Consider the following 260,527-nt stretch of genomic DNA (forward strand, 5'->3'; position numbering starts at 1 on the left):
CCTCTTCCTCCGTGGGGTCTGGGGGCTGGGTGGGGTGCCATGGGCCCGGCCCCCCAACATACTGGGGGGCCGTGTACCATGTGAGCTCTGCAGGAGACCTGGTCAAGCTGACCCCTCCCGGAGGTCCCAGGGTTGCACCTCCAGCCTGGACCCTCAGCAGAGCTCAGCCGAGGGGCCCTCCTGGGGTGGGGCCATGTGATGGGGCCTTGGGGTCACGGGTGTTCACGGTAGGACATAGCCGAGTGCAGGCTGGGCTGAGGGGGTGCATCCCAGGTCTGGGACTCGTTGATGTCCCAGTGGGACGTGTAATCAGGGATGATGAAAAGGCCTGTGGGGGTCATACAGATTACCCAAACTGAAAGCACATGCTCTGGCAGGATTTGGCTCGAAGATGAGGAAGAAGGTTGGGCTGGGTGGCCAGGCTGGGGAGGAGAGCTCACTTACCACTATCGTCACGGGGAGGACCGTGAGAAGGTTCTGTGGGTAAGTGGGCATATGTAATTTGAAGTGGGAGTTGTTAGCCAAAGCCCCCAAACTTGATTCCCCAGCCCAGGCATCCACGGGAGCAGCAAACCATGCATTTACCACCTTCCTCAGACTGAGCTAGCTAACTGCATGTCAGAGAAAAATGGACCAACTGAGGCCCACAGAAGGCCAAGGACCCCACCCCCTAGCCACCCAGCAGGGCACTGAAGGGGCTTGAGCCCAGGTATGCTGGCCTATGGGGCCAACCTGAGGGCAGTGGTGAGTGGACACGGCCTGGCTTGTGGTGAGCAGGGGCCCCAGAACTCCAAAGGGTCACCAAGGTCAGGCCTGGGAGACCTGGTTCTGTGTAGGTTGCAGTGAAGCGGGAACCCGGGGGGCTCTTGGGGTGCGGACGTGTCCAAGGCCAACTTCCTGCCCAGAGCCACCTCCCGGCTAGTTTTCCGGGGTCTGGAGAGTATGTAAAGGTCCAGGCTCCCACCTGTGCTCCTGATGCTCCAAGCAGGTACTTCCCTAAACAGGCAGACCAACGCACTCTCGTTAGCAAGCCCATCAGTGGGACTTGTGCCCAGCTGCCCACAGGTGGGACCAGCAGAACTCGCCCCGGGATGGATGGCGTTGTGCTGTGGCTTGGGGTGCAGGCTTCAACCCCAGACTCCTGTTGGAGCTCTGCACATAGGGCTTGCTCAGCCCTAGGGGTGCCAAAGTGCTGCTGTGGCAAGTTCAGGTCAGTGAGGGTCCAGGAGAGCCTGGGCCCTAGCCTGGGCGCACTTGGTGACACCTGTTTTCCACCTACCCCGTCTGCCCATCTGGAGCCTGCGGGGCCCATCTCTGCCTTAGGAGAAGCTGAAAGTGGGGAGGGGGCCTAGCTCCATCAAGTGTTTCATTTATGCTCTTGAACATGTGGGGGCCTATCCACGGTCTGGTCCCACTAGCGGCCGATTCTGAGATCCCTGCCCTGGCCCTCCCAGGGTCCCCAGCCCAACGGGGAGACACAGTTATCCACTGGAACACGGTGGGGCCAGAGAACACTTGGAAATCCACAGTATATGGAGACAGCAGTGCCCATTGCCAGCCAGGAAGGGCCACCCAGGGCTAATCCTGTCTCAGGTCAGCTCATGTTGGTAGAGGACTGCTTGAACCTTCCAAGTCTTGGTCAGTCCTGCATGATGGAGGAGCACAAAGCAAGGAAGAGGGCTACTGGTGCGTGGGTGCATGGCTCTTGTGGTTCAACTGTCCCTCGAGCACCACCCAGCCCCTTGCCTCGGCCCTGCTCCAACCAAGCCATGCTGAAGGAAGGGTGCCCATGTTTGCTCCCAGCCTGGCTGCCCCAGCACCTGCCCCTCCACCTGCTGGCAGTTCAGAGACCTGCAGATGGAGGCCCTGGGAAGGGCCCTTACTTTTTACCTTATGTGGGCATTTGCTGTCCTGTTTAAGCCAGGCATGGGGGGCAAGGGGCATTTCGCAAAGCAGGCAATGATGGGTCATTCCTTAAAATTGGCCAGAGCGCAGGTTGCATAGCTCTTAGCACAAAGGTGTCCTGCACTTGACCCACCTTGGCTCAAGCATGCATGTCCCACCCCAGAGGGTCCCTGACCCCAAATCCCATTAGAATCTCTACTCCATGATTGGGCCCTTTGGGTCCCAAAGTGGAGAACAACAGGCACACAGGGACGTTCGAACCAACACACAGGGCTTTGTGTCTGGCCCTTCCCAACCCTTGGTCAGCTCCCTCCTCTTGGACACGGAGCAACTCCAGTCCTGAAGACGCCTCCTGAGGCCTTCTTGTCGTGACTTGGCTTTCTCCCCCCACGAGACGCCTTGGCCCCTTTCTGGGGAGAGCAAGAATGCTCACCCCCATGTAGGCCGTGGCTCTGAAAAACTGCAGTGAGCAGACCGGGATCTCAGCTCAGTTTCAGCTGCTTCTCTTGTTGGGAGGTTACAGGGCTGTGGACACCAGTCCAACAGCCACCCCAGCCAGTGTCCATTGGAGCTGTGGTTACTGAGCCCCCCCCCCCCACCAGGAGATGGCCCTTGACTCCCCTCATGTGACTCCACAGCCACAAGAGGTCAGAGGCCACACATCACATTCATGCAGGTGAGGAAGCGCGGGGCAGGCCAAGTCACTCAACAGCTCTCTGTCCCCACAAGCTTGCTGCTTAGAGCCCTCAGGAAGCAGCTCCATCCCTGCTGCAGCATCTGGAGAGTGAGACAGGTTTTCCTGGGGCTTGGTCTCCTGGGAGCGCTGAGCCCTGTGCCCGTAGGTCCTACTGAGGTTAGCTGACTTTGTGGGCACTGGAACAGACATGACCCAGTCTGGAGGCAGAATTGGGCCACAGCCACTCTCCCTGAATCCCTCTTAGCTGACATGCCTTGCTTCTGCGTTTCCCGCATGACCAGTGCCTCCCCAGGCTCCCCAAGTGCCCCCGAATGCCTCCCCTCTTCCCGCTCTACAGCCTCCCTGTGCTTCACTTGCATCTGATAAACTGCCTTCCTGCATGTCCTGCTGCAGAGTCCCGCCTCCAGTTTCGTGACTGCTGGTTATGAGTGACCTCAAGCTGCCCAAAGAGAACCTAACGGGAGACACTGGACCTAGGAGGCTCTTCTGTGAATTTGGCGACTGGGGGTCCTGTTCAGAGGCCCCGGCGGAGCAACACCGCCTTCCCAGGTTTAGGGGTCTTCCTGCCAGGCGCCGGGATGAGCGCTCCGTGGATGGTATCTCATTTCGTCCTCTTTTACCGAGGAGGACACCGAGGCCCACAGAAGTAATGTGACCGCGTCCCGTTGTGAGTGCCAAGGCCTCGTCTCCACCCAGGTCGGTCCCACCAAAACTGGAGCTGTGGACCACGAAGCCTTGAAGAGGGGCAGAGAGGGTCTGGGGCAGCCGGAGGGCGGGAGGCAAGGGGGGCTCAGGAGACCCAGGCAGGGCGCTACGGAGGTCTGCGGGCCCCGTGGACACGGAGGGGCCAGGGCAGAGTCGGGGTCTCGTCCAGACAGCCGGGAGAACCGGCCAGAGCCCCGCACCTCGGCCTGCGAGGGTGGGGGACAGGAAGCGCAGAGACGGGGGCGGTCTGGCGGACCCGCCCCTTCCTCCCGCGCAGGATATTCTGGGAGTAGTAGTCGCAGTTCTGTCCTCGAAGCATCCCTTCCGCCACTCGGAGCCAGACCCGACACGCGGCACCGCCCGGGCCCCGGGGTTCGGCCATCCCCAGCGGTGCCGGTGGGCAGGGCGGCCCGGGAAGTCGGCGGGCCCCTGGAGGGAGCCGATCGCTGCGGCAGTTGCCCGACACCCGAGAACTACAACTCCCGGTCCGCACCGCGCGCCGGGCACCGCCCCGAGCTTCCGGCCTGGCGGCGTCGCGCGGCCCTGTGGGAGCGGTAGTCCGCGCGCGCGATTCACAGCGCCGTGTGCGCCTCAGGCGCGCCGTAGCCGCGGGGCCCCGGCCGGGCGCTACGCTACGGAGGCGGCGTAGCGCGGGCGCCGGACGCGGGCCGGGTCGGGGCCGGGCCGGGCCGGGCGCGCTGCTGCTCCGCCACTCAGCGCGGGAGGCCGGCGGCAGAAGTTGTGGACCGGCCGGCGCAGGCGAGCAGGCCCGGGGCCGCGCCGCCCGGGCGGCGGGAACTGAGGAGGCGCCGCCAGGTTGCGGAGGTGAGTCCGGCCGGCAGGGCCGGGCTGGGCCGGGGGCGCGGCCTGGACCCCCACCGGAGCCCGGGCCCGGCGGGCAGCGCGTCTCGCCGTCGGGGGCTGTCCCCCACCCCTACCACACCGGCGCCCCCCGAAGCTTTGGCCGCAGCCCGGGCTGGGCTGGGGGCGCCGCTGAGAGGGGAGCGGGCGCGGACCCGGGTCATCTGGGTCACTGGGAGACCAGCCCCGGGGTGCAACGGACACCGGAGGCTGCCCCATCCCCTGCCTGCCCTTGAGTGCCCTTACGGTGCAGGCACGTTCTGATCCCGCCTGCGTTCCGGGACGTGCCCCCCGCTGCCCCCCGCTGCCCCCCGCTGCCCCCCGCATCCCTCCCCACAGAGGGACCGCGGGCACTTCCCGGGGGCGGCCCCCACCGGCCGCCCCACACTTCCTCTTCCCTGTTCCTCTGGTTTGGCTCTGCGGCGGCGGTGGAGTTACAGGGGGGCCCGAGAATGGTGACCAGGCTGCTGGGCAGCCCCTGGCTCTTCCTGCTGGCCTCCCCTTTTCGTCCTGACCAGGGAACCGTTGTGGGCTCAAGTGTCCCTGACTGGATGGCTCTCGGGGAGGCCCCCTTATAGCGCGGGAGTTTGTGAGCAGACTGCAGGCAGCAGGACCCCTGCGAGACCAGGCCTGGGAGTTTGGGGTCCTGCGGAGGAGCGAGCTGGGTGCCCAGTGGGGCCTGCACTGGGGCCAGGCATGCAGGGCGGCGTGAGTCACAGGTCATGTCCAGAATCCCCTCCGTCCCCGGAGATGGGGCTAGGGGAGGAGTAGGGGTAATTCCATCCCTCCACTCCCGAGTGACTCCGATGTGAAAAGAGAGAGAGAGAACTCAAAGAAGGAGGGCTCCAGACAGGCAGGGGAGCTGCGGACTCAGCTTGCAGGAAGCCGGCTCCGCCTGGCCTTGGGTTGGGCGCTTCTTACTTCCTCTCAGGTCATTTAGCTCCCAGAAGGGGCACTTCTCTCCCCTTCCCTTCTGCATCTCAGATCTCTGGAGCTGCTCCCGAGCCATCTGGCTGGTGACCTCATGACCTCCTGAGAGCCAGGTGCAAGCCCTGCTGGGCCCAGGGCTCAGTGACCACACGGCTAGGCCATGGGCTCTGAGAGCAGGCAGTGGCCGGGTCCTGAGTGCTCTGCCCTGCACCACAGAGGTGATGGCTGGCTTGAGAGTGGTAACGTTGGCCGAAGCTCCTTGCACTCACGGCCTGTGTCCAGCTCTCCAGGCCCCTGTCATGGCTAGCCCCGGGGGAAACCCTGCTTTCAGACAAGCAGACCGAAGCCAAGGGGCACAGGGGGATGCACATGCAGGTCTCTGACCTGACGCACGAGGCTGCCTTTTTACCGCCTTCTCATCACACCACCTCCTGAATGGGTCTTATATATGCGTGGCAATTGGAAGGGAGCATTCTCCTGCCTAAAAATCCCTGGAAGACTGCAACTATCTTTCACGGGCCCGTGGTGGGTGAAGAGCCCGAGGCGGTAGCCACCCACAGTCTTGCAGTCTGGGCGCAGAGCAGCCCCGGGCCCCCCTCGGCGTGCCACCTGCACTTGCCAACTCAGGCACAGACGGTGCTGGAAACGCAGGGGGCATGGTTAAATGGGAACGGTCTGGGCTCTTTGAAGAACATGGCTACAGGAACCAGGAAGCACTGGTGACCGGTCACACGCATTCACAAGCATCCTGCCGCTCTGTGCCGGACTCTGAGGCTGCAGTGTGAGGCTCAGGTCGGCGTGGGGACACGCGCTGGGTGGCTTTGGGGGTTTCTTCCTCAGACCAAAAGCCTGGGCCCAGACCCCCAGCAAGGACACTCTCAGGCCCTGGGCGTGTGGAACGAGCTCTGGGGTCGGCCCTGCTCCTGCTCTCCCCCCGCATCTGGACTGCTCCTGGCACCGCCTCGCTGCTCTGTCCCTCTGGTCGCACCCTGCACCCCATTGCTCAGCACCAGTACCCCAGAAGTATCCCAGAGTAGGACTGTGAGCGTGTCTGTTCCCTAATCTGTGCCGAGCTCCTTGGCGTGGACCCAGGACCCCCCACCTTCCTCCCTTCCTGCTCTGCTGAGAACGACCAAGAGACCTGTGCCAAGCTCTGACCCTGACCCTTGGCCCCCGTCCCTGGCTCCCGTGCTGCTCAGCATTGGCCCAGCCACCCTGAGGAGGTAGTCAGTGAACGTCCTCTGTCAGCTCCTTGTTGGCAGGCAGCCCCATCATCCCGGGGCAGTCCAGAATGGCACCCTGCAGCCTTGCGGGGGATGAGGAGTGGACTTGCTGGCTTCCATCCTCTTTGAATGAGCTGGAGGGAGGCTGTGGGGTGAGGCTGGGCTGCCTCCACCTCTTAAGCTTGGAGACCTGCCCAGCCATACCCTGTCATTCTGTGGATCCTGGCAGCAGCCCAGGGAAGGGTCTGAGAAGGGGTTCTGTAGACAGCTGTGTTAGTGCCACCATGACAGGGACGGCCAGGTACAGGGGAATGGGGGCTATGGGAGGACGGAGGGGGGTCCTGGCCCAACACAGACACCCCAGGAGGGGCCAGTGGGGAAGTCAGCAACTCAGTCCCCCTGCAAGGACTTGTCTGGGCACCAGGCGTGGATTCGCAGGAGACCGAGTGGAACGCGTGCGTGTAGCGGCCTCAGCGTCTCTGTGCTGGTGCGCCCCATCAGTCTCAGCAGCTGCTCCACGCCGGCTTGCTCTTGCTTCTCCCCACGGTTGGGGGGTGCTTTGTCCCCACCCCTCTGGTGGCCAGGCTGGGGCATGTGCCTGGACAGTGCTGCAAGAGAATCAGGAGGAAAGCAGGTTAATCGCTACTGCCTGGTGGTGTCACGGGTGCCTGTGTGCACTTGGCTGCCCCTTCCTGCCCCTCCCATGCTGTCACCACCCAGACCTGAAGCAGTGCGAGTTCCTTCTTGCCCTCTGTCCCCTTAACATCTACGCTTCTCGTAAAAGTTGCCCTTTGGAATTAAATTCACCTTGAACCCCAGGACCTTCTGCCCTAACCTGATATTCCCTTCCTCTATTTAATAGGAGAGGGGACATGTTCTAGAGCGCTGCCACTCTGGAAAGGTGGCTGCAGAGAGGCCCAAGCTCATGGGGCCCGGACCGCACGGCTCCACGGCTCCCCGACTGCCCGTCTTCCTTGGGGTGAGCTGAAGGCTCAGATGCCCCCATGACCCCCTGAAACCTGGGCTGCCAGTGAGGCCAGAGGTCACCAGGCTGCCACCTGGCAAACAGAAACACAGAAGTACCTAAAGTGAGAATGCACATCTGGTGCCGTTTCTTTCTCTGTAGACAATATTATCTGATGTTAAACAGTATCGAACTCGTGAACTAGGAAACTGAAATCCTGAGAATGTCCCTGTTGCCCTGAAAACGCTGTTTTGGAAAATGTAATTTCCTTTTTTGTGATGCACACTTGAGGTGGCGTATGACCCCACAGACACAAAAGGACGTGCAGTGACCCTGTTCCCTCTGTGTGGGCAGCGCCAGCCCCCACACATGAGTGTTCGTCTGGTTTGAGAGGCCCATCTACTCCCCTCCCACCGTGGTGCCCCAATGTGCCCAGGAAGCTGGGGGCAGGGGGTAAGCTGCACAGCGAGGAGCCCCGACTGCTGTTCCGGCCCTGGCAGCTGGAACCTGTGGGGAATGCAGTACCTGACAGACGTGGAAGAGTCCAGAAATGCCAAGAGTGACCACCACCCTGTAGTGTGCTTAGGCAGCAGGTCCTGGTCAGGAGGGCAAGGGATTGGGACAGCACAGTTCCTTTCAGGTTTGCTCAGGAAGTGCTGGTTACCCTCTCAGAGCCCACGGCTTTAAGCCCTAGACTTTTAGCCCTGACCTCTCTGAGGTCAGCAGAGTGGTGACGTTGCTTCTTGGGGTCAGCAGGTAGGGGTGGCTGGCCTCACTGTTTGCCTGAGGGCAACAGTGAGCCAGGGGAGGAGGCCACAGCAGGGTGGAGCCTGGGCCCTTGTTCTGGCCTGAAGGACTGGAGGGGAGTGCGTGTGCCCCTCCTCACCAGGGTCCTCGTGCTACAGAGAGCAAAGCTGCTCGACTTGGGGTGGTGGTTGCCCCATTGGTGGGTAGAGTGGCTGGTGATTCTGGGATCTGAGTCCAGGTGAATCTCAATAGCTGCCTGGCTGCTTGCCTGGAGCCCTGCCCACTTGGGTACCTTTCCCTGGCAACCCCCACCGTGGGCAGAGCCAGGCTGAGGGAGGCCCTGTCCCCTGGGGCCCCAGGATCTTGAACAGCCCCATCTGCCACTCTGGCCGGCCCATGGAGGTCAGGGGTTTTGAACTAGGCAGTGCGGAGCTGGCTGAGCAACACGGTTCCTCTGGAGCCTCCAGCCTCCTCTGGGTAAGGGACAGATACAGCTTCTAAAGGGACACAGTCCCTCGGCCACCAACCACGGGAGCACGCCCAAGGAGACCGAGGGTCGTTCCGTGTCTGGAGGTGGGAGGCAGAACCTGGACCAGTGCCTGGTTGGCACACATTCCAGTGGACTCTGGCTCATGCTGATAAGCCTGGGGGTGGGTCTGCAGGCCCAGGGCCAGAGTCCAGAACCTTCCAGGAAAGGGAGTGCCCTCCAGGTGGATGGTGTTACTGGCAAGCCTGCTGTCGCTGAGTCTTTTCTTCTGCATGGGGAGGGTCTGGCGTCTGCTGCGCCAGGAGAGCCCTTTCCCAAGGACTGGGTACGTCTGGGCTGCAGGTTGTTTGCGGAGTGGCAGGGCGTGAGTTCAGTGTGGGCAACCCCTCTACCTGCGACAGTTCCCTGGCCTCTCCTTAGAACCCCTGCCCTGACAACGTCTGGTTCCCTCGGGCCACCTTGAGTCTGAGGTGTGAGACCGTGGTCCTGTCTTTGCAGGGCAAGCTGCAAAGCAGATGTGTCTCGTCGGGCCACGTCTGCCACGCCTTTGGTGTTTCTTCCCCAAAGGAACCTCCACGTGCCTGATGGCCCATCCCTGATCCTGCACCCTGAGGGAGGATGCTGTCCTGCCAGTCCTGGGGGGCAGGGAGGTTGAGGTCTGGACCTCCCCAGGGGGGTCGGGCCTGACTTCACTCAGGCTGGAGCCTCCTGTCCTCAGGCTACGGGAGAAGTGCCAAGCAACGGGCCTCGTGTCTGGTGGGTGCGATTCTGGGCTTCGGCAGGGTGGCCCGTCAGGCACAGGGTGCTCTCCCAGCAGACCACTGTCCTCCGTCCCGCCCCTGTGCCTTGTCCTGGGGCTGACTGTAGGCAGCCTGTCAGGATACCTGCAGTTCGTGAAGGCACTGTTATTGTCAGATGGGGAGATGCACGCTGATGAGATTTAAGATGTGTGCCCTGGACCCCGGGCGGGGGTGTTGTGGAGTTGGGACACAAAGTTCACCACCACCCAGGGTGAATTAGCACGGCATGGGGAGTGTGCACAGTACGGATGTGGTTGTGGGTGCCGTGTGTTTGTGGGGGAGCTGGGCAGAGCGTGTGCACACGGAAAGAGGCATCATCAAGCAGCGTACATCTGTGCGGAGCCCAGACTGTTGTTACACGGGACTCAGGGGCCCCAGGAGTGTGGGACCGACTCTTTGTGCCCCCCAGGCATGGGACAGAGTGGGCCATAAATATCCTTGATCAGGACCTGGGGTGTGGCCTACATGGTGTTCCCCTTCCTGGCCTTTACTTGCCCAGGTAAATTCTCACTTGGCAGAAACAACTTGGCTGCATCTCTGCACCTCAGCACCCTGCCCCTGCTCCCCACCCCCTCAGGGGGCCCGCAGGGGCAGGGAAGGGCAGGTGGGCTAGGGGGAGGGGTGGTGGGGTACCTGCCGTGACCAACCCAGGTGCTCCCCACATGGGTTCTTAAAGAGGGGCCATCCTGGCCCTTCGTGTGCTCCTCACTCTGCGTGGATCGTCCCCTGCTGCCCTCTTGGAGTGCCATGCCAGGCACCTGCCTCAGCCCAGGCTGGGGGACAGGCCAGTCAGCCTCTGATGGTTAACCCCTTCGAGGGATGGGACTGCAGCCCCACCTCCGTGGTTCCCTGAGGCCAGATCTGCGCCACTGCCCCGTTTAAATCTAGGGCAGCAGCTCCCGAAGGAGGGCAAGGAGGAGCCGTGTGGCTGGTCGGGCTGCAGACAGGCGCTTTGCCCTGCGGCGCCATGTTGCAGAGCCCCCGCCCCTTTGAGTGATGCAGGAGGCTGGTGTCAGCACCGTGTGCACTCTGGCTTCTGCCCAGAGACACGTTCTACATCATACTCTTAAGGCACAGCAGCCAGAAAGTGCGCCCTGAGTGGGCAGGGTTCAAGCGTTGTTGGGGGCCTGGCACACAGTGGAGGCCCGATGGGTGTTTGCTAAATGAGCAGAGACACACAGAGCAATGGGTGGTGTGCCCCTGGCACCTGCAGGGCTGGCCCACGTCCCATGCTCCCACCTGGAGGAAGCAGGCAGGCAGCACGGGGGGCTTTGTCCACCCAGCAGGCCCTGCCGGAGAAGAGGGCCGTATGACACTTGTCCCACCGGGGATCGGGTTTGCTCTGCCCTGTGGGAGGCCCTTATGTAGCTTTGTCTCAAGTTGCAAGGCCTGGGGAACAGGGTGTGTGAGTGTCCCCGTGCCCGGTTATTCTGACGTGGAGCCAGGATGAGAGCCAGGAACTGGCCAGCCTGCCCAGCACAGTTTCCCACACATCACCCTGTGCAGGTGGGACTCTCGGGGTAGCACGGGGCTGGTGGCCCCTGGGGAGCCCTGCTCAGCCAGCGTACTCCTTCATGCGGTCTCATTCCCAGGTCCTCTCACCACCCCCAGATGTTGGGGTGCTGTCATCCCCAAAGATCCCCAGACAGGCCCTCCTGAGCTGGCTGCTCTCTGGGGAGCATTTGTCCTTTCAGCCCGCAGGGACAAGGATCTGTGCTGCCTCTGCCCTCCAGGAGGGGCTGAGCTACCACCATGCAGCCTACCCCTGGACAGGCCTCCCACCTGCCCCAGATGGGGCATGCAGGGTCAGAGTTCCCTGAAGATACGTCAGGAGGCTGGGCCACAGGGTACAGCTGCTGCTGGGCTCAGGGGCCACGTGCTCTGCCGCAGGTGGGCATGGGGGGCCAGCATGCTCCCTGAGCACTCCCTGCCCCACTGCTGAAGACCAGGTTAGGGCATTCGTGAGGACCAGGTGGGTCCTTGATGTGCTTCAGGTAGCACGCCCGACCTGGGCAGGACACCTGGGAAGCCTGGGTCCACACCCTCACTAAGCCTCAGGGGACATAGTGCTGGCACTGGCTGCCCCCCACCTCGCCCTCTGCCCTCCCGGGGGACACAGGCAGAGCTCTCTGTCAGGACCATGCCAGCCCTGGAGCCAAGCACGAGCAGTTCCATCCCATGGCACCTCCAGTGGGCCTGGCTCCACCTCAGGCCTCCTCTGCCCAGGATTTGGCTATGAAAGGAGCATCAGAAATGCTCTGGCTCTTCCTAGGAGGGGCTCCTGCGCGGACTGGAGCCCAGGCGTCCCAGGGACTGTCGGGGTCTGACCTAGAACCGTGGGAGAGGCAGGTGTCTGCACTGACCCTGGCTGGTGAGGCACTGACAGCTGGTGAGCGTGCCCAGTGTGGAAGCCACCCGCATGCACAGCTGCTGCCTCGAGCGTGGCTCACCCACGAGGAGAGGGGCGTGACTACGGTGGAATCCAGAGATCTCGACTGAGAACAAAGTGTCGTGCAGCTCACACGTGGTTGTACCTAAGTTTCATGCTGACGCGGAGATACGTTGGATGTTATGAGTTACAGAAGATGATTCTTCCAGGTTCCTTTTATCTGTCCGTCTTTCCTTCTTCACGTAGCTGCTAGACGACGGTCGGGTCTGTGGGCCAGCACCGACAGATGTTCCTCACAGGTGCTGAGGGGATGGTGTCAGCTTTGCAGGCCACAGGGCCTCCACCTCCTCCACTCGGCTCTGGTGGTGCCCATGGGGAGGCCTGAAGGGCAGGAGACATGCGAGGCCACCAGGCCAGTCAGGGCAGGGCTGCTCCATCTCACACACGTCCCCAGGCCTGAGTAAAGCCCATCTGAGCGGATTCTCTTGCTATACAGACGACTCGGCTGATCTGGCCGGCGCTCATACGGGTCTGGGGGCCCAGACTTCTCCCGACCCCGGCCTCCTCTTCCTGTGTCACTTGGCCCCCGCCAGCCTCCAGAGCCGAGCGGGCTGCCAGTCCTCCTTGGCCCTGAGCCTGGCTGGGACTTGCCTCACCTGGATCGAGCCAAGAGGCCTGCTCAACCCGTGGGGGGTCAGACGGTTTCCCCTGAGTGCAGGCCGTTCCTGCCAGAGGCCTAGCCCCCCTCCCCAGTCGTTCCTGAGTCACCCATCTCTTTTTGGGCCATGGAGTCTGTCTGGCCTGGGGAGGCTGTCCCTCTGGAAGGCTCTAGAAGGGATGTGGTAGCGACTGTGCCTGCCTCAGAGCACCATGGGGTCTCTGCCGGGCCGTGTGGGCACTCGGTGCCCTCCTCCCAACGGCCATCCTGCGAGGCCATCCCAGCTCTGCTGCGCACACTTGCTTGTTTCTCCCATTTCCTTTGGCCACATGCCCCTCAGTCCTTTTTTCTGCAATAAAGCATGATTGTGTGGTTTCTTTCTCACTAAGGGTATGGCTGACTCCCTTTGAAGACCAGCAAGTGGACATGTGGCCAACCCCTCTGGGTGGTTGAGCGGTTGGAGTTGGATCTCAGGAGCAGAGCAGGGGCACTGGTGGTGGGGCGGGCCTCGGGCTAGGAGCTGCAGCTCTGCACCTCAGCCCTGCTGGGACCCTCGGCTATGGGGCCTGGGTCCCCGAGGCCACTGGTGCACTGGGGAGCCCACCCCCAGTCTTTTGGGGGCTTCTTTCCTGTGAGTCATGCTGTTTCTCCTGTTTCTCTTTATTCTCTCTCTGTGTTTATTTCTGTTGTGTGATTGACCAGCCCGGCCGCCCTGTCTCCGGCGTGGGCGCTGTCCTCCCTCCATGCTCCACCTCACCCACTGTGGGCCGCGTGTGACCAGGCCCAGGTCTCAGCGCGGCCGCCATCGCGGGGGCCATGGGGAGCTCCGCCTCCTCGCTGGCCACCGAGACCGAGTCGGACCACGGCTTCCCCGGGGGACCGCCTTACCCCGGGCCCCCTGCAGCAGCCGGCTGGTGTAGGAGCGGCCCTGGGGGGCCTGTCTGGGGTGGTGCCCTGGTCACCCGGCAGCACCAGCCCCTGCGTCCCCGGGCCCGAAGGTAAGAAGGTGGGGGGGGTGGCCCGAGGGGCGGGAGTGCTGTTCTGTCGGGTGGCCCCTTCCATGCTTGCAGAGATGGGGCCCTGTTTCCAAGAATCCTTGGCAAGTTGCTCTCCCCAAAGGGCCCAAGACTTGAGAGGCTCTGGGGTTCTTCTGGTCCTGGTGGAGAAAATCTGGGGTGGCAGCCCTCCCCACAAAGCCGGGTGGTGTGGGCTGTGGCCTGCCTGCAGGGTGCATGGCTTGCTCAGTCAGCTGCTCCTGCCGAAGCTGCTCTGGAGATTTGTGCTTGGGGTGGGGGTGCAGGGGAGGGCACCAGCCCCTGACCCCTCTGTGTGCATGGTGCCGCTGCGCTGGCAAACCTTCACGAGTCGCCTTCCTCCAACTGCGGCCATGGCCGGGCTCCACCAGGCTTCCCAGCCTAGCTGCCCATTAGATAAGCTGGAGAGCCTCCCCTCGGGAGTTCTGGGATGACTGGTGTGGGGCAGCCCCCGTCCATGCCCACTGCTCAGGTCTGGGGGTGCTGGGCCCTGACGTCCCAGCCCTGCCTTTAGCCCATCCCATGGCCTCGCTGGACAGGGGCACCCACTGCTCCGCAGACACTCAGTTCCTCCAGCCTCGGGTGGAGGCAGTGGTAACGGGCTCTCCCTGTCTCAAAGGCACCTGCCATGCTGCGCTTGGCCGTCACTTCCTGTGGACACAGCTCACTTGTGGAGGACAGTTTCCTGGTGTCTGGATGGCAGGCAGGGTCCTGATGGGTGTCCCTTCTGGGATGGCTTTGGACCCGAGGCCTGAGCCCTCAGCAGCTAAGGCGCCTGGGAAGTGCTGGAGGAAGTTAGCAGGGCCCATGGGGACAGCAGGAGCACAGGGGGCCTGATGGCCAGTGAGTGGCCAGAGCCAGCGATGTGGGTTGTTGGGAGTTCCCTCTGCGTTCTCAGTATGGTACAGGTGATGCACTAGTGGACGTCTGTGCCTTTCTGAAACAGCTTTACTGAGATGGGACTTGCGTGCTTTCATTCACCCCTCATAAGTGTGCGGCTGCATGGCTTTGGTCTTGGTCGTTTATGGAGTTGCTCACCCACGTGTCCCCCAGGGCTCCCAGGGCCCCCGCCTGTTCGCCACCCTTCCCCAGGCAGCCACCCTGCCTCCTGCCCATAGATTTGCCTTTTCTGGAAATGTTATACAAGTGGAATCCAATAATATCTGGTGTGCCTGGCTTCTTGCACCAAGCGTAATACCCTCATGGTCCATCCATGCGGTGGTGGGCACCAGAGCTTCGTTCCTTTTATAGCCCAATAGTAAATACCCTGTTGTAGGGATGCACCCCATCCTGTTGTGTCCATCCCTCAGGTAACAGACATTTGGTTGTTTCCTCTTGGTTTTTATGAACTGGTCTGCTGTGAGAGCATTCATGTGCAAGATTTTGTGCGGGCGCGTTTTCCCTTCGGTGGGGACCCTGGGTGCACCTGCTGACAGTTACTGGATCCTGCCTGAGTTTCTGAGAAACTGCCAGGTTGCTTTCCACAGCGGGTGCACCATGGTATCGTATTGCCCATGGTATGGGGGGGCTCCCATTCCTCCCTGTCCTGGCCAACACTTGGGACCATCTGCCTGTTTGATTCCAGACGTCCTGGCGGGTATGGGGCGCTGTCCCCACATGGCTTGGTCTGCATCTTCCCAGGCCTTCATCTGTCCACACGCTTTTTACAAATGCCCATTTATTTCCTTAGGATAAATTACTAGGAGTAGAATTACTGGGCCCTGGCTGGGGACTGGCCCCCAGGGAGCAGCAGGCCAGGTGTAGACCCCGTGGGGTTTGCCAACCAGCTCCCTCCGCACTGCGCCCAAGGATTCTGAGGGGCATGCGTGCGTCTCACTTGGGATCCTGGCGCACTCTGTCCAGCCAAGTCAAACTTTCTCATTCTCCTGGCCTCCTGCCAGGTTCTTCCCCCAAGCTGGGGTGCCAGCGGCTCCTTCCCATCGTCCCCGGCAGCCGGCCAGACCCAGGGGCACTCAGTGTCTGCCTCTGGGAGCAGCAGGTGAAGCAGGAGGAGGTGCTGCAAACGACCTTGAGGAGTTCACAGACATCCAGGCTCCGGGGGGGGTGCTGCACGAGGCAGATGGCAGGGTGAGGGGCAGAAAGGCTGGTGGCCACACACAGCCAGCCCGACAGGGCCCCTCCCCACGCGTGGACGCACGCAGACACGTGTGGGGTGCTGTGCCACCGTCTGGAGGGGCAGCTGGGCATGGGCACACTGATGGGCACGGGGGACCAGAAGGCACTGCGAAGAAACCGGCAGGCGCAGCAGCCCCCGCCGCTCACGGAAGAGCCTCCACGTCCAGCACGCTGGGCTGGAACCACCCCCTTGCACTGATGAGGCTGGGGGAGCCAGGTGTGGGCGTGGTTCCCCGTAACCCACCACCAGGCCCTGGAGCTACTCACCCTGAGCCATAAGCAGTGCACGTGGACATCATCGCCTGCAACCCGTGGGGACACAGAAACGGGGAGCATGACTCAAGGCTGGCTGAGGGTGGCCCCAGAGGAAGGCGCCCAGATGTACCTCAGAGCCACAGGGGTCAGAGGTCAGGCCGCCACGGCCATCAGGGCATCCAGACCTTTTGGCATTGCCTGCCCAGTTCTGGTGGCTCCCCCGAGGTCCTTAGGTGTGGATGCCACTTACTGCTCTTAACTGTCTGGGCAAGAGCGGCATCCCCCCAGGACTGCGCTGCACCCTGCAGTGGTGACCAGTAGCTTACGTGTTCCTGCAGATGTGTGTTCTGGGTACTGGGGAGACTTGACCGTGTGCCCCAAGAGCAACTCCATAGCCTCCCTTTTGAATTGGAACAGAGTGCTGGCAGTCCCCAGATTATGGAGGGCACAGCAGGAATTTGGTGTTGGGGTTTTCTGGACAGTTGCCTCAATTTCCAGTTGACTTGGCCTTTCTTTCCATGGGCAGCTGGTTCCTCCCAAGCTGCGACCCAGTCTGTGTGCTGGAGTCTGTGATGTCGTGGGGTTTGGAAGTGCTTTTCCTCGGAGTCTGCCTTGGCTCTGGGTTCCCTACGGTGTTGCTTCCGCCCAGGCTGCTTGGATGCTCTGGCCTCTCTCAGTCTCTCCTGAGCCCTCAGCTCCTGCCCAGGCCCTGCGTCATGTTGGGGTGACCCCAGGGTTGTGGAGTCAGAGAAGGTGAGACAAGCGAGGTGAAGGTCAGGGGCCCGTTTCAGGCTCCTCTAGTCACCCAGTCACTGACCCTGGAGCCACTTCTCCTCAGGCTGCCCAATGACAGCGAGGTGTGGCCTGCAGGGGTCGGAGAGGGAACACGGCACCACCCCGCCGCCCGTCCTGGGAGCCCTTGTGCCACGGCCGCATCCCCAGAATCCTTATTCTAGCCATGGGTGCCTCTGCTTGCCCTCTGTGTCCCCAGGGCAAAATTTGAGTTGTAGGCACTTTTGCCATTTAAAGGTTTCTGAACACCAGACAGAATCTCCCTGATGTGCTTTATCCACCATGAGGGCTGTGACACGTGCCCTGTCCCACCAGTGTCCCCGGGTGCTGGCCAGGACTGGGGGGCACTGTGCTCATGTTCAGCTGCGCCCAGGCCGTGGACTGGCCAGCTGGCGGGTTCGGAGGGTAAACAAGAGTTGGGCCCCCTCCCTCCCCAGGCTATCCTTGCTCAGTGCATCTGGGATCCCCAGAGCCCTGGAGCCAAGGGCAAGGATGTCCTAGGAGGGCTCTCCTGCACGGGGCACAGGGGCCTGGGCCTCTTCTCTGGACACCCCTCCCATGGGCAGATGGTCTGCAAAGTGTCAGACTAGTTCTGCTGGTCCCTGTGACCACGCCAGGGGAGATGTGCGGGCTGAGCGAGCGTCCCCTGAGCCTGGAACTGGGATGGAAGCAGCTTGTGTGCACGCATGTCTGTGGGACCTTCTCTGAGTGGGGGGTGGTGTGGGGAGGGCCCGGTGGTCCCCAGGAAGATTTCTTAGGCTCTCCGTAGCGCAGAAGCAGAGGCCAAAGCTGACCTGCCCCCCTCCCCGGTGCCGAGTGCCCGTGTTGAGCCCGGCCTGGCCCAACCACACCTGCTCACCCTGTGGCCCGTCTAGGCAAGGCTGTGGGAGCTCATGAGCCTCAGCCACAAAAGCTGGGAAGGTGGCTTCACGGAGTTGGCCCCGGCCCCTGGGAACCCTGTTGCTCGGGGAGGTTTTTTGATTTTTTTTTTTTTTTTGAAGAGGCAAGTTTTCTTTCTTCCTGAACGAAAAGGGTTTGGTATCAACACGGCGTCAGAAGCATAGACTTCATGCCTTGTAAGGAACAGTTGATTTCTGTGCTGGGCGGAGCAGCTACAATCAGTGGAGGAGACTGTGTGTCCTGGTGTGCAGACACTGCCTGGCGCCCAGATTAGCCTTTGAGAAGCGGATCAAGGGGCCAGCCCCACCCCCAGCCATTGACCCGTCTCCGGCAGGAGGAGTCAGGAGCACCCACCTGCACTAGACACGTACACACACACACACACCCCACAGGCCTCGCTGGCCACCTGGGGGGACCATGTCTCTGTGGCCTCACCCAGCATGTGGGGCCCATGGCCATCCCTGCAGGCCCATCCGCTGAGGCACAGATCTGACCTGGGACAGGCGCTCCAGGTGGGGTGGGGCACACTCTCCAGTGTTGCTGCCCTGCAGCACCCATCCTAGGAGGAGCTCAGGGTCCCCCAGGTCTGCGTGTTGCCAGCACTTCAGGACAGGCTGCTCGGGACCAGCTGCTAGCAGAGGGGGCCCCACCCTTTCTGCCACCTCCTTTGGCCTTGGACACCCTCCTGCCCCACCTCCCCAGTGGTCTCACTGGGCTGGGCAGCTCCCCACTACAGCCCCAGGGGGTTGCCGGGTGCAAAGCACACCTCGGGCTCGTGCTGTGGGAGAACAGGTTTGCATGTTGCTTTGGGACCAGGCGGGGTGTACCTGCAGTGGTCTGGGTGGGCAGTGGGCAGGTGAGTGGAGAGGGCCTGCCCCTCACGGTACAGCCTGTCCCTCCCTTGATCCACCTGTGCCCTGGGCTCAGCAGGAATGTGCCCGGTGGGTGGGCCTCAAGCACCGTTGAATTGTTTTTGTGGTCAGATGCCAACCTGGGGTCCCCAGAAAGACCAGATAGGCAACTGCATTAGGGGACCCAACTGGCAGCCCTGAGTTGGGGTGATCCCCACCCACTCATGCCCTGGCCCTCCCCTCAAGCTCTCACTTTTTTTTTCTTTTTGAGATGAAATTCATATGACATAAAGTAACAATTTCAGAGGGCCTGACACACATTCACACTGTGTGTCCATCACCTCTACCCCGTCCCCAGACGTCTACATCACCCTGTGTTCCTTACGAAGCTCTTCCCAGGCCCTGGGGACCACCAGGCTTCCCACTGCCTCTGGATCTCCTGTCGTAAAGATTTCGTGTAAATGGACTCCTGTTTTGGATCTCGCTTCTCTCACTTAGCATGTTGTAGCCTGTATCAGAATGCCATTATTTCTTGTGGCTGAATAACATTCCACATTTCCTTTGTTTATTCGCTGATGGACGTCTGAGTTGTTTCCACTGCTTGACTGTTGTGTGTAGATCTGCTTTGAGCGCATGTGTGTTTGCCAGGGTACCAATTCTCAGTTCTTTGGGGTATGTACCCGGGAGTGGAATTGCGGGGTCAGATGGTAACTCTCTTTAACTTGCTGAGGGCCTGTCAGACCATTGCAACTGAGGCAGTGCAGGGGAGGGCTCTCGTTTCTCCACGCCCTCGTGGTACCTGCTGTCCTCTGTGGTTTGGATTCTGGCCAGCTTTAGTGGGTATGAAGTGGTATCTCTTGAGTTTGGTTTGCATTTTCCTGATGGCTGGTGATGCTGAGCATCTTTCCACGTGCTTCCATGGCCACTTGCGTGTCCTCTGGAGAAATGACTGCTGCAGCCCTTTGCTCATTTTTTTACAAGGGTTTTTGTTGTTGTTCAGTTGTAAGAGTTCTTTATATTTTCTGGATACAAGACCCTTATCGGACATGATTTGTAAATATTTTCTCTTATGAGTTATCATTTTTTCATCTGTGCCCTTTGGAGCATGGAAGTTACTCATTTTGATGAAGTCCAGTTTTTTTCCTTTATTTGCCTGTGCTTTTGGTGTCACATCTAATAATCCATTGTCAAATTCAAGGTCACGAAAATTTTTTTTAAGATTTTCTTTTGAAAGAGAGAGCACGTACAAGCAGGAGGTGGGCAGAGGCACAGGGAGGAGAGAATCTCAAGCAGGCTCCCCGCTGAGCAGGGAGCCCGATGCGGGGCTCGATCCCAGGACCCTGGGACCATGACCTGAGCTGAAGGCAGAAGCTTCACCGCCTGAGCCACCCAGGCAACCCCAGAATTTTTCTTTTAAAGGTTTCATTTTCAAGTAATTTCCACACCCAAAGTGAGACTCGAACTCACAACCCCAAGATCAAGACTTGCATGCTCCCCCGACTGACCCAGCCAGGTGCCCCTTGAGGTCACAGAATTTACTTAGGTTTTTTTCCTAAGAGTTTTATAGTTTTCACTTCTACATTTAGGTTACTGATCCATTCTGAGTTAATTTTTGAATACGGTGTGAGGTAAGGGCCCAACTTCATTCCTTAGTGCTTTAGGTCCTGCGTTCCCAGCACCATCTGTTGAAGAGACTGCCCTTTCCCCACAGAGTGGGCTTGGCCCCATTGCCTAAAATGATTTGACCAAAGGTGGCTGGCTGGCTCAGTCAGTAGAGTGTGAGAATCTTAATCTTGGGGTTGTGAGTTCGAGCCCCATGTTGGGCGTGGAACCTACTTAAAAGAAAAAAATAAAAAAAGAAAATGACTTGACCATATGTGAGGGTGTGTTTCCGGGCTCTTCAGTTCTGTCCTCCTGGCCACACAGACCATAGGCAGACTTGTAGTCTGTCCTTGTGCCGAGACCACCTGTCTTGATTTTCCCTCTTTTGAGACTGTTTTGACTACTTGGGGGTGGGGGGGTGGGTCCTTGCAGTTTGATATGAATTTCAGAATCAGGTTTTTCCATTCCTGGGGCAGGGGGGAATTGGGATTTTGATGGGGATTGCATTGCACCTGTGAATTTGTAGGTCTCTTGGGTGTCATGGTCATCTCAGCTGTATTACAGCTTCACTCTGTGAGCACAGCGTGTCTGTCTGTTCATTGAGGTCTTCTGTGATTTCTTTGAGTCATGTGTTGTGTTCAGAGTACAAGTGTTCTCCTCTTTTTTAAAATGTATCCGTAGGTATTACATTGTTTTAGATGAAGTGATACTGTTCCCCTAACTTCACTTCTCTGGGCTGTTCGGCTGGCTGTCCGTTGCTAGAAATGTAGCTGATGGTTATATGTCAGTCTCATGCCCTAAGATGTCCCTGGATTCATTTATTAGCTCTAGTAGTTTTTTTTGGTGGCTTCTTGGGACTTCTATGTGTAGGATCATGCTGTCTGCAAACAGAGGTAGCTTTACTTCTTCCTTTCCCAATTGGATGCCTTTTATCCCTTTTTCCTGCCTAATTGCTCTGGCTGGGACTATGGTACAGTGCTGACTGGCAGTGCTGAGCTCCTGGTCTTGGGAGGGAAGCACGCAGTGTGTCACTGCTGGGTGTAATGTTTGCTGTGGGTTTTTGAGGATGCCCTTTATCCTGTCGAGGAAGTTCACTTGTACTCTTTCCTGGAACTGATCAAAGACTGCCTCCCCAGCAGGGCCCCATGGCCACTGGGATGGTGTGGCTCTGCCCCGTGTCTCTGTCCCCACAGGTCCACCCCTCCAGAAGGGGTCTGAGGACACACCGGTGAGGTCCCTTGGGGACCCCTAACTCCTCAGAGTTCTTGAGCTCCTCACAGACTGCCCTCTTGGGCCTGACGTCTGTCACAGTCCAGAAAGGCAAAGATCCTGTGGCCCCTTGTCCCAGGTGGAGACTTGGGCCCTTGTCTTCAGGCCTGCACTGATCGGGACCTTCCCTTGCAGCCACACACACTCGCCTGGGTCCATGGCCACGGTTGGGGAGTGGTCCTGTGCGCGCTGCACCTTCCTGAACCCAGCCGGCCAGCGCCAGTGCTCCATCTGCGAGGCCCCCCGGCACAAGCCTGACCTCGACCACATCCTCAGGCTCAGCGTGGAGGAGCAGAAATGGCCCTGCGCCCGCTGCACATTCCGGAACTTCCTGGGCAAGGAGACTTGTGAGGTGTGTGGCTTTGCTCCAGAGCCCGTGCCTGGCGCCTCCCTGCTGCCTGTCATCAACGGGGTCCTGGCGGAGCCCAGGGCCAGCTGCAAGGAGGAAGCTGGTACCGTGCGGACAGCGGGGCTGGCGTCCGCAGAGCCGACTCGGGGGCGGCCCCAAGAGGACGCGGACGAGGAGAACGCGGAGCCTGAGCAGGGGGAGGAGGGGCGGGCAGCAGAGCCCGGGAGCGGCTGGGCCTGCCAGCGCTGCACGCTGCACAACACACCTGTGGCCAACTCCTGCTCGGCCTGCGGGGGCCCCCGGAAACTCTCGCTGCCCAGAATCCCCCCTGAGGCCCTGGTGGTCCCCGAAGTTGTGGCCCCCGCTGGCTTCCACGTTATACCTGCCCCAGCCCAGCCCGGGGAGAGCACTGAAGCTGACCCTCCCTCTGCCGCCGACCAGGAGCCCCCCCGGGCGCCGTCCTTCAGCCCCTTCTCACCCACCCTGCAGAACAACCCAGTGCCTCGTAGCCGCCGCGAGGTCCCCCCCCAGCTGCAGCCACTGGTGCCTGAGGCTACCCAGCCTTCGCCCTCTGCCGGCTCCAAGGGGCTCCCCCAGGGCCCAGGACGGACTGCAGCCGGGGCCTCCCGCCTGGCGGAGCTGCTGTCTGGCAAGCGGCTGAGCATTCTGGAGGAGGAGGCCGCCGAGGGCAGCCCGGCACCGCAGCGGTGCTGCTCCTGCCCCGGGCCCGGCCCCTCGAGCCCTGCCCGCTGTGAGGCCTGCGGTGCTGCACCGAGCAGCGATGTCATCGACCTGGCTGGGGACACGGTGCGCTTCAAGCCAGCCAGCCCCTCCAGCCCTGACTTCACCACCTGGTCGTGCGCCAAGTGCACGCTTAAGAACCCCACAGCGGCCCCCAGATGCACGGCATGTGGCTGCTCCAAGCTGCATGGCTTCCAAGAGCATGGTGAGCCCCCCGCCCGCTGCCCAGACTGCAGCGCCGATAAGTCTGGCCCCTGCTTGGCCCACAAGGCCAGCTGCCCCTTCCCCGGGGTGCCGCCCGAGCGCCCGAGCCAGTGGGCCTGCCCTGCCTGCACTCTGCTCAACGCACCCCGGGCCAAGCACTGTGCTGCCTGTCACACGCCCCAGCTCCTGGTGGCCCAGCGCCGGGGCGTTGCGCCCCTGAGGCGCAGGGAGAGCATGCACGTGGAGAAGCGGCGGCAGACAGACGAGGGTGAGGCCAAGGCCCTCTGGGAAAACATCGTGGCCTTCTGCCGGGAGGTGAGCGCCCTCAGGACGGTGTCCACGCTCCGGGGCTGGCTCTCCCCCTTCCCGTGGACCTCTTCTCTTTGTGCTTCCCCTGTCCCCCGGTCAAGGCGTTCGCACTTTCTGTCCTTCCCTGGTGTCCCTTCTCTGGCCAGGGAGAGGGAGGAACCACTTCCCCAGGCTCTGAGCACTGGTCTGGTCCCTATCCCCTGCATCTTGCCCCTTCTTCCTCTTTACCCATGGGGGTCCAACGACCCCATGGTCTGTGCTCCTGACCCTTCTTGGGGGTGATTTCCCATCGATGGTGAAGCCACAGGGAAGTGGGGATGCACGTGGAGGCTTCAGGCCAGCAGGTGGCCCCGGTGCTTCCTCCGGCCATGGAGACCCTGCTGAAACGGGATTGGGACAGTCCCTCACGCTCTTCTGCCCTTGGAGGTGTGGGAGGCCTGAGTCCAGGGCAGCATTACCGCTGGAGTCAGTTGGAGGGGCTATCTGGGGGCTTGTGTCCTGGCTTCCACATCCCAGCCAAGTCCCCACTTGTCTTATGGGGGCATTCAGCACGGTACGGGGAGCCACCAGGTTCCCTGCACGGCATGCCTACCAACCCGGTGGCCCCCAGGCTGGGGGCTGCAGTGTCTCCCAGGGGCGTGCGGTGTCCTGGTTGGCCGCGGTCCCCCATGCCTACATGGGGTGGCGTGGCTCACACGAGCCGTGGCCAAGCCTTCCACACCAGTCCAGGAGGCTGCCCACCCCCACCCTCTTTCTTGTGGAGCCTTTTCCGGGTGTTCTTCTGGGTAGTGGGTCTGGCCTCAGCCGGGTGGAGCCTGAGTGTGAGGCCATGGCCCCCTGCAGAACAGCGTGAACTTCGTGGACGACAGCTTCCCCCCGGGGCCTGAATCGGTGGGCTTCCCTGCGGGTGACAGCGTCCAGCAGCGCGTGCGGCAGTGGCTGAGGCCCCACGAGATCAACTGCTCCGTGTCCAGGGACCCCGGCGCCCCGTGGTCCGTGTTCCGCACTCTCCGGCCCTCGGACATCCTGCAGGGGCTGCTGGGGAACTGCTGGTGAGTTGGGCGCCTGTGGAGGGGCCGTGCAGTGGGCCGTGCGGCGGCGCTCACGGTGTGGCCCCGGCTCCGTGCAGGTTCCTGAGCGCGCTGGCCGTGCTGGCTGAGCGGCCCGACCTGGTGGAGCGGGTGATGGTGACACGCAGCCTGTGTGCCGAGGGCGCCTACCAGGTGCGGCTCTGCAAGGACGGCACATGGACGACGGTGCTGGTGGACGACACGCTGCCCTGTGACGAGGCCGGCTTCCTCCTCTTCTCCCAGGTGGGGGGGGGCGGGCACGGGGCGGGCACCTGGGTGCCGGCCAGCCTCAGGCCTCGCGACTCCGGCCCTCCCCGTAGGCCCAGCGGAAGCAGCTGTGGGTGGCCCTCATCGAGAAGGCGCTGGCCAAGCTGCACGGCTCGTACTTCGCCCTCCAGGCAGGGCGCGCCATCGAAGGCCTGGCCACGCTCACCGGTGCCCCCTGTGAGAGCCTGGCGCTGCAGGTCAGCTCCACTAACCCCCGCGAGGAGCCCGTTGACACTGACCTCATCTGGGCCAAAATGCTGAGTTCTAAGGAGGCTGGGTAAGAGGGGCGGGCGCTGTGGCGGTCAGCGGCGTTGGGAGGAGCGGCGAGATGAGGGGACAGCCAGGCCGGGGGCCTGGCACGGTGGGATGAGCAGGGCGCGTGCCCTCTGACCCACACCCTGCATCCCCACTGTTGCCAGCATCCCTCACTGCCGGGCCGGTGGTCCCGCCTGCTCGGGTGGTGGGGGGGGCAGGCAGGAGGCGGCTGCCCGTTGGCCTGTCCCTGCACCCCATGCCTACCACCCCGGGTGGAGCCTGTGATGAGCGTCATCCGCAGCTGGGCCTGTGATGACCGTCAGCGCCCGCTCGGAGCCGCACGGAGAGAGCCCCACAGAGGCACCTGCTGGGAGTGGGGTTTGCCTTCCAGGACCTGGCACACACGGGCCAGTGTGTCTGTGGGAAGGGCCCAGATCCTTAAGCCTGGGAGAGATGGCTCCTTAGTGGCAAGACCTTGTGCTTTCGGCTGGTATTGGGCAGTGTCGCCACCCTCAGAGAGCCACAGCCCTGAGCTGGCAGGGCCAGCCAGCCTCAGGAGGGTTCTAACGGACTGGGCGTGCCTGACCCCCACCCGGCCCAAGGCCTCTGAGCTTCGGGACCTCAGTGGAGGGGGCTGGGCCAGCACTTCCTGAGTCCCATGTGTCTCACGTGGGTCCCCACAGACAGGGAGGGGCCCCCTACCTTCCACTCCCCCCCATTCCCCACCTCCCATCCCCCCAGCCCGCTGGGGGGCAGGGCCAGCAGAGGCTCCTGGTTACTGAGGGGCCCCCAGTCAGGGAGCCTTCCCAGTCATTGAGGCTGCTGTGCCCACACAGGTTCCTCATGGGTGCCTCCTGTGGGGGGGGCAACATGAAGGTGGACGATGCTGCTTACGAGAGCCTGGGCCTGCGTCCCCGCCACGCCTACTCTATCCTGGATGTCCGAGACGTCCAGGGCTCCAGGTAGGGGGCGGGTGGGTGTGTGGTGGGGGCAGTGGCAGGCATGGCCGTGGCCCTCAGCCCTGTGGTCCGCAGGCTCCTGCGTCTCCGGAACCCGTGGGGCCGCTTCTCCTGGAATGGCAGTTGGTCAGATGAGTGGCCGCACTGGCCAGGGCACCTGCGCAGCGAGCTCATGCCCCATGGCAGCAGCGAGGGTGTCTTCTGGATGGAGTACAGCGACTTCATCAGGTACCTGGACCCTGCAGGCGGCGGGTGTGGAGGGTCTGCCCCATGGCCATCCCCGTGCTCATCCCCGTGCTCTGGCCACCTTCGCCCTGGCTGCCCCCCTTGTCCCAGCGTGCGGAGTCCTGCCCTGGGGAGCCCACCTGTATCTCTCTAAATCCAGCTCAGCACAGGGTGGGTGGGGGTGCGGGGCTTGGACCACCAGGGCTCAGCCCTCTCGGATCAGGTCTGGGACCCGGTGCCCCCTGGTGGTGTCCACGGGCAACAGCCGGGACCAGGGCTTCCCGGACACTGGTCCCAGGAGATGCCGAGCGTGGCCTGGGACAGGGACTGGAGAGGGCACAGGAAGTGCCTCCACCTGAGCTGGGATGAAAGCTGCCCCGTGCGGCTGCCCTTTCGCTCACTAGGTACTTCGACTCGGTGGACATCTGCAAGGTGCACTCGGACTGGCAGGAGGCGCGTGTGCAGGGCTGCTTTCCCAGCTCTGCCAGCGGGCCTGTGGGGGTCACTGCTCTCACGGTGCTGGAGCGCGCGTCCCTGGAGTTCGCCCTCTTCCAGGAGGGCAGCAGGTGGGCGGGGGTGGGGGCGGGGCGTTGAGCTGGGGGGGCGTTGCCTCTGGGGGCGGGGCGGCGAGCTGCAGGGGCGGGGCCGCGCTGAGGGTGGGGGGCAGGATGGTGAGCTGCGGGCGGGGCCGCGGGGTGGGGAGGAGCCGATGGTGGCGGGCGGTGAGCTTGGTAGGGGTGGGGCGGTGGTGAGCTGCGCTGCGGGGCGCGGCAGCGTGGGAGCACAGAAGGTGGCAGGCGGTGAACTCCAGGGGGCCGGGCCGTGCGGGCCCTGCACCTCCGCTGACCGCTGCGGTGCGTCCGGCCACAGGCGCGCAGACTCGGTGGACAGCCACCTCCTGGACCTGTGTGTCCTGGTGTTCCGCGCGTCCTTCGGCAGCGGTGGCCGCCTGAGCCTGGGCCGCCTGCTAGCCCACAGCAAGCGCGCTGTCAAGAAGTTCGTCAACTGCGACGTGATGCTAGAGCCCGGCGAGTACGCCGTGGTGTGCTGTGCCTTCAACCACTGGAGCCCCGCCGCGCCGGGCCCGCCGGCCAACACGCAGGGTAACCGCGCAGCCGCACCTGCACTCCCCACCCCGCCCGCACGGAGGTCTGCGCGTGCCCCCCACTCACACGCCCGCCCCCTGTCCCCCCACCCCGCCTCGCAGCCTCCAGCCCCTCGGCGGGGGTCCCACGCTGCACCCCGCAGCCGCCCGGCCACGTGCTGGCGGTATACAGCTCAAGGCTGGTCATGGTGGAGCCCGTGGAGGCCCAGCCGACCACACTGGCCGACGCCATCATTCTGCTCACCGAGAGCCGGGGCGAGCGGCACGAGGTGGGCCGGCCGGCAGGGTCCCGGGGGAGGGGGACGCGGAAGGAACCCCCGCCCCAGCCCACTCCTGCACTCTGTGTGGCCAGGGACGCGAGGGCATGACCTGCTACTACCTGACTCATGGCTGGGCGGGGCTCATCGTGGTGGTGGAGAACCGGCACCCCAAGTCCTACCTGCACGTGCAGTGTGACTGTTCTGACAGCTTCAACGTGGTGTCCACGCGTGGCAGCCTGCGCACCCAGGACAGCGTGCCCCCGCTGCACAGGTGGGCCCCGCCCCCGCCCTGCCCGCTCCCCCCCACCACCTCGCTTCCACTGGCCCTCACCGGCCCCCTCCCCCAGGCAGGTCCTGGTGATCCTGTCCCAGCTGGAGGGCAACGCGGGCTTCTCCATCACCCACCGCCTGGCGCACCGCAAGGCTGCCCAGGCCTTCCTCAGTGACTGGACAGCCTCCAGGGGCACCCACAGCCCCCCTCTCACGCCCGAAGTCGCTGGCCTGCATGGCCCCCGGCCTCTGTGACCCCTCCACCTTCCCAGCCCCCACGCGCACTTTATGAGGGAGACCCCAGCAGAGGACGCTTGAATCAGAATCTCAGGACCCTGCCCAGGGAGCCACCAGCTGCAGTAGCTCCCCCTAGGCCTTCCTCCCTGCCCCTCCCTCCTGCCCAGGGCCTCCCCGCTGCCAAGCAGAATACCTCGAACCCGCCTCTAGCGCCAGGGGCCTGTACACCAGCCCCTCTGACCGGCCACCTCAAGGTTGGGTTCAGATGACCAGGGCCAGGGTGAGGCTTCTCTCTCCCTGGGGGCTGAGGCAGCCAAGAGCCCTGCTCCTAGAACCACATCTGGGCAGGTCAAGGCCAGGACCCCAGAGTGAGAGCAGAGATCTTTCCCTTGTAGGGGTCAGGCTGGGGCTCCAGGGTGAAGAGCAACATGTCCTCTGTGATGATCAGAGGCTAGAACCCCACAGTGAGCAGGGTCCATCCCCGTCTGTGGGGTTAGAGGCTGGGATCCCAGGATGAGAGCAGGGACCACCTCCTTGGGGGACACGAGAGCGGGAGCTTTCTGTTCCCGGCTTGCCCCCAGAGCACATTTCCCTGCCCCCGGCCCCCACAAGGCAAGCAGGGGTCCCTAGAGCCCCAGCAGTATGTCCCAGGAGGCAGGTGCCTGGCGACCGTGGGCTCAGGTCCGGGGATGGGGGAGGTCCCAGCGGCCCCTCTGGCGACACTATGCAATTCCTGGAGCGCGTCCCAGGATCAAAGAAGCCATGCCCAGGGGCTGGAGGCCAGGGACTGTGGGTCAGGGTCCAGCCAGGCCCAGGCCCACCCTGCGGTTTGGTGAGGCGGTTTGTCCTCAGCACTACCTGACCTCTGCCAGGACAAGCAGGGTCCGGCAGCAATTCTGGGCCTCCCTGTCTAGGCAGAGGTAGGGCCCAGCAGCCCGTCTCAGCTCTTCCCCCACCTCAGAAGCCCAGGGACCTGAGCGGTCACCTGGCTACCCGGCCATCCTCTCTTGAGGCTGCTGTCAGACCAGAGTCCTGCGCCTGCCCTCAGATATCTGAGGCCAGCTTCCTGGGGGCCCGCCTGGCCTCAGTGCCCTGCAGCCCCCAGGCCATGGGCAGCCCTATGGGGCTTGGGGGGCCTTTTACACCTGGAGAAACATCGGGAAGCACGCCACTCCCCTTTGGGCCTCCTTTATATTCCCTCCTTTTACTCTGAGCTGTGAATATTTTTAACCCTGTATATATAGCCAGCTCTTCTGACACAGAGACTATTTTATCACTTGTCAGTCCCCATCCCTGTAGGATGGTTCTCCATGGGTGTTTCCAGACTCAGGCTCCAATGGACCAAATAAAAATTTTGTTTTGTAAGGGTGCCTCCTGGGTCTGTCTGCCGCCCCTCTCAGGGTCCCTGGGCTCCCACGCCCCCTCCACAGGCCGGGGCTGTGCTGAGGGGCATCCGAGCCTGACCCCGGGGCAGTTGGGGGAGAGGGCAGCACCTCAGAGGATGTGGCTCGCCAGCACCCCAGGTCAGGCTCACAAGGAGCCTTCAGGGGCGCCCTGCTTGCCGCTTGCGTGCGCCCTTGAAGGACTGGGTGTCCGGGCGGGGCAGAGGCTCGGGTCAGACCGCGCAGCGGTCAGCAGACTGGTCCCCACGCAAGCAGAAGAACAGCAGGTGCGCGGTTGCTCCTTGTGCGACATCTGCTCTCGGGGCGGGGGGTTGCTGTCTGAATCTGTCAGGGTCATTAGGCGGGAGCAGATGGAGCGAGGGGGCTGCACAGGGAGAAAAGTTTCCATCCGGGCTGGTTGGTGGCTGTCCGCTCCTCCTTGGCCCCAGCCGGCCAGCCCGCGTCCCCACCATCCCCGTGCTCGGGCGGCTGTAAGACGCCTGTCACAGTCCAGCCCATCGAATGTGAAAGCAATTAAAGGTACCAGCAGTGTGCGCTCCGGGCGGGCCTCGGGCAGCAGGATAGCTGCCACAGCACATCTCACGGGTGCCCTGCGCCGGCCACACTGCACCTCATCCCGTGGTGGGGGGGGCGCTGGGGCACGTCCACCTGGAGTTGGCGCAGGGCTGGCCCTGGCACCCCAGGGCGTCCTGGCAGCCTGGACCCACGATCCTCCCGGGGAAGGCTCAGGAAGCAAGATGTGGGAACAGCGGCTTCCCGCAGTCCTTGTGGTGTCAGGCCAGGCAGGGGTCTCCACTGGGGGCAGGGGACCGCGTGCCCACCCCCTCCCCTGGGACCCTCGCATGCAGGGGAGGGGGCTTAGCAGGGACACAGCTGGGAGGCTGGGAAGAGGGGCCAGGTGTCCCCAGCCCCAAAGGGCACACAGTGTGCGAGGAGGAGTTGGGGGACCCTAGACCACACCCTTAGTTATGACTTGGGAGCTCACGGAGGGTGCTGGCAAGGGGCCGAGGGGGGAGCTTGGCCTGGGTCAGGGGGCCCCTGGGGAGGCGGCTGGTGGTGTGGAGAGAGGATGGGGGACCGGCCAGCCTGGCCGGGGCAGGGACTTACCTGCCAAGCCCTTGGCCCTGACTGGCGGCTCATGGCTCCCAGGGCTGCCAAAATGGGGAGCAGGCACAAGGCCAGGGGCTGTCCCCCTCCTCACTGGTGGGCCCCCGCTTCCCACCTCAGCCTGCTAGGTCTCCTGCCTTCTGGCCACTGGGGCTCCTGGTCCTGGGCCCTCCTGCCCCTCTCTGCCTGCTGGCTTGGCTGGCTTGGCCCCGTGCCGCCCACGGCCCTCTCTCCCGGCCTGTCGTCCAGGCCGCCTCCCTGCCCACTCGGCCACCGCGGCCTTTTCCAGGCGGGCGGCGGTGTGTTCTCACTTGTGAGGCGTCCCTGTCAGAAGCACTTAGTGTACAAATTAGCCGCGGCCTCCTGCCTCCCTCCGCACGGCTGTGGGCGCTGGGCTGACAGGGCCGAGGCTCCGGGCGCTCTCCCGCCCGCCCCGGGCGCCCACACAGCCCGCGTGCACCCCTGGCCGCTGGCCCACGACTGAGCAGGAAGGTTGTTCCTCGCCAGCCAACCGGGGCTCCTCTCAGGGCCCCCAACCTTGATCCGGCCCCAGGGGGTGGGGGGGTGGGGGGGTTGGTGACTGCAACAGGGCAGAGCGTCCGGCAAGAGGCTGGGGGTCCTGAGCTCCAGGCCCGGCGCTTGGCTCTGCCCCAGAGCTGCAGTCCGGTGTTGCGAGCTGTGGGGAGACCTGGAGCCGGCTCCGCAGCCCCCACCTGCCCCGCCTGTTGGCTGGCCTGCCACTCAGGCAGGGAAAATCATGTGTGACAGGCCCAGGAAGGCCAGGCCCCGGGGGCCGCGGAGCAACGCACACGGCTTCTCTCCCAACATATGGCTGCTGTCGGCCCCAGGCGCTGCCCGGCCAACGCGGGCTTGCAAGCGGGTGGGGGTTCAGGCGGCCTGAGCCTCTCATCCCACCCGTCTGGCCACACTGCTCTCTGTGAGTCGAAAGGCCCCTGCCCCGGCTCGCATGCCTCCCATGACAGGGAGCTCACTCCTGCGGCACACAGCCCTTCCCTGTCCCTCCAGGGAGTGGCCTGAGGCACACAGAGAGTCACCCCACACCCCACACCCCACCCCAGGGTGGCCAAGGACCTAACATGTCCGGGGACAGAGCCGCGGGAGGGGCCACGGGGGCCTCCAGAACGGGTAGCCTGCAGCTGGTGGGGGAGGGCGCAGCAAAGCTCATGTGGGCAGAGAGTCATCATCCGCGGGCCCAGGAGAGCTGTGGCCGGAGGGCTTCTCCTGGGGTCCCCCGGTGCCAGGAGCTTCCCAGCTGGGCCTCCTCCCTCGGGGTGGGCCTGGTCCACCCCACGTCCCTGGGCCTGTTTGGATGGCCCCCTCACAGATTCCCTGAGAATTCCCCAGGCTCTGCATGTGCCCTACCCTCACTAACCTGCAGCGGGGACCCACAAACCTGTTCACATCCCTGCCCATCCCTGGTTCCACGGCTTCCTGCACAAGCCTGCCAGGAATCTCCCGTGACCCCACAGTGCTTGCGGGGTCAGCAGCCTCAGGCTGGCATCCAGGACCCTCAGGTGGGACCCTGCCTCCTTTGGCCCAAGCCCTGGGCCCAGCCCTCCGAGCCAGGAGTCCCTGAGGCCACCTCGAAGAGACAAGAAGGAAGAAGTACCCAGGATGATCCATGTTCTGGGTCCAGGGGTCTCCTGCACGGTGCTCACCTCTCCCAGAGGCTCCTAGACCCTGCCTGGGGCCTCAGCCCCTCCCGGTGTCTGCCCGGCCACTGTACCTGTCTTGGCGAGGGCTGTGTGTGGACTCTGAGGAGGTGAGACAGGCCTGCTGGGGGCCCTGCTCACTGCTCCCCGCCTTCCCCGGTTGCGCATCTATCCTGACCACGCCCCCCTGCACGCATATACCAGCATTAATGGAGTTGACAGGCGGACTGCCGTGGGCAAGCCAGGCAGAGGTTAATGGCCAAAATGAGGCTCTGGCTGGGGTCAGAGGGAGGGGCCAGGGATCCCCACTGCACCCTGCACCAGGACCAGCTGAGGAGGAGGCTCCCCAGAACCCCGCTGGTGCCAGAAGCTCCCAGAGACCGAGTCTCCTACCCGCCCCCGCCCGTGAGGAGAACAAGGCAGGAGTCCCAGAGCTCAGAGCCACACGGCTGACCAAGCCCCAAAGCCAAGGGGGGGGGGTCCCTGTCCTGCTTCAGGGGACAGGGGCCAATTCTCCAGGCCCAAGCTCCCCCCAACATGTATGGGGTGGGTCCCAGCAGGAGGGTTATGACCCATCCCCACCCCCACTCCTGAGTTGGAAGATGTGCCAGTGATGAGGGAGCAGATGGGCCTTGGGCAGAGGGCACAGGGCTGCAGGGGGCCAACATCGATGTCCCAGCCTTGCCTGGCTGCAGGTGCCGGGGACAGTCACCTGTGCCCCTGGGGGGCGGGCCTGGCTCACACTCCCATGCAAAGTCCATTGGGTTGCGGCCACCCAGCTGGGCTCTCGGGCCCACCCCTGCACAGACCCCTCCTGGAAGCCCAGAAGCACGCGCAGGTCACACCCCTAGGTGCTGAGTCCCTCTGGAGGTGCCGCCACTTCTCCTCTTCCTCAAACTTCTGGAAAAGCCCATGCATGGGGTGGCCTCCATGGCTGGTGCTGAGGCGCGTCCTCCCGGGGACTCTTCTTGCTTGTCCTGCCACCTGGAGTCCCGGCTTCCTCCCTCCTTCCGGGGGCTCACGTGGGCTTCACCGGCTGTCCTCTCGGCACTCCGAAAGGCAGGGTTCCCAGCAACGAGGGCTTTCTGGTCCATCACCTTCCTTCCCCTGAACAATGGCAACAGCCTCCGGCGAGTCCGTACCCTGTGCCGGCAGCTGTGGCCCCTCCCAGGCCCTCAGAGGGCTCAGCCGGAGGGGTGTGGGGAAGCAAGGAGACATCTCTGGGACCAAGAGGCCGAGGCCTGGGATCCAGGAGTCCCTGGACCCCACACCGTCTCCGGGTAGCCTGTGCCCTTGCCCCCTCTGGACCGGGCCCGTGATGAGGGGACCCAGGCCTGGCTCAGCACATCCAGGGGCCTGTGTGCAGAAGGAGCAGGCCTCCTGGCCTCTACTCTCCACAGGGCTGCTGGCGTGACGGCCGTTCAAGCTGTCTCCCGGCCTGGGGCCGCCTGCACGGTCAGCTGGTCAGCTGGGCCAGCCAGGCGGGCAGAGAGAAGGCTGGCGTGCTGTGCCACCCAGCCCCCAGCCCTAGCCTTTGCACTTGAGGAGAAGAAGCGAGTCCCCTCGGGTGGTGTCAAGGAAGGTGGCACTGTGCCAAGAAGGAGACACTCGCCCTCCAACTGGCATCTTCGCCCTGGGCACCCCCAGAACCCCAGGGTCCTGTTCCTTATGAATGCCTCTCACAGTTGAGCAGAGCCCCAGGAGACCCATGCCAACAACTGAGCCATGGGCCGGTCACCCTCCTGCACAGATGGGGAAACTGAGGCCAGGTTCACGGGGCCCAGGAGGTGCTGGACTCCGGATCCAGGGCTCTCCGCTCGCTGCCCGCCTTGAGGTGCAACACTCAGGGGCCCCTAGAGGATACTCCTTCCTTCCCCAAGGTACCCCTGCCCCCCAGATTTAGTGGAGAATACCCCGGAAGCCTGGAGCTGAGCCTGCGGCGGGGGGGGGGAGGGCGGGGTAAAAGAGATCCTCCACAGAGCTGGCCTGGAGCAGCACCCACCCCTCCCGCTGCAGACCCCATCCTGTGCCTGAAATGGTACCATCACACATCTCTGGGTTCAGATGCCTTCCCCCCAAACAAAGGCAAGACTCCCTGAGAGAGACAGAATCTGGCCCTGCCCCAGCATGTCTGTGTTCACGTCTGGAATAGAACTTGCCGGTCAGATGAATTTCTACTAGGACCTAGCTGAGAAGTGGGACCCCCTGACCATGAGGTTTTGGCAGCTCCGGGAGCAACATGGAATTTGGCATACTTTGGGAGGTGGGCTGGAAACAGGTCTGGCCCTGAGGACATTAGTGGCAGGGGTTTTATGGAGGGTCCTGGACACTCGGGTCTTTCCCTGCCCCTCCCCCCACCCCTACCCCCCCAGGTCCTCCCAGGGGAGATGCAGAGCCCTCCTGCAAACAGCAGAGATGCAGGGCCTGGGCACCTGTCAGGGCAGGGAGGTAGTGTTTCCAGAAAGGGGTAAGTGAGCCCATGGTGACCATCCTTTCCTGAGCCTGGACCCATCGGTGGGCAGGGCAGGGCAGGGCAGGGCTTCAGTGAGTGTAGGTCCCTTCAGCCTTCTGTTTGGAGAAGAGGAAATGGCCCTGGAGTCAAGGCTTGGCCGAGGAGAGCTGGCAAGGGGAGGAGATTTGCTGTCTGTGCCCTGGGCTCTGCCGGCGGGCTCCAGGCTCCAGCCCTCCTGGGGCTCTGTCTCTTGGCTGGTCTGGGTTCTTGCCCCATCGCAGGCTGGGCTGCAGCCGTCCCCAGGCTGGCTGTGTGCCCCACAGCTCCCCCTGTCCCAGGGCTCAGCCCCCAGGCCTTGGCTCAGGAGGGCGGCTGTCAGCGGCCAGAGCCCTGCCCTGACGGATGAGTGCTGACGGCGCCTCTCCCTGCGCCCTCAGCCGCTGACACCCCGTCACACCGCTGCGGGGACCCCGGGAGACCTGGCCGCCGCTGCGCACCCCCGCAGCAGCCTGCAGGCGACGGGGGTGGGGACGGTGCCAGGCGCCCCTCATTCGGCCGCACACCTGCGCCTCCACTCCCCGCGTCCACACCGCTACCCGCCCGTCCCTGCCGCTCGGGCGCTACCACCGGTCTCACCGGCCACCGTTCCACCCAGGAGGTGCCGGCGCTGCGGAGAGGGCTGAGCAAGCGGGTCCTGGCGCGCCAGGTGAGTGCGCGCGAGGGGGCGGCTGAGGGCGGGGAGCACCTGGGGTGCCCCCGGGGAGACCGCTCCCCGCGGTGGCGAGTCCCCTCCCCCCGTGAGCCCGGGTCGGAGGTCGCAGCGCCCCCGAGCCCCAGCGCGCCGTGGCGCACGCGCGGCGGTCCCGCCGCCAACTTCGGTGGGTGCGAGTCGGCGTCGGGGGGACGCGTGCGGTCGGCGGTGGAGGCTTCGGGACCAGCTGCCGAGTGAGTGACCGCAGACCGCGCGGGGGGCCGCTCCCAGCGCCGGGCCTCAGTTTCCCTTGCGGGAGTCCCTGTCGCTGCCCCGAGGGCCCGAGCCGGTCCCCCGGGGTCCGGGATCGCGGCTGGCACCCGGCGGCGCTGGGAAGGGAAGTTTCCGCCGCGTCCTCGGGGCCTCGAGCAGACTTCGCGGGGCGCCTCGGGCTCGGATCCCGCCGGCGCGCAGGTGGGGCGGGCGGGCGTCAGCGGCGGCGCGTCCAGTGAAGTTTGGGGGCCGCGCGGGGCCGGGGTGGACTCGAGGGGCACAGGGGCGACGAGACTCCAGGAGTGTCCAGGCGCAGGCGGGGCAGCCCCAGCCCCCATGTCCCCCACTTCTGCTCACAGGCCCCCCCCCCCCCCCCCCCCCCGCCCCGGGCGCAGCAGCCCTCTCCCTGTAGGAGGGCGAGCTCCCTCCGGGGGTGCGGTGCGCCGGGGAGGGGGCGGGAGTTGGGGTCTCGACCTCAGCCAAGGAGGAGCCTGGTCACCCCCTCTCTACCAAGCCCTGTGGGGTGCTGGCCAAGTCTTAGGTGGTCAGGGGGGATGGGAGGGCTCTAATCCCCCCGCTGGCGGCTCCAGGCACTGGGTGCCTTCTCTCCCACCCTGGAGTGGGGCCTTCTCCTGTCTGGACACCAGTTCTCTCCTGGACAGGGAAAGGTTGGCAGGCTCAGGTGTGTGGGTCAGTATACAGGGGGTGCAGGCTGCCCTAGGAGCGCACACCCAGTCACGCGTGGGGACATGTGTGCAAATGAATGTGCTTTGGGGTGTCTGTGGGTGCATGCTGGTGTCCAGGAGCGTCCTCTGCTTGTGCACAAGCATGCTGGGTGGGTGCCAGGCGTCCTCTGGGTCCCCGTGGGGTCAGTAGCTGCCAAGATGGCGCCTGAACAGTCCCCCCCCACACACACGCAGGTGACTGATAGGAAGAGGGAGCACGGGAGGAGCTTGCCTCCTCCTGACTCCAGGGGCCTGACTGGGAGGTGGGATGGGCGGTGGCACCAGGTGGCACAGCTGTGTGGCTCCCAGGGCCGGGTGATCGATGGCCCCAGTGCAGCCGCCTCTGTCTCCCAAGCACACAGGCCCATTTGTCATCTGCATCTTGGGGAGGGCTCAGGAGACAGGGATGGGGCCCACCTCTGCCCCCACCACCAAGTCCAAGAGGGTCTGCAGCCCCTCGGGGAGCCCCAGGCTCTTTCCTGAGCCCAACACCCTCCTCCCAAACCCCACCCTCTTCTCTGAGCCCCATCCCCTCCAAGACATGGACACCCGCAAACCAGTCAGTCCTCATCTGCTTTCTCCACCCCGCCACCCGGTGCCCTGGTGGTTGCCATGCTGATTCCCCTTTGAAGGGCCCCTTCAGATGGGCAGCTCTCTCCACCCCTCTGGGGGTGCCCACCCAGGGTTTGGGGGCGGCAGAGCCTGAAGGCCAGCAGGAAGGACAGCCTGTGCCCCATGGCTGCACTGCACCCCAGCCCTGCCCTGTTTGACCCGCCGACCAGCCCTGAGTCCTGGGGAACAGGGCGAGTGTCTGCGTGTCTGTATCCCTAAGAGTGTCGGTTACCATGTATGTCCTCAGGTGTGTGTGCACATTCCCTTGAATGTGTCCAGGTGCCTACTCGCCACCGCGGCTGGGCTGTGAGTCCTTTCGTGTGCACCACCACTGTGTCCACTCTGAGTGATGTGTGTGTGTGTGTGTGTGTGTGTGTGTGTGTGTGTGTGTGTGTGCCTGGGCCCCATGCATTCTGGTGGCTGACTCTACTGAGTCGGCCCAGCCATGCAGAGGCTGTCCCTCTAGGCGCTGGGTAAGGGCTCATCTGGAGCCTTGTAACGCTTGTGTGCACACACCCGAAGCCGGTGTGCACACACTCAACGTGTGCCCCACGCAGGCTCACTGGGGCGGTGGATGGCCCAGGTGGTGGCCCAGATGGAGAGTGGAGCGGCTTCCGAGCGAGTGTGTGGGGTGTGGGGGGAGGAGGGTCTTGGCTGAGCTTGGCCGCTGCAGGCTCGGCCGCTGACCTGCCTGAAGCCACCCAGATGGATGAGGCTGAGCAGGTGGCTGTGCCGTGGGGCCATGCTGGGACGTCCACGCCCCCCCGCCTGGCCTGGCCCCACACGAGGCTGACCCCCTCAGAGACCTCCCATGCCCACCCGGCACCCGGCTGGAGCAGAGACACACGTGCGTGCACACACACACGCGCACACGGTGTTCGTGAGACTCAGAGCTGGTCTCTCAGTGCGGCAGCTTTCATCCTGGCTCCTCAGCACAGAGGAGGGCTCTGGTGGGTGGGAGGGGAGCGGGACGAGGAAGGGCTGGTGTCCCCAGGAGCCATACCTGGCTTGGAGTCGCTCAGCAAATGGCCATCGGGCAGACAGAGACTCAGGCGGGCATGAGTGGGATCAGCCCAGAAATGGGCTGGCTGGGGGCTGGCGGGCCTGGGGTGGGGGGGTGAACATGATAAAATATAGGATGCCTAGTTAACATTACATTTCAGAGAAACAACAAGCTTTTTTTAGCATACATTCCAAACATTAGCTAGAACATACCTCTGCTACGGAAGTATTCGCTGTTTACCCAAGTCAGACTGAACGGATGGTGTCTTTTATTTTGATCTGCCGTCTGGGGCGACCCTAGCCGAGTGCATGGAGCTGAAGGAGGAGGTGGGGGGAGGCCAAGGGGCCGCACACACAAGGGCGGTGGGGGGCAGGCTGCAGGATGGAGGTGGGTGCCTGTGCCCCCAGCTCTTGTCCTCACAGCCTTGGGAGCTGTGGGCAGAAGGCAGTGGGGAGCCGGGCAGGGGGTGGGCACTGACCAAGGCCCCCTGTGCGCAGGTGGCCATGGGGCCCGGGCCGGCCCACTAGCAGGCCGCCATGTCCCGCGAGGGGGGCTCCTGCCGCCTGGGCGCCGGGGCGCGGGCGCGGGCTCGGAAGCCCAAGAAGCCGCACTACATCCCGCGGCCGTGGGGCAAGCCTTACAACTACAAGTGCTTCCAGTGCCCGTTCACCTGCCTAGAGAAGTCACACCTGTACAACCACATGAAGTACAGCCTCTGCAAGGACTCCCTCTCCCTGCTGCTCGACTCCCCGGACTGGGCCTGCCGCCGCGCCCCCGCCGCACCCCGGCCCCGCGCGCCCAGCCCGGACCACCCCCCGGGCCCCCCAGACCCCGGCAGCCAGCCCCGAGGACCACAGCTCCCCGTTGCTCCTGCCACGCCCGACCCCGCCTCCCATGTCCTGTCGCTGCGCCGCCACATTGGAGGTCCGAAGCTGGGGGCTGACGGGTCCCCCGGGGTGCCATCCCCCGTGGCCCGGGAGGCTGCCCAGAAGGATGTGGGCCTTGGGGGGCTCCTGGCCGAGGCGTGGAAGCCAGGGCTGGGCGGGAGCCGGAGGGGCATAGCCGTGGTGGATGCAGCTGCAGCGGGCCCTGAGAGCGGGGGGGTCCCCTGCTACCCCCCGCCCACCCCCAGCGAGCTCCCTGAGGCCCAGAGCCTCCATCTGTCCCTGCTAGGTGTCGACTGCCCTCTGAGCCCCAGTCTCTTCTCCTACCTGGGGCCCTCCCTGGCCGCCACAGCCCACATGCCCTTTCTGGCCTCGGCCAGCCCCCTGTTGCCCCCGGCCTCTGCTTTCCCGTCCCCACAGACCCCTGAACGCCCTGCCCTGGTCCCCCGCTTGTACTATCCCCTGCTCCTGGAGCATACACTGGGGCTGCCGGCAGGCAAGGCTGTCCCTGCCAAGCCCCTAGCCCCCCCGAAGGGGCCCCCTGGGACTCTGGCCCCAGGGCCGCTGAAGGTGCCAGTACCTGGGCTGGGCAGGCCCTGGCCCCGTGGAGCTCCCAGGGACTCAGGGCAAGAGGGGGAGTTGGAGCGGTCTGCCCAGAGTGACCCCAAGAGGAAGCTGCCCCTGGGAAGCAGGTTGGAGCCCCTGAAGGCCCCCTCCAGCACGGTGAAGTTCAGTGCCCAGAGCAGGTAGGTGTCAGGGGCCCCTGGCCACGGGGGTGGGGAGGGGTGGGAGGCGAGCTGGCCAGGGTGGCTGGGCCCCATTCTTCAGGCCACAGAGGAGAAACCAAGGCCAGAGAGCCAGACTCTCTATCCTTCGGGGATCCCAAGGCCCTCAGCCAGGCTGCAAAGGGGTCGCCAGGGGGTGTGGGGCAGGGACTGGGGGCTCTGGGGGGGGGTGGGCAGTGCAGCCTCTTGACCGGCTTCTACCCCCTAGCCTTCGGACTGGCCCCTCCGTGATGCTCTGGCCTGAGGACAAGGAGCCGGGCAACCCCAAGACCCCGGGCCCTGCAGCCCCCCTGCCCCAGCAGCCCCTGGGCCTGATGCCAGGTGGCCCCGGGCACGTGGGTGAGGACCTGACTCGGGCCCTTGGTGACTACGCCAGGGTAGAGCAGCGCCTGGGGCAGTTGGTGCCTGCCGGGGGCCTGGCCCCTCGGCCTCTGCGGGAGCAGCTTGGCAAGATCCGCCAGGAGCTGCTCACCATCCACCAGACGCTAGAGCGGGCTGTTCGGCCACTGGATGCACCCCTCGACCTCTCTGTGAAGCGGGCGCCCACCAAGGGGCCCAAGGGGCCAGTGGGGACCTGGGGGCAGCTGGAGCTGGGCCCCACGCTAGCCCGGGGGACCCCGGAGCCACCTAGCCTACTGGGCCCCACAACAGCTGAGCCTTTCTCTAGCCACACCACCAAATGCGAGGCTGACTCCAGTGTCCCACCCCCGGGCCTGCCCCTTCAGGCCCCAGAGGACCCTCTCATTCCTGGCAGCAGCTGGGGTGCCCGTGGCGGGCCTGGGGGCTCCTGGCCCCCTGAGGCTGTTCCTAGCCTCCAGAGCCCCCCGGGCGCCAAGGTCTGACCACAGCATCTGCTGCCTCCTCTGTTCTTAACAGACAGGGCCCTTCAACCCCGTGTCCACTGCCCAGCCCCCCACCTGCCCCAGCCCCGGGGTGTGGCCTAGAGCCTGCCCAGCATGCCCATGGACTGACCTCACCTGCCACGGCTGTGGCCTATCTCTGGGGCCACAAGGGACAGCAGAGAGTCATAGTTCCTTACTGATCACAGTTGTGAACGTTTAAATAGAAACCATCTTCACATACCCTGTCTGGGCCTCCTTCTTGCCCCAGCGTCACCACTGGGACACTCTCCACCAAGGAAATGTCCCTGGCCTCTGCATCTGAGTGGCCAGTGTCCCAGGCCACCCTGCTAGGCATCCACCTTCAGACCCGGACCTGCCTCCTGTGGACTGCCCCCCGCCCAGGGGAGGGAATAGAACGGGGGGCTTTCCATCAAGGGGGGTAGAACCAGGAGAGGTGGGGAGGCAGGTGTGGGTGGGAGCTAGTCCCCGTGTTCCAGCACACTGCTGGTGGACAGGGACCCCTGGGCCTGCCTCCAGCCCCCGTGTCTGGCCAGGGCAGCCCTGATGTCAGATTCTCGCTGGAGGCTGCTCCCGCTATGGTTAAGCGGTGCCCCCACATTCTGTGGCCCAGGGCTGTTTGTCCGGCGTAGCCTCCACTGGCTCCCAGCCAGCCCCTGCAGCCACGATAGGCATCGGGTGGCCTTCACAGCTCACTGCCTCCCTCCCTGCACGGCCACACTCGGCCCTTCCCATAGGCGGGGGGCAGGGGGCAGGCAGGGAGGGGTGCCCGCGGGACCCTTGGACCCAGCTAATGGCTTCTCTCCCCGGGAGCTGGCCATACCTCTGTACCCACCCAGGAATGGCCCCAGGGAGGGCAGTTCCGGCCTGTGCCTGGCTCCCCGAGCTGGACCAGCCGGGCTGGGGCCAGTCGGAGCAGGACCTACAGCTGCCCCATTAACTGTGCTCGGCAGCAGATAGCATCGGCCATCCGCCCCACCATGGGGCATTAAGAGGCCAAGTCCAGAGCTGGGGTGTGGGCCAACCAGGTGGGAAGCACTATGGGTCACAGACAGGCGCTGACCCCTCCCTTCCAGGGGCTTCCTGGAGAGTCCCCAGGTCCTGCGTCCGAGGGAGACCCGCTCCTCCTTGGCCCTCTCTTGGCACCCCCATGTGTCTACTGCACCCAGATTTCTTATCACCACCAGGCAGACGTGAGCTTAGGGGGCATCAACCCAGTTTCACAGGTGTAGAAACAGGACCCAACCCTGCCAGTTCTGAGGGGTAGGATAAACCCCTTGGAGATTCCCCACCCCAGACTCTGGTGAGTGATGCAGCCTACACGTAAGGGGTGCAACCCCTTCCCCAAGGGCCTGACCCTGCGGTCCTACTGGAGGAGTGTGGGTGAGGTGGACTCACACGGATGTTAGTTCAGTGCCTCCTGAATTCATGAATTGCATTATGGCAGGTTTTGGAGGGGTGTGGGCGCCTCCCTGGAGAGGGGTGGGCTGAGCTGACCATGAGTGGCATCCGGATATGCAGGGGCAGTGGGAAGAATGTCCCAGAGGCCAGTGCAAAGGACCCGAGGCAGGAATGTGGCAGCACTGGGGTGCCCCTAGGGGGTTTAGCAGCTGAGTGATGACGCCACACAGCTTCCCTGGGCTACTGCTCAAACGTGTTCTTGGCCCGCATCCCACCTGCCCCTCCCACTTGCCCGTGCCCGCTGCGTCAAGGTGGCCCCTCCCTCAGGCTGGTTTCTAACAACAGAGGCTGTTGCTGCCGGAGCAAGGCCCCGGGAGGCTAGCCCCAGGTAGGAGACGCCCCCCACAACCTCTCTGCTCAGAGAGCCCCTCTCCCTAACCCTTCAGAGGTTGGAAGTTTCCAGGGGCTTTGTGGGGGCAATGGGCAGAGCCTTGGGCTGCCCCCCAGGAAGGGTCACTTTCCTTGCCTGAAGGAAGGAAGGGTTCCCTGGGCAGATGAGTTTGAGAAATACCGCCCATCTGTCACCATCCCCCTCTACCCCCTGCCCCCCCCCACACACACACACCTCGGGACCTCCCAATGCCTGGGAGCTCATGCAGGCCTCAGAGAAAAACCCGTAGCCACCTTCACAGGTCCCATGTTCCCCAGACTTGTGTTCCAGGGGCCACATGAGGAAAAATGGGACCTAGACACATGGCTGGTTGCTGGGCTTGCAGACCAGGCCAGCACTCAGGACCTGGTGACACTAGGCTTAAAGCCAGCCGCTCCCTGCCCCCACACGGTGCCTCAGTTTCCTCCTGTATAAAACAGGAGAACGCCAGCACCCCCGGGAGGGAGCAGGGGGAGAAGGGTCACCACTGCTTGGCCCCTAGTGGGCATTATTTCTCTTGCAGCGCGGCACTGGGCCCAGCTGCAGGACCTCGGCTCAGAGGAGCTGAGACTGTGATCCCTAGCCACCCACCTGTCTGTCCTCTGGCCTCCTGGGCCTTCCCGACCCACTGGCAGGCCGCCCCCCAGGGCCTGCTCTGCGAGCTGGACCCACCCGGAGACCCCGCTCACTCCTGCCGGCCCCGGCTGCTTGGGCGGATCCCAGTGCCCGTGGGGGCTGCAGGAGGACCCCGGGGTCTGCACTGCTCCCGGGATGGCCTGCTTTTCCTGACGGCTGGGGCTGCACCCTGCGTCCATGTGCTGGACCTCGAGGGACGATCCATCTGCCATCTGCCCTGCCACCGGCCAGGGGCTGGAGCCTTCGTGCCAGAGGATGTGGCTGTGACAGCTGCTGGGCTCGTGGTGGTCAGCGACCTTGTCCGTGGGGCTGTGTACGCGCTTCGGCACACTGCCCGAGACCCCCAAGGCCGCTGGGTCACGGTGGGCACCTTCCTGGCCCCCCGGGGGCTGGCTGTGGATGCCACCGGCCACCTCCTGGTGACGGATTATGTGCCTGGGGCCGTGCACAGCTTCGCGCTGAGCCCTGCCCTGGAGCCACAGGCCCGAGCCTCCATGCTGGGTCTGGAGGGCCCCTGCTGGGTGGGCCCGGGCCCCGACGGCGGCCTCACCGTGAGTGAGGAGTTTGGGGATGTGCGGCTGTTCGGCAGTGCCCGCCAGCCCCTGGGCTCCCTGGGGGGCCTGACGGGGCACACCTTTGGCAACCCGGCGGGCATATGCACTGACGTGGAAGGCAGCGTGATTGTGGCGGATGAGCAGCAGGGCCACGTGACCCTGTTTCCTCGGGTCGGCGCGCCCATCTGCCTGGTGTCCGAGGGGCTGAGGAGGCCCTTGGGAGTGGCCTGTGCGCCTCAGGGCCAGCTCGTGGTGGCAGATGCGGGTGACGGCGACATCAAGTTGTACCAGTACCGCTCGCAGTGGGCCTGACCCGAGGGCTCAGATGGGAGCAGCCCCTCACGGGGTGTGGGTGAGCCCCCAGGGCCCCAGCCCACTACGGGAGGAACACTGGAGGTTGGTGGGGCCTCCAGGACTGCTGGCCACGCCTCCCCGACCTTGTGTGTTTGCAGGGCTCCCGCTGGGCCAGGTCCTGGGTTGCCTCCTACCTTCCTCTTGGAGATGATTCAGACTTCGTTCGCTGCCATAAACCAGCCACCTCCCAGCCTCCAAAGTTGGGCCCTCTGCACACCCCAGTTTAGGCTGCCCGAGCACTCATGGCCCCCATTTCCACTCAGGCCCTGGCCCTGCTGGGTCAGGGCCCAGGAGGCCTGAGCTTTGGGCCCAGCCCCTGAAGCCTGCAGACCTTGTGCTGGGCAGCTACCAGTGTTCACCCAGGCAGGCTCTTGGGCCAGGTGCCCCAGCCCCAGGCTCCTAATCAGACAGAAGCAGGCAAGGAGGGTGCGGCTGGGCTGGGCAGGGCAGGGGTGCAGCCCTTCACTGTCCCCATCTTCAGACGCACCCCAGGTGCCGAACCTCCTGCTGCTTCTCTGGGCCTGAGGTAAGGCAACGCAAAACAGGGGCCGCCCCAGAGGCACCCTGGGGTGGCACATGGCTGGGAGGGGAGCCTCCATACTCCTGGTCCACTTCTCCCGTGTGAGATCGTCCCTCAGGCTGAACCTGCATTTTCTCCTCGGCAAACCAGGAGCAAAGGGCTCCAAGCTCATGGGTGATGCATGCTGGGAAGGTTCCAGGCGGTGGACCAGCCAGGAGAGCCTTCCTATGAGGAAGGACTCCTGTTACCGAAGAACCATGGGCAAATGAGGCCCAAAAGAGGTGGAGGTGTGAGGGTAGGACTCTGCATTTGGGGCCTAGCCAGGCCCCTAGTTCCAGAGAGGGGTCTCAGTGGGAAGGGGACAGCGCCTGATCACCAGGACATTGCCTCTGACAAGGTCCCCTTCATATGTACCAGCCCGTGTGGGGGGGGGGCGGGATTTCAGTGGTCAGTGTAAGGAAGCATGACCACTACGTGCTCAATAAATTCTACTTGTTGCTACTGGTGTCAGGGATATTGCTCCCCGGAGCAGGAGGGGCTAGGGACCCCTCTGATGACCAAACCAGAGGGCTGCCGCCTCTGGGCTGGCCCACTGGGGCCCAGCTTTCCTAGTCCACTGGGCCCTAAGGGGCCCTCTGGGCGCCCCTTGGCAGAGACCGTTGTTGGAGGGGGCCGGTCTGGAGCTGGGAAGGCAGCTCCTTCCGGAACGCCACACAGGGCTTGGGGGTTCTTTCACCAGTGGAAGGTGAGGTTGGGGACCCTCAAAAGCCAGGTCCACCGGGTCCCTCAGATGAGGAAATGGGGGGTGGGGGAGGTTTGGCAGCTGTGAGAAGATGGGGGACTGGAAGGCAGGGGTGTTGGGGACACTGCAGGTGTGCTGGAGGGGGTACAAGGACGCTGGGGGGGGCAAGGACCCTGGGGGTGAGGAACAAGGACACTGTTGGGGAATAAGGACGCTGGGGGGGGGGCAAGGACACTGCTGGTGGGGAGGACACTGGGGTGGGGGAGAAGGACACTGGGGGGCAAGGACACTGAGGGTGGGGGACAAGGACGCTGCTGGGGGACAAGGCCGCTGCGCACGCCGGCCGCAGACTCCGGAGACTGGAACGTTGCCGGCCGCAGACTCCGGGGACTGGAACGTTGCCGGCCGCAGACTCCGGGGACTGGAACGTTGCCGGCCGCAGACTCCGGGGACTGGAACGTTGCCGGCCGCAGACTCCGGGGACTGGAACGTTGCGCGCGCGGAACGCTCGGGCGGGGTCCGCGGGCAAGCTCGGGCGCCTTTGGGGGCCGGACCGTCGCGCGGCAACGCTGGGAGCCGGCGGAAATGGGGCTCGTGTCCCGCGGCGCGGCCGCGGCGGGGGTGGGGGCGGCGAGCGCTGTAGTCCGCCCGGGCCCGCCCCACGCGGTCCCCCACCCCATCCCGACCCCGCCGCCCGAGGGCGCGGCCCTGGGGAGCAGCCGGTGAGCATTCGTGCGGGGGAGGGGGCCGGGCCGGCGTCTGTGCGCTGTGACCTTGGGGCGTCGCCCCTCCCGCCCCGGCCCCCGGGCTGTGGGCCCCCCGACTCCCGCGGCGGGGCGGGACCGGGCGCCGGGCGCGGGCCAGGCGGCGGAAGGGGCCCCGAGGCTCCTCCCAGGGGCGGCGCGGCACAGCCCCCCCCCCCGCCCCGCCTCTGGAGCCTCTGTTTCCTCTTCTGTGAAATGGGGGCGCAGCCGGTCGCGGGGCGGGCCTGAGACAGCAGGGCCCCGGAGGCGGGCTTGGGTGGGTGGTCTGCGGCCGTGCCGCCGCGTCCCAGTGACACCCCCAGCCGGCCCCCGCGGTGGACCCTGGGGAAGGGCGTTCAGGGCCAGCAGTGTCCGCAGAACATAGGGCACAAAACAACGGTAGGGACGCCTGGCCGGCTCCGCAGGGGGAGCGTGCACGCTTGATCTCGGGGTGGTGGGTTCTAGCCTCCGGTTGGGGGTTGTAGATTCACCGCCATTCTTCTGAGATGACGGGGAGAAAGCACTGTTTACCCAACGCCAGACAAAAACAAACAACATGGGGTAATAGGAGTTTCTGGGAGCTCTGGAGTAGCTTCCAGAGGCGGGATTCAGCCGCGGAGCTGTCCCTGGCCAGCCATGACTGGGCTCTTCCCCACAGTCAGTTCATGCAGAGGAGAGAAGCACAGCTTCCCTCATAAGGCAGACTGATGACCTCAGGGGCTGAGAGCAGGGCTGTCCCTGCCGCAGAGACCTGGCTGCCTGACCCACCTGGGAAGGGAGCTCGGTGTTCCCCCTGACAGACGAGGACTTCCCAGGCGTGGGCCCTTGCTTTGGATCCTGGTCTTTAAAGATGTGCTCGTTGCCCAAGTTCCTGCCCCCTCCCCCGTCTGCACCTCCGCTATTGATTGCCTGCTCTTCTTTTTCTGGGCGTCTGATCTGAGCAGATTTCTTTGTGTTCCTCGCTCCCAGAGGCTGAGGTGGGGGTGGGGATGGGAGTTGGCCCCGTGGTTTGTTCTCTCTCGCTACCCCACGGATAAGAACAGCAACTTCTGCCCTCTGCTCTTCTTAGACATAAGGAGCTTAGACATAAGGAGACATAAGGAGCTGCTTCTTTTTCTTCTTTTTTAGGCAAACTTTGTAGATGAAGCATAACCCACACAAAGAAAATGCACAAACCGTATGAGTACAACTCAATGAATTTTCCCGAAGTGAAAACCCCATTGCTCTGACAGATGCAGCTTTCCCCAGAGCATCTGTTCACTGTTAGGCCAATTGTTTTTCTTTTCCGACAGTAGCCATGGGTCGTTTTCCTTAGTTCCTGTGCAAGGAGTCCCCAAGCGGGGTGTGATAGCGCTGTTTGGCTGAGCCTGTGCGTCTCAAGCGAGAGGCTTAGTGTGATGCCCGGCCCCCCGCCGTGGTCAGTAAGCCCGAAGCCCCAGGTCCCTCACAGGCAGAACTGCTCTGTCCGTCTCAAATTGCCCCTATCGGGAGGGTCAGGAAGAGAAGTGGGCCCCTGGTGATGGCCACGGGGGTTTGGCCTGGGGCTGCTGCTGGGCTCCAGGCTTTCCCCTGCCGGCACCAGTCACTTGGTGAGGAGAGACATTCCGGAGTGCAGCTGCTCAGCTCAGAGGACCCTTTTCAGCTGGAACCCACTTGCACAATTGCCGGGAGAGGCCTCTACCTCCCAGCCCCAATCTGGCCTCCCTGCAGTGAGGGCAAGCTGCTGCACCAGTGACCCCTTAAGCCCTGGGCGTTTGTGTCTGTGTAAGGCCCCTCCCAGAGCCCCCCAGCTGATAGCAAATGGATGACACGTCCCACCATGCCAACGTGTATGTCCCCAAGGGCCTGGCAAGCGGTGGGGCCTGGAGGCCTGGGCTCCGTCCAAGGCCTGCGTCCCTCCCTTGGGTGTGGGCTCCAGCTTGGGGGTCTTAGCTCAGGGTGGCTGCTGGGTCCTTTGTGCCAACAAGGTGGGGACAGTCAGTGTCTGAGAAAGAGCATGCTCCAAGGTGAAGCCCTCAGGGCTCTGCTGGATGAGGGCCTGCTGCCCACCATCTGGGAGGGGCTCAGTGCTTGCTGAGAAACCTGCATCCCCAGTGAACTTACCTCTGGGCAAGGCAAGGCTCAGGGTCCCACAGAATTCGGGGGTCATAGCTACTTGGGGCCGGTCTTGCTGGTTAGAGGCCAGGAAGGCGCACGGCCCTCAGCCTGAGAGAAGACAGTGGGGAGCTTGGCATCCTCCAGGCCCCCCACGTTTAGACAGCTGCCTCGCTCAACTGTGACAAGAGAGTCAGTCCCCTGCTGGGAACTCAGCCCCGAAATGGTGGATGGGCACAGCCATCGGCTGGTGGGTCAGAGTAGCTGCCAAAGCCCCATGAGAGCCCCGAGGCTCCTCTGGGGGCTCACCAGACGGGGGGTGGGCTTGGGGCACAGACACGTCCCCCGGTATGTTCTGGGGCCCCTGCACCAGTGCCCACAGCCACCAACCGTGTGCCTGCATCTGGTTTCTCTCAGCCCAGCAATAATCCATTTACATTTTCATCTTTATTCTCACTAGCTTAGTAAGTAAATCAAGGTTCATTAGATTTTAATGTGCATTACTTTAAATGTTAATGAGATTGTACATTTTTCCATGTGCTACACATAACAAACTGTCATCAGTTTCCTTGAAAACAAAAACAAAGCCCTCACGTTCAGCCCCGCACACCATCGTGAGTGCTCCTGGGGATCACGCACGTCCCCTGCCCTGTTCAGCCTGCTTGTCTCTGAAATGGGGGCAAGTGTTGGCCGGCCTGGGATGGGGGTAGGGGCCGTGCCCATGTGACATGGGCCTCTGGGGTCCACCCCATGGGCCCTGTGGCCGTGTGTGTGTGCGTGTGTGTGTGTGTGTCCTCAGGGCCGTCTGTGGTGCTGCCGGCTGCCCTGGGGCCGCCCCGGACTGAGCCCGTCCCCTCTCTTCCAGCGTGCCCGGCATGGTGCTCAAGGCCTTCTTCCCCACGTGCTGCGCCTCGGCCGACAGCGGCTTGCTGGTGGGACGATGGGTGCCAGAGCAGAGCAGCGCCGTGGTCCTGGCTGTGGTGCACTTTCCCTTCATCCCCCTCCAGGTGAAGGAGCTCCTGGCCCAGGTGCATCAGGCCGGCCGCGTGGGGCTGGCCGTGCTGGGCACCTGGTGCCACCGCCGGCAGGAGGCTGAGGAGAGCCTGGGCCACTTTCTGGAGGGCCTGGGCACCATCTTCTCCCATGAGCCTTGGCTACAGCTGTGCCGGGAGCAGGGCAGCAAGTTGTGGAGCTGCAAGGCCACGCGCCGGCAGGTGCCTCCCTGCCCTGGCACCCCCTACGAGGACCAGGTCATGCTCGTCTTCTACGACCAGCGCAAGGTGCTGCTCTCTCAGCTGCACCCGCCCGCAGCCCTGCCTGACTGCCTGGCCGGCGATGCAGCGCCCAGTGCTGGGGGTCTGGCTGCCGTCTTTGACACGGTGGCGCGCAGTGAGGCGCTGTTCCGGAGCGACCGCTTCGACGACGGCCCTGTGCGCTTGAGCCACTGGCAGTCAGACGGCGTGGAGGCGAGCATCCTCGCTGAGCTGGCAAAGCGTGCCTCGGGCCCTGTCTGCGTGCTGCTGGCCTGCCTGTTGTCACTCGTCTCGGCCGCCAGCGCCTGCCGGTATGTGCCCCTGGGGCCGGAGGGCGGGGGGGGCGGAGAGGAAGTCCGGCCGCTGAGACCTAGCCCCCACCGTGGGCAGAGGCCTGGAGGCCCAGACGGGCCCTGCTGAGGCTTCCCACTCTCATCTCCTGTCACCTCCCCTCTTATCTCTGGGGACGTCTGGGTGGTGGTTGCTCTCTGGGCAGAGCACGCTCCCTTGGCAGCCTCAACACTGGCATGGGACCCACCGGGTAGCCGTTCAGGGTGGACTTCAGGTGGCTCAGTCTCCTGCGAGGCGAGCAAGACCGTGAACACACGCAGGTTGTTGCCGACAGGCGACTGGTATTTGCGCGGCCTGGTGCCTGGGAGTTGTCCTTCTGAAGGAAGGCACGCAGGTCCCACCTGCTTCCCTGGCCCTGGTGGGGGCAGTGTCCGCTCACTGATGGACGTGGGTTGCGGTGGTGGTCCCCAGCCTTGGCTCGTCTACACAGTCCCCTGGAATACTCCTGGCTGCAGGCCTGGCCGAGGGGTGTAGCTCTTGGGGGCCCTGGGTGTTCTGGCTCTTGGGGTCCCTCCCTCTGTGAGAAGCCGGCTTCCCGATGGCGCCCCCTACTTAGGTCCCGGGGTTGTGGCTGTTGGGTTTGGGGACTGGCCTCACCTGCTGACCGAGGGCTGCTGAGCACTCCGGCCTGACTTGGCAGAGCGCCTTGGCAGCTCCATGTGGACAGTGCCTTGGGTTGAGGGCTGCAGGGGATCTTGACACAAAGGGTGGGTTTTGGATCTTCACAATCCCCTGGAATGAATTACAGGAAAGTGTGTGTCAGCCAAGGTACAGTTTGGGGGAGAGATGGTCCTTGGCTTTTATCTCCTTTCGAAGGACTCAAGAAAGGTTAACGACGCTCATGTGCCGCAGATCCCGATCAGCCCATCAGGCTAGAGCTGTGGGCAGAGCACGGTGTCAGTTATGTGAGGCATAGCTGTTACTGTGCAGAAGTGAAGCCCCTGGCCCCCTAGGACAGCCCCAGGGATGCTGTTGGGGCCCTGGCTGCCCTGGGCTGGTCTGAGCCTCAGGGACCCTGCCATGCAGGCGGGGCGGGGGGTGCTCAGTGCAGACAGTGCCTTCCACTTGACTGGAGTTCAGGATGGCTGTGCTGAACGTGACTCATTCCTGGAGCTGGCTCAGAACCGCTTGAAGACTTCCTCCTTCCTCCTGAGGGTCTGAGTGCATGGCTAGTGGCGGCCCTGTGCTTGGCACAAGCCCTGCAGGCTCCTGCTGGCAGCAGCAAGGCTCTGGATGTCTGGATGGACATGGAGCCGAGAGACAATAGGGCCCTTTCTTTACCTTTGCTTGCAAACATTTCCTCTCAGTGTTGGAATCCGTGCAGAAGCACCTCAGTGCTTCCTTTGCCTTGTGAGACACGAGTCTCATGGGGCAGCCCGGCTGGCCTGCAGACCCTTGATGAGGGTCACCATCCAGCAGGGCAAGGCGCTGGTTGGCAGGACAGCACGTTCTCTCTACTCCTGGGGCGAAGCCTTGGCACTTGGCTTTGGGTGTGACTCGAGTCACTGCTTTGTGAGGAGGTCGGGTTCCCAGTTAACAGCCACGAGCGCACCGTGACCCCCCACTGGTCTGCCTGCCCGTGCGCCCCCACAGTGTCCCTGTCCTGCTGAGCTCGGGTTTGTGGCCGTTGTGTTCAGGGCCTCCAGGGTCTTGATGTGGGCCCGGTGAGGGGTGTTGGTGCCAGCTGAGGGGCCCCCACTCCCCGGCAGGCAGGAGAACTGCTGCACTGCCTGAACGGCCACCTCTCGGCTCCTTCACAGGCTGTTCAAGTTGTGGCCCCTGTCCTTCGTCTGGAGCAAGCTCTCTGTGTGCGAGCAGCTCAGGCACCGGCTGGAGCAGCTCACGCTCGTCTTCAGCACCCAGAAGGCCGAGAACCCCACCCAGCTGATGAGGTGCAGCCCCGCCTGGGTCTCCTTCATAGCGGCCAGTCGCATGTCCCCCCCACTTCTTTGCACCAGGCCCACCCACGCTGACCCCCTCCGGCCAGGCCCTGCTCACCACCCACTCCCATTGGCCCCCTCCTTCCAGGAAGGCCAACGTGCTTGTCTCTGTGCTTCTCGATGTGGCCCTTGGCCTTGCACTGCTGTCATGGCTTCGCGGGAAGGACCGCATTGGGCCATTGGCGGAGGCCCTCGTCCCTGTGGCTGATGTGAGTTACCAGAGCACCTGTGTCCCAGGGGTGGGAGTAGAGCCCTGCCTGGGGGCAGCAGAAGCCCCTCAGCTGGCCAGAGCCGTGTGACCCTTTCCCTCTGTTGGGCTAGAGGAGCCGCCCTGGTCCCTGACCCCAGACCGGTCCCCAGGGCTGCACACACTCAGCTCACCGGATGCCCACCTTCCCCCACTAGGTCACATCTCAGCTCCTGGCCTCTACCTTCCTTTCCACCCTGTGGTTGAGGCTTTTCGGGGGAGCACACCCCCCCCAGGCCCAGGGTCCCTGGCTCCTGGCTCTTGAGGCAGCTGGCTCTGGGCTTGGCCCTCTGCACAGCAAGCACCACAGAAACCTTCCGTGTGTCCAGGGCTGTCTGTGTCCAGCTGCAGTCAGGCCTCTCCCACTGCTGATTCGGCAGTTCCCATGCTGAGTACCAGCAGTTTCCACTTCTCCCAGTTTCTACCCTGTTGCTCTTCTCTGCCTCCCTTCCTCAGAGCCATAGGCCCAGTCGCTCCTGTTGGGAGCTTGTCTTCCTGCTTGGAGCAGTCCCTTTGGGTGCGTGGGCCTTCCCCAGGCCTCTGCCAGTGGCCTCCTGGCCCCGGTGTGGTCGAGGGGCTGAGGCCTGGCTGGGTGGTCCTTGTGCATGCAGCCTCTGGCACTCCCATCAGTGTCCAGCTGCAGCCGTACCCTCAGCCTGCTCATGAACAGGGGCCCTCACAGGCCGAGAGCCTCCATGGCTTCTTGGGGAGACCTGGTCCAAGAGGAAGGAGGAGGGAGGGCCTGGAAGCCAGGACAGGGGCTTCGCTGCTGTACCTTTCTCACCCATGCTCTGCCTTTTGGCCAGCTTCATCTTCGATCTCCCTTTTGCAGAACTGCGCAGAAATATAAATATTTAATTTAAAAATGAAAGCCTCTTCCTGCCGCTCAGCTCTTATCCTTTAAATATTAGATAAGCTCTATTTATAAAGAATGCTCTGTTCCTTTTCTCGCTGCCCCGGACTCAGCTGAGGCCTTCACAGGCCCACATGGTGGGTTGCGGGGCGGGGGGGGGATGGCAGGCTGTGGGGCAGGGCTGTCATGGCCATGGCCGCAGCATTGCTGATGAGGCTAAGGGTCCTCGGGGCCTGTGCCCTGGGACCGGCCCAGTGCCCGGACATTGGCCTTCCTCCCTGGGCGGCCAGGATGCTGCTCAGCTTCCCAGCTTGCCGGTGAGCATCCCCGTGCTATCTCTGGCCCTCACTGGACGTTGTTTGTGGCTCAGACCTCATCTGTCCTTCCCTCTAGGGAACCCACCAGCCTTCCCACTTGCTACCTGGGCCCCTGATGGGCGCAACACCCTGAGGGTCACCTGGGATCACCACCCCAGCTCAGGCCCAGGCGTCTGTGGTGTCGTGCTGCCAGGTGGTGGGGTGGGGTCCTCAGCAGAGGGGCACTGGGTAGACCCATCAGCTCCCCCAAGGTTCATGATGAGCCGGGGTCTGTACCACCTCTGGGCATGTGGGGCTGAGCTCTCCTGTGGGTCCAGTGGCGTGAGGATTGAGATGGAGGAAAGCTGATGCCCATCAGGGCCCCCGTGGCCTGAGGGCCAGGGGTGCACTGTCAGCCTCTCAGGCCCAGGTCCCCGAGCATCTGTGAAGAGGGCTTCCTTGGCCAGACAAGTGTGGGAAACGTCATGTGCCCATCACATTAGGAGACACCCAGAGAGAAGGACCCAGACTACCTTCTTCCTGCCCAGATGGGTTGGCTGTGCTGGGGCCCAGTTTATGGACTTCATCTTCCTCCTGTGTCTCTACAGCATGTGGCTGAGGAGCTCCAGCATCTGCTGCAGTGGCTGATGGGTGCGCCCGCTGGGCTGAAGATGAACCGGGCGCTGGACCAGGTGCTGGGCCGCTTCTTCCTCTACCACCTGCACCTGTGGATCAGTGAGTGCTGGCTCCGCCTGGCCCCAGCGAGCCCCCCTAATGCTCCCCCGCCCAGTGCAGGGGGTGGGGCCAGGCCAGACCCCATCCCCTTCGTCCCTGCTTTTCTGTCCTCTCGCCGTCCCGGGTATGTGTGTGTAGACCTGCTCTGCTGGGCTGGCTGCTCGGCCCAGGGACGGCCAGCAGTGAAGTCCATCACTCACGGTTTCCAGAAGCCTCAGGCGCCCCTCCTCAGTGAGGAATTGGGGGGGGGAGGGCAGGACCTCCCTGGGTGCCCCCCTCAGAGCCAACCCCCATCCCCCCAGGCTACATCCACCTCATGTCCCCCTTCATCGAGCGCATCCTGTGGCACGTGGGCCTCTCAGCCTGCCTGGGCCTGACGGTCGCCCTGTCCATCCTGTCTGACATCATTGCTCTGCTCACCTTCCACATCTACTGCTTCTACGTCTACGGGGCCAGGTGGGTGTGGGCGCCACACTCGTGCAGGCCAGCCCTCGGCACCCCCCAAGCCCTGACGCTGCCCACGCCCCGCAGGCTATACTGTCTGAAGATCTGCGGCCTGTCCTCACTTTGGCGTCTGTTCCGGGGGAAGAAGTGGAATGTTCTGCGCCAGCGAGTGGACTCCTGCTCCTATGACCTGGACCAGGTACCAGGCAGGGTGCAGGGGGAGGCCGGGCAGGGTGCAGGGGGAGCCTCCCCGCTCCCGTCCACCTGGTCCCTCTCTACATGAGCCTGGCCAGTGTCGCTGCGCAGCCTGTGGTGGGGCAGCTCCCCTGCGGGCGGGTCAGCGTGGAGCCTGGGGTACTGAGGGCTCTGCAGGGGGCAAGGTGCACGTGGAGCCCTTCCAAGCAGGACTTGCCCCAGGTGGGAGGCGGACCCTGCTGTGAGGAGGGTGCTGGGCACCAGGGAGCTCCTGGACGGTGGGGCCTGGACATGATGTACGCACAGGCCCCGGCTCACACCTGGGCTGACCAGGTGGACCCTGTGTGCTGCCCTGCACGGCATGCTTGTCCTCCCACCTTTGATGTATGTGCTCACGCCCTGTTGGCTGGTTCTGTCTCCCCGCGTGTCACCGAGTCTGGATGGCATGCGGACACATCCCGCCCCGTACTGGAGAAAACTGTCATGAGCGGGTTTTCCTGAGCTATCTCGGAAGCCCAGGTGTCCTGTTGGCAGGCATCCCATTTCTGCTCCATTGTAGGGTGGGTTTGGTGGGGATGGGCTGCGGAGTTGTGGCTCGTGCCACTGGGGCTGTCCCTGGCATAGGGCTCTTGCTGATGCTGACGGTGGTGTTCTTTCTCCCTGTAGCTGTTCATTGGGACTTTGCTCTTCACCATCCTGGTCTTCCTCCTGCCCACCACGGCCCTGTACTACCTGGTGTTCACCCTGGTGAGCCGAGAGGCTCCTGGCTGACCTGGCCACTGGGCCTTGCCCACAGTGCTTGGAGTGATCCCTGCCTGCCCTGCCTGCCAGCCAGGCAGCTGTGGGCAGGCCATCCACCACTACCCCAGAGAGGCCATGGCTATTCCAGACTCTCGGGGCACTGTGTGCTGGGCCCTGGAGTGGTCAGGGGTCCTACCCCAGCTCTGGGACACACAGCTGGGTGCACGGAGGGCCCCGGGGAGGGGCACCCAGCTGGCCCCAGCCGAGGGGCCAGTAGCATGTTCCCCTGGGGTCAGCTGCCCCTGCCCACTGCTTCCCTGCCTCCTCATAGCTGGGCCTCAGGATCAGGGTGGGAGCTGTGCCCTCCTCAGGATGCGATCCGTGTCCTCCCCAGGGGTCTGGAGCCCCTGCTCACCCTTCGTCGCGGCCAGGACCCCTGGGCTGCTGCAGTCATGGCCCTGGTGCGGCTCTGAGTGCCGTCTGTCGCTGCAGCTCCGGCTTCTGGTGGTGGCTGTGCAGGGCCTGATGCATCTGCTCGTGGACCTCATCAACTCCCTGCCGCTCTACTCGCTCGGCCTCCGGCTCTGCCGGCCCTACAGGCTTGCGGGTAGGTCTGTGTGTGGGGTGCACCCACGGGCCCTGCAGAAGCAGAGGTGTGCAGGGTGCGGGTGGTGGGGGCGGCTGAGACCCCTGATGTCCACTGGGCCTGCAGTGAGCTGGGGGGTTCAGAGGCAACAGAGGCAGCCCTTCCTCTTTGTCACCTTCTTCTGTGATGAGCGTGAACATTTGCCCTGACGTCTGTCTGCAGTAGCGTAGGTGGTACTTGAATGTGGCTCAGAGAAGCGTCTCTCTGAGCTCGTGTGGGACTGTGTGCCTGCTCGTGCCCCTCAACCTTGGAGGGGACAGGCCAGGCTGGAGGGCACTGGGCTGGCCGGATCTGTGTGACCACAGACCATGGTGCGCGGGACAGCACCCCCTCCTAGCTGCCCCTGGCTGTCCCCCTCTGCAGGTGGCTGCCCCTCTTTCCATGCTGACACCAACCGCTAGGTAGGCAGATGCCCCTGAGGGAAGGCCACCTCTCTGCAGGCCAGGGGAGGCTGACCTAACTGGTCACAGCATTGTGAGCTGGCCCATCCCCGTTGAGGGGTTTTGAACACATCAGGGAGCATGGGGCATTCTTGGTACAGCCCCCATCCAGCGGCTGTTCCGCCGACCCCTGTGCTGAGCAGCCTGCCCGGGAGGCCCTGCATGCTGTTTGCAGCCCAGCCCCAACACCAAAGCTCCCAGCAGCTGCTTCCAGCCCGCAGAGGGCCAGAGGACTTGAACCTGCATGCTCCGTGCACTTTGGACCTAGTCTGCCTTCCCCGCGCCCTTAAATTCTCTTTCCAGGTCACCTCCCCTGCAGACCCCCAGGTGGCCCATGCCAGTGACCCCGGCCTGTGTCCATACTTCAGAGTGCCAGGACCAGGCAGGCGAGGAGCCTGAGACCCAGCATCTTCCCTCCCCCAGCCTGCAGCTTGTGGTCAGAGCAGAGTTGTTTTAACTTCACATAAAAGTCCACAGATGCTGCTGCCTCCTCTCGTTTTCACCGAGTTTGCCCTGGGGCCTCTTCATCAATTGATAATTAGCTCCTGCTTCTCTTTTCAAGAACTTTCTGCCTTGGAAATTCCCAGGCTGGGGAGCCCAAACTACAGGCCAGGGGCACAGTGGGTTCCCAAGTCGCCGCTCATACAGAATTTGGAAGACGTTTAGATGGCAGCCACGCCCCACCAAGGACCCTGTCTACTCTGTGGGAGAAGCCACGTCCCATTTGGAAAGCAGTGCAGCCTGAGGCCCCGAGGCCCAGCTGACCCTGCCCCGCCTCCCAGACATGCAGCTTCTGTCTTTCAGTGAAGTTCTGCAGAGGCTTTGATACTGGCCAGGCAGCCGGCAGAGGGGAGGCAGACAGGGAGGTTGGGGGAGGCGTGCGGAGAGGTGAGCCTGGTGTGCGGCCCGGACCACCCACAGCCTTCTGAGTGCCGCTCAGACAGGAAGGGGCCTTTGCCACCACAGCCCCTGTGCCCAGGTCTGCCTCTACGGGTGTACAGGGCAGGAGGCCCGGGAGGTTATCTGCCGAGGGCCGTGTGCCTCACAGGCACCTTGCTGTCCTTGCAGCTGGTGTGAAGTTCCGAGTCCTGGAGCACGAGGCTGGCAGGCCCCTCCGCCTCCTGATGCAGGTGAGGCCTCTGTGTCCCTGGGCAGACCCCCCCCCGCCCCCCGCCATGATGTTGCCTATATTCTGGGGCGGCTGCCCTGGGGGAGGGCAGCACGGGTGCAACAGAGCGGACAGGTGGGGCCTCAAGGAGAGGCTCCCTCACCCCCAAGACCTCTGGGCACCGTGACCCCCTCTGCCTGGAACCTCCCTCAGCAGGTGCCTGGATGGGATCCCCTGGGCTGTGCCTGATGCCTTCCACCAGCCCGGGCTTCTGCCCTGAGCCCCATGGGCTCTTGTTCCAGGAGGAAGAGCACAGACTTGGCGAAGGCCTCAGGACGCACTCTTTCTCTGAAACTGTCCCTCTGGCCTGTGCGAGAGTGGGCGGGTTGCTGGGTGACTCGCTGGGGGCTGGTGGGGTTGGCCCGAGGGCCATGTCTCAGGGAGAGGTCAGATGCTGAGGCCGCTGGGGCCCTGCATGGTTTTCTCAAGGGTGTGGGATGTTCCCGGGCCCTGCCTGGGAGGCTCCCGGGAGGTGAGTCCTGCAGGCGAGGAGTCAGCGCCCCTCCAGGCTGGCCCACCTCGCGTCCCTGCAGCCTGCCCAGAGGAGAGCACGCCTGACCTCGGTCCGAGTGCTCCCTCTCAAGCTGCTCACCCTGCCCCTGGGGAGCACAGGGAGCGCCTGTCTGGACAGAGTGGGTGCTGCCCCGCAGCAGACATCCCAGGGACCCCCAGTGAGGGGCCGCTCGGACTGGCAAGCTTGAGCCTCAGGGAGGTGGGGGCCGCGTCCTGGCTGAGCGCTGCCCTTGTGCTTCCAGATAAACCCCCTGCCCTACGGTCGCGTGGTGCACACCTACCGCCTGCCCAGCTGTGGCTGCCACCCCACGCACCCCTGGGGCTCCCTGTGCCGCAAGCTGTTCTTCGGAGAGCTCATCTACCCCTGGAGGCAGAGAGGGGACAAGCAGGCCTGAGGGGCCCTGGTCGCCGGCCTGCCCAGTACCATCCCGCGGCCACAGTCTGCCCTCCTCCCTGCCAGGGTGTGGACCGTCAGGACAGCAAGCGTCCCTGATCTCTGCCTTCCCTGCCCCCAGTCGTCCGAGGCCTGTGCATGTCCTGCTGGCCCTGAGGTGGTGGGGTGCCAAGCAGCAGGACACAGGGGCAGCCAGCCAGGCCAACAGGCCTCTGCTCTATCACCAGCTGTGTTTGCCTCGGGACCTGCCTCCTGACCGCTAGTGATGGCCACCCAGTGCCCACCAGCCCCCCTCCTATCGCACCCAGAGCCCCCGACTCTGCCCACCATGCCCGTTCCCGGGGAGGTGAGCTGGCAGGTCTCCCTGGTGCTCCCAGCGGCCCCACCCTGTCATGGCGTGGAGGGACCTCTCTAGGACACACTCAACGTTCTTGAGGCTGACCCCCAAGCATCTCCTGGCTTGAGGGGTTGCACTTCTGTGTCCCTCGCCCAAGCCAGCAGCCCCGGTGAACCAGGGCCGTACAGGAAGCCGGGCAGCAGCACCCTCAGCCTGGGTCACACAGGGTTTGTGTGGCGCCCCCTGGAGAGATTGCTCTGCACGAGGAGCTGCCCACGGGCCTTTGGGTCTCCCTGTGTGAAGCCAGGCCACATGGGGTGCCGGGAACTGCCTTGCTGAAGACCGAGTACCCATTCACCTTGCTGCCCTGTCCCTGCCCCCGTGCCCACGAAGGAAGAGGCCCCTTGGCCAGATCTTCCATCTCCCTCACTGGCTACCCACAGAAGGAGGCAGCTGCTGGGCAGACATGTTTGTAGCCCCCAGTGTGGGGAGGGGGGGTCCTAACGTTCACGCTGCGTCTGCCTACTGGCCGGCATGGAATCTGACTGTGGGTGTGAGCCCCAGCAGCCCCAGGGGGAGGAAGCCTGCATATGCAGGTGGCATTGTGTGTGTTTTGCCATCTTGGAGTGGGCCACATTTGTGCCGTAGCCTGCACTCCTTGCCTGCAGGCCACAGTGGGGAGCCCGTGGGTGAGGTCCCACCAGCCCAGCATCTCATGGAACAGGTCCTAGCTCTGCCTTTTTCTGCTGTGACAATAAAACCTCCCCCGTTAGGAGTGCGCCCCTCTGCCTTCTCATCACTACATGGGCGGTAGGCCTGAGGAGGCCCCCATCTTCATCCGAACCTTGGTGGGGGTGCAGTGAGGTTCCCCTTCTCCTGGGGTCATGGGGCAGCTGGCCCCCATTGTTTGTTCTGAGGTGTTTGACACCTGTTTCTTGTTTGATGCCAAGCTGGGGGGCACTCCATCCCCTGAAGCAGAACTCCCTGCAGGTCTGACGCCTTGAAGGTGTCCTGGTGTGGGCGGATGGACCCAGGGCCACTTGCTGTCTGGTTTTGGCCTTGCCCTGGTATGGGGGACAGGGCCGAGGGCAGGGGCGCAGGCCTCCCTGGGGCAGGAGGGAGCTGCACTGGCTCTGGTGAGTATGTCGCCTGAAACCTGTGGGCTCTCGGACTCTCGGGTGGGCTCCTGTGTGCCTGGCATCCTGGCTTTGTAGGGAAGGGCTGCAATCCGGAGAGGTCAGCCTCCACTAAAGGGGAGCCCTGCAGGGCCCCTGTGGCTTCCTTGGTGCCTCTCTGGTCTGAGGCAGGGGGAGGGGATGTGAGCAGTGCAGGGACCCCGCAGAGGCCCAGAAGCCCCTGAGGAGAGTGTGCCCACACCTGCCCCCAGGCCCCTGGAGCCTGCTGAGAGTGGCCTCCACCGCCTGTCTTTCTGGGGCTGCCTCCCCAGTCAGCAGATGCCACCTCTCTGCTTGGGGCTCTGGCCAGCCCACTGGGCGGTGGTGGCCACATCACAGGCCTTGTGTGGCAACTGTCACCCTCTGTGATGGGTTGCCTCTCCCTCTCCTAAGGGCAGCGCCGGTCCCTCCAGCCACTTGCCGCCACCGAGAGATGCTGATCCCACCTCCCAGGAACAGCCTTAATTGGTGGGCCCTCTTGTCCCCAGCCCAGGTCTCTGACCGCCTCTGCCACGCTGACCTGGGCAGAGCCCTGAGGCCGGACCTCAGGTCACCCCAAGAAGTGGACGTTGTTTCCTTTTCGGTTTCAGCCACTTCCCTCTCAGGTTCTCAGGGTTGCTGGAAGAGAGCAGCCTCCCGCCCATCACAGGAGACGAGCTCAGAGAGGGATGGTGACTAATCGAAGGCCACACAGCAGGCAGGTCTGAGCTCCACAGTGCGCTCCCTGCCATCCCCCCCACCCCGTGAGTGAAAGCTTCCTACTTTGACATGTTTCAGATGCACGGAAGCCACGCACCGTACTGTTCAGTGCCCTGACCCACATTCCCCTTTGTTCACATTTTGCCACATTTGCTTCTTTATATTTCTGCTCTATTTTTTCCTGAACCGTCTGATCATCAGTTGCCCCTGATTCTACCCCTAACATTTTCTGTTCTGAAGGACAGACTGAGCAGTCACGGCACGGTGAGGGGAATTGGGGTAGCGTGGGTGGGGCCTCTTGCTGGGTGCCCCAGTGAGCTCTGCAGCAGCCTCTCGGCAGGTGGCCTGTCCTGGCCACAGCCTGGTGCCAGCCTCCCACGATGTGGGCGTGGAAGATATAGCCAGTTACTTGGTAGGATGACCCTCTGTGGGGCTTATCTGTTGATTCTCACCAAGAGATTCAGCACGTGTGCTCTTGGCACAAAGAGCATGTAAATGCCACCACTGTGTCCTTCCTAGGGCGTGACATTGAGAGGCACACAGTGTCTATTTGTCCATCCTGGTGACGTCCACTTGATCACCAGGTTCTCTGCAAAGCCACTAACGCTTTAATAAGTAATTTATACAGAGGTATTTGCGACCATGTGAATGTCTGCCATTCCCCATGCTCTGGCCCACTAGCTGCAGCATCCACCCTTGGTTCTTGCTGGACGCACACACAAAGGTTTCTGGGTTCCTCCACCTGTGGGGTTTCATGGGAACGGGCCTCTCCCTGGCACCAGTTTTGAGCTTGGGGCCAAGTAACTGAAACTTTCATGGGTGCTCCCAGAGAGCTTGGGCACAGAGCTTTTGGGGCCAAGGTCTGTTTTTCCCAAGGGGTAAACCCCGGACCCTTCTTGGAAAGCAGGGCTTGGGGTCCAGCATAGAGGGCAGTGGGTATCGTGGAGGGGAGGACAGAGACCACTTCAGACTACTTCCTTTGTTCCCCTGCTCCCTGCCTGGACAGGAGCCGGGTCTGGAGGCCTGGCCCCCATCCTTGCCCAGAGCCAACAGGTGTGGCAGCTGCAGGGGAGACTGGGGGCAGGGGGTTCTTTACTAGACACTTCCTATGTCTCGTGGGCCAGGGGTACCCAGAATTACCCTTGACCACCTAATACATGGACACCTCAGCAGGACTGGCCCAGGACTTGCAAACAGAGGGCTGTTCTGGGCTGCTTCATCGTTAGCCCAAGGTCCCTCAGTGGCAGGGATGCAGTCCTGTCCCTTCCTCAGGCCCCAGGACCGGGCCTGGCACTTACTGGGTCTCAGAATGGCTTTGTAGAAGGGCATGCATCTTTGTGGGAGGCCAGTTCCTCTGTCCACAAGGCCAGAGTGGCACCCCTCAGGCCACCCCCACCCCCCTGGACTGGCCCTGCTGCCCCAGACCCTGTGGCTTCCTTGGTGCCTCTCTGGTTTGAGGCAGGGAGGGGAGAGGCCCGAGGGGATGCGAGCAGTGCAGGGACCCAGCGGAGGACCAGAAGGCCACGCCTGCCCCCAGGATCACACCCCTGCACAGGCCCCCAACCTACAAAGTAGGGATGGTCACACCCGCTGCACAGGCTGTGTTGGGAAAGGCTCAGTCAGAAAACATAGGTGCTGAGCCCAATTCCTCTCTTTGTCCTGGATGATGGGAGAGCCGGCAGTGGGGCCTAAAAGCCGTTGGAGTCCCTTTAGGGGAAGTCCTGAGAGGGGTGAAGAATGCTTTTAATTTCTCTGGAAAGGGGATGATAATAGCTTCTCACCCGTCACCCCTTCACCCCAGGGAACCTCTAGGCAGCCTCAGAAACCAAGAAGGAAATTATTAACCTCACAGTGCTTCCAGTCCCTGGACAAGGGTCTTGGTCCTCCAGAGCAGGGAGTAGGCAGTGCTGGGGCAGAGACTGCAGTGAGCTCTGCAGGAGATGTCCAGCCCCATCACCCCCGAGGACCTTCCCTGACATGCCGGATTGAGGCGCGGGGGTGGGGGGGGCAGGTGGAAGCCAAGTGCGAGCTGCCAGCCCCCTTGTCCTGTGCCCGTCAGTACTCTGTCTCTGGCCCCTCTGGGGATCGGGCCCCCTGCCTCCCAACAAGACCCTGCCCCCTGGCTGTTTCTGTAACATCTGTGTTGTGGGTGGAGGTGCCTTTCTGTAAACACTGGACGTTGTGTGTGCTGTAACCCAGCATCCGGGGAATGGTCATCGTCCAGGGGGAGGACACGGCCTAAGCAAATGTACAAGCAGGGCCGTCGGGGCTCCTCTGTGGATTATGAATGAGCCAAGAGGCCCTGCCCATCCCCGGCCAGCCTCTGTCCTCCTGTGTCTCGGCTCCATGCTGCCCTGGAAGACCAGGAGGACAAGAGGAGAGCCGCTCCCTGAAGGCAGGTGAGGAAGGCCCAGGTGCCGTTCACCCAGCAGAGGGACCAGCTCATCAGGAAGCTCCCCAGGCACCAGGCCAAAATGAACCAGCAGTGTGCATGTGGGTGGACACACTTCCTAGAAAAGGCTGTCTGCAGCTTGGGGGTGGGGTCACTCCGTGTGGGGTCTGCTGTCTGAAAGCCACCTGCTGCTGGAGCCGTGGCCCAGGGTCTGTGACCCCTTGGGAAGAAAGTTCTTGCAACCAGTTCCTTACCTCCTGGGAAGACATGCTAGCCGGGCTGTCCTCAGTGCGGCACAGTGGGTCATGGTCATCATGGTGACATGCTCCCTCTGCACAGGTCTGCTTTGTAGGGAGCCCTACCTGGTCTGGTAAGGGCTATTTGACAACTAATTCTTTATTATTCTTAACAGCTTTATTTTTTTTAATATTTTATTTATTTATTTGTCAGAGAGAGCAAAAGCAGGGGGAGTGGGAGAGGGAGAAGCAGGCTCCCAGATGAGCAGGGAGCCTGACGCAGGGTTCAATGCCAGGACCCTGGGACCACAACCTGAGCCGAAGGCAGACACTTAACTGACTGAGCCACTCAGGTGCCCCAATTAACAGCTTTATTGAAGCATTTTTAATTCATCCATTTTGTGTGCACAATTCAGTGATTTTTGTTTTACAGTGAAAAAAGGTGCTTTTATTATAACACGGGGACAGGACCCGTGGGCAGAAAGAGTTGCCAATTCAATGATTTTTAGTAACTTTACCAAGTAGTACGACCATCACAAGCTTCACATCACCCCAAAAAGAAACCCTGTACCCAATAAGCAGTCACTCACCATTTCCCCCTTCCCTGGGGCCCTGGTGACCACTAATCTGCTTTATGGACTTGCCTGTTCTGGGCATTTCCTATAATTGGTATGTGGCACAGATCAGTACTTTATTCCTTTTTATGGATGAATACGTCCATTGTGTGGCTAGGCTACATTTTGTTCACCCATTGATCTGCTGATGGAAGTCTGGGTTGTTTCCACCTTTTGGCCACTGTGAATAGTGCTGCCATGAAGATTCCGGTACAAGAGTTTGTGTGGATGTAAATTTTCTTTTCCCTAGAAGCTGAATGACTGCATTGTATGGTATTTTTATACCTAACTTTTTGAGTCACCCCCTATTAGGTGTCATATGTAAGTATGTTCTCATAAACAAATGTTATCAATGAGGAGAAAGTCACTCTTGATCCCCAACCCCAGAGCAAACGACGCTGTCCGTCTGCTGAGCATACGTCCAGACCTCTTCCTATGCGCGCATCGTTTCTCTAATACCTAAAACCTTCAGTAAAACGAATTTTTAGAAGCGTAAATACTGAAATTATCCTGGATAAAGCATGCTGTCATCTGCGTTCTTCTCTTTTCGCGTCCGTATGGGGCTGCACGAAGCCGGCTGATCCAACAGCTCCGTACCAGCGGACCGGGCTGAATTATCAGCCTGGACCACCGCGCTCCGAGAGTCCGTTCCCGCGGGCTGGCCCGCAGCGATGCTGCCGATCTGATAGGTGGAAAGGATATTATTTCGATTTCCCATTTTGCAGAGTGGAATTGCGTCTTCACACGCCCTGCCCCTCCCGGGACCCCCACCCCGCCTGACCTCGGACCCGGGGGGCCGCGTGGCTCCGGCCACGAGCCCCTGGGGATAGAGCCCGTGCAGCCATCCGCCCTGGCGTCCAAGAGCAGGCCGCTCAGGGCACAGCCGAGGTTCGGGAGCATTGGGCCTGAGCGACCAGGCGCCGTAAGCTAGGGGTCCCCGGCCCAGGAAGCCGCCCGCTCGCGGGACCGCTCCGAGCGTCGCCCCGGCGGCCCCGCCCCTGCCGGAGCGGAAGTCCCGCCTCCCCGGGCCTCTCCGAGCGCTGATTGGCCAGCCCCGGCCCGCCACGCCCGGTCCCCGCCCCACCGCGGGGAGGGCGGCTCCCGGGAGCGCAATTCCAGGGGGCCTCGCCACCTTCGCGGGGCTGTCTGCGGGAGCAGCGGCTGCACCTTGCTAGGGGCTTTCGTCCTCCAGGACACAGCCGCGTCACCTCAGCCCGGGGACCGCCACCATCCTACTCCCGCCCGCGGGAGGGGGCGTATGCAAACAACCTGAAGCCTCAAGCTCCTGATTGGTGAGCGTGTAGGGAAAGGGGCGGGAAGCACGGGGCGAGTGGGGCGGGCTGAGAGGGGCCGTGATCGACGTGCGGGCGGACCACTGGCTCTGGGAGGATCGGAAGCGGTGGCCAATCGCATCGAGAAGGGGGCGGGCGAGGGCCGAAGTGTTGCTGGGGCAGAGGGCAGGGCTGCTGGTGACTGCGGGTGCTCTGGGGGGAGCAGCGGGGGCGGTAGAGGTGCTGACGGACGTGCAGGCAAACCAGCGGTTCCGGGAAACCCGGAGGCGAGTGGCCCATGGCGACGGCGACTAGGCGAGGTGGCCAGAATCTTCCCCCAAAGCTGAATGGGGCGCGGTGGGGGCGGGCAGTCGTGACGGATGTGCGTACGGACCAATGGCCACGGGAAAGAGGCGGCGGGTGACCAATGGCGACGGCGTGGAGGCGGGGCGACCGGAGGCTTAACGGTGGAGTGTGGGAAACGGTGGGGGGGCGGGCGGTCGTGACGGACGTGCGCTCCGGCCAATGGGCCTGGGCGGGCGGGGGGCAGCCAATGGCGGCGCTCGGGCCGGGGGCGGGGCGGCGGGGCTGCGGGGCTGCGCGGCGCTGTGCGGGAAGCGGTGGGGCGGCGGCGGTGGTGCTGAGGTGAGGCGGGTGGCGGCGGCGGCGGCGGCGGGTGGTGGCGCAGGTACGGGCGGACGGCACAGGCGGGCGGACGGCCGGCGCGGGCGGGGCCTGGCCCTCGCCGCCAGCCCGGGCCTCGCCGGCCGCCCCCGCTCACCCGCGCCCCGGGCCCGCAGGTCGGTCCGAGGCCTCCTCCCCGCCCTGCTCCCGCGGCCGGCGCCGTGGGCATGCGGGCTTGGCTCGCGCGCGCGTGAGAGGATGGGGACGCAGGGCAGCCCGGTCAAGAGCTACGACTACCTGCTCAAGTTCCTGCTGGTGGGCGACAGCGACGTGGGCAAGGGCGAGATCCTGGAGAGCCTGCAGGACGGCGCGGCCGAGTCCCCGTACGCCTACAGCAACGGTAAGGCCGCGGCACGGGCGGCCCTCCGTGCAGCGAGCAGGCCTGCGGCAGCTCGCGATCTGTTTTCTTTCTCAGCCCCGTGTCCTCCGGCGAAGGCCCGAGCCCCGGGGTGGCGGTGGGGGTGGGGGGCGGGGAGCAGCAGGATCCCGAGCTCGCAGGCTGCTTGGCCCTGGCCAGGTCAGATGGAGGCCTTCAGCGAGGCGAATGGCTTTGCAGTGGGCCCCTGGGTGCATCGGAGCAGAGCGGCGTGGTGGCTGTGGGCCCGCGCCATCTCAGCCCCGGAGCGACAGCCCCCCAGAGGGTGCGTGAAGGCAGGCATGTTGCGGAGCCCGGGATGGAGGTACCTGAGGGGCAGCGTCCAGCGGTGGGGGTCCCACGGCCACCGGGGTTCTATGCAGTCCAGGTGGAGAAGCTGGGACAGGTGTGCCAGGTATGGCTAGGGTTTTCCCGTGACCCTGTGGCATGTGTGTGCAGATGGGGTTCCTCAAAGGCAGGCTGACTCTCTGAGGCAGTTGTTACTCAGGACTCAGGGAACCAGAAGCTTGTGCTGGAAGGAGATGCCCACCCCTCGATTTCCGGTTGCGTTGTTCAAGTACACAGCTAATACACATCCCTAGCACTCGTCCCAGCTTCCATCAATTTACATCTTTCACGTAGAAAAAAAACAGCTAACGTGTGCAGGGGATCAGTGTGGTCAGAACCTCCTCTGTGGTGGGGGCCCTGTTTTAAGGGGAACCAGGAAATCTTCTGAGAGCATGTCAGCATCCAGTCTTTGCAAGGACCTTCTTCTTCTGATTTTACTTCTTCAGGTCTTTGTTCTCCACACCCTTTGTTACTTTGCTTCTTGGACTCTTGTCAGTCCTGTCTGACTGCTCTGAGCATTTGCTCTTGGCTAGGTTGTTGCCTATAGGCAGCTGACAGCATGTGGACTTGTGAAGGTTGTTGGATTACCCGCACTGGCTAGCCGCCCTTCTTGCTGGGCCAGCTTCAGCTACAGGATTTGCATGGCGCCACCTCCTAAAGCATGTGCTCTCAGCCCCGCCTTAGAGGAGATGGCTCGAAGGGCAAGAAGGGGGGCCCTGGCTTTGTTTTTAGGTGAGGGAGAGCCTCCACTGGGGCCTCAGCAGGCCCTTCATCGGTTACTGCTACCTCAGTGGACGCTTGACAGCGACTGTCAGAGGTGTCCTTTGTGACTTAGTCGTTGAGTTGCTTTTCCAGTGGTAGCGCTGCTTCCTGGAGCCCCACTCCCGGGAGGCTGGTGATGTGTGTTGAGAAGAGCGTGAGAAGGCTGGGGTTCGTCTGGGGCAGCAGTGTTTTCCTGGACTGTTCATACATGCTTCTGAGGATCCGTTCAGCCACACCGTCAGGGACTCCAGTAGGGTGCAGCGAGCTCTCAGGGAACACAGAGCCGCTGGTTGGAGAGATGGGACCCACCTCCTGTGCTCTCTGTTGGGTTGTAGTGGCTGCCACAGTTCCTAGGACACGTTGATTGAACTAGGGTCAGTACTGAGTAACACACGGTGATTTGCCTACGACGGTGCAGTTGTCAGAGACTCACAGTGAGCTGGTCCAGTGCGAGGGCGATCTGCCAGAAATGGTGAGGAAAGGAGCACTCACAGGTCCCTGCCATCACCCCAGCATCAAGTGGAAAAGGCAAAGTGTTAGCCTGTGTCTAGGATCCTTGAGGTTAAGAAGCGCGCAGCTCGAGGGGCGGGTGTGTGTGGTCAGGGCTCAGCTCGCTGACCCCGGTGGCCAGTGCTGTGTCCCTGGGGAAGTGGGCAGAGGGGAGAGCAATTGATTCTTCTCTGAAGCCTCCCTAAGGGAGATCCTTGAGGGTTTTGGAAGCTCTGGAGCAGCTGGTTCTCAGGGTTCCCCATCATGTGAATTTGTTCTTTGTAAGAGTTAATAACGTTCAGGAATTTTCAAATTTCTGATTCTCTTACAAAGGATATACATGTATTTCTTTTCCTTCTTCATTGTTAAAAGCGCTTAGCACGTTTCCAGGCTTGTTTTCTGCCTAAACTTGCATGGTTCCTCTCACCAGGAGCAGATGACCCATGGCAGGGAAATCCCCACTTGGTGAAGGACGTGTAATCAAACGCCTTTCCTTGGGCCAGCCTGATTACTTACCTGCATCGAAGTCTTGTCTAGCTCGTTCTTCAGACAGGGACATGAGTGCACATCATCTTCCCAGCTCTGCAGACACGTGAGTCATTGAAACGGCCTTTTCTGTGCTGGCACCTGAAGCCGTGACAGCCGTCTGTGACCGTGTGCCCACACCCATGGGAGCCTGCCGTAGGCTCTTGGTTTGTGGTTCATGGGTCTCTGTAGAGCTGGAAATCCTCCTTTTGGGAGGCTTGAGTTTCCTCTTTTCTGAACACACAGCAGCGGTTTTAGAGGAGGCCTCTGTTCTGTTGGGGAGACAACAGAACACTTTGCATAGAGGTTCCGCCCGGGCCATCCACAGGGAAGTTACACTCCATAGCGTAAGCGTCAAGGAGGCTTGGTTGTGAAAGCTGGCAGGAATGAGGCACAGGTGTTTTGTGAGCAGCTTATAGTCCTGAGTGCACCCCCAGGTCTGACTCCACACTGGGGCGCTGGGAGCCCAGAGAGTGTCCTGCTGCAGTGCACAGGCCTGGTCCCACTTTTCTGAGGCCAGTGAACATTGAGGGCAGTTACATGCTCTGCATTTGGCTCCCACAAACCTTCACATTGAAGGTTGGGGGCCGGCAGGAAGATACACTGTGGTTGATATGCCTGTGGTCCAGGAGACTCAAGAGTGGATGTGAGTCCATCTCTCCGTGTCTGCTCCTCTGGGGTCAGTGTTGGTGGGAGCTGCTGAGTGTACTTTGAGCCCAGGGCCTGGGGGGCAGGGAAGGTAGGAGGAGCACAGTGTTGGTGACGGGTGTGGACAAAGCCAGGCGAGCATGAGGTGTGCTGTGAGTATCTGGGTCCTGCTGGCTGTTGGTGTGTATGGGACCAAACAAAGCCAAACAAAGTGGGGGAGCAGCCCACTTCAGCAACCCGATGGCTAGGCTGGAGCTCATCATGTCCCCCAGCTCCATGGTTTTTCACTGGACGGTTCTTTTTTTTCTAAGATTTTGTTTATTTATTTGACACAGAGAGACACAGCGAGAGAGGGGAACACAAGCAGGGGGAGTGGGAGAGGGAGAAGCAGGCTCCCTGCTGAGCAGGGAGCCCAATTGGGGGCTGGATCCCAGGACCCTGGGATCATGACCTGAGCCGAAGGCAGACGCTTAACGACTGAGCCACCCAGGCGCCCCTTCACTGGACAGTTCTGAACATCTCTTCTCACCTGGCTGGAAGTTGGTTTCTATCCTCCGTGCAAACCCAAGGAGAGACTGCATCTCTAGATGCGCCACCATGCTGTTTCCTGAGTCAGGATGGGTCTCTGGTGTCTCATCCGCTGTTTTTTCCCCGGTGTTGGCGTGAGATGTATGCCCAGGAGGCATTAACTGCTGTGTGTCCTAAATGAATGAGCAGCCTGTGTGCAGTGTCTCTGTGTTGATAGAAACCTGGTGTTGGTTGCTGGGTCACCACACAACCCTTTGTCGTCCCTTTTCTTCCTCTGTGTGTGGTTGGTGTTTGTGTCTGGACTCTGCCCATTTTTCTGGGCGGTTTACTGGGATTTGCCTTTCTTCTGTCAGATGGCAAGTTCCAAAGAGGGATGTTGGCCTGGAGTATGATGTGTGCCCAGCATGGTCACAGTGCTGGGCTCCCCCAGTGCTCTTTCCATCATCTAGGCATCTCTGCCATCCTGTGACGGAGGCACCATCATCGTCCCATTTGGCAGATGAGAAACTGAGGCTTAGACAAGCTGGGGAGTGCAGCTGCCGTAGGCAGTACAGGGCCTGGCGCCTGTTGTCTCCCTAGGCACTGGCTGCCCGACCCCCTTCCCCTGGGCAGTGGGTCACTGAGTTCCTGGTTGACGCTTCTCTCCAGGCTTTGTTAGGCAGAGTCTGGCTGCTGGGCACCTGGTGCTGACTGGCAGGGATGACCCTCTTCTCATCACAGACCCTCCCCGATACTGGGGCTGCCTCCTCCCTCTGCTCTGGGGCCTGGGACAGTCACTGAGGCCCATTTGTTCTCCCTTCACTGAGCTGCTCCAGCCCTGCCTGCCTCCCTCCTGGCGGAGACCAGCAGAGCAGAGCCCCGACAGCTCCCAGGGTCAGCTGCTAATCAGGGCAGCAAACCACCAGTTTCCAGAGAAGTTTCCAGCAGGCCCCAGAGTGCCACACATACACCCATCTGTGCGGGGCTGGGATTCCTAGCTCCCCCTTTGCCAGAGGCACTCATCTGCTATGTGTGCCATGTAAAGTTCAAATAACTTAGCCCAGCCTGACGGGGTGGCAGGCGGGGAGGCGCAGACTTGTTTCTGCTTCAGATGAAGCTAATTAGGCTGGTTGGTCATTTGACCTGGCATGGCCTTGTCTAAGTTGTCCGAAAGTAGGTAGAGTATTTTAAATTTTTAGTTTTTCCCCCCAGTCTTGAGCAGTTTCCGTAAGCTCAGGCAGGTCAGAGAATATCTGCCTCAATGGCCGGCACATAGCGATGCAGAGCTGGCCTCTCTTGCAGGGCTGTGCTGTCACCGTGACACTGCTGTGTCATGTTCCCATCAGCAAGAGTGTGGCTTGGTTGATGAAGTCAACAGAAATGTGTTTCAGGAAGGAGACCTCAACAGGGAGCCAAGGAAGTAGGCGGGAAAGGTCTTTCGGGTACTTCCCCTCCTGTTGAACCTGAATTGTACCTGGTCTGGGGCCTGTGGCCAGTGAGGGGGAGGAGGAGCGGGAGGCAGAGGGTAGAGTTGTAGCCAGGCCTGGGGAGTGGGCAGCACCTGGTGTGGGTGTTGTGGGGTCTGGGGCCACGTGGGTCAGGGTGTTGCCATCTGCCATATGGAGGAAGTGGGGTAAGGTCTCCATGTCCAGCGCCCTGGTTTGGAGCAAGGTGGCCCATGGGGCTGGGTTTGCTGCCCTGGGCATGCAGGGGAAGGAGGTTGGGAGTGGGAGACTGGGAAGACTGGCTGTATGGGGTCACCCTTCAGGTGGGAGGACATGGGCTCCTTAAATCCTTTGGGAATGAGAGTAAATACAAGCGAGCATCAGGTGGAAGGAGGTTGCTAGTTATGGTTGTGCTCCTATAGGGCCTATAATGACCGGCAAAGTGTCACGTCCGCAGCTGCGGTTCTCTTCTGCCAAGACTGGAGTACTGAGTGCCTTGTGGACTATGGGTGTGCATCCTTCGGAGAGTGGGAGAGGGACAGGGGGACAGAGGTGGCCAAGTAAACCTGGCACCAGTGGGTGTGGCAGGGACCCAAGGACACGACCAGACAAGCTTTGGCCCTTTGTCTGGAACACGTAAGGGGGGCACGATTTGTGCAGGATGGGTGGGCGGTGCTCAGAAAGACAGGGCTTCAGGGTCGTGAGGAAGGAGGGAAGGACAAGAGGGGTCTAACCAAGAAGGAGTGCGGAGGGCCTGGTGTCAGGAGGCCAGCATCTCTGAGCAAAAACAGAGAATGGCAGGAGGCCTGAATTCTGGGAGCAGGCAGGGGCTTTACCGATTTACCGATAAGTGTCAACGTACAGACATGTCTGGGCACGTGAGTTCATGTGAACCCTGGACAGAGATCTTGGCCAGGTGATAAACACACGTCTGTGAGCCCAGGAAGCCACCGGGGTGGGTCAGAACAAAGTGCTCTGGATCGGGATCGGTAGCAGTGCTGTGACAGAGATGGGCCTGCACTCCCATCTAGTAGTTTCTGGGGTCGCTAACTGGGTCATTGCCAGTCTGCACCTTCCCAGGAGCTGAGGTAGGGTGAGTACCTGGTAATCAGGTCTGTGAGGATGGCTAGTGAGCTAAGAGATGTTATCCAGACTTGAAACGCTGTGCACGGCCTTGAGTGACTGCAGGAACATGGTGACCTTTCACAGGGTGGTCTGGTCCTTCCTGGGTCTGATGTTGGCAGGAAGATGTCAGGAGCTGGGTCTGGTTTCCTTACGGCTGAGGCTTGGACGGGGAGGAGGTGTGTCCCTGAGCACAGGTCCCTCATCTTCCTGCAGAAACTGCTGCACTGGTCTGACCCAGGTCTCCCGTGGGAGCCCGAGGTCCTGGACACCTTCACACTCAAAGCTCTCTTGGTCCCTGGGGCTGGCGGTGATTTTATTTGGGTCCAGCAATGACCAGATCCCTGGGTAAGTGAGGACAGCTTCGTGGTCGTATCATTTTTAGGAGGATTTTCCTCATTTGAAGTCCGTTGGCCAGGGCCACACACAGAGTCCTCAGAGAGGGGGTTCTGATGAAAAATAGACGGAAAGATGTTTAACTTTTGGGATGGAATGTTCACCTGTAAGTGCACAACAGGAAATCTGGCGACGCTTGGTGCTAGGAGTGCCAGGAGTGAGTCGTGCAGTAAGGGAGTCTGCAGCGTGTGCTCTCCAGAGCCTTAGAAATTGGGTAGGGGTCTTTCCTGGGGAATAATAGGGGACACAACTGAAGACAATCAAGGCTTTTTTTTTTTTTTAAGATTTTATTTATTTGACAGAGACAGCTAGAGAGGGAACACAAGCAGGGGGAGTGGGAGAGGGAGAAGCAGGCTTCCCGCCGAGCAGGGAGCCCGATGTGGGGCTCGATCCCAGGACCCTGGGATCATGATCTGAGCCGAAGGCAGATGCTTAACAACCAAGCCACCAGGCACCCCTTTCCTTTTCTTTTTTAGTAATAGAAATGAAAAGCCTGAAACGCCCAAGGGTCCAGAGGGGAAATATGGTGTATTCATAGAGTGAGATATAGCCTTAAAAATGGTGTTTTGGGGGAATAGTGAGTATCCAGTGACATGAGGAAAGCTGATACCTTGTTAAGCAGGCAGAGTCTGTCTAATTACATCATGTACAATGAAAGAATTGGGCCGTGAGGCACACGAAAACATTAATAGTGGGTATCTCTGAATTTGGGGGTTATGAGTAATTTTTGCATTTTTTTTTTATGTTAAGTGTTCTGTATTTTGCCAAATTTTGTACACAGAGTGTGCTTGCTCCTTATGAAACCTTTTGCTTTGGTCTGGTCTGGTGTGGTTTATTAAGGAAACCGGTCCACAAACTGCCCTAGAGCTCCTCTTGAAACCCAGCGTGCTAGTGTATGTGGAAAGGCATCTTGAAATGCATTAGGTAACTTCTGCTTCCTTTTATGTCCTTCATCAGGCAGCCCCCCTCCTCCTTTCCCCAGCAACAGACTTCCGTGTGCCTGCGGGGGCAGACCCTGGCCTGGAGAAGGACGGGAGTTCGAGGGTCCTTGTTCCCGCATGTCTGTGTGCTCAGCATGCTAGGGGTCAGATGTTCGCACCCAGCTCCAATCTGGATTCAGAGCCCCCATGGTCAAAAGACCTGTTAATCTAAACTCCATGCATGGTCAATATCCTGTGGGTTTACTTTTTTAAAATAAGCTTTATTGAGATAGAATTTACATATGATGAAATGGACCCATTTTGAGTGTAGAGTTCAGTGAGTCTCGACGAGCGCATACTTATATAACCACTGCCGTAATTGGGGTATGGATTGTTTCCACTTCTCCCTAAAAGTTCTGTCATGGGTCTTGGAAGTCCAGCCCCCAGCCCCCAGCCCCCACTCCTCACTGGTGTGCTTCCTGTCACTCTAAGGTTACTTTTGCCTCTCCAGAACTTCCTGTAAATTGAGTCATGCAAGATGGTCTTTCGTGCTGTTGGTTTGTGTCACTTGGCAGGATGTGCGTGAGACTCACTCACATGGGGCACACACCATAGCCATCTCTCCTGTTCCAGAGGAGCATTCCTTTGCACACATATACCCCAATTTGTTTATCCATTCACCTGTCAGTACGGTTCTGGTCACTGGTCATGTCCTGATTTGGGCTGTTGTGAAGAATGCTGGTATGAACATTCTTGTACAAATCTTTAAAGTCTTTAAAAAATTTTTATTTTTGTGGGGGGCCCCTGGCCGGCTCAGTCCAAGGAACGTGCGACTCTTGGATCTCAGTGTCATGGGTTCGACCCCCATGTTGGGTGTGGAGATGACTTAAATAAATAAAACTTGAAAAAAAATTTCGATTTGGGGCTCCTGGGTGGCTCAGTCATTAAGCGTCTGCCTTCGGCTCAGGTCATGATCCCAGGGTCCTGGGATTCAAGTCTCATGTTGGGCTCCCTGCTCAGCGGGGAGCCTGCTTCTCCCTCTCCCACTCTCCCTGCTTGTGTTTCCTTTCTTGCTGTATGTCTCTCTGTCAAATAAATAAATAAAATTTTTAAAAATAGATATATTTAGAAAAAGTTTTGCGGTAAATATGCATATTATGTTGACCATTTGCAAGTGAATGATTTACTGGCATGAAACACATTCCTAACTCACAAAGTCTTTGTGTGCATGTGCCTCTAGCAGTGGGGTTGCTCGGCCACGTGTGTTTTTGTCTGCTTAACTCATGAGAAATTGCCCAGCTGTGTTTTAAAGTCCTCTGTCATTCTGAATTCCCACCAGCAATGTGTGTGAGTTCCAGTTGCTTTACATCTTGGCCGGTGTTTGATGTTGTCAGCCTTTTTTCTTTTTCTTTTTTAAAGATTCAGAGAGAGAGAGAGAGGTGAATGAGCACAAGCAGGGGGAGGGGCAGAGAGAGAAAGAGAAGCAGGAACCCCGACATGGGACTCGATCCCAGGACCCCGGGATCATGACCTTGTTTTCTTTTTCTTTCTTTTTTTTTTAAAGACTTTATTTATTTATTTGACAGAGAGAGACACAGCGAGAGAGGGAACACAAGCAGGGGGAGCCGGAGAGGGAGAAGCAGGCTTCCCGCTGAGTGTGGAGCCGATGCGGGGCTCGATCCCAGGACGCTGGGACCATGACCTGAGCCGAAGGCAGACGCTTAATGACTGAGCCACCCAGGCGCCCCTACCTTTTCTTTTTAATCAACTCTCTTGAGGTATAATTTGTGTGCCCAGAGCCCGGATCCATTTAAAGTTTGCAGTTCTGTGAGTGCTGACAGGTGTGCACACCTGAGAGCCCATCACCACCCTCAGCCCCCGTGCTCCTTGCAGACCAGCCTATCTGCTCCCAGACCTGGCAGCCGCCGATGTTTCTGTTCCAGGCTGGTTTGTATTTCTCGAGTGTTCCTAGACGTGGAGTCACACGCGCCCCGTTTTTCGTGAGGTGCGGCTGCGCAGTTGTGTGGTGAGGCCCCTTCCTTGGTGCCATGTGGCTGTCGTCTGTGCCGACTGCAGTGTCTTTATCTGTTCTTCTGCACCGGGGCTTTTGGAAAGTTTCCGTGTTTGGGTTTTTTCTGAATGGTGTTCCTGTGAAAATTCTCATACTTGTTTTTGGTGCCTGTATGTGTGTGTTTCTGTTGGGGATACACTGTGGAATGGGGTTGCTGAGGTGTAGGGTGTGTCCAGCCTTAGTAGGCACCACCAGACGGTTTTCGGACTGTCCCAGGGGGTGGGGAGTGAGATTTCCGTTCACTTTCCTTTTATCCTGTTTCTTTAGGACAGCCTTCCGTCCTAGGGGTCACCTTCTGTTGCTTAACCACCCCCAGTGGGCGGGCTTTACTTTGTACCCAGTCTGTTAATAGTGCTGCAGTAGATAACCTCCCGTTCCTTTCCCACAGTGTACTCCTTCCCTGTTCCTGCTGTAACACATTATCTCATGGTTCTGTGCTCTGGCGGTTGGACCGTCCTTTCTGCAGGCTCTCAGGGAGGTCTGTTCCTTGCTCACGGCCTTGACAGGTCCCCCGGGTCTCTGCTGGCTGTGAACCGGGCTGCACCAGCTTCTAGAGACCACCCACATCCCTCGCCCGCCTTCCTTCTTCTCTGTCTTGAAAGCCAGGTCAGGCCCTTCCAGGCTTTGAGTCTCTCCTCCTTGCATCCCATCTCTGACTCAGCTAGGAAAGAGTCCCCATCTTTAAGGATTCCTGATGACCTCAGGCCCACCCAGATAACACAGGACCCTTTCCCTCTTAAGGCCCATCACCCCAGTCACACCTTCAAGGTCCCTTTGCCTTGCAGGGTGCATGTTCACAGGTTCCAGGGATTAGGGGGAGGACATCTCCAGGGGCGGGTTGGGGGTGTTATTCTGCCCACCACACCACCATGAAAAGTTCTTTGTATAGTTTTGATTTGGGTAGATTTTTGGTGACTGGTCAGGGGAGTGTGTGTTTGCATTTCTGGTAGATACTGCTGGTCTTAGTTCTTGCTTTGGACTGAATGTTTGTGTCTGCCAGAATTCACATCTTCATACCTGACTCCCCCAGGTGACAGTCAGGGGTGGGGCCCTTGGGAAGGGACTTAGTCACGAGGGTGGAGCCTCTGGAATGAGATCAGTGCCCTCGTCAAAGAGACCCAGAGAGCTCCCTGGCCCCTCCTGCTGTTTGTGACCCAGGAAGCCAGCCCTCACCAAACACGGACTCTGCTGGCACCTGGTCTCCAACTTCCAGCCTCCAGAGCGGAGAGAAGTCAGTCTCTGTTGTTTGTAAACCATGCAGTTGATGGTATTTTGGCACAGCAGCCCCGAGCCAACTAAGAAATTACCACAAACTGAGGGGCTTAAAGCAGCACCCACTTCCCAGTGGTTTTTATGTGTCAGAAACCCAGTCATAGCTTAGCTGGGTCCTCACAAGGTCTCTCTCGGGCTGCAATCAGGTGTGGGCTGCAACAGAAAGAATCCTTTTTTTTTTTTTTTTAAGATTTTATTTATTTATTTGACAGAGAGAGACACAGCGAGAGAGGGAACACAAGCAGGGGGAGTGGGAGAGGGAGAAGCAGGCTTCCCACAGAGCGGGGAGATCCCAGGACCCTGGGATCATGACCCGAGCCAAAAGCAGATGCTTAACGAATGAGCCACCCAAGCATCACAACTTTTTTTTTTTTTTTTTTTAAGATTTCTTTATTTGAGAGAGAGTGTGTGAGTGCATGTGTGTGCTGGGAGGGAGGGGCAGTGGGAGAGAAAATCTCAAGCTGACTCCCCGCTGAGCATGGAGTTGGATCCCGCGACCCTGAGATCACGACCTGAGCCATAATCGAGAGTCCGAAGCTCAACTGACTGAGCCCCCCCAGGCACCCCAGAGAATCCTTTTCAAGTTTGTGGGGCTGTTGGCGGTACCCGCCACCTCCCTTCTGAGGCACACACGGGGCTCTGCCTAGGGCGGCTTGCTTCGTAGAACCAGAAAGGTAGAGAATATGCCAGTGGGACAATCTCATGTAACATGATCACAGAGGGACATCTGTCACCTTGGCCTCATTCCAAGGGTCAGAAGCAGGTCTTCGTTCCACCACCCTCTGGGGGAGGGTTGTACCGCGTACCCAGGGGCGTGAGTGCCAGGAGGCAGGACCCCATGCTCACATAGGAGTGCCTGCGACATTGCCCAGTGCCGCCTCCATGTCTACCGGGGACGTGTGGAATCCCTGTTTATGTCCCCAAGCACGCTGTGTGGTGTGAGGTGCAGTTCCTGGGCATAGGCATGTGCTGCGGCCTTCCCCTTGGACGAGAAGCATGAAGGCCACTTAGTGTGTAGGAGGGCTGCCTGGACCTGGCCCGCCAGGACGACTGCTGTGTGCGTCCCAGGGTATTTTGTGCATCCACCTGTGTCATGGGGAGCTTTTTCTGCTTCCTAGAAGACCCCAGCATTCCTCTTCAGCTTCTTGACTGTCTTTGGGGACTTGGGAGAGCTTGTTTTCCCTCCCTAGGGAGTAACCATTAAGCAATAGCTGCCTGTCTTGGGTTTAGACGTCCTGTTGGAAGCACAGGGGAGCGTGCCTCAGTTGGACAGCGACTCGAGCTGTCCTTCCTGGGAGGCACGATCTGGGGGCTCCGCCCGCTGTGTCGCTGTTGGAGCCTGCTGTGACCTTAGTGGGTGGGCTGCCTCTCCGTGAGGGCTTGGAGCTGGTGGTCCGCACTACCCGGGGGCACTCCCAGCCATCCCTGGATGCCACTCCCCTATCAGGAGCCGCCGCAGTGGGGAGAGCCTGTGGGGAATGGCTTCCTCTCCCTCTTCCACTTCCAAAGGAAGACACCAGTTAGCACTTCTGTTTCTTTTTTTTTTTTTTAAGATTTTATTTATTTGACAGCAAGAGAGAGAGAGCGCGCACGCACACAAGCAGGGGGAGGGGCAGAGGGAGAAAGAGACTCTCTGCTGAGCGGGGAGCCCGACATGGGGCTTGATCCCAGGACCCAGAGATCATGACCCGAGCTGAAATCCAGAGTAGCTGCCCAGCTGGCTCAGTTGGTAGAGCATGTACCCCTCTTGATCTCAGGGTTGTGAGTTCAGGCCCCACGTTGGGCATAAAACTTACTTTAAAAAAAAAAGTCCTCCTGTGGCTTTTAATCATGTTGTAAAGTAGCTGGATAATTACATGTTGAGTGTTGCCGTTTCTTCCATAAAGACTGGGACCTCAGACAGGAAGGAGGTGGTGACAGATGTCCCATCCGGGCAGGTGATGTCTTTCCTTGCCCTCTCCCTTCAGGTGGGTCTTAACAGGTGTGTGGGAAATGCCCACCCCCAGAGGTCCGCCTGGTTGTGTGTAGTGGTCTTCATTCTGAACAGTGGAAAATTGAACCAACAGTCTTGGTTGACACAGCAAATCAAGTTGACCGGGCAGACGGCTGAAGCTGTCTGGTTCCTCTTCGTGTGTTCTCTGCCTGAGCACCATGTCATTCCTAGTGACAGTGGGTTTTCTTGGAGGTCGGTGGTCCTGAGTCCGTGCTGACAGGCATGTGAGCTCTGGTGAAGCTCTGAAGGAGGGAGCGGAAGAGAGTGTGACTCGTAGCCTGTCCGTCTGCCGACTCCTGACGGGACAGCACACCTCAGCTCTGGCCAGTAGGGTGGCTCTTGTCCACGTCACCTTGACAGGCTGGCCGTGTGGCCGCAGACGCCCCACAGGTGATGGGTGTACCCCTGCCAAGGGTGAGAGGCCAGGGGAGACGGACGCCTGCAGCTGTGCTCACACAGTGAGTGAAGTGGGTCTCTGCGAGCAGGGTGGGTGCCTTGGTGAGCTCCCCCGGAACCACCAGGAAGAGGGTGACTATCAAAAACAGGCATTCCAGAAAGTTGAAACTTTCTTGTATCATTCCTTCCTCCTCCGCCTCCTGTCCCTGACCCATCTCTTTGAAGAACACCAGTCAGCAACCCGTAATTACAGCGTTCTGCTCCTCCAGCATCCGCCGGTGTTTCCCCAGGGCTGGGAGCTGCCCCTGTCGCCCTGCCTGGGCTGTGGTGCAGGGACGTGGCGTCAGGGTGCTGTCAGCAGGTGCCGTCCTCAGCCGTGTCAGGCCCTCTGGGGCCAGTGCTTTGCAGCGTCCCCTGTACTGTCCTGAGAAGCAGTGAGTTTGATCTGCAGGTCATCCATGCCGTCCACATGCAGAACTAGAACGTGTACACGCAGTGTATCTGGAATGTGAGGGGGAAGAGGGGCAGTGCATCCTGAATCGCTTGTGCTCCGATCCAGGTGTACTAGATGCTGACAAGGTGACAGTAGAAATGTACCTGGTGCAGGTGTTACTAAGGAGGAGGTGGGTTTTTTTCCAAAATGGTGAAGAACTTTTGGTAAAATTCTGAACCAACAAGACCCCTGTGATTCACAAGGTGGTGGCATCCCTGCCAAATGTGTGCGGATGGGGCTCACACATTGTGCAAGATGGGTCGTCGCGCAGAGTGAGGTCTGCAGGTGCTTCCTGTACAAATACCTGCCAGACGTTGGAGCTGTTTGTGGGACTCAGGACTGTTCCCTCTGGTGCCCAGTGATCATGTACACGGCAGTTCACCTGCGGTCCCTGGCCTGTGCCTCCTGAGTCTGTGACAATAACACGTGTCCCCTCAGAGGGACTCTCTGTAGCTCTTGGTCCGGGTGCAGGCGTGGGACAGCCACGACGCGAGCCCCTGTCGTTCCCAAAACCGTGCCTGGTGTATAGTAGGAACATAAACAGCAGTTTGTGTCGAGTGAATTGCCACTCCCTTGAGAAACCCTGTAACACAGTAGAAAGGACATTCTTGGGAACTTGTGGCCCTGTCAGGTGAGAGAGGCTGAGTGTGTGGGACGCAGGTACCTACGCAGGACAAACCGCAGAGGCCTGAAGTCTGGCTGTGAGGCGCCGGCAGGACCCCATGCCCTGGGGCCCTCTGGGACTGAAGCCAGGGCGGGGGCCTAGCAGGGACACGGGAGGTCTGCTCCCTGGGAGAAGCGGGTGTGGCGGAGGGCCCCGACCGCCCCTGCTGCTGGTGCTCAGGTAGCGTCCCGTGCTGCCCAGAGGCAGCAGCTAGTTCTTTGCAGGAACAGCCCCCAGTCCAAAACAAGGGACCTCCGTACATCCCAAGGTGCCTGACAGCTCCATTGTGAGCCCCACTTGAGCAGAGTCACCTGGACTTTCTGCAGCTTCTTGGGGTCTCCGAGGGCTGGTGGACAGCCAAGCACCACACAGTGTGAGGAAGGACATCTGAGAACCTTAACAATCTGATAATTAGTGTTGCCTGAGATACAGAGATACTGCGTCCAAGAACTAGGAACAGAATGTTATTTGAAAAGAGCGTTTAGAGGGCCAGAAAGAGCATTGAGAAATGAGGTTAGAAAGAGCAGCAGAATTTTTTAAAGGGTCATAGGAGAACGCTAAAGTTGAGGACAGCTCCCGGAACATGGAACAGAGGCACAGAGATGAGAGAACTGGCTGTTAGCCAGGAGTGGGACACATCAGCTGAGCGGGTGGAGGGGTTGCTGGAGTCACTGAATGGGCCCTGGGCTGCGCTGACACGGGAAAGACCCCCCAGAACACTGGGCAAATAACATGCTTCAAGAGCTCTCACGTGGGAAGGGTCGGGAACCAGAACAGCACCTCTCTCCCTGGGCACTGGTCAGCTGCCGCTGGCCCCCGCTGACCTCCCAGTGCCCTGTGTCTGTCCAGAGAGTGTTCCCAGTTCTGGGGCCCGAGACTTGGCCACCCAGTATGACCCCCACCCTGCATGTGAGCTGCTCCCGTCACCTCAGGAGGCCTGGTCACCCCCATGTGCACCCAGGCAGTTATCTGAGCCCCCACCAGCTGATTCTGATGGTCATGCCCGGGCTCTCCAAGATTTCGTGTTTTGAACAGTTTTTCAAAGAGGGGCTCAGTGTTCGTGGACTGCTGGCGTGAGGCAGGGGGAGTGTGACTGCAGTCCTCCAGCATCAGATCTGGAGACCCAGGACTTGTCGGAGCTGCCTGAGTAGTGACGTTTAGTTGACACTATCCTTGGTGATGGCACGGAGAGTCTGCTTTCCTACAGGCAGGTCTCTCTCTGTGGACTTGTGGGTCTGTATCTTCTAAGACTTTATGAAGTACACTGTACGTTTTTGTCCAGATTTGGGAGGTGGGGATGAGGGGCAGGGTAGGCATGAAGGATATATTTGAAATTTTGGTGCCCATGTGAACCTGTCAGCCTGGGGCTCTCCGCCCTGTCAGGAGATCTTGGCTGGCGGCCAGGCCGTCCGCAGCTGGGCCCCGCTGTCCACTTCCCTCAGTCCCTTCACACGGGCTGCTCAGCCTTTTTGTGGGGGCTGTGGGGGCTCCTGGCAAGGTGGGAGGGGCGGGCATGGCTCCCTGCTGCCTCCGAGCTCTCCTCTGCAGCGTTCCCTGAGAGCCCTGTGCTCTGGGAATTCTTGGACCCAGCCGGGGGGGCTGTGCAGCAGGACAGGTTGGAAGCGGAGCAGACCCTTCCTTGGGATAGCTCCCGGCTCTGCATGCTCATTGGCCTGCAGTGTGCTTGGCAGGGCGTTTAGTGCCGCTGCTGGAGAGCGGAGCCTGCACCCCAAAGTCACGGTGCCGTAGGGATGGTGATGAGCGCGGTGGAACGTGGGCAGATAGAGCCTTGAGGCGCCCAGCTGCACTCCGCATTCGCCACACTGCACCTTGTCTCCTGGGCCTTTGCTGGGCACGCCCTCCTCCCTGCCACTCCCAGCTGGGCCTTAGGAGTCACCTCGGGGTGACTGGGCAGCACCCTTTCGCGGGGAGCCTCGGAGAGGTGCTGGGGAGTTCCCGTTCCTTAGCCCCCAGCCTGCTGGGCTGACCCGCCACCTGGAGGTGATGTTGCCCAGAGCATGGGTGTCCACATCCACAGCCTTTCTGGTTACCGCCGTTTCTGTCTCACAGGAGTGGTAGATCCAGGACCAAAAAGAGGCAAGTCCTGGGCCAGATCTGTGCTTCCTGTTTGACAGAATTACAGGAGCTCCCACCTAGGACCGAGGATACTTGAGTGGATGCCAGTCGGGGAACATGGAACAGAAGCACAGAGATGAGAGAACTGGCTGGGGGGAGGGCGGGTGGGGACAGGCCTGAGTTTGCTTCTTCCTGCGGAGTGTTTCTTTTGCTTGAGAATACGTGCAAGAGAGTCTTCTCTCTCTTTTCTTTTAATTGTGGTACAATACATGTAACAGGACGTTTGCCCCCTTCACCGTCTTTAGGTGCACAGCTCATTCCCGTTGTTGTGGGACCACGACCACTGTCCGTCCACAGAGCTTTTCCATCTTCCCAAACTGAAGCTCTGTCCCCATGAATCGCTGACTCCCCACCTGCCCCCGCCCCTGGTGACCTCCATCCACCTTCTGTCTCCAGGGATCTGGCGGCTCGAGGGGCCTCGAGAAGCGGAATCCCCCCCATTTGGCTTCCTGCCACAGGCTTATCTCCCCGAGCGCGATGCCCTCCAGGCCCACCCCTGTGGAAGCACATGTTGGCCTGTCTTCCCCGTTAGGGCTGAACACTGGTCCACTGCACGGACAGACCACACTTTTCCCTTCGTCTGCCGGTGGACACATGAGCTGCTTCCACCTTTTGGCGGCTGTGGACAGTGCGGCTGTGAGCGTGGGTGTGGAAATACATCCGTAGTTGATTCCTTGCTTTCAGTTCTTTTGGTTGTAAGCCGGAAGTGGAATTTCTGCATCAGATAGTAATTCTGTGTTTGAGTTTTTGAGGAGCCACCAGGCTGTTTTCCACGTGGCAGCTGCACCCTCCCCCACCTGCACCGCAGTGCTCGAGAGCTCCAGCTTCTTCACACCCTCACCAGCACCTGTGATTTTCTTTGTTTTTTTCTCCAATAACCATCTAAATGGTGTGAGTTGACATCTCATTGTGGTTTGATTTGCATTTCCCTGATGCTGAGTGGGGTTGAACACCTTTCCATGTGCGTATTGCTCATTTGTGTATCCTCTTTGGAGAAATGTCTGTTCAAGTCTTTTGCCCATTTTTAATTGGGTGGTTTTGGTATTGAGTTGTAGCATTTCTTTCTATATTGTAGATACCAGTCTCATCAGATATGTGATTTGCAAATATTTTCTCCTCTTTTGTCGGTGAGGAAAACAGGACGTTTTCATTCTGTTAATGTCCTTTGAGGCACGGGAGCCAGATTTTCATGCACAGCTGGGAGTTGGCCGGGCTGAAGGACAGTGAGGGTAGAGGCCCCAGTGCCAGGGTTGGGGGTGTGCCGTGTGCACATGATGCGTGTGTGAACAACACCTGCGTTAAAAATGCCCATTTTTGGGACACCTGGGTGGCTCATTCGGTGAACCGTCTGCCTTCAGCTCAGGTCATGTTCCCGGGGTCCTGGGATCGAGCCCCACATCAGGCTCCCTGCTCCGTGGGAAGTCTGCTTCTCCCCCTGCTTGTCCTAGCTTTCTCTCTCTCTCTCAAATAAATAAATAAAATCTTTTAAAAAAATGACCATTAGGACGCCTGGTGGCTCATTCAGTTACACGTCTGCCTTCAGCTCAGGTCACCATCCCAGGGTCCTGGGATCAAGTCCCGCATTGGGCTCCTAGCTCAGTGGGGAGTCTGCTTCTCCCTCTACCTCTTCCACTCCGCCTGCTTGTGCTTTTGCTCTTGCACTTTCTTTCTCTCTCTCTCAAATAAATAAATAAATAACATTAAAATAAATTAAATTAAAAATAAATAAAAAAAAAAAAACAGGGCGCCTGGGTGGTTTAGTTGGTGGAGCATATGACTCTTGATCTCGGGACTGTGGGTTCAAGCCCCACATTGGGTCTAGAGTTTGCTTTAAAAAAATGGGGCGCCTGGCTGGTTCAGTCGGTTAAGCATCCGACTCTTGGTTTCGGCTCAGGTGGTGATCTCAGGGTCGTGAGATTGAGCCCTGTGTCAGGCTCTGCGCTCAGTGCAGAATCTCAGATTCTTTCTCCCTGTCTCTGTCCCTTCCCCCACTGACGCTCTCTCGCTCTCTCAATTAAATAAATAAAAATAAAAAATAAACCTTAAAGAAAAGCCCATTTTCAAGCTCTCTTGGAGCAAGTGTTATAAAGTCAAGAAACTGATGAGATTTTTAAGGTTTAGGAATGGAGGAGGGAAGGCATAGCTTGTGGGAAGTTTCTGGATGGCCCACAGACCACTTGAAGATGTTCCATGTAAGCTAAGTGTCCATGCTCTTACCAACTTCTTGTGGACTGACTTTGTCCCATAAAAGAGTAAAAACAAAAACTGAAGCTAGGGCAGGCGTGGGTTTTGCAGAGAACTCTCCAGAGAGATGGCATTTTAGAGATTACTTGCCCTTTCATCATGCTCCCAGCACGCTCCAGTCGTCAGTACCCGGGGGCTACGGTGAACCAAGAACACAGACACCCTTAGCCTCTGGGAGGTCGATGTCAGGACCCAGACGAAGCAGGTCAGCACGGAGACGAGCCTCCTCCCTCCGCCCTGCGGCTGTCAGCACCCAGCATGCGCTCTCGGGGCGACACTGGGGTGGCCCACTCGGGTTGCTGGGCTGGAGCTACGGGAAGCCTCCAGGTGGGGGTGGCACGGCCCTCGGCCCTGGCATGGTGGGTCCTGGTGGGCCTGTCCCCACGTGTCACCTGCAGCTACCCTCTGCTTCCTTTCAGGAATCGACTATAAGACGACCACCATCCTGCTGGATGGACGGCGGGTCAAGCTGGAACTCTGGTGAGTCAGGCCCTGCGGGGCGAGGTGTCCGGGGCAGGGACTGCAGCGCCGCAGTGTCACTGTGCGATGCCTCAAGTGAGTCAGGAGTCCTCAGAGATGGGACGGCGTCCTCTTGACCCTCCCTGGAACAGCCATTTGCACAGACCCTGTGTCCCTGTGGAACGGACTCTGATGCAGAAACCAGAAGTCTGGGCTGTTTGATCTGATAGAGCCCAGCTCCCTTTGGCCCAGAAACACTCATTTCCACCGTGACCATGGTCCCTCTGCCCTTGTTCTTCCCTGGGCTACACATGAAGGAGCGTTTTCCAGAACCTCAGCAGGAGGTGTGAATTCCCGCAGAGGGTGGGGTTCTCCAGCCCAGTAGGGCGAGGTTCCAAGGCACACAGGCCCATGGAGGTCTGCCAGGGTGAGCTGTGGAGTGGGAGGGGGCGGGGGCCAGCACCTCACAGGGATGACACTGTGCACGCTGGGGTCCCATGGGCTGCGTCCCCCAACCCCCCTGTGTTTCAGGGACACCTCGGGCCAAGGCAGGTTCTGCACCATCTTCAGGTCCTACTCCAGGGGTGCGCAGGTAAGCCCAGCGACCGTGCCGGTGCTGTTCTCCAGGATGACCCCCTCCCGCTGCTGTGCTGTCACACCCCACATGCATGATTCTTTCTAAGCCAAGTGTGACATCTGAACACCAGGCTTCCACTGGGTTCTAACCTCGGGTACCCTCTGTGCCCATCGGCTCTCATGGCTCCTGCTGGTGGAGGTGCCACAGGAGGTGTGCTGAGACACTTGGAGATGCCGCTCAGTCATCCAGTTCCCCGGGAAGAGGAGGTGACCTCCCTGGACTTGGGTGTGCTGATGGAGGGGGCTGCCTGGGGAGGCAAGCCCGACTCAGGGCTGGGGGCTCCAGAGTGGGCTGGCCTGGATCACTGATGAGGATAGCAGAGCCTGAGCCTTGGAGCCGCAATGGAAGGGGCTGCTGTGGGTCCTCAGCGGGGTGGAGTGGTGTGCAGGGATGTGGGCACCTGCTCATTTCTGTCTGCGTCCTCTGGGTTACCCCCAACATGCTTGTGTGCCGACTAGATCTGTATGTGGTTCGAGGCTAGAAGGAGAAGGGAACGTAGCTGCGTGCCCAGATCTGCTTTAGACTTTCACTGCCGGGTCAGAGTGAGTGGTCTGGGTATAGGACCAGTCTTGTCTGTGCTGCAGGGCAGGCCGTGATCCCCAGGCTTCTGGAATTGCTGAGGAGACCCCTGAAGTCAGATCTGCTGTGTACTGCAGGCAGGGGCCCCTGGCTGTGTGGGGTGTGGGCTCCAGGGGGGCTGCATGTCACCCTGCACACACTCTGGCTGGGGCTTGGGGGGAGCCCCACGGGCATCTGTTTTGCTTTGTGAGCAGTGATTAATGCCCAGCGCACGCGCGCACACACACACACACACACACACACACACACAGTGATTAATGCCCAGCGCGCACGCGCACACACACACACACACACACAGTGATTAATGCCCAGCACACACACACACACACACACCCGCCCGCCCGCCCCCTGTGCTGCTCTTTCTGCTCTATGGGACCTGGGAAGCCAGAGGGAAATTTTGTCTGTGACGGAGTCAGACTGAGTCCAAGGAGGTGTTGACAGGAACACCCAACCCAGTCCTTCCTCCAGGGCCTTCCTGAATGGGAGCCTGTCCAGCATGCGGGTAGGGAGGAAGACCCTGAACGGGGCCTTCGTCTGCGCTCTGCTGATGTTGGCCAGGAGCTCCTGTCCTGGGAGCCGGCACAGAGGAGTGAGCCCTGCTCCTGCAGCCACTGGCTTGGGGACGTCACCGGTGTCCGCGGCACCCTGCAGAGCTGCCGTAACCGGGGTTCCACCGGGAGCAGCTGATCCTCCGTGACGAAACACAGAAGGACCTCAGGGTGTGGGGTGCCGCTTTGGGGCATTTGTCAGCACCCCTATCCCCACCAGAGGTGGGTTAAGCAGCAGGAACTGCCTGCAGCACCCAGCGCCCTTTAGGTGAGCGTGGGGAGAGCTCGTGCACACAGAAGCACGGTCCACAGCCCCTCTTATTTAAGGAAGGGATTGCGTGTGTGATTTTACACACACAAGATGAAACATTGTGAACGGCCATGTTCACTGTTGCACACCCTGCGGTTGGTTACTGGTGAGCTCTCTTGTGCTCCTTTTGGTTTGAATATTTCCAGCTGTGCTGTGATAAACACATTACTTTTGTAATCAAGAGGAAAATGAAGAGCTGGGGCTCGCTCTTTCGGGTATGATGATTATGGGCCCCTGGCCTCAGCTGCCTGCCTGCTCTTGAGTGTCAGCATGGGACAGACCACAGACATGCGCTTGTGAACAGCCACTTAGGACCACGAGAGAGAGCCGGGAACCAGCCTGCATGTTTGCCAGATGACACGTTTTGGGAAAGCAAGTCGTGTTCCCATGTCTGTTCTCTCCAGAGCGTCCGGCCTAGCCAGCTGTGTGTTGGCTGTTGCATTTGCTTTGCTGGTTCTGGGGGTTCTTGTCGTTCTGGGGCCGGAGGAGCCCGTGGTAGGTCTCAGGCCTGGGTGGGTGGCAGTGGGCGCCTGTAGTGCTCCCATCCCATCAGGCAGTGGCAGTGAACAGGTCCAGGGGGTGTGCAGGGGGGCACCCACCTGGGTTTGCAACGGATGGCACCCAGAGTCGTGGGGCCTCTACTTGAGTTTTGTATTTCCTGTCACTCTCCTACCCTTACTTAAGACCAGAGAGAGGCCTTGCAGGTCCCTTAGGGCCCAGGTCACAGAAACCCCTGGCCAAGCCCTGGGTACTCTCACCTGCCCCGCAACAGTGCTGTCTTGTGGCTCTTGCTGTGAGTACTTTCTTTCTATGGCCAATGTTTGCTGTTGCTCGGTCTGAGGAGGCCACTCCTGTCCCTGGGAGGCTGGCGCTGCCAGCTGGGGTCCTCTGGAGTCCCCTGGGGTCCCCTGGGCTCAGTGCAAGGAGGGAGCTGGGGGTGGGGTGGGGGGGCAGGTTCTGTTTCATGGAGGCTTTGGGGTCAGCCGGATTAGCACTGGGTGGAACACAGCTAGGCACTGGTCTGGTGAGAGAGGCTTCAGTTCCTATGAAAAGGTGTTTCCTGTGGGAAATGGTCCAGGGCTCGCAGTTACCATGAAGTGAGTGCTGACGGGGGCACCAGCATGCCACCTCTCACTGCCCAGGTGGGTGGGTGGGCATATGGGCTGGAAGCCGTTAGATAGCTGCTCCCCATTTTCTGTGCTGCTTGTGGGGGTGTAGGCAGCGGCTTTCAGTCACAGCGTTCTGTTTCTTGGGAGCTTTACCATACAAAATGCATTACACAGGGACGCCTGGGTGGCTCAGTCGGTTAAGCGGCTGCCTTCGGCCTGGGTCATGATCCCAGGGTCCTGGGATCGAGTCCCACATCAGGCTCCTTGCTCAGCAGGGAGCCTGCTTCTCCCTCTCTCTCCTTCTGCTTGTGCTCTCTCTCTCAAATAAATAAAATCTTTAAAAAAAAAAAATGCATTACACATGCCAAAACTTAAATTCATGAAAAATGCACCACCTCGGTTGGGGTGGTGGTGGTACAGGTATGTTCATATTTGTCCAAACTCATCAAACTGTTCATACTTAAAATCTGTGCCTCTTCCGAGGGACAAGCTGTAGCTCAGAAGTAATAACCTTGGGGTACCTGGGTGGCTCAGCCGGTTGAGCGTTGGACTCGGACTCTTGGTCTCGGCTAAGGTCATGATCTCAAGGTCGTGAGATCGAGCCCTACATTGGGCTCCACGCTCAGTGCAGAGTCTGCTGGAGATTCTCTCCCTCTGCCCTTCCCCGCCCCCTGCACGTGTGTGTGCTCTCCTGAATCAACAGAAATAATCTTGATAGAATAAGGGCACCAACCCCTGGGCCCCGCAGTTCCACTTGTTGGGATTTTATCTTCCAGTGCTGGGTGCGGGGGGGTGGGGGGAGCTCTTCACAGGTGTCGGTGATAAGATTAGGGGAAATGACCTGAGTGCCAACAGCGGTACTACCTGATGAGCCTGGCAGAAGGTGCTGGCTGCTTTGGGGCAGGGTGTCCTGGGTGGGGGCTGGGCAGTGTGCACCATGACCCTGTCTGGGTCAGGAATAAGACAGGAACCGGTTATTCCTGGAGGGATGGGGAGGAATTCTGTTTGTATCCTGGAGTACCTACTCATTTAAAAAGCCTGAGCACGTAGAACTTCCATTGATGACAGAAGTAGAATATAGTGAAATTTATTTGTCCCTCCTCCTCCTTTGGAACTCACAGCTGGAACCCCTTAGGGTATTCTGGTAATGAAGAACCTGGCCTTGGTTTCTCAGCTGTCCCGCCTGTGCTTGATGCCACCTGTCCTTCCCGGCCACATGGTGATCATTTTCGGTCCCTGCTGCCTACAGTGTGACCCGCTGTGTGTCCTTCCTCCCCGTGACGGGTGTGTGTGGGGTGTCTCCTCTGTCAAGCCCCAACCCGTCAGACTGGGGCAGCCCCAGACGGGTGGTGGTTGTCACAGGTTGGGAGGGACAGCCAAGGGTTCCCCAGCGGCCGAGGGGTACAGCTGACACCTGAGCGCAAGGGAGGAGCTTCTGCCCCCTTGCTTGAGCGCTTCAGCCTCACACAGGCTAGCAGAGCTGGAACGTGAGTCTCCGCCCAGCCTTCCGGCGCGTGGCCGTGTGCAGAAACTGTCCTCTGTGAGTTGTTGAGGGTGGGTATCACGGTCTGCTGTGTGCCCACGTGCGCTGCTAGGTGGGTCGTCGGTGTGGTGTGCCCATAGCTTGACTTACTCTGCAGTCCTGGGACTGCCCGTTTAGGCACAGTTCTCATGGGAACATCCTCGCTTATTTCTCGAAGGGGCATTTCCAGGTTGGGGCGTGAGTGCCATGGCCCTCCCTGCACACCAGCTGGAGGCTTTGTTCCCTGTGGCCCAGGCAGTGGGGTTCACACCCAGCTACTCATGGGTCCCATCCAGTTCTACTCTCCAGCATCCCCGAAACGGGTTTCTTAGCCCTTGACTTCACGTGGGTCTGGGCCCACCTGTCCCAAAGGCTGTCCCTCCAGGCCTGGCTCTTCCTCCCTAGTGAGTGTCCCTTCCCAGTCGGCACATGGCTCTGCACTGCTCGGCTTGAGGCTTTCCGGCCAGAGAGTGGGATTTTGACCTTTGTGCTTACAAGACCTAGGGGCTACTCTTTTGTCTTCCAGAATTGGAAGGACAGTTTTGAGGGGCAGGGTTCATCATGAGATGGAGGGTGCCCTGTTTCTTTGATCTCAGCTGCACTGTGCGGTGTGTGACGGAGACACAGGCTGAACACAGCCTTGCTGGGGCAGGACAGGGTGGGTCCCGAGCCTGCTTCAGTGTGGCACATAGGGGCAGAGAGAGGCAGGGGCCCGCAGCTGCACTCGCTTGGTGGAGTCCCCTTTCTGAGGCTTGTGAGAGGTCCCTGAGATACCTAGGGCAGGGGCGAGCGAGCCACGCAGGGGCACATAGCCCAGAGCTGAGCTCTGACTAATTGGTCTCTGAGGGATGTGGCAGGAAAGTCCCCGTAGCAAATCCTCTGCCCAGCTGGTAGGGGCCTGCCAGAGTGACTGGCGTCCTGCTCTGCAAGTTTGAGTTGGAACGCAGAGCCCCCTCCGCTCAGCCCCCGAGTGCCCCGGGCAGAGGAGGCACACTGTTGGACGGAGTGTGGGGACCTGGCCACTGTCTGCCTGCCAGGCTTGTCCGCAGGGCCTGCCGCACCCTGTAGACCTGTGTAGACCGCCTGTGTTACTTGAGTGATTTTTAAATGATCACAGGTTAATGCGTACAGTGTGTTTACAGCAAAGAAGTTGAAAAAATGCCTATTGTCCCAGCCAGGTCCCCCAGATGGAGAGGGGGCAGCATTGAGCCCACAAGATACCCCGTTGCCATCTCCCCACACAGAAGGCATCTGGGCCATACGGGCCTGGCCTCAGTGAGGAGGCAGAACAGAGCTGGCCAGACGGCGTGCAGAGCCCGTACCAGGGCTGCCTCTGAAACATGAGAGTCCCAAAGCCACACATCTCCCACATTGCCGTGTGTTAAGTGACCCCCACATGATCTACTGGAAAGCCATCTGGCCGGAGCCGAGTGCCCTGGCCCCACCTGTGCTGGGAGGGAGCGGTGCTTGGACGCAGCAGGCACTGTGCCTGGCACAGGACCCTTTCCATCCAGGTGGCCCCAGGCCTCTAGACGCCCGTGTCTCCCTTGCAGGGTATCCTCCTGGTATATGACATCACCAACCGCTGGTCCTTTGACGGCATTGACCGGTGGATCAAGGAGATCGATGAGGTAGGTGTGCACCCGCAGATACCCCTTCAGGGTCACCCTTCCCAGCTGTACACACTCCCATCCCCAGCAGGAAGCCTGGGGGGCCCCATTTGCTGCCCCCCCCTTGTGGCCCCGGCTCTGTGTCCCCATAGCACTTGATGGTCACAGAATGGACAGTGAGGGCCCTGCGCACTTTGGGGCCTGGGAGACAGTGCCGAGAGGGGGTTGTCCCATGTTTGTGCCCCTCCTAAGTCCTGTGCCCCCCCCAAGCATGCACCTGGGGTCCCCCGGATCCTGGTTGGGAACCGGCTGCACCTGGCCTTCAAGCGGCAAGTTCCAACAGAGCAGGCGCGTGCCTACGCGGAGAAGAATGGCATGACCTTCTTTGAGGTCAGCCCACTGTGCAACTTCAATGTCATCGAGTCCTTCACCGAGCTGTCCCGCATCGTGCTCATGAGGCACGGCATGGAGAAGATTTGGAGGCCCAACCGAGGTAAGGGGCTGCCCCGGGCTGTGGGCAAGAAAACTGAAACAGACTGGGGCTCCGGCAGCCCGCTCAGGGGCCGGCGTCCCAGGTTGCAGGGGAGGCCAGCTCTCCTCCACTGCTTCCCCGACCCCCTGGCGGCTGATCTGGCTAAGCTGGCTCTGTGTGGGGTCCTGGTGTTCCAGGAGGGGACCGTGCAGGACATCCTGTCTGCACCTCGGTGTTGGGAGGCAGTGCTGTGGACTCTGCCCCAGAGTGGAAAGGGAGCGGCTTCTAAGCCTGCCCTCCTGGAGCTGACCCATAAAGGTCCTGGCTGTATGCTTCCCTGTCCCTCAGCCTGAGCCCCGTCCCACGCGAGCTGCCAGAAGGGCCAGGGTGGCTGGAAGCCTATGTCTCCTGCCAGGACACTGGCAGCTGGGGTGGAGTGGTGGGTGTCCAGGGCAACCCTCTCCATCCCTGCAGTCTGACCTCTCCCTTCCCCCCACCGCGGTCTGACCCCCATGTGCAGTGTTCAGCCTGCAGGACCTCTGCTGTCGGGCCATTGTCTCCTGCACCCCCGTGCACCTCATCGACAAGCTCCCGCTGCCTGTCACCATCAAGAGCCATCTCAAGTCCTTCTCGATGGCCAATGGCATGAATGCCGTCATGATGCACGGGCGCTCCTACTCACTGGCCAGTGGGGCAGGGGGCAGCAGCAACAAGGGCAATAGCCTCAAGAGGTCCAAGTCCATCCGCCCGCCCCAGAGCCCGCCCCAGAACTGCTCAAGGAGCAACTGCAAGATCTCCTAGCGGGCAGGCTGGGCACCACCCTGTCCAGTGCGCTCTGGAAGGGCTCGTGCTTGGGGAACGCTTCTGGCCGGGCGCTGGGCCTGGTGCCGTGTGCAGGGAAGGCTTTGGCCACACCGCCTCCTGGGAAGCGTGGGGGCGCACGGCGCAGGCAGTGGTCTTCCGCCAGACAAGTTCCGTGGGACCGGAGAGAGCTGTGGGGGTCTTGGGGGAGCAAGCCCGGGACCCCACAGTGCGGTGCGTCTGGGAAGTGCCCAGGAGGCGGCTCTGCCTGGCCCCAGCCTCAAGGGGGGGCTGTCTCTGAGGACCCGGGAGGCCTGGCTCTCTTTCTTATTTATATGGAAGATGTTCACCTTTTTGTACATTTTTAAAGGACGGGCAGGGCAGCCTCGACACAGCCTCATGGTGGGCCCCCGTCAGCATTGGGTTCAGGCTCTGGGACATTTGGAGAGGGGGAGGGGATTTGAGGCAAAGATGAGGAATCCCGGTCAGGGTTTCAACCTTTGAATTCACACACTTCATGCGGGGTGGTGTGGGCTGTGCAGGCGCGGGGAGGACACATGGAAGCTCTGGGCAGTGCACTCGGGCCCATGGCTGCCTCCACCAGCCTTTGTGAACACGGGGGTCAGTGTGCGCCCCGAGATGGCTGGGCGGCAGCTCTGGCCCCCGGTGGTCGGCGTGGTGTGGCCGCAGCTTCCTGGGCTCTCGCCGGCCCTCCTAGACAACATCCTGCGCGTCTCGGGGCTGGGGGCAAGGGCTCCGTTCCCCAGTGGACTGCTGGTGTTTCTCAGACATTCCTGTGTCTCGGGAAGGTGCAGAAGATACTCAGTGGGTGTACACCCACCCGCCCCCTCGTCTCCTGGGGCACCTGGACTCTGCCCTCACCAGCTTCTATTTGCCAGCCTCGGGTGTGACCCCACACCCACTCCTTGCCTGGCGTCGGCCCTCATGGTCCCACGTCACCAAAACCGTTCTGACACATCTCTTAGTGACGCTGCCTGGACTGGTCCCAGCGGTGGACCCCGAGCCTCTCCTGGAGACCCCACCAGCCAGCCCTGAGCAGGAGGCCTTGCCTCCTCCTGCCGCCTGCTTGGCGACATGGCCACCGGTCACACTGGTGCTCAGCTCTACCTCCTCCTCACGGCCCTGCCCTGGGCTCTGGGACTCTACGTGCTGCGTGTCTGGGAGGCAGGGTGGGGCCCCGGCCTGTGTGCGGGGTGTCTGGGGTCCCCGATGAGGCCTGGCCTCAGCAGGCTCAGGCAGGGGAGGCCACACCTGTCCTGCCTTGCCTGCAGGGAGGGGCGGGGGGGGGGCCTTTCTTTGGACTTTGAACCCAGTCACACAGACTGTTTTGAGGACGTGGACAGTCCTACGTTCACTTTATCAACACTACCCTTTGCTGCTGTCTGACACGCCATTCCTGTGCTCAGTTTGGACGGTTTTCCTTTCTTTGTACAGTAAACGTGATTCAGCTCTGATTGCTAGGCTGAGAGCCTCTGGTTTTAACTGGCCAGGTGGTAGGTGTGGCTGGTGCTGGTCCTGGCCGTGAGGGCTGAGCCTGGCTGCCGCGGCCACCTCAGTCCAGGCCACACACAGGGCGCTTCTCCGTGGGCCAGACAGGCAACCCCCCGCACCCCAGAGACCACTACTCCCTGCTCCCTCCGAGGGTGGAAAGTGGGACGCCCCGAGCCCCCTCCCATGTCCGTGTAGGCAGGCCTAACTGTCTGAGGGTGGTGGGCATGGAGCCAGGGATGCAGTGGATGACTTGGGGGCTTCCCACCTGCAGAGACTCAGCACAGCCTTCCGGATCCAGACCAGGGCCTGGGTTGGGAAAGCCACCTGCTGACGGGGTTCAGTCCAAGGGTTTGGTGGCACTGACAGTTGGGGAACTCCTCTGAATGAGCCTCCCCACCCCCCACCCACCGCTCGGGGACCCAGGCCTCTAGCTGCAGCTCTCTGAGGGACTGTCCTAGATCTGGAACCCCCACACCCACGGTCCCCTTGTATGCATTCTCTGCATCTGGGGCCTCTTGGTCTCACTCTGACCAGACAAGGCTTTTATTTCCCTGCCTCCCAGGTCAGAAGGTCAGACGCAGGGCCATGGGACATTTTCCGTCTGGTCTCTGAGCAGATGCTCCTGGGGCCCCAGGCCCCTGGGAAGGGTTTGGAAGGGCAGAGTCCAGCGGCTTTGTCCTGTTGCTGCATTAGATCTCCCTGCCAGGCCTGCCAAGGAGGGGCTTCCATCCCCACCCCACCCCCACCGGGAAGGCTCCTCCTCCCAGGGACTGGAGCAGCTCCTCGGAAATTTGCCATTTCCAGGGTACTTTTTAGATGACCTTGGCCTCGGGATTGTGTGGGGCCACAGCTACTGAAATTCAAGTCAGCCCAAGTAAACACTCAGTTCCTCGGCCCCAGCAGCCCCGTTTCCAGTGTTTGCTGCCTGAGTGACCGGTGCCAGCCGACATGGTTCCCTCCCTGCTGAGTGTCCTGGGATCTCACTTCTTTGGTACCTGCCTTGCCTGGTCGTGGAAGAGCCTGGACCTGGAGCCATGCTGGGGGTGCTCCGGAAATGCCTTACATTGGCTTCCCCCAACCCCCATCAGCTTCGGGTCCCCGGAGGTCTCCACACTAGCAGAAAGAGTCCCCCCAAGACCTGTTGGCATGTCGTGACCCTGAGAAGGATCATGGAGAAGGTTGTGAGATTTTTTTCCCTGCAAAGGGAGCAGAACACCTACTCATTACGGGGTCGAACACAGAGCCCCTGTGCCTATGGAGGTGATGAATCTGGGTAAGGGGCTGGTGTGGACCTGCTGTGGGGGAGATCCAGGCCCTGGGACAGCTGGGGCGGGTTGGGGAGCCAGAGGGGGTTGGCCAGCCCAGCCCAGGCCCCTCCTCTGACCTGGGCTGGGGAGGTCTGAGAGGCTGCTTTGACCCCTGGGCCCTTCCATCCCCAGCCCAGTGCCTAGGGGGAGGAGGGGCTCCAATCACAGCCTCCCCTCCCCTCCCCACCCCCGCCAGAGCCAGCCCTTCTCTGGCCCTTTTCCGCCCCTCCTGACCCTCGTGGCCAGTGTCTTCTGTGCTCCTGGGCCTCAGCCCCTCCCCAGCCCTCCTCCCCTATCCCCCCCCCCCCCCCGCCCTGTGCTGACCACAGAGGGGCCAGGCAGGGGAGGGGCCGGCGCCACATGCACAGACTCAGAGCTGCGAGAGGCCTGGAACCTACCCAGCCCCTCGCACTGCTGTGGGCTCGGACCTTGGGGGCCAGGGAAGAGCCCCAGGGATCAGTCGGGGGCCTGAGGGCAGGGACAGCGACCGCGGGCCTGGAAAAGTAGATGCTTTAAGGGGCAGGCTAGGCAGGGCCTGAGGAAGGACTGGTGGTCACATCCCCCACCCCCTGGCCCGGCGGTCCCCATGCTGGCCCTGAGGCCACTCCTGCTGCTGCTCCTCGTGGTTGGGCTGACCTTGGGGGCCAGCCTGCCGCCAGGACCCAGAAGCCACTCCGGCGTGTGCCCCAACCAGCTCAGCCCCAACCTTTGGGTGGATGCCCAGAGCACCTGTGAGCGTGAGTGCGTCAGGGACCAGGTAAGCACAGGGCCTGGTTGGGGGTTGGACAATGTGGGGGGCTCAGGGACCTTGGAGGCTGGGTGAGTTTGGGGAAGCCCAGCCCTACCCCTGCACCCAGGCCTTGCCCACAGAGGGGGACCCCAGCAGCTGCACTGTGGCCCCATTCCTGGGAATCTGCTGCCTCCTCAGGCTCCCCACACTCGGCTGCTGGGGTTTTAGGCTGTTCTGTGTATGAGGGTCCCAGCTTTGCCTTCATGTGTCTGAGATTAAGAGCCCCTTCCTCGCTCCCCAAACCTGCCTACCCCCACTCTAGGACCAGTTGTTCTCAGGACCAGGAAGGTCAAAAGGCAGGGAGGTTCACACGTGGACATCTGCCCTGCAGCCCTACCCTGCACCACCTGCAGTGGTCTTGAGCACATTGTACGTGGCGCCCCCCCCCCCCCCCCCGCCCCGGGCCTTGGTTTCCTTGTCGGTGTGATGAAACCGGCTCTGTGGGGCGAGGACCTGAGGATTCAGTGAGCTTCGGTGACGTGACACGCTCGACAGGGTCTCATTGTAGTTAGAGCATGGGAAGGAAATTTCTGGAAATGTGTTGGGCTTTCCCCGGGGGGAGACAGGTTCCGGGAAGAGCAGCTGGGGCTCAGCTCCCTCTGAACAAGCTGACAGGTGGAGCTAGGGTGCTCACTGAGCTGCTCCCCACTCCCCAGGACTGTGAGGCCGCCGAGAAGTGCTGTACCAACGTGTGCGGGCTACAGAGCTGTGTGGCGGCGCGCTTCCCTGGCGGCCCAGCGGTGCCCACGCTGCTGGCCTCGTGTGAGGGCTTCACGTGCCCTCAGCAGGGCTCCGACTGCGACATATGGGACGGGCAGCCCGTGTGCCGCTGCCGGGACCGCTGCGAGAAGGAGCCCAGCTTCACCTGTGCCTCGGACGGCCTCACCTACTACAACCGCTGCTACATGGACGCGGAGGCCTGTCTCCGCGGCCTCCGCCTGCACGTGGTGCCCTGCAAGCACGTCCTCAGCTGGGCGCCCAGCAGCCCAGGGCCACCGGAGCCCACGGCCCGCCCCACGCCTGGGGATGCCCCCACGCCGCCTGCCCTCTACAGCAGCCCCGCCCCACAGGCGGTGTTCGTAGGGGGCACCGCCAGCCTCCACTGTGACGTCAGCGGCCGCCCGCCACCTGCCGTGACCTGGGAGAAGCAGAGCGACCAGCGGGAGGCGCTGATCATGCGGCCAGACCAGATGTATGGCAACGTGGTGGTCACCAGCATCGGGCAGCTGGTGCTTTACAATGCCCGGCCCGAGGACGCCGGTCTCTACACCTGCACGGCACGCAACGCCGCCGGCCTGCTGCGGGCCGACTTCCCGCTCTCCGTGGTCCGGCGGGAGCCGGTTGGGGCCGGGGCACCCACGGCCTCTGGCCCGGCCGAGTGCCTGCCTGACCTGCGGGCCTGCAGCAGCACAGCCCCCGGCCTGGTCCTCTGGCACTTTGACCCACAGCGGGGAGGCTGCATGACCTTCCCCGCCTGCAGCTGTGAGGGAGGCGGCCGCGGCTTCGAGACCTACGAGGCGTGCCAGCAGGCCTGCGCCCAGGGCCCCAGCGACGCCTGTGCGCTGCCGGCCGTGCAGGGCCGCTGCCAGGGCTGGGAGCCGCGCTGGGCCTACAGCCCGCTGCTGCAGCAGTGTCACCCCTTCGTGTACGGTGGCTGCGAGGGCAACGGCAACAACTTTGAGAGCCGCGCGAGCTGTGAGGACGCCTGCCCTGTGCCGCGCACGCCGCCCTGCCGGGCCTGCCGCCTTCGCAGCAAGCTGGCGCTGAGCCTGTGTCGCAGCGACTTCGCCATCGTGGGGCGGCTCACCGAGGTGCTGGAGGAGCCCGAGCCGGGGGGCGGTGGCATTGCCCGCGTGGCCCTGGACGAGGTGCTCAAGGACGACAAGATGGGCCTTAGGTTCTTGGGCACCAAGTACCTGGAGGTGACGCTGAGCGGCATGGACTGGACCTGCCCCTGCCCCAACGTGACAGCCGGTGACGGCCCGCTGGTTATCATGGGGGAGGTGCGAGACGGCGTGGCTGTGCTGGATGCTGGCAGCTATGTCCGCGCTGCGAGTGAGAAGCGTGTCAAGAAGATCTGGGAGCTGCTCGAGAAGAAGGCCTGCGAGCTGCTGAACCGCTTCCAGGACTAACCCCGCCCGCCCTGCCTTCCTGTACCGCTGAATAAAAGTCAGGGCTTCCCCAGACCTCGGTGGCCTACAGGTGCTGGACCTCCTGGGGGGCCCTCAGCTGGTGTCCCGCTAGCACACTGGAGCATGGGCTCCAGTCCCAGTTCTGTCCTTGGGAACCTGCGGTTTCCCTGCAGCAGCACAAGCCTCTTGGGGCAGGAGAGCCCAGCAGCTGGCTCAGCCAGCAGGGCCTGAATTCTCACTCCCTCCTCTGTCCCCTCAGCAGAGCAGCCGGTCCAGGAGGCCCCCAAGCCCTGACCCCACAGGCCAGACCCCCCCGCCCACCACCAGGAGTGGTCCCAGAAGGAGGCATGGTTGACACCAGCAGTGAGCAGCAGACAACACTTTATTCCCAGGTTCTAGGCAGCCCTGTGGCCATCAGCCAAGAGCCCCCAGACCAGGCAAGGCCAGTCCTCATGGCCCAGCCCTGGGAGACAGGGGCTGGCCTCTGGGTTTGGTCCAGGGGAGGGGGGGGGTCTTGGTGGAAACACAAACAGGCGAGAGCAGGTGCAGTTATTCTTTCCGAAATATCAGGCACTTGTTGTTGGCCGGCATGTCCACCTAGGGCAAGGTGTGGGCTGTAGTGGCTGACCAGGCCCCCAGGGAAGCGACCCATGCCCCCCACCCTCCCACCTACCATCCTTTCAAGGAGCAGGCCGCTGGCTTGGCCCAGGTCCTCCAGGAGGGCCGTGTCCCGCAGCCCCCACTCAGGATTCCTGCAGTGAGGGCCAGGCGGGGGAGAAGGTGCAGTTGTGGCTGGGGGCAGCCACCCAGCCCACCTGCCCTCCCAGCCAGGCCCCCCACCTATCCAGCTCTGACCTGCATCTAAGAGTCAGATCAAAATCCACGTTACTCTGCGGAGTGATCTTCCCATTGACGGCATAAGGCTGTGGAGATGGGGACACGGCTCTGCCCGCCACCCACAGACATGGGGTCAGCCATGCCTCCATGGACACACAGGCAGTCTTGCACGCCAGCACCCAGAGAATGAAAAGGACACACCCCTCCCTGCCCCCTGGGCGGGGGACAGCTGAGGACCAGCTGGTGAGCCGGGGGTTGCAGGGAGACTGGCAGGTGACCAGGAGTATGTTGAAGAAGGAAGACCCTGGGTGCAGGGGAGTCGAGGGAGAAGGTAATAAAATACTGCAACCAAAAGGAGGCAGTGCAGAAAGTAGGACGCAGCCGAGATTGGCTGGGATCAGGATTGCCTGCCAGGGGAGGCCCATCATCTCTGGCCGAAACACTCACCCCATAGGTGATCAGCAGCGCCTTGGGTTTGAGCAGATGTCCCGCTGCCCTGAAGAGCCCCTGGGGAGTGAGGAAGCAGGATGTCAATGAGGAGCTTTCTCTCCCCAGGCACCTGAAAGAGCCCTCAGCCTCTCGGCCTCTCTGGCCAGAGACTCAGCCTGACCTGCTCAGGCCTCAGTGCCACCCTGCTCTCTCCCGCTGCACCCATAGGCTACCCCGCGGCGCAGGTGGGTGGCTCGCCCACGCGCCCACAGACCTCGGTGCAGTTCAGGGGGCTGATGTGGATCATGTTGATGCACAGCAGCAGATCCAGCGACTGGGGCAGGATCCCGCCCCAGTGCTCCCAATCCCAGGTCACGTCCAGGTACAGCGGGGCCTTCACGTTGGACAGCCCCTGAGCCTGAGTGGTGGCCGAGATGCTGTAGAAAGGCAGCATATGGTTGAGGGGAGCTGAGAGGGGTACCCCGGTGGCGTGGGGAATCGGGACAGCGGGACAGGCCCTGCTCCGCCTGCCCCCGCGCCCCGCCCGCTCTCGCCAGCCGGGGTCCCGCCTTCCCCGCGCCCCGCCGCACCTGTCCAGGCAGCGCTGGTCCACGTCGGACGGCTGCCACTCGGCGTGGGGGAAGGCCCGCGCGAAGTGGGCCGTGTGCTGGCCGGAGCCTGAGGCCACCTCCAGCACGCGGACGCCGCGCTGGGCCGGGTCCATGTACTGCCGCAGCACGCGTAGGATGGGCTCCTTGTTCCGCTCGGCCGCCGCCGCCACCAGCATCGCAGCAGCTCAGCCTGCCCGCCGGTAGCCGCAGTCAGTGGCCGCGAGACCCACCAGGCGCTGCAGTCCGACGCCGCGCGGCCCGCCGGGAGTTGTAGTCCTGCGCCGCGAGGCTGGCCGGGAGTTGTAGCCCGGCGCGCGAGGCCCGCCGGGAGTTGTAGTCCGGCGCCGCAAGGCCGGCTGCGAGTTTAAAGGGCCAGCGGCCGCAGGGGGCGCACCGGGAGCCGCAACCCCGGCGGGGTCGCTGGCTTACAGGCAACCGTCAGCTCAGTACCCAGTGACCCGCGGCCACTCCGGCATTTTCATGGAGCTTGTCACTCTCTCATTCTCCAAAAATGCCTTCTCCGCGTTGCTCCGGAATGGATGTTTCCTTGTTTGTGGTCTTCTTTCCTTTTGAAATCAGTGTCGTTAGCGAGAGTTAGTTTGTTGAGGTGGGGAAAATGAAAAGTACTGGCTGCGCCGCCCGGGAATCGAACCCGGGTCGCAAGAATGGGAATCTTGCATGATACCACTACACCAGCGGCGCTGTTGCTCACTATGCGGCCCGCGAGATTTAAGGGATCGTGAGGCAACCTCCGGCGCGCAGAAGTACCATAGCGCATGCGCGCCGCCCCTGGGCGGGGGGGCGGAATACCCGCCCCCGCGTCCCGAAGCCGGCGGACGGGTTGGGGTGGGAGCACTGGGACTGGCCGGGTTCCCGTGAACGGGGGACGGGGCCAATCTCGCCGTGTCACCTGGGCTCCCAGCGCTAGAGCGCACAGAGCGGGCCTAAGGGAGGAGGACTGGGGGCCACGATTCGCGCCCGCTCCTTGGAAACCATGGCAACCGCGGGCGTCCGGAGCCGGTGGGGCGTGGCTACGGTAGCGTTCCTTGTGGACGGGCCTTCGTGGCTGGGCGGGGCTCGTATCGGCTGGGTGCGGGTGGAGCGGTCCTGGCCGGCAGGGACCGGACGGACCGGACCTGTGATGCTCAGGGCTGTCCTGCGACACCGGCAAGACCCGCGCTAGCTAGGGTTTGCGGACGTTGTGATGGGGGCTCGGCGACCCCGGAATCGAGTCGGAGCCTTATTTGTTGTGTCCAAGGGTATTTTCCCGATGGTCCCCTTGGGGCCCGTGCCTCCGAGGGGCCCTGTTCTGCAGGCTGAGGCCCGCGTTCCGCAGCGGTATAGCTTCTCTCCCTTGTTGCGTAGTTTTTCACGAGAGAGACCCCCATACCCGACGGCACTCTGGCTGGGGCTCCAGAGGGTGGCCCCAACCCAGGCTTTAACCTGGGATTGTCGTGAAGGGGCCGGGATGTGGTAAGGTCCGGCGAGGACAGTCTTGCAGCTTAGGGTGGGGAAGTAGCGTAGGATTGTCGGGGCTGGACAGGCCCCCTGGGGAAGTGCCACGCAGTCCGCGGCCGCCCCCTCCAGGCAGCCCCACTGGCATTCTGCACGTGACCACCCTTCCCTAGGCTTTCTGTTTCACAGGCCAGAGCTTCCCTTGCTTGAATCACCTTTTGCCTCCCTCCACCTGGTTTGCCGGCTGAGCTGGGCATTTTCTGTAGCCTTCCATGTGCGGGGGCTGAGAGGAGCATCTGCTGTGGTTCGTAACAAGCCCCTTTCAGCCTTACCTGGGTTCACACCAACCAGGTGACTCTTGGAGCTCGGGGGTTGGTGGCCAGGGGACCTAACGTGTGATTAGAAGGCTGGAGATCAAGCCCATCACCAATGATGAATGATCTCATCAACCACGCCTGTGTAACGGGGCCTCCCTAAAAACCCAAAATGAAGAGGTTCTGGAGCCTCTGGGCACATGGAGGTGCCAGGAGGGGGAGGGTGGCGCTCCCGGGCAGGAGGCAGGGCCTGGAAGCTCCATGCTCCTTCCCCACCCTCACACTCCCCAAACTGTCCTGTGGGTGTCTTCCATCTGCTGTTCCCAAGTCACAGCCTTGATGATGAACCAGTAACTGAAGTCCGGTGTTTCCCCTGTGAGCCGTTCTAGCAAATTATGGCGCTTGAGAAGGGGATCGTGAGAACCCTGACTTACAGCTGGTGACAGCCTGGACGTGGTGGCGATCTCATGGGATGGGGCCCTCAGCGTGGAGGGGGGGGTCTGCATTCATGCTGGGCAGGTAGTATCAGAATTGAGTTAAATTGTAGGACATAAAAAGTGTTGCAAGTGTTTTCCTTTACACCAGGTGTTCTCTAAGAGGCAAGAAACCAGACTGACCAGTCTCCCTGATTCCTCCAGGTCATACGGCTCAGCTCCAGAAGCTGCCCAAATACCCAGCAGTGTCTTCCATTTAACAGCACTTGGCTTTAGGTTGTTATCTGATGTAGCAAAGACATTAGGGTAGGGTTCGAAGCCTACGGCCAAGAAAGAATTCTTGGGACATCTTTGGTGCAAAAAGGTGGTTTTATTAAAGCATAGGGACAGGACCCGTGAGCAGAAAGAGCCACGCTGGGGTCATGAGGAGTGGTCTTTCTTTCCCTTCCTTTCTTGATTTTATGTATTTATTTGACAGAGAGAGAGAAGGACAGAGAACGCAGCAGGGGGAAAAGGAGATGAGACTCCCCGCTGAGCAGGGAGTGAAGGCAGATGCCTGAAGACTGAGCCACCCAGGCGTCCCCCCATTACATCCTTTCAAGTTGGGAGGGGGTTAGGGACAGTGTAAGTCTCTAAGGCATTTGGAAGCAAGGTTTCCAGCACCTTGAGCGGGCTAGCTATTGTTAGGTAGAGGTCATTTATTACCGTCTAATAAAACCTTAGTCATGAGACCCTTCAGATATATATCGGTGGGCCATATGCTTGGGGGATGCTCCCAACATGTATCTTGTGGGGTAGAGATAAAGGAAGTTTCCAAAGGAATTCTTACATGTTAAAGTAGACTTACAGGGTCGTGGGGGTTGGGTGTTGGGTTAGGATTGCCTTTTGCCCTTAGCAAAGTGTCAACATCAACGCAGTTGAGTCCCTAGAGGAATGTCACTCTGCCTGTTTCAAAGACTTGTCCGTGGGCTGCAGGCAATAACCACTTGCCACATTTGTGGCTCTGGGCTGGCCACTGTGTGAGCTACCCCCTGCCTGCTGCGCTCACCAAGCTCAGAGCTAGAGAAGGCTGCAGTGTGTGAGTACGTGTACACACATGTGAATGCTTGTGTGAACATGTTCGAACACACATCTTCTGAAAAGTCATGGTTGTGTGTCAGACTCTGGGCCGGTCCAGGACCCCCAGTGAATGCTGAACAGTTGTCCCCTGGAAGTATCTGACCCTGCCATGGCCTGTGCTTGGTGGGGTCTTCTAGGATTTTGTCTCCTGAGGCAGAATTCAGCTCCCAGGCAGCCCTCCTGAGCTTGGCACAGGCCACCTTTCCAAATGAGTGTTTAGCCACATGGTAACTCTATAGTGCCCAGAGAGCTGTGAGCAGACAGGAGACCCCCGATGGGGGTGCAGGCTTCCTCCCCAGCCCTTTGCCAAGGCGCTGGGCACTCCCCCTCCCGTCTCCTCATCCATCGCCGCCTCCCTTGATACACTGGCTTCCTAGAGCTGCTGTAACAAATGACCCCAAACTCGGTGGCTTAAAACAACGGACATTTATTTTCCCGTACTTCTGGAGGCCCCAAGTCCGAGAGAAAGATGGTCTGCTCCCTCCAGCGGCCCTACAGGAAGAAGGTTCCTCAGTGTTTCCAGCTGCTGGTGCCTGCAAGCACTCTGCCTTCACCTTCACCTAATCTCTCTACCTGCATCCAGACGTTCCTCTTTTTCCTACAAAGACACATCATTGGATTTAGGGCCCATCCTAATGCAGGATGGCCTTATCTGGAAACCTCGCCAAACTTATATCCGCAAAGACCTTTATTCCAAATAAGGTCACATTCTGAGGTTCCCAGTGAGCATAGCTTTTGGGGGACACCACTCAACCCCCCACTGCACTTAGGTTTGGGAATGGCCAAGCAATCCCTGAAACGGCAGTTGACGCAAGAGCCCCCAGCCAGCGCCTTTCGGGGGGGGGGCAGTCTGCTGGCCGGCCCTCCACCATCCTGGATCTGCCTTGGTGTGGGCGTAGATTTCAGATGGAGCGCCTTACTGAGAATGACTGAAAACAAACTTCCTCCTCTTTCAGGTTAAGTTTTAGAACCGTATTTAGAATCTTTGAAAGAAAATTTGTTTGCTTTTATTATGATGACTGGGGTCTGTGAGGAGAAGACCTTTTCTTACCCAGACAGCCATTTGCAAGCTGGGTTAGGCCCCTCCCCCCCGGGGGCGGCTGCCCTACTGGGCCTGGGGGCAAATTCCCAGCCTCCCCAGCAACAGGGAAGGTGGCGGCCCGCAGGGGCTTCACAGCCAACACCCCCCGCCAGGGTGTGTCCTGGGAGCAGTGAGGCTGGCAAGGCCCCTCTGGGGGAGACCAGGCCCCCCAACAGGTGCAGGGGGCTTCACTGCCTGCTCCCACCACCTGGCCTTCCTCCTCCTTCAGCTATCCTGGGGACCCCTGGGCTCTCCCTCACCCCATTCCCCCCCCCTGCTGCTCCTGCACTTTCTCCCCTCCCACCTGTCAGGATCATTTGTGCTCAGCTGCTTCTCCCCAGAGCTTTGAGGGCTCTGGACCCAACCTTTGACCTTATACAAGGCCTGCGGTAGGGCTTGAACGTTATGGCCTCAAGGCCTGGGTTTCAGAGCGCTTAAGCACAGGCTGGGCTTGTTTGTGCAGGCCTGAGGGGTGTGCCCGAGGGAGGGGCTCTCAGAGTCTGTGTCAGCTTGGGGGCCCTGCTCCCCACACCAGGGGGAACACAGCCCCCCGCACCCTGGCTTTCTCCCCAGCATGTGAGTGAGCAGTGTGCTCAAGGCCAGGCAGCCAGCACAGATGGTGCAGGAGCATGCTGGCCTTGAGTCTGCTGTGGGGAGGGACAAGGGACAGACACTGCAGGGTGCACAGGGGGGCTGGGGAGGGGCTTGCTAGGGCCTGGATTCCTTGGACATGCTCTTGCTTGGGGGAGACCCTGTTTCCCCTCTTAGGATCACAGGCCTGACGCAGCACAGCCCACCCTGCGGAGCAGGAAGGTGGGGAGGGGGGCCCCTGGGGCACACCCTTCCTTAAGAGTACCTGAGCAGCAGGGCGCCTGGGTGGCTCAGTTGGTTAAGCGACTGCCTTCGGCTCAGGTCATGATCCTGGAGTCCCGGGATCGAGTCCCGCATCGGGCTCCCTGCTCAGCAGGGAGTCTGCTTCTCCCTCTGACCCTCTTCCCTCTCGTGCTCTCTATCTCTCAGTCTCTCTCAAATAAATAAATAAAATCTTTAAAAAAAAAAAAAAAAAGAGTACCTGAGCAGGCCTGGCTCCCTCCCACCAGCCACGAAGGCTCATGGGAAAGCTGGGGGGGGGAACACTGCACAGAGCAGGTGGGGAGGGAGTTCCTCCTGCTGTCACTCCCCGCCCCGGTGACAGGGCTACCCCCACTCCTCTCAATGTCTGCACTCTGTCTGGGGGGTGGAGAGGCTTCTCTCAAAGTGAGGTGTGGGGGGAGCTGGGCCTTTGTTCCAGGGGCCCACTGGGCCGCTGCTGAGGTAAGTCCCCTTGCCCCTTGGGGGCGGCAGCTCCCAGACAAGGCCCCAGTGGACACCCCAGGCCCTGGTGCCTGCTGGACTGAGATTCCTCAAATATTTGTGGAAAAGCATGGGCTCACAGTGGCTGTAAGAGCCTTGGGGACGGATTCCTGGACAACTCTGGGCAGAGTGTTTTCTTGGGTGGGGGCATGCTAAGGATTGAACTCAACCAAACGGAGGACGAGGGGAGACTTCCGTTGAGCCCACTAGGTCCTGGGGCTCACAGACCCAAGAGTGTGTTGCTTCCTCTCCCACAGCCTGGGCAGCAGTGGGGAAACCCCCAGCCCTGAGCAGCCCCTGAGCTGGGAGGAAGGGGCACTTCTATGTAATTTTCAGGAAGGAACCCGGGGGTGGAGCCCGCCTCCCACTTCATTCCAGGCGGGCCACCTGAGTCTGGGGGCCAGTAATCTCCTCTCCAATTGGAATGAAACAGGCAAACCGGGCATCCTCACTCACCCACCTCCTCTCTCCCCAAGATCCCACCCCCACACTGCTCTCAGACTGGATGGGGTCCCCCGTCCCTGGAGCTGGGGGTGCATCTTGGCATGGGAGGCTCAGGAAGCAGGGTGCACCCACCATTCCTGTCCCACGGAGTGCAAGGGAGATTCCCAGGGCGCCAGGTTTCTGCCCAAACCCACCTTTTCTGGCCTCCGGCCCCTTGTTCCCAAGACCCAGGCCAAGAATGACCCTTCACGCTGGCCCAGGCCCACCCAGGCACCTTGGCTGAAGCTCCCCAACTTCAATGGGAACAGCCTTGCTTCCAGGGTGCGCACAGAGCGCCCCCAGCGCCTGTCAACGCGCTCCCACCCGCACCCCCTGCTCACCTGGCCTTCCGGCGGTGGAAGGCCGTCCCAGGCCCAGGACGGTTACTCTGCCTTGGCCTTGGGCCATGTGGGGTGGGGCGCTGGTGGCTGCGCGCCGCAGCCAGTCTCCCCAACGGCCGGAGCGCCACCTCCGCCGCGTGCCCTGAGGCCAGGCCCGACGCGCGGGCCCTTTAAGGGCCGGGGGCGTGTAGCGGCCCGCCCCCTCCTCGCCGCGCCCGGCCCCCGCCCGTTAAAGGGGCCGCGCCCTGGGCCCCCGCCGAGTGCGAGCCCCGGCGGAGGGCTGGGCAGGGCGTGCGTCTCGGTGAGCGCGCGGGCTGCCGGCCCTTCCGCACCATGTACACGATCACCAAAGGGCCCAGCAAGCTGGTCGCGCAGCGCCGCACAGGTGCGCGGGGAGGGGGGCGGGCAGGGCCGCCGGGGGTAGGGTCCGCGCAGTGACTGCCCAGGTGCGGCGGCGGCTGACGCGCCCCGTGCCCGCAGGTCCCTCGCAGCAGCAGGTGGAGAGCCGGCTCGGCGAGCTCCTGAAATGCCGGCAGCCCGCGCCGCCGACCCCACCGCCCCCGCGGGCGCAGCCGCCGGGACCCTGGCCCCTGTCGAGGTGAGACGCGTGGGCCGGCCGCCGGCGGCCGCGGGACCAAGAGGTTGACCTTGGGGAAGGTTCGCGGAGACCGGGCCACATGGTTGGGGCGGGCGCGGGGCGGGGCGTTTGACCCCGCCCGCGCGGGCGGCTCTGGCCTCCGCACCTCCGCGCCTCCGCCTCACCTGGTACCTGGCAGGGTCGGAGGGGGCTGGAGCGGATGTGCACGATCCCCTCTCCCACTCTGGCCCAGTGGGACCTTGGCGGAACCCGAGTGGGGAGGAAGCGGACCAGCTCCTGGATCGGAGGAGCTCCACGCGGCTGACTCAGATGCCCCGGGCGACCTTGGGCGGCGAAGCCAAGGTTTGAGGCGAGCTGCCCAGGAAGGCGGGAGCAAAATCTCTTAGGGTGCTGGCCCGCAAGGCCTCCTGGCTCTGGCCCCGGCGGGAAGCTGCCAGGCCTGTCCTTGCAGGGCGGGCTGGGGGAGAAAGTGCACGTGGTTCCCTTTGGCCCTACCAGGCCACCGCTCCCCTGTGCCCTTCACGCAAAACACCCTGGCTGGGCACTGGAGGCCTCCCGCAGATACTCAGGCCTTGCCGGAACCTGTAGTTTCCTGCCTTTCCTGACCAGCAGTTTTGCCAGTGCCCAACACCTGCCCCACAGGAATCTCAGTCCTGGCCAATTTGGCCTCCACATGACCTTGACCTGGAGGTCAGATTCCCCCTTCCCCATCCCCCAGAGCTGAGCATTTTACTTTTTTGTTTTAGCTCTGGACCTTTGGTTTCGTTTATTCTATGCATTTCCTGGGCCCAGGGCTTTCTTCCAAGCCCACAAAGGCCTGAGGCCTCCTGGGCTAGACAGTGGGTAGGGGCAGCAGATAAACAGGGTGGCTGACTCTGGGCCCCTGGAGGCAGCTCTGAGGGTGCAGGTGATGGGGGCCTGCCAGGAGGGGGCAGCCTGTGGGGATCTTTCTGGGCCGAGGCCCTTCCCTGGGGTGGGGGTGGCTTCTGCTGGGGGCACGTTGACGTTTTGATGTTGCTTCCTAGTGATTAAAACGTTTTAGGCCAACCACAGGCGTGTCCTGGGGAGACAGGGGAGCAGGGCCTTGGGGGGCAATTCCTGGGACCCAGGCTGTGTTATAATATTGCCTTGTGATTTCAGCTTTGGTCCTCACGGCTGCCCTGCTGCCCAGAGGAGTAAATAAGACATAGGTGTATAGCCATGACTGGTCACCCAGGCAGATAACCTGGGAGCAGAGTGGTCCAGGGTGCCCCCCACCCTCTCACCTGGAGAAGCGTGTCACCTCCCTCTCCGGAGTTCCATTGCTGATGAAATCAGGGTGCATCTGTACCAGGGTTGGGGCATGCTGGGGAGGGAGATGGGAAAGACCACATAGAGCCCTTAACCTCCCCCCCGACCATGCCTCACCTTCACCCTCAGCCAGTTGGGCACACCGCAGCCTGTGGGATCGGGAGGGTGCTGACCAGCCTGGCCTGAGGGAGCACAACCCTTGGCCTGCCTCAGTCCTGTGTGGGTCCTACTGTGTGCCAGGGAGTGGTGAGCAGGCACAGCGTGTGCTGGTTGTGCTGGGCCCCCTCCCAGTCCCCGTGGCCTCGAAAAGACCCTGCTGGGAGGCCAAGTGAGTCCCCCCCTACCCCCTCTCCTGAAACTTCTCGGGGGGGGCCACCCTCCAGAGTGGCTCCACCCGCCTTCCTATCCTGATTTTTCCCCTGTAGTGCCTGTTTACTACCCGACATCCCTCACCCCGACTTGCCCACGAGAGAGGGGGTGTCTGGGCCATTGCTGCATCCTCCACGGCTGGTGCGCCGCGTGCGCCGCAGGTGCTCAAAGTGTCTGACCTGCTAATTCTGTAGGCTGGGGTTCTCACCTGCCATGGGGCTGTGCCTCTGAGCCGCTCTTGCTCCCAGTGTGAGGCAGACAGCAGAGATCAGTGCAGGTGACATTCATTGTTGGGAAGAAGATAAAATGGCGCCACATGACCCCCAGGTGGTCACGCGAGCAGGTCGGGGAGGTGGCCTGGGAGTTTTACTGAGACGTGGGCTTTGAGGCCAGGCAGGTGTGCACGTATGTTCTGGAACTAGCACCCATTCACAGTGTGTGACTTTGGGCAGGTCACTTTCCTGTCTTGAGCCCAGGGTTCTGGGCTGGAAATGGGTGGGTGGTTTACCGTGGGAGTCAGAGAGGAGACTCAGTGCTAGGATGCCGTGTGGGTGCTGAGCAGGGACACTGGAGTGTGTCTACGGGCAGCATCCTTGGGAGCAGGCACAGCGTGGCCTTCATCCACAGGTGCACACTCGAGCCAGGGCCCTTTCCCCCAGAGGGCCTGTGGAGCATCCTTATGTAACTAGGTCCCAGTGGGGTAGGGGGTTAGGTGGGTGCCTGCCTGCTGGGCCCCTGCTCAGCCCTGGTCAGGCCATGGCCTTGGTCCCTGTGACCCACAGCCCATGGCTGCAGTTCCCTTTTTGGTTTTCCTTCTTCACTGTCCAGCCTCCACTTTCCTGGAGTCTGCAGGCTTGTGGGGGTGGGGGTGGCAGGTGAGGGGCTGTCCAAGTTGAGAACAAACCTTCATACCTTCTGGTTGGTGCAGCTCAGGCCTGGGAGGAGCCCCGCCCCCCTACATTTTCTTCACTGGCCTGGAGCTGGCGGGACCGGTGCCCCTCAAGACACTCCTCTTTATTTTAGTTCCCCTCTCAGCCAAGGAGGACCCCCGAGCGGCGGTGGGGCACCTGAGCCCAGGAAGGCGAGCAGGCCGGCGGGACCGCGAGTGCCTGGCGGAGTGGCACGTGCAGCCCAGGACTCCCGGCTCCCACCTCCTGCTGTAGGTGCGGGCCCCGCTCCCTCCACGGCCCCATCCTGGGCTTTGTGTGTGCAGGGCTAGGCCAGCTGCCGCCAGCAAGGGCAGCCCATCAGTGCCCTGGGCCCCGCTGATCCGCTGACCTGGACAGGCCCAGTGGCTTCCTGGACATCCCACGCCCACCAGGCTGAGCTCCAGAGCCTGGGGGCCATCTCCTCCACTCAGCATTCCCACCCCCTGTGGGCAAGAGTGTTGCCTTATCTGGGACCTGCAGGGATGGGCTGGGGTTGAAGTCACAGCTTCTCCACTCAGTGCTCTTTGGCCAGACCATCACTTAGGGCTCATCCCCACGGAGCCTGGGGCAGCCAGGAAGAGGGAAGGGCGGCAATTGCCTGTTTGTTGTCTGGGTCCTTTCTCCCACACTGGGGACAGTGGTGAGATGGAGAAGCTTTGGAGGGGGTCGGGGGGAGAGAAAATGGCCGAGAATTGTGCCTGGCCAACTGTGGTTGGGTCAGAGTGATCTCGTTGTAGCTTAGATCTGAACGTGGGTTGCTGGAGGCCTGGCTGGTCCTGGGGAGGTGGGATGCAGGTGGCAGTAGGCGTGCCCGAGAGACCCTTGGAGGAGTGCCTGTGTGCCTTGAGCATGGAACCCCGCTGAGGGTCTGGGGCACGGGGCTGGGGACGTCAGGTGTGAATCGAGCTGCTGGGGGCTTGGACCTGCAGGAGAGAGGCCTCCTCGGCCACCACTGCAGCACGCAACTACCTTGAAGGTCAAGGAAGTGCCCAGGCTGAGCCTGGCCTGGGGGTGGTGGGGGTGGCCTGAATCTGCTCCTGGAGCTTTGCCAGGCATCACCTGGGCTTAGGACAGTTGCTGACCGGCTCCTCCCTGCCTCCACAGTCCAGGACCAAGGCTTGTGTTCAATCGGGTGAATGGCCGGCGGCCCCCCGCCACATCTCCATCCCTTGAGGGAACCCAAGAGACCTATACGCTGGCCCATGAGGAGAACGTCCGATTTGTGTCTGAAGGTAGTGTCGAGGCCCAAGGGTGAGGCCTGGGCCCCTCTTCTTCCTCCCCACTGTGACCTGGTTCCAAGCAGCTAGAGGGCTGGGTTCTTCCTAGGCTGTCTCCCCGTTGGTCCTGTGACGGTCCAGTGGGCTGCCTACTCCCCTTCTTAGCTGGGGTCCCGGGTGGGAGACAGGAGGCCAAGGCCTGGCTCAGCCCTACTGCCCTCCCCCAACAGCTTGGCAGCAAGTGGAGCAGCAGCTGGGTAGTGGCCCAACTGGCGATAGTGGGCCCAGACCTGTGCAGTACGTGGAGAAGACCCCCAGCCCCCGGCTGCAGAGTGAGCCCCCCCTGCTCTCAGGGAGTCCCCTCCACTCCCTCCAACCCTGACCTGGGCCCTGCTGTGTTCTAGCCCTAGGGGATTGGGGAGGGCACTTGAACTTGACCTGCTTCTTCCCAGTGCTTGCTCTGTTTGGGTCTGGGGGAGGGGCTTGTGGTCAGCTCAAAGGGACAGACACTGACTGATCTGGGAGGCAGCATCACTGCCCAGCCTTCTACTCTGCCCACAGACTTTGTGCCCATTGACCTGGACGAGTGGTGGGCACAGCAGTTCCTGGCCAGAATCACTAACTGCTCTTAGCTGCCTTGGAAGGAATGCTGCCCCAGGGCCCAGCCCTGGCCCCTGCCAGGAGAGGGCCACGGAGCCCTATTTAGCTGCCGAGGCAGGCTGTCCTTCACCCTGAGTCTGGCCAGGAGCCGGCCACACCTGAAGTGCCAGCATTTGGACTCTTGCACCTGCTCACCCCTTGGACCAGCTGTCCTGTGCTGCCAGGGGCCAGAAGCTGAATCTGTCTGACCTCAATCCTGCTCACTGTGCCCAGGGACCAGCCCCTGGGGCTGGCAGGGAGGAGCTCCAGACTAATAAAGTTGAGAAACTGCTCTTTCCGAGTGGCCTTTATTTGGTATGTGGGGGGTGGGGTCAGCGTCCTCACATATTAGGTCCAGCCTAACCTTTCCTTGACCCCATAGCTGCAGCTCTGCCCAATTCTGGCTCTCCTGTGACCTGATGGAGGTGCTGGGGCCCTCTCTGGGCCAGCTCATCTTTCTTGGATGTCGCTGACCTTACCCGGCACCCCCCAGCTTTCTCTCCCCGTTGGCAAGTGCTTAAGCCCCGTCTCAGGATGCACAAATGTTAGCAACAGGCCCAGGGATCGAGTCCCAGAGGCCCAGGATTGGGGCTAGATCTCAGGAGGCTCAGTCCTGTGTCTTAACACCCCAGACTGAGTTGCCCTGTGGGACATTGCTTTGCCTCTTGGGTGGGTGGCATTGCCTGCGGAGTGGAGCGGAGTACCCCAGGCGTGGACGCTAGAGGGCTGGAGGCAGTAGGGTGGAGCCCAGTGGGCTGACAGTGAGTGTGACAAGCGCATTCCCATAAATACGGGGTGCGTGCCCTTCCTGATATACAGGTGGGCCCCAGAAAATCGGGCACTTCCCTGGTTCCCGCTGTAGCCCTGCTAGGGCATCGCCATAGGGTCCTGGCTTGGGAGTGGCCGCAGAGGCCCGGGCCGCGACGGCTCTCAGGGTGCCCGAGAGGCCGCCCTCCGCGAGCCCGGCGAACCTTCAACACCGACCACGGTCACGCGACCCGGCTCTGATCGCACCGCGGTCACGTGGCCAACGCCGCGCCGTCGTGCGCCCCGCCCCTCAGGTCACGTGGCCTCACCCGCGGGACGTTAGTAGTGGCGCCGTTGCCAGGCGGCCGTTGCTAAGCGTGCGCTGCGTGCCCTGCGTGGAGCGCGCGGCGGCAGAGGCGGGAAGTGCGAGCGGCGACGCCATGGCGAAAGGTACCGGCGCGCGGGAGGCTGGGGCCGGGGGCCGGGGGCCGTGGGGGGGCGGTCAGCGCGGGGGGCGGGGGGTCGGCGCGGCGGAGACCGGGGCCGGGGGGGGTCGTCAGCGGGGGGGGCACCGGGGCGGCGGGGGCCGGTGGGAACCGGGGGCTGGCGCGCAGTAATGGCTGTCACCGCGGGGGTGGTGGCGTAGCACAGACCCAGCTTTTGGCCCCTCCCTGGGAGGTCTGGAGGCCCACAGCGGGATGTCGCCCCTTACCGGCGGGGGCCTGGCATCTGGGGACGCACCTTCATGCCCATGGGGGTCCTCACACCTTCATGGCTCCCCAGTGTGGCAGCACCCGTTCCTCAACGTCTTTAGACACTTCAAGGTGGGCGAGTGGAAGCGGTCCACTAAGGAAGGCGATGTGGCTCCTGTCACTGTAAGTGGGCCTGGGGACTTGGCAGCAGCGGTAGAGATCCCTTCTGTCCTGAGAAACCTGTCAGAACCACCCCAGGGGCACGCCGATGGTGCCCTTCTCGGCGTCTCTTGGTGGACAGTGCTGCCTCCTCTCTGCCTCTTTTTAGGATAAGACTCTAAAATGCACTGTGTATCGCATCCGGGGTTCTGTCTCTGCCGGCAATTACATCCAGCTCCCCAAAACCAGTACCCAATCTTTGGGGCTGACCGGCCGGTACCTGTACGTGCTCTTCAGGCCCCTGCCAGCCAAGCACTTCGTCATTCACCTGGATGTGGCCACCGAGGTGCCAAGCTTGGGAGTGGGGATCGGGGGTGGTGCTGCATTCCTGTAGTCCTTCTGGTCTCCTCATGGTCATGCTGTGCCTTGCAGGACAGCCAGGTCATCCGTGTGTCCTTCTCCAACCTCTTCAAGGAGTTCAAGTCTACGGCCACGTGGCTGCAATTTCCCTTCATCTGTGAGGCTGGGTTATCTGTAAAAGGTGATGTGGAAACGGGGCATGAACGGGCTGCGGTAGTCCAGGAGAGGCGGCCTGAGAGCGGAGAGGAAGGTGGGCAGTCCCAGGTGCAAGGACAGGTGGTGCTGGGGGGACATTGTGGTTGGGGCAGGCCAAGTACACAGTGCTCTGGGCTGGCTGGTGAGACTGTAGGCACTGATCTTGGCTCGCGTTCTTCAGAGCTGGCCAATGTTGCCCCCTCTGGTGCCCGTTGGACATGCCTACAGCTTGATTTGCATGACATTCTCCTGGTGTACCTAAACCGGCGCTACGGTCACCTCAAGAGCGTCAAGCTGTGCGCTAGTCTGCTCGTGAAGAGTCTCTACACCAGCGACCTGTGCTTTGACCCCGGTGAGTGCTGTACTTACATCCTGTGGTCATCCTGCAGCCTGTCTGCTCCAGCTCTCTCCCCCCATCCCTGAGTTCTCAGCAGGAGGGGCTGACATTCCAGCCCGTGATGGAAACGCCTGTGCTGTGCCATCTTGGAGCCCCCCAGCTCCTGAGGCACCTTGGGGGGCAGGGGGTGGTGGTGGCTGGGCTGGTGGCATCTGGTGTTGAGACTCGCCTGGGCTGGAAGAGGGAGCTGGATGGGCTTCCTTCCCTAGACCGGCTCTGCTCTTTGTAGCTGTTACCATGGCTGAGGCCCAGCGGGCAAAGCTGCCTGTCACACCTGTACCTCGAGAAATGGCATTCCCGGTGCCAAAGGGGGAGAGCTGGTATGACCACTATGTCCACATCCGGTGAGCAGCTCTGCCCATCCTGCGGGAGGTCAGTGAAGGGAGGTCGGGGTGGTCCCTGGACACTAAGTTTCTCTCTGCCCTGTCGAGGTTTCCAAGTGACAGCTCAAAAGCATCTCCTGAACCAGTTTGGAAGAGCTGTTCCCCTCCTAAGGCAGGTGGGCCTATGGAGTCACCAGAGACGTAGGCTCAAGCCTACAGGGACGTGGAGTTTCACGGGAGGGAGTGTTGATACTGTATGGGGGTGGCAAACCTGGCAGGGAGGTGCCCACAGGGGCCAGGGCTAGCCCCAAGGCTGTCCTGAGATGCCAGGATCACGTGGGAGGTTTTGTAGGGTGCCTGGTGTTTTCAAACTTTCCAACTAGGAGGGCATGCTGGGGCCCGGGGCAGAAGGGTGGGCTGAGCTGTTGCTGTGGCTTTGGAGGAGTGGACGAGGCACTGTGACCATGCTCTCCCCAGGCCTCTGTGCACTCTGTTCAGTGGCTTCTGTGGCCTTTGGTTCCATTCCAGATTTCCTGGGGCGCATGTTGCAGGTTCTCCCTCGCCCGGTGGCTTTCAGTAATGCCTTCCAGGACACTCTGCCCTCCATGGTCCAGGTGTTTGGCCCCATAGCCGTGAGTGCTCCTTTGTTCTTAGAGATGGGGCTGGAGGGTGGTGGCCTCAGGGTCCTGATAGGCACTTGTGCCCCTGCGGTTTTGCCAGGCCCCCTCAGTGCCCAGGCCCCTTCCAGAGGTCAGCTTGTTCTGTGCGCGCTCAGAGGTCCCCAGTACGAGTGGCCCCAGTGACCGTAGCCGAGAGCGCTCGGCTGGGCCAGAGGTCACTGACAAGCATGCGGCTGGCAACGGTGTTCACGTGTCCGCTCCTAAGCCGACCATGGTGCCTGTGGCGCTGGAGGATGTGGCTGTGCACGAGGTCAGTGCCTACCCCCAGGAAGGTGAGGGGTAAGGCATTTCACTGAGGTGGGTGGAGCCTTGATGAGGTGTGGGTAAGGGTTGCTGGGTCTCTGAAACCTTTTGTCATCCAGCGTTCTGGCAGAAAGCAGAATGAGCAGGAGATGGCTCTGGACAAGAATCTCTTCCAACCAAGGATAAGGAGGCACCAGGTGATCTTTGGAGGTCTTGGAGCGCAGGCAGGGGCAGGAGCTGGGGTCCCCAAAGGGTCTGGCACTCTGGCCAGATCCTGGCTTCCTGACACAGGGCAGCTGGCAGAAACCACCCAGGACTGCATTGCTTTCTTGGGAGGGAGAAACTAGCCTGGGCTGGTGCAGTCCCAGGGGGATGGGAGCCTCACCTCCTGGCGTCTCACCGTGAGTTTGCCTGTTTCAGAGCTTTCTCCCGGATCCGATCCTGAGGCTCAAGGGAGTCATTGGCTTTGGGGGCCACAGTACCAAATGGGTGAGGGATCCGGCACTCTTACTGGGCTGTGTGAGTGTCAGTTACGTAGAGGGGGCAATGGGAAAAGCCCATGTCTCTGTAGGGTAGCTATGTGGACATCTAAGCTTCCTCAGGGTGTGGAGTCCCTCACCCCTCTGTCCCCCCACTGTGGATGCTTGGCTCTGCCCGTGTCTGCACAAAACTCGGCATTTGTTCAGCAGAAGTGTGGACTTCCCAACCCGGCATCCCTTTCTTCTGTCGCAAGCGCAGTCCACGTTAGCACAGCCTGGGTGCTTGAGCTTCCCTAGACCTGAGAGCTCTCACGTGTCCCATGAGGCTTTGATGCTTGTTTGGTGTGTGGGGCTGGTGTGGGTGCTAGTTTTGGGTCCTGTGCTTGCCAGGTCCTTCTAGACATGGATTGAGTGTCTGTGGGTCCTGGTATTTTGTTACCTCAACCCCAGAGTTTCTAGTATTGCAGACAGGGTTTGGAGGAGGTTTTGAATGTGTGTGTGTGTGTGTGTGTGTGTGTGAGTGTGTGTGTGTGTGTGTGCGCGCGCGCGCGCTCCTGACACGGCAGGGGATGTGCTGGGGTTGTGGAGAGTGGAGGCCAAGCAGCCTGTGACATCCATGTCTGGCCCCTGTGCACAGGCCCTGTGGACTAAGGACGGGGCTGCTGTGGTGTATCCCTGCCACGCGGTCATCGTCGTCCTGCGCATCGACACCCGTGAGCAGCGGTTCTTTCTTGGCCACACGGACAAGGTGGGCGCCACCTGCCCGACCCAGGGGAGGCTTATGCCTGCGGGCCCAGTGCTGTCCCCTCAACCTACCACCTCCTCCAGGTTTCTGCCCTGGCGCTGGATGGGAGCAGCTTGCTGCTGGCCTCGGCCCAGGCCCGGCCCCCAAGCATGCTGCGCCTCTGGGACTTCCACACCGGGGAGTGCCTGTCCCTGTTCCGGAGCCCGGCCCACTCCCTCTGTTCCCTTAGGTGGGCGTGGGGCCTCTGAGAGGGGTGGGGACCCAGCCCCCGCCACGCTGACTGCCTTCTTTCCATCCGCAGCTTTTCCAACAGTGGGGCGCTGCTCTGCGGCGTCGGCAAGGACCGCCATGGGAGGATGGTACCGGGGCCGGGTCAGGGAGGTGGGGTGGCCTGTGCCGGGGTGCAGGCAGAGTCCTAAGCACTTAGGAAGCAGAGCTCCCCTGGCAAGCCGCCTGCCCTGTGCACCCTGTGTGGTGCCTCGTGTTGTCAGGCCTGTGGACGGAGTTGCTGTCCTGCTGGCCGTGTTTGGCGGGTCAGCCGTCCTGAAGTCAGGTGCATCTGATGCGTTGCATGTCTCAGCCCGGGCCTGTCTCTGCTTGCGGGTCGGTGTTTTCTCTCTTCCCACAGACGGGCCTAGTTTCGAGTGTGGAAGCCCAGGGGTACACCTATAGCTTCTTCTGGGCCGTAGGGCCAATGTCCCCAACCCCTCAGCCACCGAGCGCTCAGGCGGGCTTGTGTAGGGAAGGAAAGCTGAGGCCTGGGGCAGGCCAGGCAGGGTCGGTGGTGGGCCGCGGGCACTCAGTATGGGCTTGTTGCAGATGGTGGTGGCCTGGGGTACAGCCCAGGTGGGACGAGGCGGTGCGGCAGCCCTTCTCGCAAAGGTGCACACCAGGGTTGACATCCAGGCATTTGAGGTGGCCCTTTTTGACGAAACCAGGTGATGGTGCTGTCCTTGCAGTGCTGGGATGAGGCCTTGGCAGCCACGGGCCCCGATAGGGGCTGAGCCTGCGGCTCCCTGGCTTGGGGGCCACTGCAGTGTCGCGCTTCTGCCTGCAGGATGGCGTCGTGCGGGCAAGGCAGTGTGCAGCTGTGGCGGCTGCGGGGGGGCCAGCTGCGCTCCTGTCCTGTGGACTTGGGGGAGCACCGCCTGCTGGAGCTGACTGACCTGGCCTTCGGTCAGGACGGCCATACGCTGTGAGCTCTATCCTCACCCCCGTAACTGGCTGGGTCCTGTTCCCTCCTGGCTCTTCAGCCCTTACCTGTCGCCTCCCTGAGCAGCTACGTGTGCGGCCACAGTGGCCACATCTTGGAGATCGACCACCAGCGCATGGCCGTGCGGCACGCTCGCCGCCTCCTGCCCACGCGGAGCCCCAGTGGCCCTCTCTCACAGAAGCAGACCTTCAGCTCGGGTAGGTGGGTACGTTGCTGCATGGGGGGGGGAGCCACTGTGATGCTGTGGGGTGACCTTGCCCACCCCCTAGGCCCTGGCATTTGCATCAGCAGCCTCAGCGTGTCCCAGGCCCTATGTGCCATGGGCTCCGAGGATGGCTACCTGCGCCTCTGGCCCCTGGACTTCTCCTCTGTGCTTCTAGAGGCAGGTGGGACCATGAAACCGTCTTGGCATCCGAGGTGTCCTGGGAGGGTCGTGTCCCTGGGTCATCCCCTGGCTAGACGTCAGTCCCAGGGCTCCAGGGGGTCAAGTCCTGAGCCCGGGAGTAGGTGGTCGTCGGGGAGCTGCCTGTCCTACCCCACGGAGAGCAAGGAAATGGGTTTGTCTGTGTTGTGGTGGGGGCCTGGGAGGTCACCGAGCCAGTCTGTCCGCAGAGCACGAGGGCCCAGTCACTTCAGTGTGCATCAGCCCTGATGGTCAACGTGTGCTGTCTACCACGTCCTCCGGCCACCTGGGCTTCCTAGATGTCCCGTCCCGGGACTATAGCATGCTGGTTCGCTCCCACACCGCTCCGGTGCTGGCCTTGGCCACCGAGGGCAGCCGAGGGCAGCTGGCCACGGTGTCCCGGGACCACACTGTCCGCGTCTGGGACCTGGCGACCTTGCAGCAGGTGGGGTACAGCCAGAAGAAAGCCATCGCAGAGGGAGGGACTGAGGGCCAGTGGGTGGGGCCCAGGCAGGCGTGGAGCACTGGAGGGTCCGTGGGGCCACCTGGAGAGATGGGCTCTCAGGCTCTTGAGGCCAACTGGTAGCCCCACCCCTGCCCACCCTCATGGACCCCACTCTCCAGCTCTATGACTTGAGGTCCGATGAGGATGCCCCGTGTACCATCGCCTTCCACCCCATGCGGCCAGCCTTATTCTGCGGCTTCAGCAGTGGGGCCGTCCGTTCCTTCAGCCTGGAGGCTGCTGAGGTTCTGATGGAGCACAGGTGGGTGCCCAGTTGTCTCCAGCCCCACAGACACCTGTGGCGGAAGCTGAGGTGGTATGTGGGCAGCTGGGCCGGGCAGGGAAGGGCCATCCACAGAAAGCCCCAACGCCCTCCTGCCCCTTGGGGACTCAGGCAGGACCAGCTGTGAGCGGTCTGGGATGGTGCAGCTCAGGGCCAGGGCAGTGGTTGTCCCTGTGTGGTGCAGGTGTCACCGAGGACCAGTCACCGGCCTGGCCGCCAGCCCCGACGGCAGCCTCCTGTTCAGCTCTTGCTCCTGGGGCACCTTGGCCCAGTACCACTGTGCCAGCACCCCTTGCCGCATCCTGCGTGTGGCAGGTCAGGCCCCCGTGCTGCCCCGTCCAGCCTCCTGACCATGTCCTTATCTGGTCCCCGTGGGGTGGGGGTTGCTCACTACCTACAGCTCCCGGGTGAGTGTGGTTTTAGAACTTCTGAGGCCCCCCAAAACAAAAGGTCAGTGAGGGTTTGTGCCAACCCTGCCCCGGGAGGAGGTGAATGGCCTGAGCACTCCGTGGGGGTTGGGTCACCCGAGGGAATGTATTTCCTCTTGTGGCCGCTTGGTAGTAACTTGGGTCAGCCAGGCGATCACTTGGCAGCCGGTCGTGGTCCAGGAGAGCCCCAGCTACCCCAGCCGTAGCTCGTGCCCACTGCTGTCTGTTTGCCACAGCTGGGGGCAGGTTTGGGGCTCCACCCAGTTAACCCTGTGCCTCCGTGCTGCCGGCAGCTAACATGGTGTGCCGGGACGCACACCCAACCCCCAATGCCCTGGTGGTTAGCGGGGATAGCCGTCTGCTGGCCTTCGTGGGCCCCTCCAGGCATGTGGTGACTGTCATGAACGCAGCCTCCCTAGGAGAGGTGAGTCAGCTGGAATCTTAGTGTGTCCATGCTGGCCTGGCCGGCAGACTCCATGCATATATTCGTAGCCGGCAGCCACATGGCTATCCCGGGTTCCACCAGGGTGGAGGGAGCAGGGAGGGGCAGGGGCTCTCCTTGGCCCTGTGTGGAGTGGGAGGGGGCAGTTGGGAGGTCAGGCTCACCCCTGAGAAGAGCTGATCTTTGCTGCCTCAACTCATAGACATAGGACGTGTAAGCCACAGGCAGGCAGGGTGCAGTGGGTGGGTTCCTGAGGCTGCTCACCTCCCGTGCTCTGGCGCTGGGGGTGCAAGCTCTGCCTGGAGGCCCTGCCCGGTGGCTGCTTGCTGCTCTCCCCCAGCTGCTGCAAATTGATGTCGGTGCCCTGGACCTGGCCAACAGCCGCCTGGACTCGGCTGTGGCCATCTGCTTTGGCCCTGGACCCCCTGGCCACCTACTGGTGTCCACGTCCTTTAACGCGATCATGGTGCTGGATACCACGTCAGGCCGCGTGGTCCGCGAGGTGAGCCCAGGGCTGTGGTCGGCAGTTTGACCTCCTCTTCCCTCCGGGCTCCAGCGTTAGTGCTTCCAGTGCCTCGAGGAGGGGGAGGCCTGGGCTGTCTGCTACTCCTCGGAAGTGGCATTTCTCGAGAAGGGCGACTTCCCATGTCCGGGGCTCTGTGATTTCCGCTCTTTCCTCACCGACTGACAAGAAGGCTTCTTGCAGCTGCCAGGTGTCCACCCTGTGGCCTGCCCTTCCCTGGCCCTCAGCCGGGACGCCCGCTTCTTGCTGACGGCCGCTGACCGGGCCATCAAGGTGTGGGACTACCCGATGAAGGCCTGCCCCGGCTGCCAGGTGGGGGCCACAGGCAGGTGCATGGCAGGTGGGTGGGAGGGAGGGTAGAGGATGAGATCCGCAACTCCCTTGTGCCTGTTGGGGCCTGACACCCCTGAGAGCCTCCTCCTCGCATCCCTGTCTGGCGGGTTGGGGACTCTCAGCCAGGTCTACAGGATACATCCACTATCTTGCAGCGTGAAGTGCTGCTTCTGCCCAGTGCCAGGAGGACCGTGGTGCCCTAGCTGTGCCTCGATGGTCTGTCTCTGACTCCCCTTGCCTCCAGGTGTATATCGGCCACTCAGAGCCCGTACACGCCGTGGCCTTCACCCCTGACCAGCAGCAGCTCCTTAGCGTGGGGGATGCCATATTCCTCTGGGACATTCTGGGTCCCCTGGAGAGGTCACCCCCAGGAAGGTAAGTGTCTGTCCTAGAGCTGTGTCCACTGGCCTTTAGCTACACTCTCCCATCTGATCTCTTGTTGCCTTTGCAGTGCCGGAGACTCAGCTGGGGCACCCCTGACCTGTGAGACTAGTGAGTGGCCCTACCGCAGGGGCAGGCTTTGTGATCATCTTTGGTGCTGGCTCTTCAGTCCCTGTGGGTGGCATAGCGCCCCTTCCTTTCCTGGGGTTCCTAGTGTGGAACTGGGGGTGTGTGGTACAGGCTGACTCTTTCTGTCTCCAGGCGTGGATGCAAGGCAGCTGGAGGACACGGTATCTGGGGCCAATGGGCTCCCCCGGCAGCAGGTGCCTGAGCCATCCCCGGCATCCCCACTCCAGCTGGGCATCTGTGCTGGACCCCTCAAGGGTGATGGTGGTAAGGGGGGAGGACCCAGGAGGGACTGCTGGGTGTGTCTCTGGTCCAGGCCTGGGGGGGCGGGGGTGGGGGCAACGTTGCTCTGCTCCTTCCTCTCACTGCTCCCTTCTCCCCCTCTCCCCAGGTGCCTTCTCAGATGAAGAAGGACCCTCTGAGGAGAGCCATAGCCCTAAGGGGCTCCATCAGGCCTCAAGCCTGCTGCCCATGCTGGTGAAGGAAGCCAGTGGGGCTGGAGACGGGGGCTGGGGGTCTCCAGGGGCCCCCTGGGGCCTCAGCATGGGTCCCCACCCCCATAACTGGTCCAGTAAGCAGAAGAGGGGCAGCGGGGGGGGTGGGGATACTCATGACTGACCAAGGTGTTCCGTGGGCTCCAGGTGGCCTAAGGGAGGCCCATCCGCTTCTCAGGCTGAGGTTTACTCTGTGAGATGAGCTACAGGACAAGTAGGCTAGTCTGAGCCCCAGCTGGGCCTGGCTAGCAGTGGGATGTGGCCCATCTGCGCCCTCTGACCCCACATGCCTGCTGTGGCTCAGACACTTGTCCCACCCAGCAGCACCGGGTGACTGTGTACAGGGAGGGGTCTCTGAGGGGTTATGGGCGCTTTGATGTTTCGAGGCCTCTTCCTTGTCCCTGTCAGGTGCTCGGAGCGTTGGAAGAGCTCAGGTGCATCCCTCTCCTCGCCCCGACTGCTATAGGCACTTCCTGGCGCGCCATAAGACCTCCCTGCTGGCCAGGGTCAGTGGGGGTGAAGGACTCTTGCAGGCCCTTGCACAAGCAGACACTCAGCGGGCCCAGAAGTGGGGGTGGCATGGCCCTGTAGTTACAGGGAGTGTTCTTTCTCTCTAGGAAACTCGGTTTTCTGGGGTCTCCCCGGGGTGGCTTCCAAAGCTCACAGCTTTGGTGACAGGGCTTTGATGTAGATCTTGGTGACAGTTCCCCTGCAGGTGACTCATCCACCCTGTGCCTGCACTCTGGCTTGACTGGCCAAGGCTCTCGCTGTCCTGCAGATGCCCAAAGGGGCCCCGGGTGGTGTCCTGATGAGCCCTCCCTTTTGGCCCTGGCTGCTTCCCATTTCCTACTCTCGCACCTGTGCCCTCCCCAAGACACCCCCCCCCCAGGTCTTGCTGCTCTTACCTGGCCTCCCTGCCCTCCAGGTGCCTCCGACACACCCCCTCGCACTTTTCTGTCTGCACCCTCAGCTCTGCCGGCTTCTTGTGCGGGTTTTGGGGCCTGCGTTCCTGCCGTTTGTCTCCTGGGAGCCTGCATCTCCCAAGGCGTCATCCCAGGCCCCAGCCTGATGGGGGAGAGCCTGAGTTGGAGGGGTGGGCGGGCACTGTGCGGGCACCCCAGCATCCTCTTTCTGTCCTCGCAGAGCGCCTCTGTGTCCAACACCGGCATTGAGCGTCTGCTCCTGAAGGCCGTTGTGGGCTACAACGGGAACGGGCGGGCCAATGTGGTCTGGAAGCCAGATACAGGTGGGCGCGCATCCTGCTCCCAGCCCAGAAGCTGCAGGGAGGGGCCCAGCTCTGTCTGCCCCTAGGACAGGCCCCAGGGAGAGCCCGTGAGCTCTTGCCATCGTAAGGGGTTTGGGTGGCAGGGTAGGAACAGTGCCCGAGCCAAGACGCGTTCTCCTGGTAGCCTCTTGTGTTCTGGCCTCGGAGTGGGCTCTGTAAGCAAACAGGGAAGGATGTACCTCCGGGCCCCGGCCAACTGGCTCCGGGGTGCCCTCCCTGCCCACAGGTTTCTTTGCCTACACGTGCGGCTGCCTGGTGGTGGTGGAGGACCTGCATTCTGGCGCCCAGCAGCACTGGCTCGGCCACCCCGAGGAGATCTCCACCCTGGCCCTTAGCCACGACGCTCAGGTGCCCGCCTTGCACCCCGCCCTGTACACCTAGGGCTGACGTGCAGGTCAGAGCCTGCATTCTTGAGAACCACGGCTGGCTCTCACCTCCAGAGCAGGATGGGGGATGCCGCTCCAGCCTTCTGTCCAGCCAGAACCAGGATGGGCCCGTGGGCCACCCCCTCCCTGCTGACAGCCTGCCCTCCTGCCCGCCAGGTCCTGGCCTCTGCCTCGGGCTGCAGCGGCACCGCCTCCCGCTGCCACATCCGCATCTGGAATGTGCCGGGGGGCTCCTGCCGGCACCTCATTTCTTACCACAGTACCGCAGTGCAAGCCCTGGCATTTTCGCCAGATGATGAGCTCCTTGTCACACTGGGTCAGTTGGGGTGTGGTGAGGACAGTGGCCTCTGGACTTCCCTGCCCGTCTTGGGACCCCTGGGCAGCTGATGCAGCTAGCATGTGCCTTCGCCAGGGGACTACGGGGACCGCGCTCTGGCCCTGTGGAGCATGGCCACCTATGAACTCCTGTCCTCCGCCCACCTCCCCGCGCCCGTGCACGACGTGGCCTTCAACCCCTGGGATGCTGGCGAGCTGGTCTGCGTGGGCCAAGGTGCCATCACCGTGTGGTTCCTGCGGCAGCGTGGGACCAGCACCCACCTCCAGGTGCCAGGACTCCGAGGGTGCTCTGGAGATGGGGTCTGGCCAGGCCCCAGGACGTTGCTGACGCACGCTGCCCTTGTGTCTTGTCAGGTGCGGCAAGAGCCCGTCCCTGAGGAGGTGGGGGCGGGTGAGCTGACCTCGCTCTGCTTCGGGGCCGCACCTCTGCTGTACTGCGGCTCCAGCACCGGCCAGGTCTGCGTCTGGGACGCCCGTGCCGGCCGCTGCTTCCTGGCCTGGGACGCGGACGACGGCGAGATTGGTGGGTGCCCTGGCCTCTTCCCAGGGGACCTGGTCTCGAGCTCTGGGCTCTGGGGAAGGGGCTTATGCCACTCCTGCCTCCCAGGAGTGCTGCTGTGCTCGGGGGCGCGGCTGGTCAGCGGCAGCAACACCAGGCGAGTGCGCCTGTGGGCGGTGGGGGCCGTGCTGGAGCTGAGGTGCAAGGGCTCGCGTGCCAGGTGAGCTGCCGTGTGCGTCACTGTGCCCAGGGGTTGGGGGGTGGGTCAGGGGGGTGGTGTCCCGGACCGGGGGGTGGCCTGTGGCCTGCAGCCTGAAGACAGGGACACATCCCTGGAACACCAGGCTTCCTGGGCCGCCGCTGCCGCCACCCTTTCAATCCACTGCCCCCTACCCCCTACCCCAGGTCCAGTTCTGTGTTGATGGAGCGTGAGCTGACCTTGGACGGGGCCGTTGTGAGCGCGGTCTTCCACGACAGCATGGACATGGGCGTGGTGGGCACCACGGCAGGCACGCTCTGGTACATCAGCTGGGCCGAGGGCACCAGCACCCGCCTCATCAGTGGCCACAGGAGCAAGGTGAGGGCGTTTCCAACCTGGACAGAGGCAGGGCGGGAAGCCTCCGTGCCCTGCTCTACCCTTCCTTTCCCCGACCTGTTCCAAGTCTTAAGCCCAGCAGTCAGCAGGGTTGTGTGTGGTCCGGGAGGTCCCCGGATGAGGACAGCTTAGAGCTGCGTGCTTACCCCTTGTCCACACAGGACCCACAGGCGTCCCCACCCAGGCCTTCTGGCCTCCTCTGTCCTTTTTCTTACTTTTTTTCTTGTAATTTGTTGAAAAAACGAGCTGCTTTGTCCTGGAACCTCCCACCGGCTGGGTCAGACCTGCCTCTCGGCCCTGTGTTCCCTGGGGTCCGAGAGGTCTGAAGGCGCCAGGGTCTGGTCAGGAGCTGCTTGCCTGGTGGCACTGTGCTTGTAGAATTACTCACTATTCGGGTACGACTTGCCAGTAGTGCTGGTCTGATCCTGCCCAGGAGAGACGGCCTCGGGAGCTTGCTTTCTCCGAGGTAGAGCTGAGGCAGGAGCTGCAGGGTGGGCAAGTCTCTCTCTCCTGGGCTGGGTCTCCTGAGTTCTGGCTTGGTTCCTCAGCCTCCAGCGGTGGTCTACAAGTTTGTGCGGCTCTGTGTGAGCTGCTGGATGGAAATATGGGTCCAGCTTCCTCGTGGTCACCGTTTTTCTTGATGCTGATCAAGCCCCGTCTTTAGCCAGTGGTAGGTTCTTCGAGTTGGCTCCCGAGTCCTTTTTCTTTCTTTTTTAGTTTCTGTTCATTTGTTCAGTTATAATGGTCGCCATCAAAGAAACTTGAATTTGAGATGGGCGAGTATCGTGAGCTTCTTGTTTATTTCTGGTGACGGCTCTGTGTTAAGGTACAAGGTACACGTTGCCTTATTCGCTTGAAGTCTGTGGTGGTGATACCTTCACAGAATTGCACGACCGTCACCACGATCACATTTTAGGGCATTTCACCTCTCCAAAAGGAAGCCCCGTACCCTTTAAACAACCCCACCCCCGCCCCGATTCACCTGTCCATCCCCTGGGACTCACTGACCAACTCTGATTCTGTGGACTCACCTGTTCTGGGCATCCCTGGCTGTGGGCCTTCTCTGAGCACGAAGCCTCACAGGTTTGTCTGTAGCGTAGCGTGGGTCAGTGCCAGATAGCGTTCCGTGTTCATTCGTCCGCCTGCACCCACACTCTTGGGTCCTGAGTCCTTGACTGGAGCTGATGGGCACTGGTGATTTCCCTCTCGTGTGGAAGGACAAGGTGTTCCAGGCTCCCCCTCTGCAGCTCCGCCCAGAACCAGACTTGGCTGTTCCTTCTCAGAGTCTGGGGGCCCCTCCTGTGGGAAATGGACTTAGGGGTCCAAGTGCCAGAGGGGCCAGTCGCTGCTCAGCCAAACAGCTGAATTATTTTTTTAAATGAGCCGTATTATGAGTTTGTACTTACCCTTGAAATTCACGCTCCAGGCTAGACCATTCTGTGTTCCCTCATGGGTACGTGGCCTCTGTATCTCCTTTATCCTGCGCTCTGCTGCCTCGGCTGTCTTCCTTTACCTTCCGTGTGCGGCCCTCTGGGAACATGTCATCACACATCGTCACGTCACCACTTATCAGGGCCTGCCAGGATGGTTCCTTCTGTGCTGTCTTAGCAAGTGAGCCATGAGGTTCGACTGACCAGGGGGCTTCTTATAACTCTGTGCCACCCAGGTCTTGTGTGGGGACACTTGGGAGGGAGGCCAGGATGGTTTCTTCATGCCACACGGAGGTGGATGGGGCCAGGCAGGCTGTGCGGAGATGGGTACTCTCATCAGAAAGACCCACCGGGGGGCACCTGGGTGGCTCAGTCGTTAGGCGTCTGCCTTCGGCTCAGGTCATAATCCCAGGCTCCTGGGATCAAGCCCCGCGTCGGGCTCCCTGCTCAGCAGGAAGCCTGCTTCTCCCTCTCCCACTCTGCCTCCTTGTTTTCCCTCTCTCACTGTCTCGCTCTGTCAAATAAATAAATAAAATCTTAAAAAAAAAAAAAAAAGACCCACCAGGGGCGCCCAGCTGGCTCATTTGGCAGAGCGTGCAACCCTTGATCTTGGGGTTGTGAGTTTGAGCCCCATGTCGGGGGTAAAGATTATGTTAAAAAAATAGAATCTTTTGGGGCGCCTGGGAGGCTCACTCGGTTAAGCAGCTGACTTCGGCTCGGGTCATGATCCCGGGGTCCTGGGATCCAGCTCCTTGTCGGGCTCCCTGCTCAGCGGGGAGTCTGCTTCTCCTCCCTCTGTCCCTCCCTCTGCTTGTATTGTCTCTCTCTCTCAAATAAATAAAGTCTTTGGAAAAAAAAATATCTTTAAAAGACAGAACACACCTGGCCCTGTTGTGTCTCCCCTGTGCCCGAGGGCCACGTGGTCTCAGCGGGGGCTGGATGGCTCCTTGCAGGTGAACGAGGTGGTGTTCAGCCCCAGTGCGTCCCACTGGGCCACATGCAGTGATGATGGGAGTGTGAGAGTGTGGTCCCTGGCCAGTATGGAGCTCCTGATCCAGTTCCAGGTGCTGAACCAGGTACTAGGGGGCACCAGGGCCGAGCCCAGACCACCTCCCAGCCCTGCCTGGCCTCCGTGTCCTCCCTCAGTGTCCATCCCAGCCTTGGGGCTGGGCCCACGTTCCCCATCCCCAGGGGAGTGCCCGTGTCTCCCTCCCTCCCTCAGAGCTGCCTCTGTCTGGCTTGGAGCCCCCCCTCCTGCGGACCCCCAGAGCAGCAGCAGGTGGTGGCTGGCTACAGTGACGGCACGCTGCGTGTCTTCAGCATCGCCCGGATTGCAATGCAGCTCAAGATGCACCCCCACCGGGCTGCGCTGACGGCTGTGGCCTACTCTGCTGATGGTGAGGCGTGGGGGCCCGCGGGGCAGCCGTGTAGTCACCCGTCTGGGCTGGGGCCAGGGGTTCACAGGGTGATGCTGTGGCCCTGGCTGGCCCAGGTCAGACCATCCTCTCCGGAGACAAGGATGGGCTTGTGGCTGTGAGCCGCCTCCGCACGGGGATGACCTTCCGTGTACTGAGTGATCACCGGGATGCTCTCATCTCCACCATCCAGAGCACGAACAAAGAGGTGAAGTGGCTTCATGAGCTGGCAGGGCCTGGCCTGGGGGAAGCTGGTGGGGGAGGGAGATTGTGTAGGGCAGGGCGGGAGGCACCCATTGGCCCTTACCCACCCCCAGTATGGAGACTTCGGAGCACAGGGTGCAGACCTGTGGCTAGCTGCCAGCTCAGACCAGCGCATCAGCATCTGGGCTGCCGATTGGCCTCGGGGCCACTGTGAGCTCGTGGACTGGCTGAGCTCCCCATCGCCCACCCTCGCGGAGGTAAGAGTCCCAGGGGCACCAGGGGTGGGGACCGTGCCTGCCCACCTGACCACAGCATGCTTTGCCCCTCCACAGGTTCCCAGTCATCCCCTGCCCTGTCTTGTTGCCTTCTGCCCCTGGGATGGGGCACTGCTGGTGTGTGCAGGCCTCAGCGTGCATCCAGAGGTGGTCTTCTACAACCTTCACCAGAAGCAGGCATGTGTACTGCCCACCCCCGTGTGGTGCCGGGAACCCAGGGCTGGGGAAGGGAGGCTCACACTCACTGTCCACAGGTGGTGGAGAGGATCCCACTGCCGTTCTATGCCGTGTCGCTGAGCCTGTCCCCCGGAGCCCACCTCATGGCCATTGGCTTTGCTGGTGAGTCCTGGTGGAATGGGACTCCAGCCTGTCTTGAGTGGAGCCGAGGGGACTCACCCATACCCCCACCTGAGACATACCTCTCACCTCAGTGCCCCGAGTTCCTCATCCCTGAAGTGGGGTAAGGACACATGCCCCAGGGGAGTTGTAGGGTCAGGAGATGAGGGGCGTGGGTTGCTGATTGCAGCACCCAGCTCCAGGGCCTCAACAGAGGGACTCAGTGGCCTAGCTTAGGGCCTACCAAGCCCCATGTGGTGGGGCAGTGGGTGCTGATGGGCCCTCCTGTTAGTTTTGCTGCCCCTGGTCCCAGCTGTAGCGGGCCCTGGGATGTGGAGGACACAGGGCTTTGAGCACACATTCCTCCAGAGGTCCTGGCACCAGCACAGATTGGACCCTGGGCCCCGGAGCTCCACAGACACGGGGTATGACGGGCACGCACTTCGCCTGCCCAGGCTCAGCCCGGTGCCATCTGCCCACAGAGCGTGTGCTGAGGCTGATGGACTGTGAGTCTGGGGCTGTGCAGGACTTTGCCGGCCATGACGACGTGGTGCAGCTCTGCAGGTTTGCCCCATCTGCCCGGCGGCTGCTCTTCTCAGTGGCCTACAGTGACATCCTGGTGTGGGAAGTCACAGACCACCGGGCCTCCGGGGGGGCCTTGAGTTCAGGGCCCCCACTTGGCTGAGAAGATGGGTCTCACCACACCAGACGGGCCTGGGACTGCCAATCATCAAGACCCTGAACTTAAGGAAAGTGCTTGTGGGCTCTTTACCTGCAGGCTTGTTTGGGGTTTCTACCTTGTAAAGTTCAAATAAACGTGGCTGTTGCATTCTGGCATCGTCAGCTGGTCACTCCAGGCGCCTGCTGCCCTGGCCTGAGCGCAGCCTCCGCCAAACCCCCAGCCCGCCCGCTCCCTGCGGAGGACCCTGCTCGGCCTGGGTCTGGGCGGGGCCTGCGATGCCCAGTGTGCCCGCGCAGTGGCGCCGCTGCACAGCCGGGACGCTCTGGCCCGCCCGGCTCGTTAGTGTGGCTCCGCGAGCGAGGGCCGGAAGTGCGGGTGGGGGCCGGAAGTGTGGGCGAGTGGGAGAACGCTGGTCGGGGCCGGGGGCCGGGGGCCGGGGCCGGGCCGGGGTCCGCGTAGCCGCCATGAAGCGGGACGTGCGCATCTTGCTCCTGGGCGAGGGTAGGCGACGGGCTGGGGAGCCGGGTCGGGGCCAGGGTCGGGCTGGAGTGGGGAGGGGGCGCGGTGATCGTGGCCATGCGCTGACCGCGCCGCCCCGCGCAGCCCAGGTGGGAAAGACGTCGCTGATCCTGTCGCTCGTGGGCGAGGAGTTCCCCGTGGAGGTAAGAGGCGAGCGCGGCCGCAGCCCTCGGTGCTTGGCCCTCAGTGCTCGGCCCCCGGCCGCCCTCACGCCGCGTTCCCTGCAGGTCCCTCCCCGCGCCGAGGAGATCACCATTCCCGCAGACGTCACCCCGGAGAAGGTGCCCACCCACATCGTGGACTACTCAGGTAGAGCGGGCCGCTCGTGCTTCCCCCCAGGGGATGGGGGTAGGCATTCGGGCAGGTTCCACAGTCAGGGTCTCTCTGCAGAAGCCGAGCAGACGGCCGAGGAGCTCCAGGACGAGATTCACAAGGTACACTGTGTTCTGAGGGCTGAGACCCCGGCTGCCGCCTCCCAGGGATTAGGTTAAGGTGCTCAGGGTGTGTGAGGCCTCACTAATCCTGCCGTGACTCCTCAGCGCTGCCACTTGTCAGGTTTCCTGGGCTCACCCTGCAGGGAGCTGGGGAGGAGAGGGACCTTGCTTCCCACACGGCCGGTCAGCTCCATGGCTCTGTGCACCCATTGTTTGTCTTTCTGCTGGATCCTGGGCAACAGCCTCTGATGTTCTCCAAAGTGACTGCTTACTCAGTTCTGTGCTCTGGCTATGTGTACCGCCATCCCGTAGTCCAGTGCAGTGCTCTGAGCCTCTGGATCGTAGCGGGTGCCGTGCTTCTCTGTTATCAGGAAGACCTGTGCCTGCATCGAGCTCCCCGGGGGAGCCTCTGCTGTGTCCTGGGGCATCGCTGGGCCAGGGTAAAGGCCACAGCTACCCAGCCTTCTTGTCACCATCATCCCTTGTGGTGTCCCTGTCACTTACTCTGCCTGAAATGACACAGGAATGCAGGGCTGGGGCCAGGGTGCCAAGTTCTAGGGGTGGCGCTGTTTGTCCTGAGCCTTCCAGGGGACCCATCAGAGCTGCCATGCTCAGGCCTGGCAGCTCCAGTGGAACCGGACAGGGGAGGGCTTGTCAGGTTGGAGCAGCTAATGGTGGCTGGGGCACATTGGCTGGAGAGGTGCTCAAGAGGGGTGGGGTTCCAAGGTGTCTGGCCCCATCAAGGGCGGCGTGGAGCAGGAAGCCTGTGGTCATGTCGTGCCTCACCCCCTTTCCCATAGGCAAACGTGGTGTGTATGGTGTACGACGTGTCTGAGGAAGCCACCATTGAGAAGGTGAGGGCGAGAGCTCCTTCTGCACCCCAGGTCCTTGTTGCTGGCACCCAGCTCCGTGTTGTGCTCTGAACAGACTCCAGATGGACACCCAGCTGACTGAGGCTCTGGGCACTGGGGGCCTGTAGGCAGGAACCCCACAGCTTCCCCAGGGAGCTCCTGTGGTCTTGCCTTCCCACAAAGCACGTGGGTGGTTAGAAGTCTGAACCACTCAGGTCTGTGGAAGGGGCTGCCTTGGGCTTCTGAGTCCGGGCCCCTTGGGGGTGTTTGGGAACTGCTAGGATCAGATGAGGTCCCACCTGCTGACTGTTCTCTCCAAGTGGCCACATTCCCAGTGCCTAGGACTTTGTTCCTCAGTGGGCCTTGACCTCCCTGCGTCTAGGCACGAGTTCCAGGAGGGAGCCGTGAAGACAAGCAGGCCTCTGTTCTCACAGCTAGCCCTTGCTTTTCAGATACGAACCAAGTGGATCCCACTGGTGAATGGGGAGACTGAGAGGGGCCCCAGGTAATGGGCAGGGCCCAGGTGGGTGGGCCCCGCCAGCTCCCCATCCATGGTGACCATAGGCCTCTCCCCCAGAGTCCCCATCATCCTGGTGGGCAACAAGTCGGACCTGCGGCCCGGGAGCTCAATGGAGGCTGTGCTGCCCATCATGAGCCAGTTCCCTGAGATCGAGACGTGCGTGGAGGTGCGTGGGCAGGTGCCCGTGTGCCGCTGGCCTCAGCTGTGGGCTTGCGGACCTCCCCAGGTCTCCTGGAAGACACCCCATGCCTGCTTCTTCTGGGGGGCCCCTTTGAGTTTTGTGGTACCGGTCACGTGTCTGAGTCTGTTCCTGCGGCCACCAGTGCTCTGCCAAGAACCTGAGGAACATCTCGGAGCTGTTCTACTACGCGCAGAAAGCAGTGCTGCACCCCACGGCCCCGCTCTACGACCCCGAGGCCAAGCAGGTGGGCGGCAGGCACCGGGGAGGCGGCCAGGCCGGCGGGAGCGGTGGCATGGGGTGCGTGCTGAGCTGGCTGTCCCTGCAGCTGAGGCCCGCGTGTGCCCAGGCCCTCACGCGCATCTTCAGGCTCTCAGACCAGGATCTAGACCAGGCGCTCAGTGACGAGGAGCTCAACGCTTTCCAGGTGCGGTCCCCTCTGCTGGTGCTGCCCGTGCTTCGAGGGCACAGCCTCAGGTACCCTTAGTGACGCTGAGCAGTCACTGAGGCGGCTGGCTGGCTGATGGCGACTTTCCCTCGGGGGCAGAAATCCTGCTTTGGGCACCCACTGGCCCCTCAGGCCCTGGAGGATGTGAAGATGGTGGTGTGCAAGAATGTGGCAGGAGGTGTGCGGGATGACCGGCTGACCCTGGACGGTGAGTCCTGTTGCCCTGCCGTGCCCTGGGAGCAGGAAGGGGGCCAGGCTGTGCTCGGTGCTACCTGCTTTTCTGTCTCTTTGGGAACAGGCTTTCTTTTCTTGAACACACTGTTTATCCAACGTGGCCGCCACGAGACCACGTGGACCATCCTGCGACGCTTCGGCTACGGAGACACACTGGAGTTGACCCCTGACTACCTTGACCCACCGTGAGTGGTGGATGGGGCTCAGCCTCCCTTCTCAGTGTCAGGCGGGTGCCTGGAGGCTCTTCCACCTGCAGTGGGGGCCCTTGGGATTGGGCCTCGACGGCCTTTCTAGGAGTGGTCTCGCTGTGGGTGGTCAGGATAGGACGAAGCAGATGGCCCCCTGCCCCAGATGTATTCCTGTCTGCTCTCCTGCCATGGTGCTCAGCTGAGGGGGCAGCACAGGAGCCTCCCTGTGCCGAGACCAAGACACGGGTGGTGTGGGGAGCCTGGTGGGCAAGGGGCTCCCCTGGGAACCAGACAGCCCCCGCATTCCCCACAGGCTCTACGTGCCCCCAGGCTGCAGCACCGAGCTCAACCACTTTGGCTACCAGTTTGTGCAGAGAGTGTTTGAGAAGCATGACCAGGTAAGGGAGTCATGATCTCCACCCTGCACCACCCCCGATCCCACCAGCCTCCAGGTACATGTCACTGCGGCGCCTCTGCTCCCAGGACCGTGATGGCTGCCTCTCGCCTGCAGAGCTGGAGAGCTTCTTCAGCGTGTTCCCCACTGCCCCCTGGGGCCCCCAGCTGCCTCTCGAGGTGTGCACCAAGGCTGGCCGGCTGTCTCTGCATGGGTACCTCTGCCAGTGGACGTGAGTTCAGCCCCTGCCTGCGGGAACACTGGCTGTGCTGGTTGCTCGGCCGTGACCCCATCCCTTCCACCCCCAGCCTGGTGACCTATTTGGACGTCCGGCGCTGTCTTGAGCACCTTGGTTACTTGGGGTACCCGACCCTCTGCGAGCAGGACTCCCAAGCCCACGCCATCACAGGTGGGTGCCTGCCCCTGCCCTGAGCCCAGCTCCTCCCTGGCAGCCCCCTTGGTCACACTCACCCCGGCTGTCCATCCCCAGTCACTCGTGAGAAGAGGCTGGACCAGGAGAAGGGGCAGACGCAGAGGAACGTTCTCCTGTGCAAGGTGGTGGGAGCCTGCGGAGTGGGCAAGTCTTCCTTCCTGCAGGCCTTTCTCGGCCGCGGCCTGGGGGTGAGCATCTGCATGGGCCTGGGGAGGCGGGGGCGGCTCTGGACAGCGTCTGGGCCAGCAAGCTTCAGGCATCTCCCCGCTCTGCACCAGGATGCCGGGGAGTTTGCCGAGGAGCATGCCGTCTATGCCATCAACACGGTGCAGGTCAACGGGCAGGAGAAGTACCTGATAGTGAGTGCTGGGGTCCCCGGGTACATCCTGGGTCTGCACTGGGCGGGGCTGTCTCAATGTGGCCCACAGGGCTGACCCTGCACCCCTCCCTGAGGCCGCTCTTTGTCTAGCTGTGCGAGGCGAGTGCAGACAGCCTGCTGGCCACGGCGCCCGATGCCACCTGTGACGTGGCCTGCTTGATGTTCGATGGCAGCGACCCCGGGTCCTTTGCGCTGTGCGCTGACGTCTACAAGGCAAGGCACCCCGCACCCCCACCCCGGGTCCCTCTGGGGCAGTCCGCGCGCCTCGGCCACCCAGGACGGCACCCTCATGCAGCCCCCCTCTCTGCAGCGCCACTACATGGACGGGCAGACCCCCTGCCTCTTTGTCTCCTCCAAGGCAGACCTGCCCGAAGGCATCTCGCCACCTGGGCTGTCGCCCACGGAGTTCTGCCGCAGACACCGGCTGCCTGCCCCTGCCCCCTTCTCGTGTGTTGGCCCGGCCAGGCTCAGCACTGCTGTGTTCACCCGGCTCGCCGCCATGGCCGCTTGCCCGTGGGTACCCGCACACAGCCCTGCGGTGGGAGGCCAGGCCCCGTCTAGGGAAGCAGTCATCCCCGTTGCCCGGAGAGCAGGGCAGCTGTAGCGTGGGCCCAAGTCCCGCTGGTGGCCCCATGCGGGCAGAGCGCAGCCCCAGAAGGTGGGGTGGGGGCTTGGGCAGCGGCATCTGCCCCCAGCCAACCTCTCTGTCCTGCAGACACCTGGCCCCTGGCGAGCTGCCCACCACCTCCTTCTGGCTACGAGTGACGCTGGGGGTTGTTGGAGTTGCTGTCACCGCCATCCTCAGCCTCTCACTCTTCCGGGCCCTGCTGAAGAGCCGATGAGGCCTCAGGGGCCCCCATGGTGCTGGTGTGGAGGTCACCTGCTCAAGGGGCCTGCCTTCTGTCGGGGACACCTGGCCCATCTCCCTGCCTGAGCCCCAAGGGCCAGCCTCCAGTTCCCGGTAGCCTGTGTCCCTACCTAGGTGCAGATGCCAAGCATCACCCACTTTGGGTGTCATGTGTTGGAGGGACTGGGCATCATGGATGAGGAAGCCAGTGACCCAGACCCAAGTATTCTCAGGGCTCCATTCCTTTCTGGTCCCAGGCAGCCAGTAGGCATGAAGGGGGTCAAAGGTGGGGGTGGGGGAAGGACATGGTTAATACGGCCTCCCTCTCCTCCCTGGTTTGGAGATGGGCCCAGCACTTCACCCCTCCCAGAAGACATGAGGTAGGGTCTCCTGATTAAACTTCACTTGTGTCTTTTGCACCTGGGATCCTGCTTTCTGAAGATGACATTTCTTGAATCCACTAAAACACGTCTTTTGTCTCAGCATGGGCTGGAAACCTCACTCCTGAGCCCCACACCTCCCGTCCAGGCCTGGGTCCCCATTCTGCAGTCTCCCTCGGGGCCCCGCTGCTCTCCAGGAGCCTCTGCATCCATCCAGGTCCATATCGGCCTGAGGGGTTCTGATATGCGAGACCCTTTTGATGGCTGCCCTGCCCCGCCCCGCAAAGCTCAGCATCCCAGTAGCCTGGCTGAGGTGTGCTGAGGGTCTGGGACTCTGGCGTGGGACTGGGGTGTGCCCAGATGCCCAGCTTCTGGTGTGCAGGGTTGGTCTGGCCTGAGAAATCTGCCACGTTTTCTCACACCCTGACCAGAGGCCTCGTCTTGGACTGAGGAGGGTGCCCAGTGTGGGGCCTGGGCATCTACTCAGTGTGTGTTTTGGGGCCTGGAGCGGAGAGCCTGCGGTGTGGCTGGGCGCTCCCTGCCTGCCATCGGCCCTTCTCTGCGAGGCAGCCTTCCCCAAGCTCTGAGGGGCTATTTGTGGGAGGTTGGGGGAGCTTCCTGCTCCACAGGGACGCTCCAGCCTGACACACAAGGTCTGGTGTTGACCCTGAAGTTGTCCTTGCACCAGCCTCCCAGCCCTGCTGGCCTGGTCCCGTGGGTGTGCTGCTCACCCGCTTTAGGGTGGGGCTGGACGCTCCTTCTGGCCAGTGGTTCCTCCTGAGGCCCAGCGGCCCCAGTGTTGACTGGCATCAGGATTTTGAGTGACCCTTGAGGAGCTTGCTGTGATGACACATCCCCATGGTCTCTTGTCACCTCCATCCCTGGAGGGGTCTGCTTGCCCTCCCCAGGAAGCAGGGACCCTTTCCTATCCCAGCTGCAGCCCTGTGTGTTGGGGTCTCTGCACCATCGCCCAGGGGTCTGCCTAGGCTCCCCATGAACTCCCGGAACTGGAGGTCTCACTGTCCAGCATTGAGCCTGCAGGAGCGGTCAGGGGTCTCCAGTCTCAGGTGGGTGCTGTGGATTGGTGCCTGCGCACTGAGCGGGGACGGCTGCACCAAGCCTACCCCACGGACCCCTGCTAGTCGCCTTGTCGGTTTGGTGCCCACATGGTGGGGCCCTGGTGCCTTGCCGCCAGCAAACAAGCATGTCTGGCAGGCCAGCTGGCACCTTCAGGGAACTCTGGCCTGATAATCACAGGCAGTGAGGAGGTGGCCTCAGCGCTCAAGTCCCAAGCAGAGGGGCTCCCGAGGGAGGGAGGTGGGGTGCTGCGCCGTGACTCAGTTTCCCAGCCGCTGTCCACGCTTGACGAACAGCCCCAGCCCGGAACGGGAAGGCGGTGAGGCGGGCGGCGAGACCCAAGCTCCGGTCGGGGCCGTTCCTTCCTGGGGCGCGTCCGCATGCGGGGCGCGCGCGTGTCCTGACCGCGCGTGGCGGGGCCGGCGGCGGCAGCGTGCGCGCACGGGCGGGCGGCTCCGGCTCCGCGACGCGGCGCCAAACGGAGCGGCGGAGCGGGCGGGCCGGGGCGGAGCGGAGTCGTCCGCAGAGCAGCCCCTTCCGGCCGCGGCCGCCGACCCCGGCCCCCGGCCCCGCCTGGCTCTATGGACAGGAGCTCGCTGCTGCAGCTTATCCAGGAGCAGGTGCGTGGCGTGGGTGGGTGGGTGGGTGGATGGCGCCCGCACAGCCCCCGCCGCAGCCCTCCGCCGCTGGACTGGGCCGAGGCGACGGAGCTCCCAGAGAGCCGCGGTCCAGTCCCGCCGCTCGGCGCCTACTCTCAAGCCCCCTCCCACGACCTTGGCCCCTGCCTGAGACACTCCAGGAGAGGGCGAGCCGGATCAGGGTCCCTGGGGAGGTATAGAAGGGAGGGAGATTGTCCTCAGACCTTGGCCCTACCCTTCTAGGAGGATGGGCAGGGCATAAATGAGGTGGGGAGCCCCCTAAGAGCTAGAGCCCTGGGACCCAGGCACTGGTGCCCTGGCAGCTCCTGGGACCGTGTGGGTGCAGAGGTCTGGCCCCAGGGTGCTTGGAGCCTGCCTCTCCCAGCTGGCCTGGCCCAGCCCTATGGCCTGGAAGCCTGACCCACTCTCAAGCCTTGGCCGATGGCCCCCCCCACCCCAGCAGCTGGACCCTGAGCACACAGGTTTCATCGGTGCGGACACCTTCACCGGCCTGGTGCACAGCCATGAGCTGCCCCTGGACCCGGCCAAGCTGGACATGCTGGTGGCCTTGGCCCAGAGCAACGAGCGGGGCCAGGTCTGCTACCAGGAGCTGGTGGACCTGGTCAGTGCCATAATGGGCAGACAGCAGGGGTAGGGGCCTAGGCCTTGGCAGGCACAGTGCCTGGCCAGAGTGGGGTGGGCAGGCAGCCCCCACTCCCTGCCCTTCCCACCAGGGAGGAGTGTGGACTTGGGGCAGGGACTCAGACTCTACCAGGAGCTGGGTGGGCCAAGGGGACAGGGTGGCTCGGGGGGGTGGGGCGGGGAGTATGGTGGCCCGTGCTTAGGGCCGCCCCCCTCCAGATCAGCAGTAAACGCTCAAGCAGCTTTAAGCGGGCCATCGCCAATGGACAGAGAGCACTGCCCCGGGACGGGCTGCTGGATGAGCCAGGCCTGGGTGTCTACAAGCGGTTTGTGCGCTACGTTGCCTACGAGATCCTGCCTCGAGAGGTGGACCGCCACTGGTACTTTTACAGACACCGCAGCTGCCCACCCCCTGTGTTTATGGCCTCAGTCACCCTTGCCCAGGTGTGCCCACTTGTCTGCCACCCAGGAGCCGCCCACAGGCCTGGCCCTGCCTGGCCCTAACGCCTCTCCCTCCCAGATCATCGTGTTCCTGTGCTACGGGGCTCGTCTCAACAAGTGGGTGCTGCAGACCTACCATCCTGAGTACATGAAGAGCCCCCTCGTGTACCACCCTGGCCACCGCGCTCGAGCCTGGCGCTTCCTCACCTATATGTTCATGCATGTTGGGTGAGTGGGGGCCCACCGCCGGCATCCCTCTGATGGAGTCAGGACTCAGTCCCTCGAGTCAGGGACTGGTGGCCTGACACCTGACCTTACATCTGTTTACACCCACATGGCTAGCCTGGAGCAACTAGGGTTCAACGCGCTCCTGCAGCTGATGATTGGGGTGCCCCTGGAGATGGTGCATGGTCTGCTCCGCATCAGCCTGCTCTACCTGGCCGGTGTGCTGGCAGGTGAGGCAGGCACGTGCCCCCTGGCCATCATGCTGGTGAGCCTCACCCTCATGGCTCTCCTTTTGCTCACACAGGCTCCCTGACTGTCTCCATTACCGACATGCGGGCCCCTGTGGTGGGGGGCTCTGGTGGGGTCTACGCCCTGTGCTCGGCACACCTGGCCAACGTCGTCATGGTAATAGGGCAGACTGCGGGGCGGGTGTGGGGAGGGGCCCACAAGGCCTGCCTCACAGCCTCTGTCTCACGCCCCATCAGAACTGGGCTGGGATGAGGTGTCCCTACAAGCTGCTGAGGATGGTGCTGGCCTTGGTGTGCAGTAAGTAGGGGGTCAGGGGGCTGGGGGGCCTTAGCCTAAGGCCAGGGTGCCTCCCACCTGCCACCTTTCTCTGCAGTGAGTTCCGAGGTGGGCCGGGCCGTGTGGCTCCGCTTTTCCCCACCACTGCCTGCCTCAGGCCCCCAGCCCAGTTTCATGGCACACCTGGCAGGTGCAGTGGTAGGGGTCAGCATGGGTCTGACCATCCTGCGCAGCTATGAGGAACGCCTGCAGGACCAGTGTGGCTGGTGGGTGGTGCTGCTCGCCTATGGCACTTTCCTGCTTTTTGCCATCTTCTGGAACATCTTCGCCTACGACCTGCTGGGCGCCCACATCCCTCCACCACCCTGATGGGCTTCCCAGGGCCACACGGGCCAGGGCACAGGTGTATGTGGGCTGGCCACCAGGCGAGTCTGCATGTCCACCCTCTGTGAATGTACATCTCAAGACTGCTTCTCCTCTGTGGGGGCTAGGCAGCCCCTGTAACTCACTGAGTCCAGGCCAAGCCTTACATCAGCCCTGGCCGCCCCCTCCCAGGCATGGGGAGGTAGGACTGCCTAGCCAGGCAGGGGAGGTCCCCAGGTGTGGCCCCAGAGGAGACCCTGCCCTGGCCTCTCCCCCACGATTTGCGGTCTGAGCCTTTTTGGAGAATGAATAAATATTTTACACTGCAGCAGGTGGCTGTACCGGGGCTCTGGGGGCTGGCCGGCCCCCCTCCCACTCACTGAACAGACTGCGGACATGTGGACAGCCTGAGCTTCCCCCTTCTCCTCTGCACTGGTACGAGATGGGTGTGTGTGGGTGTGTGTGTGTGTGTGTGTGTGTGTGTGTGTGTGTGAGAAAGATGAGTGGGGGGAGAAGCTGGGGTCCTCACAGTCAAGTGTGAGTTCAGCAAGCATTTACTGACATCCTACAGCAGCCAGCCTCTTGCTTGGACAGCCCGCCCTCCAGAGAAACCTGTGGCCTGAGGTTGTGGGCAGGTGAGCAGGCCCTGGGCCACAGCCAAGTTCAGGCAGCCTGCGTTCTGCATTTCTTGGCTTGCAGTGGTGTCCTCAGGAATGGCCGGCTGGGACCAAGGCCGGGCAGCAGGTCAGGGCACAGCTTCTGCCCCATAGGCCATGTCCGTACTGCTGTCTCCACATGGTGAGGGATCCACAGCCCTGAGGGACTGCCTAGGGAGGGGCAGAGGGAGGCTGGGGCCCAGGGACATTGGCCACTCGATCCTCCCGTACAGCTCTGCATACTGCACCCTTGCCTCACCTCTGCTGAGGGTGTACTGCGGCCACTTGCGCGGTGGGACACGAAGGCTGCCGCCTCCGGAGCCTCTGCAGCCAGGACTCGTGCCCTACCAGGGTCTGGACAAGCTCGGCGTAGGGCTGCCCTTCCCAGGGACCCCCAGCGTCATGGACATGGCCATGGGCCCATTTCACAGGCAAGGACACTAACCGGCCAGATCCGGCCCACTAGCCCGCGACCCCGCGGGGCGCCCAGCTCTCCCGGCTAATCCGGGCCGGGGTGGGTTCGGGGGTCACGGGTGGTGGACCTCACCAAGCGGACGCGCACCACGAGGAGGCCCCGCCCACGCCGCCAGGCCCCGCCCCGCACGTGGGAAGCCCTCACCACCAGCTTCCACGCCCGCGGCCGCTCCAGCCCGTTTCGTGTCACGTGCTTCTCCGCTCGGCCCTCGATGGCCGCGGTCACTCCTCTCGGTGCCTGGGGAAGGGCGGTGACGGAGACTCGGACAACGGGGGTCGTCCGCCCTACTGACCGCCCCCCCCGCCCTATCATCGGTCCAAGGCTTCCAGCCGCCCCTGGCGGTCCGCGCGCGCCCACAGCAGCTCCCCGTTGCGGCCAGGACTGCGGCCCGGCGACTCCAGGCCTCACAGGCCCGCAGCCCGCGTGCAGCCGCCATGTTCGCGCGCAGGGCGGGGCCTCGGCGGGGTGGAGCGGAGAGCTGCCGGGCCGCGGTCCTGGCGCTGCTCCGGACTTCGACGTCGCGGGTCGCTTTGCCTCGAGCGCATGCTCCCAACGGGCTCCGCCCCCTTCCCCCACCCTCTCCCCACCCCTCCCCCGCGGCCCGTCAAACGCATGCGCGTCCCCGCCCACTGCGCGTCCGCCCGCCCCGCTGTCCCCGCCCCGCGCGGCCGGAAGTTCCGGTGGCGGATCGCTGGACCGGGCCCGAGCGGATCGGGGGCTCGGGCTGTGGGCTCGGGCTGCGGGCGTAGGGCGGGCCAGACGCGGAGCCTGGGAGCGAAGCCCAGGCTGTGCCGCGCGGCACCATGAAGGGCAAGGAGGAGAAGGAGGGCGGCGCGCGGCTGGGCGCCGGCGGCGGAAGCCCCGAAAAGAGCCCGAGCGCGCAGGAGCTCAAGGAGCAGGGCAACCGGCTCTTCGTGGGCCGCAAGTACCCGGAGGCGGCGGCCTGCTACGGCCGCGCCATCGTGAGTGCGCCCGCGCCGGGGGAAGGGACCGGCGTCCGGGCCAGGGGAGGGGGCGGGGCCCGGGCTTAGGCCCCGCGTCCTCCCCGGAGCCCCTGCCCGGCCATTCCCGCCGGACCTTCGGAGGCTCTTGGTTCGTACGCGTGGGCGTTTGGGCCTTGAGAGCTCAGTGATGATCTTGTTTCAGTCGGGTCAAGGCCGCGGCTCTCGAGCCACTGCTGGCTGCTGGAGAAGTGTGGCGGGTGGGAGCTTCAAGGTGTTTGAGGCCCCCAGACCGAGGACCAGGGATCCTTGTGCCTTGAGAACCCCAGGCCCAAAACTGGGGATCTCCACAGGTCTTGGAAATTTAGGTTTCCAAGACCTGCTGGGAGTCAACAGGGGGTGGGTTCATGCAGGCCTCGGGAGCGGGAGTATATCCTCCACCAGTCCTCAGTACGCGGGGGCTTTGAAGCTGAGAAGTTTCTGGTGTCTTGATTCTAGCCGTGGGCTCTAAACTGGGCCTAGGACAGGGCCTAGGACGGAGAAGGGGCACAGAGCTCACTCCCTCATGCTGGCTGGCCTGGCCTTGGTCCCCAGACCCGGAATCCCCTGGTGGCAGTGTACTACACCAACCGGGCATTGTGCTACCTGAAGATGCAGCAGCATGAGCAGGCTCTGGCAGACTGCCGGCGGGCTTTGGAACTGGACGGGCAGTCTGTGAAGGCACACTTCTTCCTGGGGCAATGCCAGCTAGAGATGGAGAGCTATGATGAGGCCATTGCCAATCTCCAGCGAGGTGGGCGTACAGGTTGTCAGGTTACAGGGGTGCCTGGGATCGGGTGGATGGACTGGCCTGGTGACCTGAAGCCCCTATTCCCCCAGCCTACAACCTGGCCAAGGAGCAACGGCTCAACTTTGGGGATGACATCCCTAGTGCTCTGCGCATCGCTAAGAAAAAGCGCTGGAACAGCATCGAGGAGCGGCGCATCCACCAGGAGAATGAGCTGCACTCCTACCTCACTCGGCTTATTGTGGCCGAGCGGGAGAGGTGGGCTGTGGTAGTGGCAGGCTCCAGGGCCCCACCCACCCCCCAAGTCAGCACTCCGGGGTTAACTCTGAGTCAAGAACACAAGTGTTTATTGAAGGCCAACACTGGCAAGCAGGAGATGGAGGGAAGCGAGACCTGAATGAGCCCAAGGTTGGGGTGGAGTGTGATCTCTTCTGGCCAGACCCATTTCTGACTAGCTCCTGGTCGACCCCCAGGGAACTAGAAGAATGTCAGCGGAACCATGAGGGTGATGAGGACGATGGCCACATCCGGGCCCAGCAGGCCTGCATTGAGGCCAAGCACGTGAGGGTGCCCCAGCCCACGTGTGGATGTGTGCGTGTTTGTGTGCCTGTGACGGGAGGGTGCCTGTGCCAGGGGAAGGGGGTTGGGACATCTGGCCCACGCGTAGCTGCTTGGTTCTTCGCAGGACAAGTACTTAGCAGACATGGATGAGCTTTTCTCCCAGGTGGACGAGAAGAGAAAGGTACGTTGTCTGTCCTCTGGGTAGCAGGAATTAGAGCAGTGTCCCTGTCCTGGTGCCTGACCTCACCCCATGTGCTGCAGAAGCGAGACATCCCGGACTACCTGTGTGGCAAGATCAGCTTTGAGCTCATGCGGGAACCGTGCATCACACCTAGCGGCATCACCTATGACCGAAAGGACATTGAGGAGCATCTGCAGGTGAGGGCTCACAAAGTGTTGGGAGCAGGACCCATAACCACTGAGCACTTTCTGACCCTGTTGTCACTGCACACTGCAGCGCGTGGGCCACTTTGACCCTGTCACCCGGAGCCCCCTGACCCAGGAACAGCTCATCCCCAACCTGGCCATGAAAGAGGTCATTGATGCTTTCATCTCCGAGAACGGCTGGGTGGAGGACTACTGAGGCCGGGCAAGGGCCAGGGCTGCCCGCCTTGCCTAATGCTCTGGCCCAGGAGGGCTTTGGAGCAGTAGCTCCAGTCCCTGTACATAGTTGGTGTCCCTAGATCCCTGCCCTGGTGTCCCCAACCCCCCCATCAGTTCTGCTGCTGGACTGTGAGCCCCACCTCCATCCCCATCTGGGCCAGAAACAGCAGGTGAGGGTGGGCTGCTGCCACCACTGTCCTGTAATAAAATCTGTGAGCACTCTAGGAGTGTGCGCTGGTGTGTGCTGGGCTCACCAGCCGCCCACTCTGGCTAGCTGAGGAAGGTAGAGATGAAAACACTGGTGTCCAGGTTGAGCGTGGCATGCCACCACCGGTCTGGGAAATACAGCACCTGCTGGGAGGTGGGGGTGGGGCACAGGGATTAGTTGATGGCGTCTGGTCCAGCCTGGCCCCTTCTGCCACCTACTGACCTCACCAGCCTGGACGGTGCACTCCAAGGGCCTCGCAGATGATGTCAGGGTTGGGTACACGTCCTGAAGCCAGGCCAGCGTGGTTTTGTTGGGATGGAACTCTGGTGTCTTCTCAGGGGGGTATAGGAACCAGCGCTGAGGATGGGAGCAATAACGTCACTCTGTTGCAGTCAGTAAGCCCCAAGCCCCAGCCCTCGCCCCCATCCTGTGCTGACCTTGCGGCCGTAGATCACCTCTGAGAACCCGGGCCCATGCCAGTGGAAGGGCACCCCAGAACCAGCTCCTGTGGGGTCATTTATGAGCAGCTGCTGAGGCAACCTAACTTACAGTGTCCTCTTCCCTTCCAAATCCCCTTTGCAGGGTACCCACCTGCAATTCCAAAGCTGTAAGCAGTAGTAGTACCCAGCAGACTAAATGGTGGTGGGGAGTAGTGTTGAAAGAGCGATGCCCATTCGCTGAAATTGTTGTCCCCAAAGAAATACAAGGTGTCTGCCAACAAAGAACACCGAGGCACAGAGATCTTGGTACCTGGGTGCCCCCATCCCAGCCCATGGCCAACCAAATCAGACTCACCGTTGCCCAGGGAGGTAGGGTCCTGGGGATACAGCAAATGCTCCACATACTCCTGAAAGGGCAGGTCCACTGCAGGAAAGAAGCTGATCAGGACTGGCTGAAGCTACCTGCAAGATGCTGACAAGCAGGCTAGGCCGCAGGGTGGGGCAGCTCACCTTTCCGGTAGGAGTAGGTATTGGCAGTGCTCAGTCGTACCACGTTGTCCCCAAAGGAGTCCAGTAGCCTTTCTCGGGAGCACAAAGCCCGGAACCTCTGAGGAGGTGGGGAAGACACTCAAGGGCCAGACCCAGCACGGGTGACAAGTGGCCAGGAGGGGCGCCAGCACTCACCGAGTTGTCTGTGAGCCCCTGCAGGATGACGGGTCTGGAAAAGGCGTAGCTGGAAAGGCAGAGTCACGGCCAGGTCTCAGCCTCGCCCGTCCGCGTTAGCTCAAAGGAGGGCGTGGGGGTGGACTAGGGGAGCCCGAGCGGATGGGTAGGCAAAGAAGGGAGTGGGGACAGCAGCGCTCCGGGGGACACGCACTGAGGTGTGGGACGGGTGGCCAGTGCGAGGGGACGCACGTACTGCTGCACGAACTCGGAGTAGCTGAGGTCCGCCCGACGCTCCACCGCGCAGCGCTGCTCCTCCGCCAGGGCCGCCGGCGCCCCGGGCCCGCGCCGCTGCCTGCGGGCACAGCGGGTCAGCGGCCTGCCGCGCCCCGGTCCGCCCCGGCCCGCCCCGGCCGCCGGCGCCGCTCACCACCCTCCATCGCCCGCCTCCCCGGCGCTGCACCGGGCCAGAACAGCCAGCGTCCACACCGCCAACAGGAACCGCAGCCGCGCCCCCGGTGCCATGAGCCCGCCGCCGCGAGGCATGCCGGGAATTCCATCGTCGCGGCAAAGGCGCCAGCCCCGCCCCGGAAGCAGTTCCTTTGTCCCGCCCCGGAAGGGAGGGTTTTTTCGGAAGGCGGTGCGAAGGCCGCGGGAGAGGGGTTAGCGGCCGCTGCCAGTTCCCATGGCGACGCTGCCACCCACCCACCGGAGTCGCCAGGCGCGGGGCGTGGGCCATCGGCGGCGCGAGCGGCGGGGGATAGGCAGCCTCAGACTGCGCCTCCTGCTTCCTTTATTGGCTTGCCACGCCCAGCCCTTCCCGCCCCGAGCCCAGCGCGGGCGGGTCAGGAGTACTCGCACAGGTGGCCGCAGCCCGCGGGGCAGTGGGAGCTGCCCTCCAGCCACTTCATGATGTGCTGCAGGTGGCCGCCGTGGCTGCAGCCCTGGCACCACACGAACAGACCCTTAACCACGTGGTGGCACACGGCGCACATGCTGGCGCAGCGGTGGCACCGGTCACAGACCCAGCCGCGGCTGCTCATGGGCCGCTTGCAGTGGCTGCAGTTGACGTGCAGAGTGGTGGACGCCTGGTTGAGGCAGCTGATGGCGCGGCTGGTGCTGAGCTTCACCACCTGGTTGGACACGTTCCAGAGACAGAAACGCTGCAGCAGGTCGATGTAGGACGTGTACCAGTGCTCCTGGTGGGGAGGGGAGGGAGGCAGAGGTCTGGAGGTGGGCACCCTGGGGGGGCGCTGGGGGTGGGCAGGGAGGCCCTCCCCCGTCCCAGTCACCCACCTGCGTCTGCTCGTCGATGTCCTTGCGCACGCGCTCGCCCAGCACGATGAGCACAGACACAGCCATCTGCACGTCACCCTGCTCGGCATAGAAGCGCAGCATGTCACACACCAGGGCGCTGAAGAAGTCAGGGGGCAGCCGGGTGTCATGGAGAGCATGTGAGACGGAGAGGAGCGAGAAGGAGGAGTCCACGGGCGCCAGGGAAGCCACGTCAGCCTCGCTGCCGCTCACGTGGGGCGAGTCGGCCTTGTCCTGCAGGTGCTCGGGGCCAGGCGGAGTGTCCACAATCTCGTGACGTAGTGGGAAGGCTTCCTGGGGCAGCATGTACTCCGGGTCCTCTGCTGCAAGGCAGAGACAGGGTCTGAGCCCCTGGCCCCACCGGCCAGCCCCGCCCCCAGCCCCGACTCACGGTGTGCATGCTCCGGGTCCAACAAGTACAGCTCATCCTCCTCGCCCTCCACGTCGCCCAGCAGGTAGTCTGCAGGCACGTCACTGCCCTCTGTCTCTTCGTTATCTGCCCATGACAGAGGTAGAGGACGTTCCAGAGAAGCTGATTCTGGGATGCCCTAGCCCCGCTCCATCAATGCTCTGTGCGCCACCCCCAGCCTACCCTCATTGGTGATGAGTGTGGCTGAGGAGTCAAGCAGCACCGTGTCGCTCCGTGTGTCACCCTTGCTACGGTCCAGCCTGGTCTCACTGCCCAACCCTGGGGCCATATCCTTCAGGTTGAAACTGGGGGCAGGGAAGGCCAATGGGTAGATGGGTTCCAACAGCCCCACCCTCTGAGGAGAGCCACCCCCAGATGTCTACCTGTTCATGAGTGGCAAGCCACAAGAGCTGCCCTTGCCCACGCTGTGGTTGAGGCTGGTGGCAGACGCCAGGCCAGGGCTACAGTAGATGATCCGCAGCATGGTCCAGGTCTGTGCTACCTAGGGACGGGCGCCAGGCACTCAAAAGGGGCCTGGGTTCCTGGCATGCCATGCACCCCCCTCCCCCACTCCTGGATGGAAGCACAGACTCTCAAATGTTCAGCTGCCCCAGGCACCCAATATCCTGGTCCACCACAGCTGGGGAAACTGAAGTCTATGGCAAAGACAAAAATCTTAAGTCTGCCCTACAAGGGGATAGGAAGAAGCAGAAATTGGAGGCAGCCAACATGGAAATGAGCCTGTGGTCCCAGGAAGACAATGAAAAGCTATGTGGGCCTCTGTGAGTCAAACACCTCGGGAAATCCAAAAGCAAAAATGAGCCACAAGAGGGGGCTTCAAGCCTGCACCCCAGTGATGGTACTGGGTACCCTCAGGTACCAGGATGGTGGCTGGTGGTGGCAGCCGCCAGAGCTCAGCACTGAACCCAGGGCAGGGTCTGGGTAGAGCAGTTGGGGGAGCCCCCAAGGTCATGGTCCCTGGGCCACCCCACCTACCTGGTTGCGGCCAAGCTCCCGAGCCACTTTCGCATTGTGGTCACAGAGCTCAGCCAGAGGCCGACCAGCCAGGGCATAACGCTCAGCGGTGTCCACGAACCAGCTCATGCTGCCACTACCAGGCTCTATCTCAAAGACGCTGAGGGCACTGGACGCGAGGCCCACAAAAGGTTCGGCAGGGTCCAGCTTGCGCTTGAAGAAGATGGGGTGGCGCCGGTCACCGGCATAAGGCTTGCGCCCAGACTCGGTGGCCACTAGGCTCTCCTTAGCGGCGAAGGCCAGGTCCCCAAAGAGGCCATAGCAGAGGCCCTCGGGGTTAGCGCGCTCAACAGGCTGGCTGGCATCACGGAACAGGTGCTGGCACAGTGTACTGTCCTTAGAGCCCGAGAGCAGGAAGGAGGGGTCGTGTGGGTGGCGCCAGGCAATGCCCGTTGTGACGTCACGGTGCTCCTCGAACATGGCAGCTGGCACAAAAGGCCGGCGCACGTCCCACACATAGATGTTATGGTCCACCATCATGGAGCAGGTGGCCAGGTGGTGGCGGCACTCAGGCCGCCACTTGACGCGGGCTACTGAGGCGATGGTTTGCACACAGTGTACTTCCTTGGCACGGTGCGTGGTCATGTCCCAGACCTTCACCATCTTGTCACGCCCACCCGTGGCCAGCCAGCCCCTACAATAGATCCACGAAGCCCTCAGTGTCCTCTCCAGGGATGGGATGGCTCCCCACTCTCTGCCTCACAGGCCTGGAGGCAGCCCCTCCAGGAGCCCACCTGTCCCACCCTGCCGCCCGTGCCCCCACGCCATGCCACCCCACACCTGTCCTCAGGGTGCCAGTCGCAGCAGAAGACAGGCCCGTTGTGGGCGGTGAACATTCTCTCACAGCGGTCAGGCCTCCGGATGTCCCAGAGCTGCACGTTGCCATTCTCAAAGGTGGATGCGAAAGTGAAGTAGTCCCGGATGCTGAACTGGACGTCCCGCACGCTCTCCGACTGGCCTGTGGGCAGGATGTCAATGGGGGGCGAAGGTGAAGGGGCTCTGGGAGAGCAGCCAATGGTGGAACCCTTGGACAAACTGTGGACTGCGGTCACATGCCTGCCTGCGGCCAAGGTGGGGAGGCCTAGAAGGTGGGGTAGACACTGCTAAGCCTGCCCTGGGGTGGTGGGTGGCGAGGAGAGGCTTCACAGAGAAGACAGGGTAGATTAGGCCGGGAAGCAGGATACCAGGCACCGTGTAGTTTTTGAACCCAAAACCTGGACCTCGACCCTCCCCTGGATTGTGCTTTTGACATCAGTCCTTGCACAGAGCAGTGGCCCAGCTTCAGGACCGGCTATCAGAGCAGTGAGCAAAGAGAAGCCTCACTGTGCTACCTGTACGCACTCCCCTGAGGGAGGCCTAAGGAGGCCTGGATGAGGGTGCCCTAACTTCTACTCCATCCCTTCACCTTGAGCTGGAACAGCTGGGCCAGCCACACGGGACTGGAGACCTTAAAGGTCTATGTCCACCTCCGTGGACCACCACCCAAGAGCCTTCAAGGACTCTAGCTTTTCCACAGCACAGGTAGTTCAGGGTCTGTCTTAAGAGGCCTCCAATTCTCTGAGGCAACTGAGGCTTCTGCCCCGTGCTTTGTTTGGTCTCTTCAAGGTGCACAAGGAATAGCTGGCTCAAGGCCAGCTGCCAAGGAGCTGGGCCTGCTGGGAAAGGGTGCCAGGCAGCATACCCCACCTCCTCTCCAAACCTGAGCTGAGGACCCTGGAGGTCCCGGTGGGCTTCCTGCTGTGAAGTGGTCTGGAGCTCTGGGCAGCAAAACAAACCCTCTGCTCAGCAGCTCAGGTTGGCTGTAGTCTGCTCAGGCTCTGCCCTCTCCCTGGTCCCATATCGTGCCCCTCCCGTGCTGACCCTCACCCACTCTTCTAGTGCTCTCTGGGAGCATATCTGAAGATCTCTGATGCACACGACGCACTTCTCCACCTGCCCAACCCGCCTCTCACCAGAGAAGGTGCTGACAGAGTCCTTCCTGCGGAGGTCAAAGCACTTCATGAAGCCGTCCTGGGAACCACTGAGCAGCACATGGGCCTCAGTGGGGTGGAAGCAGACTTTGTTCACTGTGCGCTTGTGCTCCGTGAACAGCTGGTCCTGCTTGTTGCGGGATGGCCGGCCCAGGTTCCACGTGACCACCACGCCATTGGTGGCCGCCGTGGCCAGCAGGTTCTCGTCCATCTGGTGCCAGACTACATCCGCGCAGCTCAGGTTGAGTGAGGGCTTGCGGCCCACACGGAGGTTCAGCTTCTCCACAAACTGCTCGTCTTCAATGGCATAGATCTTGAAGATGCTGCGGCCTGCCACGACCACCTGAGCCGCATCACGGCACACGCTGATGGCATTGGCTGGTGCATCCAGGTGGCAGTGCATAGTGCGGCCCGTCAGCGCGCTGCCACCCAGGGCCGTGGTCACTCGGGACATCTTCTCCATGGCTGCACGGGGGGTGGGGACACGAGGTCGGTGAAGTGGGCTGGCCTGGTCAGCCTGGAGGGGCCAGTCAGTTCAGACCCTTCACCCTGGTTGGGGCCCCCAAAATTGCTTCGTCCTGGGCGGGTCAGTCTGGGTGAGCCTGTCCAGAACAGTTCGCTGCTAGTCAGTGAGGAGGAGACATCGCTGCCCCGGAGCTCGGCCGGCCCGTCTGCCTTCCCGGGAGACCCTACCTGGTCAGTCCCAGCCCGGGCCACCGCTCCATCCCCCGAACAGATCTGGGCGGTCACTGGCTGGGCTTTCGGCCAGTCAGTCCCTGCAAGGAAGCGAGGGAATCCCTCCCAGTCCACACAGGGCGTCCCAGGGCCTCCAGGGAGGGGCAGAGGGGCGCGGGGGACACACACTGACGTCAAGGGCCGAGCTGTTTAGGGAGCTTGAGGGCACTGGGCGGGCGCGCCGGACGAGAGGCCGGCGGCGCGGAGCACTGAGAGCGGCGACCGCCGGGGAGCGGAGGCGACGGGAACGCGGCCCGAGGGCTCCGAGAAGCCTCTCCCTTCGTGGGCACCAGAACCATCTCCTAAAATTGCCGGGCCGGGCCTGGCCGGAACCGCCGCGCCGGAAACAGCCCTTCTCTTTCCCGTTCCCCGCCTCCCTGCTCGCCGGAAGTGGTCCCTTCTTGCCAGCCTCTCACCAGAAGCGGGCACCCACACCGCAAGCGTTCCGGCTCAAGGAGCTGAGTTGGGGGAGGCGAAGGTAGAGGCGCTGCGCTGGGCTCCCCCCGTCCCGCCTCTGCGGTTGGCCTTTTTGCCACAGTGTTTTCATACTCGTGCGCATCTCTCCCCCAGCAAGTCCAGCCACCCCTGACGAGTCCAAATCCCTCCAGTCGTCTACCCTGGTTCCTCTGATGGGAACCCCGCAGCCTGCGCTGCGCCTGTCCCGGCGCCCAGGAAGCTCATTTTTCTCTTCTGGCAGAGTGGGCTAGATCTTTTCTTTTGTTTTCAGATTTTATTTGAGTGAGAGAGAGCGCGGGCATGACTGGGGAGGGGCCAGCCGACTCCCGGCTGAGCAGGGAGCCCGATGTGGGGCTGGATCCCAGAATCCTGAGATCATGACCTGAGCGGAAGGCAGCCGCTTCACTGACTGAGCCCCCCAGGCGCCCCAAGAAGCTGGATATTTTGAGGTTAATATTATATGTACTGGCTTTAGCTTCATTCACTTCCCCCATAGGCAATGAAGGGTTAAGGACCTTCTGGGTTGGTCACTGCTGTGTTTCCAGTCTGGTACGTGGCACGGCCTGTACGTGTTGAAAGAACCAGTAAGTCTGATGAGTGGAGAGGTGCACAAGAATCCAGAGCCTGGGGCCGCCCAGAGCAGATACACCTTCCCTTGCCATGGTCTCATGACCTAAAAACAACTCAGACGCGTGTTTTTACAACTTTTTTAATATATATTTTTATAAACAGGTCACGTGATAAAATAGCACAAGAAACACTTACCAAATATAAGGTTATATCTTCCGCATATACAGGAGAATGAGGTCGTTATGTACAATAAGAAAATGGTTTTAGGGGTTGGTTGGTTTTGTTTGTTTTCCTCTCTCCCCTTAATGTTTCCTCCTACATCGTTGGAAATATCACAGCTTCAGTTGCATTAATACTTTGGACAAATGGACAGCTGCCTCCTCCCCACTAGGGAGCTGTGAGGAGGAGGGGCTGAAGAAACTGGCTCCTGACCACCTCAGCCCCGGAGCCTCCTGCGGGCACTCCAGGACAGGGAAATCTTTGGGCTGTTGAACTCTTTCTCTGCTTCAACAGCATCTCTCGCTCGCTCGTGCGCTCTCGCTCTCTCGCTCTCTCTCACTCTCTGGCTCTCTGGAAACTGGTTACTTTCTTCCAACCAGATGGGGGGTGTCCCAAGATTGGGTGTGGGCACTGTACTTCCTGGGGCTCCAAGGTTGGGATGGGAAGGGGTCCCAGCCCCCTCCTCAGCAATTGCCAAGATGTGCCAGCATCCCCCCAGGACTCACATGTGTCTTGGGATTGGACAGAACATGGCCAGAGCCCCTTTGGGCAGGCAGAGGTTTGGGAAGCTGGGGAGGGGAGGGGGGCAGCTCGAAAGGAGCCCTCCCTCCTCTGGATGCTGAGGGTGTGCTGGCCACTTGTAAGACTGGACTTGCCTGCTGGCACTGATCCTGTCTTAGCTGGGCCCGCTTGTCCAGCTTCCACCTGACAGAGACCCGCCCGGGGTGCAGTGTGGCACTGAGGAGGCTGGGCCCTGGTGACTACAGGGGCTGTGGTGTGGGGTCCACTCAGGACTGCGTGCAAGGCCTGCGGGGCCTGAGGGTCGCTCCAGCTTGTGGTCTCTCAAGGTGGTTGCCCCCCCCCCCCCCCCCCCCCCCCCGCAGCTGAGGTAAGCTACAGCCGGCTGGGTTAATGTTGATTATAGCAAGATGGTGGTCAGCCAGTCTGTCCCTCCCTCAAATACAGTTCTTCCCTAGCCTGGCCCAAGGACCTGTAGGCCTGCAGGTGGGGGTGGGGCGAGCAGGGGGCTGCCTCACACGGGGGCAAGGAAAAGGGGAGGTCTCTTGGGTCAGGCTGGCATGAGCTGGGGCAAGGGCGGGTGGGACTTGGGCTCCTTGGCGGGCCATGGCTTTGGCGGTGGCCTGTTCCCCCTCGCACCCCTCCGAGGGCTCCAGGCGTGGTGCAGTGGAAGATGCGGGAAGCCCTTGGGGCTCTTCTGGCCCCTGTGTCCTGGGGGACCCAGCTCCCCTCAATCCCTCTGGGCCCTGCCCGAGATGGGGGGACAGCGGGGAGACAGAGCGGGGTGTGGCGGGAAAGGCGGTAAGGGGGGCCGTCAGGAGAGCTCAAAGCGCCCCCCTAGGACCGAGCCCCGCCCCTCGCCCCCTCCCCCAGCGGGCGGACGAAAGATGGAGGCGGCTGTGGTGCGGTGGAGGGCGGGCGTGCAGTGCGGGCACGAGGGGCATGCACAGAGTCCCCGAGTGTGCGTGCGTGCGAGGGGCTGGGCCCGCCCGCCGCCCCTCCCGGCCCGGGCGGGGCCAGGAGGGGCGCGGGGCGGGGCTTTCACTGGGTTCGCCCTGCCTCCCTCGCTGGGCCGCGGGCGCGAGGGCTGCCCTGAGGGCAGGGCCGGGAGAAGGCGTCCCCGCCGGGAGCGTGGCGGCTTCCTGCGCCGGGGGCGGGGAGGCCCGCGCTACTCGATGACGAGACAGCGGGGCAGGTGCTGCGAGAAGTACTTGAAGAGCTCGGGGGTGGCCCCGGGGCAGTTGGTCAGCTCCAGCTCCTCGAGTTCCTGCAGCTGCACCAGGCCAGATAGCCCCGTGGTGGTCAGCAGCGGGCAGCCTGCAGCGGGCGGGAGGCGGGGCGGCGGCTGAGCGCGCGGGGGCCAGAGGGCAGCGCGAGGGTGGGGCCGGGCTAGGCGGGGCTCGCCCGGCGTCTCCGTCTGGACCGGGGCCGGGGACCCCGGGACTCAGCGCCAGGTATGAATCAGTGCGAGGGACCCGGCAGGACTGGCGGAGTCGGAGTAGGTGGGGGTGGGGTGGGGTGGGGTGGGGTGGGGTGGGGTCTCACCTGCCAGAGACAAGAGACGCAGACTCCTCATGGCCAGGAGGTGCTTCAGCCCGAAGTCCTGCACCTGGGCGGGAGGGCGGGGCGGGTTAAGGACCTCCGCTCGCGCCCTGGGGGAGCCCACTGCTGGGGTCAGGCCTTAGGCCTGGAGCTGCTGGAGGGGCAGGGGGCGGGGTTCAAAACGGGGGTTTCTCGGCTTTCCAAAGAGCCAGGAGGCAGCTGGAGAGTGGCGGTGAGGACCCCGGGGTGGGTGTGGAGGGATCCCATACTTCCTCGCGGGATCTGAGGGCGCCGGCGGCAGGTCAGCGGATTGTGTGCGCGGGAGCTTTGCCCGAGTCCCCCACCTCCCCTTGCCTACTCCCCAATCTTCGGAGGCGGGGAAGGCCGGTACCTGGCAGCACCATCGCAGGTAGAGGCTGCGGAGGGAGGACATGGTGGACAAATAGCTGAGGCCAGTATCCGTGATGCGTACACACCTGTGGGGGCAACAGAGGGGCGCTGCCCACCTTCAGAACACCTCGCCCCGCGCGTCAGCCCCGACCCCTTCCTCCTTTTCCCAGGGCATCCCCTCCGGCAGCACTTAGGATAATTCCTCCCTTTGCACAGCCTCCCCCCAGCCATGCTCCGCCCCTTACCCAGGTGCTTGGCAGTTACAGCCCATTCTAGGTCCGGGGCTTCTGAGGGCCCGCCCCTCAACCCCCTCCCCGGGGCTCCGCAGCTACAGGTCTGTCCGTTAATCTAGGCTCCCTGCTTAGAAGGTCTTGCCGGCCTTGCCCCGCCCCGCCCCGGTCCTGCCCTCCAAGTGTCCCCTGGGTGGGGGACGCGCGCACCTGTCCAGCACCAGCTCCTCCAGGCGGTGCAGGTCGCAGGCCACGTACTCGAGCGCCATGTCGGTGATGCGCGGGCACCACGAAAGGTCGAGGCTGCGCAGCTTGCGCAGGTTTTCGGCCACGAGCTCGACACCGTCGTCGGTGACCTTGGAGCAGCCGGAGAGGCTGAGCGCGGTGAGGTTGGGCAGGCTGTGCACCACGTTGACCACGCCGTGGTTGGTGATCTCCCAGCAGGAGAGCAGGCGCAGAGTGTGCGTGCTGTGGCCCTGGCGTGCTGTGAAGTAGGCCAGCGCCGTGTCCGTCACGTGGTAGGCCTGCAAGCTCAGCTCGGCCAGGTTGGGCAGCAGCTGCGAGATGGCCGCAATGGCGTCGTCGGCCACGTTGATGCAGTCGCTGACGCTCAGCGAGGTGATGCGCGCGCTCAGGCTGGACCACAGCCCTGCCTCGGTGAAGTCATTGCAGCCCGACAGCTCGAGGCGCACGACGCCCTGCATCTGCTCCAGCATCACCTGCAGGCGGGCAGGCGGCAGGGCGTGGTGAGGGTGGCAGGAGCCCACTGAGGGGCAGGAAGCAGGGTTCTCGAACGTAGACGTGTGTAAAACATGCACCAAGCTGCGCCGTGACAAGTGCACTTTACAGTGTGTTTGTCACCTCACAGCAACATTCTAAGAGGCAGAGCACAGGGGAGCGGGGAGCTCAGGGCCTTCCCAGAGCAAGTGCTGGGGGAGCAGTTGGTGTTATGATTTGATGGTTAGAGTCCTGGCCCTGGGGAAGGGGCTGCCAGCACAGCTGCTCCTCTGACCCGTGCACCTGCTCCCCCACAGCGCCCTCCCCACCCAAGGCTGGCCTCACAGGCATGTAGGGCCCTGAGCTTAGAAGAGCCTCCCATTTGATTGATTGCTTTGATGTTGCTGTCTTGAAATTCTTAGTCATCTTTGAACAAGGGACTTGAATTTTTCATTCTGGACTGGGTCCCCCAAATTATGTAACCAGTCCTGCTTCCCCTCACCCCTGAGCCACGATCCTCAGAGCACTGGCGCTTCCCTCAGCTACTTTGCTCCTCATATGCCCAAGTTCCCTCTGGGGGCAGCCCTTCCCCCGCCCCCACACACACACCAGCTCAGGTGCAGCTGCTTGGCCCTGCCCACCCCATCCCTGTCCCTTCCAGGCCAACGGTGGGGCGCACCTCCAGGCCAGCATCCGTGATGGTGGAGCGCTTGAGGCTCATGGCCTTGACACCCTTCTTAGAGAGGGCGTAGTTGTCGATGAACTCACAGATGTCCAGGTCGGAGACGCCAACCAGGCAGAAACCCTCAAAGCCACGCGCAGCGAAGCCCTGCAGGTTCACAAACTCCTTCTCGCCACCAGGCAGCACATTGTAGAGCTCCTTGGCGTGCAGCACAGGTGTGAGGCCTGCCCAGAATTTGGGCTGGTAGAGCACACGCCGCCAGGCCTTGCACACTTGGGCCAGCACGCACTTCTCACAGGCTGAGAAGTACCAGAAGAGGCCATTGAGGATCTTTTCATCTGTGGCCAGTGGTGGCCGCTCCACTGGGGGCCCAGGAACTGGGGCTGAGGCTGGTCCACCAAGGGGGAGCCCTGCTGGGGGGCACAGGCCCCCAGCCAGGGCAGCCCGTGGCAGTGGGGCAGCCAGGCTGGGCGGTGGGAGGGTAGGTGGGGGAGGTGGTTGGCAGGGGCGGTTCTTGGCAGCTGGTGTGCCCTTGGTGATACTGGCTGCACCCAGGCCGTTGGGCTGGCCTGGCAGCTTCACAAGGCCATTGCGAGGCAAGCATGGAGGCTTGGGGTCGCCGTCCACACCCGGGCTCGACATCTTCCTCGCGCGATCTGTGGACAGGGTCCGGGAGGGGGTCATGAGTTGCTGTGGGACCAGAGCTGGGCTCCCCATCCCAGGGCATCTCCTCCCATGGCACCCCCAGAACCACCCAACAGAAAGGATCTGAATCCAAGTCACTCTGTCTCTCAGTGTGAGCAGCAACAGGAGATCAGGGCTGTTGAGGACTATGACATTCCCTGAGCCCCTACTGTGTGCACTGAGCTCAACCTGTCCTCAGATCTTTTTTGACACCTAGGTACTATGGTTCCCATTTTAGAGATGAGAAAAGAGGCAGGCAGAGACAGACACTCGCTCGTGACTGCTCCCTTCACCTTTACTACCCCATTGTCCCCCTTCAGTGCCTGCCAGGCCTACCTCCACTGGGCAGGGACTGGAAAACTGAGGGACATGGTTTGGGGTGGTCTCCCCTCCACTATGGGATGCCATCCTCACTCTCTGGAGTGGTTCCAGTACCCTGTCTGAGACTCACATACCAGCCCCTGAGAATCTCAGTGCCTACTGGAGTTTCCATGGTTCATAATCTACCCAAAGAAAGGGCAAGAGTTTACTATGTATGATGCTAGCACAGTGAGCCCTGGCCACGTACTGTCAATTTAATCCTCTATCCAACCCATTCACGATGCTATGAACAATGTGCCCATTGTACAGATGAGGAAAACAAAGCAGCATGAACTGTTTGCCCAAGGTCATGGTAAGCGGGGGGGCCAAGGCTTGAACCAGAGCTGGCTGTGGAAACTATTTGTAGGGTGTTCCTCACAAGGCGGGACTGGACTCCCCCCCATTCCCCCTCTCAGGCCTCTGAGGCTGTGAATGGGTGGCAGAGGGGTTTGAGCACAGACAGCCCTGGAGAGGGGGAGAGCAGGACCCTCACAGTGCCATCATCTGCTCCACATTCCAGATCTTCCCCGGCCCACCCCCACTCCAGATATCCAACGGAAAGGCAGTGCGCCCAGGGGCTCAGGCACAGGCTCTGGGGTCACACACCCTGGCTCTGTGGCCTCAGTGAGCCACTTCCTTTCTCCGAGCCTCGTTTTTCCTTACTTTGAAGCCTGAGAAGGGATGATCCACCCCACAGGACAACATATGCAAAGGGCTACGCATAGTGCATGGCTCACAATGAGCATTTGGAAAGTGGCAAGGGGGCTGCTTCTGAGCCCCATGGCCCACCTTGGGGGAAGGGGTCAGGAGCCATTGGGAGGGAGGGAAGTGGGCTGCCCTGCTCTACCCAGCACCATGCCCCCCACTGGCTTCCAAGCCCTGGAGAGGACAACCCTTGCTGGCATTCCACATCTGGGGAGGGGCTGCAGACCTAGGCTGGGACCAGGGGTCTACTGGAACACGTGGCCCTCATGGCTGCTAACCCAACTTTGGGTCCAAAGGCCTTCCTGTCCTGGCAGCCATGAGCCCCCAGGCTCACAGTCCACATCAGGCCAGCCGTCCTCAGGGGAGGCTCCCCCACTTTGGCTGTCCCCTTACTGCAGCTCATGACCAGATAGTGGCAGCCTCACACTGGCGGAAACACGACATTCGTAACAACGTTTGCTGAATACCCACTGGGATAATCATGTGTTCCAGCCTCATGGCAGCCGTGCACGTGTATGTGTGTGTTGGCGGGGGGGGGGGGGGGGGGGGGGGAGGGGTGGAATCCACTGTTAACCCCACTTTCAGATTGGGAACCTGAGGCTCCAAGGAGTTACAGTTTACCCACGGTGGCGGATGCGGGGGCAGCCTGACATGAGGGCTGCCCCAGATCTCTTAAAACTAGTACGTGAGGAGGAGACCATCGTGGAAGGGACAGGAGGAAGCCCACGACTCGTCCCCTCCGCAGGGAGCAGGGGAGAAGCTGTCCTGTGGACTCCCTCCTGTGGGCTGTGCTGGGTTCAGAGAGGCAGCCCCACCCTGAATACCTTCTGTGTCGCCGGAGCGGGGCGCCATGATTTCAGGGCTCGGGGCGCGCCGCCCACCCAGCCTCTGCCCCTTCCCGCAGACCAGGCGCCGCTCGCTCGGCCCCGGAGCGCAGCACCATGGACAGCGCCCCTGCAGCCGCTGTGCGCGTGCTCGGAGGCCAGGCCCGGGCGGGCTCCACCGCGGACAGCGGCTGGTGGGGGCGGGGTGGGGGCCGGCCCCGGCAAACCCAGCTCAGCAGGGAGAGGCCCTGCAGGCGACGGGGCGGGGCGAGAAGCCGCCCGCTCCGCTAGGATCCGGAGGAGGCGGCGGAGGTGGCACCAGGGGAGAAATAACTCCAGAGCAGTGCCGATTTAGGTTAAAGATGCTCCCAGCCATGGGGTGTGCACGTGGAGTGCCTGAGTTGGTTGGGGGGGGGGGGTGCACGTGGATGCCCCGGGCATCTGCGGGGCTCTTTACCCCCACTCCACCGGAGCTCACATTTGCACACGCCCACAGTCCCATCCCCACTCTTCAGGCCTCAGGGTGGAGCTGGTGAAAACAAGCCAGCCGGTGGAGAGAGCCCACGGGAGGGAGGGGCCAGGCGGAGGATGGCCTCAGCCTGGGGGGGTGTCCGAGGCCTGGCTGCCCTTTATCCCCACACCCACATCCCTGGACAGAAGGCTCTGCCCTCCCAGTCCATCAGCCCTTCTGCTGTGCCCCGGATCGGAGCTGCCTCTTCCTGGAGGCAGCCCTGCTGCTCCCCGACCATGTCCATGGTCCTGCTGGGCTCCATTTGCACACCCCAGCCTCACTGACCCAGCCTGAGAATTCCTTGCTCCGTGGCTCAAAACTGGAAACAGCCACAGCTTAGCCCAGGGGTCAGAACTTTAGGAGAGAACTGAGCTTGTGGTCAGAGATGGGTCTTCCTGTCATTTAGGCAAGAGGTCTTTGGGGGGAGCTGGGACAAGTGCCCCTATGCCTAGCCCCATCCACCCAGCCAGATGGGCTGTGAGACCCCAACCCTTTTGGTACTTGCTACTGCCCCCACTGTGCCCAGTGAGGCTCAGAAGACTTGCCCGGAGTTTCTTGTTAGGATGGGGTAGGGGCCACTGCCAATCTGATGCAGACTGCCTCCTCCTTTAGAAATAAGCACCAGGAGCTAACGCTAGGAAAAGAGGCGTTTTAAAAAGATGGCCAAACTTGCACTATTCTCAGCCTCAGCCCCTGGTGTGTTGTGCCTCCGTGTGGAGCGGAATTCTGGAGGAGGTCCTCCTGGGATAGGCTGCGGGGGCTCAAGTCTCCTGGGAGGATTCCAGAACTTGGTGGCTTCCAGGCTGACAGTCTGCAGATGTCCATGCTGAGGCTTTGAGAGGAGCTGCCTCTTTTGCCGTCAAGTCACTGGGCCCCAAGACCTAGCATGTCGACCTTACAGCTTCACCTCTGGCTCCTCCCCAGCCTTGACCCTACAGTCCAGCCAGACCCGCTGTTCAGTATTCCTCCTCCCCTCTCTCTCTTTGCCTGGGCACATGCTGGTCCCCCTGCTGGCTCAGAAGGCCTCCCCTTAACCCTGCCAGCTCCTTATCCTCCACACCTCAGTGTGACTGCCATCCCCTGTCTCCCACTGTGCGACTCCCCAGCACTGAGAAAAGCATCTCCAGGGTCTCAGTCATTACGTCAACTCATCTGTCTCTTCCCTTGGCTGGGGACTTCTTGAAGACAGGCAGCACTATGGCTGAATGGTCTCTGAATGCTTGCTGAATGAATGAATGAATGAATGAATGAGGAATGGCAGTCAGCAGGGTCATGCAGAAAGGGGTGTGGCTGCCAGGGGCCCAGGAGGCTTGGTGGAGGACAGGCCAGATTCAGAAGAGGGCAGGTGGATGGTAGGGGGGTGTAGCTCAGTTTGTTAATCCTGGTTGTGACAGAGGCTAGTGTCCACAGTGAGGGTGGGCACTGGGGTTGGGTTGGTGCCAGAGTCTCTGAAAAGGCTCCTAAGAACCTGGCGTTTGGGGTGAGCCTTGCAATTATTCAGACCCTTGGGAAGAGGACAGCTTACACCTCATTTTCGGCTGAGTCCCCACTTTGGGAGTTGCATGGTAAGGAGGCTGGCTGCCCATCCCCCATAATCTGGCCAGATCCAAGGAGGGGACAGGAGCCACCAGAAGGGAGGGAGGAGCTGGTCCTGCCCTGCTCTTCCCAGTGCCACTCCCCTATTGCTGGTCCAAGCCCTTCACACACTTCCTGACCACAAGTGGGGAAAGGGAGAGTCAGGGACTGAATTTTCAGAAGTTGCACAGAGCTGGGATTTGATCCTAGGACTCCTAGTCTGTCTGACTCCCTGCCTGACTCCGGCCCTGAGGTGCAGAGGGCAATGCTGGGCATCCAGCCAGCCTGATGCTGGCCAGGGGTACTTCCCTCCTTTCTGTGCCCTGTTCTGCTTCTTCAGTCCCCTGTGTCCTCCCAGCCCGGGACCTTGGGCTGCTGGTCTCTCCCAGCACTGTCTCTGTCGTGTCCCTGCTCTCCAGACACTGCAAGCTGCATGCTCACCCCCAGGACACGCTCTTTTTGGACTGCTCATGCCTAGGAAACCCCCAGCCCTCATGGCTCCCAACTCAGAGATCTCTTCCCTCATCTTTGATGCTCTGTCTGACACAGCCTGCCTGGAGTGCTGGAGGGGTCTGGCCCCAATAGGATCTGCACTGACCATTTCTCCCTGCCCACCCACTGAGGGCCGTGGAGCTGGGCAGGGCGTGGGTAGCCAGAGAAATTCACATCAAGTTGATCTGCGGTGACAGCCCCAGGGACAGTTGTGACAACCAGGGTAGCTTGGGACTGGGGACACAGCGCAGGCTGACAAACTCCATGCCCCGTGACTCAGGCACATTCACATCCCAGCCACTTTGCACATGAGCCAGCAGAATGCTCCCTTCCCGCCCCCAGCTCAGAGATGTTTCTGGGGTGCAAGCTGCCCCACCCATGCACCAGGGGCTCCAGGAAGTGAGCACGTGGCCTCAAAAGAGACCAGACTCAGTGCTTCATCAGACTGAGTCCTGTGGTCACGCTCAGGACAGCTCAGCCATGTGGGACTGGGCACTTTGGGGAATGAACTTGGGCTCCAAGCCTCATCTTGGTTCTTCTACTCTGAAGGATCTGAGCACCCCCCTCCCCCAGTGCCTATACTGGGGGCATCTAGTGCCTGCTTCTTTGGGCGGCTGCCTCAAACCCTCCCCCTCTTCCCTGCCAAGTGAGGCCGTGTGGCCCAAGCCCACTCTCTGTGGCTGGTCTGGCTGAAGCTCCTCCTTGTCAGTGGTGGGGAAGGTGCTGAACCACCCACTTAGCCCACAGAGCCTTCCTTCACTGCCACCTCCACTCTTCCCCTCTGAGATACAGCAGTGAGCACCCGCATGTGACAAGATGGGGCTGCAGGCAGCCGAGCAGTGCCCCACCTTGGGGTGAGTGTCTCCCTGGCTCTCAGCAGCACAGAGTTGCTGGGCCCAGGCCAGTAGTCTTGAGGGGCCTAGGTCCCCCAGCCTCAGGACTACTTGTTTTCTCATTGCACTGGGACGTAAGACTCACTGAAGTGCTCTAGAAGTGGTCATGAACTGGAGGGGAGCACTTGTCCAGTGGGCCTGCCCAGCATTATAGGTGCTGAGAGGCCTGCCTGGCCCAAGTAAGAGGTGGCTGAGAATGAGGGGAGCCGAGTAGTGGAGACAGCACGCAGCTGAGTCCCGGGGTCCCCTGGGACCTGAACAGGCCACCCTGCACTGCCCAGGTTTATGATGGGGGTTTGGATCTCCCTCCTCCCCACAGCACCTGGTCCAGCCCTATGGCCACCTCCTGCCAGGCCAGCAAGTCTCCATCAAGCCTTGGCCCTCCCAGAGTCCCAGCCCAGGCCTCTGCTCAAAGGGGTTGGCTGAAAGAAGGGGCCTGGGAGGTGGCGGGTAGCGGGAGGGGACTGACCGAGTGGGCAGGTGAAGCGGCATCTGCCATCTGCTCTCTCTTTGGAGGGAAGGCTTCCTGTGCAGAGGCCGGGAGGGGCTAGAGGAGTGGCCACTGGGCCATGGGCTCCCTGAGGCTCCAACAGCTAGGCCTTCTTCCCTCTTGGGGTGATGGGTGGGGGCTCTCTTCCTTGCAAATCCCAGGACGCCAGACCCCCCCCCCCCCAGCAAGCCTCAGGGTGCCCAGTTCTTCTGAAGTCCTCCAACCTTGGCCAAGGCCCGACCCCTCCTCCAGAACAGGCACATGGCCAGCCTCCTCCTTCCCTCTCATTCTCCTGCTGTGGCAGCTCCACACAGGCCCAGGTGCCCAGGGCCGACTAGCCCCCCGCCATGCATCCACATGGCTCCTCCTGGAGTGTAATTGTATCTAACACTTGTCTCATAGGCGGAGGGGCTCATGGTGTTGGGTGGGGAGGGGAGCTCAGAGCTCAAAGGAAGTCCAGGACCTCACCCAACCTGGTGGGCTCAGGGCCTGCAATTCTGCTTCCCCAGGGCTGTGGTCAGGTGGCACCGGCCCACAGCCCTGGTCCAGTTGCTCTGGGGAGCATGCTTCAACCAGCCGGCGCTAGGATCAGGATCTGTGGGAGGGCATGTCAGGGCCAGAGGCCCGGGTGGCCTCGGCCTGTGAAGGGGCTGCGCCTATGTGAGACCCGGGGGGTGGGGGTGGGGGAGTGGCGGCCCTCTCTGAAGCCCCCTCCCCAATCCTCATTGTGGCCGCCGCGATGGCGCGGCCTAGCCCCTTCCCCGCCCCGCACCCTGGCCCGGTGCACACACCTTACCTTGGCCCGGGCACCTGGCTCATGCCACGCTGTCCGCCGGGCGTCTTCTCGTCATGGGGAGCCCGGCATGGGCGCTGGCGAAGCGGGGAGGCGGCCGAGGTGCTGGCCTGGCCGGCAGGGCCTTGCCGCGCCCCGCGCCCCGGCCTGGCCGGCCCCCTCGGCCGCGCCCAAGAGGAGCTCCCCGGTGGGAGAGGATCGGCTGCCCCGAGCCTCCCACCGGGGAGGCTGAGGCAGTGCCCAGATAAATAAGGCCGCTTTGCAGGGAGCCGGGCGGGCGCCTCCTCCCTCCCCTCGCCCTCCTCCCCGCGCTCCTCCGCGGCCGCCGGCGGCGCCGCGCGCGCCCCCAGCCCGGCTCTACGCGCCGCGCCCTCGCGCGCTCCCGGCGCCGGGAGCCAATCCGGTTGGCGAGCCCGGGCGGGGGCGCCGAGGATGCCGAGCCCCGCCCCGCCCGCCGCGCCCTGCCGCGCGCCCCGCGCGCTCCCGCCGCGGCGCCCACGGGCACGCGCCGGCCCGGCAGCACCCCCACCCCTTCGCCGCGGGCGCCCGCACAACAACAAACCCGCGCGCACGGCGGGGCGGGGCGGGCAGGGCGCGCGGCCGGAGAGCTGGCCAGGGGAGAGCCCTGCCTGCGCGGGGCAGTGGGGTCCCGGAATCCTGCGGGGGAAGAGGACTCGAGAGCTCTTTGGCGCCGGCGACTGGCCCCGGGGGTGCGCGGTCTTGTGGAGCGGGGGGCCAGCTCCGCGCGTCCCGACCCTTGGATGCCACCTGCGGGGGCGAGGATGGTCCAACCCTCACCCTCCCGGCTTTCCTGCTTAGCGGAGCGGAGCGGACGGCCAGGCAGTCTCCATGGCGCTCACATCTCCTGCGCACCTGCTGGGTGCCAGGCCCAGAAATCCCCCAGTGTCCCCCCCACTCTGCAGAGGCGAGAAACAACCACCAGACCATTTCAGAGGGTGACAAGTGCGATGGAAGTTCAAGAGGGCCACGTGATGGTGACCCCGGGAGGGTGGTGGTGGTGGTGTGGCTCCTGAGGACAGGACACTTCACGGGAAACCCCAGGGATGAGAGGGTGGGCGAAGTTATCCAGGAAGGAGTGCACACAGGGCTCTAGGTTTTAAGGTCTTGAGCCTGGAACCCCTTGGAGGCAGGTGGTGGTGGCCACTTTGTAGGGACCAGGCTGGGAGAGGGGCCGGGGTGGGGTGCGGAGGGAGGGTGTGCAGGGCTCTCTCCTGGCCACTGGAGATGCCAGGCCTCCCAGCAGGCTCAGAGTGGAGAATGGAGGCTAATAGTACCCATCCTGGGGTCTCCTGGGAGCAGAGACTGTGGAGGGATCAGGTGTGGGAAAGCAGACAGGGGTCTTCACATTAGGGAAAGAGCCTTAAGGAAGCCCCCGAGAGAGAGTGAGAGAAATGAAAACAGCTGATGTTTGCAGCATTTTGAGGGGAAGCAGGACCCAGTGGGGCTGGCGTGAGGTGGGGGCAGCTGGAGGGGGGAGCCACGCTGGCTGGACCCTGGCTGTTTGGGAGCTGGGAGCCGCCTGTGCTGTGTGCAGGGCACGGGAGCCAGTTTGCCAAGGCTGGGGTGAAGGTGGCTCTCCTGTGTGGCAGGGGCTGAGGAATCATGGTCTTGCCCTAGTGCGGACTCTGGTCAAAGCAGGGAGCTTGGCGTGGGCAGTCAGAATGGATGCGTGAAGGCCTTTGGGGTGACTGGGACAGTGTTGTCTGACCCGTACAGTCACTTGTGGTGTGCAGGTCCAGGAGGCTGGCCTCCCAGTTCAGCCTCCACACGTGTGGACCCCAGCGGGGATGGTGACCAGCAGGGCAGGGCTTCACCTCCTGCTTCCAGGCGCTTCTGCTCCTCAGCAGGTGCCAGGGCTTCAGGCAGACAGCACGTTCTGCCCTCAGTGGGGTCCGAGAAGTCTCTCCGCCTTGGATGAATCTGAGCAAAGAAAGACCTTGTTTCAGAGGAATGTGGAAGTAGCCTCCCCAGTACCTGTGGGCGCTGCCCCCTCCCCACCGCTGTCACCCTGCCTTGTACCAGCTGGCTTCTCTCTCTCCACCATGGCCGATGGGCAGCTCACGTTCTCCCCATGGTGCAGGGGCATCGCTTGGCAGTGTAGACACAGCCTCCATGCTCCCAGGGCTCTGTCTGCTCTTTGCTGTGGCCTGAGAAAGCCTGAGTCTCCCGCACTGCTGGCTGCAGCTCTGCCCGACACCTGGTCCCTTGCTCTCGGACCTTCAGCCACCAGGGCCACATTCTTCACCTTCGGCATTACCTCACCTGGAGGGCCCCTCACCTGGAACACTCCTTTACCCGGAGCACCTCTCACCTGGAGCGCCCCTCACTGGGAGCACCCCTCACCTGCAGCGCCCCTCACCTGCAGCGCCCCTCACCTGCAGCGCCCCTCACCTCGAGCACCCCTCACCTGCAGCACCCCTCACCGGGAGCACCCCTCACCTGCAGCACCCCTCACTGGGAGCACCCCTCATCTGCAGCATTCCTTTACCTGGAGCACCCCTCACCTGGAGCACCCCTCACTGGGAGCACCCCTCACCTGCAGCACCCCTCACCTGGAGCACCCCTCACCTGCAGCACCCCTCATCTGCAGCACTCCTTTACCTGGAGCACCCCTCACTGGGAGCACTCCTCACTTGGAGCACCCCTCACTTGCAGCACTCCTTGTCCCGATGCCTGGACACGGAGGAGTCTCCCCAGTGCAGACTGCGGGAGGTTTCCAGTTCTTTAGTCATGGGAGGGTGAGGAGCAAAAGGTTGTTGGTGCATCCCACCCTGAGACCCTCCCATGAGAGAGGGGGCCACTGTCACCTCAGGGGTTAGGGCTGCCCATGAGGGGTCAGGCCTCATGGCTCCTGAGGACCGGGGCAGCCGCTCTGGACTTCCTGAGGCTCTTCACAGGAGGGTCCTCAAGCCGCTGCTCGGGGGGCTCTGGGTGCATGTGGGCTGGAGCTACCTGCCTGGCTCAAATCCTCCTTTCCGTGGGGGCGGGGGATGCTCAGGCAAGTACTTCCCCTCCTGGCAAATAGGTCTGGGGTCCCTGGGGGTGCCCTGAGGGTCAGCGTGGCACCTAGGACAGCATAGGTGGTGAGAGCTGCATGCCTGATTGTAAACGGCCCACTGTGAAGCCTCCTGCTGTGGAGGCACAGGGCCAGATGGACACCGCAACCCTCCCTGCCCCCACGCCCCAGCGCCTGGTGGGGGGACCGTGTGGGGCACGGGGGGAGCGGTCAGCTGTCCTCGCCGCTCAGCTGCCAGAGTGGGCGCCCGCAGGAGTGAGAACGGGGAAGCCCGGGTGGCCATGGTGACAGTGGGCATCAGGGTGTGGGCCCCTTGGCTGCATGCCGGCTTCTGCCTCCAACCTTTCCTCCTCCCAGGACCCAGGCCCCACCCGCCAGGGGCAGAGGGGCGGGGCGGCCAGGGTGGAGCATGACTCAGGGCCCAGCTGTCACCATGGCAACCCCGTCGCCTAGCAATGGCCGTCTCCCAGGAACGGCTGTCTCCTAGCAATGGGATATTTTCCTGAGCCCTGGCTGGAGCCTAGCGGTTATTTTTAGCTCAGCGGCAAATCAATCTGCAGCTGCATTTTTGGCTCCTCCACAAGATGCAAGGTGTGTTGGGGGTGGATTTCTTGTCACAGGGAAGAACACATCCCCATGACAGGAACCTTGCTGCCACGTGTCTCCAGATACAGCATCCATAGGTGGGCAAGGCCAGGTTCCGCTGGGGGTGAGGGTCAGGGGAATGGGGTGCAGCTGATGGGGAGCCAGAGGAGTTGCCAGGCATGACTGTGTCCCTAATGGGGTCTCTGTGCAGGCTGGTCACTCCAGCACCCTGGGACTCCCTGGATTAAGCTGAGTAGAGGCAATCCAGGCCAGTGCTCATGGTAGGCACCACCAGAGCCCATCACTGGGCGGCCCAGGTGCTGGCAGGCTCCTGGCACCCCCTGGCATTTAGTTGGGGAACTGTCTCTGCTGACCCCAGCCTTCAGCCCCAACCCAGGGGTGCAGCAGGCTGCTCTGGACCAGCTGGAGCAGCACACTCAGTTGGTCCTGGCTGCAAGGGTCTGGGTGGCCACAGGCTCAGCTGGGGACTTGGGCAGGGCTGGCCTCTGTTTTCCCCCTGCTGTTGCTAAAATGAGAGCCCAGGTGGGTCTCATGCAAGAGAAACACCTTGACTTCTTTCTCTGGGTTTTCTCATCATTTCAGCCCAGTTCACTCTCTCCTCCAGGCCAAGGCCTAGCTCTCCCACCGCTGATGGGCCTGGGGCTGGCCCTCCACTCCTCCCACTGGGCCACCTTCTTGGTTCCTGGTCTGCCCTGGGTTCCATACTGTCCTTGGGACCCTCGCCCTGTTTCTTGGACGTGGGCCGTCTTCCTGCCCTCATCAGCCATCAGATCTGCCCCGCCTTCCTGTTGCCCCCCCCAGGTCCTTGACGAGCTCAGCACCTGCCTTGGTCATGAGTGCTCCTTCCTTATGCCTCCAGTACTGCGGGCTTCCGGTCAGGCGCCCTTTGCCGTTTGGGGTCACCCCCCTGCCGGAGTATGGGGCTCAGCTGAGATGCAGCTCGTTGCCCCAGCATCAGCTGCAGCCCCTGCCAAGAACTAGGGTTTGGGTGGGAATGAAGAGAGGCCCTTTTGGAGGGTCAGGACCCTGACCCAGGCCTCTGGCCCAGGGCCTGTGAAGGAGCCCCCATACTGAGCATAGACACTGGGGGAATTGCCTGAGGTTTGGGGTGTCTTCCACTCACCCATTCACTCACTGGTGCACACACTCCTTGCCTGTGTGTTTACTGAGCACCTGCAGTGTGTCTGGTTGCTGCCCATCGAGGGCAGGCATGGCCTTCTGGGCTCCCTGTCCCGTGGACAGCAGATCTTTGATGGCTAACGCCACCCAGGTGCTTTGCTCTTGGGGGGCAGCACCTGTGAAGACAGGTGGCCCCTGTCCAGGTTTTCTGTGGGTGACAGTTGGCATTATCACGGGCCCTGGGCAAGAGGCCCGGGCAGGGGAAGCCTGGTGATGAGGAGTGGCCCAGGGCCACACGCGTGCCCCTTCCGGACCAGGCCACTGGCCAGGAACCCTTCCCTCGCACCCACAGGCACGGACTCATTCTCTGTGGGAAAGCTGGCGAGGGGAGCCAGGGGCCCCAGGCCGGCCGGGGTGGGTCCGCAGCTGACTCCTCGCACTGCTGCCAGAGGGCGCCCAGAGCCACCATCTGCCTCGGAGACCTGGGCAGGGGTTTGGGCCCCAAGGCCTGGTCAGAAGGTGGGAAGGGGACGCGTGCCCCCCCCCGCCCCCGGCCAGGGCAGCTGTGGTGCTGACTGGAGTGCGCTCTTTCCTCCTCCTCCTGGCTGCTCTTTCACCTTCTACGTGCCCAGCACTGGCCCTGTCTACCTCTTGCGTTTTTACTTTACTTTTACAATTATGCATCCTCACCATTTTTAAGTAAGTGCACAGTTGAGTAGTGTTTGGCACATTCCCATCGCTGTGCAGACGGCCCATCTTTCCATCTTTCCACCTGAAGCCCTGTCTCCATTACACACCCTCTCCCCACCCGCTGCTGCAGCCCCTGGCACCCACCACCTACCTTCTGTCTCTATGAACTTGACAACTCCAGGGCTCATAGCAGTGGAATCATATGGTATTTGTCCTTTTCTGTCTGGCTGATTGCACTCAGCAGAACGCCCTCAAGGTTCATCTGTGCTGTAGCAGGTGTCCCCATCTCCTTCCCTTTTTTTTAAAAATTAAAAAAATTTTTAATAATTTTTTTAGATTTTATTTATTTACGAGAGAGAGAGAGAGCACGAGTGTGGGGGGGGGCAGACGGAGAGGGAGAAGCAGACTTCCCGCTGAGCAGGGAGCCTGGGACGTGGGGCTCAATCCCAGGACCCTGAGATCATAACCCGAGGTAAAGACAGATGCTTAACCAACTGAGCCACCCAGGGGCCCCTAGATTTTTTATTTTTTATTTTTATTTCTTTAAAATATTTTATTTATTGATTTGTCAGAGAGACACAGAGAGAGCACAAGCAGGGGGAACGGCAGGCAGAAGGAGAAGCAGGCTCCCCGCTGAGCAAGAAGCCCAATGCAGGGCTCCACCCCAGGACCCCTGATCACGACCTGAGCCAGTCACGCGCCCCCAAATCTCCTTCCTCTTTAAGGTGGAATCATAGTCCACTGTTGGACGGACCACATTTTGTTTATTCATTCATCTGTCGATAGACACTGAAGTTGCACCTGCCCTGTGGCTGTTGTGATGGCTGCTTCTCACTCTCGTCCAGAGCAAGGGGTCTCTTGTAGCCTGTGGGTGTCTCCCCCTTCCCCTTGGGGCCACCTCCCTCATCTGTCAGCCATGCCCTTCAGGCTCAGGGGTAGCTGCAGGGCTGGGGTAGGCGGATAGTGGGGTGGAGGGCTCACACCCATAGGTGGCCAAGAGTCTATGCAGTTTCCTGAAGACCTTGGTCAAAGCTCTCAGTGACCCCAAGGATTCGAGTACATTGTTGGACTCCTGGCTTTGTGCCTAGGGCCTCAGTGATCTGACCCAGGGATTTCACCCTGTTCTGGGCCTTTGCCAAGGCAGTCTGCTCCTCTCCCCTGCCTGGAATTCTCCCCGGTGCCTACTTGGCTCTCTGTTCCCCGCCCCTCCCCTCAGGGGAAGTCCTTGCTACCAGGAAATCTCTGGGCTCCCAGACACTCCCCTCAGCTTCCACCCGTCTTGGCCCCATTTCAGCTTGTCTGGACCTCCCCGAGGCCTGATTCTGGAGCCCAGGGCTCTCCTTTGGCTCCTGCTTCAACATGGTGCCCACAGGCCCAGCATCTGGCCCCTCATCCCTAGGTGCCATCTCTTGGGACCAATCAGCAGGGCCAGGCTGGGGCAGCATGGAGACTGGAAGCCCAGGGCCCACTCTTGGAAAGGGCCACCCGAGATGAGCCGCTCTTCCTCCTACCCCCAGACAGGTTCCAGTGGGCGTTACTCCCACCCCTATCCCGGCCAAGGGCTCGAAGACAAGGGCGCATAGGGCGATGCGGGGGGGAGGGGGGCGCGAGAGGGCGACACATCACACGGAGCCTGGAGCTCTGTCCTCCGCGCCACCATAGCCGAGGCTCGGCCTCCCGTCCCCACGAGCGCCGCTGCGATTGGTGGAAAGTTCCTGGGCCGCGCCGCGATTGGCCGTGCCCGGCCCGCCGCCTCCCGCTCTTGGCCCCCACGGGGCTGCCGGGCAGAGGTGGGGCGCGGGCGGAACTGTGCGCGGGGCCGGCCGGAGCCCGGGGTGCTCCCGCCGCCGCCCCGCCCGCCCGAGCCGTGGTGCTCCTTGCGCTGCTGGGCGCGCGCTCTGCTAGGGTCTCCTGGCCACCGCCACCTGCGCCGGCTACTCGGAGGACCGCTGCGGCTAGAGCGGCAGGTACGAAGCCCCGGAAGGCTGCGCTCTGGGGCTGTGCTGCCCCTCCGCGCCCCCAGGGTCCAGAGAACCAGGTGGACGCAGCTGCTTCTGGCTTCGGGGGAGAGTGCAGGACGAGGGGGCTGCGCCGGGGGAGGACGCGAGCCGCCTGCCTCAGCGCCTCCCGTCCTGTCCTGTCCCCAGCGGCCTGACCCAGGAGCCGGGCAGCGTGGGGCAGCTGTCCCTGGCCTGTTCGGAGGGCACGATCCAGTGGCTGTACCCGGCCGGGGCGCTGCGCCTGACCCTGGCCAGCTCCGACTCCCGACTCCCGCAGGCGCTCCAGCCCCGCCTGCCTGCGCCGGGCGCGGCCCTTTGCAAGCGCGCCAGTCTTCGTGGAGCAGGCGGGCGGGCGGCGCCCTGGAGCTGTTGCTGGCCGGGGGTTTGGGCCCAGCGCGGGGCCGATGCGTGCGCTGGGGTCCCCGTGAGCGCCGGGCCCTCTTCCTGCAGGCCGCCCCACACCCAGATATCAGCTGCTGCGTGGCCTCCTTCCGCTTTGAAATGCACGAGGACAGGTATCCAGAACTGCCTTCACAGGCCCACGGTCTTGGTGCTGATGGTGAGTGATGGGCTGGGTGGGGATGCGCCTGTCATCCCCATCGTACAGAGGGAGAAACTGAGGCATGAGAGTGAAGTGGGTTGTTAAAGATCACACAGCTAGTGAGGACAGGTCCAAGAGACAGAGAGAGGTGTGGGCAATCCCTCAGGATTCAGCTTAGGGAAAGGGCAGGCAGGACTCTTGGTCCTTGAGGGAGGGGGAGGGGATGACGGGGGACAGAATCAAAGCCTCCAGCCAAAGCTGTCCAGGGCTCCTTGGCCCAGCAGTGACCTCCCTCCCTTCCCTCAGTCCAATACAACAAAAGTCCAATGTGTGTCTGGTCACCATGGAGATGTTGCCTTGCCTCCCTATAGGGCACCAGGCCCAGCTCTTTACTTTCCTAGAGTGTGGAGCCTGACCCCACAGGGGATGGGGGTCTTTCTGTTCTGCCTTGGGCCCCAGGCCAGAGACTCCAAAGCTCACGATAGCTTCCTGCCACCCCCCCGGGTTGGGCTGGTATCTTTGGGCCCAAGGAGACAGCTCTGGGCCACAGGGGTGTGCTGGTGTGCACATGTTAAAATGGGTGTGTGAGAGTGTGCCCCTGGACACCCACTCCCGGTGCATGAGTCCTCGTGCCCACACGCGGGGCACAGCCCCTAGACCCATGTCTGTGCATGTGTGAGCGTTCAAGTGTCAGGTGCCCACATGCTCCCTTGGGTCCCCAGTTGTCATCAGGCAGGGGAGGGGCTGGTGGCCTGCCCTTTCCCTCCTCCCTCCAGGTGGGGGAGGCCTAGGGGGATCCAGGAGAAGGCAGGACCTACCCTCACCATGTCCCCTTCATGCCAGGTGCCTGCAGGCCCTGCAGTGACCCTGAGCTCCTGCTGGCTGCGTGCACCAGCGACTTTGGTGAGTGTCTCCGCATGTGGGGAGCCTGGGGTCCACCCTCCATCCTCCCCTGCATGCCACTGGCCAGTGTGTCTCCCCACAGTGATCACTGGAACTATCCACAGGGTTGGCCACGACACAGAGCTGCAGGAGTCTGTTACCGTGGTGGCGGCTGCCCATGTCCTCTGACAGACACTGCTGCTGTTCCGGGGGTGGGGGGTGGGTGTCCGGGGGCTGCATGCAGGCCTCCATTCACACGCCGCTGCACTTCAGTGTCTGGACCGGCCCCGGCCCCTTCCTCTTCATGGGCTGGAGCCACTTTGGTGAGGCCTGGCTAGGCTGTGCACGTCGCTTCCAGGAATTCATCTGTGCCTATGTGGCTGCCCACACCAATCACCTCTGCCCCGTGAGGTGGCCCTGGACTGAGGGGCCTGGGAGCAGGGCACTGAGGAGGGGCTGGTCGAGGGGGAGTAGGGAGGGTTTGCCTCCAGGTGGTACCAGCTGCTTCTGAGGTGAGAGTGATAACCAATGAGAACACTGATTTCCTTAGCCAGCGTAGATGGAGTGTCCCATGCCTGAGCTGGCCCTTACCTCCTCTGAGCCCCCACAGCCCTGGGAACTGCTCTGATTTCTGCTGCAGAGTAGGACACTGAGGCTCAGGGCAGTGGTGCCTTGTCTAAGGCCACCCAGCTAGTGAGTGGGAGAGTGGCCCAGGCCTATGCCTTGGGGAGGAGCTGCTGCTTGGCCTGGAGGGAAGCAGGGAGCCTCCCCTCCATGTGGGAGTGGGAGTGGAAAAGGGCTGTAACTCCCAAGGTCTGAGGTGGGTGTGGTCCCTTACTGGGGGGCAGGTAGGCAGACACCACTCCTAGCCTGTGAGGGAAGGGGGGTGCAATCTGGCAGGGTGCTAGACTTCTCACTGTAGTCCGCTGGGAGCCCAGCAGAGTCATCCTGGCCCCATCCCAGCCTCGGGGAAGAATGGGCCCCTCTGTCTGGAGGGCCCTGCGGTGTGCAGAGCATCCCTACATGGCTGGAAGCCTCGGGGAGTGGGGTCTCCCCTGTAGGGCCAGGCATGTTGCCCATTTCTGGAGGGCAGGGGCATACGATGGGGTCTCTAAGGAACCTTTCCTGCCACTGGCCCTATTGTTGCTGCCTCTGCTTTCCTCCTCAGCCTCAGCCACACAAAAGGCCAATGCAGTTTGGGACAAAGCCCAGGGCCCTGAGGCTGAATGCCCCTGGGGTGGGGGTGCATGCAGGGGCTCCTAAACTGGGGACAAGCTGCCTCTGCTCACCCCAACCCCACAACTCCCAAGAGAGCCAAAGCTCAGGTTGTGGTGGGGGGATGCATGGGCTGATGCGCTTAGGCCCAGCAGCAGCGTCCCATCCTTACCTGCTAGTCTACACTAAGAAGGGGCTGACAGTGAGGACGGAGGCCAGAGGCCGTGTCATCTTTTAGGCAGGAACTGAGGCAGGGCCCCTTCTTCCAAATTTGGCTGACAATTATGGGTAGGGGAGGTAGGCTCCTGTGGGTTTCTGCCCACCTGCCCCTGCTGAAGTTCACTGCTGCTCCCTTCTTCCTGAACTCCCAAATATGGGGTGCTCCGTGCTCAGGCACTAGACCTCTCCTCCTCACTGTTAATATTCTCTCACTGGAGAGCTGGACCAGCCTTGTGGCTTTAAAAACCATCAGGATGTTGATGACCCTACATTTTGATCTCCAGCCTGGACCTCTTCCCTGGTCTGCAGACGGCTGTCTCCCCATCTGCCCCCTTCCCCTCACCAAAGAGTATCTTAGCAAAGAGCAGAGGAGATGAGTGTACACTCCTGATCCCCCTCCTGTTGGGAGGTTTTTGCACTGTCCAGATGGGCCCCAAGGACGGCTTCCTCTCGAGGGCTAAGCAGCATCCTCACCCTTGGTGTCTGTCCTGACTTTATGGTCAGCTCTCCACAGCCTTTCATTGGAAGGAGATGCCTAGCTTCACTAGGGTCACTGTGGACTGCCTCTCGGAGCACCTGTCTAAAAAAACATGGGGCAGCTGCTCTGGGGTGGGCTCTTGGTTGGACAGTGGTCTCTACGCACCTGCCCCAGGAAGTGCCTGAGCCTCCCATGCACACACCCTCCCCGGAGAAAGTGCTGACTTTGCAACCAGTACTCTGTTCATAAAGTGCAGAAAGGGCAGTTGTGGGTATGGCTAACAGGGCCAAAGGAGCCCCAAGGGTGCTCCAAGACATGCCTCAAAGTCCTGGGCCAGGGGCTTCATGCCTGCCCTGGGGGAAGGGGCCAAGGGGAAACGGTGCGGGTGAGCATGTATATGCGGGCCATGGGCTACGGGAACTGGCCTGTGGGGCACCTCTGGGCATGTGCACTCACACGGGTACACACCCGGCTGCCCAGTGCCCAAAGGCTGAGGAGCAGATTGTGGGATGTGAACATGAGCGTTGCGGGGTGTGCACTGAGGAATCGGGTTAGGTGCGTTCATTCAGTCAACACGTTTTTATTGAGTGTCTGTCAGGTGCTTCTCTAAAGCCGTGGCAATAATGCAAGGAACAGAAGACACAAGTGCAGGGTGCCATGTAAGCACCCCCAGCTTAGAGCCCAGTACACAACCTTTTTTTCTGGGGAGGGACCCGTGACAGTCCCAAAGGAGACAGAATGCTGTGAGCCAGGTTGGGCCATCCCCCCTCCCCAGTGGTTTTGGGAGCAGGGCACTGGGGTTCCCTGCCTCCCGGGGACACCTGTCTTTCAGGACTGGTGGCAGCTGGGGCCAAGTACAGGCAGGGACGTGGGGCCGTCTGTACTTGGGGGTGGGGGCCGTGGTCCTGGGCATGTTTATATTGTCTGACGCTGAGGCTCTTGACCAGGGCGGCGGATAGGTCCAAGTCCCTACCATTCACGAGACACCTGGCCTCAGGTGGGATGAGGAGGAGGTCCTGGCTCAGGGCTCTGTTCCCCCAACTGGCTTCTCCCACTGCCAGGCTTTGCCAGGTCACCTCTCGAATCTCAAATGTTCGGACTTTTAGAGAAGGAAGGTGGTCTTCCCCTCCTGGGGCTCTTTCTCGCACCCCCGTGGCTGAGCCAGCTCCCCTCCTACCACACTCAAGAGTGTCCGCTCAATCTCCTGGTCAACCCTGCCTCTCAGCAGAGCGCCCAACTTCCTCAGGCCCCAGCGCAGCCTCCAGTCCCTGCGCACTCGGACTGACTGCCTCAGCTGTGGGAGGGAGCCGCAAGGTATCCACCCTGCACCTGCCCCTGGCTGGGCTGGCCTTCGGGGTGTCCTTTGGGCAGACACGCGCCTCCCCGGGACGGCCTCCCCACCCCCGGAAAGGTGCCTCCTTCCCCCCTGGGCTCCACGGCCGCCCCCCGGCTCCAGCCACGTCAAAGCGGCCGCCCGCGCAGGGCCCGCGGGAACCCCTGGGAGGGCTCCCCTTCCCTTGAGCCGCAGCACCGCGTTTCCCTGGAGCGTCTAGCTCTCTCTGAGGTCGACGGCTCTGTCGCGTCTCCCCGCGCGGGGACGTGTGGTTCACGGGTCCCCGTGCCAGGGGTCCGCGCCCCCCCCCCCGCCCTCCCCGGGCGCGGAGTGGGCTGATAGGGCTGGCGACCGCAGGCTTTGAGCGGGACACGGAGGACCAGGCTCCGCGGCCCGGACCGCGCGGGAAGGGCCCCGGGCCCGGGCGGAACGCCAGGGGAAGGCCGCTTCCGGCGCCCCGCCGAGGCCTCCGCCCCGCCACTTCCGGCGTCTCCGTTAGGAACCGGGTGGGCACGGGGCAGGGGCGAGGGTGCTGTCAAACTCCGGGTCGGCGCGGGAGGGTCTCGGACCCGAGCCCGGGAGGGACGTCGGGGCGGGACGACCCTGATAAGCGCGGGGCGCAGCCATGGAGCAGGACGAGCCGGGCGAGGCGATGAGGGAGCTGCGCGAGCGGCGGCTGGGCGTGCTGGAGCTGCTGCAGGCGGCGGTGGGCTCGGGCCTGGCCGTCTACGCCGCGTGGGCGCTGCTGCTGCAGCCCGGCTTCCGCCGTGTGCCGCTGCGGCTACAGGTGCGGGGCCCGGGGGCTGCCCCTCGGGGCCGGCGGCGCGTGGGGGCAGGCTGCAGGTGGGGCAGGGCGCCCGCGCCCAGACAGGAGGCTCCGGAGGCCGGCTCCCGGTCCTCCCTCCCCGCCCCGCCGTGACTCGGGCTTGGGGACCCAGCCTCGCCTGCCTCCTCGCCTCTAGGTGCCCTATGTCGGTGCGAGTGAGCGGCAGGTGGACCACGTGCTGTCGCTGCTGCGAGGTCGGCCGGGAAAGATGGTGGACCTAGGCTCTGGCGATGGCAGGATCGTAAGGAGTGCGTGTGTCCGTGGGTGGGGGGGCTCTCGCCAGCGCACCTCCTTCTGGTCCCCACAGTCTCCTGTGCCCACAGGTGCTGGCCGCCCACAGGTGCGGTCTCCGCCCGGCTGTGGGCTACGAGCTGAACCCGTGGCTAGTGGGGCTGGCTCGGCTGCATGCCTGGAGGGCAGGCTGTGCCGGCAGCGTCTGCTACCGCCGTGAGGACCTCTGGAAGGTAACCCAGGGAGTCCAGGAGCCCCTCAGACCCTGCACCTGACCTCCACACTTCCAGTGCTGGTCGGCCACTGTGCTGACAACCCCAGCTTCCCCTGCCACCTGCGTGGGCTGGGGCCAGGACTTGGAAGCCACAGTGCCCACATGCCCACCAGACCTCCTTGGCCGGGGCTCTACTCCCTGCCGGGGTGACCTCTTTTTGCAGGTGAACCTGAGGGACTGCCACAACGTGTCAGTGTTCCTGGCCCCTAGCGTGGTAGGTCTGGGGTCTGCTAGCTACAGGGGAGGCCCAGGCCATCCTTCGTGTGTGTGCTGGGCCTGGAGGAGGATGGGCAGGGCAGCCATGTTCCATCGTGCGTACCCTACCCTCCTGCTCTCTCCCACAGCTCCCACTGCTGGAAGACAAGCTGCAGGCAGAGCTGCCCGAAGGGGCCCGAGTGGTGTCGGGGCGCTACCCGCTCCCCACGTGGCAGCCTGTGGCTGTGATGGGTGAGGGTGTGGACCGCGTCTGGGCCTATGATGTCCGTAGTGGTGGGTCGGCCGGTCAGGCCTCCCCAGGACCCAGTTCTGCCTCAGTCCCTGGGGCCCCCAATTCTCAGGCCGGCTGACCATTTGGACAAAATAAAGACTCGGTGGACTCTGTCCTGACTCTTGTTGGGTGGCGGGCTAGGTGGATGACTGCCCCCCCTCCAAGGGGGTGCTGTGAGGGGGCTCCATGCTGGCTGTGAAGAGTTCTGCTCTGAGTGTGACAGCTGGCTAGTGGCTTTGGGTCTTTGGGTGCTGGGGCTTGATTGGAGGTGTGGCCCCCGCTTTCCAGGCGTTCTCTGTACCCATGAGCTTCCTCAGCCTCAGGATCTCCTGTCTGTACCTGCTCGGAGGGGTCAGGATTAGTCACCTGCCTGGCTGTGCACAAGCCCAGCTCTGTTACCTGGGACTGAGGCCCACCTGCCGAGGTGCTGGTCCACATACTCCCGTAGCTCAGAAAGTTGCTCCTCAGCCATCGTGGCCCGTACTAGTAGCAGTGCCCGCTCGCGTTCCAGCTCCGCCTGCCATAGGAGGGCATAAGCTATGAGGCTGGACAAAGTGTGAGAAGGGGCCCCCAGCCAGACCTTGCCTATTACCTGGGTGCCACGGGAGAAGTCTTGGAGCTTCTGGTGGATCTGGGCCCAGGATGCAGCTTCCTGGCCCCTGTGAGAGGGAGGGAGGGGCAGGTATGAGGGCCAGCATTAGGCCAGGTGTTGATCAATCACCTTGCTCAAGTTGGGGCACCTAGATGCCTGACTTGCCTGCTGGGAGCAAAGTCAGGACAGCATGGGCCCACCTGTCCACTCTGGGCCCTGCTTGGGCCTTTGAGCCATCGGTAGGTACATGGGGGCAGGGCAGCCCAGGTCCAGAGGGCCTACTGGCCGCTCACGGAGGGCTAAGCCACAAGACCAAACAGTGACCCCAGTGCTGTATGGGTGTTGATGGGGGGGCCTCCCCCCATTCTAGGGGTTTATTTCTCAAAACTCTGGGAGTTGAGCTGATACCAGCCCCTGCCCATTGCACAGTTTGGAACATGGAGGCCCAGAGGCAAGGGCTGTGAAAGCCACCAGGCAGCCTGCTTCTGTCCTGTCCCGGGGCCAGGGCTTCTGCTGGCCATCCACCACACCTCTTCATCCTTAGGTCCCCTGGGTCTCACTGAAATGTGCCTTTCTCAGGGGATCTCCCTGACCCTCCCATTCAAGGTCAGCCCCTCTCCTGTCAGGGCCCCACTTCACCCAGGTGCTTGGCTTTCTGTGATTATTGATGTCTCCCATACAGACTGAAACCCAAGGGCACAGATGGGCCACCTTGTTCACCACCGCAACCAAAGCCCCACCCAGGGCTTAAGAGTTGGAAGAATAAATGAATGATCCCCCTGCAGGTCCTCCCATCACCCACCCCAGGGTACTCACTGCGGCTCTGACGTGCCCCCCTGGGAGGCTTCATTGGGCCCCTTCTGTAGGAACAAGAGCAGCATCATGAGCTTGGTGGGCTGTGGTAGGGATTCTCTGTTGGCTGAATGAAGCAGGCTGCTCAGGGATGGGGTCTTTGCTGAGCCTGGGATGGGCCTGGGGTGTGTTCTGGGGTGCTGTGCTCCAAGGCCAGTGTAGGGCAGCAGGGAGAGCTCACCTGGGCCTGGAGCTTTTGGAGCTTTGTCTCCAGCCTGGCCTGGGCCGCTCCCGGGTGGCCAAGTTCAGAGACCAGGTGCAGAGACAGTGGCTCCAGGTGTGAGGTGGCTGCATCAAAAGTAGCTTTGGGGGTCCCGGGTGCCCCAGTGGAGTCGGCCAGCACCTGCTGCACACTAAGCCATGTGCCACGTCACATAGGGCCACCCCACCCCAGGTGCCCATCTCAGGGAGGGGCCCACCTGCGGGCGGCCAGCAGCTCCTCGTGTCTACGGCTCACATCTGCCAGGCGCTTGCGGTAGGCACGAGCAGCCCGGGCCAACTGCTGCTCACGGCGGCGGTGCGCTGCTCGCATGTCCTCCAGAGTAGTCTCCAGGAATGTGCGGAGGGTTGCCGCGGCCGGCTCCCGGCCCGTGCCTTTCGCATACTCCTGGAGGTGATGGGGCGGGGCTGGGGCCAGGGCCAAGGGGGCGGGGCTTGCCGGGCGCACACTTCTTCCCACAATCCCCTCTGCGGAGCGGAGGGAGCCGAGCCGCAGGCGGGCCCACCCAGGCTGGGCTTGGACTCCCCAGGACGCGAGGCCTCCCTCTCACCACAGGGCCACCCCACCCGGTGCTCACGGCCACGGCTCGGGCACAGCGCTGCAGCTGGACGGCATACTCTTCGTTCAGTTTCTTGAGCTGCAACTGCAGCTGGGCGTTCTCTGCCTCAGCCTGGCGCAGCTGGCCTTGGCAGGCAGACAACACCTGGGGGCGGAGGCAGCCTTGAACCCACACTCCACGGGGTGGACCTTTGCAGACTGTAGGACACCACCTACTAGATCTCAAAGTGGGTAAGGCTGGGCCTCACCATGGCTTGTGCAGCTAGTTGCTGCCCAGCTGTCCTGGCCTCCTGTTGGGCTCCCTGCAGCCGCATGCCCAGGTCTGCCCTGCGGACAAGCATGTGAAGCTCAGCTGGGCCCAGGGTGGGGACTCCCTCTGCTCTTGGGAAAAGCCACTCTGAGCCTGGTGCGGTCTGGATCCCCTCCATCCCAAGTGAGGCAGCTACTCACACACGGGTCTCCAGTGCCTGCTTCTGGGCCTTGTGCTGCTCCAGCACCCGCTTCCATTCTCCCTGCAGCTGCGGGGTACACAAGATCTGGGTTCTTGGCACTGCCCAACACCACCCTGGGCTGGGAGAAATCTGGACAGATTCCCAGGCTAGGTGGCTGCACACTCACGCTGTTCCCCAGCCGCTGTTCATCCCTAGGGGTCAGGAAGTCCTCAGGCTGTGCCTGTATGAGAGAGTCGGTCCCAACCTCACTGTGCCTCTACTGCACCCCTGTTGGGCTCCCACCCAGCCAGGCCCTGCATGCACTCATGGTGACCTGAGGTCTGTGGTGGATGGAGCGTCCCTGCTCCCAGGCCTTGTGCTGGAGCCCCTGGGCCAGCTCCTGGTGGTGCCCCAGGCCAGCCTCTAGGGGGGCTGTGCAATCTCCATGCAGTTCCAGCTCTAGCACCCGGCTCTCCAGCCGTAGGACCTGCAGGATGACTAGGGTGAGCAGGTGCACCCGCCTGCCAGGCCACCCAGGGTAGGTCGACATCATCTGGGTACATACAAGGACACACAGCACACACAGGAGATGTGGGAACTCACAGACACTGCATGAGTGTGTACAATCACATGGGTGTACCTAGACCCCTCACAGCACTGGTCCTAGGTATGTATCCCCCCCATGTGCTCGGGCTGGCACATGTGGGCACATACCAGCACCCACCTCACTCTTCAGCTCGAAGAGTTCAGCCTCATGCTGCTCCCGCAGATGATGTGTTGTGATCTGTAGGTCGACCAACTCCTTGGAGATCTGTGGGTGGACAGGGTAAGAGGTGGTGCCTGTGGGACCCTCCCTATTGCTAGCTAGCACCCTAGGGCCCCCACACCCACCTGCAGTCGGTGCTCCTCACTCAGCTGTAGATCTGAGAGAAGCTCTGTCTTGAGGTTGGTTGTCCAGTCCTCCGCTTGTGGCAGAACCTGGGGAGGCATCACCCCCCCACCCCCCAGTTGCGTCTCAGGCTTGGGCGGTGGACTCCACTCCCAAGGAGCCACCAGCCATGCACTTCCCCCTCCCCAATACCCCCTCCACACACAGCCTGCCTGAGCTAGGGCAGTTTCTCCTGGACTCTGAGGGTATAGGGAGGACCCCCGACCCCCTGGCAGAAGCAGAAGTGTCCTGGAGGGACTCACGTTCTCACTGGCCCCAGGTGGGGGCGCTGGCCTGGGGCCTGTGGCTGCCGCATGCTCCATAGACCGAAGGGACTCTGGCCTTCCCAGATGCAGTGTCTCCTTACCTACTGGCCTGTTGCTGCAACACTGTGGCTTGTGTTGCCAAGGCCTCTGTTGGTCCCCTGCTGATCCCCGGAGCTCTGGGGGCCCCACCCACGAGGGCATTGCTGGGGGTGGGGAACTCCCTCAGCTTTTTCCCTATATGGCTCCCCATCCTTTCTGGTTTCCGGCGCCGCAGCATTTATCCTGGGCACTGATGGAACCAGGAGTTCATGAGAAGGCCCAGCACAGAATGGAGCGACCGCTGCTGTCACTGCTGTCCTCGCACAGGGTGCCTGCCCTGCCATGGGGGTTCACAGAGTAGGCGCCTTCTGCGTGCCTACTGTTTCTGGTTGGGCGCTGGGATGGGCAGGTGAACGAACGGTAAGGTTCCCCCGCCTCCAGCCCGAGGGAAGGGGCCGCAGGCGTTCCAGTCAAGGCGCTGGGGGACTCAGGACTGGATCAGCCCCGGCGCCAGGAGGGCTTCGCGGAAGCGGCGCCGGAGGGCCGGGAGCAGCGGTCCCGGACGTGCGTGCGGGCCCCATCGGGAACGCGCGCGCCCCAGGCCGCGCACGCTTGCTCCCTGCGCCGGGGCACAGGTCGTTGGAGGTAGCCAGGCCGAGCGCTGTGCTCCGTTCAAGTCCCGTGGCCAGCGTCTGAGGCCCGTGTCTGTCCGGCCGTCTTTCAGACGGTCCGCGCTGGCGTAGCCCCTGCGGGTAAGGAAACAGTTCGGGGTCGGAGTCGCGCCCCGGCGGCAGGGGGACCTGGAGGGCGGGGCGGGCCTGGAGAGGGGCGTGGCCTAGGCGCGACGCGCAGAGTGAAACAGGAGGGCGTGGTTCACGGGGAAGGCGGGGCCCGCGGCGCGGGATGGGCGGGGCCCGGGCAGCTGCGTCGTCGCGAGGGGCGGGGCTTGCGCGGCGGGCGGCGGGCGGCGACGGCGTCGCTGTCGCCGGGGGCTGGCGTCCGCGCTGGCCGTCCGGGCTTGAGCCTGGGGCGTGGGCTTCAGCAACGCTCTTCCGGGACGTCCGTGGAGCAGCGAGCTGGCTCCCTTTCTGGCCCTCAATGTGTGTGTGGAGCTGACCCCTCCCTCGCATAGCCCTGCTTTGGCCTGGAGAGGGAAGCCCCCGCCCTGAGGAAGGGGTTCGAAAGCCTGGGGGCCTCTCGAGAAGACGCGGGGTGCCCGAGCTCTGCGACCATGAAGGTCAAGGTCATCCCTGTGCTCGAGGATAACTACATGTACCTGGTCATCGAGGAGCGCACGCGGGAGGCTGTGGCCGTGGACGTGGCCGTGCCCAAGAGGGTGAGGGCAACCTGTGGGCGGTTCCGCGATTATTTTGGGTCTGCCCTGAAGTTAGGACCACCTCTGACCTCCGTTTCCCCCTCCCTGGTGCCTGTTGTCATACGCCCTGGGCGCTCACTTACTGTCTGCGGGGTCTCCCTTACCCCCACGCCTCCTGGCCCGCCTGGGACTCTGTACATCACACCTGGCACCCTAGCCGGGGGCGGGGGGTGGGGGCGGCCAGCTGGCCCTACCAAATCTCCCTAACTCCGTCCCTTTCAGCTGCTGGAGATCGTGGGCCGGGAGGGGGTATCACTGACAACCGTGCTGACCACCCACCACCACTGGTGAGCGCGGTCGGGGCGGGCCGAGGCGCGAGGGCATCGCCCCTGCCCCACCCCGAGCCCGGCGTGATCCTGCTCCCGCCCGTCCGCAGGGACCACGCGCGGGGCAACGTGGAGCTGGCGCGGCTGCGGCCGGGGCTGGCGGTGCTGGGCGCGGACGAGCGCATCTGCGCGCTGACCCGCAGGCTGGTGCACGGCGAGGAGCTGCGGGTGAGCGCGCGCCCGGGAGGGCGGGGAATCGCCTTGGGCCCTCCCGCCTCACCAGCCGCCCGCCCCTCTGCCGCAGTTTGGGGCCATCCACGTGCGCTGTCTCCTGACGCCGGGCCACACCTCCGGCCACATGAGCTACTTCCTGTGGGAAGAGGAGTGTCCGGATCCGCCCGCGGTGTTCTCGGGTACTGGCTGCCCCGCCCCACCAGCTCCGCCTCCCTCTGACCCTGCCCCACCTTCTCTGACCTGCTGTCCTCCCCAGGGGATGCGCTGTCGGTGGCTGGCTGTGGCTTGCGCCTGGAGAGCACAGCTCAGCAGATGTACGAGAGCCTGACAGAGACCTTGGGCAGCCTGCCTCCGGAGACGGTGAGCGGCCATCCCTTCCCCTCCCGCAGGGTCCAGCCGCCCTGTACAACCTGCAGGCTCTGTCCGTGACTTGTGCCACAGGGGTGCAGAATGAACACTCATCAGCCGAGGAGCCAAGGCAGACCAGGCATGGGGTGCTGGGGTCCAGGGAGGGGCCAGGCCAGCCCGGGGGAGCGCCTCCCCATCTCTGCCTGTGGCAGCACTGTGCACCCCCTGAGTGCCTCCTTTCTCCAGAAGGTGTTCTGTGGTCATGAGCACACGCTGGGCAACCTTGAGTTTGCACAGAAAGTGGAGCCCGGCAATGACCATGTGAGAGCCAAGCTGTCATGGGCTAAGGTGCGGCCACCCCTCCCTTTCTCCCCCTAGAGGCTTGGAGGGTGGATGAAGGTTGGGGCAGAGGAGGGGCACTGCAGGGGGCGTCAGACTTGACCTGACCTGGCTTAGCCTGGGCTCCACCACTGACTAAGGCTCCTACTGGGGAGGGGAGGAGTGGGTGGCTTTGGATAGGGGCCTGGGCAGCTGGTAGGACTGGCCCAGGGATGGCTGCCCTCAAGGGCCAGATGGGGCGAGGCAGCCCTTCTTCTGCTCCCGCCCCCAGGAAGGGGTGAGTAGAAGGAGCGGAGCCGAGTTGCCTGGGGCTTTCAAGACAAGGCTGTGACAAGGGCCTGTGGTCATTCCAGAAGAGGGACGAGGACGACATGCCCACAGTACCATCCACCCTGAGTGAGGAGCTTCTCTACAACCCTTTCCTAAGGGTGGCGTGAGTACTGATCGGCGTCCCAGGCCTTATGGGGGCCCCGTGCCCACCCCAGGGGCTGCGCCCCAGAGCAGGATGCCTTGTAGCTGGCCTGCTGTCCTTTGGTCCTCTTTGGCATCATTTGGGCACTGCAGGAGGTGCCAGGGGACTGGTTATTGGGCTGACTGGCACCAGGGAGCAGCTGCTCTTTAAGTGTCCTCTGCGAACACCCCCTGGCAGTTCCCCAACAGACTCCCCACGGTGTCCCCTTTCCCCACAGAGAAGAGCCTGTGCGCAAGTTCACGGGGAAGGCAGCCCCAGCTGAGGTCCTGGAGGCACTTTGCAAGGAGCGGGCGAGCTTCCAGCGGGCGGCTGAGCCGGTGCAGCCGCAGGCTCGGGCTCTCCTGGCACTGCAGTGGGGGCTCCTGGGCACACCTCGACAGAAATGAGCCCCAAGTAGACCTGCTGTCGGGGCAGGCAGCACATCTCTCCTTCAAACCTCGGCCGACTGAGCCCACAGGAGGATTGCCTCTGGAACCTTCCATGGCCCTGCCCAGCTGGCTGTCCAGCCTTGGTGGGGGGGTGCCCTGGCCCTGGACATGTGAGGCCCCTGTCTGGGGTGCATGTGAGCCCTGAGGTCTGGACGTTTCAGAAGCAGCGTGCTGGAGTGCACAGGGCTTCCGAACTTTGAATAAAGCTGTGAAAGGTTCTTGACGCTTGTAGATGCTCTTGGACTTGGAGCCATTTTCAGAGAGATCCCTTTATTAGATTTGGAGCTCTGTCACAACAGGCCTGGTGGGCTCACCCCGATCTGCCTCTCCCCCACCCCCATAACCCAGCTGTGGGGATGGACTTAGTGCCTGATCTCACAGGGTCTTTATAACAGAGCCTGCTTCTCGCTTGGAACTCTGCCCAGAAATGCATGTTGTCAGGTCCCAGAGGCCACGACGTCCTCAATGCCCAGTTTCAGGTGGGGCAGGTACGCCATCTCCAGCATGGAGCTCAGTGGGCTGGGTGCCCCTCTCTGGCCAGCGTTCTCTCTGTCTAGGGCAGGTGGGTTGCCCCCAGCCTGGCACACCCAGCTTCAGGGGTGACTCCAGGAATGGGGATGAGGAGTCCCACTTTCGCTCTGCCTTAAGCTGCCCACAGGACTGGGCTTCACCTGGGTCTCCAGGCAGGAGCAGCGAGGACACTGCTCGCAGACCTGGCCCCATGGGGAGGTTCTGGGACCTTGTGGGACCTCTGGCCCCCCGCCCTGGGGAGTCTGGGTGAGGGCAGGCTGGAGGTCACCTTGCCTGACTGTGGGTCCCGAGTCCTGTTTCTCTGTGGGTTAGCGCAGTGTTTTGGGGGCGATCCCTGGGGTCTCAGGACATGAGCTTCATGGGCGTCCCAGTATGGGCTGTGCTGGGCCCGGCAGCCCTGTGAGGAGGCCTCCTACCACCTGATGCTGAGGCCGGAGCTGGCCTTCTCCACCGTGTGGTAGCTCGTGTGCAGCAGGTGGCCAGCCCGCTCTGAGCCCTCGCCCTGCAGCCAGCACCTGTACAGTTCCTGGACGCCAGGCACCTCCTCCGGCACCTCGGTCCTGACCATGCCGTACAGCATCTCCACGTGCTGGAGAAGCGCCTTGCTGGGCGTGCTGGGGGCCTTGAGCTGGCCTCCGCCGTTCAGACAGCCTGTGAGCAGGGCAGGCAAGAGCATAGTCATGACGGGGATGCCTGCAGGGGGTACGGCACAGCCCCCCCCCCCCCCACTGGCTCTCCTGACCTCCTGACCACCCAGGTCGGGGTGAGGACAGATGCTCCACTTCCAGCCCCCCTGCCCGGGTGGGACCCTGCCTGCAACCCTCGTGCTAGAAAGGGCCCCCGTGCCACAGCTACCTGAGGGGCAGGCCATGACCTCCACGTAATGGTACGGGCAGCGCCCTCGCTTGAGTTTCTGCACCAGGTTCTGGATGTTGCGGAAGCCGTAGGCTGCGGCAAAGTGCAGCAGGACACGGCCCTCCTTCTCCAGGGTCACCTCCTGGAAGTCCTTGTTCCTGAGGGGGGCACAGGCCAGGCTCCCTCCTGCTTCCCACCCCTGCAGGCACATGGGCCACCCTGACTGGCTCCTCTACAGGGGATGGTGATGGAAGGGGAGGGCAGAAAGCTCACTTCCACTCAGTGTCCCGATCTTTAGAATGGGAACCGCCTCCCTCCCGAGGATGGCCATGAGGCGTGGTGAGGTCAGATAGCCCCCAGCCCCCCGTCTGTGGAAGGGGGCATTATGTCGGAATGGACCCTGCCACCATGGCCTCTGGGGGCTCTCGACCACTATGATGGGGAGGCAGAGCTCTGGAGAGCTCCGGCCGGAGAGGAGGGCTCAGCTACCTGGTGCCCTGCGTCTTCGCCAAACCCAGCCTGCTGTCCTCCAAGCCCACCTCAGTGAGGGGACCCAGGGCAAAGGCTGCCCGAGCTGGGCTGCCCTGTCCCCTGTCCCCAAGCTCCAGCCCTTCTCACTGACCTCAGGGGTCTGTAGGTGACCTCATCCACATGGATTCCAAAGAGCTCCCGGGCTGCATGCTGGAACACGTGCTCCAGGTAGCCCCCAGAACCCCCGCCCCGATGGCTGGTGGGCTCTTGGGCAGATGCGCTGCTGCACCTGGGGAGCAGGGCATGGCCTCAGGTGGCAGCAGGGCTACTGTCTACAGAGATGTTGGGTAACTTCTGTCTCTTCACGTTTGAGGGAGTTGCTTTTCTAAATGGAAAAGGAGCCCAAAACCTGGGGGCTTTGTCTGTGTGTCAGGAGATAGCTCAGGTTGGAGAAAGACTGTCCCTCTGTTGAGTAGCCTGTTTTGGGGAGTGCAGACCTGTGTCGAATTGGGGTCAGCTCTGATCACCATCAGTTAGCTGTCCACTGGCCATCTCATGAACTTGACCACCTCTGTGGACACCGAGACAGGCCACAGGGCAAACATGGGACCAACTAGAAGGAAGCCATGGTGGGGAAGAGAAAGCGAGGGGACGCTGCCTACCCCCACGTGCTCACTTCTGCTTGTTGAGACACCTGCAGCCCCCAAACCCACAGCAGGAGACCCTGACGCCAGGCTCCACCACACTAGGAGGTGACTCACAGACTGTCCAGGGGGGCTGGCTCCAGTTGCGAGAGGGAGACCCCTTCTTCCTCCAGCAACTTGAAGACTTCCCCTACAAGAAGACCCCAGCACAGATGCTCTTCAGCTGAGATCTCAATAAAAACAACATCGAGGAAACCCACATCATATGTGTCCCTGGCAGATGGACACCCAAACGTCCACCTCCTGGCTTGCGGGTGGGGGATGAACCCAGGCACAGAGGCCAGGAAGGCCCACTTCTGAAGCCCCTTAGAAGAGCCAGCCCGCTCCGCAGACCCGCAGCCCACCCTCAGAGCAACATGGCAGGGGGTGGGCATGCCCATCCCTAGGGTACGCCTGCAGCGGGGTGGTCACAGCTTCCCACGAGGTGGACAGGGGCACGTGTTCGCGCAGGGAGGCCTTCCCCCCACTGTCAGGGGTCCTGAGTGTTTACTTTTCCGGATTTTAAGTACTTGGGAGACTCGTAAGGCTGCTCAACTCAGAAATGGGGTGACCTATGTGAGTCAGAGCGGCTGACAAGAATCTCCGCCCACCTCCCCATGCAGACTATTTTAGAGCAAATGCCCAGGTAGTGCCGGGGGTGCCTCATGCACAGGGGATGGCAGCTCCAGCCAGAGCCGATGGGCAGGACCCAGGCAATGCCATTCATGCCCTGGGCTCAGGATGGCGGGACCCAACCTGTGGTGATAACGCAATCCACGTCACGAGTCTGGTGCTCCTGGCTGAAGAAGTCTGGTCTGGAAGCTTCTAGCTTTTTGTCATAGCAGGGCATCACTGTCACATGGTAGATCCTGTCGGGGGTCAAATGCTGCCGAGAAATGTGGAAATGTGGAGTCGCTGCCTGACCCAACAGTACAGGGGCCCATGGGGTAAGGCGGGGGTGGCAGAGCCGGCCAGCGGCCAGGATGAAACCGAGATTCTTTGTATGGGTCTGTGGACACTGTAACTCTTGGCTTATCTTTCAGGATGACAGTGAATCGTTCACAGCTGGAACATTCCTGTTACCTGCTGCTGGGCAAAGAAGTCCTTGACCAGGGAGCCCATGACCTGCTGTGGGGACCGGGCAGTGCTGAGGTAAGGGATGAGGAAGCTCCCGTGCGTCTTCTCAGCATAGCAGATCCAGCCTGAGGCCGACAGAACAAACGGAGCATCTCACCAGCTAGGCAGTGAGTGCCAGGACATTGTGGGACAGACTGACTCGTACAAGGAGTTACGGTCCCGTTACAGAACGTCCCTGCTCTGCTGTCACTGTCTTGTGCTGCTAGCATCCGTGAGATCACGGTCTTGGGGAGCTAAGTAACTCTCGAGGCCATCCTGACAGAAGCCTGCGCTCCCCCCGCCCCAGCATTCCCGTTCCCCGCATCCAGCAGCATGGACACACCTGGGCAGGCGGATGTGAGCACAGGCAAGGCCTGTGTGGAGTTGGCCTGTCCTCGGAACCGCTGCACAAATTCTCGCTGGCTCTCAAGGAGACTGAAGTTCCTTGAGAAGGCGGTATCGAACACGTAGTGCACCCCTGGAAAGCAAGCACCCACCTCACCCACATGAAGGGTGGCTGAATGGTGAGGCATGGTCGACCATGCCCCAGGGAGCTGATCCCACCATGACTTGTCCAGGACCAGGCCACGCCCCTGGTGGCACCAAGCCCACAACCTCCCAGCCCAGCTCGTGGCTCACAGAGGTTGACCAAAGTCGATCTGAGCAGGAACCTGCCAGGGACCTGGGAAATGGGCCTCGATGGTGATCATTTAAAAACAACACGAGGAGCAGGCGAATTCCAGACCGGGAGAGCAGAAAGAGGATTCACAAGGCTCCCTCTTAAAAGGCACAGCTCTCCTGTGTCAAACCAAAACTTTGGGCTGAGGTCAACTCAGAACGGTTCTGGTGTGTTTGAGTTCAGTGACTCGGAGGCGCCCCCTCGCGGGACACCCCCCCCCCCCCCCCGCCATATGCTGAGCTACAGTGTTCACATGATGTTTGGTGCCTACCGAGTTTCTTAAAGAATGCAGTCAGCTTCTTGGCAGTGTCTGTAGGGGTCAGCTGAAATCTTGCGGCCAGCGACGCTCTGGATTGGGGTGAGACAGAAACCACAACCATTCTCTGCTGACCGGGGGCTGCCGTCTGCAAAGCAAGGGACACGTGCTCAGAGTGTTTCACACTGATCCGCAGAGGTCCAGTGCTGGTGAGTGCATGCCCTTCCTCCAGGGCCATGTCGTTTCTATGTACATGTAGGGCCCAACACTTCAATGTTGAAGTATGACAAGTACTTCACTGACATCCCACTGTCGCCCCTTTAAAAATGTGGGAGTGACCTGGAGATCAGCAGCCCTTGACAGCAAGAGCAAAGGATACCGGGGTTGATGTCAGGTTAAAAAAGTCTCCAAGACCGCCCACCACTTACCTTATTGGCATCTAGAACTTTCCGCAGCTCCTCGTGGCTTTGCTGAGTGATGAGCACAGTCTCCGCTGAGGTAACACAGCCACTGCATGCCAGGCAGTCATCCAGCGAGATCTTGGCCTTCTCCAGCTTCTGAGTCCCTCCATCCTGGAAGCACAGGCACTCAGTATTCAACAGGGCCCTCTGCACAAGGACACGAGCTCTTGGGATAATGGAACCTACAGGAAACCTTTATTCTCTGGCTTGCAACACCAACAACCAACATGGTAGTTGGCTGACTTTGAATGTCACCAATTTTCTAAAAATTAAATATTTGTCATAGAGATATGTACATTCTATACATATTCTAGCTCCATCAAATTCTAACTTTGGCACAAGCTCACTTGGCACATCAGAATCGTATTAATAAGGCCTGTAGCCTGTCAGGGGTGGAATGTGGGCGTGAAATCTGCAGAGGAGCGGGTGACTTGCCAGAGGTTCCTAGTCTGCACTCGTGGGGCTGTGAAGATAGGAAAATGTCAAAGGAGAGGCTCCAACAGGAGGATGAGAAAGGTAAGGCTAAGATGAAGGGGCAGAGGGCAGAGTGAGGCAGCACTCTGCCCAGTGAGCACCAGCCCCAGACGGGGACAGACACACAGGCAGCAAAGGCCAGAGGGCCAACAGTTGCAAAACTTTGTGTTGGACGTGGGCCTCCAGGCTGATATTCTGCAACTGTCCCTAGATGCAAGTGATCCCAGCTGAGCCCCTTTACTCCCTCTGTAAACTCAGGAAGCGTCGAGCCAGGGTGAGCTGCAGAGCCCAGAATATGACCAGAGGGCTGAGGAGACGGGGACTCCCTTCCAGCCCAGCTCATCAGGGTGGCGCTTTACACCAAAGCCACAATTTGAGCTCAGTGCGTATTTTTAGAGTTAGATGGGCCTAAAGGCCCAGGCTTTGATTTTGTGTCAAGAGACCAATAAGCTTCCCAACTTCCCTCCAAATCAACCATGCTGCTTGGGATGGCAGGGCCCATTGGTGCCCTCACCTCACCTTCCCTGAGGTGGCGTTTCCCTGTGCTGTGCAGGGCTTGGGCAGGAGCTGTGGTGTGCTGCAGGGTCACACTCCTGGCCTGAGCAAACGGCTGGCTCTCTCCCTGGGAATGCTTGAACCCCCGGTCCAGCCCTACCATGTGCTACCCTGAGGCTTCTCCCCTGCTTGGGAGGAGTTCCTGGACCAGGTGTGCCTGTGTCTGTGGTCATGGGATGGCACAGACGTTCTTGAGGGTCCAAATAGCAGACAGTCCTTAGACCAGGATCTTGTTATTACATAATTACTCAAGAAGCAGGTGTTCAAGAACAAGCTGTCTGAACTGGAAAATCCCACACAATTAGAACTCATGGAGAGAGAGGGCCTCTGTGCCCCTCCACCCCTACCCCAGTCCCATCCCTGCCCTCCTGGCCTTGGTGACAGTGAATTTGACCACTGTGAAAGGTCTCACGATCACCGTACTCATGACTGGAAAGAGCAGCAAAAACATGTTTTTGGTCATCTGGGATGGAACTTACCTGACTGACCTGGAAGTAACTCCCATCATCTTCGATGTGGATCTTGGCCACGCCACTTCCTGGCCTCTTATCCACCTTCATGGGCTTGATGCAGTCCTATACCAGGAAGAGACCCCAAATGGGGGCCTGAGTGCATGGAGGTTCCCCAAGAAGAGAGGCAACCTGACGGTCACGCCACCACGCCCGATTCCTCTCCTCCAGCCACAGAAGCAGTCTCAGCAGGATGGCTGCTGACCCTGCGTGCACACAGGGCACACATTCTAACACCCCACCGGCACCAACGGTTACTCTGCAGCTCATAGTCAGATGAAGGCTGGCGTTACCGGGCCACAGGCTAACCCCCTGCACGCCTCTCGGCTCTGACCTTTATTCTTGTTCTCAGCACGTGGACCGGCCACTAAGAGGACACCCAGGAACCACCATTTCTGCACCTCTGCAGGAATGCTTTGCTTGGAGGTCACCGCCCTGCCCGGTGCCCAGTGAAAGGAGTTCATTTTTCTTCCCAACTCCCCGAGTTCTTGGGGTCTCACTGTCACTACAAGAACCTCTTTGGCCGTTTCCTTTCCAGGGATGATCCGGCCCAGAGAGCCCTGTCCACGGTGCTGTGACCAGCCCCACCCTTCCCCTCCTCCCGGCACTCCTTAGCTATGGCCCTCCCAGCCCTGGTCCTGCGCAGCTGGTGCGCTTGATAGGCAGGTACACCAAATAAGGACGACGCCCACTTTCAAGTGTGGCTGTCCTGCCTCCCTTAGGGGCAAGCTCTGTCAACGACGACCGCACACCCTGACGTGTACTGGGCAGTCAAGGCAGGTGACTCCAGCGGTGGAGTTAGTCCCAGCTGTCTACCAGAGAAAGCGAACAGGGTCGTCCCGGCCCCGAGCCCGCCGCTGCCCAGCGGGGTGACTCTGGCGGCCCTGCCGGGCTCCCCCCGGCTTCCCGGGACCCACAGTGACAGGGCACTCGACACACCCCTCACCCGCTCGCCCCGACCCCACACCCGCGGACTTGGCCTCCCTTCGCTCCTCGATGCCTTGAGGAGCAGTAACCCGGCTCGGGCCATCGCCATCCCTGGCCTCGGTTTCCCATCGGCAGGAAGCCGGCCGGAGTGCCGGAGGCCCGGGGGGCGCGGGCGGGGGTCCCTGGGTTCCGATCCCGTTTCTCAGGGGAAGAAACTGAAGGGGCAGGGGGGCCCCGCCCCAGACACGGCCGCTGCCCACGCGGGCCGGCCCACCTGAGACGGCCCGATGAAGTCATCCAGGTCTGTCAGCTGCAGCGCCCCACTGAAGGGCGACGCCATGGCTGCCGTACTGCCGCCAGGCTCGGGGCTCAGAAGTCGCCAAACGGCGCGAAACGGCAGGCTCTTTCCGCCACGCTGCCGGAAAGTGCCCCGCGCAGCGCATGCGCATTTGCCACGCCCGCCGGGCGCCTGGAGGGCGCGCGCCCCCTGCTGGCCCGCCCTGCCCCGCGGAAGAGTCTGTGGCCTTCCCCGCCTCCTGGGATGGGGCGGAGGGGCCAAGTAGACCAGAGTGACGTCTCCCTCCCCCCAGGGCTCACCTGCCCGCCAGGTGTGCGGCCCTGCAGTCCTTGACCTGGGAGCTAGCGGAGGCAGCGGCCTTGCTTTACTTGGTCCCGCAGGCGCTCAAGACCCCAGAAGGGCGCCTGGCACTCATGGGCACACAATCTGTGTTGCAGAGTGAGGACAATGAGAGTGACAGGGACAGGTAGCGGCTCCTCACAATGCAGCGGCTCGGCACGGAGCCTTGGGGTTCCGAGAGGGCGCTCGCGGCGCTTCTGTCCCGGCCTCCGACGCCCTCTTCTGTTACTTTGGAGACCAGCTCCAGAAAACCATTTCCCTGTAAGATTTTCTAATATGCGACAGGACTGCTGTTGGTCAGACTCAGTTCTTGAGCCACTGCAAACCGAGTCAAGCCCAGTTTTAAATTTAATGAGCACTTTTTATTGGGGCTTTCCGGAGAACTCCAGTAGCTGAGTCTGGCATGACCTGCGAACCCCGCTGGGCTCAGCCCCAGAACATCGGGGGTAATGTCATGTCGCAGGGCCCAGACTGACCGGTGCTCCCACTCTTCTTGGAGTTCTTGCCCCAATTTGGGCTTGTGTGGTGACTCCCACACCTACCTGTGGGTTTTCCTGGAGGTCCAGAAAGCCAAGGCCCAGCTGCTGGGGCAGCCTCTTGGTGTGTGTGTGGGGGGGGGCGGGGGAAGTTGGGCTTCTTCTCTTGGCTGCCAGGACTGGACTTTCCTGTTCCGCAGCTGAGGCTGTGGAGGGGGGGCTTTCCCCCGCAGGTATACCAGGTGGACTTCCAGGCCCCACCCATCCCCTGTCCTGGCAACACCTGACCAAGGTCTGAGATATGATGCCTGAAATCTGAACAATCCCAAGAGATTTTTAGAAGAAATAACCTTAGGGAGTGATGGAGAGGATTTACATGGGAGGGGCTCTGGCTGAGGCTGGGAGTGCAGGGAACGTTCTCCCAACACTGGAATGGGGGAGTGCAGCATGTAGATGTCAGAGCCCAAGACTATGCAGGGCAGGCTTCAATCTCTCTGTCCCCTGGAACCCAAGTCTGTAGGCGCAAACCATGTGGGTGGGGTGGACAAAAGGTGGGAACAGCCCAACTGTCCATCAGCAGATGAGTGGAGAAACTAGTTGTGGTCCGTCCCTGCCCATGGATTAGTACTCAACCGTAAAGCAGGATGAGCCACTGACCCCTGCTGCCACGTGGATGACCCCCAAGGACATGATGCTCGGTGAGAGGAGCCACACAGAAAGCCCATATTGTAGGATTCCATTTCCAGGACGTGTGCAGAATAGTCAACTCCGTAGAGACAGGAAGTAGCTTGGAGGTTGCCAGGGGCTGGGGAGGAGATTCTGGTGTGCGGTGATGAAAAGTGTTGGAGAGAGAGGTATGGTTGCACCACACTGTGAACACAACACCATGGACTTGTGTGCGTATGCAGGGGCACTGTGGCAAATTCTGTTGCATACATTTTACTACAATTTAAAAATAATGGAATGTATCAAAAACCGTTCAATTGCACACTTTAAGTGGGTGGATTGTATGATATGTGAGTCTATATGTCAATAAAATTGGCTGCCCCAAGGTAGCTCCAAGAGATCAGGACAGTGAGTGCCCCCGGGTCCATCTGGTTTCGACCTCAGTCCCATCGTCCATGGGGAGTGCCTGGGTGACTAAAACAGTGTCTGGTTCAGAAAATCTGACTGGAGGTCTCTGATGTCACGTGTGCACGCACACACGATGAGGGTCCCTGGAGACCCTGAGGCTCTTGAGCCAACACCATGCCTGCCTCCTCTGTGCACCTATTCTCACACCTGCAGATTGTTTCATCATCATCATTAGTGAGTATTTGCCATACACTTCCCATGTGCAATGCCAGGGTTTCCACACGTGGGGGAAACTGAGGGCCCTGCAGCCAGCCTGGGCAGCTGCCAGGATGCTGGGACTGGGTGTGGGCACCCCTCTCCCTGAGCTGGGACAGATGCAGAGCTTGGCCTCTGCTCTAGGGGTGCCCAAAGGACCCCCTTTGCCCAAAGCTGGCCAGCAGACCTTTGGGTGGGAACAGGCATGGTTCCCACCGAGGTGCATGGAGCTGCCGTCCCCTCCGGCAGGCGGACATCAGTCTCACCGTTGGAGGGACTGGCCCTGTGTTAGTGTCCAGCACTGCTGCCACAGGGGGTCACAACGGGGGGTTTACAACAAAAGTTTATCCTCTCAGTTCTTGAGGCCACAGGTCTGAGGCCAAGGTGTTGGCAGGCTCTTCCAAAGGATCCCTCCTGCCTGGTCCAGCTCCTGGTGGCCCCGGGGCAGACCCGGGCACGTGGCTCCGTCCATCCAGCCTCCGCGGCTCCGTCCCGGGGCCCCTGTGTGTCTCCTTCTCCTAAGGACACCTGCCATTGGATTCAGGGCCCAGCCTACTACCCAGCAGGATCTCATCTCAAAACCCTCAACTTAATTACATCTGCAAACACCCTTTCTCCAAATAAGGTCACGGTCACAGGTTTGGGGGGCATGTTATTTGGGGGGCACTGTTCAACCCACCATAGCCCTCATGTCCAAGTTTTTGTGGGACCCTCAGAGATCAGAGGACAGCTGCATAATGGGATGTGTCTCCCCAGGTCATAGCCCACCTCCCACACGGACTGCCCTGGCCCTGGGGGGCGGGGCTGGGATGGACCACACCTGCTAGGCTGTCTGCAAAGCCAGGCTTGGGCCCGCATGTGCCTTTGGGGGGGCAGACAGCCCATGTGCAGTAGGAATACAACAATCCAGGGTCAGGAAGAGTAAAAGGTCTTAACCAAAAATGTTTAGGGGCTCCTGTCTGGGTCAGTCAGAAGAGCATGCAACTCTTGATCTTGGGGTCATGAGCTCAAGCCCCATGTTGGGTGTAGAAATTGCTTAGATAAATAAAAAACTTAAAATTAAAAAAAATTTTTCTCAAATATGTGATTTCAAAACATTTCCTACATTCTCCACTGTTACTGTATTGTGTCTCCAGGCCCCCCAAGATGCTGCGAAGTAGAAGTGGGGTTTGTTCTCCCTGCTCTGCATGGGTGTAGGGGGAGGGACGTGTGCTCAGGAGTGGCCCACGTGCTTGGGGTGTCTGTCTGCCCAGTGGACCCACCCAGACAGTTGTGGCCTGTGTGGAGGCCCCGGCCCCCCCGTGCCGGACACAGGGGTGGGTGGGGGGACAACCAGGGCCCACGAGGGAGGGGCTTCCCGCTGCATGTCAGTCATGTAGAACAAGGCCAGCCTCACACCCAAACAAGGAGTTCTAGCCTTCTATGTCTGCCCCCAAGCTTTTTGTCAACTGGGGACTATTTTGTTGGTCTGTGTGGCCAATTAGGGGTCTCATTACTCAGGAGGGTCTCCATGCTCAGGAGTTTCTGGGGGAATCAGCCTAGATCCCTACGGGTCATGGGTGTCCTTCCCTGTGGGGGCACAGCCTTCCGGGCCGCTCTCTGCAGACCCTTCTATGCCCCCGTGAGGCTCTGCGGGCCCTGGGCTGGGGTGCGGGGACAGAGGGTGAGGAAGGGCCCTCAGGGGTGGGGTCTGCGTCAGGGTGGTCCCAGTGCCCCTTATTCTCAGACTCGAGAGAGAAACCTGCCTCTCTTAGGAGAACATGCAGGCAGTGATATGGGTTCTTCATGGCCTGAGGTGTCCCCGTCTGAGCCCACCAGGCCTCCCAAACCCCAGGCGCACCCTGGGCTCCTTGTGAAGCCAGAATTGTCCCTGGGCTGAACAGACACAGCGTTTATTTGTTGAAGGAAATTACCGTGGGCAATGAGCACATCATTAGCGGAATAATCAGCACATGGCGCCTTCCCGCTGGGGCCGCCACATCTTGTCAACAGGTGTGATCCGGCAACAGCCCTGGGAGGCCCAGTGCGTGCTGCAATTAGCAGCTAATGAGAAGGCCTACGGTGACCTGCTCTTCCAAGGGAGAGAATGCTGTGGGCGCAGGGCCGGGGAAGGCAGGGGGGCAGAGAGAGGGCGCGGGCACTTCTGGGGCCCTCCCTTTGCACCCACCGGTGCAAGAAGCAGAGGAAGGAGCTGGTCACCAAGAGAGCCTCACCGCTGCACACACATCCACAGGCACGGAAGCCAAGCATGGGCCACAGAGGTTGCGTCTCTGGGGGGGTGCTGCACCAGCAGGTAGGCTGAGAGGAAGGGAGGAAGCCCCCCATGGGTTTGCCCAACCAGGTGCTAGAAGGAGAGAGCCAGGACGGCCAGTCTGTGTCTTGGGGCCTGCAGGCCATGGCCCGGGAAGCATGGCGAACACACGGTGCGCTCATGGGAGGTTGGGCCGGAGGCTGGTTAGGCCCCGTGGCACACGGCGCGGGGCATCGCAGGCCTGCGTGAGCCAACTGTGCCCAGGCTGTGCAGGGGCAGGTCGGCAGCTGCTCTGTGGCACTCTTCACCCCACCTGCCATGAGAGTATGTCAAGGCCAGGCCGGCAGCCCCGCTGCACCCACAGTCTGTATTCAGCCCCCAAGTCATCAAGTGGGCCATCTGGGGGGTCTGGGCAGTGCATGCCTGGTGGCAGAATTGTGGGGCTGCTGGGTGGGGTGGGGTCCTGTTGGGAGACCCCAGGCCTCGGGGCCCACGGACTCCTGGTGTTCACGAGCTTCAGCTCTGCGGGCTCACCCAGCGGCTCTGGGAGCTTGGGTTCTGGAGGAGCAACCCCCTCCGCCATCACTGGCCCCATCCAGGCTCACAGCAGGCCTGTCAGCCCTGGAACCCCCGGTGGAGGTGTAGGGGCCCCAGTGCTGCCCCCCTGGGCTGTCCCTGGGAAGACGACAGGCTCAGAGATGGGAAGGGCCGACCATCCAGACTTCCCTGGGGCTGAGGGTCATACACATGAGATGTTCATGTCTCACCCCTTGGCAGCCAGCAGCACCAGGTGGTCCTCTGGGACACCTTCTTTTTGGGGACATGTCACGGCCCGCGTGCAAGGTCGAACAGGGATGAGGGTAAGAGAATGAAACATAAAAGTATGGGAACAGGAGGGTTGCCCACGGGGATGCCGCGAGCAACAACTTTATTCTTACTTACACACTTTATATAAGTTCAGGTTATATAACAATAGGACATAAACAAGTTCCACAGGTTCCTCCCTGCCCTCTCCTGGCTCCATCCCGAGTTTTTGGTTCAAGGCCAGGTTCCTCAAGCGCATAGTTTCTTCCCATGCCTTCAAAGGGCCCGGTGCGCTATTTTTCAGGGCTTATCAATAACACTGTGGTTTTCTTAGTCTAAATACAACTCGGGCTAGCCAGTACCACATGTTCTTGTATGGGGGCAGTCAGGTGGCCATGGTTCAAAGGGATCAGGGAGCCTTTGCTCTACCCGATTAACCCCTTTGTTGCTCATGGCTCCCGACATTTCCCCCTTTTATCTTTAAACGTAACATGTGTACATTTGCTTGGGTACTGGCCATGAAAGCAAACAGACAGCGACTCCAAGCACACCATAAGCAGAGTAATAAGGTTACCCCTACAACCAGAGCACACATAATCCAGAAGGAATGTTGGAGGATATTAAAGGGGTTAAACCCCTGTAGCTTTTGTAGAAAGGATTGTGCCATGTCTCCGGGGGTGACTACATGCAGATGGGAGGAGGCTATATTGTTTATTTGTTCTTGCAATTGAAGCAGATCTAGGCTTACATTTGTCTCATGCCAGATACCTTGCAAGTGCCTCTGCACTGTTTCTCAGGAGACATTGTCAGCCTTTAAGGGGGTTACACAAATGGAACCATACCCGCCGTGGCATACAAAGGACAAACGAGTGTGTAACAGTGAATATTGGGTGCCCAGGTACTCGACGGCCTGTTCTAGACTATCTAGGCAAGCCAAAATTTTTCTATCTATACTTCCTTGTGTAGCGAGGGTCTGGGAGACATTATGAGCTAAGCTATTTACATGGGAGGCCGTATGTATGCCCTGGGACAGTGCCACCGTGGAGACAGTAGCTGATGCTATCAAAGACACCAAGGCAGTGATGCCAGCTATTAGGAGGCCTAGGAAGCGTCGTCTCCGACTAAGTAGGCCTTTCAATTCTTGCGCAAATTGGTAGCCATAATCTCTATACCAGGGCCCCCCCACCTCTATAGGCATCATTAGATAAGGGGGCTGCATGGCTAGAAAAACCATCTTTGTTGGATTTGGGGCGCCGGGTAAAGGCAAACAGTTGGTGAGATAACACTCCTCACAAGTTATTTTGTAAAGGGTTCTATTGGCCTTAGCCTCGGGTACTACAGATCCGTCCCCCACTACAAACAGGAACGGTGGGGAAAGACATGCCTGAATTTGAAATGTCAATGGGCCCGTGGGGAAGCCAGGGGAAAGAGATGAATTAGCTTTAACATCTCTCATGGCCGCAACAATTTTCCACAAGTCCGGGTGTCTCATACTCCCCAGTGACAGCAGTCCCCCGGGAGCAGAATTATTGTGGTCATATGGCCCATATTCTGAAGGCGGGGGGGAGTGACGCAAAGGGAGATCCCCATCTTTTGACCAGTCAATTATATAAGTATCAAGTATGCCATGGGGAGTCACAATCTCTGGGTTGTGATGAATGCAGGTTTTCCAAGAGGGTCCGTAGGTTTTTTACGTTAAGTCAGATTTGCAGAGGGGATAGTCAAGGTATGGGGTCTCAAGGGATCTGGAAGCGGGTCCGAAACGGCCAACAGGCAGGGGCCGTCGATGTTGAAGGACAACCTCGTTGATGTCCCAATTCTCCACCATTACATGAGGTGTCAAAGTGTCTCCTCTAGGTGGCTCAGTTCCATACCAAGAGCGGATTTTTCGGGAGACTGGTGAAGTGACCACGCATCCATAATGGGGCGCCTCAGGGCCATCGATGGCCTGGAAACAAATGGGGGGGGGCAGAAGCCAGGCTGGTCCAGTTAAAAGGCGCCATGGCATGAGTGAGGCCGGAAATCTCAGGCCCATCAAAAATGTCTGTGAAGTTAGTAAACACCTTGGGTGAGGGATCCTTCCAGGTGACTGCCCTCGCGGTAGGAGGATCCGGGACAAAAGCCCAGTAAGAAGAGGCCTGGGCAGAGTCAAGGGTTAAAAGTGATAGCATGGCAAGGAAAAGGGCAACAGTCGTGACTGGCTGGCCCGACTCACGCACGGTGGCCTCAGCTCGAGCGGTCAGGGCTTTGATGTCTCCCCATGTTATTTTCCTCTGATCCGAGGCGGGGCGTCTCCTCGTCCTCCTGGAGCGGATCTGGAGCCGCCCCATTCTGCAAACCATCATGGATAATGCGGACGCATCGGAGCGGGAGCCAGCGTGGCGTCTCCTCATCCTGGGGAAAGATACAAGCGTATCCTCGGCCCTGGCGTAGGACCGGGTCGGGTCCCCTCCATTCCGCGGTGGCGGGGTCACGCCACTTCGCATAGAGGAGGGGAGCCCGCTCAGGCTGCCAAAAACGCTTGGCGGCAGTGTGGCCAACCGAGTCAACATTCAAAAAATTTAAAACAAAGAGTACTAATGAAAGGTGTAAATGAGGTGAATATTTTATTTTCCCCTGTAGTATTTCCCCCTCTTTTAATTTTTTGAGGTACATTTTGAGGGTGGAATGGGCTCTTTCGACAATGGCCTGACCTTGAGAATTATAAGGAATACCTGTTGTATGAGTGATGTGAAAATTTGCACAAAAGGTCTGGAATGCTGAAGAGGTATAGGCTGAACCATTGTCGGTCTTAAGAGCCTTCGGCATGCCCAGAACTGTGAATGTTGTGAAGAGATGATTTTGGACATCTACAAAAGCTTCACCGGAGTGTGCAGTAGCAAAAATATAGTTAGAGAAGGTGTCGACGGAGACATGGATGTATTTAAGGCGGCCAAACGGTAAGTAAGTGGTTACATCCATCTGCCAAAGGTGGTTAGGAAGGAGCCCTCTGGGGTTAATGGCATATGTGGGGGGGTTAAAAAACTGGGGACAGGACTGGCATTCTCGTACAATTTGTCGGGATTCCTCCCGGGAGATGCCATATTGACGCCGTAAGGCCTGTGCATTCTGATGGAATTTTGCATGGCTGCTTTTTGTTGCCTGAATGGTGTTTGTAGAAAATATGTGTATTTTCATCAGCTATGCGATTGCCCTCCGCTAGGGGGCCAGGAAGGTTAGAGTGAGCTCTGATGTGTGTTACAAATAGAGGGTGCTGCCTCTGTAATAAGAGGAGCTGGATTGACTTGAATGCCGCAAAAAATCCTCAAGGGTGCCCGTGGACTTCCAAGGCCTTATGGCCGCCTGACATGCTGAATTGGCATTCTCAAAGGCTAGCTGCTTCACTATAATAGTTCCTGCCTCTCCGTCCACAACAATCCTACTCACGGCTTGTAACAGCCGTGAAACAAAGTCTTGATAGCGTTCATCGGGTCCCTGTCTTATTTTGGATAACTCCTCTGTCCTTGTGCCAGTGGTCGGTAACTTTTTCCATGCAGTCAAAACAGCCTCATTGATTTGAGCATAGGCAATCTCAGGGAAATGTATTTGGTTACCCACTTCATAATAAGCTCCAGTACCAGCCAACATCTCATATGTGACAGGGATTTGGGTCCTTTTGTTATAGATAGCCAGATTGTTACACTTTTCCTCGAATTCGGCCTTCCACAACAAATAATCTCCCCCATTAAGGCAAGCCCGGGCAACAACCTTCCAATCTCCCGGGCAAAGAGCTTCTCTGGTAAGGTTTTCCATCATAGATAGGGTAAAGGGAGCAGTGGCCCCGTACTGACTACAGGCAGCCTTTAAGTCTTTTAACATTTTAAAATTTAGGGCAGTATAAGTCCGTTGGCCTCCCTGTAAGGTTACTGGGTAGGCATTAAACTCTCCCACGTCCTCTCCCGCTTGCTGCGCTGTTAGTAAAGTTCTCTGTAAAGGGCTAATGTTGGACACAGAGGACTTGGCAGCGCTCTGCTGATTGGTCATAATGGGAAAAGCCTGCAGCGTGCTAGTTTGAGTGCACCTAGTCACGGAATTAATCCCTTGCCCAGAGGTTGTGACTGCAGGCAGGACCGATTTCAACGATGTGGGCATAGTCAGAATGGGGTCATCATCGAGATAAACATCATCGTCGCCAAATTCATCCCCACCACTCTGAGCCCTAGGGGCTTTCCCCGCCAAGGGCATAGGAGGTGGTGGAGGAGGGAAAGGGTCCTGGGCGGGTATGTTAGCATCATCGCCCAGGATCTCAAAAGAGGATACTCCAGTGGGAGTCAGGGGTACTTTAATAGGATCTTTTTCCTCATCTTCAACCCATGATTTTAAAGATATCAGCTCAATTTTTTGTTGTGGCTCCAGGATTTCACAAATATGAGACCAGAGGCCCATTGTATTGGGCGGCAAGGCACTGGAGCCCCGCAACTTTATTTGATTTTTCATCTCTTGGCCCACCCGTCTCCAATCCTCTGGGTTTGCTGTCCCTTCTAGTGGGAACCAAGGGCACAAGTCTTCTATGTTCCTGAAAAATTCCTGCAGTGTGGAGGAAGACACCTTATGCCCTCTCTCTGCCAATAAAATCTGCAGGGTCCGCAGAAAATATGCATGACTAGCGGACTGACTTTGTCCCATAATTTCTTACTCCTGTCGTGCCGGTTAAAGGACCGGTTCTCTTACCTGAATGTTTACAACGTCAGTGTCCAGGATCCTCTTTCATGTGCTCAGGTCCCTGTTCGGGCGCCACTTGTCACGGCCCGCGTGCAAGGTCGAACAGGGATGAGGGTAAGAGAATGAAACATAAAAGTATGGGAACAGGAGGGTTGCCCATGGGGATGCCGCGAGCAACAACTTTATTCTTACTTACACACTTTATATAAGTTCAGGTTATATAGCAATAGGACATAAACAAGTTCCACAGGTTCCTCCCTGCCCTCTCCTGGCTCCGTCCTGAGTTTTTGGTTCAAGGCCAGGTTCCTCAAGTGCATAGTTTCTTCCCATGCCTTCAAAGGGCCCGGTGCGCTATTTTTCAGGGCTTATCAATAACACTGTGGTTTTCTTAGTCTAAATACAACTCAGGCTAGCCAGTACCACATGTTCTTGTATGGGGGCAGTCAGGTGGCCATGGTTCAAAGGGATCAGGGAGCCTTTGCTCTACCCGATTAACCCCTTTGTTGCTCATGGCTCCCGACAGGGACATGGGCATTATCCCTGCCCTGCGGCCATGTCTGAGCCCCCTCCTGATTCCCCACCTCTGTGGACAACCGCCACTGGCCCTGGGCATGGCCCCTCTGATGCTGTCCTGCCTGCCACCTGCCACATCCCCCCCAGGCCCCCTGGCTCTGCAAGGACTCTGGAAGGTGCTCCATGGAGCTAGGGTGGGGCTGGCTCACAAGCACCCCGGGATAGCTCAGGGGGCCTGCCCAGCACAGTGACTGGAGGGCCATCAGCGGCCCACTTGGTTTTCTCTGCATGGTGTTTTTGTTGGTTTGTGAAGGTCAGGCCTGGCCTGTTCCCCGTGGGAGGGTTGCCCTGAGCACTGGGCTCCAGATTTGAGCCTGGAGAGATCCCAGCTCATGAGGTCATGGGCCCTCTTCAGAAGACCCCCAGTCAGGCTCCCTTCCCTCCTGCCCTGAACGTCTCCTTTGAGGACACCCTCCAGCTCAGCTAGCTCGGGCTGTAGCAGCTGGGAGTAGGTGGGCTGGGGGGGTCCCCCACACTCTGTAGAAGATGAGGTCTTCCTTATGCTGGGGGCACTGGGACGAAGGAGCCAGCTGCCTCGGTATAGACGGGGGTAGGGAGCCACTCTGCAGAGCAGAAGAGCCCACGGTTGGGTTCACCCCACCAGGCCTGAGGAACAGGGGTCAGCTACTCACAGACGCCAACGCATCCCGGAAGCCAGCCAGGGAGTGTGTGCGTGGGGCCGGCCCTCATCTTGGCCAGTGCAGCCAGCTGGGGTACGGTTAGCAGGGCCCGAGGAGAGATCTGAGGTCAGCCCCGGGACGGCCCCCTCCCCCCAATACTGCTGTGCTGGGGGTGTGCTGCCCCCCCCCCCCCCATCTAGCTGCTCATGAGCCTCCTCTGCTCCTTTCAGAAGGCATGAAGGCGGCCAGGATAGTCATACTGGGGGGGTGATGGTCAGGCGGAGGGCCTGGAGACCCAGCACCAGGGGGCCAGTGGGGGACACAGGCTCCACTGAGCCTCATAGCCCAGGGCTCGGGACGGCAGCCCCAACAGGCAGGTGGGCACCCAGGTCAAACCTGATCCTGGCCCACCCCCCACCCTGGGCCCTGGCCTACACACACTCCCATCCTGAGTCCTGGCCCGTGTTCCGCCCCCCAGCCTGGGCCACGGCCCACATGCACCCCCATCCTGAGTCCTGGCCCGTGTGCCCCCCCCAGCCTGGGCCGCGGCCCACATGCACCCCCACCCTGAGTCCTGGCGCATGTGCCTCCCCCCGTCCTCCCCCCCCCACACACCCCACCCTCCCCACCACGCTCCAGCCTATATTCCTCACCCTGGGACGAAGCAGTCCAGACCTGCCCACAGTCCTGCCCCTGTTGTGTGTGGAGGGGGGCTGCACGGGGCCCCAGCTGGGAGCAGGCAGTGAGCTGGGACAGGAGTTGCAGAGGACAGGAAGAGGGTCAGTGGCCCTCAGAACCAGCCCTTGAGTTCAGTGATGGCCGTGGTGGGAGCTCTGGCTCCAGGCAAAGGAGTGCAGCCTCCAGGACGCTGGTGCAGACCCCTGGGAGGTGGTGGTGGGAGGACTGGGCAGGGCCCGACCGGAGCAGATCCTCCAGTGAGGCCGCTCCAGCCCCTGCAGCCCTGGGGATCCACAGCATACAGATGGCAGCCTCAGCCGTGGCCTCTGCAGACACTCCCAGAATGCTCAAGAAGACGAGCGGGTCTGTCACTGTGAGCAAAGGTCAGGTTCAGCAGGGCAGGGGCGTCCGCTGGGCCTGGAGACAAGCTGCAGCCACTCAGCCCTCTCACGGGCTCTGCCCACAGTCAGCCTCAGGCCAGCCTGACTGTCTCACTGATGGCTACAGTCCCTGCAGCCTGGGATGGGAAGCTCTCCTGCCCACCAACTGGACCTGGCCAGTTCTGGGGGGGCAGGAAGGGGCCCCCTCACGCCCTTGAAGCTGGGGCTCAGTTGCAGGCCTTTGCTGAAGTCGGTGAAGCTCTGAAGAAGCAAAGCTGTCCAGCATCCAGAGCCCGCTGACAGCAGACACCCCACTCTATGCCAGGCGTGCGGCCACCCTGCACGCTGATGCCCATTCAGCAGAGCTGGAAACGGAGGGCAGCAGCTGAGCAAGAACTTGGCCCCAAGGGCGCCTGACATCAGAACTGTCCCCATGCTCCTCCACCAAAGCCAAGAGACCTGGTTCTTAGGTGTGCTCTGGCCAGTCATTAGAGCTCTCTGGGCCTCAGTTTTCTTCTCTGTACAATGGGGATAAAAAGCCATCTCCAGTGGTTCTTCATTGACAGAATGAGTGTCGTTCTCTGGACTGGCATCATGGAGGAAACCGTGGCTCAGAGGAGAGGGGCTGACCTCCCAGAGTCAAGAAGGCTGGGCCAGACAAGGAAGGCTTCCAGGAAGAGGCAGCCTGGTGCAGAACTCATGACAGGTCTGCTCCAGGCTCTAGGCCAGCAGACTCTGGTCCCTTTTTCTATTTTGCCCACATCGGGGTACAGATGTTTCGAGAAATCAGACAGGAGACGTTGCCCCCTGAGAAACGTGGGTCCTGCTGGGGCTGCTGGCTGGTCACCCCTAGACTCATGGGGATGATCAGATTACACTGAAGTATGTCCACACCAGCAGTCAAACCAGGAGTGACCAGGATTTAGTCATGTGAACGTAAAAGAAAAAGAGGCTTTTTCTTCTTGTGCGGAATAAACAGTCCCAAATTTATTTTGTTGACCCAAGGAGCGACAGGACCAGTAACAGCCTGGGGGCAAATACAGCCCACACCTGATGGAGAGCAAGGACAGAGGTCGTGCATGAGGAAGGCGAAGCCAGCGGCGCAACTGAGTGCAACCCGAGGAAGGCCAAGGCCGCCCTGAGGACAGACCCTGGGAGGGACCTCACCTCCGAGTTGTGACGTTGCCCAGGAACGCCTTGAAGCCAGGCAAGGGCTCCGCTCCGCACGTCTGCTGTCGGTCTGTCCCTCTGAGGGTCACCAGCACCTGTTACCACCCATCCTTCTAATTTTGTGAATCTCCCTGTTCGAACTGGAATGTCTGTGGTTGCCGGGGCTCCTGTTTTCACTGTGTTCCAGGTGCTCACTGAGCCTCGGGCGCTTTGAGGCGTTGGGCATCCCGCACCTGGTTTCACGTCTGCCTGTCAGCTGCCAAGTGTCTGTTGAACAGGAATCCTGAATTCTGATGAAGTCACAGTTACTGATAATCAGCAGGTAGTTTCTGTTTGGGTCCTGGCATTGTTCCTTGGTCCTTTCCTATCCACGCACTTTACTGTACGCAGGTCTCTAATGGATTTTGTGTCCAACCTGTCTGTAGTGCAAGCTAGGGGTCTTGCTTTCCTCTTTCCTTTTTGTTTTTTGTTTTTTTTTAAAGATTTTGTGTATTTATTTGAGAGAACAAGTGGATGGGAGAAGCAGAGAGAGAGGGAGAAGAGCAGAGAGCCTGATGTGGGACTCAGTCCCAGGACCCCAGGATCATGACCTGAGCCGAAGACAGATGCTGCTTTTTTGTTCACATGACTGAATCTGTTCCTCATCAGGGGAGGTGTCCAGTCACACCTCTGGAGTTGGACAAATAGTCATTCCTGGTTTGATTGCTGGTGTGGACGTACTTCAGTGTAATCTGATCATCTCCAGGAGTCTAGGGCTGGCCAGCCAGCAGCCCCAGCAGGACCCTCTGCCTCTCTCCCTCCCTCTCTCTCTCTCTCTCTCTGTTTCTCATGAATAAATAAATAAAATCTTAAAAAAAAAGTAAATGCAAAACAAAAGTGACTATATTAACACGTACATCCACCAGCACTGTATGAGAGTTCGGGTTGCTCCATATCTCAGCCAACACTTGGCATTGTCAGCCCCTTTATTTTATTTTTTCCTTAAAGATTTTATTTATTTTTTTTTATTTGAGAGAGAACGAGCAAGTGAGTGAGAGCATGAGCAGGGAGGAGGGCAGAGGGAGAGGGACAAACAGACTCTGTGCTTTAAATTTACTCACTGTGGGGCGCCTGGGTGGCTCAGATGGTTAAGCGTTTGCCTTTGGCTCAGGTCATGATCTCAGGGTCCTGGAATCGAGCCCCGCATCGGGCTCCCTGCTTGGCAGGGAGCCTGCTTCTTCCTCTCCCTCTACTGTTCCCCCTGCTTGTGCTCTCTCGCTCTCTCTGTCAAATAAATGAAATCTTTAAAAAAAAAATAAAATAAATTTACTCACTGAGGTGGGTGCGTGTCTTGTGGATTTGATTTGCCTTCCCTGAGTGGCAATGTTGAGCATCTTTCCATGTGTTGATTGGTTATTCACACAGCTTTTTTTGTGAAGTGTCTCTTCAAATCCTTGGCCTTATTTATTGATTTGTTTGCTTATTTATTTATATTTTAATTCCAGTGTGGTTAACACACGGTGTTATAATTTCAGGTGTACGATACGTTGATTCAACAATTCTATCCATTACTCCGTGCTTATCATGACAGGTGTGCTCCTTAATCCCCATTACTTACTTTTCTCCCCACCCGCCTCCCCTCTGGTAACCATATGTTTCTTCTCAAGAGTCTATTTCTTGGCTTGTCTCTCTTCTTTTCCCTTTGTTTGTTTCTTAAATTCCACATATGAGTGAAATCATATGGTATTTGTCTTTCTCTGACTGACTTATTTCACTGGGCATAATGCTCTCTAGCTCCATCCATTTGTTGCAAATGGCAAGATCTCATTCTTTTTTATGGCTGAGTAATATTCCCTTGTACATATGCCACCTCTACTTTATCCATTCATTTATCGATGGACTCTCAGGCTTCTTCCCTAATTTTGCTGTTGTAAATTATGCTGCAATAAACATCGGGGTACATATATCCCTTTGAATTAGAGTTCTTATATTCTTTGGGTAAAGAGTAGTGCAATTGTTGGATTGTAGAGTAGTTCTATTTTTGACTTTTTTGAGGAACCTCCATACTGTTGTCCAGAGTGGCCATACCAGCTTGTGTTCCCACCAACAGTGCAGGAGGGTTACCCTTTCTCTGCATCCTCCCCAACACCTGTTGTTGATTTTAGCCATTTTGACAGGTGTGAGGTGGTATCTCATTGTAGTTTTGATTTGTATTTTCCTGATGACGAGTGATGATGAGCATCTTTTCATGTGTCTATTGGCCATCGCTATGTCTTCTTTGGAAAAATGTCTGTTTATGCCTTCTGCCCACTTTTTAGATGGATTATTTTTTTGGGGTGTTGAGTTTGCTAAGTTCTTTATATATTTGGGATACTAACCCTCTATCAGATATGTTGTTTGCAAATATCTTCTCCCATCCCATAGGCTGCATTTTAGTTTTGTTGATTGTTTCCTCCACTGGGCAGAATCTTTTTATTTCGGTGTAGTCCCGACAGTTTAGTTGTGCTTTTATTTCCTTTCCCTCAGGAGACATATCTAGAAAGAAGTTGCTACAGCCAATGTCAGCTAAATTATTGCCTGTGCACTCTTCTAGAATTTTTATGGTTTCAGGTCTCACATTTAGGTATTTCATCCATTTTGAGTTTATTTTTGTGTATGGTGTAAAAAAAAAAATGGTCCAGTGTCATTCTTCTGCATGTGACTGTCCAATTTCCCAACACCATTTGTTGAAGAGACTGTCTTCTTCCCTTTGCATATTCTTGCCTTTGGCCTATGTTTTATTTTTTATTAAAGATTTTATTTATTTATTCATGAGAGACAGAGGGAGAGAGAGAGGGAGAGAGAGAGACAGAGGGAAGCAGAGGGAGAAGCAGGCTCCCAAGGAGCAGGGAGCCCAGTGCGGGACTCGATCCCAGGACCCTGGGATCATGACCTGAGCCGAAGGCAGACGCCCAACTATCTGAGCCACCCAGGCGTCCTTGGCCTAATGTTTAAAAACAGCTTTCCTGAGCTATAATTCCCACAGCACACAGCTTACCCCTCTGAAGTGTACAATCCAATATCTGCTAGTGTACTCACTGTGAAGAACCTCCTTTCACCTAAATGATCACACACTAAATTGCTTTGGAATTTAACTTTCCCTTCATACTTGATGTGCCTCTTAATGAATTCACCTAAGATTACAAGGGAAAGAAGCACTTGTATGCAAAACCTATAATGCGTTACCATCATTTCAACAACTAATGTTACGTGAACCGCAAGTGACATGGTTTATATCCTTCCCATGCTGTCAGAATTGGAGCAAGAAGTGGGCTCCCCGCGCCCATGCACATCTGCAGCAGTTGTACGTTGTGAGCTCAAACCACAGCCCCTCAATGGACTTGAAAAGGAAATTTCCACACCTCAAAATCCATTTAACTCAATTGGAAGTGATTAATCTTGTTATTAAGTCCATCCTGTGGATTTTAAAATTCCAGATTGTTCTAAAACTTCCTATTTGGTCGTGTGTGTGTGTGTGTGTGTGTGTGTGTGTGTGTATTTCCTACATCTCCATTCATGAAAGCCTACTTTCCATTACCCAGTTGAGTACAGTTGTAGTAGCTGCTTTAAAACTCTTGTCTCGGGCGCCTGGGTGGCTCAGATGGTTAAGCATCTGCCTTCAGCTCAGGTCATGATCCCAGACTCCTGGGATCGGGTCCCTCATTGGGCTACCTGCTCCTTGGGAGCCTGCTTCTCCCTCTGCCTCTCTCTCTGTCTCTCATGAATAAATAAATAAAAAATCTTAAAAAAAAAATAAAACTCTTGTCTCATGGGGTGCCTGACTGCCTCCGTCGGTGGTGGTAGGCTGTGTGACTCTTGATCTTGGGGTTGTGAATTTGAGCCCCACGTTGGGTGTAGACAGTACTTATAAAAATAAAATCTTAAGAAAAAACCTTGTGTGATAATTCTAATAACTGACTCATCTTGGCATTGGCCTCAGTGGATTCCTTTCCTCTGAGGATGAGTCACCATTTCCTGGCTCTTCCTCTGACAAGTAGTGAAGTATAGTTGACACAGTCTTGGATTTTATTATGAATGCTGTGACCATCAGGTTGTAGAGACACTGCATTCTGTTATATTCCTACGAAGACTGTGGCTGCTTTTGGTTTCCGTGGCATTGAATGTGTTCGGGCTTGAGCTGTGAGGTCTGCAAACCCTGAGGTGGGCAGAGGTCCGTCTCCATCCGTATTTCATCTTTGGCTGAGCTGTTCCAGTATGCCCTGCACATGCATGATTTGGGTCAGCAAGAATCTTGGGTAGACTTCAAACACAGAATTTGGGGTCCTCTCCTCTGGCTCTCTCCCTTCCAGAGCTCTCCACTCATTCTTTGGTGTCTTCTTATCGTGGACTCCTTCCTCCTTCGGCCACAAAGACGGTGGGATTTCTGCTGGAGCCTGAGCCCTGGCACACTGCAGACTTGCCTCTGGCCGTCTTCAGGGCAAAGCTACACATACAGAGGGAAATCTCCTCCCTCAAGTGCCAATTCCTCATCAAAATCTGCCCACTTTTGTTCATTCCCCCAAACCTTCAGGGAATTTTTTTTTTTTTTTTTTACCTTTTGTCCAGAATGTTTCAGTTGTTATCTGTGGGTGGGACTTATTTTTAAGGCATCTACTCCCCTACTGACTTCTGTAAATTGATTTCTTGTACCAGGCAGCCTTGCTGAATTCTGTTTTAATTGGCATTTGGTCTGACTGCATATACCAGGAAGGCCAGCCCACAGAAAAAGATCAGACTCAGGCAGCTGTATCCGCAAGACTTAGCAAACAGAGGCCTTTGCAGGTGGGTATATAACCGAGAGACAGATTCTACACAGGGAATTCCTGTTCATAAAATCACTGGAGGGGCTGGAGGGAAAGTGAGGAGCCACCGGGGACGTTGGCTTCAAGGCTGTACCACAAAGGCTGGGGTCCACAGTCGGCACTCGCCATCTGGCAGATCAGAGGCACACATTGTCTGTCCTCACTGGCCAGTGGCCACAGCAGCAGGAAGGTGGCTTCTACCTCCCGTCAACAGCCAGCCAGTGCCAGGGGCAGGCAGGTTCCCATCGGCCCCGTTGTCGTGGAGGGCAGTGCTGTGTGCTTGCTGGGGCTGGCTCTGGTTTGGATTTGCCTCCTGTGAACCCTAGGCTTGCACCCAACCCCTTCCCCACACCAGTGATGTCCGTGCCCCATTGCCGTGAGCCTGGAACTCCAAGAAGTCACACTATGGCCGATGCCCCTGGGAGTCATGGCCTGACTGGGTGGCCACCAACCAGAATCTGCTGACCTTGGGACTGGTGGGGTGGCCTGCAGAGATCCTGCCATGGCCCCAGCTGGGACACCACACCCTTGCTCTGCTGTGTGATCTCAGCCACTCTGCTTCACTGAGCCTCGAATCTCAGCATGAGAGATGGGGGAGTGAGATCTTGTGAAGCAAGGCCTCAGCTTGTGGCGCATGCCCAGTGCAGGCCCGGCAGGAGCTGCCACTCACGCCCATCAGGGAAAGGCCCGGCTGGGGCAGCTCTCCACCCTGGGCGCCCCCCCCCCCCGGGTGGCTCCTTCACAGGGCCTCCACCCGCACATTCCTGTGACCAGAGCAGCGCCTGCTCCCAGCTGCCTGGCAAGGCCTCATTTGTCTCCCTTGACAGACCTGAGGGGGCCTCTTGACCACCTCACTTCCAAGTTGAGGAAGCCAAGGCAGAGGAGGCTCAGGGTTGGTCGATCACCCTGAAATAGTCACTGGCCTGGAGACACCAGGGGTTGTCCTAGGGGTCTCCTGGCACCCAGCCCAGTGTCCAGCATCACGAGGGGCTGACCATGGCCTCCTCTGTTGCGGGGTGGGGACAGCAGCCAATTCGGGGCCTGGGTCACCTGTGTAGGCATGCCTGGGGAGGTGAGGGTGGGGTCATGTCCATCAGCACTCCTGGCACCTCTAGCTAAGAAGGTCTGAGTGGGAGCAGGGATTACCCAAGGCTGGTCCTGGGACCTACCGGGAGGGACCCTGGCCACCCCCAAAGAAGCAGGCTGGGGGTTAGCCCTGCCCCCTGCCACCTTAGATGCCCCCTCCCTAGGTCCTCATTGCCCTTGGGGAGTGCTGAAGACAGCCCCACTGCCACCCCAGCTCTGCTCAGACGCGGTGCCCTCAGGGTCAGCTCTACCCCAGCTCTGGATGCTCTTGCCTGCTGTGTGACCCTGGGCCTGCCGCAGAGCTTGTCTGTGCTTGGTGCTGACTAAATGATACAGCCAAGACCCTAAGCCTGTCATCTGCTCCCCTGCCCACTCTCACCAGAGGGGCCCAAGCTTGGTAATGTGGTCTGACTTCCATCACTTGAGGGCCAGACCCCCGGAGGTTGGGCTGGGCCGGGAGATTCTGCAGGTGGGAGGCCCGCCAGGCCTTATGGGCTCATGACTCCCGGTTGCGCAAAGGAGCTGGTCATTCGTCTGTCACTGACACAGCCACCCCTACTGCATGCTACCCGCAGACTCCAGATGCTGCGGGGAAGCAGGGCTGGTGCAGAAAGGCAGGGGCAGGGCCGGCCTCTCCTGGGCAGGGCCTGAATCTTTCCCGCTCCAGCGTATGCCAGGGTCTGAGCAGTCTGCCCCTGCTGGGACCCACTAAACTGGCATTTTTTTTTTTTTTAGATTATTTATTGATTTATTTGACGGAGAGAGCACAAGCAGGGGGAGCAACAGAGGGAGAGGGAGAAGCCCCGATGTGGGGCTCGATCCCAGAACCCCCCAGATCATGACCCGAGCCGAAGGCAGACCCTTCACCCACCCAGCCAGCCGGGCGCCCCTAAGCCGGCCTTTGAAGGACGGATGCAGGACAGAGGAGGACGCATCACGGCAGCCGTGGCCAGGGAGACTCAATGCTGTTTGTGGACTGTTTCCATGTCACACGTGAACATGGGGGCCCCAGACTGGCAGAAACAGACTTGAAACTGCGGGTCAAATTCAGGCCACTTTGGAAGCTGACCTGCCTCTGTGGCACCAACCGGCCTTCCTGGGGGTAAGGAGGCTGAGGATGCAGATTGCAGGGCCCACGGTGACCTGCAGAGGTTCCCAGGACACCCCTACCTGCGGTGCTGGGGGTTCCCCTGGTGACATGGGGCTGGGGAGGGGGCTGAGGGGGACCCCAGGGGGAGGCACAGCTCTTGCCTGGCCTCCTCCATCCAAGGGCTGGACTTGGGGCCACTCTCCAGGACACTCCCTGAGGGCTAGGCTCTTTGCCCAGCTGAAAGGGGCTGCTGGGGCATGAAGGTGCCTCCCCCTATTTCTGAGCCTGGGTGGGGCTGACATGGGCTTGGGCGGAGTCTTGCAGGAAGGGGATGTCTCTGCTCTACCCAGCTCAGGGCAGCCTCCCTCTCTGGGCCTCCCTGGGAGGGGTGAGTGTAGAGGTGGTTAGGTCTCCTGCAGCCCCACCCCTGCCCTCCCACCGGAACAATACTCCCTGGAGAGCGGCTCCCCACCCACTTCCCCACCCCACACTGGCCGGCAAGGCTACCTAAACGCCACTCCAGAAACGCACGGTGGGGGCATCTTCCTGGAATGCCTTTCTACCCACTGCCCCACTCATGGGACTGGCAGGTATGAAGGGGTGTTGTTCCTACTGAGGCCTCTGTTTAGGGAGGGACGTCAGGAGGGAAACCAGGAGTGCAGGTGGGCCCCACCGGCCTTGTCCACCTGGGCCTTGCGTGGGGCAGGGTGGGGAGGAGAGAATGACTATGCCCCAGGCAGTGTGTGAGGTGGTCACTCAGCCCTATCCCCAGCCCTGGTGTGAATGGGGAAACTGAGGTCAGCCTGAGCCAGAGGTGGCCCTGTCTTCTTGCACTAAACTCTCCTGCCTCGCCTCGCCCTGCCCTGGGGGCAGAGGGGACGGCCACCAGCTGCCCTTCTGGGCTCTCACAACTGGGGGCCAGGCTGACTCAGACTCAACACCCCGGCAGGAGGGGCCAACTTCCCTGAGGGGGCAGGGCGGGCCGGTAGACTGGTTGGTCCTGAGAGCAGGGCCAGAGGCTGCACGGACGCCACCTGCAGGAGCCTGAGAAGGTTCCAGCGGGGGGCTGTGACACCCCTCGAGACCCATAACTGGCCCAGGGCAAGGGGGGCGGGGGCAGGGTGGGGTCCTGCCCAAGCGGTGAGGATAGCAGAGTGGTTCTTCTCCACAGATAATGTCCTTGCAGACTGCTCGGCCTCCGCTGGGGTCCTGTGGTACCTCTGCCCACGGCAACCTTCTGCTCCTGCTTCTCAGCCTTGGTGAGTAATAGGGGCGGGCTGCCGTAGAGTGTTAGGGTGCAAAGAGCGTCAGAGGACAGCTGAGCGTTCTTAAGAAAGGCTCTACCTGCCCCATGCCTCCTTCCTGGTGGCAGGCAGTGCCCCCCATCCCTGGCAGGTGCCCTGAGGTCAGGCAGTTCCAAGTTCTGGGCAGGTGGCCTGAGTCCGGGCATGTGCCCCAAATCTGGGCGGGTGTCCTGAGTCCTGAACAGGTGCCCTGAGTCCCAGGTAGGCTTTTGGCCATGTCTCTGCTCCCCGAGGTGCCTGTGTCCCTCTATACCTTGCAGCATTGGAAGCTGGGCCAAGGCAGTGACGGGGGCTCAGGCCAAAGGGACAGTGTCCATGGAATGGGTATCAGATTGCCCTGAGCAGCAAGGTCTTAGGAGGAGGATGTGGGGGACCTGGGCTCCCTGGGGTGGGGTAGGCTGTGACATCATGGGGTGCTGAGGCTGGTGGGGGGCAGCTGTGCCTCCTTCCTACCCAGGGTGGGGGCCTGTGGCAAGCATACCCAGGAGTCCCCGGCCATCCTCTCAAACCTTGTGCCCCCTCCCCTGCAGGGTGGGTGTTTCCTTCCAGGGCCCAGGCTGCAGACTCGAGGCTGGTAAGGTCCCTCTGGGGAAAGAGAGGAAGGTGTCTGGTCCTGGGTGGGGGTCCTTGGACACTGGGCCATGCATGGCTCAGCCACAGCTATGTTCTGTCCTAAGGGTGTCATGACCCCATGGCTACAAGGCACTTCCCGGGACCCTTCCTGGCAGCAACCTGAGCTGACTGTCGTCCTCTTGAGGGACCGGCGGGACACAGAGAGTAAGCAGAACGCCCTGCCCCATTGGCTGTCGGGAGACATGGAGATGGGGATAGCGTTGTGAGTTCGCACCTGCCCACACATGTGTGGCCCTTCCTGGCTGCATGGCTTCCTCAGTTGTGACAACCTCGGAGAGTGGACAGAATCACCCCATTCTGCCGATGTGTAAACTGAGGCCTAGAGGGGGTCATGCAGTCCCCAGGGTCTCAGCAAGGTTTGGGAGGAGGAGGTTGACAAGACAAGCCCAACCCCCAACCCCTGCCTGTTCCCGCAGAGGTCTGCCCGTCTGAGCGGAAGGCCCACGTGATAGATGAAAACCTTGTCTTCTACGAGGAGTGGGAACTGGAGGCCTGTGTGGACGGGGCCTTGCTGGCGGCTCAGATGGACCGCGTGAACATGATACCTTTCACCTACCAGCAGCTGGATGTTTTCAAGCGCAAACTGGACGAGGTAGTTGGTGATGGGCTCAGGCCTGCCCGCTGTGCCACGGTTTCCGCGGGCACCCAGAGTGTGGCCGTGGCCCTCCCGGTCACCTCCCTGGGCAGTTCTACCCACAGGGGTACCCTGAGTCCCTGATCCAGCATTTGAGGTACTTCTTCCTCGAGCTCACCCCCGCGGACATCCACAAGTGGAATGTGACATCCCTAGAAACTGTGAAATCTCTTCTTCAAGTCAGCAAAGGGCAGACAATGGATGCTCAGGTGACACCCTCCCCCGAGGGAGCAGATGCGGTGAGGCTGTGCAGGCCCCAGGGGATGCCTTTTTCCCGGCCCCAGGATGCCTCAGTGGCCTCCTTCCACAGGTGGCTGCCCTGATTGCCCGCTATGTGGCGGGAGGGGGCCGGCTGGACAAGGCCTCCTTGGACACACTGGCCACCTTCGGCCCCACGTACCTGTGTTTCCTCAGTCCTGAGCAGCTGAGCTCCGTGCAACCCAGCGTCCTTTGGTGAGTCCCAGGGGCCTGCCGGGCGTGGTGGGCATGCCGTGTTCCAAGCTCACTGCCCGGCCCCGTGCTGCCTCTTTAGGGCAGCCAGGCCCCAGGACCTGGAGGCATGCCGCCCACCGCAGATGGACGTCCTCTATCCCCGGGCCCGCGCAGCCTTCCAGAACATCAATGGGTCTGAATACTTCGTGAAGATCAAGCCCTACCTGGGTGAGCCAGGGAGAACCCCTGGGGGCCGTGACGGCCTAGGTTCCCCACACGGGTGCTGCCAGGTTCTTGCCTCACGAGGCAGCTACTGTTGGTGTGGCCGGTGCTCAACGAGCCCCCTGCCCTTACACGTGTGTGTAGGTTGAGACCCTGTGAGTCTGAGCCCCCTCGAGCTTCTTCACCCACCCAGGGGAACCTGGGGCCCAGGAAGTCCTTAGGGTCAGAGGGTAAGACTGGGGGCTGTTGTGAGGTCTCACGCTTGGGGCCCCTCTCCCTGCGAGCAGCTGGGGCCCCCACGGAGGACCTGCGGGCTCTCAGTCGTCAGAAGGTGAACATGGACATGGCCACATTCAAGACGCTGCAGACGGAGGCCGTGCTGGTACGGCTGGGGGTGGGGCCGCGCGGGGGCTGCTAGAGCGCCAGTCCGCTCCGAAGTCCCGAGGGGCTGAGGCAGGGTGTTTGGGCCCGGGAAGCATGGGAAGGTCTGGACACAGCAGAGCTGCCAGCCTTCTGGGGGAGAGGCAGGGCGACCCTGACAGCCCCCTGGGGGCTCTGGCAGCCGCTGACCATTGCCGAGGTGCAAAATCTTCTGGGTCTAAACCTGGTGGGCCTGAAGGCAGAGCAGGAGAGCAGCCCCGTGCGGGACTGGATCTTAAGGCAGCAGCAGGATGACCTGGACAGTCTGGGCCTGGGGCTCCACGGTGGCATCCCCAATGGCTACCTGGTCATGGACCTCAGCTTCCGAGGTGGGCCAGGGGGCCGGTGGGTGGGGTGGGGGCAGAGCCATGCCCGGCACCTGAGTCACTCTCTCCGCAGAGGCCCTCTCAGGGGGCGCCCGCCTTGGACCCGGACCAGTGTTCACTGCGATCCCCACTCTGCTCCTGGCTTTGATCCCCAAGTGAGCCCACTGCTCTGGATGCGGGACCTCCCCTGCCCTGAAGCCCTGCCTGGCCCACCCCAAGGGGACTGGACTTCAATAAAAGGCCCCTGTCCTTCCCTGCAGAGATGCCCTGTGGTGTTCTGAGGACCAGGTGGGGAGGCACGACCCTGTGAGGTGGTAGATGTGGTTCTTGAGTTGGAGTCCCTCCTATTAGCACTTGGAGATGGGGAGGGGGGAAAGGGAGTGGCTCTCAGGGCCCTCCTACCACTGTTTCCATTCCCAGGGCCTTCCCTCTGAGGCCAGGCCAACACTCAGGGTGGCTTCTGGGGACAGGGCCCAGGAGATGCAGACTGAAGTCCTATTCCCCGCTAAGAAGGTCTCTGCCACTCCCTGGGCTCAGAGCAAAGGGACGCAGGCAGGAGGATCACTTTGTCTTTTATTCAAATCAATCAGCAAGGCCCCCTCCCCAGTACCAGTTCTTCATCCTGAGGGAGGCCAGAGGATTGGGGCAGCAACGCCGTCAACTGTTCCTGGCTGGCTGCGGGGTGGGCCCAGGTCCTCATTCCAGCTCCATGTCCTGGGAGCTGGGTGTGAGGGGACCAGCTCCGCAGACCCCTAGGATATGGGACATAGCCAGGTTCTCTGGGCCTGGAGCCTGCCCCTGGGCCTGGGCAGGTGTTTGGCTCTACCTACCAGCCCCAGTTTCCCTGCATGTGGGGCTGGGCCAGCGCCGTCTTTGGAGGCCTTGGTGCAGGCACCCCAGGAGCAGTCCTGGCTGGGCCCTGGGGTGCCCCAATACAGCAGCCCCAGGAGGCCGGAGGGCAGGGCCACAGCGAGTGGCAGGTACCCCAGGTGGGCCAGTGGACTGCCTGTAGGAGGAATGTGGATGGAGCACCTATCAGGCCCAGCTGGGAGCCTCCCGGGCCTGGGCAGCCCCTCACTCTGCGCTCTTGGGGGTGGGGAAGGCCAGTGGGGACTGCCACGGAGGCTGCTCCTCTGCGCCCCGACAGGAATCTCAAAGTTTCTCCCACCCCCACTTTCTGGTGCTCAGCAGGTGTTGGAGGAGGTGATTTTGTCCTTCAGTAACTCAGTAGCCAGTGAAGAGCAAAGCCAGTGTCACCCACATGTCACCCAAAGAGGCAAAGGGAAAGAGTTAGCCAACAGAGCATGAAGTTGGGTGCAAGATGAGGAGCCAGGGGCAGTCAGGGGTCCACAGAGGCCCTGGGCAGACAGGGAAGGCACACGAGAGGGGAGGATGGGTCTGGGGCATACCGGAGGTGGGGGCCTTGTTCCCGGGCTGGCCCGAGGTGGGGGCCAGATGGAGCACCCAGGGTGTGGTGTTGGGGGTCCCAGTGGTGGAGTGGGCTGGGCTGGTGGGGCCAGCAGTGTCCCTGTCCAGGCCCAGCTCTCCTAGGGCCGACGTGTTCAGGCTGCGGAGCCAGGAGCTGATGGTCGGGTGGCTGCGTGCCTTCTGCAGGTCCCCCACGTTCTGGCCCAGCAGTGTGGTCACATTGCCGACACTCAGGCTCTGCGAGGGGAGGGAGAGGGCTGTGGGGGCAGGTCCGGAGGGTCCCGCAGCAGTTGGCTTTGGGGCCAAACGCAGACCCGGCAGGGCAATACTTAACTGAGGAGTGAGCACAGGGGTGAGGCCCGGTAGAAGTGACCTGGGGTTCATGCTGTCTGCATATCTCTGACTTTGGGGTGCGTGGGGCCTGCAGACTGTGACAGAGGCCTCCCCCAATTTGGCAGCCTCATCCCCTGCCCCGGACAGGCCATCCAGAGGGCCCACCTGCAGCACTTGGGGGTTCAGGTTGGTGAAGGTGTCGATATCCATGGAGACATTAGCCTGGACCAGGTGCCGCAGCTCCTCCACAGGGGCACCTCCTGGGGGCGGGCAGCGGTGAGAGGACAGGGGAGGGGGGCCTCTGGGACCAGGGGGCCTGCACACAGGGCAGGGGCTCACCGAGGTAGGGACGCATGAAGCGGTAGTAGTTAGCTGTGTTCTGGGCGCTGCCAAAGGCCTCACGGGCCTTGGTGTAGAGCGTGTCCTTCCGGCTCTGAGGGCAGGAGGAGATATCCAGGGCCCCGGCCCGCCTGGGGGAGCGTGAAGCTGGTGGGCGTGCTGGGAGCCCCTCGTGCTCCCGGCCTCTCCCTGCCACAGCTTTCCTCTTGCCCTCTGTACCGCACTGAATAGTGTCCCCCCAAAACTCACACCTGCCCAAAACTTCAGAAAGAGACCTTGTTTGGAAATAGAGCCTTTCCTATTTGTAAGATGTGATGACAATGACATCGCAGGGAATTAGCGCGGCCCTGAGTCTAACAACAGGTGAGGAGAAGAGACTGTGCGTGCAGGCGCCGAGCGCAAGACCCTGCGGCTGTGGGGGGCAGAGGCTGGGGATGGGTCCACTGGCCCTGGGAAGGCCAAGGGGTTCCGGCAGCACCACCCCAAGCAGGTTGCAGCCTCCCCTGCAGGCTTCAAAGGGAGCTGGCCCTAGGACGTCGATTTCAGATTGCATGGGAGAAGTTTCTCTTGTTCCAAACCACTTGGTTTGTGGTACCTGGTTATGCAGCCACGGGAACCTAGCAGGCCTCAGGCTGAGCCCCTCCCTCCCCGGCTGGGCGCGTCCCTGGGCTGGCTCACCGGAACTCCGCGGGCCTGATGGCCTGGATCTGCCTCATACTCATCCAGCAGAGGCGGGAGCCCCCGATGGCCATGAGCAGGGTGCTGGTGATGGTGCCGTTGTGGTCCAGGTACTTCTGTAGGACAGCCTGGAGGCAGGGCCCGGGTCAGCAGGGCCCAGGTCAGCGGGCCCAGGGGCGGTGCAACCCCTCCCCCACCCGCACCCGTGCTGCCCTCACCTCGGTCTGGTTCTCCAGGGCCACGTCCGAGGCCAGCAGGGCCACGACCGTGTCCCTGGATGTGATGTTCCACTGGCCGATCTCCGAGCGGGAGTAGAGGTAGACCAGCGAGGTGATGAGCCGCAGCTGGTCCTCGGGGACGCCATGTGGGTAGACCTGGGTGGGTGGGAGGGTTAGGCCTGCGGCTGGGTGCCTGCCCACCGCCCCGCGCAGCTGGTCTGCGGTGCACCTGAGCCAGCTTGGCCTTGATGACACGCTGGCACTCAGCTGGCAGTGGGTGCTGCAGAAGGGGGTCCAGGTTGGCTTTGAGCACACGGTTGCCCAGGCAGGACTTGAGCTGCACGCAGTCATAGTGCACTAGGAAGAGGTTGTCGTGGAGCGTGGCCGCCGTGATGTCCCCGCGGATGCAGGGTCTCTCTGTGTTTGTGGTGGGGGGGGGGGGTTGGCGGTTTTGAACTGAATTTTGCTGATTCACTCGCAACCCCGACCCACACTTGACTCCTTCCCCAGCTTGACCTCTAGCCAAGAACCTCGCCCAGACCAGAATACAGTCAACCCTGACCTTGACCCGCACTTTAGCTCCACTGGACTCTGACCCCCCAGCCCCACCCAAGTCTGGATGCAGACCCCTGGGCCGTACCCAGGAGGTCCGGCAGCAGGTGGGACTGTGTTTTGGGTGCTCCCCCACCCCCCAGGGTTAGGAGCCCAGAGCAGGGGAGGGACAGCATTCCTAGGCCATGGTGGCCACACTGACCTGTGCCCCGCTTGGGCCGAGAGGACAGTGACGTGGCCTTGGCCTTGAGAAAGCCAGTGACAAAGCGCCTGGCATCGTGCTGGCTGAGCCGCCCGGCTTGGTACGTGGACACCGTACTGCTGAAGAAGGCCAGGCCCACAGCCTGGCCAGGCAGGCATAGAGACTCTGTACCCTGGGGGAAGGGCTGTCTGGGGCCACCTGGTTCCTCCTCCCGTCCCACAGACAGAAACCCTGGGGCAGGGAGTGACTGGGGACGCTCGTCAGGCATTGGAGCCCTACCCCCAGGCCTGGACAGGCTGGTGGAAGGTCGGCTGGATGCCCCTGTCGTTGTCCACAGCCAGCTTGAGAACCCCCCCTGCAGAGTGTCCTACCTCCTGCACCTGCATCCACAGGCTGGAGCTGATGTAGGTGGCCAGGGATCCCAGGGCCTGCAGCCCCTCTAGATTCCAGGAGCCAGGAGGCCTGGTGTGGGGTAAGGGAGCACCGTGTTAGGGTCAGGGGCAGAGCTCCAGCCCCTGGAGGCTGCCTGCCCCTCCCTGAGCACACAGTTTCCAGGGCCTACTCAGCAGGGACTGTCCCACCCCAGCTGTGGGGGCAGGGGAACTGAGGGTCTGGAGGGTGGCGGTACCACCCTGAGCCTGTGCACCGTAGGCTGCAGGGTCAGTGGGTCTGTGAGCTGGGGGGACAGGTCATAGGTCAGCAGGTCGGTACACATTGGGGTCTCCTGGGCCCAAAGTCCAGGTCCTCTCAAGGAGGAGAGGCCTGGGCGGAGAGCATCGGGCCCTGCCTACCCCAGCACGGTCTTGCCGCCGGCCAGCAGCGTGTTGAGGGCGGCTTGCTGCGTGGTCGTCAGCCGGTGGCAGCGCTGCAGGTTCTCCAGCACGCGCGGGTCTGCGGCCTCGATGCGGGATGCATCCATGTCGCACACCAGGACCCCAAGGAGCAGCAGGTCTGAGGCACTGAGCCGCAGGTGGGGCGCTCCCTGCCGCACAGCGGGTCAGCACGAGCCCGGCCCCGCTGCCTGCCCACCCACCCTGCCCTGGCCCGCCTGTCATGCCTACCAGGCAGGCCAAGGCCGTGTGCCGCAGGGCGACCCTCTGGTCTGGCAGGTTGGCTAGCAGCTCCATGTCCCCCTGGGCGGCGTGGCGGGTGAAGGCCCGGCAGTCGGTTTCCCTTACCTGCGTCAGGCTGCGGGCAGGTCGGGGGGCTGTTGGGAGGGTGGGGGCCACCCGAGGGTCCTCCTCTGGGGTGGCCCAGATGTCCCTGGGGAGCTGGGGTCCCTGGGACTCTGAAGGAGGCATGCTCAGCTGTCCCCGCACGCTGGGGGGGGGGGGCACTCACTTGTAGAACAGCAACAGGTTGGGAGGGTGCAACTCAAAGTCGTCCTGGAGGCCATGCCGAGTGGCCAGGTTGGCTAGGCAGCTGAGCTGGGCAGGGCAGGGGCATGTTGCGGGCTTGCCCAGCCTGGGGCTCCCAGCCCCCCTCCTGCTGCCACCTTACCCTCGCCCTCAGCATGGCCTGGGCTCTGTCACCTGGACGCCCTGCCGGCTCCCCGTCTCAGGAGGTGTCAGGGCCAGCCTGAAAGCCCCCCACCCCTGGCCCCCACAGCACTACAGTGGCTCAGTCGTTCATTGCAACGCCACCTCCTGCCTAGACGTTTTATCTCACTTGCCTTACTTTGGGGTTTTCGGGTTTATTGCTAATTTCATACTAATTTTATAATGAGACAGAACAGTAGTTTTTCTTCCTTCTGTTTCTTTAAACTCAGGGGCAGGCACTGCTTGGGTTAGCTGTGGGTCGAGGTGGACTCAGACGGCAGGGGAGAGGCCGGCAGGCTGGAAGATCCACACGGGGCCCAGAGGACCTGTCCCCGGTGTGGGCACCGTGTGCCAATGGAGGCAGGAAGCATCCAGGGCAGGCCTGCTGGACAAGCCCTCACCCAAGCCAAGAACAGAAGTCAGGGGGGTCTGCAGGGAATTGGCTGAGAAGTCCTGGAAATGGTCCCAAATGGGCAGCACCAGAGAGTCACCCAAGGGAGGGAAACCTCAACCTCAGATGGCCAGACCTCGTGCCACGTTGGGGTCTACCCAACAGCTGTGTCTCAGGTGCTTGCGAGTCTGGCCGGGTCTCACTCCCCATCCCAGCCCCGTGGGCCCCCTGCTGACCCATGCCCTTTGCTGGGGATGCCCTTCTTCCCTGCCTGTCTCCAGGAAGTCCACCCCCTGCCCTCAGCACCCTGGCCTGCTCCCGCCAGCCACAGCCCTTTACCTGCCAGGCTCTGAGGGGGACCTGCTGGGTGGCCATCCCCTGGATGAGAGCAGAAAGCTGGTCCCGGGGCAGGTGGCTGGCCGGCTGGCAGCAGAAGTCATGCAGGAGGGAGGTGTTGGCACTGGGCAGACAGGGGACAGACGGTGAGGGGCAGCATCGAGGTCAGCACCCCCAACACTGAGGGAGTGAGACACACACAAGACCGCGGCTTCACTCAGCACTCACTCACTCCCGTCGGCACACAGTGGGCGCCAGGCTCCAAGCTGTGAGCAGGGCTTGGATGTGGCCCTGGCCTGGACTCTGGGTCTGTGCCTCCTCCTGAGGCCTCGTCCCAGCGGGCTCTGGGCTCGGGCAGGCTCCACTGTCCCAGTGACGGCTGAGGGTGTGGATGAGATGTGGCCTGAGCGCCAGCCGGGTCACCGCAGCTGGCCTGGCTTCTGGCTGAGTGCTCCTCACGGTGTGTGCTATCTAATAAAATCTGTGCTTGGGGAGGGCGTCTTGTGGGACTTCAGCCCCCACCTCTAACCCTACCTAATCAGTACTCCGATCAATTGACTGATGGCTCATCAGTGATTCTAACCCTCCAGGGAAGAGAAGGGTGGCTAAGCCCACATACGAGACCTCGGGCCAGTGCTTGGGAATGCCTGAGTCTCTGGGACCTGGGAGAACAGCCCAGTCTTGGGGCAGAAAAAGAAATCCAAAAGGACTCAGGACAAGAAGTAATCGCCTGGCAGGCCAGGAGAGCAGTGCAAGCCATGAAGGGTTCGGGGCCCCAGGCAGCTGCGACGGCCTGGGGGACCCAGTCCTGACCATGTGGCTGTGAGTCTGATGTAGGACACTGGATGCTCTGGGCCATCTCGGGGCAAAGTCGGTGAGTGATGGGAGCCCTGCCTCAGCTTTCCTGGGCCACTGAGTGCAGAACCTGGAGATGTAGCCCCCCACCCGGCCCAGGGCCTGCCAGAGGATCAGCTGCAGAAACGTGACCTGGCACTCACCTGGCCCACAGGTCAGCCCTGCTGGCATCCAGCCCTCTCTGGGAGAAGCCCTGGGCCTGGGGACAAGAGCAGTGGGCAGTGAGCCACATGAGGAGGGCGAGGCCTGGGCTCATCCGGGCACCTGGAACAGAACAGGCTGTGAGCCGCTGCGGGCCCCCAGCACACCGGGGTGCTGCCTGCTGGGGGCATCCCTCAGGGTCTGCCCAGGGCTCCCTGTGTCCTAGCGTAGGCCTAGGACCACAGATGGTCTTGCCACCTCAGGGGAGCCTGGCTGTGGGAACCACCCCTGGAGGGCCCAAGGTGCCCCTTTGTGAGGGCTGTCTCACCTGCTCTGGGGCCCATGGCTGTCCTGGCAGAAAGGTGTGGGGTCATAGGCGGTGGGTCCAGGACAAACTGCAGAGGAGACAGGAGGTGGTGAGGCCCACCCCATCACCTTCCCTGCCCTCTTTGGCACGGGGTACAAAGAGGGAGGTGCCATCCAGGATCATGTAGGATGGGCTCCCTGCAACTGAGTCTCTGTGTCTTTGGGGAGGGGCACAAACCCTACAAACAGTGCCTCTCGGGAACTAAGGGAGTGGCAAGAGGAGGGGCCAGGCCAAACCCCCGAGACCTTTTTTTTTATCGCAGGTGGGGGCTCCTGAGACCTGGAGGCTTCGGTGTCTCCAATAAACAGATCTCTCAACAGCTACAGGGGAGGGGCGGTGGTCCCAGGAAGTCCCTGCAGGCAGCTGTGGGTAGAGGCCTGGGGGCTCTCCAACCTGTCCCCCATTCCTGGGCAGACTAGAAAGCCCTCTTCCCTCGCAGGGCCTCAGACGCCCAGCCAGACCTGGCCTCCGGCCACAGCCCACACCACAGCCCCACAGGTTGCCCCGCCCAGTCTCCAGATGGAGGCCTTAACTGTGAGATGAAGGTGTCAGGGTGCCCGTGGGCTCTAGACCCTGCACGGTCCAGGGTGTTACTGTCCCATGCAGTGGACAGAGTGGAAGCCAGACGAGCCCAGCTACCCACCCAGGGCCACACGGAGACTGCCTCCTAGCTGGGCCTGGTGGGTGCAGGTGGCAGTGGCCCTGCCCCATTCCCCACTTCTCACCTGAGCATGGAGACCATCTGCTGTAGAGGGAGGTTGCTCCTGCACCCCGCGGTGACCGTCGTGTGTGTTGGGGTGTAGGCCTGGTGCCAGGTGCTGCAGTCCCCTGCAGTCAGCTGCCAGTGACCCCAGTCTGCTGAGTGTGTCAGCCCCTGCAGCTGAGCACTGGGGCTCCGCAGTGGTGCAGGGTGGGGGCACCTGGGTTCCTGCTCACCTCCATGCTTCACCCAACACCCTGCCTGCCTGGCCACCCCACTCCTGCAGTAATGCCGGCCAGGCAGATGTGGAGGGGAGGGACCGGGGCTGTGTCAGGTGAGGCTGCCATGCCCACCCCTGGGGGCCTCGAGCAGAGCAGACACCTGCTCTCCAGCCCTGGGGGAGCGGGAGGCTGAGCTCAGGGTTGGCAGCCACCCAGCACACACTCCTTCCCCCTGGGGGATGTGTCTGTGCCCCGGGATCGGATGTGCATTCACGTGTGCGTGTTTGCATTTATCATGCGTGCTGGTGTTTTTGTGCACACGCCTGTGTGTCTGGGAGCATCCACAACTACGTGCAGGTCTGATGCATGTGTTCCCTGCAGGGACGCAGGGCACAGGCAGATCCAATGTGGTGGCGGTTTCTACCCTGTGAGTGCGTGTGTCCATACACGTATGTGTATGGGGGTAAGGGGGGGTGCGGGCACCAGGTAGGTGACCCCAATGGCAAAGAGCTGTGCTGCACATGCTCTGCGGGCCCAGGACGGGGCAGCTCCATAAGCCTGGGCTTCTGGGGCTGAGTGGGAGGTGCCCCAGTGAGGGTGGGTGGGGCCAGGTGCCCAGGGCTGAGTCCTGGTTCTCCTCATCCCCTGGGAAGTGTGCAACTCCCACCTGGCAGGGCCAGAAGGGCACCGGGCCTTGAACTCCTGGATGCTGGTTTAGCCCACCGGCACCACAAGTAGGGCTGCACATGCCCAAAGGGCCTGCCACACGGCCAAGAGGACATACTGACCCTAGAAGGTCAACAGGTGGAGGGAACAGCTGGGGACTGCCGCCCAGCCCTGGACCGACTCATGGAAGTTCAGCTGTACCATGTAGAGCCGGATGCGCTCCTGGCCTCCCAGTACCACTGGGAGTGCTGCCACACCAGCACACACGCCCCCAGGAGCTTGCCTGCCACGGGCCTGCCCTGCACGTCACCACCCCCCCCCCCCCCCTGCAGCATCTGTCCGGCCACTCCTGCCTGAAAAAACTCTCCATGCCATCCGCGTCCAGAAGACCCTGCTCGACTCCCATGCCTTCCAAACCTTGCCCACCACAGCTAGGGTGTGCGCCCCAGTGTCTGGGCTCCATAGCCTCAGCTTTGAGGCCCCCCCAAGGGCGGTGGGAGACAGCCATTCTGCAGGAAGCAAGGTCTGGATCTGGCCTGCGGGTGGCTCTCTGGGTCCTGGGGGACTCAAGGGGCCAAGGAGACCTTTCAGGGGGAGCAGCAGGGCTGTGGGAGGAGCAACATTCATTCCCCAGAGTGGGGCCTACCCCTGTGCACCTTCCCGTCCTGCCTCCCTACCTTGGGGGCTACCAGTCTGTCTGTCCAGCCCTCCAATTTCTCTGCTGTTTGCTCTGTAGGCCCAGCCTGTGGGCCCCACCAGGCCAGAGTCCAGACCAGTGTCCTCCAGCTGGCCACACCTGCCCTCTGCTGTCCCCCAGGGCCCACCCCAGCCAGGAGTACCTACCCTGCAAGGTAGCTGGTGTTCTGATGGTGGAGGACCCTAAGGAGGACATAGGGACAACGGCTCTAGGGAGGGACCCTGGTGAGAACAGATAGGCGCCCCAGTGCTTTTGGCTAGCTGAATGAGGGATGTCTAGGAACGGGGCTAACCCAATTTCAGTCCTCCACCTGGAGCCCAGCCTCCATCCACACTAGGCTGCAGGGTGCTCACTGCGTGGCAGGGGAAGGGTCCATCCTGGCTCCTGCTGGGGGGTCTAGGGCAGAGATCTGTCCAGTGTAGGGCAAAGGGCAGGGGTCTGGGGCCTCCCAAACCTCCCCATTGGATGGATTCGTAGTCACTCACGAGATCAGTCAGAGTATTTATTCTGAGGCCCCGAAACTCAGCTACAACTAGGCTGATGGGGGCATGTCATCGGGATGGAAGAGATAGGGGCTGGCCGCTCTTGCTCCCCAACTGAAGCGTGAGGACCTGTGGTGGCCTAGGCACTGTGAGAGAACCGAGGGACGTGGCTCGGACCCTCCCCCATGTGCCGTGTGGGTGGGGAGGAGAAGGCCCATGAGCAGAATCTGGTAAAAGCAAAGGCACGAGGCAGCACTGGGTGGGCAGGATGGGCCAGGGTCCACAGGCGGAGAAGACCCAACCAGGACAGGCTGACCAACACAGAAGGTCCAAGAAGAGCAATGAGGAGCAGGGCGCTCTGAGGCCTGGGGGTCCTGCAGGAGCCTAACTCGAGGCTGGCCTGCTGTGGGCTCTGTCTCTTAGAAAGTGACCCTGGGCAAATCCATAAAACAAGCCCCTAGGAGTGAAGCTTTGGAGCCAAGAAGGCAGGCCTTGGTTTCCCCTCTCTGGGGAATGGGGTGCTCGGAAGGAGGTCCCATCCTCCAAACTCCCCGGCAGCCTGGCTCTCCCTGCTGGCCCTGCCCGCCCCTCTCCAGGCCTGGCTGCTGGAGCCAGGGCCTCAGGCCCCATCCACAGTGGGGCCGCGCACAGGGCACCCTGACTCAGGATGGGCCCAGGGCTGTCCTCTGCAGCCCCTATTCCCCTAGTGGGCCCAGCCTGCCACTCCCATCCAGCCTGCCGCCCTCAGTTGTCAGGCTCTAGGGTCCATTCTGACAGCCACTGCAGGCATGAGGCCCGCTGTGCCTCTGTCTCGGGGGGCTTGTTGGAGAGAGTGGAAGTGCTGCAAGGCCCAGGGCTTCCTTCTGTGGGATCAGGGTCGGGAGCAGCCCTCAGGACCTGGACAAGCTGGTCCAGTGACTGCACCAGAGTGTGGGGGCTCCAGCAGGCATCGAGCGCCGGCACAAAGGGATCTGGTGTGCAGGCCTCCACACGTTCAGTATGAGTGGGGATACGCAGATAGAAAGCGTGCAACATCATGCGGAAGGGCTGGTCTTCTTGGTCCAATGCCTGCCCGTAGGTCAGGTCCCCCACGACAGGATGGCTGAGGGCACTGCAATGCACACGCAGCTGGTGCGTCCGGCCTGGGGGGGCGGGGGGCAAGAGAACTGGTAGGGTTGGGGTGCCATTCCATGCCCACCCCTCACCCACTCACATCACCCCTAGCCCCAGCCCGTTGCCCTCTTCAAGCCCCCCAAACTCCAAGAGGAGGCAGACCTGTGTCCCATTACAAACAAGAACGCCAAAGCTTAGAAGAGGGATCAACCTTGAAATCACTGCCAGTAGGGGCAGGGCCAGGTGCGCTAGAGCACCCCTGCTGGCCTTCCAGGATAGCAAGGCCTGGGGCGGCAATAGCAGAGTGGCCCCAGGCAGGCCGCTCTGCCCCGTGCCACCACATCTTCTGCTGTGGGACAGACACACCTCAGTGAACATGGTGGGGGGGGGGGGCACCACTGGTAGACAGCAAGCAGACCTGGAAAGCTTCCTGCCTCGCCCCTGGACGCACCTGTGAGGGGCTGCAGCAGCACTTTGGAGACAGGATCACCGGCATACAGCCCGTACTCCAGGACCACCAGCTCTGTAAGGCTTGGTTTGGGGTTCTCACAGCCTGTGGAGAGCAAGATGAGGTGTGAGGATTGGCTGGACCCACGCAGAGCCCAACCCACCCCAGCCCGGCTCACTCAGGGCCCCCACTGGGTGATGAGTCCTGCCCTCCGTACCCTGAGTGCCCTCGATGCACATGGTGTGAGCCCGACCCTCAGTGCTGTTCCTGCCGATGGCGTAGTTGATGGTCATCCGGCTCTCCTGCACGTGTCCCCGCACCTGCTGGGCACAGACTCACAAGCTGCTCTCAGGACCACCCACCCCTTCTGGGGAACCCACCTGGCACTGACAGCCTGCGGAATTGGCTGAGGGTTGGAATCCCCTGCCCAGGGAGATGCTCAGGCCTTACCAGAGCCAGATAGGCCTTGGTTACACGCCGCTCCTTGAAGCACTTGTAAGCGCTGCCCGCTGCCGCCTTGTTCAAGGCCACACAGAGCGCCCCGCTGGTGGAGAAGTCCAACTGGTGGCAGAACCTGACACGGGGCCGGGGGGTCAGGGCTGGCCAGACTGGGGAGTGGCTACTTCTTCCCACAGAAGCTGCTGGGGGCCATGGGCCGGCCTCCACCTACCTGAACCCATAGTAGGTATCAGGATCCGCTAACTCCGGGAAGTGGTGACGCAGCTGCTTCTGGAGGGTCGGAGTCTCGCGCCACATCCTGCTGTCGATCCGCAGGTCCCAGTGCTTGTTCACCACCAGGAAGTCCTGGCTCTGGTACACCACGGACAGATTCTCTATTCGGTCTGGTTCCATGGTGGAGACCTGCAAGTGGGGGCTCACAGGGAGTCCAGCACTGGACTCATCAGGGTTCCCGGGGTCCCCAGAGTCGCGGGTGGGAAGCCGCTGACGCGGTGTCAGCCGAGCACACGGCCCCAGTGTGTGTGCACTCGCTAGGTCCCTTTCCACGCCCACCTCTGAGCTCCGACTGTAGGGCTGCCCAACCCAGACGCAGATGCCGGGGAAAGCAGTCCTGCGCCCCGGCCCATCCCCGCGGACCCTCCGGGGACAGTGCACCAACATGCCACGGAAGCCTCTTCCTGAGCTGGGAAGGGCCAGGAGAGGGGCTGCCGCGCCCCCCACGGCCCGGGGGGGCCAGGTCAGCCGAGGGAGGGGGCCCCCTACGTCTCCCTCCCCCTCCGCGCAGACACCCCCTCCCCGGCAGGCCCCGCCCCCGCGTCTGATGGGCACAGGCCGCCTACCAGCGCCTCCCGCGGCCCCACCCACTCCGGGACCGACCTGTAGCCCGGCGGCGCCGCCCGGGCCCCGCGAGGCCGCTGCCGGGCCCGGGCTCCAGCACCCGGTCCCCGCGCCTGGCGACCCAGCAACCCCGGAGCCGCGCTTCACAGGGCCCTGCGGGAGCGCGCAGCCCCGCCTCACGCCCCGCCCACGCCACGGACGGGCGGCCGTGCAGGCCAATGGTGAGCGTCCTGGGGGGGGGGGGGGCCCCCCGCACTGGCTCGGCCCCGCCCCCGCCTGCGCGCGCAGTCCCGCCCCCACCGCGCTCTTCCCGTTGGCCAATGGAGAGAGCCGCCGGGCACGCCGGCCAGGGATTGGCGGCGCCGGGACGCTGGGGGCGGGTGCGGCGCGCTGCGGCGGCGCGGGAGGTTCGGAACGGGAGGCTGGTCCGGTGGGAGCGGGAGCCATGGGAGACCTCGAGCTCGAGCTGGGCGGTGCCCAGGACGACTTCCACAGCCAGTTCGCGGACGAGCTGGAGGTGCTGGCGGAGCTGGAAGGTGGGCGCGGGCCCCGCCGCAGCCTCGTCCCCTGTAGTCCGGGAGGGGTGCCTGGAGGAGGGGAGGCGAGCGGGGGCCGCGAGGCTGGAGCGAGAAGGGTCCTCCGGCGCTGCCGGCCGCGGGAGCTCCTGCCTGTATGTGGGGACGCGCCGACTTAGCGCAGCTGCTGTCATCTTTTCCTCCTGGCAGGGACGGCGGCCCTGTCACCCTCCAGGGACCCCTGGCCCACGGTGGGCCGGTCCCGGCTGACGTCCGAGGAGACCGTTGCTGGAGGTGACGCTGCCACTCATTGCTCTCCATGTGGACGTCCAGGGAACCACAAAGGCAGTGCGAGGAAGAGGCAGCTGGCCGACCACGTCTCGAGGGACACGGCCTTGCCCCCCAGTATGTCCGCAGGGGCCCACGGCCCAGGGCTGGGGTGTGAGGCTGGGGAAGAGCCTCTGTTCCTTCCGTCTCCCTCCCCAGCCCCCAGGGTCAAACGGCTTAGGCTGGAAGTCGTCAAGAAGCTGAACTTCAGGCCCGAGGAGATGGAAGAGCCGCCCCTTCCTGACTCCCCTGCCCGGGGCATCACCCCCCCACTGAGTCCCGAGGTCCCCACTGAGCTGTGGGGCAAGGGGTGTGTGTGGCTGGGGGCACAGGTGTCCCAGGGATTGTGGAAGGGTCCCGGGTTTCTGGAGGCCTGGGGCTGGGGGTGGGTGGGAGGGATGTGTAGTTTAGTGGACCTGGGTTCCTCTGATGCTAGCGGGAGGGGTGAGTCCCCAAGACAGCCCCTGTCCCTTCCCAGGCCCTTGGATGCTGGTGCCGATGTGGGTCTCCTGCAGGCCTCGCCGGCAGCCCGAAATCCTGTCCTGAGGCGGCCCCCTGTCCTGGAGGACTATGTCAGTGTGACCTCCACGGGTGGCTGCCGGGCTTTTCTGGTCCTGCGGGCTGACCCAGTGGGCACAGGGGTGCAGGTGGGTGCTGTGTGGCCACAGGGCTGGGGGGCTCAGTGCTGCCCAGGAGAGTCCTAGATCTCATGTCCCACCGGGACCCTGGGGTCCCTTCAGGAAGTTTACCTGGCTCGTTTCCCTTTTCCTTTCCCCTTCGTGTCTTTTTGTTTTTGTTTTTGTTTTTTTCTTTTCCTTAGAGTCGTTTTCGTCCTAGGTTTTTTTTTTGGAATTCTTGTATAGAAAGGAAGCTTGTCCTGTTTTTGGTCTGTTTATGTTCAAGTAACGCCACTTGGGTCCCAGAGTACTGTTGGGAGGGGATCCGTGGGTGGTTATGTCTTGCAACGGGATGAATGCTGCCCTCACTTTCCTACAGACCCATTTCATTGATACCTGGCGGCGAGGCCGCGGCCAGCTGGATCTTTTGGGTGTGTCCTTCGCGTCCCTGAAGGAGCAGGTCGACAGTGAGGTGGGGCTTGCTGGGAAGAGAAGGGTGGCTCTGGGGGAGGGGGGGGGGACTGCACGTTGGAGCCACCCAGATCCTAACCTCTAGCGTTTGCACAGCGGAGGCAGCAGCTGCTCGAGGAGGCCCATCGGCTCTCAGACACACTTCGCAGGTGATACGGTGGGCCCTCCCACCCCTGACCTCCAGCCTGTAGTCGGGGGGGCGGTGCGCAGTCCTTCCAAAGGCACGATGTTCTCTAGCCTCAGGTCGGAGGAGGTCCAGGCTTTGGCAGCTCCTGAGGAAGAGATGGTCAGCAACCAAGATGACTGCCAGCACTGTCTCTGGGTGGACGAGTTCGCCCCTCGGTCCTACACGGAGCTGCTCAGTGATGACGTGAGACATTATTGTTCAAGCGTGACTTGCGCTTTTCTTGCCAAAAACGAAAGCTGCAGTATTCAGCTAGTTTTTATGTTGCGAGGTCACAGGGCGTTGGAACGGAAGAGATGGCTTTTTGGTGTTTCTAAGATTTTATTTACTTTTTTGAGAGAGTGAGAGAGTAGGGGGAGGGGCAGAAGGAGGGACTCCCCGCTGAGCAGGCAGCCAGGATGAAGCCTGATCCCAGGACCCTGGGATCATGACCTGAGCCAAACGCAGCCGCTTAACCACCTGAGCCACCCAGGCGCCCCAGAAGAGATGGTTTTGATTTGCATGTTTGAATTATAGATGGGGACACTGAGGCCAGCATGGGGCTGGCCTGCTTTAGGTCACTTGTGACCTGGGCTAGGAATCCAATCCTCCTACTCCCTCGGAGCTTCTGTCTTCTTTCTCACTTATAGAAGCTGATGCTGGGATGCTCCTGGGGATGGTGGGGGCTCCTGAAGGGGTCAGGGTGCTAGGGATGGAGGCTTTGAAGTGAGCCTCATTTTGTCACTCACTGGCAGGGTGACCAAACACTGGTCAGTTGCCACTCAGCTTCAGCCTTCTTGTGTGTTTTCTAGGGCTTAATGACAGCAGGCTGACACGAAGGGCGGGCACAGGGGGTCCTCGGTGCTGGCCGTTTCTCTATACCACGCTTCCTTTGTTACAGTTCACTAACCGCTGCCTTCTCAAGTGGCTAAAGCTGTGGGACCTGGTGGTGTTTGGCCGAGAGAGGCCTGCTAGGAAGCCAAGACCCAGTGTGGAACTGGCCCGGGGTGGCAAGGAGGCCCCAAGCTCCAGCAAATGGAAAAGCCATGAGCAGGTGCTGGAGGACATGCTAGAGGCTGAGCTGGACCCGAGCCGGCGTCCCCGGCAGAAGGTAAGCCCCACCTGGCTGTGCCACACACGTCTGAGCCCGGGGGCTGCGCTCTCTGGGCAGGTGGCGCCTTTGCAGCCTCTCAGGGCCCTGAGGTGCATTTAGCGCTCCCACGGCTGGGGCGTTAAAACGGCAGTGTGCTAGAGTCGTAACGGGCTATAGCATGTATGCGTCTTTGTTGTCTTGGCTGCAGGTGGCGCTGCTGTGTGGGCCCCCGGGGCTTGGCAAGACCACCCTGGCTCATGTGATTGCGCGGCATGCTGGGTACTGCGTGGTGGAGATGAATGCAAGGTGAGTGGCAGGGAGGCCAGCCTCCATCCTGACTCAGCCCTGAGACCCCAGTGGTTGGCGGTGGGGACAGTGGAGTGGAGCTCTTACTTTCTCGGGGTTTCCTGGGGTGGTAGCCTTGAGGTGTAGGTGTGGTGGCTCAGCCCCGGAGACTGTCCGATCAGGGACCTTGGTTGCTGCCTTGGCCGAGGCCACGCTGCCCTGATGGCAATGCCCCTGACCTTATGGTTCCAGTGATGACCGCAGCCCTGAGGCCTTCCGCACGTGCATCGAGGCGGCCACGCAGATGGAGTCGGTGCTGGGTGCTGGCGGGAAGCCCAACTGTCTGGTCATCGATGAGATCGATGGGGCCCCCGTGGTGGGCCTCCTGGGTGCCCCAGTGGGTGGGCAGGTGGATGGGCAACGGGCTAGGGCTCACTGTGTCCTTTTTGCATTTCCTAGGCTGCCATCAATGTTCTTCTGAACATCCTGGACCGCAAGGGCCCACAGGACGCAGAGTCAGGGGGTCAGGTTCCCACAAGTGGGGGACGGCGGCGCCGGGCCGAGGGGGGGCTCCTGATGAGGCCCATTATCTGCATCTGCAATGACCAGTGAGGGGGCTGGAGCAGGGCTTTGCACAGGGAGGGGTGTGGTGGGGGGCCTCCACGGGAGGGCAGGGGGCTTCTGGGGGGGTGTACCCCCAACCCTACTTGGCCGCTTCTGCCAGCTGGGCTGTGGCACACACCCTCATGTTCCTGGCTGGGCGGTGTGGTGTAGCTGTGCCTCTCCCCCGGCAGGTTTGTACCCTCTCTGAGGCAGTTGAGACAGCAGGCCTTCCTGCTCTACTTCCCACCCATACTGTCCTCGAGGCTTACGCAGCGGCTGCAGGAGGTCAGTGAGGGCTGGGGCAGGGGACACATGACTAGGGGGCTGCGTGGCTGACTGCGGGGTGTGGGGATGCGTCCCCTGTCCTGGCCTCGCGTTCCTCTCTCTTGCCATCCCCTCTCCCACCCAGGGCCCCATCCCCCAGCTGGCTCCAGGTTGTGGGGGTGACCGGACCAGTTTGCTGTTTGGCAGTAGATGGTTCAAAGCAGGGAGCAAGGCTGGTCCGCGGGGATCTACAATTGTGTTCTAGGGAAGAGAGGTCCCCAGGGTGGGTTTCTGGGGGAGCGGCCACCCACTCTCCTGCCTCCTTGCAGATCTCCTTGCGGCAGGGCATGCAGGCCGACCCGGGCGCGCTGGCAGCTCTGTGTGAGAAGACAGACAATGACATCCGTGCCTGCATCAACACCCTACAGGTGGGCGGGTGTGCGGGGCTGCTCCTGGGGTGCAGCAGGGCTCAGCCGCCTCTCACCAGCCCCCACCCCTCTGTGTCCAGTTCCTTCACGGGCGGGGCCGGCGGGAGCTGAGTGTGCAGGCTGTGCAGGCCACACGAGTCGGCCTCAAGGATCAGCGCAAGGGGCTCTTCTCTGTGTGGCAGGAGGTGTTCCAGCTTCCCCGGGCCCAGAGGTAAGTGGGCAGGCCAGCCCCATCTCCTGCGACAGACTGAGCGCTGCACGGGGCCTGGGGGAGCATGGTCTGTGTACAGACACCTGGGCCGCTTCGGAGAGCAAGGCATTATGGAGGGGGACGAAGAGGTGGGGCCCCATTCCAGCCTTGGCACCCCTCTGCAGGCAACGCTGGGGCCAGGACCCAGCCCTGCCCCCACACATGCTCCTGCTCCATGATGGGCACCTGGGTCTGGGGCCCCGTGCTGCCGAGGCGCCTTGGAACATGGCTTCCCAGCGGTTCTACCACATCCTGCACGTGGCTTCTTCCGCAGGGGAGCATGAGAAAGTGATCCAGGTAACCTCATTTTGCCTTGACTGTTTTCGGGTGTGCCGGTACGCTAGCATCTGTCTGCGTCTCTGTACCCAGAGAACCGGAGACGTTTTACACAGTGTCAAGCTCAAAGAGCAACGGGATGGGAGCGAGGGGTGGCGGACACGGTGCATCAGGGAGCTCTCTCAGAGGTGATGGGGAGCAGGGACAGAGGCCTGGGAGGAGGGACTAGCTGGTGCTGGGGGTATGGGGGGCTGGCGTGGGCTGGCAGGGAGGGGAGGCGGGCTGGGTGTGTGGTTGGGGAGTCATCTGACTCATGGGGTCAGTCCAGTTGTTGGTCGGGACACAGGTAACTGGGGCAGGAGGAGCTAGACAGCATGAGTCAGTGCCTGGGAGGGTTTCCATTCTGGACATGAACTGTGGGCACAGGGTTGTGGGGTGGAGCAGGCAGGGTGAAGTTTTGGCTTGAGCAGGTGGCAGAGATGCCCCCCACCCCTGGGAAGCCTGGCCTAAGCTGTCTCCCTGACTAAGCAGCTTTGGATTAGTGGCTGCGGATCTGAGTAAATCTGGAACTCTCCACGGGGAGGGGTTGTGTGCGCCCCGAGGGAATAGGAGTCTCATGTGGAATAAGAGCAGGGGCTCTGTGCCCTCCATTCTGGCCGCAGAGCTTCCTTTGGGGAGGGGGTGGGTACTGGAGCCTGTGGGCTCCTTGAGGTAGTTGTGGGTAGGGGGTTCTTTCCTGCACCTCTCAAAACAGCAGGGCGGCAGGCTGGGCCTTCCTGGCTCCTCTGGGGCCTCAAGGGCCACTTGCTGGTGCTAGCAGCTCTCCCAGAGACCCTGGGCTTGGCAGGGCAGGTGGGAGGTGCTTGTTTGTGGGCTGGGGGCCGAGGCTGGGGGCGTTCAGCGGAGGGGGACAAAGGTGAGGCCCCACCTCACCCCCAGGGCCTGTTTGACAACTTCCTGCGCTTGCGGCTACGGGATTCCAGCCTGGGGACTGTGTGTGTGGCCCTCGACTGGCTGGCCTTCGATGACCTGCTGAGCCGCGCTGCCCACCACGGCCAGACTTTCCAGTTGCTGCGCTACCTGCCCTTCTTGCCGGCAGCCTTCCACCTGCTCTTTGCGTCCAGCCACGTGCCGAGGATTGCTTTCCCCAGCAGCCAGCAGGAGGTGTGTCCCCTGCACCCTGCCCGGGCCTGGGATCTGGCCCAGGGAGCCTAGGTTTCCTAGGCCTGCTTCATTCTCCACCCCAGGCCCAGAACCGGACCAGCCGGACACAGAACCTCATCCAGACACTGGTGGCGGGCATTGCACCTGCTACCCGCAGCCGAGCTGCACCTCAGGCTCTCGTCCTGGACGCCCTCTGCCTGATTCTGGACATCCTTGCGCCCAAGCTGCGCCCTGTGAGTGCTTCGTCCGGAGTGGGGGTGTCGCCGCTGGTGGGGGCGGGCCCCGCCATGCTCAGTGTCCCTGCCCACAGGTGAGCACGCAGCTGTACAGTACTCGTGAGAAGCAGCAGCTGGCCAGCCTCGTGGGCACCATGCTTGCCTACAGCCTCACCTACCGCCAAGAGCGCATGCCTGACGGGCAGTACGTCTACAGGCTAGAGCCGTGAGTCTGTGCAGCAGCTGGGGTGGGGTGCCAGGGACAGGAGGCTGGGCTCTGGGTGCTACAGCAGTGAGGCCAGGAATCTTGGTGAGGTGTAGTCTCCCTTTTGCCGTCTGTGGGGCAGTGATAAGGGGTCAGTTCCAGCTCAGTACTTGTGCAGATGTGATTGTGAGGTGGGGGGTTCCCCTTGCAGGGCATTATTGCAGAGGCTCTGCCTGCCTCAGTGTCCCCCAGGCACTGCTCCCAGAGGGTTCTCGAGCTCCCTAGGGCTCTGCTGCCCCATCCTGAGATGTTCCCCGGGGCCCCACTGCCCAACAAGGGGACCAGTGTCCATCGCTGTCTGTGCCATTTGCAAGGAGGTGGTAATGGTGACAGGTCCCAGTGCTCAGCCCCAGCCTTGAGCCTAGGCCCTGCCCTGTTGTCTCATTTCTTCATCTTGCAGCCCTGGGATGGTTCCCTTCTCATGCCCGCAAGCACTTCGGAAAACTAAGGTTTGGGGTGGGTTATCCCTTGCTGCTATGGGCTCAGGCATTGTATTGGCAGGACTGAGCTCCACATCGCAGCCCCTGCTTCTTGGCATTTGGGATGGGTGGGCAGGCAGGTAGCACCTGCCTGTGCTGCTGATAGCGCACCTCTTCACCCGCCCTGAGAGCAGGAATGTGGAGGAGGTCTGCCGCTTTCCTGAGCTGCCCGCCCGCAAACCCCTCACCTACCAGGCCAAGCAGCTCATTGCCCGCGAGATCGAAATGGAGAAGATGCGGCGGGCGGAGGCCTTGGCCCGGGTTGGGGACAGCCCCCAGGTGAGCCCACCCTGGGGGCCAGAGCCAGGCCAGGGAGGGCAGGGCCGTCAGAAGGGACCTGTCCCTGGAGTGGCCCTGCCCAGTCAGCCCTCACCACACCTTCCGTCTGCAGGTGGACGGGGTTCCCCCAGGGGCCAAGGCTCCGCTGGGGGGTGCTGGGGAGAAAGGGGCACGGCCACCCACCTCACACAGCCATGAGGGGCAGCAGCTAGAGCAGCGGCTGGAGCGCATCCTGAAGAGAACGGCCCTGGAGGAAAAGGTGTGAGGGGTGTGGCTGGTTCCCAGCCCTAGGGGGCTGTCACTTGCCTGCTGCTCAGCCTCAGGGGTTTCCCATGGCCCCAGCTTCCCATCTGGGCGAGAGGGGGCTCTGCTGGTTGTGGCAGAAGAAAACTGCCGTGTGGGTGATGAGGGACCGAAGGGACGTGTGCAAAGTGGGTCTGCTCCAGTGTGAAGCGGGCCTGGGAAGGGGAGGTGGGCATCTGCTCTCACAGCCTGGGGCCACTGGCTGCTCCCTGGGAGGGGGCCTCTGGCCCTCCCCCCAGGGCAGGGAGCGCCCACCACCGGTCTGTGCTGAGTCTGACCAACCTGCTCTCTTCAGCCTGAGAGGGACTTTTTTGGTCGTGTGGTCCTCAAGAGAGCGGCAGCCCTGAGTGCAGGTGTGTGGGGCATGGGAGGCATGGGAGGGGCGGGAGGGGCCCGGGCGAGGCACAGGAACAACCATGTGGCCTCCACAGGAGATGTGGCCCCGGAGACCGATGCAGCTGAGTGGCACATAGGCACGGCGGTGGGCAGGAGTGACGTCTGGTTTCGCTTCAAGGAGGGCGTCTCCAATGCTGTGCGGCGCAGCGTCTACATCAGGGACCTGCTGTAGCCGGGGTGCACCCAACACCGTGAGCCCACGCTGGATACCTCCGGAGGCCCATGCTGGATGCCCCAGGGCCCCATGCTTGATGCTGTCATGTTGCGTTTTCTCCGTCAGAAAATGTACAAAAACACGGACGCTCTCAAAAAGTCTTTATAAAAGTCACACCTTTATGGAGTTGTCCTCCCTACAGAAGCAAGAGCCCGGGGGTGGGGCAGGGGGACCTCACAGGATGGCACACTTGCCCTTCTCCACCCATGGGTTGTTCTTCATTAGGTCGGGGTTCAGGAACGGGTCCTTGGGGATCCCATCCTCGATCCACTTGAGGAGCCTGTGGTTGGGCAGGGTTGGGAGGGTGAGGTTGAGCAGGTGAGTGCCTGGCTTCTTAGAAGTGCTGCCCAGTGGCAAGGTGCAGGGCTGTGGCTCTGGCTCATGCAAACGAACACAGGGCAGGGAAATGAAATGCAGATTGGAGCCAACCCTGGGTGGGGTGGGGTCCTGGGGACTTACTCAGGGATGGTCTTGGACGACATCTCCCTCTTGAAGGCCAGCTGGTACTTGAGGCTCTCCACCTCTTTTTTCATCTGGGGCACATCCCACTCCTCCATGGCGTCGGGAGCTTCGGAAGTGGCCAGCCTGGGGCTGGAGGACACAGGAGGAAGCAACAGCTAGAGGGCTGCCAGCCTGCAGTCAACCCCCAGATGCTCCCTCCCCACCAGACTGATAGCGGGTCCACTGCTTGGGAGGTCCCCAGGGGCTGTACCACCCCTTTCCCCGGGGGGCCACAGAGGCACCCACGTAGCCCACAGGGTGCAGGGCCTGGAGCTGAGGCCCCACTAATGAGGCCCCGTGTGTCTGCCCCTCCCCCCATGGGGCTGATTAACTGCAGAGAAAACTTTTTACTCTGAGCTCTGCATCCTCACCTCCCACCCCCATCAGAGCCTTACCACGGCCTGGTCTCTTGGAGAGAGAAGGGGCAGTGTTTCAGCCATAGCAGGATCAGGCACACAGCACAGATGGGTTCCCAGAAGCCCACCCTCCAACTGCGAGGCCCACTTCCCATTCCTGGTTGCAGAGAGGGCAATCCAGACCCTCACATGAGGGATGGGGCTGTGCCTGGCCGCCCTCCCGTGCCTTCCCTCTGCTTTGCATGGGGAAGCCTACCCAAAGGAAATTAATCTTGGGGCTTGGAGAATTTGGCTGCAATTTGCATCTCTAGCCAAGGGGTTGTGGGGGGTAGGTGCTGAGGGTCTTGGGGTCACAGGCTGCACAGCTGGTCTGCGACTTGGAGTGGCTACAGCCTTCTGCTTCCCCGTGTTGCCCCCCACACTGTTCACAAACCGCCTGGCCCAGTTTCTATTTGTGTACCAGCCTGGCAAAGCGGGTTGCTTCCTGCCTCCCCGACTAAGCCCACTCCAGGGGCCCAGGGAGTCTCTCACTGGCCCCCAGGCCCTACTCCCATCACGGGAGGCTGAGAGCCAGGGGATTGGCTTTCTGGACCTTGGGAGCTACGGTAGGCAGGGGGTGACAGGAGTGTGATCCTGTCTGCACCAGCCTGTGCAGGGGACTCCAGGCTGGAAGATCTCCATTTTGAGGGGGTGGGGGTCAGCCCTGGTCGGTTGGGGACAGAGCATCCACACTAGGAGCCAGGGGTAAGAGCCGTAGGGGAGCAGAGCCTGCCTTTATGGGGGGGCAGCCAATAGGGGGCATGCAGTTGCTCCTCTCCCAGAGACCCCAAGTTCAGCATCCCCGGACAGCCCAGGCCGGACAGCCACGTGGTGGGGGGCTCTCCGCGGCGGGGGCGGGGGCGGTGGCCTGCCCGCAGCGCCCACCGCCTGCCTTGTCTGCCCTACCTGCGCGCAGCGCCGCCGGAGCCGGCCGCCCGTCCCGCGCGCCCCGCGACGCCCCCGGCCACGGCGCTCGGCGGGCACTGCGGGCGGCGCGCACGGCGCAGGACGCGGCTTCCCTCCCCCTCGGCCGCCCCGCCCCCGCCCCCGCCCCGCCCGCCCGAAGACCGAGAGGGTCCTCCCCGCCGGTGGGGTCGGGCCTGTTGGGACGCGCAGGGCAGCTGCCTCGGTCACAAGACCAACAGGCAGAGGCATCTGGGGGTTAGGATGGTCCAGGTCAGCCCAGCGAGACCCCCACGGCCTCGGTTTCCTGCTCTGCGCGGGGGGCCAGTTCATCGGACCTACCTTGGACGGTGCCGGCAAGGGCCAAGTGCCAAGGACCAAGTGATGGTGAGTGACAGCGAGGGCCAAGTGAATGAGTGAGAGGGCACACAGGCGGGCAGAGCCCAGGCAGGTGCCCCGCCCACTCCTGCCACCTGGGGCCAGGCCCTGGCACCGTCCCCTCCCCCCTGCCCTCCTCCTCCGTGCTGGGCCTACCCCAGGGACTTGGCCTCACTCTGCACGATCCCTCAGCCCCTGCGGATGGGGGATGCAGGAATGGCAGTGTGGAGTCAGCTCCGGCAGTGGACAGTGGTCTCCTACAGTGGGGCTGGCACCGAAGACTTTCAGCCCTGAGACTGTACCCTAGCCGTCCATGCGCTGCCAGACTCTAGCCATAGGCCCGGCGGAGAGTAACAGGGATGAAGCCAGGACACTGCATGCCCCTGTGGCCTTAGCAGTGCCCACTGATGGGCCTTGTGGGCGGCCCTGCCCTGGAGCTGAGCCACCCACAGGTGTGAGCCTGTGCCCCCCGTTTCTAGGCCAGCGGCAGGCTGACTGGGTAGCTGCCCTGAGGGCTGGGGGTCCGTCCACTCTTCAGTTGGCCCTGGGCTGGGAATACCCAGACTTGTTCTGTGTAGGCCCAGGGGATGCGAGGCTGTGTCTGGCTCAGGGGTGCCCAAGCCCAGGCCGAGCAGCTTTGGGGGCTCTGGGGAGGGAGGGGGCGTTCCTCCCTCACTGCGGGCCCGTCCCCTCTCCTCTCTGCCTGCTCCTCAGCCGGCCCCTGATGGGACCCAAGCAGACGCTCACTCTGCTCTCCATCCATCAGGGACGGAACCACATTCTGTTCTCCTCAGAACTGATGCCCTGGCTGTGTCTGGCAGGTCCCGCTGCCCAGCGCTCGGGGGAGCTGTGTCCTTGGGGCCATTGGATGACACGGGTACCAGGCTGCATCCTGGGCAGGGGGCCCCCAGGCAGCAACGGCAGCCGCAGAAGCCAGCAGGGCCCAGGTTCTCAACCTCCACCCTCACAGAGACCCGCACTAGACCTTTGGCAGGAGCTCTGGCAGCCTCCTCTGGGCTGGGGGCCTGTAAATTGTCCTGGTGTCCTCCCCTGGGAGGGAGGACGGGGTGTCCCCTGCCCCTTTGGGCTCCCGAGCCCTCCCTGATGCGATTCTGTGAAACGGGGTCAGCTGTGTGTCCCTGGCCCCTCTCACGCATCAACAAGATGATGCATCTGGAAGCACTTCTGGAATTGGGGCACATCAGGAAAATGAGGGATTATTTTTATTATGGATTTATGGGGGGTGGGGGAGCTTAGAGCCCAGGGCCCTGCTGTCCTCCTCAGGGCAGATGGCCGGCAGCCCTGAACACTCGTGGGACCCGGGGTGCTGCTCACACCAGGTGGGCAGCCCAGGGCAGGGCCTCACGTTGGCCCTCAGGCCTGGCTTAAGGTTTGGGCTGAGACCTGGGCCGGCCCGACTCTGCCACCCAGTCATGCCTTCTCTTCAGACTACACAGGCAGAACTGGGCACCCAGGGCCAAGCTTTGGCCCAACGGCAACTGGAGAGTCCCCTGGGAGAGGGCCTGGTGTGGCCTGAGTCTGGTGTGATAAGGGTCTGCTCCCGGGCCCTGCTTCGTGGGTGCTGTTTGAACACTCCGCTGTGGTCGCAGCTGACGCCAGTGCAGAACACGGCAGGGGCACCTGAGCCCAGCTGGGTGGCAGTGCGCGTGGCAGGACGGTGGGAGCCAGGCCTGCAGGTGGGAGCTGTGTGGAGCACGGGGTCCCGCACATCTCTCACTGCTGTGCTCTTTCCAGTCTCTGGGCGCTGGCCACATCTGCTGCTTTGGGGACTCTCCAGGCTCAGACTTGGTCCCCATGCTGACTGCAGTCCCGAATAATGGAGGCCACAACTGTGTGTGGTGGGCCTGCTGGTGGACACCTGCTCTGGAAGGAGGACCCATGATTCTCACCTTGCTGGGATGCTGGGATGCTGGACGGGGGTGAGGGGGGCAGTGACAGCTTGTCCTCCAGCTGACTGCCACCTTGCAGATACCCAGAGCGGGTCCAGAGGGACCAGACGGCGTGCTGAAATTAGCTCCAGTAACTGGGCTGCTGGTGAGACCCAACGTGCTCATTGTGGCCTAGAAACGGCTGCTCTGGGCCCCACTGCCGGGCTCCTGACACATGGGTGGACGGGCACTGTGGGCCGGGCTTCTGGGGATGTGGTGGGCACCACGAGCCTCTGTGGCAGGACCTCCCCCAGCAATGCTGATTTTAGTGCTCTGGAAGAATAAAGAAATGGTGTGTGTGGGGGGGTTACCCTGATCCCTTTTGGGTGGGGGTCCCGAAGAGGGCTCAGGGAAGAGGGGGAGGAAAGGCCCCCACTAGACAGGAACCCGCAGTCTAGTGCCATCCCTGACACCACTCTGAACTGTGGGTTCTCCCCACTGGCAGAGGCTGGGGCTGGTGTGTGTCGCTGGCGACCCAGGGCTGCCCCCGGCTGCTGTCAGCCCTGGCTCCGGGTGGGGACATGGGCACACTCCACTGCTCCTGAGACCAGACTCCTCAGAGGGCAAGACACAGCCTGGGGCAGATGACCAGCCTGTGCACAAGCACAATGAGGGCCGAGGCGAGACTGCAGCTCTGCTTCAGACTGCTGGGGGTGGGGGGGTGGGGGGCGGGCGTCAGCCACCCCCCCAACCCTCCCAGGGCCACAGACTTGTCCCGAGGTGGTGAAACCCGAGGACAAGCGGTCAGCGCTGCAGGGCCCGGGCTGGACTGTCAGCACGCAATCCCAGGCTTATGACAGGCCTGGTGACCACGGCCCTGGCTGCCCCACAGAAACTGCCCACTTGTTTCTACCCCTGCAATGACTGGCAGAGGCAAATACCAGGACTGCAAAATCAGCAAAGAAATCTTTTATTTACCTTGTTAAACAGAGCTCATAAAAAAAAAAAAAAGGGAGTGTTTTTACATAATCTTTGAAAGCTGGAGAACGGCTGTCAAAAATAACCGAAGCTCTCTTAGGCTGATGTGTGCAACAAATATAAGACACGACTCCAGGGAGGCCCAGGCGGGAGGGTGGCTCCTGCCTGCGAGACCTCGCGATCAGTGTCAGGGATGCCACTTTGGTTGACTTGGTTCTTTCCAGCAGCTCTGTGGCTAGTGAACACCAGGCCCCCCTTGGCAGCTGGCCTGGGGGCTCGAGGGCTCAGGGAAGGCAAGAGACCCCTCAAGCAGCTCCTAACACCAACCAAAGGGACTTGTGGTTTCTAAGACAGACGAATCTGCGAAGGTACAGGCGGTCCCTGTCTCGTGAAGGTCTTGGGGGGGGGTGCTGTGAGAGACAGCAGGGTGCAGATGAGGCCTGCTGTGCCACTGGCTCAGAGACTCCTGTCTGCAGGCTCACCGTCCCGCTTTTCCACCAGCCCCAGCAGGCCCCTGGCTGCCTCTTCTCAGGTGGATGCTTCCTTTGCCTCATCACCTGTGGAGTGAAGAAGAGACAGCTCAGTGCTGCCCCCCCCCCCCCCCCAAGGCCCCTGACCAGGTGGAGCAAGGCAGGCCCAGTGTGAGAGCATGGTCGGCTGTTTGTTCGCAGGTTCCGGGAGCAGATCATCCTCTGCTGCTTCACCGAAGGAAGCAGGTGCAGGACCGCTGCCCCTGCATCAGGAGCTGGGCCTGGGAGTGGCCCCACATGGTGACAGTGGTCTGATGGCCAAGTCAGCAGGGAGAGCCTCTGGTACCCCAGATCACGCCCACTGCTGAAGGCAGTTTTATGCCAGAGGCCTTTTAGAAACAGCTTTGGGGCCCACAAGTTCTCCCTACCAGAGAAACAGAGGAGACACCTCAGGGGACATCACTCTGAGTCTTCCCCCAAAGGCCAGGATGATGTCTAACAGCCAGGGCAGCATGTGGACAGCGGCCTGAATGCAGAGGAGGAGGCAGGCCTCAAGGCCCAGCCGGCAGACAGATGGTGTTGGTGAAGAGGAAGAAGGGGCAGAGTGAGTGAGACTGTGCGGAGGGGAGAGGCACCCTACACAGACTGTCCAAGCTGGAGAAGAGTCTAGGGACAGGGAGGGCTGTCTCTGTATTCCTGTGAGACCCTCCGGCTGTGCGCACGGTAGGTGTTGAGGCTGCCACGCGTCGGGGAGCCACTCAGAGACAAGCCAGCCCACGGCGATGGGATTGGAATCCAGACAGGCTGTCTGCTGCCCTGGGGCCATGTGTGGACAGCGGTGGTCACCTGTCAGACTAGGTGGGTGGCTGCATCTGAGGCTGCGCAGGTGGGAGTCCAGGAGGGTGTGGGTGGGAGCAGTTCATAGGCAAGTTCCCACCAAATGCAGAGGGGCAGGGGAGGTTGTGGAATCTAGGACAGGGAGGAGCCAGCACAGGCACCTGGTGTTCTGGGACACATCCGGGATGCCGTTCAGCCCCCCATCTGCAGGGAGCCCTGGCACCCAGGGAGCTGCCTTTTCCTCCTGAGGACTCCTGTGTGCAGGCACCATGGCCAAGGCCCCACCCAGCTGCCTGGGGAGGAGACCTCAGACCCGGGGCGGATGTGATGCTGGCCATTTACTGGTCTCATGACCAGAGGCACCCCTCAGCCACAGGGACATGGTGGAAGGCAGGGGGAGGCGCAGCACTCCGGGCGACAGTGGCTGCCTGCCACCAGCACCGGGCACTGTCTTGCGTGAGTCGCTTGTAGCACTACGTTGTGAACGTGCTCAGGGCCCTTCCTGCCTCTCGGACCCACCCAGCTCTCCAGCCTGGCCGAGATGCCTGTCACCCAGAACTTTGCATCCGGGGTGAAACCACCCAGAGGGCACAGGCAGAGCCCCTGGGGTAATGCCATCCTGGTAACGGGCTGCAAAACCCTAATACTCATAAAATAAACACGACCCTCAACAGAAAAGGCCGAGCGAGGCCTGCACACGTACTGAAAGGCTCCACCAGGACGCATTCCTGAAGCTCACGTCCACGTCTTTCTAGCCATCGCTGATCCAAATCAGAAGCTCGTCCCTGGGCCCTGGCGTCAGCCCTTCGCAACCTCAGATCCTCCAGGCAAAATCCCGAGGGCACACGCGTGTGCTCTGTGCACTTTCCCCAGGCTGGAGGCTGTTGCAAATGCAAAAACCATTCTAGGCTCGGAGGCCGTACAAAAACGGGGCAGCCCCTGCTCTAACTGCAGGGTACTGAGAGAGGGGGCTGGAGCCGGAGGAGAAGGGAGGGGGAAGTGCCCGTGCTGTGGCCGCGCCGCAGGGGCTTCACTGAGACCCCCGCGGCCCTCACAACGGGCTCTCTCCTCAGGGACTGCCCTGGAAGGCCGGCCGGCCCCCATCCCCACCGTGCGGACGCGCCCTCCAGGCAGTCGGGGGCCCGCCCCCACCACGGTCCCGACTTCCCGGCAGACTCCCACCCCACTGAACCGAACCTAGCCCCCGCCAGCTCTCCAACCACCCGCTTACTTCCGCCTTGGGAAATCACTTCCGGGTAAGTGCCAGAAGGGGCGGGGCATCTGGAGCGAGTGGGCGGGTCTCGCGTTACGTCACGCGTGACGTTACCATCCTGGAGCACGGCGACGGCGGGGGCGTGGGGGGGGATCGTCCAGTGGAGAGAGTTCGAGGTGTCACGTATCCGATTTTCAGGTTATTGTCTGGAGCTCACTTCCAGACGTGGAATTCCTTAGCCAGAGGCATTTCCAGGCTTCTGTTACGTTTTGGAAAGATGACATTCGAGGGGGCCTGGACACGCCCACCAGCGGCGTGAGTGAGCGAGTCGGGCCGTGGGACACCGTGTACACCCGAGCATTGTTAGAGACAGACGACAGCGCCAGGCCAGGACTCCACTTGGGTCTCCCCGCCCTCGTCTCCCCACTCAAGTCCCCCCCAGGTCCCCCCAGTCAGGTACACCTTTAGGTCCCTCCCAGGTCTCTCCCTCAGCATCTCCCCACTTAGGTCTCCCCAGGTATCTCCCTCAGTGTCCCCCCACTCAGGTCCCCCCAGGTCTCTTCCTCAGTGTCCCCACACTGAACCCCTCTAGGTCTCTCCTTCAGCATCTCTCCACTCAGGTGCCCCCCCATGTCTCTACCTCAGCATCTCCCCACTTAGGTCCCCCCAGGTCTCTCCCTCAGTGTTCCCCCGCTCAGGTCCTCCCAGGTCTCTCGCTGAGCGTCCCCTAACTCAGGTCCCCCCAAGTCTCTCAGCATCTCTCCACTCAGGTCCCCCCCCGGTCTCCCTTTATCTCTGCACTCAGGTCCCCCCCAGGTCTCTCCCTCAGTGTCCCCCCACTCAGGTCCCCCCCAGGTCTCTCTACATCAGCATCCCCCCACTCAGGTCCCCCCCAGGTCTCTCCCTCAGCGTCCCCCCAACTCCACCCCTCCAGGTCTCTCCCTCAGTGTCCCCCCACTCAGGTCCCCCCCAGGTCTCTCCCTCAGCGTCTCCCTACTCAGGTCCCCCCCCAGGTCTCTCCCACAGCGTTCCTCAACTCAGGTCCCCCCCAGGTCTCTCCCTCAATGTCCCTCCACTCAGCTCCTCCAGGTCTTTCCCTCAGCATCTCCCCACTCAGGTCCCCCCCGGTCTCCCTTTATCTCTGCACTCAGGTCCCCCCCAGGTCTCTCCCTCAGTGTCCCCCCACTCAGGTCCCCCTAGGTTTCTCCCCATCAGCATCTCCCCACTCAGGTACCCCCCAGGTCTCTCCCTCAGTGTCCGCCCACTCAACCCCTCCAAGTCTCCCCCTCAGCATCTCTCCACTCAGGTCCCCCCCAGGTCTCTCCCTCAGCATCTCCCCACTTAGGTCCCCTCAGGTGTCTCCCTCAGTGTCCCCCCACTCAATCCCTGCAGGTCTCTCCCTCAGCATCTCTCCACTCAGGTCCCCCCCAGATGTCTCCCTTAGCTTCTCCCCACTCAGGTCCCCCCAGGTCTCTCCTTCAGCATCTCCCCACTCAGGTCCCCCTCAGGTTTCCCCCTCAGCTTCTCCCCACTCAGGTACCCCTCCAGTTCTTTTCTTCAGTGACTCTACATTCAGATTCTGTCCCCCCAACAGGGGTCCTCCCTCAGCTTCTCTCCCCCAGGTTTCCCTTCAAGGTGTCCCCCAAAGTAGCCTCCTCTGGCCTGTCCCCAGGTCTCCCCCACACAGTTATCATCCCCAACCTTTCCCCCGGGTCTGCCCACTCAGGTCTCCCCACTCCATGTTGTCAGTTTACAAAGCAGTGGAAACTCTTCTCTGCTACAGGACTATTCTACTTATCTGAATAGGCTACATATTTACTGTTGAAAAGGAATTTTTGTAGCCTTAGAGTTTGACATCAGCCACTTAGGTGTGCAAAAGTTACAGGCTGGACAGATGGCTGACGGTAGGCAGAGCTTGTCTTCCAGTGTGACTTGGTCCAAGGACTGCAGGTGATGTCCCCAGCGGCCTGGTGGTGGCTCTGGACCATGATGAGGTACAGCATGATGGCAAGTTTGCAGGGGAGTGGGGAGGTTTGGCTTGGAGACAGAATTGGGCCTGGTTGGGGTACAGGAAAGGAGCTGTGATGTTTGGTACCCCTGTGAAGCCTGGTGACCCTGGTGACCCACATCCAGTCTGGCCCCACCACCGTCTGTGCCACGTCTGTGCTACTGGGTCTGTAGGTGGAGGCCAAGAGTGCCGCTTGACACCCACATGCCCAGGGTGGTGCTACTACAGTCCTGTCTTGGTGAGTCCCTGAGTTCTGGCCTCGAGGCTACTTCTCATCCCTTCCTGTTGGCCGTGTTCTCATGCATTCTTTCCTTGCCTCCCCAAGCCCCCTGGCCTGGGCCTGAATGGGATCTGGGGTGTGCAGGTGGGAAAGTCTCACCTTCTGGGAATCCTTGTCTAACAGGTACAGTGCAGAATCTGGAGGACCCCAGGCAGGCCCTGGGCTAAGGTCTGTGGGACTGCACCTTGGGGGAGGGGCCTTGTCAGGGAAGAATTTGATGGTACACTTCACCTCATCAGCACCCCAGAAAGGCACTTCTCAGGACCTTTCCACGGGACCCATTTAACTCAGAAGACAGAAATCCTGTGACTCTGCGTGGCAGATGGTATCAGAGGGCTCAACCATCCCTCAGCAGGCTGTGTGCACCACTGCCTGGTCCTTGCCGCTAGGTGGAGCCACAGGTGCACGTGAGCGCCACCCCGGGTCCCCGGGCTCAGGACCCTTTAACTCTCTAAACCGGTTTTGAACTTCTGTTGTGTGGTGACGCATAGGGAAGGGTATTTACTACATTAGAAGCGAAAACAAAAAATATGGTGCATGGATGTTTTTTCTTTCCAAATCAACAGTAATAAAATTCACTGCACACGAACACTCCCTTTTAAGGAAAAGCAGCATTATTTTTGTAGAACAAATTTAGAGGTGTCGTCTTATATTTGTGCTGATCCCTCAAAGGAAGAGGCGCATTTTTCGCTCTGCTTCTGCCTTCAGTCCCTACCAACATCGCCATTGAAAGGCAGTTCTTTAGCAGTCCTGTGACAGTCTTGTCTGCCCTGCAGACCCCACAGCCGAGGAACTAACCCAGGAAGCAGGCATGGCTGCCTCACGCCCTTGTTGTTCTGTCTACATCGATTTGCTGTGTTTTGACTCTGTCTGTTAAAGAGAGTCAGACATAAAATATTTAGTATGATTTTATGGGCGGAAATGAGCTTGCAACAGTCTGGTTTGTAATCAGGGTTACTCTGGACATTAAGGAGCTGCCCCTTTCAGTCCTGTTGAGGCCTAGGTTATTTGGGATTCCCAGAAGACACCGTCTTGGGAAACCCCACGAGGAATTGCAGGTGAGTGGGGCTAATGTGGGATCTGGTCCCCAAATCCTGCAGAAACTCAGTGGGGGGACCGCACATACATCTGTATCAGGCAGGGACTTTGCAGATCAGTCGTGAAGGGTAAGGGCCTTGTACCTTTTGGGGGCTATGAAGATTCTGAGCTGGTATGATTATGGGGAGTCTTGGTACTTTCTAAAAATAATTAATAGACTTTTTTTTTTTTTAAGGAGGCTCCACACCCAGTGTGGGGCTCTAACTCATGACCCTGAGATCAAGAGTTGCACACTCTACCAACTGAGCCAGCCAGGCGCCTCTAGACTTCCTTTTTTTTTTTTTTGAGAGAGAGAGAGAATCTTAAGCACGCTCCCTGCCCAGTGTGGAGCCGACGTGGGGCTTGATCTCATAACCCTGAGATCACGACCTAAGCAGAAATCAAGAGTGAGACACTTAACCAGCTGAGCCAGCCAGGCGCCCCTCTACTTAGAGCAGTTTTAGGTTTCTGGGAAAATAGGGCAGAAAGGTCGGAGCTTCCGTGTGCTTCTCTGCCGTGCACAGCGTGCCCCACTGATGACCTCTCGTGCCAGTGTGGTGTGCCTGTCACAGTAATGAGCTGGCGCTGATGTGGGGTTGTGTACTGAAGCTGGCGCTCTACCCCCACGTCCTGAGTTGTTGCCTGGTGCCCTCTGTCCTGGGACCCAGTGGTGTTTGATCCTCCTGTCCCCTTGGACTCCTCTCGGTTGGGATAGTGGTGATAGTGTCTCCGGCTTTTCTTAGTTTTGATGGCCTTGACCATCTGAGTTGTGTTGGTCAGGGATTTGGTAGGATCCTTGTCAATTGGGGTTTATAAGATTGGGTGGGGAAATGGTGACCGCTTCTTGCACTGTGACTTTTCTGCAGGTCCCCCTTTTCTTCCCTGAGACGGAGAGGAGCTGGGGGGTGGGGAACAGAGGAGAGGGAAGGAGGGGGGCAGGGACGAGCATGTGACATTTCTGCCTCTGGCCGGAGAAGCACGTGGTGTCCCAGAAGTGGCAACCACAAAGCAGGGCCAAGGGAAATGGGGGCCCAACATTCTTGAGCACCTGGTGAGAGCATCTGGCTGGGAACAGCTGTCTGGGAGAACCTAATAGGGAGCATCTGGTCGGAGCACCTGGGAGGAGTCCCTGTCTGGGAGCACCTGGCAGGGAGCTCTGCCGCCCCTCCTTGGAGCCTCATCTCAGTGGGAGCTCCTTGTTTGCTGGTGGCTGGACTCTGTGCAGGGAGCATGCGTCTTCCTGCCTCAGCCTGTCAGTCTCCAGGGATCCTCTGGGCACCCTGGCCTGCCTGCCATCTCCCTGTTGGGCTTGCTCCTCAGGTAAGCTAATGGGAACATGAGTTCAGTCCACCGTCTCCCACGATTTCCCTTTGGCTTTTCTGGAGGCTTAGTTGTGGCTTTGGGAGGTTCTTAGGGCCTCGAGGTGCTACTTTTATGTGCTTTACCCCTTAGGACCCAGGTGAGGCTTTGAGGACCCCATTTCTGCTGGTGCAGAGGACAAGTGGAGGGAAGCTTGGACTGGTAAAGGCAGCTCTGTTCCCAGCCCAGCGCTGGTTGTGGGTGACCTGCTTCTGCTGAGGACCGAGCTCTACAGGGAGCCGGTGGGAAGGGAAAGGTTATATGGGTGTGTGCACAGACCAGACAGAGTGGTGTGCTTTAGGAGCTTGGCAGGTACTCTGGGTTGAATGGGTTGGGTTGGACTGGATAGGGGGGAAATCGCTGGAAGACCAGAAAGAACCCTTGGGCGCCCATTCTAAGACATTACCTTCACCCTCCTAGGACTTTGTTGGGGGAGCAGCCTGGAGCTGCATGGCCGTCTGGGTCCCACACTTGCTGTTCCTGGTGATACCTGGTTTGTGGTAAAGCCCATTTCCTGGTTTAAAGAGGTGCATTTGATTCCACTCTCCACTAATACATTTTAGCTAAACGACGATCTAGGCTCTTGGCTTTTAATGTTCTCAACGAGCCTCTAGACACAGGCTGATGGACAGCTTTACACACGTTTCTGCAGGACCCATGACCAAGGCAGCCCTGGGTGGACCTGGCAGGATGTGACTGATGGTTCTAGCTGCCTTTGGTGAGAGTGTTTCTAGACCCTTCACCCATAGCTTCTTCTGGACCCTCTGCCTGTCTGTGCCCCTCACCCTGTGGACTTCCCAGTTGTGGTATCCTCTAGCATTTATTTATTTTTTATTTTTTTAAAAGATTTTATTTAATTATTTATTAGAGAGTGAGAGGGAGAGGAACAGCATGAAAGGGAAGAGGGTCAGAGGGAGAAGCAGGCTCCCCGCTGACCAGGGAGCCCAATGTGGGACTCAATCCCAGGACTCCGGGATCATGACCTGAGCCGAAGGCAGTTGCTTAACCAACTGAGCCACCCAGGTGCCCTCCTCTAGCATTTGAAGCAGAAGTAGAACCAACTCTGCTCCCCAGAAATTGAACTTTTGTGGTTTTTTTTTAATTGTTTTTTGTGGCTTATCTGTAGAAAAGCAAATCAGATGTTGAGTTGGGCTCACGTGGACTGCTTTAGCTGTGATGAATAGCCAGAGCTTCCCATTTTAATATGCACATGCCTCCTTTCTTTCTCCCCAGTGGGGCTGGCAGAACTTCTGTACATGACCCAAGCCGCCCCATTTCACTGCCTATGAGCTCAGGGCTCTCTGTGTAAAAAATAGAGAAGTAAGGGAAAGGAAGGCAGGATGGCTCACTGCTGACCATGCTCCCACAGCCTTCTGGACCCTAGGAGTTTGGCTCACACATGGTCTGGTGTCTCAGGGACAGGTCTGGTGTTTGTTGTGGAGAAAGACTGCTGGGGTTCACACTCTGATGTTGTCCTTTCCTAGCTGTATCACTTTAATTTCCCTATGCCCTGGCTTCCTCACTTGTGAGCTGGGGTTAATGGTCTCTGCTCCACAGGGTGCAAGGATGAGATAAATTAATAGATGGAAAGGGCTGATGGTTAGTGTCATGTAAGTGTCAATCCAAGACAATGGTGATGATGACAGTGATGCTGGTAGTTGATGGTGGCGGGGATGGTGTTGGTGCTGATGGTGATGATGGGGATGATGATGGCGATGATATGGTGATGGTGCTGGTGGGTGATGATGGTGATAGTGATGATGGTGATGGTGGTGACAGTGATGATAGTGATGGTGGTGATGGTGGTGATGGTAGTGGTGGTGGTAATGGTGGTGGTGGTAATGATGGTGGTGGTGATGGTGGTGATGATGGTAATGATGGTAGTGGTGATGGTAATGATGGTAGTGGTGATGCTGGTGATGATGATGGTGATGAAGGTGGTGATGATGGTGGTGATGGTGATGATGGTGGTAGTGGTGGTGATGGTAGTGGTGGTGGTAATGATGGTGGTGGTGATGGTGATGATGGTGATGGTGGTGATGATGGTGAAGGTGGTGGTGATGGTAATGATGATGGTGGTGATGCTGGAGATAATGATGAGGTGATGAAGGTGGTGATGGTGGTGATGATGGTGGTGGTGGTGGTGGTGGTGATGGTGGTGGTGGTGGTTATGGTGATGGGGTGATTGCATCATGGTTAAAGGATTTGAAGGGCTCTAGGATATGCCACTCCAAAATACACCACTTTGGCATGAGGATTGTTTTGAGGTGGAGACAATTGAGAATCCTCAGATGCAGAAGGAATCCTTGTTGGAGCTTTCCTTGTCTGAGCATAAGAAGCAACTTCTGGGAAATAAGGCTGCCATAAATTCCTTCTTTAGGGTGGGTCTACTCCCAAAGGGGATACCACAAATAAAACCTATCCTAAATCCCTTCTCTAGGGGAGTTTTATGACCCTAAAAGAGACAAAAAGGCCGCTTATACCTGTATAGACAACTGTTACCACAAACTTCCTTATATCTCAGTTATTTTCCTGAAACACATTTGTCTTTCCTAAAGAAACCTATTTGTTCTTTGTTTTTTTCTTAAAAGATTTTATTTGTCAAAGAGGGAGAGAGAGAAAAGAAGAGCACAAATAGGAGGAGCGGCAGGCGGCGGGAGAAGCAGGCTCCCTGTTGATCAAGGAGCCCGATGTGGGACTCAGTCCCAGGACCCCGGGATCATGATCTGAGCCAGAGGCAGACGCTTAACTGACTGAGCCTCCCAGGTGCCCTGTTCTTTCTTTAAAAAGGATTATCTCTCTTGGGGTGCCTGGGTGGCTCAGTCAGTTAGGCATCCAACTCTTTTTTTTTTTTTTAAGATTTTATTTATTTATTTGAGAGCAAGAGAATGAGAGAGAGAGAGAGAGCACATGAGAGGGGGGAGGGAGGGTCAGAGGGAGAAGCAGACTCCCTGCCAAGCAGGGAGCCTGAAGCGGGACTCCATCCAGGGACTCCAGGATCATGACCTGAGCCGAAGGCAGTTGCTTAACCAACTGAGCCACCCAGGCACCCTAAGCATCCAACTCTTGATTTCGGCTCAGGTCATGATATCAGGGTTGTGAGATTGAGCCCTGTGTTGGGCTCCACACTCAGTGGGGAGTCTGCTTGTCCCTCTCCCTCTTCCTCTGCCCCCCCCCCCAAATAAATAAATCTGAAAAAAAAAGAAAGGATTTTCTTCCCCTCTTCCTTTTTCCTACTAAGTTAGGTATATAAACATCTAATTGAAACTTCTGGTGCAGCTACTTTTCTTGGTTCCCATGTACACATAACTAAACTTTTTTCTTCTGTTAATCTGTTGCTTGTCAATTTAATTGACAGGCCCCAGTTCCAGAACATAAGAGGCAGTCCTGTAGCCTTCTTCACAGAGGCTCCCAAACTTGGCCAGACATGCAGGTGGGGCGAAGGAATGGGAGTGGAAGACATGTGGGGAGTGGGTGCTGGGACCAAGGACCCCTCCACTCTCCATCTGCCTCTTTTCCCCTTAGGTGTGTCATTGTGCTCACAAAACTCAGCAGAATGACTGGGAAGATCAATATTGCTCATCATCTCCTTGGCGGACATCATCATGTTGTGAAGGTGAGTGAGAAAAGAGGCCCCAGCTGAAGGCAGGTGGGGCCCCTGTGCAGCAGGCCAGGATGTGCACTTCTATAGGGTGGGTGGCTCATCATGGCCTTGGGTGGCTATTGGATATTGGAAAATTAAAATGCACACACATTTAGTTTTTTCTTGTGTTTGGTTTAAATCGGGTTCACAATGTCCCATGTAAGAAATGAAAGGGGGATTTGCCACATGTCACTACTGTATCCCACAGTTGTCAACTCCTTGGTGCTCAAAGAAAATTGGGAACCCCTCATTGCCTGGGCCGGCAGAGACACCAGCAGCTCAGGCAGCTGCACTGAGCTTCCAGCCTCAGGAGAACTGGGAGTGGGGCAACGCTGTGTAGAAGCAGCCATTTGAACCTCTGGCCTGGAGGCCACACCTCAGCCCTCCTACCTGGCTAGACAGACGTGCTCACGGGGCTGGGAGTATTTAACATGAGGAGCTTGCAGCTGTGAGTGGTCATACCTATATTTTCACGTAGGTACAGAAAAACATGGTTTCTCTATTTTGGGTAGCTCCATTTAAATCATGCTGGTGTTTTAGGGACAGACACTTTAGAATGGCAGAAATTTAAAATGCAAAGTGCTGTAACACGGCTCTTGTGCTGAGAGTCTCGTGTGCTGAGAGCATGTCTGTTGAGGGTAATGTGGCCCTGCTTTTGTGGAAATGAATCCAAAGGGTCTATCATAGGCAGAGAACTGAAGGAATGTGGAGCCCACTGTGCGTGGAGCAGAGCTGGTGGCACAAACTTGAAGTGGTAGAAGGCATCTTTTGTGTTGGTATTTGTCACTATTTTAAGCATAATAGTGACATCTGGTATTGCTACATGCTGTCTTAAGCAGAAACCATTTTTCCCTTTGCACGAGGGTGAAGTTTGGTCTTAAACACTTCTCCAGGATTTCAGGTTGCAGTGGCTTCTGTTTGGGTGGTTTGGATAGTTTATGTTACTCTGGCTCAAGATGTCAACCTGGCCTCTGGGTCATTGCTCATATAAGTTCTATGATAATTGAGATCCATTTCTTCCTGGAAAAAAATAACCTGGATGATAACATCCTTTGATGGAACACCCAGGAGAACATCAAAAGCCTGAGATGGCCCCTCCTGCCTGTTTCCCAGCATTGACCAAAGGCTGCTGTGCGAGAGGGTCCTGAGAGCCTTACACCGAGTGTCAGGGAACCCATCTGCACCCAAAAACCTTGCCCAGAACCCCCTACGTTCAGGAGCTCAAGAAAGACGAGCAGAAACAAAACAATAATCCACTTTAACAAATGCATAAAGGGCTTAACAGACATTTCCCCAAAGAAGATATACAGATGGGTAGCAGGCCCCTGAAAAGATGCCTAGCACAATAGAAATCATACCACTTGATACCCGCTACGGTGATTATAACAAAACAAAATGGAAAGCAACAAGTGCTGGTGAGGAGGAAGGTACGCTGGAACGCTCACACTGCTGGCGGGGAGGGAAGATGGTGCCGCCGCCGCGGGGAGCAGTCGGGCGGCTCCGCAACGGGTTATCACCTGACCCTGGAATTCCACTCCGAGGTGCACATCCAAGAGAATTGAAAACAGGGCCTTGAACAGTTCCTTGTACACCTGGGTTCATAGTAGGTCTATTCACAGTAGACAAAAGGTAGAAACAACCGAAATGTCTGTAGATGGATGGATAAGCAAAATGTGGTCTGTCCACACAGTGGAATTTCATTTGCCCATAAAAAGGAATGAAGCTCCAACATGTGCTACAACATGGATGAACCTTGAGAACATTATGCTCAGTGAGATAATCCAAACTCAAAGGGCCGCATATTGTATGAGTCCACTTACAGGAGATGCTCGGAACAGGCAAATCCATGGAGAGAAAAGAAGATCAGTGGCTGCCAGGGTCTGGGGAGGGGGTCAGGGAGAGCGCACTGAAAGGCATGGGGTTTCATTTTGGGATGATGGGAAAGTCTGACGCTAGGTAGGGCGATGGTTGCGCAGTGGGAAAGAGTAAAACTCATTGCCCTGACTGAGTAGGGGCGGGGAGGGGGACAGCATCAACGGGGGTGGGAGGGAGGATGTGGCTATGAGAGGTGCAGCTGAGCGCCTGCCTTTCTCCATTCCGCCCTTCTCGTGAGTTCTTACGGGCCAAAAGCTGCCAGCTGGAGGCTTGGAGGAGACACCCCGTCTCCCCAGGACAGGAGGAGGCTGGGAGGCGTAAACACGAGCCCATCTTTGTGTTCAGGGACACAGTGGTCCAGGAGCCACGTTACGGCCCAAAGCCTTCGCACGTGGCCTTAGGGCGGGTTGTGCTGGAGGGAGCTTCATGCAGCTGTTAGACCCCATCCCAGCAGAATCCCTGGAGAATTCCAAATTTCAGTCACACTACATTTTTATTAAGAGCTTTCACCCAGAGAAAATGATGGAATAGATTTTATTGTTGGAAAGAAGCCAGATAAAATTAGATGCCTCTTGTCGCCCCAACACCCACCCCTCACCCCTCTGTTCTTTTCTGAAACCTTTACTTTTATCTCTTGGTTCCTGGCCGGTAGGTACCCAGGAGTGTATATTCACGAAAATACAGATGCACTGTCGCTTCCGTGAGCCTCCCTGCTTTAATTTCAAGGGTGATTTTGCTTTTGCTCCAGCGGACTTCTGTTCTGGAACAGCTTTGGGCCTTGGGCTCTGTGTTGGGTGTGCGTGTGGTTTCTTTTTTCTTTTCAGTAAAGCTTGTAGGAATTTTATAGCTGCAAACTGGTAGAATATTTTGCCTCACAGAAGAAGTTGATCTGATTTCTCACGTCTTGTGTCTTCTCTCCAAGTTCTTGTTCTTGGCAAAGCTAACCTGCTGTCTCATCCTCCTAAATAGAATTGGGTTTGCCTCCCAACAGCCACTTTTGAGCAAAACCAGGTTCTGATAGTCTGCTATCTTCTATTACCAATGCGTGGATAGTGAATTTTAAGAATAGCTGTTATTTCTTACCAGTGTAGGAAAGGAAAGAGTGTCCTGCGTGAAAACTAGGGCTTCCATCCGTCCAGGGGAGCTGATAGGTCATTACTGGAAAATGTCCAGGGACAGACCGCTGAGCTGGGCACGGGTTGCAGAGGGAGCCACGGGGGTTGGTGCCATTCATGTGGGTGGTGGTTTCTTTAAATTTAATTCTGTGTGGAATTCAGCAGAGACCTTGAGCAGATTTTGCGCGGCCTCAGCCTACACCTCCCAGATCTGCAGTGGACGGTGTGGGAGAAGGCATTACAGAGTGGGAGGCACCGGTGGTGGCAGGTGCCTTCTCTGGGCACGCCTGGTGCCGATAGTCCCCTTGAGCGTGGAAAGAGCCTATGGTTGGGGGCACACCGGGGTCCGAGGGGCTGGTCACACACAAACTGGCTTTCACAGGATGAAAACCTCTTTCTCTCTGGGCCTTTTCTTTCTGTGGTGCCAATCTCGGCATTACAGACACACGGACACCCCCTGGAAGGGTTTTCCTTCCACTCCTCCCCTGAGTTTTAATGTTGTCCCACAGGTGCTCCCTGGGCAGTTTAAGCAGTTTAAGACAGTTTTAATGGTTTCTTGATGCCATCTCAAGGTGACATTACCCAAATCCCTTGGAACATTTTTGGGACTGTGGATTCAGGGGACATTAGTGAAGAGCTAGAGGCGGAGGAGCCTGGACCACAGAACTTGGCAAGTGAGGTGTGATCCTCCAGCTGCCCCGTGGGCTTTGGACCAGACCTCAGAGCTAACGTCTGGTCATGGTGGCCATTGTAAGAGCCATTCTGTTGCCCACTGGGCCAGTGGTGGCTGTGGGTGGTTTTGTTCCGTTGTCTGTCACTTGCCATCTGCACTGGGTGTGGTTAGGAGCTGGGCTGCCCATCATGGTGCTGCTGGACACCGTAGCCACTGCGCCCCGGGCAAGTGGCTGGCCCGGAGTGAGGTGCTTCAAGTATGAAACATACCCAATGGGAAGACTTAGCACAGATGACAAGACGGCAGATTAATAACTTGCTATATGCAAAAAAAAATAGCTTGCTATATGCATGACGTGGTGAAATGGCAGTGTTTTAGATAGACCTGTTTAAATAATTAATTTTATGTTTCCTTTTACCTTTCAAATATGGGCAGCTACTAGAAAACTTAAAAGTTGAAGGGTGCCCAGTGGGCTCAGTTGGAGGAGCTTGCGGTTCTTGATCTTGGGGTTGTGAGTTCCAGCCCCATGTTGGGCATAGAGATTACTTAAAAATAAAATCTTAAAAAAGAAAGTTGAATCTGTAGCTCACAGGGTAATTCTTCTGGATGGAGCCCTGCCACAGCCCACCTTCTTGGCACACACGTGCACACACACACCATCACACAGACTACACATGCAGACACACACACACACACGAGCACTCTGTCACCCACAAACACATGCACGTGTGTGTGCCTGCAGATACAAATGGAACACAGTGCACAGTTCATGAATGCACACGAGCGTGCACACACCTGTGCATCCCTCTCAGGACAGGATGGTTTCCAGCGGACACCTGGGCAGTGGGGGCCTCAAGGCTGCTGGATGGGCAGGGGAGTGACAGACTCGTGGTCACAACGGGGAGAATGGGGCTGTCCCCTGTCCTAAGAATGCTGTCTGGCATGGCGTTAAACGTGTGGGAGCTTCGGACAGTGACTGCCCAACGGACGTCAGACATACCAGGCCCTCTCCACCCCCAACTCTCCCTGCTTCCACTTCTCCAGGATTCAAAACGAATTGATTTTTTTTTTTACAGTTCCTTTTCTTTTTTTTTTAAATGAGATGAAATGCACATAAAATTAACCACTTAAAATTCAACGATTCAGTGGCATTTAGCACATCCGCAGTGTTGTGCACCCACCACCTCCATCTAGTTCCAGAACATTCCCGTCACCCACCCCACAACCAACTCTGTACGCAGTAGTGGCTATTCCCTGTTCCCTGTGCTCTCTGTCTGTGGATTTGTCTGCTCTGGATGTTTCACGTGAGTGGAGTCCCACGTGTGGGTGGTGTACTTTATTCATCCGTCCATCTGTGGATGGACGTGTGGGTTGCCACCGCCTTTTCTGCTGTGCTGCTTCTGTGATGTGGGGCCGAGTCTGAGCGCCTGCCTCCACTTTTGCAGGCTCTCTGCCCAGGGGTGGGGTGGGGCCACCCTTCGGGAAGGGCTCTGGCTCTTCTCCCATGGCCCCTTCAGTCCCTTGGAGGAATCCTCATGTGGCTGCCAGACCTGAAAGCACTGCATCCCGCCTGAGGCCTTTGCGGGCCCCACGAATGTCCAGTGGAGTGGCTGGTTGTGTTCATTGTGCTGAAATCCACACGTCAGGTCTCAGGGAACAGAGGCTGACCATTCATTTAAGCCTCTGCCGAAAGAGGCCCTTATATAGGTGCATCTAAACGCCATGATTTTTATGATAAAATGGGTCCAGAGTTCATTTCTCAGGCCCTTGGCTGAGAGTGGGGGCGGGGGCTTGTGGGGGCCTTGGGCCCTGAGGCCTGTGTTTCCACCTAAAGTGGCTGGTGTTCCATGTCCCAGGAGAAGGGCCTGGCCTGGCCTCCCAGGCTCACCTGAGGCAGGTGTAAGTGGGGGCCTGGTGGGCACATCTGCATTGGTCCGCCTGGGGCTCATCCTCTTGGCTTCTTCCGTGCATGGTGTCATGTTGGGGTGTGCTGTGGGGGAGCCCGAGGAAAGGTGGGAGACCACAGGGCGGTGGCCAGCAATCTGAGATGAGGAAGGGCAGGAGTGCTTCGAGCAATCAGGTGAAGGAGTGCAGGTGCAGAACACTACCCGTCTGGTCGGATGGGGCCCAGTTCCCTGGGGGACAGGGGCTGCTCACCCTCAAGGCTTCTTTATCGAGGTAACATTCACACCCAAAATAACCATTTGAAGGTGAACAACTTCGTGGCATTTAGGGCATTCACAGGGTTGTGTGACGTCACCTCTCTCTAAGCCCAGAACATGTCGCCAGCCCCAAAGAAACCCCGTATAAGTTGGCACTCCCTCCCGCGCCTCTGGCGCCCACTGTCCACTTCCTGTGCCTGTGGATTTGACTCCTCCAGGGACCTCCCAACAGAAGCCACAGCATTTTCCCGTGGGGGCTGCTTTCCCCAAGCATGACGTCCTCAGGGAGCATCCATGTTGGAGCACATGTCAGAATTCCTTTCGGAGGCTGGATGGTATTCTGTCCTGTGTTTGGGCCACGTCTTGTTCACCCCTCCTCTGTGGGTGGACGTTTGTGCACAAGTTCTCATGTGGACCGGAGTGGACGCTGTGCGTGGGTGCCCTCCCGGGGGTGGGACTGCCGGCCACGGGGCGCTTTTGCGGTTAACTCTGTGAGGGCTGGTTGGGTGTGGGTGGTGCCCAGAGTCTCCTCCTGGGGCCCCTCTGGGATGGGGGTGGTCTGCCCTGCAGCATGCCAAGAGGCTGCAGGGAGCCTGCCCCCACTTTCCCTGAGCTGACGGCAGGGAGGGCCACAGGCTTTCAAATCAGCTGCAGGGTGTTTGTCAGAAGATGTTGTCCATGGGATAATAAAAAATGAATATTTAGTCTTCGTCCCCAGATGCTGGGGGCGCTCCCGGGCAGGGCCTGGAAGCTCTGTGCCCCTTCCCCACCCCTCGCCCTGTGGGTCTCTTCCATCTGCTGTTCAAGTCGTATCCTTTGTTAAGAACCCCCCAAACTTTGCAGCCGGTTTGGGCACAAGTGTGGGTAGCCTGCGGACCTCGTACTGTGGTGCCCAAAGTGGAGGGTGTCTCGAGGGTCCCCACAGCCTGTGGATCTTCACTAGCACCAATGGTGAGTGTCGGAACGGAGTTCAGCTGCAGGACCCGTGGCGGGCATCCAGAGAGCTGGAGAGTCGGTTGATGTCAGGAAAAAACCGCACGTGCAGCATTGGATGGGATGTGCGGTGAGTAAAAGCAGCTCAGCGGCGCCGTGGCCTCCTTTCTGACGTGGGAGGTTCTGGGGTGGGAGGAGGTGGAGGTTCGGAGCCTCTTGGGGAACTGGCCAGTCCCAAGTCCGTGGCCCCAGCACCCCTTACCTGCCTCCCACCCCTGAGTCGCCAGGGCCAGGGGCCAGACAGTGATGGACGGCCCTGTGCCCCAGCCTGCCTGAATCTCAAGCCTGTGGCCTGGCCACCCCCAAGTCAGGCTCCTGCCCAGACCACGCTGGTGCTTCCTGTGCCCTGTGTGCGTGGCCCTATCTCTTTGCCCGTGGGTGTAATCAACTGTCTTCTCCCCGAGCCTCCCCTCTGTCGGCCTGAACATTTGGGGGTTGTTGCTGTTCAGCACACACTCCGTTGATGGTGTGCAGGCCTCAGCGAAATTCCCCTCGAACAGGAAGCTACTCGCGTACGTGCGTGCACCTGCGTGAGGCCAGCAGGTCTGGCTGTGCCCACTGCCCTTGGTGCACGCCAGGGCCCGGCGACGGTCACCTGCAGGCCTGGCCCCTGCCCCAAGGCTGAGGGCCCCCCACCGGGAGCCTCCGCCTGGGCTCTGAGGCGCTGCTGACTCTGCATATCAGATAAGCAGGAAGTTCCTGAGAGGAAAACCACAAGCTTTATGTTTATTTAATTCCAGCCATTCTGTGGTTTTTGGAGATGGCCTTTAAAGATTTGTTTTTGATTTTTATCTCAAAGAGAATGCAGAAAAGCCCATGGGTCGGGCTCCAGAGAAAATACACACAAGGAAGAGAAGTGAGTTTGGATCTCACCAGGCAGCTTTGGGGTGAGCAGCAGGATGGGGCTGGGCTGTGTCCCCTCTGAGCAGC

The 260,527-nt window shown here is 61.0% G+C and overlaps 25 protein-coding genes, 2 long non-coding RNA genes and 1 other non-coding gene across 83 annotated transcripts; 16 read left to right on the forward strand and 12 right to left on the reverse strand.

The window, feature by feature from the left end:
• The first annotated feature begins 3,975 nt into the window (after window positions 1-3,975).
• CAPN15 (calpain 15) lies at window positions 3,976-28,796 on the forward strand. 2 transcript variants are annotated; one of them, XM_027613292.2, is made up of 12 exons: window positions 3,976-4,132; window positions 21,341-22,814; window positions 23,652-23,860; window positions 23,938-24,121; window positions 24,199-24,422; window positions 25,237-25,362; window positions 25,420-25,587; window positions 25,989-26,150; window positions 26,455-26,687; window positions 26,792-26,958; window positions 27,042-27,220; window positions 27,297-28,796. In XM_027613292.2, the coding sequence occupies exons 2-12, from the start codon at window positions 21,363-21,365 to the stop codon at window positions 27,472-27,474; spliced, it is 3,282 nt and encodes a 1,093-aa protein (XP_027469093.1). In that variant the 5' UTR covers window positions 3,976-4,132; window positions 21,341-21,362; the 3' UTR covers window positions 27,475-28,796. The 2 variants fall into 2 exon arrangements, with proteins under 2 accessions (XP_027469093.1, XP_027469091.1); XM_027613290.2 differs by lacking the exon at window positions 3,976-4,132 and adding an exon at window positions 13,305-13,364 and having other exon boundaries at window positions 25,435-25,587; window positions 27,297-27,474.
• Window positions 28,797-34,681: 5,885 nt separating this feature from the next.
• On the forward strand, window positions 34,682-40,035 carry PRR35 (proline rich 35). Its single transcript, XM_027614057.2, has 3 exons — window positions 34,682-34,797; window positions 37,893-39,025; window positions 39,273-40,035. Exons 2-3 carry the CDS (start codon window positions 37,932-37,934, stop codon window positions 39,904-39,906), a joined length of 1,728 nt encoding a protein of 575 aa, XP_027469858.2. The 5' UTR covers window positions 34,682-34,797; window positions 37,893-37,931; the 3' UTR covers window positions 39,907-40,035.
• Window positions 40,036-41,678: 1,643 nt separating this feature from the next.
• Window positions 41,679-44,482, forward strand: NHLRC4 (NHL repeat containing 4). Its single transcript, XM_027613689.2, has 2 exons — window positions 41,679-41,713; window positions 42,279-44,482. The coding sequence occupies exon 2, from the start codon at window positions 42,886-42,888 to the stop codon at window positions 43,255-43,257; it is 372 nt and encodes a 123-aa protein (XP_027469490.1). The 5' UTR covers window positions 41,679-41,713; window positions 42,279-42,885; the 3' UTR covers window positions 43,258-44,482.
• A 585-nt stretch (window positions 44,483-45,067) lies between these two features.
• Window positions 45,068-58,726, forward strand: PIGQ (phosphatidylinositol glycan anchor biosynthesis class Q). 2 transcript variants are annotated; one of them, XM_027613686.2, is made up of 11 exons: window positions 45,081-45,283; window positions 48,264-48,962; window positions 50,763-50,894; window positions 51,031-51,151; window positions 52,947-53,073; window positions 53,376-53,529; window positions 53,605-53,716; window positions 54,379-54,459; window positions 54,946-55,060; window positions 56,608-56,669; window positions 57,463-58,726. In XM_027613686.2, exons 1-11 carry the CDS (start codon window positions 45,147-45,149, stop codon window positions 57,613-57,615), a joined length of 1,893 nt encoding a protein of 630 aa, XP_027469487.1. In that variant the 5' UTR covers window positions 45,081-45,146; the 3' UTR covers window positions 57,616-58,726. The 2 variants fall into 2 exon arrangements, with proteins under 2 accessions (XP_027469488.1, XP_027469487.1); XM_027613687.2 differs by lacking the exon at window positions 54,379-54,459 and having other exon boundaries at window positions 45,068-45,283.
• A 5,469-nt stretch (window positions 58,727-64,195) lies between these two features.
• On the forward strand, window positions 64,196-93,935 carry RAB40C (RAB40C, member RAS oncogene family). 3 transcript variants are annotated; one of them, XM_027612555.2, is made up of 7 exons: window positions 64,196-64,359; window positions 65,139-65,362; window positions 84,228-84,288; window positions 84,799-84,859; window positions 90,526-90,603; window positions 90,853-91,075; window positions 91,575-93,935. In XM_027612555.2, the coding sequence occupies exons 2-7, from the start codon at window positions 65,221-65,223 to the stop codon at window positions 91,853-91,855; spliced, it is 846 nt and encodes a 281-aa protein (XP_027468356.1). In that variant the 5' UTR covers window positions 64,196-64,359; window positions 65,139-65,220; the 3' UTR covers window positions 91,856-93,935. The 3 variants fall into 3 exon arrangements, with proteins under 3 accessions (XP_027468356.1, XP_027468354.1, XP_027468355.1); XM_027612553.2 differs by lacking the exon at window positions 64,196-64,359 and adding an exon at window positions 64,929-64,983; XM_027612554.2 differs by lacking the exon at window positions 64,196-64,359 and adding an exon at window positions 64,964-65,026.
• Window positions 93,936-94,125: 190 nt separating this feature from the next.
• On the forward strand, window positions 94,126-97,643 carry WFIKKN1 (WAP, follistatin/kazal, immunoglobulin, kunitz and netrin domain containing 1). 2 transcript variants are annotated; one of them, XM_027612551.2, is made up of 3 exons: window positions 94,126-94,358; window positions 94,456-95,431; window positions 96,121-97,643. In XM_027612551.2, the coding sequence occupies exons 2-3, from the start codon at window positions 95,261-95,263 to the stop codon at window positions 97,594-97,596; spliced, it is 1,647 nt and encodes a 548-aa protein (XP_027468352.2). In that variant the 5' UTR covers window positions 94,126-94,358; window positions 94,456-95,260; the 3' UTR covers window positions 97,597-97,643. The 2 variants fall into 2 exon arrangements, with proteins under 2 accessions (XP_027468352.2, XP_027468353.2); XM_027612552.2 differs by lacking the exon at window positions 94,126-94,358 and having other exon boundaries at window positions 95,337-95,431; window positions 95,727-97,643.
• Window positions 97,644-97,960: 317 nt separating this feature from the next.
• METTL26 (methyltransferase like 26) lies at window positions 97,961-99,735 on the reverse strand. Its single transcript, XM_027612231.2, has 6 exons — window positions 99,453-99,735; window positions 99,137-99,299; window positions 98,881-98,940; window positions 98,452-98,519; window positions 98,270-98,348; window positions 97,961-98,193 (listed from the first exon to the last, which is right to left on the reverse strand). The coding sequence occupies exons 1-6, from the start codon at window positions 99,647-99,649 to the stop codon at window positions 98,146-98,148; spliced, it is 615 nt and encodes a 204-aa protein (XP_027468032.1). The 5' UTR covers window positions 99,650-99,735; the 3' UTR covers window positions 97,961-98,145.
• A 369-nt stretch (window positions 99,736-100,104) lies between these two features.
• TRNAG-CCC lies at window positions 100,105-100,175 on the reverse strand. Its single transcript has one exon. It is a non-coding gene; the product is annotated as a tRNA-Gly (tRNA).
• Window positions 100,176-103,206: 3,031 nt separating this feature from the next.
• On the reverse strand, window positions 103,207-106,191 carry LOC113933739. The gene is made up of 2 exons (XR_003523444.1): window positions 106,054-106,191; window positions 103,207-103,393 (listed from the first exon to the last, which is right to left on the reverse strand). It is a non-coding gene; the product is annotated as an uncharacterized LOC113933739 (long non-coding RNA).
• A 50-nt stretch (window positions 106,192-106,241) lies between these two features.
• On the forward strand, window positions 106,242-111,383 carry MCRIP2 (MAPK regulated corepressor interacting protein 2). Of its 3 annotated transcripts, none has more exons than XM_027614226.2 (5): window positions 106,242-106,438; window positions 106,534-106,651; window positions 110,344-110,471; window positions 110,687-110,788; window positions 111,018-111,383. In XM_027614226.2, the coding sequence occupies exons 1-5, from the start codon at window positions 106,387-106,389 to the stop codon at window positions 111,086-111,088; spliced, it is 471 nt and encodes a 156-aa protein (XP_027470027.1). In that variant the 5' UTR covers window positions 106,242-106,386; the 3' UTR covers window positions 111,089-111,383. The 3 variants fall into 3 exon arrangements, with proteins under 3 accessions (XP_027470027.1, XP_027470028.1, XP_027470029.1); XM_027614227.2 differs by having other exon boundaries at window positions 110,687-110,753; XM_027614228.2 differs by lacking the exon at window positions 110,687-110,788.
• A 1,068-nt stretch (window positions 111,384-112,451) lies between these two features.
• On the forward strand, window positions 112,452-128,859 carry WDR90 (WD repeat domain 90). Of its 4 annotated transcripts, none has more exons than XM_027611790.2 (42): window positions 112,452-112,717; window positions 112,863-113,039; window positions 113,126-113,303; window positions 113,430-113,600; window positions 113,875-113,989; window positions 114,077-114,144; window positions 114,497-114,600; window positions 114,689-114,898; window positions 115,011-115,088; window positions 115,312-115,410; window positions 116,008-116,118; window positions 116,199-116,344; window positions 116,417-116,474; window positions 116,935-117,053; window positions 117,173-117,310; window positions 117,395-117,525; window positions 117,598-117,714; window positions 117,941-118,176; window positions 118,356-118,495; window positions 118,701-118,831; window positions 119,238-119,368; window positions 119,727-119,888; window positions 120,093-120,221; window positions 120,487-120,617; window positions 120,694-120,734; window positions 120,885-121,016; window positions 121,141-121,320; window positions 121,652-121,749; window positions 122,387-122,489; window positions 122,755-122,876; window positions 123,071-123,230; window positions 123,327-123,517; window positions 123,605-123,773; window positions 123,858-123,969; window positions 124,155-124,326; window positions 126,728-126,850; window positions 126,997-127,171; window positions 127,267-127,397; window positions 127,507-127,650; window positions 127,726-127,845; window positions 127,923-128,007; window positions 128,487-128,859. In XM_027611790.2, the coding sequence occupies exons 1-42, from the start codon at window positions 112,541-112,543 to the stop codon at window positions 128,687-128,689; spliced, it is 5,718 nt and encodes a 1,905-aa protein (XP_027467591.2). In that variant the 5' UTR covers window positions 112,452-112,540; the 3' UTR covers window positions 128,690-128,859. The 4 variants fall into 4 exon arrangements, with proteins under 4 accessions (XP_027467591.2, XP_027467592.2, XP_027467594.2 ...); XM_027611791.2 differs by having other exon boundaries at window positions 116,429-116,474; XM_027611793.2 differs by having other exon boundaries at window positions 115,312-115,380.
• A 180-nt stretch (window positions 128,860-129,039) lies between these two features.
• RHOT2 (ras homolog family member T2) lies at window positions 129,040-134,535 on the forward strand. Of its 5 annotated transcripts, none has more exons than XM_027611795.2 (19): window positions 129,040-129,187; window positions 129,290-129,348; window positions 129,433-129,514; window positions 129,596-129,639; window positions 130,440-130,493; window positions 130,943-130,995; window positions 131,068-131,176; window positions 131,334-131,435; window positions 131,517-131,615; window positions 131,736-131,844; window positions 131,935-132,055; window positions 132,372-132,456; window positions 132,542-132,684; window positions 132,761-132,861; window positions 132,943-133,073; window positions 133,164-133,244; window positions 133,355-133,477; window positions 133,575-133,777; window positions 133,980-134,535. In XM_027611795.2, the coding sequence occupies exons 1-19, from the start codon at window positions 129,151-129,153 to the stop codon at window positions 134,104-134,106; spliced, it is 1,863 nt and encodes a 620-aa protein (XP_027467596.1). In that variant the 5' UTR covers window positions 129,040-129,150; the 3' UTR covers window positions 134,107-134,535. The 5 variants fall into 5 exon arrangements, with proteins under 5 accessions (XP_027467596.1, XP_027467597.2, XP_027467599.1 ...); XM_027611797.2 differs by having other exon boundaries at window positions 129,087-129,187; window positions 129,295-129,348; XM_027611796.2 differs by lacking the exon at window positions 133,575-133,777.
• A 1,524-nt stretch (window positions 134,536-136,059) lies between these two features.
• Window positions 136,060-139,095, forward strand: RHBDL1 (rhomboid like 1). Of its 9 annotated transcripts, none has more exons than XM_027610716.1 (9): window positions 136,060-136,188; window positions 136,667-136,828; window positions 137,068-137,292; window positions 137,369-137,517; window positions 137,632-137,744; window positions 137,819-137,919; window positions 138,000-138,060; window positions 138,137-138,837; window positions 138,974-139,015. In XM_027610716.1, the coding sequence occupies exons 1-8, from the start codon at window positions 136,150-136,152 to the stop codon at window positions 138,406-138,408; spliced, it is 1,122 nt and encodes a 373-aa protein (XP_027466517.1). In that variant the 5' UTR covers window positions 136,060-136,149; the 3' UTR covers window positions 138,409-138,837; window positions 138,974-139,015. The 9 variants fall into 9 exon arrangements, with proteins under 9 accessions (XP_027466517.1, XP_027466513.1, XP_027466519.1 ...); XM_027610712.1 differs by having other exon boundaries at window positions 138,273-138,837; XM_027610718.1 differs by having other exon boundaries at window positions 136,066-136,188; window positions 136,670-136,828.
• Window positions 139,096-140,192: 1,097 nt separating this feature from the next.
• On the forward strand, window positions 140,193-142,649 carry STUB1 (STIP1 homology and U-box containing protein 1). The gene is made up of 7 exons (XM_027610720.2): window positions 140,193-140,495; window positions 141,069-141,267; window positions 141,354-141,519; window positions 141,735-141,822; window positions 141,947-142,003; window positions 142,084-142,200; window positions 142,280-142,649. The coding sequence occupies exons 1-7, from the start codon at window positions 140,337-140,339 to the stop codon at window positions 142,403-142,405; spliced, it is 912 nt and encodes a 303-aa protein (XP_027466521.1). The 5' UTR covers window positions 140,193-140,336; the 3' UTR covers window positions 142,406-142,649.
• JMJD8 (jumonji domain containing 8) lies at window positions 141,967-144,298 on the reverse strand. 5 transcript variants are annotated; one of them, XM_027610725.2, is made up of 10 exons: window positions 144,167-144,298; window positions 143,993-144,091; window positions 143,758-143,806; window positions 143,584-143,680; window positions 143,429-143,497; window positions 143,225-143,344; window positions 143,071-143,138; window positions 142,856-142,990; window positions 142,680-142,776; window positions 141,967-142,104 (listed from the first exon to the last, which is right to left on the reverse strand). In XM_027610725.2, exons 1-9 carry the CDS (start codon window positions 144,280-144,282, stop codon window positions 142,696-142,698), a joined length of 834 nt encoding a protein of 277 aa, XP_027466526.1. In that variant the 5' UTR covers window positions 144,283-144,298; the 3' UTR covers window positions 141,967-142,104; window positions 142,680-142,695. The 5 variants fall into 5 exon arrangements, with proteins under 5 accessions (XP_027466526.1, XP_027466525.1, XP_027466523.1 ...); XM_027610724.2 differs by having other exon boundaries at window positions 142,680-142,779; XM_027610722.2 differs by having other exon boundaries at window positions 143,951-144,091.
• A 185-nt stretch (window positions 144,299-144,483) lies between these two features.
• Window positions 144,484-150,250, reverse strand: WDR24 (WD repeat domain 24). 3 transcript variants are annotated; one of them, XM_027610708.2, is made up of 9 exons: window positions 149,333-150,250; window positions 148,447-148,929; window positions 147,275-147,452; window positions 146,456-147,128; window positions 145,843-145,961; window positions 145,643-145,764; window positions 145,442-145,546; window positions 145,033-145,373; window positions 144,484-144,935 (listed from the first exon to the last, which is right to left on the reverse strand). In XM_027610708.2, exons 2-9 carry the CDS (start codon window positions 148,925-148,927, stop codon window positions 144,582-144,584), a joined length of 2,373 nt encoding a protein of 790 aa, XP_027466509.1. In that variant the 5' UTR covers window positions 148,928-148,929; window positions 149,333-150,250; the 3' UTR covers window positions 144,484-144,581. The 3 variants fall into 3 exon arrangements, with proteins under 3 accessions (XP_027466509.1, XP_027466510.1, XP_027466508.1); XM_027610709.2 differs by having other exon boundaries at window positions 145,033-145,370; window positions 148,447-150,250; XM_027610707.2 differs by having other exon boundaries at window positions 148,447-150,250.
• A 98-nt stretch (window positions 150,251-150,348) lies between these two features.
• Window positions 150,349-162,179, reverse strand: FBXL16 (F-box and leucine rich repeat protein 16). 2 transcript variants are annotated; one of them, XM_027610710.2, is made up of 6 exons: window positions 161,855-162,179; window positions 154,522-155,180; window positions 153,336-153,844; window positions 152,897-152,981; window positions 152,509-152,572; window positions 150,349-152,280 (listed from the first exon to the last, which is right to left on the reverse strand). In XM_027610710.2, exons 2-6 carry the CDS (start codon window positions 155,164-155,166, stop codon window positions 152,132-152,134), a joined length of 1,452 nt encoding a protein of 483 aa, XP_027466511.1. In that variant the 5' UTR covers window positions 155,167-155,180; window positions 161,855-162,179; the 3' UTR covers window positions 150,349-152,131. The 2 variants fall into 2 exon arrangements, with proteins under 2 accessions (XP_027466511.1, XP_027466512.1); XM_027610711.2 differs by having other exon boundaries at window positions 161,850-162,179.
• Window positions 161,798-172,629, forward strand: METRN (meteorin, glial cell differentiation regulator). The gene is given in 9 exon segments (XM_027611895.2): window positions 161,798-162,038; window positions 168,966-169,093; window positions 169,209-169,270; window positions 169,451-169,591; window positions 169,593-169,644; window positions 169,646-169,862; window positions 170,688-170,747; window positions 170,830-170,933; window positions 170,935-172,629. Coding segments are annotated over 9 exon segments (1,308 nt in total). The 3' UTR covers window positions 171,238-172,629.
• Window positions 172,630-174,456: 1,827 nt separating this feature from the next.
• On the forward strand, window positions 174,457-175,902 carry ANTKMT (adenine nucleotide translocase lysine methyltransferase). The gene is made up of 5 exons (XM_027611327.2): window positions 174,457-174,758; window positions 174,934-175,038; window positions 175,121-175,261; window positions 175,466-175,516; window positions 175,647-175,902. The coding sequence occupies exons 1-5, from the start codon at window positions 174,597-174,599 to the stop codon at window positions 175,866-175,868; spliced, it is 681 nt and encodes a 226-aa protein (XP_027467128.1). The 5' UTR covers window positions 174,457-174,596; the 3' UTR covers window positions 175,869-175,902.
• Window positions 175,875-180,011, reverse strand: CCDC78 (coiled-coil domain containing 78). Of its 6 annotated transcripts, none has more exons than XM_027611313.2 (14): window positions 179,634-179,995; window positions 179,334-179,420; window positions 179,167-179,253; window positions 178,777-178,929; window positions 178,630-178,683; window positions 178,462-178,529; window positions 178,260-178,338; window positions 178,031-178,156; window positions 177,653-177,840; window positions 177,415-177,586; window positions 177,198-177,241; window positions 176,382-176,448; window positions 176,206-176,306; window positions 175,875-176,128 (listed from the first exon to the last, which is right to left on the reverse strand). In XM_027611313.2, exons 1-14 carry the CDS (start codon window positions 179,835-179,837, stop codon window positions 176,017-176,019), a joined length of 1,542 nt encoding a protein of 513 aa, XP_027467114.1. In that variant the 5' UTR covers window positions 179,838-179,995; the 3' UTR covers window positions 175,875-176,016. The 6 variants fall into 6 exon arrangements, 3 of the variants coding, with proteins under 3 accessions (XP_027467114.1, XP_027467115.1, XP_027467116.1); XR_003523044.2 differs by having other exon boundaries at window positions 175,975-176,128; window positions 177,415-177,579; window positions 179,634-180,002; XM_027611314.2 differs by lacking the exon at window positions 178,630-178,683 and having other exon boundaries at window positions 179,634-179,993.
• Window positions 179,918-183,382, forward strand: HAGHL (hydroxyacylglutathione hydrolase like). Of its 10 annotated transcripts, none has more exons than XM_027611319.1 (9): window positions 179,918-180,095; window positions 180,808-181,011; window positions 181,273-181,337; window positions 181,427-181,544; window positions 181,621-181,729; window positions 181,807-181,910; window positions 182,145-182,246; window positions 182,591-182,670; window positions 182,927-183,382. In XM_027611319.1, the coding sequence occupies exons 1-9, from the start codon at window positions 180,018-180,020 to the stop codon at window positions 183,093-183,095; spliced, it is 1,029 nt and encodes a 342-aa protein (XP_027467120.1). In that variant the 5' UTR covers window positions 179,918-180,017; the 3' UTR covers window positions 183,096-183,382. The 10 variants fall into 10 exon arrangements, with proteins under 10 accessions (XP_027467120.1, XP_027467121.1, XP_027467118.1 ...); XM_027611320.1 differs by having other exon boundaries at window positions 182,148-182,246; XM_027611317.1 differs by having other exon boundaries at window positions 182,148-182,246; window positions 182,591-182,633; window positions 182,927-183,374.
• A 10-nt stretch (window positions 183,383-183,392) lies between these two features.
• CIAO3 (cytosolic iron-sulfur assembly component 3) lies at window positions 183,393-191,058 on the reverse strand. Of its 5 annotated transcripts, none has more exons than XM_035722185.1 (11): window positions 190,929-191,058; window positions 189,707-189,793; window positions 188,157-188,300; window positions 187,744-187,876; window positions 187,137-187,271; window positions 186,761-186,879; window positions 186,434-186,563; window positions 185,756-185,828; window positions 185,146-185,283; window positions 184,524-184,681; window positions 183,393-184,319 (listed from the first exon to the last, which is right to left on the reverse strand). In XM_035722185.1, exons 1-11 carry the CDS (start codon window positions 190,992-190,994, stop codon window positions 184,081-184,083), a joined length of 1,422 nt encoding a protein of 473 aa, XP_035578078.1. In that variant the 5' UTR covers window positions 190,995-191,058; the 3' UTR covers window positions 183,393-184,080. The 5 variants fall into 5 exon arrangements, with proteins under 5 accessions (XP_035578078.1, XP_035578077.1, XP_035578076.1 ...); XM_035722184.1 differs by having other exon boundaries at window positions 189,698-189,793; XM_035722183.1 differs by lacking the exon at window positions 190,929-191,058 and adding an exon at window positions 190,674-190,822.
• Window positions 191,059-211,759: 20,701 nt separating this feature from the next.
• Window positions 211,760-215,497, forward strand: MSLN (mesothelin). Of its 3 annotated transcripts, none has more exons than XM_035722451.1 (11): window positions 211,760-211,859; window positions 212,441-212,528; window positions 213,104-213,147; window positions 213,251-213,350; window positions 213,623-213,801; window positions 213,894-214,049; window positions 214,151-214,293; window positions 214,373-214,500; window positions 214,782-214,876; window positions 215,057-215,243; window positions 215,326-215,497. In XM_035722451.1, the coding sequence occupies exons 1-11, from the start codon at window positions 211,821-211,823 to the stop codon at window positions 215,397-215,399; spliced, it is 1,233 nt and encodes a 410-aa protein (XP_035578344.1). In that variant the 5' UTR covers window positions 211,760-211,820; the 3' UTR covers window positions 215,400-215,497. The 3 variants fall into 3 exon arrangements, with proteins under 3 accessions (XP_035578344.1, XP_027468715.1, XP_027468716.1); XM_027612914.1 differs by having other exon boundaries at window positions 213,623-213,798; window positions 215,314-215,497; XM_027612915.1 differs by lacking the exon at window positions 215,057-215,243 and having other exon boundaries at window positions 215,314-215,497.
• A 399-nt stretch (window positions 215,498-215,896) lies between these two features.
• Window positions 215,897-222,625, reverse strand: LOC113933401 (mesothelin-like protein). The gene is made up of 15 exons (XM_027613441.2): window positions 222,580-222,625; window positions 222,254-222,374; window positions 221,259-221,379; window positions 220,332-220,417; window positions 220,052-220,178; window positions 219,782-219,972; window positions 219,362-219,452; window positions 218,987-219,132; window positions 218,466-218,649; window positions 218,237-218,392; window positions 218,019-218,146; window positions 217,341-217,471; window positions 217,167-217,261; window positions 216,650-216,905; window positions 215,897-216,246 (listed from the first exon to the last, which is right to left on the reverse strand). Exons 1-15 carry the CDS (start codon window positions 222,623-222,625, stop codon window positions 215,993-215,995), a joined length of 2,133 nt encoding a protein of 710 aa, XP_027469242.2. The 3' UTR covers window positions 215,897-215,992.
• Window positions 222,626-225,390: 2,765 nt separating this feature from the next.
• Window positions 225,391-228,432, reverse strand: RPUSD1 (RNA pseudouridine synthase domain containing 1). 3 transcript variants are annotated; one of them, XM_027613646.2, is made up of 6 exons: window positions 228,281-228,432; window positions 227,616-227,806; window positions 227,396-227,519; window positions 227,163-227,265; window positions 226,949-227,050; window positions 225,391-226,526 (listed from the first exon to the last, which is right to left on the reverse strand). In XM_027613646.2, exons 2-6 carry the CDS (start codon window positions 227,795-227,797, stop codon window positions 226,129-226,131), a joined length of 909 nt encoding a protein of 302 aa, XP_027469447.1. In that variant the 5' UTR covers window positions 227,798-227,806; window positions 228,281-228,432; the 3' UTR covers window positions 225,391-226,128. The 3 variants fall into 3 exon arrangements, with proteins under 3 accessions (XP_027469447.1, XP_027469446.1, XP_027469449.1); XM_027613645.2 differs by having other exon boundaries at window positions 227,163-227,268; XM_027613648.2 differs by lacking the exons at window positions 227,396-227,519; window positions 228,281-228,432 and having other exon boundaries at window positions 227,616-227,756.
• Window positions 228,433-228,647: 215 nt separating this feature from the next.
• CHTF18 (chromosome transmission fidelity factor 18) lies at window positions 228,648-236,964 on the forward strand. 2 transcript variants are annotated; one of them, XM_027613644.2, is made up of 22 exons: window positions 228,648-228,777; window positions 228,967-229,161; window positions 229,243-229,393; window positions 229,562-229,730; window positions 230,080-230,172; window positions 230,268-230,320; window positions 230,409-230,541; window positions 231,236-231,445; window positions 231,636-231,733; window positions 231,965-232,088; window positions 232,172-232,320; window positions 232,507-232,600; window positions 232,909-233,007; window positions 233,088-233,218; window positions 233,383-233,554; window positions 234,473-234,697; window positions 234,781-234,930; window positions 235,008-235,138; window positions 235,791-235,935; window positions 236,048-236,194; window positions 236,534-236,591; window positions 236,670-236,964. In XM_027613644.2, the coding sequence occupies exons 1-22, from the start codon at window positions 228,687-228,689 to the stop codon at window positions 236,804-236,806; spliced, it is 2,955 nt and encodes a 984-aa protein (XP_027469445.2). In that variant the 5' UTR covers window positions 228,648-228,686; the 3' UTR covers window positions 236,807-236,964. The 2 variants fall into 2 exon arrangements, with proteins under 2 accessions (XP_027469445.2, XP_027469444.2); XM_027613643.2 differs by having other exon boundaries at window positions 228,967-229,393; window positions 236,670-236,835.
• Window positions 236,948-239,112, reverse strand: GNG13 (G protein subunit gamma 13). 3 transcript variants are annotated; one of them, XM_027613649.1, is made up of 4 exons: window positions 238,651-238,691; window positions 237,745-237,862; window positions 237,308-237,439; window positions 236,948-237,128 (listed from the first exon to the last, which is right to left on the reverse strand). In XM_027613649.1, exons 2-4 carry the CDS (start codon window positions 237,858-237,860, stop codon window positions 237,023-237,025), a joined length of 354 nt encoding a protein of 117 aa, XP_027469450.1. In that variant the 5' UTR covers window positions 237,861-237,862; window positions 238,651-238,691; the 3' UTR covers window positions 236,948-237,022. The 3 variants fall into 3 exon arrangements, with proteins under 3 accessions (XP_027469450.1, XP_027469451.1, XP_027469452.1); XM_027613650.1 differs by lacking the exons at window positions 237,745-237,862; window positions 238,651-238,691 and adding an exon at window positions 238,990-239,112; XM_027613651.1 differs by lacking the exon at window positions 237,745-237,862 and having other exon boundaries at window positions 238,651-238,703.
• A 2,764-nt stretch (window positions 239,113-241,876) lies between these two features.
• On the reverse strand, window positions 241,877-244,453 carry LOC113932993. 2 transcript variants are annotated; one of them, XR_003523198.2, is made up of 3 exons: window positions 244,431-244,453; window positions 243,903-244,080; window positions 241,877-242,449 (listed from the first exon to the last, which is right to left on the reverse strand). It is a non-coding gene; the product is annotated as an uncharacterized LOC113932993 (long non-coding RNA). The 2 variants fall into 2 exon arrangements; XR_003523197.2 differs by having other exon boundaries at window positions 244,397-244,432.
• Between the last annotated feature and the right edge of the window lie 16,074 nt (window positions 244,454-260,527).

The sequence above is a fragment of the Zalophus californianus genome, chromosome 10, assembly GCF_009762305.2.
Source record: "Zalophus californianus isolate mZalCal1 chromosome 10, mZalCal1.pri.v2, whole genome shotgun sequence".
NCBI lineage: Eukaryota > Metazoa > Chordata > Mammalia > Carnivora > Otariidae > Zalophus > Zalophus californianus.

Bases quoted from the DNA above. Each gene is read 5' to 3' on its own strand.
- PRR35 (XM_027614057.2), top strand. From the start codon at position 37,932: ATGTCCCGCGAGGGGGGCTCCTGCCGCCTGGGCGCCGGGGCGCGGGCG. The intron at 39,026-39,272 runs GTAGGTGTCAGG...TCTACCCCCTAG, and splicing joins AAGTTCAGTGCCCAGAGCAG to CCTTCGGACTGGCCCCTCCG.
- PIGQ (XM_027613686.2), top strand. From the start codon at position 45,147: ATGGGGCTCGTGTCCCGCGGCGCGGCCGCGGCGGGGGTGGGGGCGGCG. The intron at 48,963-50,762 runs GTATGTGCCCCT...GCTCCTTCACAG, and splicing joins TCGGCCGCCAGCGCCTGCCG to GCTGTTCAAGTTGTGGCCCC. The intron at 56,670-57,462 runs GTGAGGCCTCTG...TTGTGCTTCCAG, and splicing joins CCCTCCGCCTCCTGATGCAG to ATAAACCCCCTGCCCTACGG.
- NHLRC4 (XM_027613689.2), top strand. From the start codon at position 42,886: ATGCTGGGTCTGGAGGGCCCCTGCTGGGTGGGCCCGGGCCCCGACGGC.
- WDR24 (XM_027610708.2), bottom strand. From the start codon at position 148,927: ATGGAGAAGATGTCCCGAGTGACCACGGCCCTGGGTGGCAGCGCGCTG. The intron at 147,453-148,446 runs GTGAGAGGCGGG...TCCTGCCCACAG, and splicing joins CTCTGTCAGCACCTTCTCTG to GCCAGTCGGAGAGCGTGCGG. The intron at 147,129-147,274 runs GTGTGGGGTGGC...GATCTATTGTAG, and splicing joins GACTGGCACCCTGAGGACAG to GGGCTGGCTGGCCACGGGTG.
- RHOT2 (XM_027611795.2), top strand. From the start codon at position 129,151: ATGAAGCGGGACGTGCGCATCTTGCTCCTGGGCGAGG. The intron at 129,515-129,595 runs GTAGAGCGGGCC...GTCTCTCTGCAG, and splicing joins CCACATCGTGGACTACTCAG to AAGCCGAGCAGACGGCCGAG. The intron at 131,436-131,516 runs GTGGGCGGCAGG...CTGTCCCTGCAG, and splicing joins ACGACCCCGAGGCCAAGCAG to CTGAGGCCCGCGTGTGCCCA.
- RPUSD1 (XM_027613645.2), bottom strand. From the start codon at position 227,797: ATGGAACCAGACCGAATAGAGAATCTGTCCGTGGTGTACCAGAGCCAG. The intron at 227,051-227,162 runs GTACGGAGGGCA...TGCTCTCCACAG, and splicing joins GTGCATCGAGGGCACTCAGG to GCTGTGAGAACCCCAAACCA. The intron at 226,527-226,948 runs GTGCGTCCAGGG...CCGCCCCCCCAG, and splicing joins GCTGCTGCAGCCCCTCACAG to GCCGGACGCACCAGCTGCGT.
- MSLN (XM_027612914.1), top strand. From the start codon at position 211,821: ATGCCTTTCTACCCACTGCCCCACTCATGGGACTGGCAG. The intron at 212,529-213,103 runs GTGAGTAATAGG...CCTCCCCTGCAG, and splicing joins GCTCCTGCTTCTCAGCCTTG to GGTGGGTGTTTCCTTCCAGG. The intron at 214,294-214,372 runs GTGAGTCCCAGG...CTGCCTCTTTAG, and splicing joins GTGCAACCCAGCGTCCTTTG to GGCAGCCAGGCCCCAGGACC.
- MCRIP2 (XM_027614226.2), top strand. From the start codon at position 106,387: ATGTACACGATCACCAAAGGGCCCAGCAAGCTGGTCGCGCAGCGCCGC. The intron at 106,652-110,343 runs GTGAGACGCGTG...CTGCCTCCACAG, and splicing joins GGACCCTGGCCCCTGTCGAG to TCCAGGACCAAGGCTTGTGT. The intron at 110,789-111,017 runs GTGAGCCCCCCC...CTCTGCCCACAG, and splicing joins CCCCAGCCCCCGGCTGCAGA to ACTTTGTGCCCATTGACCTG.
- FBXL16 (XM_027610710.2), bottom strand. From the start codon at position 155,166: ATGTCGAGCCCGGGTGTGGACGGCGACCCCAAGCCTCCATGCTTGCCT. The intron at 152,573-152,896 runs GTACCGGCCTTC...CCTCCCGCCCAG, and splicing joins ACCTGCGATGGTGCTGCCAG to GTGCAGGACTTCGGGCTGAA. The intron at 152,281-152,508 runs GTGAGACCCCAC...CGCCCGCTGCAG, and splicing joins GCGTCTCTTGTCTCTGGCAG to GCTGCCCGCTGCTGACCACC.
- GNG13 (XM_027613649.1), bottom strand. From the start codon at position 237,860: ATGGGAAGTGGGCCTCGCAGTTGGAGGGTGGGCTTCTGGGAACCCATC. The intron at 237,440-237,744 runs GTAAGGCTCTGA...TGTGTCCTCCAG, and splicing joins CTCCAAGAGACCAGGCCGTG to CCCCAGGCTGGCCACTTCCG. The intron at 237,129-237,307 runs GTAAGTCCCCAG...GCCCAACCACAG, and splicing joins TCGTCCAAGACCATCCCTGA to GCTCCTCAAGTGGATCGAGG.
- CHTF18 (XM_027613643.2), top strand. From the start codon at position 228,687: ATGGGAGACCTCGAGCTCGAGCTGGGCGGTGCCCAGGACGACTTCCAC. The intron at 230,321-230,408 runs GTGATACGGTGG...GATGTTCTCTAG, and splicing joins CTCTCAGACACACTTCGCAG to CCTCAGGTCGGAGGAGGTCC. The intron at 232,601-232,908 runs GTCAGTGAGGGC...GCCTCCTTGCAG, and splicing joins TTACGCAGCGGCTGCAGGAG to ATCTCCTTGCGGCAGGGCAT.
- HAGHL (XM_027611316.1), top strand. From the start codon at position 180,018: ATGGGGGTTCACAGAGTAGGCGCCTTCTGCGTGCCTACTGTTTCTGGT. The intron at 181,012-181,272 runs GTGAGGGCAACC...CGTCCCTTTCAG, and splicing joins ACGTGGCCGTGCCCAAGAGG to CTGCTGGAGATCGTGGGCCG. The intron at 181,730-181,806 runs GTACTGGCTGCC...TGTCCTCCCCAG, and splicing joins TCCGCCCGCGGTGTTCTCGG to GGGATGCGCTGTCGGTGGCT.
- WFIKKN1 (XM_027612551.2), top strand. From the start codon at position 95,261: ATGCTGGCCCTGAGGCCACTCCTGCTGCTGCTCCTCGTGGTTGGGCTG. The intron at 95,432-96,120 runs GTAAGCACAGGG...CCCACTCCCCAG, and splicing joins GTGAGTGCGTCAGGGACCAG to GACTGTGAGGCCGCCGAGAA.
- METTL26 (XM_027612231.2), bottom strand. From the start codon at position 99,649: ATGCTGGTGGCGGCGGCGGCCGAGCGGAACAAGGAGCCCATCCTACGC. The intron at 98,520-98,880 runs GTGAGTGTTTCG...CCATCTCCACAG, and splicing joins CGCTGCTGATCACCTATGGG to CCTTATGCCGTCAATGGGAA. The intron at 98,194-98,269 runs GTAGGTGGGAGG...ACCTTGCCCTAG, and splicing joins GCCTGCTCCTTGAAAGGATG to GTGGACATGCCGGCCAACAA.
- STUB1 (XM_027610720.2), top strand. From the start codon at position 140,337: ATGAAGGGCAAGGAGGAGAAGGAGGGCGGCGCGCGGCTGGGCGCCGGC. The intron at 140,496-141,068 runs GTGAGTGCGCCC...CTTGGTCCCCAG, and splicing joins CCTGCTACGGCCGCGCCATC to ACCCGGAATCCCCTGGTGGC. The intron at 142,201-142,279 runs GTGAGGGCTCAC...TGCACACTGCAG, and splicing joins ACATTGAGGAGCATCTGCAG to CGCGTGGGCCACTTTGACCC.
- WDR90 (XM_027611790.2), top strand. From the start codon at position 112,541: ATGTCGCCCCTTACCGGCGGGGGCCTGGCATCTGGGGACGCACCTTCA. The intron at 113,040-113,125 runs GTGCCAAGCTTG...TGTGCCTTGCAG, and splicing joins ACCTGGATGTGGCCACCGAG to GACAGCCAGGTCATCCGTGT. The intron at 122,490-122,754 runs GTGGGCGCGCAT...CCCTGCCCACAG, and splicing joins GGTCTGGAAGCCAGATACAG to GTTTCTTTGCCTACACGTGC.
- CAPN15 (XM_027613292.2), top strand. From the start codon at position 21,363: ATGGCCACGGTTGGGGAGTGGTCCTGTGCGCGCTGCACCTTCCTGAAC. The intron at 22,815-23,651 runs GTGAGCGCCCTC...GGCCCCCTGCAG, and splicing joins TCGTGGCCTTCTGCCGGGAG to AACAGCGTGAACTTCGTGGA. The intron at 25,363-25,419 runs GTAGGGGGCGGG...CGTGGCCCTCAG, and splicing joins CGAGACGTCCAGGGCTCCAG to CCCTGTGGTCCGCAGGCTCC.
- CIAO3 (XM_035722182.1), bottom strand. From the start codon at position 190,763: ATGGCGATGGCCCGAGCCGGGTTACTGCTCCTCAAGGCATCGAGGAGC. The intron at 185,284-185,755 runs GTGAGTCACCTC...CCTGCTCCCCAG, and splicing joins CCAGCCCCCCTGGACAGTCT to GTGCAGCAGCGCATCTGCCC. The intron at 184,682-185,145 runs GTCAGTGAGAAG...TGCCCCCCTCAG, and splicing joins GTCACCTACAGACCCCTGAG to GAACAAGGACTTCCAGGAGG.
- LOC113933401 (XM_027613441.2), bottom strand. From the start codon at position 222,625: ATGACCCCACACCTTTCTGCCAGGACAGCCATGGGCCCCAGAGCAG. The intron at 222,375-222,579 runs GTGAGACAGCCC...GTTCTGTTCCAG, and splicing joins AGCCATGGGCCCCAGAGCAG to GTGCCCGGATGAGCCCAGGC. The intron at 218,147-218,236 runs GTGAGGGCAGCA...CCCTGCCTCCAG, and splicing joins CCCTGGAGAACCAGACCGAG to GCTGTCCTACAGAAGTACCT.
- ANTKMT (XM_027611327.2), top strand. From the start codon at position 174,597: ATGGAGCAGGACGAGCCGGGCGAGGCGATGAGGGAGCTGCGCGAGCGG. The intron at 175,039-175,120 runs GTAAGGAGTGCG...CTGTGCCCACAG, and splicing joins GCTCTGGCGATGGCAGGATC to GTGCTGGCCGCCCACAGGTG. The intron at 175,517-175,646 runs GTAGGTCTGGGG...TCTCTCCCACAG, and splicing joins TGTTCCTGGCCCCTAGCGTG to CTCCCACTGCTGGAAGACAA.
- RAB40C (XM_027612555.2), top strand. From the start codon at position 65,221: ATGGGGACGCAGGGCAGCCCGGTCAAGAGCTACGACTACCTGCTCAAG. The intron at 65,363-84,227 runs GTAAGGCCGCGG...GCTTCCTTTCAG, and splicing joins CCCGTACGCCTACAGCAACG to GAATCGACTATAAGACGACC. The intron at 91,076-91,574 runs GTAAGGGGCTGC...CCCCATGTGCAG, and splicing joins GATTTGGAGGCCCAACCGAG to TGTTCAGCCTGCAGGACCTC.
- JMJD8 (XM_027610721.2), bottom strand. From the start codon at position 144,282: ATGCCTCGCGGCGGCGGGCTCATGGCACCGGGGGCGCGGCTGCGGTTC. The intron at 143,807-143,950 runs GTGCGTGTCCCC...CTGCCTTTCCAG, and splicing joins GCCACCCGTCCCACACCTCA to CTACGCCTTTTCCAGACCCG. The intron at 143,345-143,428 runs GTGAGTCTGATT...CTTTGTTGGCAG, and splicing joins CCCTACCTCCCTGGGCAACG to ACACCTTGTATTTCTTTGGG.
- CCDC78 (XM_027611313.2), bottom strand. From the start codon at position 179,837: ATGCCCTCGTGGGTGGGGCCCCCAGAGCTCCGGGGATCAGCAGGGGAC. The intron at 178,339-178,461 runs GTGAGTAGCTGC...GCTTGTCCGCAG, and splicing joins CAGGCACTGGAGACCCGTGT to GGCAGACCTGGGCATGCGGC. The intron at 177,242-177,414 runs GTGAGCTCTCCC...TTGTTCCTACAG, and splicing joins TCCAAAAGCTCCAGGCCCAG to AAGGGGCCCAATGAAGCCTC.
- RHBDL1 (XM_035722108.1), top strand. From the start codon at position 136,610: ATGGCCTGGAAGCCTGACCCACTCTCAAGCCTTGGCCGATGGCCCCCC. The intron at 137,293-137,368 runs GTGTGCCCACTT...TCTCCCTCCCAG, and splicing joins CCTCAGTCACCCTTGCCCAG to ATCATCGTGTTCCTGTGCTA. The intron at 137,920-137,999 runs GTAATAGGGCAG...ACGCCCCATCAG, and splicing joins ACCTGGCCAACGTCGTCATG to AACTGGGCTGGGATGAGGTG.